At 50.5% G+C, this 288,358-nt stretch overlaps 1 protein-coding gene across 1 annotated transcript; it reads left to right on the top strand.

Moving 5' to 3' along the window:
- Positions 1 to 56,536: 56,536 nt before the first annotated feature.
- Positions 56,537 to 243,312, top strand: LOC140403686 (sorbin and SH3 domain-containing protein 1-like). The gene is given in 38 exon segments (XM_072491857.1): positions 56,537 to 56,676; positions 73,763 to 73,818; positions 79,452 to 79,520; positions 85,570 to 85,665; positions 87,052 to 87,171; positions 98,010 to 98,036; positions 98,903 to 99,024; positions 108,034 to 108,375; positions 111,269 to 111,413; positions 115,001 to 115,030; positions 116,182 to 116,342; positions 121,304 to 121,367; positions 122,636 to 122,710; positions 124,238 to 124,300; positions 129,926 to 129,988; positions 131,693 to 131,740; positions 132,950 to 133,079; positions 136,349 to 136,463; positions 156,589 to 156,717; positions 167,082 to 167,165; positions 169,530 to 169,595; positions 176,705 to 176,735; positions 176,738 to 176,805; positions 178,483 to 178,532; positions 206,697 to 206,875; positions 208,366 to 209,832; positions 215,577 to 215,662; positions 220,348 to 220,515; positions 226,110 to 226,156; positions 227,518 to 227,632; positions 227,718 to 227,843; positions 231,683 to 231,877; positions 232,867 to 233,553; positions 235,223 to 235,324; positions 236,916 to 236,972; positions 237,471 to 237,661; positions 238,407 to 238,513; positions 241,427 to 243,312. Coding segments are annotated over 38 exon segments (5,781 nt in total). The 5' UTR covers positions 56,537 to 56,644; the 3' UTR covers positions 241,495 to 243,312.
- The last annotated feature ends 45,046 nt before the right edge of the window (positions 243,313 to 288,358 follow it).

Here is a 288,358-nt window from a genome sequence, read left to right as displayed (position 1 = left end):
CGTTCCAGGCACCCACCACTCTCTGTGTGAAAAACCTTCCCCACACATCTCCCTTAAACTTTCCCCCTCTCGCCTTGAACGTGTGCCCCTTTGTGATTGACACCTCCACTCTTTGGGGGGGGGGCGGGGGGGGAGAGCCTCTGCCTATCCACCCTGTCTATAATTTTATCGACCTCTATCAGGTCTCCCCTCAGCCTCCATCTTTCCAGTGAGAACAACCCTAGTTTATTCAACCTCTCCTCGTAGGCTCGTGTTCTGACGGGACTGTTTCGAGGGCAGGGCAACTTGGCTGAGTTCATCCCCAGAGGATGCTGCTGTCCACATTGACATTTTTCCAGCCAGGCTGTGTAGTGAAGGAAACGGCACCGACCAGCAATTGATTCTGGAACCATTTCCTATTGCTTTTATTTGCAAAGAAAAATCGATTGGAACATGGTCTTGTTTCAAATAGTTTTCTGAAGAATTATTGATGCAGAATGTTCAGAATCTCGGGAGAGGTTAAAAAATGTTTCCTCCTGACGTGGTATTCTTTGGTATTTAACACTTGCTGTTACTGTTAATGTTGTGGATTTTGTTTCTGAAACACTGTTGGTTCCTTTAGTTGCCCGCTTCAGGGTTTTCCACCTTGTTCCGAAGGCAGTTTGGGTGGTTAGTTCCACACGGTCTACTGGCGCCTATATCAGAATTATAATAATCTTTTTATTATTGTCACAAGTCGGCTTACATTAACACCGCAATGACGTTACTGTGAAAAGCCTCGAGTCGCCACATTCCGGCGCCTGTTCGGGTACATTGAGGGAGAATTCAGAATGTCCAATTGACCTCACAGCTCAATTCACCTGAACAGCACGTCTTTCGGGACTTGTGGGGGGGAAACCGGAGCACCGGGAGGAAATCCACGCAGGCACGGGGAGAACGTGCAGACTCCGCACAGACAGTGACCCAGGCGCTGTGAAGCAACAGTGCAAACCACTGTGCTTAAAAAGAGGAAATGGGAGTTGCTTCTGATTGTTGTAATCTTGGAAGTCGATAGAGGTTTTGTTTGCACTGAGTGCTGAATTTGGTGCATTTGAGTGCTATAGTGAGAGTTTGGTGACTGAGGGAGTTAGGTGAGGAGGGAGTAAAGTGCTCCTTTCATTTTGTTTCCGACATTTCCGCAAAGAGTGAGAAGAGAGCCAGGAGTTTACAGAGAGTGCAGCTGACTGGGAGCAGAGTCGGAGGGCGGAGATCCAGTTGGTCCACAGGGCAGCTATATTCTGTAAGCTAAGAGGGGATGGAGGCTAGGCCAGTTGCATGCTCCTCCTGTAGGATGTGGGTGGTGAGGGATACCACCGGTGTCCCCGCTGACTATGCCTGCGGGAAGTGCACCCAACTCCAGCTCCTCAAAGCCCGTGTTAGGGTAACTGGAGCTGAAGCTGGATGAACTTCGGATCATCCGGGAGGCAGAGGGGGTGATTGAGAAGAGTTACAGGGAGGTAACCACACCCAAGGTACAGGACAAGAATAGCTGGGTTACAGTCAGGGGAAAAAAAACAAACAGGCAGACAGTGCAGGGATCCCACATGGCCGTTCCCCTTCAAAACAAGTATACCGTTTTGGATGCTGTTGGGGGGGGATGACCTACCGGGGGAAGGCCCTAGCAGCCAGGTCTCTGGCACTGAGTCTGGCTCTGGGGCTCAGAAGGGAAGGGGGGAGAATAGAAAAGCAATAGTTGTCGGAGATTCAATGGTTAGGGGAATAGATAGGAGATTCTGTTGTCGCGAGCTAGACTCCTGGAAGGTATGTTGCCTCCCGGGTGCCAGGGCCAGGGATGTCTCGGATCGTGTCTTCAGGATCCTTAAGGGGGAGGGGGAGCAGCCAGAAGTCGTGGTGCACATTGGTACCAATGACGTAGGTAGGAAAAGGGGTGTGAAGGTAATAAACAAGTTTAGGGAGTTAGGCTGGAAGTTAAAAGCCAGGACAGACAGAGTTGTCATCTCTGGTTTGTTGCCGGTGCCACGTGATAGCGAGGCTCGGAATAGGGAGAGAGTGCAGTTGAACACGTGGCTGCAGGAATGGTGTAGGAGGGAGGGCTTCAGGTATTTGGATAATTGGAGCGCATTCTGGGGAAGGTGGGACCTGTACAAGCAGGACGGTTTGCATCTGAACAAGAGGGGCACCAATATCCTGGGAGGGAGGTTTTCGAGTACTCTTCGGGATGGTTTAAACTAATTTGGCAGGGGAATGGGAACCAGATTTGTAGTCCAGCAACTAAGGTAGCCGATATTCAGGACGCCAAAGCGTGTAATGAGGCAGTGGGGAAGGGAACACTGACAAAGGAGAGTACTTGCAGGCACGGAGATGGGTTGAAGTGTGTATACTTCAACGCAAGAAGCATCAGGAATAAGGTGGGTGAACTTAAGGCATGGATCGGTACTTGGGACTACGATGTGGTGGCCATCATGGAAACTTGGATCGAAGAGGGGCAGAAATGGTTGTTGGAGGTCCCTGGTTATACATGTTTCAATAAGATTGGGGAGGGTGGTAAAAGAGGTGGGGGGGGGGGGGGTGGCATTGTTAATTAGAGATAGTATAACAGCTGCAGAAAGGCAGTTCGAGGAGTATCCGGCTACTGAGGCAGTATGGTTGAAGTCAGAAATAGGAAAGGAGCAGTCACCTTGTTAGGAGTTTTCTATAGGCCCCCCAATAGTAGCAGAGATGTGGAGGAACAGATTGGGAAACAGATTTTGGAAAGGTGCAGAAGTCACAGGGTAGTAGTCATGGGTGACTTTACTTCCCAAACATTGAGTGGAAACTCTTTAGATCAAATAGTTTGGATGGAGTGGTGTTTCTGCAGTGTGTCCAGGAAGCTTTTCTAACACAGTATGTAGATTGTCCGACCAGAGGAGGGGCAATATTGGATTTAGTACTTGGTAATGAACCAGGGCAAGTGATAGATTTGTTAGTGGGGGAGCATTTTGGAGATAGTGACCACAATTCTGTGACTTTCACTTTAGTATTTGAGAGGGATAGGTGCGTGCAACAGGGCAATGTTTACAATTGGGGGAAGGGTAAATACGATGTTGTCAGACAAGAATTGAAGTGCATAAGTTGGTAACATAGGCTGTCAGGGAAGGACACAAGTGAAATGTGGAACTTGTTCAAGGAACAGGTACTACGTGTCCTTGATATGTATATCCCTGTCAGGCAGGGAAGAGATGGTCGAGTGAGGGAACCATGGTTGACAAGAGAGGTTGAATGTCTTGTTAAGAGGAAAAAGGAGACTTATGTAAGGCTGAGGAAACCAGGTTCAGACAGGGCATTGGAGGGATACAAGATAGCCAGGAGGGAACTGAAGAAAGGGATTAGGAGAGCTAAGAGAGGGCATGAACAATCTTTGGCGGGTTGGATCAAGGAAAACCCCAAGGCCTTTTACACATATGTGAGAAATATGAGAATGACTAGAGCGAGGGTAGGTCCGATCAAGGACAGTAGCGGGAGATTGTGTATGGAGTCTGAAGAGATAGGAGAGGTCTTGAACGAGTACTTTTCTTCTGTATTTACAAATGAGAGGGGCCATATTGTTGGAGAGGACAGTGTGAAACAGACTGGTAAGCTCAAGGAAATACTTGTTAGGAAGGAGGATGTGTTGGGCATTTTGAAAAACTTGAGGATAGACAAGTCCCCCGGGCCTGACGGGATATATCCAAGGATTCTATGGGAAGCGAGAGATGAAATTGCAGAGCCGTTGGCAATGATCTTATCGTCCTCACTGTCAACAGGGGTGGTACCAAGGGATTGGAGAGTGGCGAATGTCGTGCCCCTGTTCAAAAAAGGGAATAGGGATAACCCTGGGAATTACAGGCCAGTTAGTCTTACTTCGGTGGTAGGCAAAGTCATGGAAAGGGTACTGAAGGATAGGATTTCTGAGCATCTGGAAAGACACTGCTTGATTAGGGATAGTCAGCACGGATTTGTGAGGGGTAGGTCTTGCCTGACAAGTCTTATTGAATTCTTTGAGGAGGTGACCAAGCATGTGGATGAAGGTAAAGCAGTGGATGTAGTGTACATGGATTTTAGTAAGGCATTTGATAAGGTTTCCCATGGTAGACCTCTGCAGAAAGTAAGGAGGCATGGGATAGTGGGAAATTTGGCCAGTTGGATAACGAACTGGCTAACCGATAGACGTCAGAGAGTGGTGGTAGATAGCAAATATTCAGCCTGGAACCCAGTTACCAGTGGTGTACCGCAGGGATCAGTTCTGGGTCCTCTGCTGTTTGTGATTTTCATGAATGACTTGGATGTGGGAGTTGAAGGGTGGGTCAGTAAATTTGCAGACGATACGAAGATTGGTGGAGTTGTGGATAGTGAGGAGGGCTGTTGTCGGCTGCAAAGAGACATAGATAGGATGCAGAGCTGGGCTGAGAAGTGGCAGATGGAGTTTAACCCTGAAAAGTGTGAGGATGTCCATTTTGGAAGGACAAATATGAATGCGGAATACAGGGTTAACGGTAGAGTTCTTGGCAATGTGGAGGAGCAGAGAAATGTTGGGGTCTATTTCATACATCTTTGAAAGTTGCCACTCAAGTGGATAGAGCTGTGAAGAAGGCCTATGGTGTGCTCGCGTTCATTAACAGAGGGATTGAATTTAAGAGCCGTGAGGTGATGATGCAGCTGTACAAAACTTTGATAAGGCCACATTTGGAGTACTGTGTACAGTTCTGGTCGCCTCATTTTCGGAAGGATGTGGAAGCTTTTGAAAAGGTGCAAAGGAGATTTACCAGGATGTTGCCTGGAATGGAGAGTAGGTCTTACGAGGAAAGGTTGAGGGTGCTAGGCCTTTTCTCATTAGAATGGAGAAGGATGAGGGGCGACTTGATAGAGGTTTATAAGATGATCAGGGGAATAGATAGAGTAGACAGTCAGAGACTTTTTCCCTGGGTGAAATAAACCATTACAAGGGGACATAAATTTAAGGTGAATGGTGGAAGATAGAGGGGGGATGTCAGAGGTAGGTTCTTTACCCAGAGAGTAGTGGGGGCATGGAATGCACTGCCTGTGGAAGTAGTTGAGTCGGAAACATTAGGGATCTTCAAGCAGCTATTGGATAGGTACATGGATTACGGTAAAATGATATAGTGTAGATTTATTTGTTCTTAAGGGCAGCACGGTAGCATTGTGGATAGCACAGTAGCTTCACAGCTCCAGGGTCCCAGGTTCGATTCCGGCTTGGGTCACTATGTGCGGAGTCTGCGCATCCGCCCCGTGTCTGCGTGGGTTTCCTCCGGATGCTCCGGTTTCCTCCCACAGTCCAAAGGTGTGCAGGTTAGGTGGATTGGCCATGATAAATTGCCCTTAGTGTCCAAAATTGCCCTTAGTGTTGGGTGGAGGTGTTGACTATGGGTAGGGTGCTCTTTCCAAGAGCCGGTGCAGACTCAATGGGCCGAATGGCCTCCTTCACTGTAAATTCAGTGATAATCTATGATTAATCTAGGACAAGGTTCGGCACAACATCGTGGGCCGAAGGGCCTGTTCTGTGCTGTATTTTCTATGCATCGTTAAAACCCAACCTCTTCATTGAAATGAAAAATGAAATGAAAATCGCTTATTGTCACAAGTAGGCTTCAAATTAAGTTACTGTGAAAAGCCCCTAGTCGCCACATTCCGCGCCTGTTCGGGGAGGCTGGTACAGGAATTGAACCGTGCTGCTGGCCTGCCTTGGTCTGCTTTCAAAGCCGGCGAATTAGCCCAGTGCTAAACAGCCCCTAAACACTGCTACTGTGTAGCAATCCTTAGCTTGTCCGGTCAATGTCTGACTCCAGTCCCAGACTGATATGTTGACACTGAACTTCCCTCTGAGGTGACCCAGCAACCCATTCCATTTTAGCAGTGCTCAAGAGAAGTTCGCCATGAAGGCACATCACCGTCTCCTCGGATAAATTTCAGCAACGTCTGCACCTGCGGAATTAATGTTTTTTAATTCAAGTAACAACAGCGAATCTCATGGAGAATTCGGCAACGGGTATTCTTTTTCATATTCCCCTGCAATGGGGCCGCAACACACTCTATACCTAGCCCCATCAACTATGTGAACCAATCTTCTGATCTGGGCTGTCTCACCTGAGTTACCTACTTAAAATCTTGACGGTCAACATGCAAAGGGCCCTGTGCCTCCAAGGGTCTAAAGTGAAATGATTCTGTGCCAATCCAGGCTGTTTGTGCTGCCCCAGGAGCAGCTGGCTTGTGGACCCCTGCACCCCAAAGCTTCGCAGCACTGGGGTTTTCCTCACTCCTGCCTGAGTCTGTCAGTGATGGAGATTGATTGCTTTGATTAATCAATGACTCCGTTATCAATGTGCCATGTGGCATCAGAGAATGTGGGTGTCGCTGGACAGGCCAGTGTTTATTACCCATCCCTAATTGCCCTTGAACTGAGAGGCTTGTTCAGCCAATTCAAAGGGCAGTTAAGAGTCACCCATGCAAGGGCGCAGTGGTTAGCACCACTGTCTAACGGCGCTGAGGCCCCAGGTTCGATCCCGGCTCTGGGTCACTGTCCGTGTGGAGTTTGCGAGTCACCCACCCTGCTGTGGGCCTGGAGTCACATGTAGGCCAGACCAGGTAAAGATGGCAGATTTATTAATTACCATTTAAGAGACATCTGGATGGGTCCATGAATAGAATAGGGAGGGATATGGATCGAGTAATGGCAGAAGGTTTTGTTTTCAGATAGGGCCTCAGGCTTCGAGGGCCGAAGGGCCTGTTCCTGCGCCGATCCTGAGGCCCTATCTTTGTTCTTGATTTCCTCCCCCTAAAGGACATTAGTGAACTAGAAGGGCTTTTATGATAATTGACAATGATTTCAGTCATTCAGAGTTTTAAATACAGATTCAATTCCAATTTCACCATCTTGCCGTGGCAGGAATCAAACTCCGATCCCCAGAGCGTCACCTCTCTGGGTCTCTGAATTACTAGCCCAGTGACACTACCACGACACCACCGCCTCCGCTATGTCACAAATGTAGAGTACAGAATCCCAGATGACCAGAGGCTGTTTTCCCCTTTGAGGGGGGGGGAGAGCTGACCGGTGGTGATTTAACCTGAGGGTCGCCACACCTCAGGCGAGGGGCCAGGTTGAGAAGGGAGGGGGGGCCTTCATTCATAACCCCAGCCGATGCGGGAATTGAACCCGCGCTGCTGGCCCCGCCCTGCATCCCGAACCGGCCGTCCAGCCAGCTGAGCGAAACGGGCCCGATTCTGGAGCTGGAATCGTAGAATGATACAGCACAGAAAGCGGCCACGCGACCCAGCTTGCCTTCTTACCTGTACCTTTTGTGTAAAAATAAAAATAGTTCTGCACTAGTTGGTAAACTCAGAGTGCAGAATGGGCCAGTATTGCCATGGTGGGGGGGGGGGGGGCACAATGGGGGTGTCTAGTGACAATTTTGAGGTTCATGCTCAGTTTTGACTTTGATCTATCTGTGTGCGAGCTGTCCCGAGATAGTGACGATTGTAAAAAGTGTTCTATTCCCAGCGCATTCATCCCTCACGTTGGTGAGAACAAAATTAACAACTTCTATTTCCACATGCAATGTCAAGGTGATGCACAGGGCACGTTTTAAAACGATATCCTGACACGGAGCCTCCTGACCAGATACCGTGGCAAATGCTTTGGTGAAAAAGATAATATTTAAGGATGGGTTTCGGGAGGGAAGTTCAGATCCTGGCGGTAATGGGGAAGGGGTTCAGGCAGCTGAAGATACAGCGCCAGTTGTTGGCAGATTCTCAGAGAAACTTCAGAGAGCGGTCGCACTCCTGTCTTTCGACTGCACAAATTCACAGACTGCGCCCCCGATAGTCAACATGCGACACACACTCTGTGCGTTGGTGCACAGCAGAGCTGATGGGAGCGATGCCAGTTCCTGCACCGTCACGAGTTAGGCTGCACACGGCGATGACGAAAGATCGGAATTCAAGGTATCTCTGGCTAATTATGGGTCAGGCTGGGAGCCAGAGATCTAAAAGTGGCACCAGTGCCTGGGTGGGGGTCATTTGTCAGAGTTCCGGTGGGCAGGAGCACCTGTTGGCCAGTGCGAGTAAATACCTCTCCCTGTGGGAAGCAGTTGGAGTGACCGAGCCATTCAGTATCCCACCCAAGTCGCCGCTGTTTGTGTGTCAGGCCAGCTGGTGTCGTGGCTCGACCTTACCAAGGGAGGGTGGAAAGTCGATCCCGATTCAATCTCAATCGGATCCTCACCGGGTAATCACCACCGAGAGACGAGGGGGGTCGCGATCCAAGTGGTAATTGTGTCTGATGTTCCTTTAACGATTCCTTCCTAGCCCAAAATTACTGGCTTCAGTGATGAGGAATTCCATAGAACTTACAGCATTGAACCTGGCCAGACAGCCCAACCGAACAATGCCAGGTGCCAAACAAATCTCCCCCCCCCCCACCCCCCCTTCTCACTCTATCAACATTATTCCTCGCGTAGCGTATTTCTATTTTGCCCTCAAATACACATTCTATTCAGCTTAGCTACTCCCTGGGGTAATGAGATCCATTCCCTGGATAAGGAAGTCCTAATGTTTCCTAATGGTTTTACAATAATCTTTATTGTCACAAGTAGGCTAACATTAACGCTGCAATGAAGTTTCTGTGAAAATCCCCTAGTCGCCACACTCCGGCACCTGTTCGGGTACACGGAGGGAGAATTCAGAATGTCCAATTCACCTAACAAGCTCGTCTTTCGGGACTTGTGGGAGGAAACCGGAGCACCCGGAGGAAACCCACGCAGGCACGGGGGGGGGGGGGGGAAACGTGCAGACTCCGCAGTGGCCCAAGCCGGGAATCGAACCCGGGTTCCTGGCGCTGTGAAGCAACAGCGCTAAGCACTGTGCCACCGCGCAACTGGTTTATATTTATAGTTTTCTCAAGAGTCAAGAATTCCAATAGATCCCCTCGCCACGCCAGGGCACAGGGTGGAGAGGTTGATCGCCAACCTATCGGGATCCACCTTCGGGCGATCAATGAGGCGAAGGCTACAACATCTGCCTCCACACTCGTTTCCAACCCTGGCTGGTCCGACACCCCGAATATGGCCTCCCCGGAGGCCCGGGTCCAGTTTCACGTGCACCACTTTAGAAATTACCCTGAAAACCTCCTTCCAGTACTGCCCTAGCTTTGGACAGGACCAAAACATATGAACGTGATTAGCGGGCCCCCCAACCCCGCAATGTTCACACACATCTTCTGCTCCTTCAAAGAATCGGCTCATCCTCGCCCTCGTGAGGTGCGCTCTGTATACCACCTTCAGCTGTATCAACCCCAACCTCACGCACGAGGTGGAGGCATTCACTCTCCGGAGCACCTCTCACCAGACCCCCTCCTCCATATCCTCTCCCAACTCTTCCTCCCACTTTGCTTTGATCCGTTCCAGTGGTGCCTTCTCCTCTTCCAAAATAGCTCCGTAAACCGCTGACACTACCCCTTTCTCCAGTCGGCAATGTGCATTCATATAACACCTTTGACGTTGTAAAACAATCCCAAGGCTCTTTGCAAGAGAGAAATCGAGCAGAACTTCATTGAGCCAAGATAATTGGAACAGGAAGAGGTAGCTTTTAAGAAAGGTCGTAAGAGAGATCGAGACTTCCAGAGTTTGGGGCATTGGTTGCCAATGATGCAGCTCAGATTGGCTGAGTCTGAGGGACAGGGAACCAGGTGCAAGGTCAGTGATGGGTGAATGATACCTGGTGTAAGGTAGGGGACGGACAGCAGAGCCATGGATGACCTTGGGTTTAGGGAGAAAACGAGGTGCAGTTGAAAGATCCCAATCGCTGGTGACGGAGGCAGGAGCAAAATACAGCAAGTATATCCTTGTTTCTGGGCGGACAATGATATGTGCTACATAACTCTGCTTTGCCCCCAGTTGTACCTCGTTCTTTTGTTAAAATATGTTTTCTAAATAGGCGCAGAGAGCTAGGTCAGATTCCGAGCAGTTTTGGGTGCCTGCTTGTAGAAAGGATATTGTAGCCTTGGGGGGTACAATGTAGATTCACCAGGATGAAGCAGAGATAGAAAAGTTATCAGAATCCATTTTAGAAACTGGGGCTATTGAGGTTGGCTTTCAGATTGCTGTTATATCGCAGTTTGCGATGTGCTTTGGTTTGGGTCCTCGTGTTCAGCTGGCTGTGGAATGCCATCTTTGATATGTGGGAATTCTCCATGTGAAATACCAGGGAAAAAGCAAACTTGGACCCAAATGGAGAAGTGTCTCCTCAAGCGATCTTCGACAAAATAGGGTTGAGACCAGAGGGCACAATCTCGGAGTAAGGGGGTCGCCTGTTTAAGACAGAGACTCTTCTCTCCGAGGGGAGTGAATCTGTGGAATTCTTTACCGCAGAGAGCTGTAGAGGCTGGGTGTTCAAGGCTGAGAGAGACCGAGTTTTAATCAGTAAGGGAATTAATTGGTGGTTATGCGGATAAGGCGGGAAAATGGAGTCGAGGATTATATCACATCAGCCATGATATCATTGAATGGCAAAGCAGACTCGATGGGCCGAATGGCTTACTTCTGCCCTACGTCTTATGGTCTTGTAGTATCTTTAGGACATGCAAGTGCAGCGCAAAGCTAATGCTCCCCAACAATTCCCCCCAACAATAATATCATTTGCAGGATTTGTAAATCGAGACTATGCTAATGTCACACACGGGACAACGTCAATCTTGCGTTGAGCCCTCCAAGCAAGGGCAGAATCTGTCATCCATCTTTCATCCATCACTTGGGGCAATTTGGGAGTAAAAAACACTGAAGAGATTTGAAAGAAGTTTATTTTTTTAAGTTTGGGTTTTGATTGAACATCCAGGATGAGAAAATCTCCTCTGCAACCAGGGATGAGAAACAATCGAATTAAGATTGTGGCTAAGGGAATTTGGGAAGATGCTCGGAGAGTATTGTTAAGTGCGGAGTTGAAGGGGCTGGTAATATTCTTGTCGGATGGCCTGATTTCTATTACAAGAACACTTGTAGCTAAAGCTATAAACGATTTATTAACATTAACTGTGAGTCAACTCTATACAAAACACCAAATGAATAACAGGATGAACATGCACAAGCAACCTCTCTTCAAGCTGCCAAGTCGGTCTGAGGTCACCTGACTCTAACATTCACTTGTATACTAATGAGACTCCTAGTGGTCAGTCGGTGAATTACAACACAACCATGATATCACTACAGGGCTTGGAATGTTTTGTGTCTGGGAGAGGTTGTGCTAATAATAATCTTTATTGTCACAAGTAGGCGTACATTAACACTGCAATGAAGTAACTGTGAAAATCCCCTAGTCGCCACACTCCGGCGCCTGTTTGGGTACACAGAGGGAGAATTTGGAATGTCCAATTCACCTAACGAGCACGTCTTTCGGGACTTGTGGGAGGAAACCGGAGCACCCGGAGGAAACCCACGCAGACACGGGGAGAACATGCAGACTCCACGGGGGGGGGGGGGGGGGGCGTAGTGGGGGTGTATTAAAGATTCCACGGAACTATTTAGAAGAAGAGTTAATCTCTGTATTCTGACCAATATTTATCCCTCAATTAACATCGGGAGGTGAGGTGAGCGTGCTGCCCTTAATATGAAGTGGGCAGCATTTGATCTTGTTTGGCGTCACGGAGCCCAAGCGGAATTGGGAATTGAGAAGGAAAACTCCATGGACTGGACCCCATGCCTGCATTAAGGAAGAAAGTTGCGGTTTTTGGAGGCCAATTGTCTGCACCCAAGGACATCACTGCAGGAGTTCCTCAGTGTTGTGCCCGAGGCCCAACCATCCTCGGCTGTTTCATCATTGACCTTCATCATCAGGTCAGAAGTGAGGATATTTGTTGATGTTCACACAATGGTCAGTACCGTTTGCAACTCCTGACATGGAGAAGCAGTCAACGCGTCTGTCCAGCAAGAACGGGACAACATTCGGGCTTGGTCTGATGGGATGAGTACATTTGTGCCACACAAGTGCCAGGCAATGACCATCTCCAAAAGAAAGACTCTAATTGTCCCTCCTTGACATTCCATTGCATTACGATCATTAAATCCCCCACGATCAATATCCTGGGGGATACCCTTGAACAGAAACCTAACTGGACCAGCCAAGGAAATGCTATAGCTACAAATGCAAATCAGAGGTTGCGAATTCTGCCGCAGTTAACTCTCCTCCCGATTCACCTAAGCCTGTCCACCATCTACAAGGCACAAGTCAGGAGTGTGATGGAATACTCCCCACTTGCCTGGATGAGTGCAGCTCCAACAACACTCGAGAAGCTCAACACCATCCAGGACAAAGCAGCCCGCTTGATTGCTCCCCTTCCACAAACATTCAAACATTGCACCACGGATAAACAGTGGCAGCCGTGTGTGCTTTCTACAAGATGCACTGCAGGAACTTACCAATGTTCCTCAGGCAGCACCTTCCAAACTCACGACCACTACCATCTAGAAGGACAAGAGCAGCAGATACCTGGGAACCCCACCACCTGGAGGTTCCCCTCCAAATCACTCGCCATCCTGACTGGGAAATATATCGGCCGTTCCTTCACTGTCGCTGGGGCAAAACTCTGGAACTTCCTCCCTAACAGCACAGTGGGTGCACCTACACCACAGGGACTGCAGCGGTTCAAGAAGGCAGCTCACCACCACCTTCTGAAGGGCAACTAGGGATGGGCAATAAATGCTGGCCTAACCAGCGACACCCACATCCCGTAAGTGAATAAAAAAAGAGACTGCTCACCATCACCTCCTCGAGGATGAGCAATAAATGTCGGCCAAGCTCGCGACTCACACGCTCCATGGACGAATAAATAAAAAGACCAGAACTGAGAATCTCGTCATTGCCCCATTACTTATTGTGGGTGATTCCTGTGCACCAATAAACTGCTGGGTTTCCTACAAGGACCACATTTCAAAAAATACTTCATTGGCCACAAAGGACTCTCCGGAACATTCTAAAGTGGGGCAGCTCATTCTTTCTGTCCAGGGTTGTCGTCTTGGCTCGTTGTTAGTAAAGGCAGCCATGTGATACGAGGGTGAAAGCGAATGTCTGCGGAACCTGGAACAAAAGCAGAAAACCCTGGGCAATCTCGGCAGGCCTGACCGCATCTGTGGTGAGAGGAGGGAGCTAGCGTTTCCAGCCTGCATGACTCTCACATAATATGAAGGACTCGCCTGGTCCTCTTGACAAACGCAGAACCATAATTGAACAAGTCCATAACCCTCTGCCTGCTCTTGCTGCTGACCAAGGCACTTTGAGAGGTGTTAGCGTTACGTGTCGACGCACTCTCACCTTGAGACTATTTTGGAATCGCGGCCACTCTACATTTCAGGCGATCGTTGTTCGCTTTGAACACGAGGTCCCGTTCCATCTCCTAATGTGTTCCACCTGTAGCTCTTTCACAGGAATGCCTGTATAATTCCCATATACTAATTAAGGTTAATTAGCTTTGCCTTGCCCAAGGACAATCAGACACTAAATTAGAATGGAAATGGGAATTGAAAAAAAATGTTGAAATGGAATTAATTAATCAGTAAAAAGCATTGGGGAGATGGACAAAGAAAAGCATGTTTCAGTATCCCTACATTTTCAGTTTATACATTTATTTGGGCAGGAACATGGAGCGGGATGTTCCCAGCCCCACGCCGGGCAGGAGAATCCCCGCGAACGGGCCATGCCGCCCCGAGGCCGGCACGCGATTCTCCGCGGTGTGGAGAATCGGCGCCATTGGTGCCGGCGTGGATGGCGCTGGCCGCGGGCCACTCTACGCGGCCCGAATGGGCCGAGCGGCCGCAGGAAAAGAGTCGAGTCCCACCGGCGCCGTTCTAACCTGCTCTGGGCCGGCAGGACCTCGGCGTGTCAGGGTCGGGTGGCGGCCTGTGGGGGAGGAGAGGGGGGGCCGACCCGGGGGTGGGGGCTCCGATGTGGCCTGGCCTGCGATCGGGACCCACCGATCGGCGGGCCAGCCTCTGTGGCTGGGGGCCTCCTTTCCTACGTGCTGGCCCCTGTAGTCCTGCGCCATGTTGCGTCGGGGCCGGCGCGTTGAAGGAGGCCGCTGCGCATGCGTGCGTTGGCGCCGGCGCAAGGCGCATGCGCGGATCCCGTGGTGCCCAGTTCGCGCCGGGATCTGCAGCTGGAGCGGCATGAACTGCTCCACTGCTCCAGCGCCGTGCTGGCCCCCTTCAGGGGCCAGAATTAGACGTGGGAGCAGCCCGTTCACACCGTCGTAAAACACGACGCCTTTACGACGGCGTGGACAGTCTGCCGCGGGATTGGAGAATGCTGCCCCATGATGAATGAAGTTTTGGGCATTTTGTGTGAGAATGCTCCCATGAGCTACATTGGAATGTTTTACTGTGTTACAGACACAAATAGAACTGCCAGTGAATTGTTGTATTGAGTTTTGCAGCGGTAAATTAGGAATTGAAATAATGCAACTTCCAACACTGGTTAATTCTTATTTCTCCGAGGGAGCGCAAAATGTCAGTGTTTGTCCGGAGCTATTAGTGCTGGTGTTTACTCTCCTGAGAAGTAAATGGTGCTGGTCATAGAATCATAGAATTTACAGTGCAGAAGGAGGATGTTCGGCCCATCGAGTCTCTTGGAAAGAGCACCCTACCCAAGCCCAATCTGATACGGTCCACTTAATTTCCTTTCAATCTGATACGGTCCACCTTTTTGGACACTAAGGGGCAATTTAGCATGGCCAATCCACCAAACCTGCACATCTTTGGACTGTGGGAGGAAACCGGAGCACCCGGAGGAAACCCACGCAGACACGGGGAGAACATGCAGACTCCGCACAGCAGGCTTACATTAACTCTGCAATGAAGTTACTGTGAAAAGCCCCCATCGCCCTATTCCAACGTCTGCTCGGGTACACGGAGGGAGAATTCAGAATATCCAATTCACCTAACAAGCATGTTTTCCGGGATTTGTAGGAGGAAACCGGAGCACCTGGAGGAAACCCACGCAGACACTGGGAGAACGTGCAGACTCGGCACAGTGACCCAGCGGGGAATCGAACCTGGGACCCTGGCACTGTGATGTAGCATTGCGAACCACGATCCCCCTCGTGATCGTGGCTCTTCAACTCCACCTACTGGTGTTATGGGTCCCGGTTTACAGAACCCCAAAGTGTTTCATGGAGTTCAGCCGACCCACAACTTGTAATAGATTGTGGTGTGGGAAGCACCCGGCGTACTCTCCAGGTGTGGTACAGCAGAAATGGGCAAGTGGTTTTTAAAACAAAACAATGTTTATTCTATGAACTTAAGTTAACCTTTTAAGAACAAACATTGAATATCTTAACACCCATTACTTCAAAGATAACCCCAAAAGACTACAACACTAAATAATCCTTCAAACTGTTCCTTTAAACATCTAAAAGACTTCAAACCTTCAAAAATGGACATTAGGTTACATTCAATATATTTATAGTCTTTGGATTGCAGAAATCAACAGACCAGCTCTGTGTTTCTTCCTGCAGCTCACAGCAAAACACACACACTCCCAGCTGCCTCCTCAAACTGAAACTCAAAAAGTGGAAGTGAGCTCAGCTCCCCCCACCCTCTGACATCACTTCAGTAATACGATCAGCTCCATTTCTTAAAGGTACATTGCTTAAACATCCATTTCTTAAAGGTACTCCCACATGACACCTCCCCCCAAGAAAAAAAACCCCATCAATTTCAAGATGGTTTCATTTTTCACCTTTGCACCATCAATTAAGAAATGCACACAGTAAAAACACTTTACTAGTTCAAAAAAACAACACACCCAAACAGGTATAATAATATAGTCAATTTTTTTTTTTCCCGTTCTTCTTTCTCCAACCGAAATCCTTCTCGATTGACAGTCTCTTTGAACAAGAAAGTCTCTGCACGATCCAGCCATTCCTCTATGCCTCGGCATTTCTCTTTAAAGTTCGATACTTCAGTTCAATCTGATCACAGAGTCCCTTGCAATTCTCCAATACAGGAGCATCGGTTACCACCGCTTTCAGGCCGTCAAATGCCTGTTGAAAGTCCGCTGTCCATTGAAATTTTTGACGTTTCATCAGCAAATCCATCAGTGGAGCAACTCTTTTGCACAAAGTTTGGGTCAAATCCACTCATGCCAAGAAATCGCATTATTTCCCTTCGTCTTGAGGGTATCCAAAACTCCTCAAGGAAAGTGACTTGGGCTTTTCCAAATTCACTTTTGGCTAGGTTTATCACCAAACCCACCTCCTGAAGTCGATCGAATAACTCCATACGATGTTTTGAATGTTCTTTCCATGTCCGGCTGAAAACTACCAGATTGTCGATGTATACCGCACAATTGGGTAATCCTGAAACAACTGTATTAGTTAACCGTTGAAATGCTGCTGGGGCGTTTTTCATGCCAAATTGCATAACTTTGAATTGGCATATACCACCTGGAGTCACAAAAGCTGAAATCTCCTTCGCCCTTTCAGATAAAGATACCTGCCAGTAACCTTTCAGTAATTCCAATTTGGAAATAGAATCGGATTGTCCCACTTTCTCAATGCAATCCTTCAAATGTGGGATAGGATAAGAGTCCGTTCTTGTAACTGCATTCACCTTTCTATAGTCCACACAACCGTTGGGTCCTGTCTGGTTTAGGTACCATCACTATGGGTGAGCTCCATTGGCTGCAACCCACTTCAATTATACCATTTTGAAGCATACTCTCAATCTCCTTGTTAACCTGTGCCGATTTTAAAGGGTTATTTCTATATGGATGTTGTTTAATAGGAACAGCATTTCCCACATCTACATCATATATAGCCATTTTAGTACTTCCCAATTTATCTCGACAAACTTGCCGATGTGATATCAATAACTCTTTCAGGTCAGTTTGTTTGTCCCCTGGAAGGTAACTTAACAATTCGTCCCATTTTTAAGAACATCCTCATTTTCCAATTTAATTTGAGGTATGTCAAATTCACAGTCATCTGGATTTGGTTTGTCACTTTGAGTTAGAATCATTAAAACCTCCTTTTTCTCTCCTCCCTTTCAAAGTACCTTTTAAGCATATTCGCATGACACACTCGGTGAGTCTTCCTACTATCTGGTGTTTTTACCACATAATTCACCTCACTTAATTTCCTTTCAATCTGATACGGTCCACAAAACCTAGCTTTTAAAGGTTCACCTACCACTGGTAACAATACTAAAACTTTATCTCCACTGGCAAAACTATGAACTTTGGATTTCTTGTCCGCTACCCGTTTTATCACATTCTGTGCAACTTTCAAATGTTGTCCAGCCAATTCACCTGCTCTATTTAATCGTTCCCTAAAATTTGACACGTAATCCAATAGCGTAATTTCCGATTTCTCACCCACCAATTTTTCTTCAATCAGTTAAAGTGGTCCTCTTACCTCATGACCAAAAATTAGTTCAGAAGGACCAAATTTGATTGACTCATTAGGTGCATCCCTAATTGCAAACAGTACGAATGGAATTCCTTTATCCCAATCCTCTGGATAATCTTGACAATAAGCCCTCAACATTGTCTTTAATGTCTGATGCCACCTTTCTAACGCTCCCTGCTATTCTGGATGGTACGCAGTTGATTTAAATTGTTTTATTCCTAAGCTATCCATAACTTCTTTGAATAACCTTGAGGTAAAATTTGATCCTTGATCCGATTGAATTTCTGTGGATAGTCCATATCTAGTAAAGAATTTAAGTAACTCCTCCACAATCTTTTTAGCTGTAATATTACGTACTGGAATGGCCTCTGGAAACCTAGTCAACACATCCATTACAGTCAAAAGATATTGATTCCCACTTTTTGTTTTAAGAAGCAGTCCTACACAATCAATTAGGACCCTTGTAAAAGGTTCCTCAAATGCTGGAATGGGTATTAAGGGCACTGGTTTTATCACTGCTTGAGGTCTCCCTATCACTTGACATGTGTGACATGATTGACAATTTTACTACATCTTGATGTAGTCCAGGCCAATAAAAATGTTTCTGGATTTTAGCTTGCGTTTTCCTTATCCCCAAATGACCTCCCACTGATACCTCATGTGCAACTCGCAACACCTCCTTTCTATACCCTACCGGAATACTACTTGATGAACTTCTGCCCACTTTTCATCCGCCTGCATATGTACAGGTCTCCATTTTCTCATCAAGACATCACTTTTACGGTAATAACACTCTGGTATACTCTCAAATTCCTCTTCCATATATGCTTTTTGATATATCCGTTTTATTTCTACATCTTTCTGTTGTAACTCCGCCAATTTTCCTGAACTAAAAATATCCGCCTCATCCTCCACCTGTTCTTGTTCTTTTTCAACCATCTGATCAAAAATCGTTTCTGATAATTGCACTTCAACTTCATCTTCACTCATTGATTTCTCTTCTTGTCTTAATCTGTGACTTTGCGACCTTGTTACTACACAATCCGGAAAAATCCCAGGATATTCGTCCTTCAACACTTTAGTTGTCTGATTTTCCACTGGCTTAACAACCACAGTAGGCATCACGCCCACCTGCGATCCAGCTATATCATTATCCAAGATAAATTGTATTCCTGGACAAGATAGTTTCTCTATTACTCCTACTACCACTTCACTCTTCACTGGGCTTTCCAACCTTACCTTGTATAATGGAACACTACTCCTCTCACCCTGAATTCCACATATTACCACCTTTTCTGGCAACATTCTTCCCAAACTACATAATTCCTCATCTCTTACCATTAAAGATTGACTAGGTCCCGTATCTCTTAAAATTGTGACTTCTTTACCTGCTCCTCCTGAAACACGAGTAAACTTTACCCACACAAGTAAATTCTTTAAAGACATCTGGCACCTTCTTATCAATTACTTCTGTACAATCGTTTGCACCTCCTTCGCTTCACTTGGGCTTTCCTTTACCACTTTAACAAACCCCACTGTCTTACCCTGTTTTACCACATCAGCCTTCCCAATGATTTTCTTCAACCACCAACACTGTGACTTTACATGGCCTAGTTTATTACAGTGAAAATATTTGAAACTTTTCATTTATTTTCCACCCTCCTGAATTTCTTTTTTAATCTGAGGTACACTCTCCTTATTATCTCCCATCAGATCACCTTTACCTTTACCACTTGAGTATTTCTCATGTCCCCAGTTTCTATCGGCTGAAACTGATGTCGGAAACCAAGCCTTGATTTATCAACTAATTCATAATCATCTGCCATTTCTGCTGCTAATCTTGCAGTTTTAACCCTCCGCTCTTACACATGAGTTCTCACTACATCAGGAATTGAATTTTTAAACTCCTCCAAAGGTATAAATTCTCTGAGAGCTTCATACGTTTGGTCTATTTTCAAAACCCTTATCCACCTACAAAATTACTCTGTTTGAGCCTTTCAAACTCCATGTATGTTTGACCAAATTATTTCCTTAAATTTCTAAACATTTGTCTGTAAGCTTCAGGCACTAACTCATATGCACCTAAGATGGATTTTCTTACCACCTCATACGTTCCAGATACCTCCTCCGGTAGTGATGCAACCACTTCATTCGCTCCACCTACCAGCTTTGTTTGAATCAGTAATACGCACATGTCCTGCGGCCATTTCATTTGTTTAGCTACCTTCTCAAATGAAATGAAAAAGGCTTCTACCTCCTTCTTGTCAAACCTTGGCAATGCTTTGACATATTTAAATAGATCCCCACCACGTCTTCGACTATGACGCTTAGTCTCACTATCCTCATCAATCTCATCCAACTGTATGTTTCCTTTTGCGTCTGCTTATTTTAACTGATTATCATGTTTCATAGCCATCTTATGAAGTTCAAACTCTCTCTCTTTTTCCCTTTCCTCTCTATCTTTTTCTTTGTTTCTTTCTTCTCTCTCCTTTTCTTTTTCTCTTATTGCTGCTTTAATTCTTTTTCGTGTTCAAGTTGCTTAATCTGCAACTGGAGCTTTGCCATTTCCAATGAGTCAGAATGTATCTCAGGCAAAATTAAATGCTCAGCTACTGCTGTAAGTACCTCATCTTTTCGCATTTTTCAGGCAATGTTAACTGCAATGCTTTTACCAAATCTAACAATCTGCTTTTAGTCTCTGTCCGTAAGGTATTGCGTGTTACCGTGTCCACCCCCAAAATCTCCTGAGCCTCTGAAAGAGCCATTGTCCACAACGCACTCCGCACTTAAACTAAAATACCACACCTGAAAAGCAACCACAAAATACTCACCCCTCACTGTCTTTAAGTTCACTAAGCCAATCCAATCGATAGACTTTTATCCCCCTCGAGCCCCCCAATTGTTATGGGTCCAGGTTTACAGAACCCCAAAGTATTTCAAAGCGTTCAACCGACCCACAACTTGTAATAGATTGTGGTGTGGGAAGCACCCGGCGTACTCTCCAGGTGTGGTACAGCAGAAATGGGCAAGTGGTTTTTAAAACAAAACAATGTTTATTCTATGAACTTAAGTTAACCTTTTAAGAACAAACATTGAATATCTTAACACCCATTACTTCAAAGATAACCCCAAAAGACTACAACACTAAATAATCCTTCAAACTGTTCCTTTAAACATCTAAAAGACTTCAAACCTTCAAAAATGGACATTAGGTTACATTCAATATATTTATAGTCTTTGGATTGCAGAAATCAACAGACCAGCTCTGTGGTTCTTCCTGCAGCTCACAGCAAAACACACACACTCCCAGCTGCCTCCTCAAACTGAAACTCAAAAAGTGGAAGTGAGCTCAGCTCCCCCCACCCTCTGACATCACTTCAGTAATATGATCAGCTCCATTTCTTAAAGGTACATTGCTTGAACATCCATTTCTTAAAGGTACTCTCACATGACACTGGTCTGGACACTGAAACCGCACACCAAAAGAATCCATTTCCAAAACCCACAACTGGAGGGCGGCACCTGAGCTCGAGGTGAATGGAGAGAATGTACTGAGGGCCCTCTGAAGGCCTTGCGGAAAAAGGGGCGAAGTGACATTGCTGACATTGAGAGGAACCTGCCACAAACCATGCCCACGGGGCGCCGGCTTATCCAACAAGCAGTCACGTAATCGGCAAAAAAAACAACTGACCGTGCAAACTCTGCTGCGGAGAAGCGAAGAAAGCGGAAGGAGAGGAAACCGAACGCAGGCTGGAGAACACACCCCTACCTTGGGGTAGGTCTTGCCTTCCCTGCCCAAAGACCTGTGGCTCCCGGTTTGACTGGGAGGTTAGCCGAGGTCGCACAGATCCTGATGCCTGGCAGACATCACCCTATTTTGAGGATCTGGCAATGCTGAAATCCTGGCCTCGCCAGCGACGCCCCCATTCCGAGGGTAGAGGTGAAATAACGGCGCAATTCCTTTTTTTACTTTTGCTTCCACACATTTGACTTCTTGATTTCTCCTGGGGGCGGTGGAGATTTTCCAGTTCCTGTTCCTCCTCTGTCTTGTCCCCCCTCGGGTCTCTGTGATCCTCTAACTGAAACAAATTAGCTGATTTCGTCCATCGATGTTGCGCAAGTGCCCAGACAGCTAGGAGGAGCCAGTCAGCTAGTGAGGACGCTCTCTGTCTCTTGATGATAAACAGGTCTCCATGTGGAATTTCAAATGCTAGCATTGAATGTTCCTCATGCCCCCAGGAAAGCAGCCTATTTGGTTGTGGAGCAGTCAGTCCTGCCTCAGTGGTGATGCTCAATGCCTCCAGATTGGAATCCAGCCATCTTGAGCCGCTCCCGAGCCGAACCATCTAATCCAGTGCGGTCTTGAGGGAGTGCGGCCCTATAGGAGGTGCTGTGTTTTTGGTGCCTGTGGGTTCTCGCTGTAGCACAGTGGTTAGCACCGATGCTTCACAGCTCCAGGGTCCCAGGTTCGATTCCCGGCTTGGGTCACTGTCTGTGCGGAGTCTGCACCTTCTCCCCGTGTCTGCGTGGGTTTCCTCCGGGTGCTCCGGTTTCCTCCCACAAGTCCCGAAAGACGTGCTTGTTAGGTGAATTAGACATTCTGAATTCTCTCTCTGTGCACCCGAACAGGCTCCGGAGTGTGGCAGCTAGGGGCTTTGCACAGTAACTTCATTGCAGTGTCAATGTAAGCCTACTTGTAACACCAATAATGATTATTATTAATATTATTATGAAGATTATTTTGCAAATTGGCTGACATCTTCACCTACGAATCCACTTCCAAAATCCTTGATTGGCTGTGAAGTGCTTTGGGACATTTGAGGATGTGAATGGTGCTATTAGAATGCACATTCTTTCTCTGTCAAGTAACCCTCAAATTCAATGGAGGCCAATTAGAGTCTTTTATCTGTACCAGCTCTTGCAAGAATAATTCAAAACTAATCCAGTTGCAGAGTTCCCTTCCTGTAATTTAAACTTTGCTCTGCATTAAATATTTATCCCATTTCCCCCTAAAAGATACCGTTGTCTGTTCCTCATTGCGAAACATAAGCAATCTTCCACAACTCTCAATGTGAGCAAATTTCAACAAAGTTGGAAACGAGTATTTAATTATAGTTATCAATTCTCATCCTGTGCCATATGTTCGAAAAACCCTACTGGCACTTGTGGTGGAAATGGTTCTGGTCTGTGTCGAATGATTAGATATTTATAAACCAGGGCGCTTAAAATTCCTTGCATCGTTGTTATTCTCTCTCCTCTGCACCAATCAAACACTCCCAGGACAGGTACAGCACGGGGTTAGATACAGAGTAAAGCTCCCTCTACACTGTCCCCATCAAACACTCCCAAGACAGGCACAGCACGAGGTTAGATACAGAGTAAAGCTCCCTCTACACTGTCCCCATCAAACACTCCCAGGACAGGTACAGCACGGGGTTAGATACAGAGTAAAGCTCCCTCTCCACTGTCCCCATCAAATGTTCTCAGGACAGGTACAGCACGGGATACAGAATAAGGCTCCCTCTACACTGTCCCCATCCAACACTCCCAGGACAGGTAGGTATGAAGTAAATTCCCACTGTTTTATACAATAGTAGAGCTCTGATCAAGATTGTACATGTGTCCTTTTCTGTATCCTGACTCCCTGACTGAGATCGCAGTTCAGTATCAAACTGGAGATGGTTTTAGTGCTATGTGGCCATTAGGAAGTTGGTCAAGAGTCTATCAATCTCTCTTGGTATCGAATTGAAATCACTGAATATCTATTGGGGCTTATAAACAAATGGTCTACTCACTGTCATCCGTGATATGGTGCTGTCCAAATTGAATTTGCAGCCGTACGATTCGTGAAAGAAAATAAAGCCATTCTCACTGCTGGCTATATCGGAATGCTTTAATTTTGTCTGTCTATGGTAGCCATGATGTGGAGATGCCGGCGTTGGACTGGGGTGAGCACAGTACGAAGCCTTACAACACCAGGTTAAAGTCCAACAGGTTTGTTTCGATGTCACTAGCTTTCGGAGCGCTGCTCCTTCCTCAGGTGAGGAATCCTTCCTCACATTCACCTGAGGAAGGAGCAGCGCTCCGAAAGCTAGTGACATCGAAACAAACCTGTTGGACTTTAACCTGGTGTTGTAAGACTTCGTATTTAATTTTGACTGGGTGATGTGGAGAAGCTTGTTTTGAATGTAAAGTGGTGTGCTTATTGTCAGGCCGAGGGATTGTGACTGGGAAGTATGTAATTGATGGGAGTCGGAAAGGAGATAAAATGCTGAGTACTGTACTGCACACAAGACATTAGTTATCCTGTCTGTGTACAAACTGTGTAGCCAAGAATTTATACAACTACTGTATGGCTTGCACCAGAGCTGCATTGGGCCACTGTTGAAATATCTTTGCAGATATTTCTGGGAAGGTTGAGTGATGAAACCTCTTTAAATTTGCATTAGAGTTGGCAAAACTGCACACCGATTAAAAAGATGTTGGATATTGAAACAAAATTAAATTTTCATTAATGCTAATTGCCTGAATTGAGTTGGGGCGCGGGAGATGAATTAGACAGCTGCACCTTGCGAGCCTTTGAGTTTTGGCTGAGCGTTTTCCTCTTTGAAAAAGTTTCTTTTACGGGATTTGCTTGGATTTGTTACTTGGCAAATCTCCAGACTTTGGCTCCTGAAACAAGGCGGCAGGGTGACGCAGCGGTTAGCACCGCTGCTCAACAGCGTCAGGGACACTAATTCGATTCCGACCTCGGGTCACTGTCTGTGTGGAGTTTGCACGTTCTCCCCGTGTCTGCGTGGGTTCCCCCCCACAGCCCAAAGATGTACAGGTCAGGTGGATTTGCCATAATAAGTTGCTGCTTAAGTGTCCAAATTAAGGTGGAGTAGCGGGGCTATGGGGATAGGAATGAGTACGGGGTACTCTTTCTGAGGTTTGGTGCAGACTCGATGGGCTGAATGGCCTCCTTCTGTATTGTAGGGATTCTATGTCTCGGAATGTCCTCCCGCATTGGACAGCACCATAGCGCAGTTTAACTAGCTCACCAGTTTATCTCGTTGAAAGTGTTATGTGCTAGGGTTTAGAGAACCCCAAAGTGTATCATGGAGTTCACCTGACCCACAACTTTTACGAGATTGTGGTATGGGGAGCACACGGCCCACTCTACAGGTGTGGGACAGCAGAAATGGGGAAGTATTTTTTCAAAGCAAAACAATGTTTATTCTATGAACTCAAGTTAACCTCTTTAAATATACAGTGAACATCTTAGCAACCATTAATTCAAATACAACCCCCAAAGAATACAACACTAAGTAATCCATTAAGCTTTCCTTTCAACATCCATAAGACTTAAAACACCTTTTACCAGAAGCACATCGGATTAAAGTCACTACTGTTATTAGTTTTAAATCTCCAGGATCGATTTAGTCTTTAGATTACAGAGAGAGATTCATACACCTTCTGGCTGTGACTGCAGCTATCCAGCTCTGGAAACAAAATTAAAACACACCCTGCAGCAAACAGCCTAAAACAAAAGTAAAAAGCTGACAGACAGCCCAGCTCCACCCACTCTCTGACATCACTGCATTAATAAACACCCATTTCTTAAAGGTACTCTTGCATGACAAAATGTGTGAAGAAAATGCGAGGACCTTGGGAAGGATGGGTAAAATTTAAAACTTGGCTTCAAAAGCAAATATTGTTTCATTAACAAGGAGATGAAGAGGGATGGAGGGGCAGTGGCCCAGAGCAGCAGCGGGATGTAATTGTAACCTTGTAACAGTGACTTTGATTTACACTTATAAATGTTTACATCATGGTCGTAGAAAGTGCGTGGGTGTCACACATTGTGCATGTGTGGGTGAGTCACCAGGCTCTGATTGAGATGCTTATTTCTGGTGTTGAATGTCAGCCGCTGATATTTCCATCACTCTCAGCTAGACTCTGGCACTGCACCCTGTCCACACGTCCCGGTTCCTTCAGGTGGCGAACGGCCTTGGCTGTCCAACAGGCGCGTCGCGCAAGGTGCAGGCGACTCGTCAGGAGCTTTCACTTTTGCCGAGGTCTCACCAGAAATTCCGAAACGCCAACACCAGCCTCCAGCCCTTTTAACTCTTCCATTACTGTAATTGGCTTGGCTGGGAGCTGACACGGGGTCGAAAGCACGGCAGCACAAGTGGAGAGCACTGTGACTTCACCGCGCCAGGATCCCAGGTTCGATTCCCCGCTGGGTCACTGTCTGTGCGGAGTCTGCACATCCTCCCCGTGTCTGCGTGGGTTTCCTCCGGGTGCTCCGGTTTCCTCCCACAGTCCAAAGACGTGCAGGTTAGGTGGATTGGCCATGTTAAATTGGCTTTAGTGACCACAAAGGTTAGGAGGGGTTATTGGTTTACGGGAATAGGGTGGAAGTGAGGGCTTAAGTGGGTGGGTGCAGACTCAATGGGCCGAATGGCCTCCTTCTGCACTCTGTTCTATGTTGTAAGCATTTTCACTGTTCTCTTTGCTTTCTTCACCTTTGCAAGCCCTTTTTGATTTTGCGTTTTGAGATTGGCTGCCGCTGACAGTCCCAGATTAATTGACCATCCCTGATAGGCTGTGGGTGAGATTTCTCCTTGAACTGCCGATGGATCACCCAGGGGTGATATTCTGTGAGGCAGCTCAATTTGCGCATCCCGAATGCATCCAGTTTGAAAGGGTTTCCCAGCTTTCGTTGACCAGGAGATGTGTTGACCAGCAAAGACCGATGGCTGGAACACTCTCCCTGCCTCTGCCAAGAGAGGTTGGCTGGGAAAAGTTGCTTTTTAACTCCCCGAGTTTGCAGTGGGTGCTCGTCCCCTGCTATACGAATGGACAACACTCCTTTGAACATTCAATGAATGGGGATTGTTCTCGTTGTGAGAGGTGTGTAGTTTGGTAGAGGATCTGACTCTTGTTATATATTAACTGCCTACAAAAAGCAAAGAAAAGTACAGCACAGGAACAGGCCCTTCGGCCCTCCAAGCCCGTGCCGACCATGCTGACCGTCTAACCTAAAACCTTCTGCACTTCCTGGGTCCGTATCCCTCTATTCCCATCCTATTGTTGTCTTTGTCAAGATGCCCCTTAAACGTCACTATCGTCCCTGCTTCCACCACCCCCTCCAGCAGCGAGTTCCAGGCACCCACTACCCTCTGTGTAAAAAAAAAAAAAAAAAAAAAAACTTCCCTCGCACATCTCCTCTAAACTTTGCCCCTCACACCTTAAACCTATGTCCCCTAGTAATTGACTCTTCCACCCTGGGGAAAAAGCTTCTGACTATCCACTCTGTCCATGCCGCTGATAATTTTGTAGACTTCTATCAGGTCACCCGTCAACCTTCGTCGTTCCAGTGAGAACAAACCGAGTTTATTCAACCGCTCCTCATAGCTAATGCCCTCCATTCCAGGCAACATCCTGGTAAATCTCTTCTGCACCCTCTCCAAAGCCTCCACATCCTTCTGGTAGTGTGGTCACCAGAATTGTGCACCAAACTCCAAAAGTAGGCTTACATTAACACTGCCATGAAGTTATTGTGAAAATCCCCTAGTCGCCACACTGCGGCACCTGTCTGGGTACACAGTGGGAGAATTCAGAATATCCAATTCACCTAACAAGGACGTCTTTCGGGACTTGTGGGAGGAAACCGGAGCGCCCGGAGGAAACACAAGCAGACACGGGGAGAACGTGCAGACTCCGCACAGACAGTGACCCAAGCGGGAATCGAACCCGGGTCCCTGCCGCTGTGAAGCAACAGTGCTCACTGTTATGCTACCGTGCCGCCCATTGACTCCCAAGGTTGACTCTCAAAATGCCGTGTAAAACAACCACATTTTGGGATGGCCCTGCCAGCCACACCCAGATCCCATGAATTAATTTTAAAAACCCAAAACCTGGAGTGACAGGGCAACAGAAAATGCTTAAATTGCAAAAGCAGGTAACTGGCCTCTCTTTGGTGTGAACACATTAGTCTGTCACCATTAGAATACTGGCAGAATCAAGGTGTGACTGAGGCAGAGTCACACCTCCTCACCAATATACTTCAAACCCAGGTGACCATTCCTATTGCACAAGAATAGCACTTTTCCCATTTTCCACACCTTTTTAATCCTGGTCCTGGGGGCTGGTTTAGCGCGGTGGGCTAAACAGCTGGCTTGTAATGCTGAACAATGCCAGCAGCACGGTTCAATTCCCGTAACAGCCTCCCCGAACAGGCGCCGGAATGTGGCGACTAGGGGCTTTTCGCAGTAACTTCATTGAAGCCGACTTGTGACAATAAGCGATTATTATTATTCTTAGTCGGTGCAAGATTGGCATTTCAATTTATTGTCACATTGTACTGTTCTGCGGACGGTCCAGGCAGATTGTTTCATATATGAAAAACATAGGACATATGATAAATATACAATGTAAATACATAGACACAGGATCGTGTGAAGCATACGGAGCTCAGTACTACTCCGAATAGAAGATGCATACAGAGATCAATTCCGTCCATAAGAGGGTCATTCAGGAGTCTGGTAACCGCGGGGAAGAAGCTGTTTTTGAAACTGTTAGTGCGTGTCCTCAGACTTTTGTATCTGCCCGATTGAAGAGTGAGTGAGCCGGGTGGGAGGGATCTTTGATTATGATGCCCGCTTTCCCCAGGCAGCGGGAGGTGTAGATGGAGTCAATGGATGGGAGGCAGGTTCGTGCGATGGACTGGGCGGTGTTCACGAATCTCTGAAGTTTCTTGCGGTCTTGGGCCGAGCAGTTGCCATACCAGGCTGTGATGCAGCCCGATAGGATGCTTTCTCTGGTGCATCTGTAAACGTTGGTAAGAGTCAATGTGGACATGCCGAATTTCCTTAGTTTCCTGAGGAAATATGGGCGCTGTCGTGTTTTCTTGGTGGTAGCGTCGACGTGGGTGGACCAGGACAGATCGTTGGTGGATGTGCACACTTCGGAATTGAAGCTGTTAACCATCTCCACCTTGGCACCATTGATGCAGAAGGGGGTGTGTACAAAATGTTGTTTCATGGAGTTGATGACCAGCTGCTCAGTTTTGCTGACATTGAGGGAGGGATTGTTGTTGTTACACTATGCCACTGTTCCCTCCTGTATTCTGACTCTCCGTTGTTTGAGATCTGACCCGCTACAGGCGTGTCATCAGCAGACTTGTAGATGGAGTTGGAGCTGAATTTTGTCTCACAGTCGTGTGTGTACAGGGAGTAGAGTAGGGGACTAAGTACGCAGCCTTGCGGGGCCCCGGTGTTGAGGACTATCGTGGAGGAGGTGTTTTTGTTGATGCTTACTGATTGTGGTCATTTGGCACTGACATTGCCCAGAACTGGATTGAAATTGCTCAATCCCACTCTCCCGCAGGACCCCTACGATCAGCACCATTTAGTTGAATTCTATCCCATCTCATTTTCTCCCAAGGGAAACTGCCGAGGAAGTAGAAAACGCCGCGGAAATTAGCTTGGGATGACCAGCGGCTTTGAAGAACCTGTCATAGCCCCAAAAATGTAGCACTTCACAAACGGCTCGAACAGATGAGGTGTTGCACTAAAAGTCGTTAACATGAGCTCTGTAACATAAGCAACTGGTGTACGCACATTCCAATTGCCGTTGGGAAAGAAAACGGGGGAATTGTTGATGCGTGACGTTCTGAAGGCAATTATGGAGTATTTGGAGTACCGGAGTCTGTACGTTTTTAAATATGTCTTCTGACTGATTTTAAGCACTTTTACATATCAGCATTAATAGATTTGTTTTAAAATTGATTTTGATTTTCACAAGAGCAACCAGCCCATCATTTTCCCAGAGGCTCCATCAGCAGCCGGACGCCGTTGCCCTGTATCCTGGTGCAGACCGGCTCTCTCATCCTCTCTCGAATCTCTCCTCAAACTCGGCGACCACCCGGCATTTCAGCCATTCCTACTGAACTGCTTTAGGTTCAGACTGGCACACCCTTTACCACCCAACCACCACACCCTTTACCACCCAACCACCACACCCTTTACCACCCAACCACCACACCCTTTACCACCCAACCACCACACCCTTTACCACCCAACCACCACACCCTTTACCACCCAACCACCTCATTCCTCCAGCACATTCGGTTTGGTATTCTTAACTCAATCTCCCTCAGATCGTGCTGACCCTCTCCCTCCTCAGTCCCTCGGTCAATGCTGACCCCCTCCATCCTCAGTCCCTCGGTCAATGCTGACCCTCTCTCTCCTCAGTCCCTCAGTCGATGCTGACCCTCTCCCTCCTCAGCCCCTCAGTCAATGCTGACCCTCTCCCTCCTCAGTCCCTCAGTCAATGCTGACCCTCTCTCTCCTCAGTCCCTCAGTCGATGCTGACCCTCTCCCTCCTCAGTCCCTCAGTCAATGCTGACCCTCTCTCTCCTCAGCCCCTCAGTCAATGCTGACCCTCTCCCTCCTCAGTCCCTCAGTCAATGCTGACCCTCTCTCTCCTCAGTCCCTCAGTCGATGCTGACCCTCTCCCTCCTCAGTCCCTCGGTCAATGCTGACCCTCTCTCTCCTCAGACCCTCAGTCGATGCTGACCTCTTCCCTCCTCAGACCCTCAGTCGATGCCGACCCCCTCCCTCCTCAATCCCTCAGTCGATGCTGACCCTCTCCCTCCTCAGCCCCTCAGTCGATGCTGACCCCCTCCGTCCTCAGCACCTCGGTCAATGCTGACCCCCTCTATCCTCAGCCCCTCGGTCAATGCTGACCCTCTTCCTCCTCAGCCCCTCGGTCAATGCTGACCCCCTCCATCCTCAGTCCCTCGGTCAATGCTGACCCTCTCTCTCCTCAGTCCCTCAGTCAATGCTGACCCTCTCCCTCCTCAGCCCCCCAGTCGATGCTGACCCCCTCCATCCTCAGTCCCTCGGTCAATGCTGACCCTCTCTCTCCTCAGTCCCTCAGTCAATGCTGACCTCCTCCATCCTCAGTCCCTCGGTCAATGCTGACCCACTCCCTCCTCAGTCCCTCGGTCAATGCTGACCCTCTCCCTCCTCAGCCCCTCGGTCAATGCTGACCCCCTCCATCCTCAGTCCCTCGGTCAATGCTGACCCTCTCTCTCAGTCCCTCGGTCAATGCTGACCCTCTCCCTCCTCAGCCCCCCAGTCGATGCTGACCCTCTCCCTCCTCAGTCCCTCGGTCAATTCTGACCCTCTCCCTCCTCAGCCCCCCAGTCGATGCTGACCCTCTCCCTCCTCAGTCCCTCAGTCGATGCTGACCCTCTCCCTCCTCAGCCCCTCAGTCAATGCTGACCCTCTCCCTCCTCAGTCCCTCAGTCAATGCTGACCCTCTCCCTCCTCAGTCCCTCAGTCAATGCTGACCCTCTCTCTCCTCAGACCCTCAGTCGATGCTGACCTCTTCCCTCCTCAGACCCTCAGTCGATGCCGACCCCCTCCCTCCTCAATCCCTCAGTCGATGCTGACCCTCTCCCTCCTCAGCCCCTCAGTCGATGCTGACCCCCTCCGTCCTCAGCACCTCGGTCAATGCTGACCCCCTCTATCCTCAGTCCCTCGGTCAATGCTGACCCTCTTCCTCCTCAGCCTCTCGGTCAATGCTGACCCCCTCCATCCTCAGTCCCTCGGTCAATGCTGACCCTCTCTCTCCTCAGTCCCTCAGTCAATGCTGACCCTCTCCCTCCTCAGCCCCCCAGTCGATGCTGACCCCCTCCATCCTCAGTCCCTCGGTCAATGCTGACCCTCTCTCTCCTCAGTCCCTCAGTCAATGCTGACCTCCTCCATCCTCAGTCCCTCGGTCAATGCTGACCCTCTCCCTCCTCAGTCCCTCGGTCAATGCTGACCCTCTCCCTCCTCAGCCCCTCGGTCAATGCTGACCCCCTCCATCCTCAGTCCCTCGGTCAATGCTGACCCTCTCTCTCCTCAGTCCCTCGGTCAATGCTGACCCTCTCCCTCCTCAGCCCCCCAGTCGATGCTGACCCTCTCCCTCCTCAGTCCCTCGGTCAATGCTGACCCTCTCCCTCCTCAGCCCCTCAGTCAATGCTGACCCTCTCCCTCCTCAGCCCCCCAGTCGATGCTGACCCTCTCCCTCCTCAGCCCCCCAGTCGATGCTGACCCTCTCCCTCCTCAGCCCCTCAGTAGATGCTGACCCTCTCCCTCCTCAGTCCCTCAGTCGATGCTGACCCTCTCCCTCCTCAGCCCCCCAGTCGATGCTGACCCTCTCCCTCCTCAGCCCCTCAGTCGATGCTGACCCTCTCCCTCCTCAGTCCCTCAGTCAATGCTGACCCTCTCCCTCCACAGTCCCTCAGTCAATGCTGACCCTCTCCCTTGACTGCTCTTAAACCAATATCAATAATCACCGATCAATAGACACAACATTGAGAATTATTGTTGAGGATAGGCGTAATTTGGCACTGTGTACAATCCAAGTATTTATGTCCAATTGAACCTACAACTGAACCAAAGTTGATGCATCCAGATTAACTTCCAGGTCAGACAACTGGCCCTAGTCTCACATTCAGTTTATTTCCTGTTTTTTCCTTTGATATTTGGTATAAATTGCAGTTCCTACATTCGAGCTCGCCAGTTCCCAGCGAGGAAATGAAACCCCACTTTCTCCCTAGTGGGTCAAAATCAATAATCTACATCCCAAAAATGTTGTACTCCAGGATAGGCTGTGGTTTCCATTGGTTACTTCCCACAATTGGGCAAGTCTTTGTTCATGAGCACGTACAGCAAGTCCAGTTTCCAATTCTATTGCCACACACAGCGTTGCCCTCCTAAGGCAGACTTTCATCCATTTCCATAGCTAGTAATTCCCAGAACCGGTCGCTCCTATGCCGTCAGGGGGTTTATCACTTGAGGGACCCCACTCCCCATCCAGTGTGGTTGACCAGGAGTGTCTCCCGCTTTTTACCCCCCAGCATGTGCAGTGTTTGGAGGTTGATACACTCAACCTGTCTGATACAACCTGAAGGTACGTTGATACACTCTACGTACCTTCCTTGGTCCTCCGGTCCTGGGGTAGGACTCGAACCCAGAGCGTCAGGCTTAGAGGTTGGGTTTCTACACACTGCGTCACAACACCTCCATATACAGCAAGTATTGATGGGTATTCGACACTGAGGGATTCAGAATCATTTTGGTGCCCTGTACTTGTTCACCTGGAACAGTCCTGCGAGGGGATGGTTTGCGCTGTGATGGTTTGCGCTGTGATGGTTTGCGCTGTGATGGTTTGCGCTGTGACGGTTTGCGCTGTGACGGTTTGCGCGGTGACGGTTTGCGCGGTGACGGTTTGCGCGGTGACGGTTTGCGCGGTGACGGTTTGCGCGGTGACGGTTTGCGCGGTGACGGTTTGCGCGGTGACGGTTTGCGCGGTGACGGTTTGCGCTGTGATGGTTTGCCTGGTGTGGCACAGGAGCCATTTTCTGGCCTGGTCACATTTGCCGAGGCGGGAGACAGTGGCGTGAGGAGGTGCACGGGTCGCTGGCCTCTGTTTCCTCTTGGGCCTCCGCTCGGCCAGCTGAACCTTCTATTTCTGCTCACCTCTTCCAATACCATTCCAACCAATTCAATCTTGGTTAGGGTGTCACAGTTGGTTAGCACTGCAGCCTCACAGCACCAGGGACCCGGGTTCAATTCCGACATTGGGTGCAGTTTGTACGTTCTCCTTGTGGCAGCGTACTTTTCCTCCGGATGCTCTGGTTTCCTCCAGTGGGTTCAGTGGATTGGCCATGCTAAATCCTCCCTTATTGTCCAGGGATGTGCAGGTTAGGTTATGGGGTTACAGGGATAGGGCAGGGTGGGCGGGCGAGTGGACGTAGGTAGGGTGCACTTTCAAAAGGTCGGTGCAGACTCAATGGGCCGAATGGCCTCCTTCTGCAATGTAGGGATTCTGTCTTGTGTGGAGTTTGCACGTTCTCTCCGTGTCCGAATGGGTGTCCTCCGGGTGCTCCGGTTTCCTCCCACAGTCCAAAGATGTGCCGGTTAGGTGGATTGGCCATGATAAATTGCCCCTTACTGTCCAGGGATGTGCAGGTTAGGTTAAAGGATTACGGGGATATGGCAGAGTGGATCGGTGCAGACTCGATGGGCTGAATGGCCTCCTTCTGGACTGCAGCGATTCTATGTTTTCTATGTCTGTGTCCACCATCTTCACAGCTTGCTTACAGTGTCCTGCTGGAGGTGTGGACATCCGACCCATTCACCGTACAGTGAGTACATGGGCACTATCCATCCGCTGACTGTGGCTGAGGTCAGTGGAGGCAGCATTGGCTTTGCGATAAGCGTATTCTAATGGAATTAGACTTGTGTGTTAGTGACCCTACCCTGCCAAGCAGCGGAGGTGGCAATGGTTCAATCTGCTACCATATATTATGAGCTGAGGGCACAGGCTCGGTAGGTTTGCTGTTGGGTGCTCCCAGTGAACTTGGGTGTTTTTAGTAACTTGAGGAAGCCAGCGGTAGAGGAACAAGAATTTATTGAACTCTGTACATGACTCAGCCCGCGGCAGTAACGCTCCCCCGGTTGGGACAACCAGCAACTCCGGGCCCAGCTTGGGTCGGCTTTCCTGTGCAGCTAGCTGGCCTCTGCTCTCTACCTGGGAAGCTCGTATTGCACCCGAGGTACGGCATCTGAGGTCTGTCTGTCTGTGAACCACATTCGAGTCCGCAAGTCACTCATTGCTTCATCATTTTCGGGGTAAGCAACCCACACAAAATGTTCCATCGATCCAAGCTGTTTGGTTAGTTTGTGACTGTAAAACAAAGGTTCTGTTTGGGTTTGAGCAGTGACTCTCTTCCACCCATTCTCTTCAAATTGTCTGTGTTGACGGATCGCTTTGTGTCGAGCACCTGCCGTTGGAAATCTCCGTTTTCTTTTATGTGGCTCTCCTCCGTTTTGACATCCGGTCTCAGCTGAAAAGCAGGATGCTCAGGAGAGCAGCATTCGCTGAGTGCAGATATCCCATTGGGCAAACAGTTTTGGGAAACGTGAGGTGGACTTGACGGAGCTGCAGTCCGACCTGCTGGTTAATGACTAAACCTGCCCTCTGCTATCCTATTTAATTTCTGCACTCCTTCGACGTGAGAGCAGAGATGAGGGTGGCACAAGGGGGTAGAGCCAGAGAGAGAGAGCGATGGTTTTAATAGATTGTGCTATCTCTGGGCTTGAAAGAGCTTCAAGATGTGACCAGCAATATGTATTCATGTTGTGTGATGTTCTTCAATCCATCAGTTGAAATTTCTCTTGCCATTATCTGTTTTCCCCCCCATAAATTAAACGCAGTGAGAGGTGCAGTTAAATAACCTGTGTTCAAATAACGCTTTTGACAACCTCCGGATTCCCCAAAGTACTTTACAGACAATAAAGTACTTGAATCAGCAGTGTGATTCAAGCCCACACCTCCATCAGGACGCTGTTTGCATCAGCAAAGTGATGGACCAGGTCATCAGCAGCGCTATCAAGCGGCACTTACTCGGCAATATACTCCTCACGGACGCTCAGTTTGGGTTCAGCCAGGGTCACTCAGCTCCTGACCTCATTACAGCCTTGGTTCAAACTTGGACAAAAGAGCTGAACTGGTGAGGTGAGGTGAGAGTGACTGCCTTCGTCATCAAGGCAGCATTTCACCGAGTGTGGCATCAAGGAGCCCGAGCGAAACTGGAGGCAATGGGAATCGGGGGGGGGAAACTCTCCGCTGGTTGGAGTCAAAGGAAGATGGTTGTGATTGTTGGAGGGCAATCATCCCCTTTCCAGGACATCACTGCAGGAGTTCCTCCGGGAGGTCCTTCATCATAGAACATAGAACAACATAGAACATAGAAAATACAGCACAGAACAGGCCCTTCGGCCCACGATGTTGTGCCGAACCTTTGTCCTAGATTAATCATAGATTATCATTGAATCTACAGTGCAGAAGGAGGCCATTCGGCCCCCTGAGTCTGCACCAGCTCTTGGAAAGAGCACCCTACCCAAACTCAACACCTCCACCCAACACCAAGGGCAATTTGGACATTAAGGGCAATTTATCATTGGCCAATTCACCTAACCCGCACATCTTTGGACTGTGGGAGGAAACCGGAGCACCCGGAGGAAACCCACGCAGACACGGGGAGGACGTGCAGACTCCGCACAGACAATGACCCAAGCCGAAATCGAACCTGGGACCATGGATCTGTGAAGCAATTGTGCTATCCACAATGCTACCGTGCTGCCCTTAAGAACAAATAAATCTACACTATATCATTTTCCCGTAATCCATGTACCTATCCAACAGCTGCTTGAAGGTCACTAATGTTTCCGACTCAACTACTTCCACAGGCAGTGCATTCCATGCCCCCACTACTCTCTGGGTAAAGAACCTACCTCTGATATCCCTCCTATATCTTCCACCTTTCACCTTAAATTTATGTCCCCTTGTAATGGTGTGTTCCACCTGGGGAAAAAGTCTCTGACTGTCTACTCTATCTATTCCCCTGATCATCTTATAAACCTCTATCAAGTCGCCCCTCATCCTTCTCCGCTCTAATGAGAAAAGGCCTAGCACCCTCAACCTTTCCTCGTAAGACCTACTCTCCATTCCAGGCAACATCCTGGTAAATCTTCTTTGCACCTTTTCCAGAGCTTCCACATCCTTCCGAAAATGAGGCGACCAGAACTGTACACAGTACTCCAAATGTGGCCTTACCAAAGTTTTGTACAGCTGCATCATCACCTCACGGCTCTTAAATTCAATCCCTCTGTTAATGAACGCGAGCACACCATAGGCCTTCTTCACAGCTCTATCCACTTGAGTGGCAACTTTCAAAGATGTATGAACATAGACCCCAAGGTCTCTCTGCTCCTCCACAATGCCAAGAACTCTACCGTTAACCCTGTATTCCGCATTCATATTTGTCCTTCCAAAATGGACAACCTCACACTTTTCAGGGTTAAACTCCATCTGCCACTTCTCAGCCCAGCTCTGCATCCTATCTATGTCTTTTGCAGCCGACAACAGCCCTCCTTACTATCCACAACTCCACCAATCTTCGTATCGTCTGCAAATTTACTGACCCACCCTTCAACTCCCTCATCCAAGTCATTAATGAAAATCACAAACAGCAGAGGACCCAGAACTGATCCCTGCGGTACACCACTGGTAACTGGGATCCAGGCTGAATATTTGCCATCCACCACCACTCTCTGACTTCTATCGGTTACCCAGTTCGTTATCCAACTGGCCAAATTTCCCACTATCCCATGCCTCCTTACTTTGTGCAGAAGCCTACCATGGGGAACTTTATCAAATGCCTTACTAAAATCCATGTACACTACATCCACTGCTTTACCTTCATCCACATGCTTGGTCACCTCCTCAAAGAATTCAATAAGATTTGTAAGGCAAGACCTACCCCTCACAAATCCGAGCTGACTATCCCTAATCAAGCAGTGTCTTTCCAGATGCTCAGAAATCCTATCCTTCAGTACCCTTTCCATTACTTTGCCTACCACCGAAGTAAGACTAACTGGCCTGTAATTCCCAGGGTTATCCCTAGTTCCTTTTTTGAACAGGGGCACGACATTCGCCACTCTCCAATCCCCTGGTACCACCCCTGTTGACAGTGAGGACGAAAAGATAATTGCCAACGGCTCTGGAATTTCATCTCTTGCTTCCCATAGAATCCTTGGATATATCCCGTCAGGCCCGGGGGACTTGTCTATCCTCAAGTTTTTCAAAATGCCCAACACATCTTCCTTCCTAACAAGTATTTCCTCGAGCTTACCAATCTGTTTCACACTGTCCTCTCCAACAATATCGCCCCTCTCATTTGTAAATACAGAAGAAAAGTACTCATTCAAGACCTCTCCTATCTCTTCAGACTCAATACACAATCTCCCGCTACTGTCCTTGATCGGACCTACCCTCGCTCTAGTCATTCTCATATTTCTCACATATGTGTAAAAGGCCTTGGGGTTTTCCTTGATCCTACCCGCCAAAGATTGTTCATGCCCTCTCTTAGCTCTCCTAATCCCTTTCTTCAGTTCCCTCCTGGCTATCTTGTATCCCTCCAATGCCCTGTCTGAACCTTGTTTCCTCAGCCTTACATAAGTCACCTTTTTCCTCTTAACAAGACGAGGAACATAGAACATTACAGCGCAGTACAGGCCCTTTGGCCCTCGATGTTGCGCCGACCTGTGAAATCACTAAAGCCCATCTACACCATTCCTTTATCGTCCATATGTCTATCCAATGACCATTTGAATGCCCTTAGTGTTGGCGAGTCCACTACTGTTGCAGGCAGGGCATTCCATGCCCTTACTACTCTCTGAGTAAAGAACTTACCTCTGACATCTGTCCTATATCTATCTCCCCTCAATTTAAAGCTATGTACCCTCATGCTAGACATCACCATCCGAGGAAAAAGGCTCTCACTGTCCACCCTATCCAATCCTCTGATCATCTTGTATGCCTCAATTAAGTCACCTCTTAACCTTCTTCTCTCTGACGAAAACAGCCTCAAGTCCCTCAGCTTTTCCTCATAAGATCTTCCCTCCATACCAGGCAACATTCTGGTAAATCTCCTCTGCACCCTTTCCAATGCTTCCACATCCTTCCTATAATGCAGCGACCAGAATTGAACGCAGTACTCCAAATGCGGCCGCACCCGAGTTTTGTACAGCTGCAACATGACCTCATGGCTCCGAAACTCAATCCTTCTGCCAATAAAAGCTAACACACCGTACGTCGTCTTAACAACCTTCTCAACCTGAGTGGCAACTTTCAGGGATCTATGTACATGGACACCGAGATCTCTCTGCTCATCCACACTGCCAAGAATCTTACCATCAGCCCAGTACTCTGTCTTCCTGTTATTCCTTCTAAAATGAATCACCTCACACTTTTCTGCATTAAACTCCATTTTCCACCTCTCAGCCCAGCGCTGCAGCTTATCGATGTCCCTCTGTAACTTGTAACATCCTTCCGCACTGTCCACAACTCCACCGACTTTAGTGTAATCTGCAAATTTACTCACCCATTCTTCTACGCCCTCCTCCAGGTCAGTTATAAAAATGACAAACAGCAGTGGCCCCAAAACAGATCCTTGTGGTACACCACTAGTAACTGGACTCCAGTCTGAACACTTCCCATCAACCACCGCCCTTTGTCTTCTTCCAGCTAGCCAATTTCTGATCCAAATTGCTAAATCTCCCTGAATCCCATGCTTCCGTATTTTCTGCAGTAGCCTACCGTGGGGAACCTTATCAAACGCTTTACTGAAATCCATATACACCACATCAACTGCTTTACCCTCGTCCACTTGTTTGGTCACCTCAAAGAACTCAATAAGGTTTGTGAGGCACGACCTACCCTTCACAAAACCCGTGTTGACTATGTCTAATCAAATTATTCCTTTCCAGATGATTATACACCCTATCGCTTATAAATCTTTCCAAGATTTTGCCCACAACAGAAGTAAGGCTCACTGGTCTATAGTTACCGGGGTTGTCTCTACTCCCCTTCTTGAACAAGGGGACAACATTTGCTATCCTCCAGTCTTCTGGCACTATTCCTGTAGACAAAGATGACTTAAAGATCAAGGCCAAAGGCTCAGCAATCTCCTCCCTAGCTTCCCAGAGAATCCTAGGATGAATCCCATCCGGCCCAGAGGACTTATCTATTTTCACCCTTTCCAGAATTGTTAACACCTCCTCCTTATGAACCTCAAGCCCTTCTAGTCTAGTAGCCCGAATCTCAGTATTTTCCTCGACAACATTGTCTTTTTCCTGTGTGAATACTGACGAAAAATATTCATTTAGCACTTCTCCTATCTCCTCGGACTCCAAGCACAACTTCCCACTACTGTCCTTGACTGGCCCTACTCTTACCCTAGTCATTCTTTTATTCCTGACATATCTATAGAAAGCTTTAGGGTTATCCTTGATCCTACCTGCCAAAGACTTCTCATGTCTCCTCCTGGCTCTTCTTAGCTCTCTCTTTAGGTCCTTTCTAGCTAACTTGTAACTCTCGAGCGCCCTAACTGAACCTTCATGTCTCATCTTTACATAAGCCTCCTTCTTCCTCTTGACAAGTGTTTCGACTGCTTTAGTAAACCACGGTTCCCTCACTCGACCACTTCCTCCCTGCCTGACAGGTACATACTTATCAAGGACACGCAGTAGCTGTTCCTTGAACAAGCTCCACATTTCCATTGTGCCCATCCCCTGCAGTTTTCCTCTCCATCCGATGCATCTTAAATCTTGCCTCATCGCATCATAATTGCCTTTCCCCCAGATATAACTCTTGCCCTGCGGTATATACCTATCCCTTTCCATCACTAAAGTAAACCTAATCGAACTGTGGTCACTTTAAAATACAGATGGAGGGTGAGAAGATAAAATCAAGCACTAGTGTTTTGTGCTTAAACAAAGGAGATTACAATGGGATGAGAGAAGAGCTAGCTAAGGTAGACTGGGAGCAAAGACTTTATGGTGAAACAGTTGAAGAACAGTGGAGAACCTTCCAAGTGATTTTTCACAGTGCTCAGCAAAGGTTTATACCAACAAAAAGGAAGGACGGTAGAAAGAGGGAAAATCGACTGTGGATATCTAAGGAAATGAATGAAAATGAAAATCGCTTATTGTCAAAAGTAGGCTTCATATAAAGTTACTGTGAAAAGCCCCTAGTCACCACATTCCGGCGCCTGTTCGGGGAGGCTGATACGGGAATCGAACCGTGCTGCTGGCCTGTCTTGGTCTGCTTTCAAAGCCAGCAATTTAGCCCTGTGCTAAACAGCCCCGGGAGAGTATCAAATTGAAGGAAAACGCATACAAAGTAGCAAAGATTAGTGGGACACTAGAGGACTGGGAAATCTTTAGGGGGCAACAGAAAGCTACTAAAAAAGCTATAAAGAAGAGTAAGATAGGTTATGAGAGTAAACTTGCTCAGAATATAAAAACAGATAGTAAAAGTTTCTACAAATATATAAAACAAAAAAGAGTGGCTAAGGTAAATATTGGTCCTTTAGAGGATGAGAAGGGAGATTTAATAATGGGAGATGAGGAAATGGCTGAGGAACTGAACAGGTTTTTTCGGTTGGTGCTCACAGTGGAAGACACAAATAACATGCCAGTGACTGATGGAAATGAGGCTATGACAGGTGAGGACCTTGAGAGGATTGTTATCACCAAGGAGGTAGTGATGGGCAAGCTAATGGGGCTAAAGGGAGACAAGTCTCCTGGCCCTGATGGAATGCATCCCAAAGTGCTAAAAGAGATGGCTAGGGAAATTGCAAATGCACTAGTGATAATTTACCAAACTTCACTAGACTCTGGGGTGGTCCCGGCGGATTGGAAATTAGCAAACGTGACACCACTGTTTAAAAAAAGAGGTAGGCAGAAAGTAGGTAATTATAGGCCAGTGAGCTTAACTTCGGTAGTAGGGAAGATGCTGGAATCTATCATCAAGGAAGAAATAGCGAGGCATCTGGATGGAAATTGTTCCATTGGGCAGACGCAGCATGGGTTCATAAAGGGCAGGTCGTGCCTAACTAATTTAGTGGAATTTTTTGAGGGCATTAACAGTGCGGTAGATAATGGGGAGCCAATGGATGTGGTATATCTGGATTTCCAGAAAGCTTTTGACAAGGTGCCACACAAAAGGTTGTTGCATAAGATAAAGATGCATGGCATTAAGGGGAAAGTAGTAGCATGGATAGAGGATTGGTTAATTAATAGAAAGCAAAGAGTGGGGATTAATGGGTGTTTCTCTGGTTGGCAATCAGTAGCTAGTGATGTCCCTCAGGGATCAGTGTTGGGCCCACAACTGTTCACAATTTACATAGATGATTTGGAGTTGGGGACCAAGGGCAATGTGTCCAGGTTTACAGACGACACTAAGATAAGTGGTAAAGCAAAAAGTGCAGAGGATACTGGATGTCTGCAGAGGGATTTGGATAGGCTAAGTGAATGGGCTAGGGTCTGGCAGATGGAATACAATGTTGACAAATGTGAGGTTATCCATTTTGGTAGGAATAACAGCAAAAGGGATTATTATTTAAATGTAAAATATTAAAACATGTTGCTGTGCAGAGAGACCTGGGTGTGCTAGTGCATGAGTCGCAAAAAGCTGGTTTACAGGTGCAACAGGTGATTAAGAAGGCAAATGGAATTTTGTCCTTCATTGCTAGAGGGATGGAGTTTAAGACTAGGGAGGTTATGCTGCAATTGTATAAGGTGTTAGTGAGGCCACACCTGGTGTATTGTGTTCAGTTTTGGTCTCCTTACTTGAGAAAGGATGTACTGGCGCTGGAGGGTGTGCAGAGGAGATTCACTAGGTTAATCCTAGAGTTGAAGGGGTTGGATTACGAGGAGAGGTTGAGTAGACTGGGACTGTACTCATTGGAATTTAGAAGGATGAGGGGGGATATTGGATTGGATTTGTTTATTGTCACGTGTACCGAGGTACAGTGAAAAGTATTTTTCTGCGAGCAGCTCAACAGATCATTAAGTACATGAGAAGAAGAGGGAATAAAAGAAAATACATAATAGGGCAACACAACATATACAATGTAACTGCATAAGCATTGGCATCGGATGAAGCATACAGGGTGTAGTGTTAATGAGGTCAGTCCATAAGAGGGTCATTTAGGAGTCTGGTGACAGTGGGGAAGAAGCTGTTTTTGAGTCTGTTCGTGCGTGTTCTCAGACTTCTGTATCTCCTGCCCGATGGAAGAAGTTGGAAGAGTGAGTAAGCCGGGTGGGAGGGATCTTTGATTATACTGCCCGCTTTCCCCAGGCAGCGGGAGGTGTAGATGGAGTCAATGGATGGGAGGCAGGTTTGTGTGATGGACTGGGCGGTGTTCACGACTCTCTGAAGTTTCTTGCGGTCCTGGGCCGAGCAGTTGCCATACCAGGCTGTGATGCAGCCCGATAGGATGCTTTCTATGGTGCATCTGTAAAAGTTGGTAAGAGTCAATGTGGCCAAGCCAAATTTCCTTTATTCATAAGGTCAGAAGTGGGGATGTTTGCGGATGACTGCACAATGTTCAGCACCATTCGCGACTCCTCAGATAATGAAGCAGTCCATATCCAAATGCAGCAAGACCTGGACAATATCCAGGCTTGGGCTTGACAAGTGGCAACTTACATTCGTGCCACACAAGTGCCAGGTAATGACCATCTCCTGCAAGTAGAATCTAACCATCACCTCTTTACAATCAATGGCATCACCATCACTGAATCCCCTACAATCAACATCCTTGGGGTTACCATTGACCAGAAACTGAACTGGACCCAGCTATATAAATAAAAGCAAATTACTGCGGATGCTGGAATCTGAAACGAAAGAGAAAGTGCTGGAAAATCTCAGCAAGTCTGGCAGCATCTGTAGGGAGAGAAAAGAGCTAACGTTCCGAGTCCGATGACCCTTTGTCAAAGCTAACATCTTCATGCACAAGTTTGAACAAGACCTCCTCACTGCTAACAGACCGAGAAAGTGGGAAATATTTAAACTGTGGCGTGAGAATGAAAGATGAACCCAGGGAAACCGAGTGCTAATGGCCACAGAAACCAAGGGGAAAGAGTGCTCATGGCAGTCCCCAGAGAGGAAAAAAGGTGTGAAAGGCCAAACAGCAGAGAAACTAACATCAGAGGGTGAACTGTAGATGTGGGGGCGGGGAAAGGGGAAGCAAAGAGGAGAAAGGGTAAGGAAAGGTGGATAAGATATTGGGGGGGGGGGGGGGGGGGGTTAAATATATATTAAGAAAGACAAGAAATGGTAAAAGCCAGTTAAAATGAAATGGGATGAAAACAAATGGGTCGAGGTGGGGTAGAGCTGTTCATCTGAAGTTGTTGAATTCGATGTTCAGGCCGGAAGGCTGTCGCGTGCCTAACCGGTAGATGAGATGTTGTTCCTCCGGTTTGCGCTGATCTTCACTGGAACATTGCAGCAGGCCAAGAACATACATGTGAGCATGGGAGCAGGGTCTTGTGTTAAACTGGCAAGCAACAGGGTCCTGGATGCGCACAGACCGAAGGTGCTCAGCAAAGCGATCACCCAGTCTGCGTTTGGTCTCTCCGGTATAGAGGAGACCACATTGGGAGCAGCAAATGCAAGAGACCAGATTGAAAGAGGTGCAAGTGAAACGCTGCTTAACCTGGAATGAGTGCTTTGGGCCTGGGATGTTAAGCATGGAAGAGGTAAAGGGGCAGGTGTTACACCTTCTGCGATTGCATGGGAAGGTGCCATGGGTGATGGGAGAGGTACTGGGTATGGTGGAGGAGTGGGCTAGATTGTCTCGGAGGGAATGGTCTCTGCGGAATGCTGACAGAGGGAGTGAAGGGAAGATGTGTTAGGTGGTGGCATCACGCTGGAGTTGGCGAAAATGGCGGAGGATTATGCTTTGCATACGGAGGCTGGTGGGATGAAATGTGAGAACAAGGTATTATGGGCCAGTGTTTAGAGAACCCCAAAGTGTATCATGGAGTTCACCTGACCCACAACTTTTACTAGATTGTGGTATGGGGAGCACATGGCCCACTCTACAAGTGTGGGACAGCAGAAATCGAAAAGTATTTTTAAAGCAAAACAATGTTTATTTTATGAACTCAAGTTAACCTTTTTAAAACATACAGTGAACATCTTAGCAACCATTAATTCAAATATAACCCCCAAAGAATACAACACTTAAGTAATCCTTTAAGTTTTCCTTTTAACATCCATAAGACACTACACCCTGTATGCTTCATCCGATGCCAGTGCTTATGTAGTTACATTGTATATGTTGTGTTGCCCTATTATGTATTTTCTTTTATTCCCTTTTCTTCTCATGTACTTAATGATCTGTTGAGCTGCTCGCAGAAAAATACTTTTCACTGTACCTCGGTCCACGTGACAATAAACAAATCCAATCCAAGACTTAAAAACATAACCTTTAACAGAAGCACATCAGGTTAAAGTCACTACTGAGAACAGTTATTAGTTTTAAATCACCAATGGATCGATTTCCATTCTTTAGATTACAGAGAGAGACTCGTACACCTTCTGGCTGTGACGGCAGCTATCCAGCTCTGAAAACAAAACTAAAACACACCCTGCAGCAAACAGCCTAAAACAAAAGTAAAAAGCTGACAGACAGCCCAGCTCCACCCACTCTCTGACATCACTGCAGTAATAAAACCCATTTCTTAAAGGTACTCTCACTACAGATATTTATATACACTCCCATTTATAAACACCCATTTCTTAAAGGTACTCTCACATGACAAAGGGGAACTCTATCCTTGTTCTGGGAGGGAGTGGAGGGGGCGAGGGTAGTGGCGCGGGAGATAGATCGCAAACTGTTGAGGACCCTGTCAACAATTGTAGGTGGAAAGTCACGGTTGAGGAAGAAGGAACACATTTTCGAAGCACCATTTTGGAAAGTGGCATCATCGGAACAAATGCGACGGAGGCGAAGGAGTTGTGAGAAAGGGATGGAGTCCTTACAGGGTGTAGGGTGCGAAGAGCTGTAGTCCAGATAGCTGTGGGAGTCAGAGGGCTTGTAGAGGATATTAGTAGATAGTCTATTGCCGGAAATGTAGACAGAAAGATCAAGGAAGGGAAGGGAGGTGTCCTCGGTGCTGTCCCTCCCTCGCTGCTGCCTCTCCCTCGGTGCCATCCCTCCTCGGTGCAGCCTCTCCCTCAGTGCTGCCCCTCCCTTGATGCCACCGCTCCCACGGTGCCTCCGCTGTGCCTCCTCTCCCTCGGTGCCTCCTCTCCCTCGGTGCCTCCTCTCCCTCGGTGCCTCCTCTCCCTCGGTGCCGTCTCTCCCTCGGTGCCGCCTCTCCCTCGGTGCCGCCTCTCCCTCGGTGCCGCCTCTCCCTCGGTGCCGTCTCTCCCTCGGTGCCGTCTCTCCCTCGGTGCCGTCTCTCCCTCGGTGCCTCCTCTCCCTCGGTGCCACCCCTCCCTCAGTGCCAGTTTAGATCATGTACTCAATTTGTATCCCCCAACCTTCTTGCTCAATGATGAGAGAGCTACCACCGAGGCAAGGCTACCTTCTTAACTCCCAGCAGTGCAGTTATGGATTCAGTTACAGTGCCAAGCATAATCTGATTTCTTGGGAGACTATCAGGATACAGAAACATAGAAAATAGAAGCAGGAAGAGGCCATTCGGCCCATCGAGTCTGCACCAACCCACTTAAGCCCTCTCTTCCACCCCATCGCCGTAACCCAATAACCCCACCCAACCTTTTTGGACACGAAGGGTAATTTATCATGGCCAATCCACCTAAACTTCACGTCTTTGGACTGTGGGAGGAAACCGGAGCACCCGGAGGAAACCCACGCAGACACGGGGAGAACGTGCAGACTCCGCAGCGGGGAATCGAACCTGGGACCCTGGAGCTGTGAAGCCACAGTGCTATCCACTTGTGCTACTGTGCTGCCCCGCCATTCGTTATGATCATGGCTGATCAGTTCAATACCCTGATCCCGCCTTCCCCCCCTATCCCTTGAGCCCTTTAGCCCCAAGAGCCAAATCTAATTCCTTCTTGAAATTACACAACGTTTTGGCCTCAACTGCTTTCTGTGGTAGCGAATTCCACAGATTCACCGCTCTCTGGGTGAAGAAATTTCTCCTCCGCTCAGTCCTAAAAGGTTTATCCTTTACCCTGAAACTATAGTTCTGGACTGCCCCACCATCGGGAACATTCTTTCTGAATCTCAAAAAAAAGAGAACTGACCGTGAGCATCTCGCAGTCCCCCCTTGTGACCATCTGATGCTTTGTCAGTAGTTTCAGGCAGACATTTTGTATATAACGCCCAGGGGGGCCACTTAGGAAGCATACCACCAGCTGGTCTGAATGACCTATTCCTGTGCTTGCGAGGTCCGTGTGCTTTTGATCAGTCAGGCAAATTATTTACTTCCTTGCGTTTGTACTTTTAAAAAAACAAACACGGGCAGGAAGTTATTCTGTTTGATGATGAAAGGTTTATTTTGAGGACAGGGTGGAGACGTGTTGTCTATTGCTGGGGAGAACAATCCAAAATTCAGTACCGAACCATTCTGGGCATTGCTGCTCCCCTCAGCCGCTGTCTCTCGTGCCTCCCCACCCAACCTGTTGTCCAGTGAGCTGCCCGGCGACGTGAGACGTAGCGCCACAGCTCAGTGGGAAAGCAAAGAGCCTGCAGCATGAGGCTGCTGTCGAGCTGGTTTAGCTCGGTTGGCTGAACGGCTGGATCGCGATGCGACGCAAGGCCAACGGCGCGGGTTCAATTCCCGCGCCAGCTGATGTCCTCCATGAGGATAAATCACCACCAGTTGGAGTATTGCGTGCAATTCTGGTCGCCGCATTATAGGAAGGATGTGGAAGCATTGGAAAGGGTGCAGAGGAGATTTACCAGAATGTTGCCTGGTATGGAGGGAAGATCTTATGAGGAAAGGCTGAGGGACTTGAGGCTGTTTTCGTTAGAGAGAAGACGGTTAAGAGGTGACTTAATTGAGGCATACAAGATGATCAGAGGATTGGATAGGGTGGACAGTGAGAGCCTTTTACCTCGCATGGTGATGTCTAGCACGAGGGGACATAGCTTTAAATTGAGGGGAGATAGATATAAGACAGATGTCAGAGGTAGGTTCTTTACTCAGAGAGTAGTAAGGGCGTGGAATGCCCTGCCTGCAACAGTAGTGGACTCGCCAACACTAAGGGTATTCAAATGGTCATTGGATAGACATATGGACAATAAGGGAATAGTGTAAATGGGCTTTAGAGTGGTTTCACAGGTCGGCGCAACATCGAGGGCCGAAGGGCCTGTACTGTGTTGTTATGTTCTATGTTCTAGTCAGCTCTCTCCCTCCTCATCTGGGACTATCAGTAAGAAGTCATACAACACCAGGTTAAAGTCCAACAGGTTTGTTTCGATGTCACTAGCTTTCGGAGCACAGCTCCTTCACCTGAGGAAGGAGCAGCGCTCCGAAAGCTAGTGACATCGAAACAAACCTGTTGGACTTTAACCTGGTGCTGTAAGACTTCTTACTGTGCTCACCCCAGTCCAACGCCGGCATCTCCACATCTGGGACTATAACAGCAGTGTGCACAGCTCTCTCGCAGAGATGCACAACACACTAAAAGCAGGCTTCGGAACTCCGCTGCTAATTCCTCGCCTGGTTTCACTCGGGTTATTCTGTCTCCTTAACGATGATGGAGCAGTCGGAGACTGGAGTGAAGGACTGCAGTGGCGACAACGTTTAAAAAATGACATTGAGATTCCCGCAACTCGGAGATTATTCAAGCAGCACAGGGCTGTGTATCATGTGGCTGCTGATGTTATTGTGCAGTATCTGTGAGAGAGCCCACACCGACCATATTAATGGATAAACTCCACAGGGAAATGCTGGGTGACACTAATTAGTAGCAGCATGACCGCTTTGGAGCTTAATCATAATATTTAGCTCCATGCCCCTGCTATTTGCATACACTTTAATGGTCTATACTCGTTAAAACAGCTACTTGCATTTATATCATAGAATCCCTACAATGTAGAAGGAGGCCATTCGGCCCATCGAGTCTGCACTGACCCTTCGAGAGAGCACCCTACGCCCACACCCCACCCTAACCCGTTACCCCAACAAACCTTTCTTTTTGTTGGAAACTTAAGAGGAAATTTAGCACCTAATAGGCCAAACCACAACCTGCACATCTTTGGACTGTGGGAGGAAGCCGGAGCACCCGGAGGAAACCCACGCACACACGGGGAGAACGTGCAGACTCCGCACAGTCACCCAAGGTTGGAATCGAACCTGGGACCCTGGCGCTGTGAGGCAGAAGTGCTAACCACTGCACCCCTCCCTGCCACCCTTAGAATGATGCCCCCTAGAAGGGAGGCCCTTCAGCCCATTGCAAACCTGGTGGCTCTTTAAAAGAACTGTCCAATTAGTCCCACTCTCTTGCTCTTTCTCCCCCTTAGCCTGGCAGATCTTTCCACTTGGAAAGTTATTGATCAAACCCCTTTTGAAAGTTGCCGCTGTCTCTGCTTCCTCCATCTTCCCAGATGGTGCATTCCAGATCATAACATGCAGAAAGTGGGCAGCGGTGCGTTGCCGAGGTTACGGCCGGTTCAGTTAACACGATTTATCCGGGGTTGGATTTCCACTGGGAGGTTGCAGCGTTTGTAAAAGTTGTACTAAAATCTCCGCCGTTGCTTTTTATTTCCACATTACAAATGTTTGTAACCTACCCAGGGGGAAGTAACTTCGGTCTGAAAGACAGAGTTAGGAGGGACCCCAGGATGTTTGAAAATGCAATAAGTGAACGACAAACAAATCTAAATTCGTAGCAGAAAATAAATGCCCTAATGGTGATGCACACGTAACCCCTTTCCCTTCAGTAACACTGCTGTGAATTGGGTGTGTTAGATAGAACCCCCAGCAATAAAACTGATGGCATAATAACCTGTCAACCTCAGCAATAACATTTTCAGTTGTCCACATCTTTCTTTGGGTGTTTTTTTTTAAACATAGAATTTACAGTGCAGAAGGAGGCCATTTGGCCCATCGAGTCTGTACCAGCTCTTGGAAAGAGCACCCTACCCAAGGTCAACACCTCCACCCTATCCCCATAACCCAGTAACCCCGCCCAACACTAAGGGCAATTTTGAACACTAAGGGCAATTTATCATGGCCAATCCACCTAACCTGCACATCTTTGGACTGTGGGAGGAAACCGGAGCACCCGGAGGAAACCCACGCACACACGGGGAGGATGTGCAGACTCCGCACAGACAGTCACCCAAGCTGGGAATCGAACCCGGACTTTCATCCGGAATCTCAGACCGATCCTCGGAAAACATTTTCTGATGTGGGTAAAGTCTTGGAGGGGATTATAAGAGACAAGATTTATAATCATCTAGATAGGAATAATATGATTAGGGATAGTCAGCATGGCTTTGTGAAGGGTAGGTCATGCCTCACAAATCTTATCGAGTTCTTTGAGAAGGTGACTGAACAGGTAGACGAGGGTAGAGCAGTTGATGTGGTGTATATGGATTTCAGTAAAGCGTTTGATAAGGTTCCCCACGGTAGGCTATTGCAGAAAATACGGAGGCTGGGGATTGAGGGTGAGTTAGAGATGTGGATCAGAAATTGGCTAGCTGAAAGAAGACAGGGTGGTGGTTGATGGGAAATGTTCAGAATGGAGTTCAGTTACAAGTGGCGTACCACAAGGATCTGTTCTGGGGCCGTTGCTGTTTGTCATTTTTATCAATGACCTAGAGGAGGGCGCAGAAGAGTGGGTGAGTAAATTTGCAGACAACACTAAAGTCGGTGGTGTTGTCGACAGTGCGGAAGGATAGGAGCAGGTTACAGAGGGACATAGATAAGCTGCAGAGCTGGGCTGAGAGGTGGCAAATGGAGTTTAATGTAGAGAAGTGTGAGGTGATTCACTTTGGAAGGAATAACAGGAATGCGGAATATTTGGCTAATGGTTAAGTTCTTGGAAGTGTGGATGAGCAGAGACATCTCGGTGTCCATGTACATAGATCCCTGAAAGTTGCCACCCAGGTTGATAGGGTTGTGAAGAAGGCCTATGGAGTGTTGGCCTTTATTGGTAGAGGAATTGAGTTCCGGAGTCATGAGGTCATGTTGCAGCTGTACAAAACTCTGGTACGGCCGCATTTGAAGTATTGCGTACAGTTCTGGTCACCGCATTATAGGAAGGACGTGGAAGCTTTGGAGCGGGTGCAGAGGAGATTTACCAGGATGTTGCCTGGTATGGAGGGAAAATCTTATGAGGAAAGGCTGATGGACTTGAGGTTGTTTTCGTTAGAGAGAAGAAGGTTAAGAGGAGACTTAATAGAGGCATACAAAATGATCAGGGGGTTAGATAGGGTGGACAGTGAGAGCCTTCTCCTGCGGATGGAAATGGATAGCACGAGGGGACATAGCCTTAAACTGAGGGGTAATAGATATAGGACAGAGGTCAGAGGTAGGTTCTTTACGCAAAGAGTGGTGAGGCCGTGGAATGCCCTACCTGCAACAGTAGTGAACTCGCCAACATTGAGGGCATTTAAATGTTTATTGGATAAGCATATGGATGATAATGGCATAGTGTAGGTAGATGCCTTTGTTTTTTGACTTCCCATGTCGGTGCAACATCGTGGGCCGAAGGGCCTATACTGCGCTGTATCGTTCTATGTTCTATGTTCTACGACTTGTTTCATTATCGTGTGAGGTCACTGTACTGAACGGGACACTCGATTTATTTCTCCTCCCCACTCCTCCTCACGTGGAAGAAATGTTTGGCAAATAGTTTTTCCACAAAGGATGGTGCCCTTTAGAATTTCCCTTCCAGAAGCTTCTATATGTGGCGTGTTTACTCAATTGGAATGCCACAGGATTAGATGTCGTGTAGTGAATGGAGTGCCAAATGCAATACTGGACTTGGCCAACATTTTTTTTCCCCCCCTGATTCTTTCTAATAATAATCTTTATTAGTGTCACAAGCCCGCTTACGTTATATTGTAATGAGGTTACTGTGAAAATCTCCGAGTCGCCACACTCCGGCCCCTGTTCGGGTACACCGAGGGAGAATTCAGAATGCCCAATTCACCTAACAGCATGTCTTTGGGGAGGAAACTGGGGCACCCGGAGGAAACCCACGCAGACACGGGGAGAACGTGCAGACTCCGCACAGACAGTGACCCAAGCCGGGGATCGAATCCGGGGCTCTAGCGCTGTGTAACCACTGTACTACCATGCCGATAACGCAGTTTGACAGTTCGGTAACTAAGCAGTACAGTAATAACTATGAGAACAGGAACAGTTGTAAAACATGTCTTGCACACAGGTCACCCTCTTGCAGACTGAAAAAGTCCACCCAAGCCTGTGCATGCCCAGAACCTTCAACAGACACCAGCAAAACAATTACATAGGAGAAGGAATTCTCTGTACTCAACATGACACTCATAAATAATCATGATAACAAATTATCTGCCCATCATAAGACCATAAGACATAGGAGCAGAATTAGGCCACTCGGCCCATCGAGTCTGCTCCGCCATTCAATCATGGCTGATATTTTTCTCATCCCCATTCTCCCCATAACCCCTGACCCCCTTATTAATCAAGAACCTATCTATCTCTGTTTTAAACACACTCAGTGATTTGGCCTCCACAGCCTTCTGCGGCAAAGAGTTCCACAGATTCACCACCCTCTGGCTGAAGAAATTCCTCCTCATCTCTGTTTTAAAGGATCGTCCCTTTAGTCTGAGATTGTCTCCTCTGTTTCTAGTTTTTCCTACAAGTGGAAACATCCTCTCCACGTCCATTCTATCCAGGCTTCGCAGTATCTTGAACGTTTCAGTAAGATCCCCCCTCATCCTTCTGAACTCCAGTGAGTACAGACCCAGAGTCCTCAACCATTCCTCATACGACAAGCTCTTCATTCCAAGGATCATTCTTGTGAATCTCCTCTGGACCTTTCCAAGGCCAACACATCTTTCCTTAGATATGGGGCCCAAAACTGCTCACAATACTCCAAATGGGGTCTGACCAGAGCCTTATACAGCCTCAGAAGTACATCCCTGGTCTTGTATTCTAGCTCTCTCGACATGAATGCTAACATTGCATTTGCCTTAACTGCCGACTGAACCTGCGTGTTAATCTTAAGAGAATCGTGAACAAGGACTCCCAAGTCCCTTTGTGTGTCTGATTTCCTAAGCATTTCCCATTTAGAAAATAGTCAATCCCTAAATTCCTCCTTCCAAAGTGCATAACCTCACGTCATTTTGGTGGGACTTTGCTGTGTGCAAGTTGTGTTTCATTTTCAGAAGCACCGTGTCGCTCGTAAAGTGGGGTTTGGTGCGCCCTGAGGCTATTAAAGATGTTTTAGAAATGCCATCCTGTCCATCTCCAGCACAATGGCACTGATATCCAGCGGACTCCACCATTCAAAAGTCAACTTTAGTCAAGCAATATGTTCCCCTCCACCACCCTTTGTGACTCGTATGCAATGGAGCAAAGTCTGTTGATACCAGTATCTCAACACAGAGCTCAAACTGCTTCGTGGACTGCAGAGAAACATAGACACCTGGCAGGATTCGACCAGAAGTGGGCCAGGTGAATCTTTAGCTATGAGGAGAGGTTGAATAAACTTGGTTTGTTCTCACTGGAACGACGGAGGTTGAGGGGCGACCTGATAGAGGTCTACAAAATTATGAGGGGTATAGACAAGGTGGATAGTCAGAGACTTTTCCCCAGGGTAGAGGGGCCAATTACTAGGGGGCATAGGTTTAAGGTGCGAGGGGCAAGGTTTAGAGTATTTTTACACAGAGGGTAGTGGGTGCCTGGAACTCGCTACCGGAGGAGGTGGTGGAAGCAGGGATGATAGTGACATTTAAGGGGCATCTTGAGAAATACATGAATAGGATGGGAATAGAGGGATACGGACCCCGGAAGTGTAGAAGATTTTAGATTAGATGGGCAGCATGGTCGGCACGGGCTTGGAGGGCCGAAGGGCCTGTTCTTGTGCTGTACGTTTCTTTGTTCTTTAACAGATAGCCAGGGAATGCTCATCACTATCACGGTGATCCTGCCATCCGTCGAGCAGATGAATGGAGGCTTCCCCTTCCCATGGGAAGTGAGGCCTAACTTTCACTTTGTGCCTGTGAAAGGTGGAGTCACTGAATGGTGAGCTCCCAGGGAGAAGGGAAATGCGGCGACTACCCTCCGTCCCGAGGGTAGAGGTGACACTCGACCCACGCGATCCCCTGGGCTGGTTTCCATTGCCTGAAGTGGTCGCAGGCAAATTGTCCCAGAGTATTTTTCCTCTTATTGGGCCTGAGCCTCGCCCAGGAGATGACGCAGCTCTGAAGGATGAGTGGGAAGAGGGGGGATGGCGGAGGGGGGGGGGGGGCGTGAGCGGTAGTCCAATTTAGCCACCAGGTGGCAGGGTGGGTTCAGTGGATTTGGCTGGTCCTTCGTCTACTCCAGAGTGTTGTGGATCCTCCATTGTTGAGTGAGATAGACAAGAGTTTTAGTCTCTCGGGGAAAGTGAAGGGTATGGGACAGTGGGCAGGAAGAGTTGGGCAGATCAACCATGTATTGAACGTCCGAGCAGCTCTTATGAGCTGTATGATCTCCTCCTCCCACTTAATGGGTTTCCTATCTAGTTGCATTCTGTGTATTTGTTTGTACCCCATGATTCGCTGCCCCCCCCCGGACATAGGTGTAAAGTAAAAGATCCGGGAAGATGGATGGGTCCAGACTTCAAAACGATTGAGTCCAAACTCACTTAACAATGGACTGAAAGCTGGAGAGTGGGAGACACTCTGGCAATCTCGGCCCGATTATGGGCTGCCTCTGGTACCGATGAAGCCTCTCTCCCAGATTTGGGTGTTGAGCTTAGGTAAGCTTGAGCTTTGTTTCTGGCCTGGCTGCCTGGACCAGAAATGCACCTTGCGCTCCACCTCCAACTCGGGCACACCTGCCTTTGTTAGTCGCGGCATTGAACACACGAGCAGGGAGGTCGTGCTGGAACTGTTTTAAAAAAAACAACTCTGGTTAGGCCACAACTGGAGTATTGCGGGCAGTTCTGGTCACCACATTATAGGAAGGATTTTTCAAATTCATTTACGGGATGTGGGTGTTGCTGGTTAGGCCCAGCAATTATTGTCCATCCCTAGTTGCCCTTCAGAAGGTGGCGGTGAGCTGCCTTCTTGAGCGGCTGCAGTCCGTGTGGTGTAGGTACACCCACACTGCTGTTCGAATAATAAAATCACAGAATTTACAGTGTAAAAGGAGGCCATTCGGCCCATCGAGTCTGCACCGGCCCTTGGAAAGAGCACCCTACCTAAGCCACGCCTCCACCGTAACCCTGTAACCCAGAAACCCTCCTAACCTTTTTTTGGACACTAAGCGCAATTTGTCACGGCCAATCCACCGAACCCACCCATCTTTGGACTTGTGGGAGGAAACCGGAGCCCCCGGAGGAAACCCACGCAGACACGGGGAGAACGTGCAGACTCCGTGCAGACAGTGACGCGAGGCAGGAATCGAACCTGTGATCCTGGCGCTGTGCTAGTCACTGTGCCACTGTGCCGCCCTCAGGGAGGGTGTTGCAGGATTTTGACCCAGCGACAGCGAAGGAACGGCCCATGTATTTCCAAGTCAGGGTGGTAAGTGACTTGGAGGGGGAACCTCCAGGTGGTGGGGGTTCTTGCAGATGGTACACACGGCTGCCGCTGTTCGATGGTGGTGGAGGTGTTGCTAACTTTTGGTTGGTTCAATTGGCTCTGTTTTATAACCTTTGCTCTCGAGTCGCCAGGTATCTTTATGATACCACCACGAGGTTCAAGTTCGAGTAATGACCAATAACTCAATACACCGATTAGTAAGATTTAAATCAAAGCACATTTATTATACACAGTAATCGCTACTCATGCACAAATTCTACGTCTAAGCTACTTCTACGACTAACAGGCCAATACTTAACTTCGTACTGGCCCACCAGGTCAGGGGAACAAACAAAAGGTTTCTCCTGAACTCCCTCTTCAGTTTCTACCCCTTACCTTAAATCTATCACCCCGGTATTGACCCCTCTACTGATGGAAAAAGTGTCTTCCGAATCCACCCCAACGTCTGCCACTCACAGATCTCGATCAGGTCCCCGCTCAACCTTCGCTGCTCCAAGGAAAATAGCCCCAGTCTATCCAAACTTTCCTCATAGCTCAGAGCCTCCAGCCCAGGCAGCATCCTGGTAATCCCCTCTGCAACCCCTCCCACGAACATTCACTCCCTCTGTCGCCACCCGAGTTGGCCAAGTCCCCATTTAAAATGGCGAACGGCAAAGGTCAGGGCCTTTCGTTCGGGTTCTGAGTCTGCGGGATTCGAAGTTGGTACGGATTGGTAGCTAGGAGCGCCTATCTCGTAGCGAGCATTGACTTGAGACTTACGATCTCGGCGGGCACTGGACCGGTCACGGTCAATGTTGGTTCGCGTTGCTGGGTGACCCGGTCAAGAAGAAGAGGGGCGATTTGAACTTGGGGGCTTAACCTTATAGTCCCCAGGGGCTTCCTGCCTTTCGGGGCGGACCCTGTACCTGGTTCTAGGTGATTGGACTTTGTCCAATCGCTTGGTTCGATTTCTCCAATACTGGAGCGGTTCCCTGATCGATGGGCGATCTTGAGGTGTCCGTTAACCTCTTTTGTGTTGGCTCCTGCTGGCGCCGGGGAGTCTGGCTTGGCTTTGTTTGTCCCAAATGTTGCTATTGTTCCCGGGGATTGCTCATTAGTATGTAGATGGCTGCTACATTATTATGCCGATGGTCGCTGGTATCGATGCTGTCTGGGCTTTTGCAGAGCTAAATGCACAGCAAACCTGCACCTGCTGGTTTCTGCCTGTGTTGGCTGAATTTCCCTTCAGCCTTTGCCGTTCGCCATTTTAAATGGGGACTTGGCCAACTCGGGTGGCGACAGAGGGAGTGAATGTTTGTGGGAGGGGTTGCAGACGGGATTACCAGGATGCTGCCTGGGCTGGAGGCTCTGAGCTATGAGGAAAGTTTGGATAGACTGGGGCTATTTTCCTTGGAGCAGCAAAGGTTGAGCGGGGACCTGATCGAGATCTGTGAGTGGCAGACGTTGGGGTGGATAGGAAGACACTTTTTCCATCAGTAGAGGGGTCAATACCGGGGTGATAGATTTAAGGTAAGGGGTAGAAACCGAAGAGGGAGTTCAGGAGAAACCTTTTGTTTGGAAATTGCTGCCTGAAAGGGTGGTTGAGTCAGGAACCCTTGTAACGTTTAAGAAGTATTTAGATATTCGCTTGCGTTGCCATATTCCAGGGCTGTGGGCCAGGCGCTGAAAATGGGATTAAGGTAGTCAGAATTTTGTTGACCAGCATGGGCGTGATGGGCTGAGTGGCCTCATCCTGTGCTATAAATGCCTGCGAATCTATCAACAAACACCGACCAGCATCTCGGCCCTTATCGGGAGCCGTGTCAAAACATGAGGTCATCGTTTTCCCCCTTTCGACTCAAAGCAGCTAAAATGCCATGAAACACCTCCGATACCTCCGGGTGTTTGTCTTTGGAATCCTGCCAGGAGGCGACTGAATTAAGGGAGCTAATTAAAGCACAGGGGTGGGAGGAGCTGAGGTACTTAAGCTGACAGCTGAGTTCTGGATCCTTCGGATCCGACACCAGCGATTGAAATGAGCAGTCACTGAGAGCAGAGCACCTCCATTGGGAAGCTGGTAATTACCCCCAGGGAAGCGTTTAAATAAAACCAGTGAAGAATTACAGAAAGGAAGGGAAATGCCTCCTCTAACTGGCAAAGTCGACGCAAGGTATGGAATACCTTTCCTCCAATTTGGTGATAAATACAGTGTGCCTTTAATCTTAAAAAAAAAAGGATACTTTTCTTAAAGGTGCAATGTCGTCTTGGAAAGGAGGGGAGAGCAGTTTGTTGGTGTGATGCTTGTCAATGTTTTTATGCCGGGCATATCACCATGCATTGAAAAACGAAAGGGGTTTGACATCGTCTTGCATGCAGTTCAAGCCACATTGTCGCGTAGCTTTGCGCTGTTTTAAAGTTTGTGTTCCCGATGGGAATGTTCAAACTGAGTGGTGACCTGTGACGGATTTTTGAACCGTTTGTGCCCAAGCTGCCTTGGGCAGGAGCTGTTTTTATTTTAACCGGAACCTGGGAGCGATGAGGGTAATTTACAATTTGACGGGGTGGACGGCGAGCTGTCGGTCTAAACATGCCCGGCACAGTGAACCGCCTGACCTGAATGTGCAGCAGTGAGACTGATGCACTGCTGCTTGGCGTGACTTCATGTGTTTCTTGATTTGGCCGACCCCCCCCGTCTCGCTTTGCAGTTGGTGGCGTCATGCTGTGGGATCGGAAGAGCTAGTTTACATTCCTCTGATCTTGTTCGAAACTGTCACTTCATCTTTGAAGTATCAAAATAAATGGGGCAGGGTGCAGGGTATCACTGCAATGTCTCAAGAGTGTGACTTGTTTACTATCACTGCATGTCCCACATGTATTGATGTTCCAGGCCTGTCAGTAAAGAACTCCTTTCGAATTGACACAGTCAAGGTAATTCCAAGCTTGATTCTCGGCCTGGGGGTAAGAGCATCTCTATGGCTCTCTGGTTCGATAAGTGTAATTCAACCAGGGTCCCAAACTGGGCTCGTCGCTCTCCCACAATCCTGTGTCTGAAAGTTGGGGAAGGGCAAGAATGGCTTGGCTGTGCGGTCAACTGCAGTCGAATAGCCTGCCGCCATTCGTCGTGATGCTTCCGCAGTTGAATAGTCTGCCGGCGTTCGCTGCTGATATTTGCAGAATGACCTCCTGTGTGGGGTCCAGGAGGGTGACCTTTGGCCCTGGCAAGGCGCAGAGCGGGGCAGGAGGCGGGATAACCGATCAAATTGTTTTGAAGGTGAGAACATTGATCGATACTGGACACATCATCCAGATACTGGAGCAGCACGGTAGCACAAGTGGATAGCACTGTAGCTTCACAGCACCAGGGTCCCAGGTTCGATTCCCCACTGGGTCACTGTCTGTGCGGAGTCTGCACGTTCTCCCCGTGTCTGCATGGATTTCCTCCGGGTGCTCCGGTTTCATCCCACAGTCCAAAGGCGTGCAGGTTAGGTGGATTGGTCATGATAAATTGCCATAGTGACCAAAAGATTTAGGAGGGGTTATTGGGTTACGGGGATATGATGGAAGTGAGGGCTTAAGTGGGTCAGTGCAGACTCGATGGGCCGAATGGTCTCCTTCTGCACTGTATGTTCTATGAATCTATGAATCCTTTGTGTTTAGGGGCAGCACGGTAGCATGGTGGTTAGCACAATTGCTTCACAGCTCCAGGGTTCCAGGTTCGATTCCGGCTTGGGTCACTGTCTGTGCGGAGTCTGCACATCCTCCCCGTGTGTGCGTGGGTTTCCTCCGGGTGCTCCGGTTTCCTCCCACAGTCCAAAGATGTGCGGGTTAGGTAGATTGGCCATGATAAATTGCCCTTAGTGTCCAAAACTGCCCTTAGTGTTGGGTGGGGTTATTGGGTTATGGGGATAGGGTGGCGGTGTTGACCTTGGGTAGGGTGCTCTTTCCAAGAGCCGGTGCAGACTCGATGGGCCGAATGGCCTCCTTCTGCACTGTAAATTCTATGAAATAAGTCTATGAAACATCAGTCCAATCAGCAGAGGTTAAGGTCAGAAGGAATAATCGATTGGGAATGAAAGGTATTGGTTGGCAGAGCAGCCAATGGCTCAGTTGGCTTAGAGAGTGTGGTTTGCCTGTCACCCTGAACGCCTAGATACAAATCCCAGCCTCCATCAATCTGTTCAAACCTGTTTCCCTTTGTGGACCATTGTTTCTCTTGATTAGTGGGGGATAGGCAGCACAGTCCTTCAGGACTGAGTCAGAGAAGAATCATAGAATTTCAGTGTATAGAAGCATAGAATCCCTGCATTGCAGAAGGAGGCCATTTGGCCCATTGAGTCTGCACTGACCCTTTGAAAGTGCACCCTACCTATGTCCACTCACCTGTCCACCCTGCCCTATACCTGTAACCCCATAACCTAACCAGCACATCCCTGGACACTAAGGGGTGATTTAGCACGGCTGATCCACCTAACCCACTGGAGGAAACCGGAGCGCCCGGAGGGAAACCCACGCAGACACGGGGAGAACGGGCAGACTCCACACAGACAGTCACCCGAGGCCGGAATTGAACCCGGGCCCTTGGTGCTGTGAAGCAGCAGTGCTAACCACTGTGCCATCGTGCTGCCCTAGAAGGAGGCCATTCGGCCCATCGGGTCTGCACCAACCCTCTAAAAGAGCACCCTATCTGGGCTCAAGCCCCCATCCTATCTTCTAACCCTACCTAACCTTTTGGACACCAAGGAGCAATTTATCATGGCCAATCCACCTAACCTGCACATCTTTGGACTGTGGGAGGAAACTGGAGCAGCCGGAGGAAACCCACGCAGACACGGGGAGAGCGGGCAGACTCCGCACAGACAGTGACCCAAGGCCGGAATTGAACCTGGGTCCCTGACGCTGTGAGGCAGCAGTGCAAGCCACTGTGCCACAATTGCACCAGTGAGGCCTGCTCTTGGGTGACCAACCCTCCTAGATTGGCCTGAATTGAAAGGTCCGTCTCCAGGACACTGCTGAGAGCAAACATGGATAAATATCATAGGGTGATGAGTCTTTTTCCAATTGGCGTAGGGAGGGTAGAACACCGCGAGGGTGGATGTGTTGGCCGCCTAATAGCTGCAGCATGGCGGGCATGTCAGGTGATGAAACCTCCAGGAATACATTGAATCACAGTTGGCAACCCCTAGTTGGCCCATTTTTGGAGCAATGTTAAGGTGCATTTCTGAACAGTGATCCCAGGTCACAAATCCCTGCGTTTCTAATGGGCGAAGGATAGGGCAGAGGAATTGGAAGTGGAGTCAATGATGTTGTGGGGGAACCGGAAAGGAAAGTGTTAGCGAAGTGGATGGACGATTAATTTACCGCCCAACCTGTTGTCTCCCGTTTCTGGCCTGCTCCATTCATTCATTGATGGACGTCGCAGTGCGTTGGCTGGTGTGCGCACAGCTGACTAATTGGTTGACTTTTTTCAATCTCCGTGAGGGTCAAGGGTCACTGAGCTGGTCAGATTTGTGGGTCTGGGTTTGTGATTACGTCCACCCTCGTTTGCGAGAGATTCGAGTGTTGCTGGGCTGTCCTTAATTGTCCTTTAGGAGGGGAGTGAAGAATTAACCACGTTGCTGTGGGTCTGGAGTCACATGTAGGCCAGACCAGGTAAGGATGGCAGATTTTCTCAAGGACATTAGTGAACCAGTTGGGTTTTTACAACAATCGGCGATGGTTTCACGGTCATCGCTAGACGGTTTAATTGCAGATCTTTATTGAATTCAAATTTCACCATCCCACCATGGAGGGATTCGAACCCGGGTCCCCAGAGTGTTACCCTGGGTCTTTGGATTACCACTCCAGTGGTTAATATCACCACGCCACCATCTCCCCTGTTTAGGCTGCTGTGTAGAATCGCCACACAAGGTTCTATAGAGCAATTTCCCCAGAGCGCATCCCTGTTTGTCCCCTCCTCCCCCAGCGTAGAAGCCCGCGGCTCCTACACAAGGATAGGGAGGGAGAGGGCTTCCTGTGGAGGGCAAGAATTTTGGTTGGCAGGGATTAAAGGATCTGACCTATTCCTCGATGCCAATTGAGGATCCAGGGGCATTTTTACAGAATGGAGTCTGGAGTCCATGACAACGCAAGATGGACTTGGGATGTGGATGGGTATTCTTTGCCCTGGGAATGAGTGAAGGATTCATGAGGAGCCTCTCTGGGATAATTGAAGTCCTTGTTTTCATTCCTGAGGCATGGAATGCGGAGAATGTGAGCCTTGATACCGGTGTGACAAGCGGGCAGGCTATTTCCAGACACACCACATTGCCCTCGATCCCGCCTGCTGAGGAGCCTGGTGATGACACTTGGCTCGTTATTGGGAAATGATGACTATTCCAGTCACAAACTGTTTACTGTCACTCGAGGCCTGCTTACAAGCCTCTCTGGGCCACGCCGGGGGTGGGGGCTAGCTTTTCTTGAAGATATTCCTAGTTGTATGCCTCAAGCCTCTGCTCCCTCACAGAATAAAGACCATAATGATGGGGAAAGGGCACATTTCAGATTAACGCTGAACTATAAATGGTTCAGTGTGTGACACTGACCAGCCTCTTTTGTCCCTGGAGACACGATTCAAAGCATGTCCTTACACCTCGGTTTAAGAAACTTTTGGGGCTTCTGGGGAGTGTTTGACATTCCTTTCCTTTCTGCTGCAAAGTAATTCTCTCATAGCTTCCTCTCCCCATGTTGCTAGAATATTCCATGACCAAATGGAGCAATGAAGGCTGGATTAGTCTGCGCATTATATTGATGACATGACGTCATGTGTGACACACATCGACATTCCACAGAATCCTCGAACACTTGGACTATCTCGCTCCTGCCCTGTGCAAAGCCAACTTATCGACATTCTTCACAGAATCATAGTATGCTCCCGGAGTTTAAATCCACAGCTATTTTTCCACACCTTTTAAGGAATTGTCATGAGGAGGCACTGGGAGAAGAGGCACTGAGTGTGGTTTGTGCTGCAGACGAGCTCAGATTTGAACTAAAACTGATGTGGAACAGGCCACAAGATCTCGGGCTGAAGGCAGAATTACTCTGATTAAACCTCCCTGCGATTATGTGCATGGAATTTCTTTGCAATTACGATAATGCTCCATTTTTAAAAAAAAAGTGTTTTTTCTGTTCATGCACGAAAGACACTGACTCTCACTGAGATACAGTTCCACACACACTGACTCTCACTGAGATACAGTTCCACACACACTGACTCTCACTGAGATACAGTTCCACACACACTGACTCTCACTGAGATACAGTTCCACACACACTGACTCTCACTGAGATACAGTTCCACACACACTGACTCTCACTGGGATACAGTTCCACACACACTGACTCTCCCTGGGATACAGTTCCACACACACTGACTCTCACTGGGGTACAGTTCCACACACACTGACTCTCCCTGGGATACAGTTCCACACACACTGACTCCCACTGGGATACAGTTCCTCACACACTGACTCTCACTGGGATACAGTTCCTCACACAGACTGACTCTCACTGGGTTACAGTTCCACACACACTGACTCTCACTGGGATACAGTTCCACACACACTGACTCTCACTGGGGTACAGTTCCTCACACACTGACTCTCACTGGGGTACAGTTCCTCACACACTGACTCTCACTGGGATACAGTTCCACACACACTGACTCTCACTGGGATACAGTTCCACACTCACTGACTCTCACTGGGATACAGTTCCTCACACACTGACTCTCCCTGGGATACAGTTCCACACACACTGACTCTCACTGGGGTACAGTTCCACACACACTGACTCTCACTGGGATACAGTTCCACGCACACTGACTCTCACTGGGATACAGTTCCTCACACACTGACTCTCACTGGGATACAGTTCCACACACACTGACTCTCACTGGGATACAGTTCCACACACACTGACTCTCACTGGGATACAGTTCCACACACACTGACTCTCACTGGGGTACAGTTCCACACTCACTGACTCTCACTGGGATACAGTTCCACAAACACTGACTCTCACTGGGATACAGTTCCACACACACTGACTCTCACTGGGATACAGTTCCACACACACTGACTCTCACTGGGGTACAGTTCCACACACACTGACTCTCACTGGGATACAGTTCCACGCACACTGACTCTCACTGGGGTACAGTTCCACACACCCTGACTCTCACTGGGATACAGTTCCACGCACACTGACTCTCACTGGGATACAGTTCCACAAACACTGACTCTCACTGGGATACAGTTCCACGCACACTGATTCTCACTGGGATACAGTTCCCCACACACTGACTCTCACTGGGATACAGTTCCACAAACACTGACTCTCACTGGGATACAGTTCCACACACACTGACTCTCACTGGGGTACAGTTCCACACACACTGACTCTCACTGGGATACAGTTCCCCACACACTGACTCTCACTGGGGTACGGGTTCCACACACACTGACTCTAACCGGGGTACAGTTCCACACACACTGACTCTGACTGGGGTACAGTTCCACACACACTGACTCTCACTGGGGTACGGGTTCCACACACACTGACTCTCACTGGGATACAGTTCCACACTCACAGACTCTCACTGGGATACAGTTCCCCACACACTGACTCTCACTGGGATAAAGTTCCACACACACTGACTCTCACTGGGATAAAGTTCCACACACACTGACTCTCACTGGGATACAGTTCCACGCACACTGACTCTCACTGGGATACAGTTCCTCACACACTGACTCTCACTGGGATACAGTTCCACACACACTGACTCTCACTGGGATACAGTTCCACACACACTGATTCTCACTGGGATACAGTTCCACACACACTGACTCTCACTGGGATACAGTTCCACACAAACTGACTCTCACTGGGATACAGTTCCACACACACTGACACTCACTGGGATACAGTTCCACACAAACTGACTCTCACTGGGATACAGTTCCACACACACTGACTCTCACTGGGATACAGTTCCACGCACACTGACTCTCACTGGGATACAGTTCCACACACACTGACTCTCACTGGGATACAGTTCCACACACTGACTCTCACTGGGATACAGTTCCACGCACACTGACTCTCACTGGGATACATTTCCACACACACTGACTCTCACTGGGATACAGTTCCACACACACTGACTCTCACTGGGGTACAGGTTCCACACACACTGACTCTCACTGGGATACAGTTCCACACACACTGATTCTCACTGGGATACAGTTCCACAAACACTGACTCTCACTGGGATACAGTTCCACACACACTGACTCTCACTGGGATACAGTTCCCCACACACTGACTCTCACTGTGGTACGGGTTCCACACACACTGACTCTCACTGGGATACAGTTCCACACACACACTGACTCTCACTGGGATACAGTTCCACACACACTGACCCTCACTGGGATACAGTTCCACACACACTGACTCTCACTGGGATACAGTTCCACACACACTGACTCTCACTGGGATACAGCTCCACACAAACTGACTCTCACTGGGATACAGTTCCACACACACTGACCCTCACTGGGTGACAGTTCCACACACACTGACTCTCGCTGGGGTACAGTTCCACACACACTGACTCTCACTGGGATACAGTTCCCCACACACTGACTCTCACTGGGTACAGTCCCACACACACTGACTCTCACTGGGATACAGTTCCACACACACTGACTCTCACTGGGATACAGTTCCACACACACTGATTCTCACTGGGATACAGTTCCACGCACACTGACTCTCACTGGGATACAGTTCCACGCACACTGACTCTCACTGGGATACAGTTCCTCACACACTGACTCTCACTGGGATACAGTTCCACACACACTGACTCTCACTGGGGTACAGTTCCACACACACTGACTCTAACCGGGGTACAGTTCCACACACACTGACTCTCACTGGGATACAATTCCTCACACACTGACTCTCACTGGGATACAGTTCCACACACACTGACTCTCACTGGGATACAATTCCTCACACACTGACTCTCACTGGGATACAGTTCCACACACACTGACTCTCACTGGGATACAGTTCCACACACACTGACTCTCACTGGGATACAGTTCCCCACACACTGACTCTCACTGGGGTACGGGTTCCACACACACTGACTCTCACTTGGATACGGGTCCCCCACACACTGACTCTCACTGGGATACAGTTCCACACACACTGACTCTCACTGGGATACAGTTCCACACACACTGACTCTCACTGGGGTACAGTTCCACACACACTGACTCTCACTGGGATACAGTTCCACACACACTGACTCTCACTGGGATACAGTTCCACACGCACACTGACTCTCACTGGGATACAGTTCCACACACACTGACCCTCACTGGGATACAGTTCCACACACACTGACTCTCACTGGGATACAGTTCCACACACACTGACTCTCACTGGGATACAGCTCCACACAAACTGACTCTCACTGGGATACAGTTCCACACACACTGACCCTCACTGGGTGACAGTTCCACACACACTGACTCTCGCTGGGGTACAGTTCCACACACACTGACTCTCACTGGGATACAGTTCCCCACACACTGACTCTCACTGGGATACAGTTCCACACACACTGTCTCTCACTGGGATACAGTTCCACACACACTGACTCTCACTGGGTACAGTCCCACACACACTGACTCTCACTGGGATACAGTTACACACACACTGACTCTCACTGGGATACAGTTCCACACACACTGATTCTCACTGGGATACAGTTCCACGCACACTGACTCTCACTGGGATACAGTTCCACGCACACTGACTCTCACTGGGATACAGTTCCTCACACACTGACTCTCACTGGGATACAGTTCCACACACACTGACTCTCACTGGGGTACAGTTCCACACACACTGATTCTCACTGGGATACAGTTCCACGCACACTGACTCTCACTGGGATACAGTTCCACGCACACTGACTCTCACTGGGATACAGTTCCTCACACACTGACTCTCACTGGGATACAGTTCCTCACACACTGACTCTCACTGGGATACAGTTCCACACACACTGACTCTCACTGGGATACAGTTCCACACACACTGACTCTCACTGGGGTACGGGTTCCACACACGCTTGCGCACGTTCCTAATATCTTCCGCAAATGTTAATGAGAGTCAAAAGCATTAAAGGGGAAAAGTGGGCCTGAGTGAGAAAGGTGCTGCTGCAGAGGGGAAGGCAGGCAGGGGGTTTGGCTCTCCCGAACCTGTTGTAATACTACTGGGCGGCGAACGTGGACAAGGTGCGGAGCTGGGTCAGAGGGGTGGATTCTCAGTGGGTCAGAATGGAGGAGAGTTTATGCAGGTGGTCGGGGCTGAAGGCACTAGCAACAGCGCCGCTCCCGATAGCTCCGGGGAAATATTCAAGGAGTCCGGTAATAATAGCTTCATTGAAAATCTGGAGGCAGTTTCGCCAACACGGGTTGGGGGTAGGGTCAAGGGAAATGCAGATTCGGGGGAACCACAGATTTGAGCCAGGGAGGTGGGATGGAAGTTTTCGGAAACGGGAAGAGAAGGGGATTAAGACGCTAAAAGATTTGTTTCTTCTGGGTCGGTTTGCAGGATTGAGGGAGCTGGAAGCGAAGTATGGGCTCGAGCAGGGAGAAGGGTTTAGGTACATGCAGGTTTGGGATTTTGCCAGGAAGGAGATACAGAGCTTCCCAGAGGAACCGGCCTCCACATTGCTGGATGAGATGTTGACGACAAGGGGACTGGAGAAGGGGGCAGTGTCAGCGGTGTACGGAGCTATTCTGGAAGAGGATAAGGCACCACTGGAAGGGATCAAAGCAAAGTGGGAGGAAGAGCTGGGAGAGGTTATAGAGGAGGGGGTCTGGTGTGAGGTGCCCTGGAGAGTGAATGCCTCCCCCTCGTGTGCGAGGTTGGGGCTGATACAGCTGAAGGTGGTATATAGAGCGCACCTCACACGTTCATAAGTTTTGGTCCTGTCCAAAGCTAGGGGAGTACTGGAAGGAGGTGTTTCGGGTAATCTCCAAGGTGGTGCGTGTGAAACTGGACCCGGGTCCCCAGGAGGCCATATTCGGGGTGTCGGACCAGCCAGGATTGGAAACGGGAGCGGAGGCAGATGTTGTAGCCTTCGCCTCGTTGATCGCCCGAAGGCAGATCCTGCTGGGAGGGAGAGCGCAGCCTCTCCACCCAGTGCCCTGGCGTGGCGGGGGGACCCGTTGGAATACTTGACCCTTGAGAAGGTTAAGTTCGAACTGAGGGGAAGCTCGGAGGGGTTCTACAAGTCATGGGCACTATTTATTATGCACTTTCAAGAACTGGATAACATCGAACATTAGTTGGGGGGGTGGGTGGGGGGGGGGGGGGGGGGGGAGGGGGGCTGTGTAGATTAAGGGTGACTACGGGTAATCCCTGATTCCTTTTTGTCATTTGTTTATGTAAACATGTGGGCTGATGTTTGGGGGTTGGTGGGCGGATGGGATCGTTGTTATTATGGGGATTGACCTATCTTGCTGATTATTGTTTATTGTTGATGGGTGTCAATGTGGGAGAAAATGTGAAAAAGGTGGAGAATAAAAATATTTTTTTTAAAAAGGGGAAAAGTGGGAGTTTTGTGTCCGATTGTGTGAACTGCACCTCTGGAAGTGTTTTGACTGGATCTGATCCGCTGGGTGTTGCGGAAACCAAGTCACGGAGACTTCCAGGACAGAGAGAGAGTTTATTGACTTGTTCGGTCTCGCAGCCCCCCTGACGCTTAACCCAGTGTCCCAGTTGTCCCTGAGATATAGATTAGCACAAATAGCCACTACCTGTCTCTTTGAACATTACAATGTTATCGACATTAATAAACCGTAACAATGTAATTGATAAGATATTGACAGGAAAAATGTGTAGGTTTTAGAGAGGGTAAAGAAAAGATCCACGAGAATTATTCCAAGGATGAGGGACTACAATTACGTATACAGATTGGCTGACCCCCCCCCCCCCCCCGGAGAACAGGAGGTTGAGAGGAGACTTCAGTGGGCGTACAAAATCATGAGGTTGTCTGGACAGAGTAGATTGGGAGAAAATCATCCCATTCGCAAAAGGGTGGCACAGTGGTTAGCACTGCTGCCTCACAGCGCCAGGGACCCGGGTCCGACTCCGACCTTGGGTCACTGTCTGTGCGGAGTCTGCACATCCTCCCCGTGTGTGCGTGGGTTTCCTCCGGGTGCTCCGGTTTCCTCCCACAGTCCAAAGATGAGCAGGTCAGGTGGATTGGCCAGGCTAAATTGTCCCCTCGTGCCCTGGGAGGTGCAGGTTAGGTTACGGGGATAGTGTGGGGAGGGGAGGGGGGGTGGGGTGGGGGGTGCACACTGGGTCGGTTGCTCCTTCAGAGAGTCGGTGCGGACTCGCTGGACTGAGTGAACTCCTGCACCATGGGGAGATCCTCTGGAATTCATGATGATTGTAGAATAGTTAGTTAGCATTTGTAGTTTGTGATATATTTCTTCTAGTTATCTTTACCACACATTTGTTTTATAATAAATTACTTTAACTAGTCAAGAACTAGATGTTCTTCTGTGCATCATTCACACCCTAGCACATGATGCACCTGAAGGCAAAGGGCCAATTTTCCATGGACCAGCATGGCCCGATGGGCTGAAAGGCTAATCAGAGCTCTGATTAGGCAGCATCTAAGATCCTGTGCTCAGTTCTGGGCACCTCAGTTTGGGGAGGATATATTGACCACCGAGGGGGTGCAGCTAAGATTCACGAGAATGATACTGGACTGTGTTATCTTCTGTGTTGTGGCCGTAGTACAGCTGCACACACAACATCTAGTTCTTTGGCTAGTCAGATAGTTGATTAACAAAATAAATACGTGGAAATATAACTCAACGAACTATAATACAAACGGTAATGAATAAATGAATTCCGTGAATTCTCATGGAGCTACTTCCAGTGTGACTGTCCTCTAGTACGACTTACTACCAACTCCCGGATATCTTGAGTCACATGGTTGATCCCTATCGCCATCTGCTGGTAGGAGGCTGTATGGATAACTATGCACATTACTGGGCACATGCATATCACCACAGTCTGAAAGAGTTAAAAAGATTGTACAGTTTGCATAGATTAGGTTTGTGATCCCTTGATCATCGGAGATGAAAGGACAGTCTAATTGAGGTTTTTAAGATGATTAAAAGTTCGGATAGGGGGGTTAGAGAGAGAAGTCCTTGCTCTGCTTTGGGGAGTCCAGAACATTGGAACAGGAAGTTGAGTGTCTTGGGTCACAGGAAGATGTAGGCGGCCTGGCCAAATGGGCGGATAACCAGCAGGGACTGGTTTAGCACACTGGGCTAAATCGCTGGCTTTTAAAGCAGAACAAGGCCAGCAGCACGGTTCAATTCCCGTACCAGCCTCCCCAAACAGGCGCCGGAATGTGGCAACTAGGGGCTTTTCACAATAACTTCATTGAAGCCTACTTGTGACAAGCGATTTTCATATTTCATTTTCATGTGGCTGATGCAATTTAACCCTGAAAAGGTGATACACTTTGGAGGGAGTAATGTGACAAGGAAGCATGCAACGAATGGCCCGACACTGGGTAGTTCCGAGGAACAAAGGGACCTTTGTGTGTTTGTCCACAGATCTCTGAAGGCAGAAGGGCAGGTTAATAGGGGGGTGAAAAAGGCATATGGGACACTTGCCTTTATCAATCGGGGCACAGATTACAAAAGCAAGGAGGTCATGTTGGAGTTGTACAGAACTTTGGTGAGGCCACAGCTGGAGCACTGCGTGCAATTCTGGTCACCACATTATAGGAAGGATGTGATTGCACTGGAAGGGGTGCAGAGGAGATTCACCAGGGTGGTGCCTGGGATGGAACATTTCAGTTACGAAGAGAGGTTGGATGGGCTGGGGTTGTGTTCGCTGGAGCGGAGAAGACCGAGGGGCGACCTGATCGAGGTGGACAAGATTATCAGGGACATGGACAGGGTGGATAGGGAGCAGCTGTTCCCCTTAGTTGAAGGGTCGGTTACGAGGGGGAAACAAGTTCAGGGTGAGGGGTGGGGGAATTTGAGGAAAAATGTTTTTCCCCAGTGGGTGGTGAGGGTCTGGAACGCGCTGCCTGGGAGGGTGGGAGAGGCGGGTCTGGGACGCGCTGCCTGGGAGGGTGGGGGAGGCGGGTCTGGGACGCGCTGCCTGGGAGGGTGGGGGAGAGGCGGGTCTGGGACGCGCTGCCTGGGAGGGTGGGAGAGGCGGGTCTGGAACGCGCTGCCTGGGAGGGTGGGAGAGGCGGGTCTGGGACGCGCTGCCTGGGAGGGGGGGAGAGGCGGGTCTGGAACGCGCTGCCTGGGAGGGTGGGGGAGGCGGGTCTGGGACGCGCTGCCTGGGAGGGTGGGAGAGGCGGGTCTGGAACGCGCTGCCTGGGAGGGTGGGAGAGGCGGGTCTGGGACGCGCTGCCTGGGAGGGTGGGAGAGGCGGGTCTGGGACGCGCTGCCTGGGAGGGTGGGAGAGGCGGGTCTGGGACGTGCTGCCTGGGAGGGTGGGGGAGGCGGGTCTGGGACGCGCTGCCTGGGAGGGTGGGGGAGGCGGGTTGCCTCACATCCTTTACAAAGTACCTGGGTGAGCGCTGGGCACGGCCTAACATTCCAGGCTGTGGGCCCAGTGCTGGTGGATGGGGTGAGGTGGGCAGGTCGGGTGTTTTTCATGCGTCGGTGCAGACTCGATGGGCCGAAGGGCCTCTTCTGCGCTGTGTGATTCAGCGATTCTGATTCAGCCCCTCAAGGCTACCCTGCCATTAATGATGAGCACAGTACGAAGTCTTACAACACCAGGTTAAAGTCCAACAGGTTTGTTTCGATGTCACTAGCTTTCGGAGCGCTGCTCCTTCCTCAGGTGAATGAAGAGGTCTGTTCCAGAAACATATATATATAGACAAATTCAAAGATGCCAAACAATGCTTGGAATGGGAGCATTAGCAGGTGATTAAATCTTTACAGATCCAGAGATCGTGCGACTCGGCCAATGTTGTCTACCTCATACGCTGCAGGAAAGGATGTCCCGAAGCGTGGTACATTGGCGAGACCATGCAGACGCTGCGACAACGAATGAACGGACATCGCACAGCAATCACCAGGCAGGAATGTTCCCTTCCAGTCGGGGAACACTTCAGCAGTCAAGGGCATTCAGCCTCTGATCTCCGGGTAAGCGTTCTCCAAGGCGGCCTTCAGGACGCGCGACAACGCAGAATCGCCGAGCAGAAACTTATAGCCAAGTTCCGCACCCATGAGTGCGGCCTCAACCGGGACCTGGGATTCATGTCACATTACATTCATCCCCCACCATCTGGCCTGCGAAATCCTACCAACTGTCCTGGCTTGGTACAATTCACACCTCTTTAACCTGGGGTTACCCCATCTCTGGATCTGTAAAGATTTAATCACCTGCTAATGCTCGCATTCCAAGCATTGTTTGGCATCTTTGAATCTGTCTATATATATGTTTCTGGAACAGACCTCTTCATTCACCTGAGGAAGGAGCAGCGCTCCGAAAGCTAGTGACATCGAAACAAACCTGTTGGACTTTAACCTGGTGTTGTAAGACTTCGTACTGTGCTCACCCCAGTCCAACGCCGGCATCTCCACATTAATGATGAGAACAAGGGAGGACATTGCCCTGAACTTAGACTATTCCGGAAGCACTTCTTTACATGGAACGCACTGGAAATCTGGAGCTTTCTCTCCCTAGAAAAGCTATTGAGGCTGCTGGGTTTAACTGAACAGTAAGATTGAAATAACTCGAGTACAGGTGGCAAGGAATGCGGATCAATAGCAGCCAAATGGGGTTCAGACGCAGATCAGCTGCAAGAGGGGCTGAATGGCCTCCTCCTGTTCCCATGCTGTTGCTGGAATGTTTGACAGCGTTTCCCTTCCGCTTCACGGCCCCGCGACGTTATTTGCTGTGGCCTGTGCGGATGGCCAACTCTCCGCCTAATCGAGCCTTGCAGCTGCAGCCCAAGATGCGTCAACCTGGAGACACACTGGAGCCAATTCGATTTGTTGATTGGTTTGAAAATATTCCCCCAAGTGACACCTGACCTCCCAGAGTAGCGGCTGAGGGACTGTTCTGAGTGCTCAGCACTGTGTGCGGGAGAGAGACGGAATGAAGGGACACCTGTTGACGTACTCCAGCGCTGGGATAAAGTGTTCTGCAGGAGCTACAGGATCCCTGGCAGTTCAGTCAAATATCACTTTTTAAAAGCAGAAGCTGAATTTTTATTGAGTGTCCCATCTGCTGGAAGAAGATACAAAAATAGCACAACCCAAATAGTTTCTAGGATCGCAGCATTTTACAGCACGGTGGGGAATTTGATCAACGCGCCATATTGTGCCAATTCTTGGACGGAGCTCTCTTCCCCTTTCTCCACCATCCACCTGGCCTTTCCCCAACTCCTCCAAGTACTCAGAAGCGTCTCTTTTAAAAGCTGCTGTGCTTTCTGCTCACATCGCTGATTTTGGGTTAGGAATCCATACCCAAACCCTCTGTATATAAGGGTGGCACAGGGGTCAGCACTGCTGCCTCACAACGTGCCAGGGACCTGGGTTTGATTCTGGCCTTGGGTCACTGTCTGTGCGGAGTCTGCACGTTTTCCCCCTGTCTGCGTGGGTTTCCTACGGGTGCTCCGGTTTCCTCCCGCAGTCCAAAAATGTGTGGGTTAGGAGGATAGGGCGGGGGAGTGGGGCAAGGATGGAGTGCTCGTTCAGAGGTTCAGTGCAGATTCGATGGGTCGAATGGCCTCATTCTGTACTGCAGGGGTTCTAAGATAAAGAACCTCTATCCTCTGTTCCCCGATTTTGACGGGTAAGGAGCTGTAATTATGAGGAGAGGTTGGGATTTGATTCTCTGGAGAAAATAATTCTGCGATGAGACTTGGTAGAGATATTCGAGGGGTATCCTGAGGGGTTTGGACAGAATGAAGAGTGACAAACTGTCCCCACTCAGGAGGGCATCTGGAACTAGAGGGTACAGATTCAAAATGATGGGCAAAAGGAGAAGCGATGTAAGGAATATATTTATTGACCCAGAGGATGGTTGGAGCCTGGAATCAACTTCCTGAGAGGGTGGTGGAGGCCAGTTCGAACGAGGTGTTCAAAAGGGAATCGGATTGGTGTCTGAAAAGAGAGAACGTGCAAGGTTTCGGGGGATTCAGCGGAGCAGGATTGGGTTGAATGCTCTTTCAGAGAGCCAGTAGATACTCGATGGGCTGAATGGCCTTCTGCACTCTAGAGATTCTGGGCTGGATTCGGCGGACCGGCGAATCCACCCTCTTCCTTTTGGTGACGCCCTCCTGATATGACTGTGAGCCTCCCGTGATGCATCAACGGGTCGCGCTCTCACTCATGAGTCCAAGGTCATGGGTTCAAGTCCAACTTCCGGTTTAAGTCCAACAGGTTTGTTTGGAATCACTAGCTTTCGGAGCACAGCTCCTTCATCAGGTGGATGAAGTCTTCACTCACCTGAGGAAGGAGCAGCGCTCCGAAAGCTAGTGATTCCAAACAAACCTGTTGGACTTTAACCTGGTGTTGTAAGACTTCGTACTGTGCTCACCCCAGTCCAACGCCGGCATCTCCACATCATGTCCCACCTGTGAGCCAAAAACCCATTCTTTAGTCCGACTTCTGTGTGTAGTTAGGAAGTGGGAGGTAATATATGTCTGCTCGTTTTTATAGATTTACAAAACTCGATGAGATAGGAAGGGAGGGGAGGGACTTTTCCCAGTGTCTTGGGCAGCATTAGTAAACCCGATGGTCATTTAACTCATTGATGAGACCTTGGTGAATACAGATTTGTTCTGGACCTCGGACTCCATTGGCTGTCAAACAGGTAGACCTTGAGCATGTGAGTGCACAAATAGAACTTTGATTTTTTTTTTTGGGGGTGGGGGCGGGGGCTGCCCACCAAGATTGAACCCTGCGGAGCGGCAGGCGGTACCTCTGAGCGACCTCTTTGAGGATTTGACTGCTGGAGGTCACTGCATTGGGTGCTGGAGGTCACTGCATTGGGTGCTGGAGGTCACTGCATTGGGTGCTGGAGGTCACTGCATTGGGTGCTGGAGGTCACTGCATTGGGTGCTGGAGGTCACTGCATTGGGTGATTACTAATGATTGCTTTTTATTTTTATGTTCCAGAGACAGCGATAGTCTGGAAGTGCACAAGGCAAGCTCAAATATCACCATGAGTTCAGGTAAGCGCACAGCTCTATTTGTGGGTGGGAATTACTGCCTTAATCCTCTCTTAAATCGGAGACGTCACCTTCTGAGTATTCAGCAGGTCTGGCAGCTCCTGTGGAGATTGAAGGAAAGTTGACATTTCGGGTCAATCGCCCATCATCAGAAATATGTTCATGATTGTTTTTGGCGAACTTTGTGTGTGTTAGCAAGCCAAAACGTGTTGATATAATTTCATCCTGACTGCTAAAGACTATTGAAATGTGGAAATGCGTCACCGCCAATCCCGATCTCTTTATCCACCATCCACTCGGATACACTTGGCAACGGCAGTCATGGGAATAGTGATCATACCAACGGCTCTCCACCTTCCCGGTCCAGGAAAGCTGTGACCAATCCAAGTAATGACCTGTTGAAGTGGTTCTCAACTTAGTTCATAGAATTTACAGTGCAGAAGGAGGCCACTCGGCCCATCGCGTCTGCACCGGCTCGTGGAAAGAGCACCCCACCCAAGGTCAACACCGCCACCCATCCCCATAACCCAGTAACCCCACCCAACACCAAGGGCAATCTTGGACACTAAGGGCAATTTATCATGGCCAATCCACCTAACCTGCACATCTTTGGACTGTGGGAGGAAACCGGAGCACCCGGAGGAAACCCACGCACACACGGGGAGAAGGTGCAGACTCCGCACAGACAGTGACCCAAGCCAGAATCGAACCTGGGACCCTGGAACTGTGAAGCAATTGTGCTATCCACAAGGCTACCGTGCTGCACTTGGCACAGACCAGGGAAGCCACCCCTTATGGGATGGTGCACCATAGATGCGCGCAGTGTCCTCAGGCACTGGCGTGCACCTTCTCCAACGTCACATCCATTTTTCATCGCCTTAACCTGCACTTCGATCCCGTCAATTCCTCGACATAATCAGGGATGACGGGTGCGACATAAAGCAGTCGTACCTCAACATCAGAAACAGACTGGCACATTTCAGCGCAAACAGGGGTGACATCCCTCAACTTTGACCCAGGTTCAGAGGCTCAAGAATTTTTTGTCTTTTTCTTTTGACCTTTTCAGCTGGTTTATCATGAAGGTCTCTCAATGACACCACCCCCACCCCCCCACCCCACCATCTCGAGTGTCCATTGATTGGCCAATGATTTGGCCGCTAAATTCCACGAACTACGTCACAATGAGCCTGATGTTCATCCACGTTGGCCTTCAGTTAGGGGGCTGGCGGACGACAGAGCCTCCGTGAACATCCTTCTCTCCCAGAGAACCTCAGCACCTCCACCCTAACCCTCCCCTCCCTCCCACCCTCGCGCTCGGATCGCCAATGGAGGGCCACAGTGTGCCGAATATCTTCCATTCCGCCTCCTTTTCTGATCACATTGAAAGTGTTGATTCCTTTACAATAAAACCAGCAAATCTTTTTTTCCCCTCTCTCTATTTCGGCTTCAAGGAGTCGGTATCCCATCCTCCACTCTCCCTTAGCCTGGGAATTGCACACTCAGTGGGATAAATTTACTCGATTTGGGCCTGGATTTAACCCCAGATATCATTGGTGCTGACAAAACCGGAATGAAGGCTGGGCAGGTTCCTTTAATGGGCAGCCCACCTGTACTCCCAGTTTTCGTGTCGCTCAGCTGGGGAGATGAGCATTTTTACTCTGACGTTCTTCAGGAAAGGACGATTTAACACCCGACGTGGCGTAAACGGAGCATCATAACGACCAGCGGCGGGATTCTCCGGCCCCCCAGCCCTGGGTTTCTCGGCGGCAGGGTGTCGGGAGGGGGGGGGCAGCTCGCCGTGGCTGGTGGCGGGATTCTCTGCTGTCAATGGGAGTTCCCAATGAAGCCACCCCACACTGTCGGGAATTCCACAGGGGAGGCGGGAGGGGGTGTATGCTTCCAGCGCGAGCAAAGAAACCCGTCACCAGCGAAGAGCTGGAGAATGAGTGAACTGGCTCCCCTCAATTCCGCTTCCGTGGTTGGTCTAAGTTTTAAAGTTGTTTTTTTTTTTTACTTTGTCAAATCCACATGTATTTTACTGTGGCTGTGACTAATGAACATACGTGCAGAAGGAGGCCATTCGCCCCATCGAGTCTGCCCCGACCCACTTAAACCCTCACTTCCACCCTATCCCCGTAACCCAATAACCCCTCCTAACTTTTTTCTTGGACACTAAGGGCAATTTAGCATGGCCAATCCACCTAACCTGCACGTCTTTGGACTGTGGGAGGAAACCGGAGCACCCGGAAGAATCCCAAGCAGACATGGGGAGAACGTACAGACTCCGCACACACAGTATCCCAGCGGAGAATCGAATCTGGGACCCTGGCGCTGCTGCCCGCACGGTAATGGGGAGCCAATCAAACCAGGTTTTACTGAGTCAAAGATATAGCAAATTTATTTCCCACTAAATCCGAGAAAAATTATAAAAGTGCGACATCGCGTGCACTCCGAAATAGAGGAAATTGGTCCAAATTTAATAAGTTAAGATCCAGTTAATCTCCTTTTGTCCTGGAAGTGTAGATTTTTAAACATTGCAGCCAATTTCGGTTCGCAAGCTTTGTGAATGCAGTCAGATGTAAATGTTGCAATTAATACAAGATCTCGGTTTGCTAGTAGATTTGTAGTAACGTTAGCTTTTGAACCGGGTAATAAACTTGTTCTGAAAGTGAGAGCCTAGCTTTCAGCCTGTTTCTTGGCTGAAAACGCTCTTGCTACCTCTCTGTAGTCACTGTGCCCTGGCCTGAAATATTTCACCCATTGTGTATTTCCAGGGGTTTGTGGGTGGGTCTGTCTGTAACAGCCATTGTTTCAACATCCAGCACATTGCATTTTAATGTCTCTTCTTAGACAGTGATGAATTTCAATGGGCCTTTGAATTGTAGGAAATGTCTCTCGCTTCACACTGTCCTTACGGTTATTAGTTTGTTTCTCGCCTTCCCCCTGTAATGTAGCCTTCCATTTTTAAGCAGTTTGCTCTCAGTTCAAATTGCAAAATTTGAATTGTAAGACCGCATTGGCACCTTCCCGAAGCTGGTCGCTGGCAATGCCTGGTGTCAAGTGACTTGTGACAGCCATCTTTAGCAATTGTTTTCTCTTAGCTTTAAAAAGTCCCTTTTAAGCCATTCGGTGTATGTTTGGCCAGCTGGTGGAAGTGCAGATTGATCTCACTCATGCCCAAGTCACATTATCGTGACAAAGATCAGGAGGAACAAGGGAAACACACAACTAACCGTGTCCCGTAATTGAAAGTGGGGTTTAAGAGACAGATTGAATGACTGATGGTGCTAACTTGCCTGTATCGTTTGCCTGTGCTGCTGTTCTATGTTCAGACACAGGACTATAATGCATCAGGGTTGATTCTATGATCCACACTCCCTCATTGTAAGACACCACACTGGGAGAGGACTTGAATATCAAGAGGATTGAAGTTGCCACTTCCGTTCTTGCCGCCAACTCCATACCTCTCTTCCTGACCCTCGCCCTCTGTACAATCCGATTATTCTATTGCCTATGTCCAATCCGGTACTAAGTTGCTCTTGCCCAAGATTTTTTTGCTCACTGGCCCACATTGGCTTCCGGTGCCCCACTGAGTCGGATTTAATTCTATTCCTGACATTCCTGCATTTTTGCAACCTCCTCCATTCCCATGATGCCTGTCCCTAACTGTAGCCTCCAATGCACATCTCTGTGGCAGCTAGGGAGATGCCGGCAGTGGAAGGGAGGGTCAAAGGCCGTGACTCGTTCTGAGCCATTGGGGTACGGCATCCATGCGGGGGGCGGGGCTGCTCTATCGCCGTGATGGCCCTTCAGCCCCACAGGTCATTGCTGACCTCCGTGCTGTGGTGGAGCCGGGCAGTTCAGTGCCCTCTGAGGGAACCTCTCTCCTCGTCGGTGCTAACGCACCCAATTTGAGACACGGCCGTGCCACACACTCGGGCGAGGCTGATCCCGTAAGGATGAAGAGGAGAAGACTGAGGGGCGACCTGACTGAGGTGTACAAGACGATGAGGGGCATGGACAGGGTGGAGAGGGAGCAGCTGTTCCCCTTATTTCAAGGTGAGGGGGCAGGAGGTTTAATTGGGTGTCCATTACTGGCATTGACTCAAACAACGATGACAGCGGATTTGTTAGTAATTGTTGGGTAGCTTTCTGTGTCCGGTCATTGGAGCATTATTTGGATGCTGATACTTTCACCCCCTTGATTCCTGTCCTTACACGAACATCCACAAGAACAGGAGTAGGCCGCTTTGTGCCTGCCTCACCATTCAAAGAGACCGTAGATTATTACCTCCGTTACATTGCCATTATGCCAGATCCCTTGATTCCTCTTGGTTTCAATTTGAAAGACGGCGTCAAAGGAGGCTCTTCGGCCCATTTTCTGCCAGCCCTTTTGAACAATCCAGTGAATTCCACTCTCGTGCCCTTTCTCAATAGCGCTGCAACACTTTCTCCTTCATAATGGGCTGAATGTCATCCTCTGTGCAATAAGAATCTTCTGTGTATGGGACCCCTCCCCCACCCCCGGTTCCTTCCCATTACCTCAGTGGACAGAATGGGAATCTAGTGTGACTCACCCGAGACTCACTGTTGGCAGATCAATGGCACAGTGTTTGGCACTGCTGCCTCATAGCGCCAGGGGCCTTGGGTTCAACTCCGGCCTCGGGTCACTGTCTGTGCGGAGTCTGCACATCCTCCCCGTGTGTGCGTGGGTTTCCTCCGGGTGCTCCGGTTTCCTACCACAGTCCAAAGATGTGCAGTTCAGGTGGATTGGCCACGTTAAATTGCTCCTTCGTGTCCAAAAGGCTAGGTGGGTTACTGGGGTTACAGGGATAGGGTGGGGGGGGGGGGGGGTGAGGCCCTTCAGAGGGTCGGTGCTCATTCGATGGGCTGAATGGTATCCTTCTGTGCTGTCTGGTTTATTGCTGTAGGTGTGGCCTCAGCAAGGCCCTGTGCAGTTGCAATCAGCCAGCCAGCTCGCTGCCTGGAGCTGCGAGTGAAGAATATGCGGTCACAGGCGGTGAAGCTGTGAAGTTGCAATGCACCGAGTAAGATAGAAGGGAAACAAAAAAAGAAATGGTGAAATAGCTGAATGATGGGAAGATGACAGAAATGGTCAAAGACTTACCTGTGACCGTCCACTCCTCTGTTACTATAATTGACTGTCCGTAGTGTCCACTTGGGCAGCACGGTAGCATTGTGGTTAGCACAATTGCTTCACAGCTCCAGGGTCCCAGGTTCAATTCCGACTTGGGTCGCTGTCTGTGTGGAGTCTGTACATCCTCCCCGTGTGTGTGTGGGTTTCCTCCGGGTGCTCCGGTTTCCTCCCACAGTCCAAAGATGTGCAGGTTAGGTGGATTGGCCATGATAAATTGCCCTTAGTGTCCAAAATTGCCCTTAGTGTTGGGTGGGGTTACTGGGTTATGGGGATAGGGTGGAGGTGTTGACCTTGGGTCGGGTGCTCTTTCCAAGAGCCGCTGCAGACTCGATGGGCCGAATGGCCTCCTTCTGCGCTGTAAATTCTATGATAATCTATGACTTTCCCCATTATTCCTCTGCATTCGGAATCCGAGTGAAACGAATGTCCCGATGCTGCCCGTCAATCTAACACTGCTGTTTCGTTCTCTTCCTTTCAGAGGCTGAAGTCGGCGTCTCGCAGACGGTTGTGAATGGGCTTCCAACAAACCAGGAGCGGCACAATCGAGGTATTGCCTGTTTCCAGTCTGCCTCCTTACACAGGGAACACTTCCCCATCAGTGACGCGCCGGACACACTTCACCCTCTAGAAGCAGCACGGTATCATAGTGGTTAGCACAATTGCTTCACAGCTCCAGGGTCCCAGGTTCGATTCCCGGCTTGGGTCACTGTCTGTGCGGAGTCTGCACATCCTCCCCGTGTGTGCGTGGGTTTCCTCCGGGTGCTCCGGTTTCCTCCCACAGTCCAAAGATGTGCAGGTTAGGTGGATTGGCCGTGCTAAATTGCTCCTTAATGACCAAAATTGCCCTTAGTGTTGGGTGGGGTTACTGGGTTATGGGGAGAGGGTGGAGGTGTTGACCTTGGGTAGGGTGCTCTTTCCAAGAGCCGGTGCAGACTCGATGGGCCGAATGGCCTCCTCCTGCACTGTAAATTCTATATCTATAAGACCAAATAAAAGGGTTGGTTTATTTTTACACACACAAAACGTGGGTGAGGAGTTTTGCAGCATCCACCCCTTTGCTCCCCCACAATAAAAGAGGGATTAGGGAATGAGGAGGATGCAGGACCATACCATAATAAAAATAAAAGTTCTGGTTTTATCTGAGTCTAGAATCAGAAGTCTAATCGAGGCTTTCTTCTAACCGGGCTAGACAGGTAGATGCAGGAAGGATGTTCCCGATGGTGGGGGTCCAGAACCAGGGGTCACAGTCGGAGGATATGGGGAAAGACCATTTAGGACAGAGATGAGGAGAACTTTCTTCACACAAAGAGTGGTGAGCCTGTGGAATTCATTACCACAGGGAGTAGTTGATGCTAAAACATTGCATGTTTTCAAGAGGCGGCTGGATATAGCACTTGGGGAGAATGGGATCAAAGGCTATGGGGAGAAAGCAGGATTAGGCTATTGAGTTGGATGATCAGCCATGATGGTGATGAATGGCGGAGCAGGCTCGAAGGGCCAAAACGCCTCCTCCTGCTCCTATTTTCTATGTTTCTCTGTCTCTGAGGAGAGGTGGGCAGCACGGTGGCATTGTGGATAGCACAATTGCTTCACAGCTCCAGTGTCCCAGGTTCGATTCCGGCTTGGGTCACTGTCTGTGCGGAGTCTGCACATCCTCCCCGTGTGTGCGTGGGTTTCCTCCGGGTGTTCCGGTTTCCTCCCACAGTCCAAAGATGTGCAGGTTAGGTGGATTGGCCATGATAAATTGCCCTTGGTGTCCAAAATTGCCCTTAGTGTGGGATGGGGTTACTGGGTTATGGGGATAGGGTGGAGGTGTTGACCTTGGGTGGGGTGCTCTTTCCAAGAGCCGGTGCAGACTCGATGGGCCGAATGGCCTCCTTCTGCACTGTAAATTCTATGACATAACTGTGGCAGGGTGATCCTTCCGTCCAGAAGTGAAACTTCCATGAGGGGCAAAGGCACGTCGACTTGAGTTCGGTCTGAAGGCACCAGTTCCAGTGTTCCAGTTGTTCCAAGTGTAGATGAGGGCCAGGCGGGGGCCAGTTTAGCTCAGTTGTCTGGACGGCTGGTTCGTGATGCAGAGCAAGGCCAACAGCGCAGGTTCAATCCCCGTACTGGCTGAGGTTATTCATGAAGGCCCCGCCTTCTCAGCCTCGCCCCTGGCCTGACGTGTGGCGATCCTCAGGTTAAATCACCGCCAGGCAGCTCTATCCCTCAAAGGGCGAGGAAGCCTATCGTCAGATGAGGGCCAGGCAATGGCACTTTAACAGAGCTCTTCCTGCTGTTCCCTGTTCAATGTCCAGTTTACCCTGTCCAGTTTAAGTGTCACCTCCTGTTTCTTGTATACAGGTCAGACCTGGGCAATTTTCCACATTGCTGGGTAGATGCCAGTGTTGTAACTGTACTGGATTAGCTTGGCGAGGGGTGCGGCAAGTTCTGGAGCACAGATATTCAGTACAATTGCCGGGATATTGTCAGCACCGTTGCATTATCCAGTGCCTTCAGCTGTGTCTTGATATCTCATGGAGTGAATTGAATTGGCTGAAGATAGGCACCTGTGATGCTGGGGACCTCCAGAGGAGAGGCCAATGAAGGAGACCAGCAAAGGATTGAATCTGCTTGAGTCAGGGATGACCAGAGGGTTTCAGCATGTTCAGGAGATAATGATCCTGAAGCTTGGGTGGAACAGAGTGGGAGGACAAAGATGGAATGGGATCAGAGGGGAGATTGAAGTGAGGAATCGCTGGGACATCAGGATCTTGTTTGGAAACAGAAGCGACCCTTGTCAAATCAGTTCGCAAATTGGGTCTCTGCTCCCTCATGTCCAAGAGAATTACAATAACCCCCAGCTGTTCGACCCCTTACTCCCATGCACCACCTGTCTGACCATTGACCCCTGACATATCCTTGGGTCATTTTCAACTTCCTGGGTGGATGAAGTGACCCAGTTGAGAGATGAAGGAAAATAGAAACACATATCTACATCAACTGGGCTTCTCTATAAAATTATCATTTTCATTTTTAAACTTGGGCAAGGGTTTGCCCTCACTCGCCATGACTCATGCCAGAGGAATTTCTAACCAGCAGAGTCTTGTTAACTATTAAAAAAAGGCGCTTAATGCCCCTCCAAACACCGAATATCCAATGAGGTATTAATGGTCTGACCGTTACCTGCTCCAAAACAAATGGGTTTCAACCAGGGGTCTTGTTAGTCAACCCAAACCGACACTGCCACATAACCCGGATCTGAGCTGACCGAATTATTTTAATGAATAAGCTGTTGGCTCTTATAGGCAGTCATTGTTTGACCTCCGAAGAGAACAGTAAACTCCAGACAGAAGGTTATGCCTCAATTTGTCCTGGGCATTGGTGAAACCACATCTGGAGTGTTGTGTTCAGTTTTGGGGGTCTCCTGATTGAAGGAAAGATGTAAATTCATTAGAAGCCGTTCAGAGAAGGTTTACTAGACTAATACCAGATCATGTTCAGAGGATTGGATAGGGTGGACAGTGAGAGCCTTTTTCCTTGGATGGTGATGTCTAGCACGAGGGGACATCACTTTAAATTGAGGGGAGATAGATATAGGACAGATGTCAGAGGTAGGTTCTTTACTCAGAGAGTAGTAAGGGCGTGGAATGCCCTGCCTGCAACAGTAGTGGACTCGCCAACACTAAGGGCATTCAAATGGTCATTGGATAGACATATGGACGATAAGGGAATAGTGTAGATGGGCTTTAGAGTGGTTTCACAGGTCGGCGCAACATCGAGGGCCGAAGGGCCTGTACTGCGCTGTAATGTTCTATGTTCTATGTTTGACGTTCAAAAAAATTTAATCAGTATGTCTAAGATAGGTATTTTGTGATAGCACAGTATTGGTCTCCTTATTTGAGGAAAGATGTAGTGTTATTGGAGGCAGTTCAGAGGAGGTTCACTGGATTGATTCCAGAGATGAGGGGTTTGTCATCGAAGAGAGATTGAGCAGTTTAGGCCGATACTCTCTAAAGTTTAGAAGTATGAGGGGAGATCAAATTGAGGAATACAGGATGATAAAGGGTTTGGATAAAGTAGACGTGGAGCAGAGCTTCCTCTTGTGGGGCAGTCTAGAACCAGAGGTCATAATGCCAGGATAAGAGGCCGTAAGTTTAAAACCGAGATGAGGAGAAACTACTTCTCCCAAAGGGTTGTGAATCCCAGAGTGCGGTGGATGCTGGGACAGAGAGCGAATTTAAGGAGGAATTAGACAGATGTTAATTGGTAATGGGTCGAAGGGGTATGGAGAACAGGCAGGATGGGATCGGCCATGATCGAATGGTGGAGACTCAATGGGCCGAATGGCCTAATTCTGCTCCTTATGAGATTATGATAGTGAGAGACCACAAACCTTATTGGGCCTGGTTTAAAAGGGGGCAATCTCCCCGATCGCCTCTCTCCGGATCCAACGTTGGGCTTTGTCATCGACAGCTTCTGAATATTCCGAATATCGCAAATAACCAGTTCTGACGGCTTGAGTCCCCTCCCGCTGTCCACAGGCCTGGCTTCTTTGCCTGCGTTAGAAGAGATAACGATGACCTTCCTTCCCAGGATCGGTGAAACCAATCCAGGCTTGGACACAAACGGAGCCAACATTCTCAAAATTAAAACACACGACCCTGAGCGGCAGGACCCATGGACAACACTCTAATGACACAAAGCCACATCTCACTGAGAGAGAGAAGAACTTGGTGTTGAGGACGGTATCATCTTGAGGGCATCCCGGGTGCCCAGGTGCTTGTGCCCCACCCAGGGTGGCACCCAATTTTAATGGAGTTACATAACGACCACCCTGGGGTTTATAAAATGAAGATGCTCGCCAGGAAGTACGTTTGGTGGCCAGGGTTCGACACGGACATCGCAAACTTGGTAAAACAGTGTAACTTATGCCAGGAAAACCAGAAACTCCCCCATTCGGCCTCCTTACACCCGTGGGAGTGGCCAGGCAGGTGTAGACATCGCTGGGACTTCATGGGAGTGACCAGGCAGGTTTAGACATCACTGGGACTTCATGGGAGTGGACAGGCAGGTGTAGACATCACTGGGACTTCATGGGAGTGGCCAGGCAGGTGTAGACATCACTGGGACTTCATGGGAGTGGCCAGGCAGGTGTAGACATCACTGGGACTTCATGGGAGTGGCCAGGCAGGTGTAGACATCACTGGGACTTCATGGGAGTGGCCAGGCAGGTGTAGACATCACTGGGACTTCATGGGAGTGGCCAGGCAGGTATAGACATCGCAGGGCCTTTCTTGGGTTCTGAGTTGCTGATCTTGGTGGACGCGCATTCCAAGTGGATGGAGGTAAATCTCACGGCCGCTACAATCTCCCGTGCCACGATTGACAAATTCTGACAGAGTTCTTGTGTACACGACATCCTGAAAGTCTCGGACAATGGCACGGCCTTCACGGGTAGCGAGTTCCAGGCCTTCATGAAATTAAATGGCATCAAGCACATTAGGACAGCACCATACCATCCATCATCCAAAGGTTTGGCAGAAAGGAGTGGAGAAACAGCTTGCTGCTTCCATAGGAACTAGGTTGGCATGATTCTTATTTGATTATTGAACCATTCGCCATACCGCGACAGGCGTCTCCCCGGGGGAACTATTCCTGGGACGACGGCTTTGCACCAGGTTAAGCTCGCTATTCCCGAATTTGCCGGGGAGAGTGGAGTCCCAACAGGAAAATCAAAAAAAGAAATCATAAGACCCTAAAGAATGGTGACACAGTCTGCGTATGCAATTTCGGAGGTGGCTCCAGTTGGGTCCCAGGAATCATTTGAGAAAAACGGACTCTGTATCCGACAAGGTGAAAGTCCAAGACAACCTTTTCGGACTGAGGGGAGGAGAAATTTCTTCACCCAGAGAGTGGTAAATCTGTGGAATTCGCTCCCACGGAAAGTAGTTGAGGCCAAAATGTTGTGTAATTTCAAGAAAGCATTAGATACAACTCTTGGGGCTAAAGGGATCAAGGGATATAGGGGAGGGGGGGGGGGCAGGATCAGGGTATTGAACTTGATGATCAGCCAATGGCGGAGCAGGCCCGAAGGGTTGAATGTCCTCCTCCTGTTTGAGCCTGGAGTCGGCCACATGTGTGTGAATCAGGATTTCACATCAGCTGTTTTCTGACTGTAGTTTTCATGACCTGTAGTTCTATGGGGTGTGGGGATTAGCGGAGGGGGAGTGGGACAGACTAAATTGCTCTATGGAAAGTTGGCATGGGATTCTCTACTCCATCTCCTGCAAGGATGTGGACTCTTGCTCAAGAGGGGCAATGATCCATTGCCTTGCCCGGGACACACACTCCATGTATCTAGACTGCTTCTGGTACGATGGCGGATGAAGACTCTCCCTTCGCTCCTGTGATTTGATTGAAATGTCTCGTGAACCTTCTCATTTGTGTTTTTTCCCCCCCATCTGCCTCCGTGTTGTGTTTCTGTATATCTCTGCTTGCCCACTCTGATGTTCCTTGAGTCAGAATCTGGGTGAGATGGGAATGGGTGGGTGGTGGTGTCGGTTTTTGGTGACCTGGTGGACGAGCAGTGTTCATTTTTGTGTTTGCAGTAACGGCAGCCCAGCTCCCCACCCGGGCTGTCTCCGCGGTGAAAATTCACCCAGTGAAACGAGTGAAAATCTATCCCGACACGCTGCTGGCTACAGGTACATTAACTGGCGGGCCTGCCTCTCGCTCGGACATCAGAAATCATCCTACCCTTCACGAGGCCGCTTTTCACCTCCGTCATTTGCAACTGGGTGCTTTTCCATTCCTTTACTGTGTCTCCGCGTTCTGCGGAAAGTCGCAGAATTTTAGCTCTTGAGGCCATCTGCTTTCCTGGCTTCCTTTCCGATCTCGGTGTAGTTTGAAAACCTGGCTTTTGGTCTCCTGATCTTGCCTGGTAACACGGATCAGGGTTTTAATGTGATGTGTGCATGTCCAACCGATTCCGAGTTATTCAAACCATAGAGTCGAGCTTTGCAGTCTTGATAGGCAGAGAGTTAAGCGTCCATTGCTCACCTGTGCTGGGGAGATGCCAGGGTCCTTCTGTAGTCTGTGCTGATTTAGCCCAACTGGCTGCGGGGCGTTGGTGTTCTGTCTTTGATCCCAGTCCTGTTTGGCGTTGGGAAGGGGGAGGGGGAGAGGGACAATCGGCCGAGGTTCCTGCTCCTAATCCTCTATCTGCTGGAAAGCCGATGTTTGTCCTTGACCCTGGTGCCTCGCATCTTCACAAAGTCTACCCGCACTCATTGGGTTCAACTCTTCATGGGAGACGCTCCCTGAAGAAGCTGAACACAGCTCCTTGGGGGGGTTATTGTGGGAGGAAGAACGGTGAAGGATTGAGCTACAAGGCTGAGCCACACTTGATATGTTCTGAATGCACTCGGTTGAACAATGGACACATCCATTAATAAAAGTACAGGTGAGCTTCCGCCCATGTGACTGAGCACTAGTTTTCATTCTATTCATGGCTATTTGACACATTTACTAACGATGCAGATATTTAACATTTGAAGTTTGCAATGTGGTCAGTATTCTGTTTGTGTTTCTGCTTGTTTATTTACCCATTTTTGATGATCTCACCAGATCTGTTCCTTGCTACCTCTCAATCGCATTGGAAAAGTCTAAAGAATCTCGAGTAAAATCAAATATCTGCCTCCATCAGCCTGTCACCCCGTTTAAATGTTGGTTAGTTGTGTTATTAGTGGGGTGTGGGTGGCCATTAATTATTGGCAGCAGGGCCTGGTTTCCAATCCATCATCCTCGGAGCCAACACCAAGATTGGGGACTTTGCCGATGCTTCACGTGGCCTGGGTTTAAAACCGGTTCCAGTCCAGTCGGCGATGGGCTGGCAGCTCCACATCTTGTTAAGCGTCAGAACATGTGCCTCAAGTGGGTCCCGGAGCTAAATTCTCGATTTGCCCTTCACAACGTGCTGTTTCCGGCCGAATGTCCGGGGGAGGACTGCCGTCCAAGGACGTAAATATCGATGTTTCCGAATGGAGCTGATTGTGAACTGCTTCTAACCCATATACTGTCTAATCTTCCAGAAACAGATCCATCCAAAATCAGCGTGGGAAAGGGGTCAGTGACCATGCGGATAACCTCGGGGAATGTGGAAGCTCAGGACATTGACACACCTCCAAATCAGGAGCCCCAACAATCAACCAGTAAGGATTTAGTTTTGTTTATACATACATGGGGTTCCCCGCCCCACCCCTCTGGTTAAGTTGCTCTGTGAAGGTTCAGACAGCTCACAGGTTCGAATCCTGGCCTCTCTTAACTCATCTTAGGTGGGCACCTCATTCGTGATGAGAGCTATTCGTCATGGCATGCATGGCACCCATAGAGCTCACTGGACAGTCACCAGGGGTAGGAACCCTTTGATTCCCCTCTCCCTCTAACCCAGGGATCACTGGACAGTGATCAGGAGCAGGAACCTGGCTGATTTCCCCCCCCCCTCTCTCTCTCTCTCTCTCCCTCTAACCCAGGGATCACTGGACAGTCACCAGGGGTAGGAACCCTTTGATTCCCCTCTCCCTCTAACCCAGGGATCACTGGACAGTGATCAGGGGCAGGAACCCTGGCTGATTTCCCCTCTCTCTCTAACCCAGGGATCACTGGACAGTGATCAGGAGCAGGAACCCTGGCTGATTTTCCCCCCTCTCTCTCCTGTAACCCAGGGATCACTGGACAGTGATCAGGAGCAGGAACCCTGGCTGATTTCCCCTCTCTCTCTAACCCAGGGATCACTGGACAGTGATCAGGAGCAGGAACCCTGGCTGATTTCCCCTCTCTCTCTAACCCAGGGATCACTGGACAGTGATCAGGAACAGGAACCCTGGCTGAATTCCCCTCTCTCTCTCTCTCTCTCTCTAACCCAGGGATCACTGGACAGTCACCAGGGGCAGGAACCCTTTGATTTCCCCCTCTCTCTAACCCAGGGATCACTGGACAGTGATCAGGAGCAGGAACCCTGGTTGATTTCCCCTCTCTCTCTCTAACCCAGGGATCATCGGACAGTGATCAGGAGCAGGAACCCTGGCTGATTTCCCCTCTCTCTCTCTAACCCAGGGATCACTGGACAGTGATCAGGAACAGGGACCCTGGCTGATTTCCATCCCCTCCCCCCGTCTCTCTCTTTTCCTCTTTTTCTCTCACATCCTTCCTATAGTGAGGTGACCAGAACTGCACACAATACTTCAAATGTGGTCTCACCAGGGTCCTGTACAGTTGCAGCATAACCCCGCGGCTCTTAAACTCAATCCCCCTGTTAATAAACACTAACACACTATAGGCCTTCTTCACAGCTCTATCCACTTGAGTGGCAACCATCAGAGATCTGTGGACATGAACCCCAAGATCTCTCTGTTCCTCCACATTCCTCAGAACCCTGCCGTTGATCCTGTAATCCACAATCAAATTTTTTCTGCCAAAATGAATCACCTCGCACTTATCAGGGTTAAACTCCATCTGCCATTTTTCGGCCCAGCTCTGCATCCTATCAATGTCTCTTTGCAGCCTACAACAGCCCTCCACCTCATCCACTACTCCACCAATCTTGGTGCCATCAGCAAATTTACTGACCCACCCTTCAGCCCCCTCCTCCAAGTCATTGATAAAAATCACAAATAGCAGAGGACCCAGCACTGATCCCTGTGGTACATCGCTGGTAACTGGTCTCCAGTCTGAACATTTTCCATCCACCACCACCCTCTGTCTTCTATGTGATAGCCAGTTACTTATCCAATTGGCCAAATTTCCCTCTATCCCACACCTCCTTACTTTCTTCATGAGCCGACCATGAGGAACCTTATCAAACGCCTTAGTAAAATCCACGTATACGATATCAACTGCTCTACCTTCATCTACACACTTAGTTACCTCCTCAAAGAATTCAATCAAATTTGTGAGGCAAGACCTACCCTTCACAAATCCATGTTAACTATCCCGGATTATAGAACATATAGAACATAGAACAATACAGCGCAGTACAGGCCCTTCGGCCCACGATGTTGCACCGAAACAAAAGCCATCTAACCTACACTATGCCATTATCATCCATATGTTTATCCAATAAACTTTTAAATGCCCTCAATGTTGGCGAGTTCACTACTGTAGTAGGTAGGGCATTCCACGGCCTCACTACTCTTTGCGTAAAGAACCTACCTCTGACCTCTGTCCTATATCTATTACCCCTCAGTTTAAAGTTATGTCCCCTCGTGTCAGCCATATCCATCCGTGGGAGAAGGCTCTCACTGTCCACCCTATCCAACCCCCTGATCAGGATTAAGCTGCATCTTTCCAAATGGTCATAAATCCTATCCTTCAGGACCATTTCCATTATCTTCCCGACCACCGAAGTAAGAGTAACTGGCCTATAATTACCAGGGTCATTCCTATTCCCTTTCCTGAACAGAGGAACAACATTCGCCACTCTCCAGTCCTCTGGCACTATCCCCGTGGACAGTGAGGGCCCAAAGATCAAAGCCAAAGGATCTGCAATCTCATCCCTTGCCTCCCAAAGAATCCTTGGGTATATCCCATCTGGCCCAGGGGATTTGTCGACCCTCGGGTTTTTCAAAATTGCTAATACGTTCTTCCTCAGAACATCTACTTCCTCCAGCCTACCCGCCTGAATCACACTCTCATCCTCAAAAACATGGCCCATCTCCTCTGTGAACACTGAAGAAAAGTATGCATTCAACGCCTCCTATTTCTTCTGACTCCATGCACAAATTCCCACTACTGTCCTTGACCGGCCCTACCCTCACCCTGGTCATTCTTTTATTTCTCACATAAGAGTAAACGGCCTTGGGGTTTTCCTTGATCCGACCCGCCAAGGACTTCTCATGCCCCCTCCTAGCTCTCCTAAACCCTTTTTTCAGCTCATTCCTTACTACCTTGTAACCCTCAAGCGACCCTACTGAACCTTGTTTTCTCATCCTTACATACTCTTCCTTTTTCCTCTTGACAAGACATTCAACCTCTTTTGTGAACCATGGTTCCCTCACACGGCCATTTCCACCCTGCCTGACAGGGACATGCCTATCAAGGACACGCAGTATTTGTTCCTTGAACAAGCTCCACTTTTCATTTGTGCCTTTCCCTGATAGTTTCTGTTCCCATCTTATGCTCCCTAATTCTTGCCTAATCGCATCATAATTACCCCTCCCCCAATTATAAACCTTGCCCTGCCGCATGGCCCTATCCCTCTCCATTGCAATAGTGAAAGACACCGAATTGTGGTCACTATCTCCAAAGTGCTCTCCCACAAACAAATCTAACACTTGGCCCGGTTCATTACCCAGTATCAAATCCAATGTGCCCCCCCCCTCTTGTCGGCCTATATTGTGTCAGGAAACCCTCCTGTTCACACTGTACAAAAACTGCCCCATCCGAACTGTTCGACCTATAGAGGTTCCAATCAATATTTTGGAAAGTTAAAGTCACCCATGACAACTACCCTGAGACTTCCACACTTATCCATAATCCGTTTTGCAATTTCTTCCTCCACACCTCTATTACTATTTGGGGGCCTATAGAAAACTCCTAACAACGTGACCGCTCCTTTCCTATTTCTAACTTCGGCCCATATTATCTCAGTAGGCAGATCCCCTTCAAACTGCCTTTCTGCAGCCGTTAAACTATCCTTGATTAACAATGCTACTCCTCCACCTCTTTTACCACCTTCCCTACTCTTACTGAAACATCTATACCCCGGAACTTCCAACAACCATTCCTGTCCTTGTTCTAACCATGTCTCCGTAATGGCCACAACATCATAGTCCCAAGTACCAATCCACGCTCCAAGTTCACCTACCTTATTCCGGATGCTCCTTGCATTGAAGTAGACACACTTCAACCCACCTTTCTGTCTGCCGGTACACTCCTGCGACCTTGATACCCTCCTCAGTACCTCACTACTCTCAACACTGGCTTCTGGACTACAGCTCGTTTTCCCATCCCCCTGACAAATTAGTTTAAACTCCCCTGAAGAGCCGTAGCAAATTTCCCTTCCAGGATATTGGTGCCCCTCTGGTTCAGGTGCAAACCGTCCTGGCTGTACAGGTCCCACCTTCCCCAGAATGTGCTCCAATTATCCACGTACCTGAAACCCTCCCGTCTACACCATCCCTGCAGCCACGTGTTTATCTGCACTCTCTCCCTGTTCCTCACCTCGCTAGCACGTGGCACCGGCAACAAACCAGAGATGACAACATGGTTTTTCCTGGCTCTCAGCTTCCACTCTAGCTCCCTAAATTCCTGTTTTAAACCCCCGTCCCATCTCTTACCTCTGTCGTTGGTACCGATGTGTACCACGACTTGTGACTGCTCCCCCTCCCCTTTAAGGATTCTGAAAACACGGTCCGAGACGTCACGGACCCTGGCACCCGGGAGGCAACATACCATCCGTGAGTCTCTTTCACTACCACAGAACCCTCTATCTGTCCCTCTAACTATCGGGTCCCCAATAACTATTGCTCTCCTGCTCCCCCTCCTTCCTTTCTGAGCCACAGGGACGGACTCAGTGCTGGAGATCCGTTCACCGTGACTTACCCCTGGTAGGTCGTCCCCCTCAACAGCATCCAAAATGGTATACTTGTTACTGAGGGGAACGGCCACAGGGAATCCCTGCACTGACTGCTTCCTCCCAGCCCCTCTCACCGTCACCCATCTAGCTTGATTCTTCAGAGTAACTACATCCCTGAAGCTTCTATCTATGACCACCTCTGCCTCCCGAATGATCCGAAGTTCATCCAGCTCCAGCTCCAGTTCCCTAACGCGGTTTCTGAGGAGCTGGAGATGGGTGCACTTCCCAAAGGTGAAATCAGCAGGGACACTGACTGTGTCCCTCACCTCAAACATTCTGCAGGAGGAACATTTGTTTTTGAAAACTCACCACTATTCTTAGAAGTCCCCCTGTACCAAAAAGGGCCGACATTCTAAATGGTGATCAGGGATTCTCACTCCCCAACTCCGATGCAGGTTCAGTGGGTGCTATTCAGGTCAAACTATGTTTTCAAGTTATCCCCTGGTATAACCCATACCTTCACCGAAGATTTCATCTACTTACCACTTAGTAGCATCGATCCTGGGTCCGGCATTGCTAAGTAAGTTAAGTAGACTTTGGAATAACCACTATTTCAGGTTAAATTAAGTTATTTTATTATTATATTTTTTCTTTTAAAAGCTGCAATTACTGTCTTTACAGAAAGGTAAAAAGATCTTGCTTCTGGGTCCTTCTGGTTGGTTGAAGGGACCTTCAGGCCCAACTTGACAATCAATCTTCTTTTTAAAATCTGGTCGTCTTTAGATGTATTCGCTGATGAGCTTGGTTGCTGTGTCCTGTCTTTCCCATTTACCGAGCTGTGAGAGCTGACTCTGCTGGCTGTCTCTGAGCTGACTCTGAGCTGACTCTGGCTCCTCTTTAAATTCCAGTCTTCCTTAGCTGTATTAGCTGTTTTAGCTCGGCTGCTTTGCCCTGTCCATTTCCCCCTGGCCGAGCTGACTGTAATCTGACTCTAACTGCTTGTTCCTTCTCTGCTTTTCTCTCTCTCTCTCTCTCTCCCTCTGAGTTCTGGTACTCGTTGCCCTGGTCTCTAGGTTTATATTCTCTTTCGAACAGATAGGTTTTTATGACGTTATTGTAAAGTAATTCTTATTTTCTTTGATTGTAAAAAGTATCTTTGATCTAAACCTTCTAATCCAACTAAGTATTCTTTTTGACATGACTTCATCTCATAGATCTGATTACATTGTTTCCTTTGTGATGTTCAAAATGCTTTGGTTTCAATAGAGGTGTGAATTTTAATTCCTGTCATTTCTATAGTTTTATTTTCCAATTGTGTCCTCAGCTCATAATTTTGACTTTGATTTTGGCTTTGAATTATGTTTCTCGTAGACTGATCGTCTCCAGTTTTCTTTCATTTACCTGGTATTAGCAAATTCTCACACCTAGAATTCTGACCAAATTAAACTGAACCTCATCCATTCTTTTCCAGCTGCTTACTAAGATAGTTACTTTCAATGAAGGTGGGAGCCATTGTTTTTGGCTTCATTCAAAATCCTGTTTGTCTTGTTTGCTTGACCAAGGCTCTCTGCATTTTACAATCCTTCCCTGGCAGCTGCTGTTAACCCTTCGTGGGGTCTTTCCCTGTATCCTCTCCTGTTTCTCTCAGACCAGATATTGCCAGACTTCCATGTTTCAAATGACACATCTCTCCATATTTTCAATAACACATTGCACTGCCTTCCCTGCCAACCCCTCGAGATAAAAAAAGAAAAAGAAAGAAAGAGCTTACCCCTTAGGTTAAAGGAGGTGGAAGGGTGGGGGACACTACAAGTGTAGTGTCTAGGGTTTAGAAACTGCCCAACTTAAATACAGGTAAAAATAAAACACTTAACTAGCAACCACTGCGCCCCACATGAGAACAGCAATCAGCTGTTATGGGCCTGCGCAAACAATTTAAATCTTTATTACTTACCCAGCAGTCACTCTGTCATCACTCCGACTGGATTCAGCTGGAAACTCCCAACAGTAAGTTTTTAAAAAAAATTACTCCCCATTCTCAGCAAGCACTCACTCAGCAACCACTGCGCCCCGCACGATAACACCTCAGGGAAAAGAAAAACTACTTGCCAGTCACCAGCCAATCACTTACCTGCAGGCTGTGATGGCACGGTTCAACTTCTTTCTACTCCTACCTGCCCTCGAGTCTCCCTCTTGATCTTTACTCGGCTGGGATCCTTACAGTTATTGTCTTTTTTTTTCATTAGCGAAGGTAGGGAAGGAAACACTGAAGAAGTGTTTCGGGTTTAACTGTCACTTGACAACAACTCCTCCACAAACCACCTTCAAGATACGGTGACTGCAATGCACTGCCCTCCCTCTGCTGGGAGGGCAGTGATCCCTCCCATGATCCCAGTGATCCCTGTCCAATGCAATGCACTGAACCCTGTCTGATTTTCTCCCCCCCCCCCCCCCTCCTCTCTCTCTCTCTCTCTAGCCCAGAGGTCACTGGACAGTGATCAGGAGCAGGAACCCTGGCTGATTTCCCCTCTCTCTAATCCAGGGATCGCTGGACTGTGACCAGGAGCAGGAGCCCTGGCTGATTTCCCCTCTCTCTCTCTCTCTCACTCTGACCCAGGGATGACTGGACAGTGATCAGGAGCAGGAACCCTGGCTGATTTCCTCTCGCTCTCTCGAACCCAGGGATCACTGGACAGTGATCAGGAGCAGGAACCCTGACTGATTTCCCCTCTCTCTAACCCAGGGATCACTGGACAGTGATCAGGAGCAGGAACCCTGGCTGATTTCCCCTCTCTCTAATCCAGGGATCGCTGGACTGTGACCAGGAGCAGGAGCCCTGGCTGATTTCCCCTCTCTCTCTCTCTCTCTCTCTCTCACTCTGACCCAGGGATCACTGGACAGTGATCAGGAGCAGGGACCCTGACTGATTTCCCCTCTCTCTAACCCAGGGATCACTGGACAGTGATCAGGAGCAGGAACCCTGGCTGATTTCCCATCGCTCTCTCTAACCCAGGGATCACTGGACAGTGATCAGGAGCAGGAACCCTGGCTGATTTCCCCTCGCTCTCTCTAACCCAGGGATCACAGGACAGTGATCAGGAGCAGGAACCCTGGCTGATTTCCTCTCTATCTCTCTAACCCAGGGATCACTGGACAGTGATCAGTAGCAGGAACCCTGGCTGATTTCCCCTCTCTCTCTCTAACCCAGGGATCACTGGACAGTGATCAGGAGCAGGAACCCTGGCTGATTTCCCCTCTCTCTCTCTAACCCAGGGATCACTGGACAGTGATCAGGAGCAGGAACCCTGGCTGATTTCCCCTCTCTCTCTCTAACCCAGGGATCACTGGACAGTGATCAGGAGCAGGAACCCTGGCTGATTTCCCCTCTCTCTCTCTAACCCAGGGATCACTGGACAGTGATCAGGAGCAGGAACCCTGGCTGATTTCCCCTCTCTCTCTCTAACCCAGGGATCACTGGACAGTGATCAGGAGCAGGAACCCTGGCTGATTTCCCCTCTCTCAGACCCAGGGATCACTGGACTGTACCTGATCACATGTGAATTTTATGCTCCTATATGAACTGAAAATGTCAGTATCCCGCTGCTTCGATATATTGGTCCCTTTCCAATCGACATAAATTATAATGCCTTAACTGTGTCATAACAGCTGTTGTAGCGAGGGGAGTTTGAGAAAGTAACCAGGGTAATCCATTTGCAGACATTAACAGCAGAATTCAAAAGACTGGGATTGTTGATGCTGGAATGTTACCACTTTATACAATTTTGGATGGTGTCAAAGTGCCTTTTATGTTCTGGTTTGACAGCTATCGGTTTCTCCTTTTCGCTGGTCTGACTTTTCTCCCGTCTCCGCTTCCCACTGTCTAAGAAGTTGAAGTTGCCGACACAGAGTACTGTGTCCCTATTCTCTCTGCTCTTCGAAAAGCCTCTCTCACGCGACGGGGCCAGTCACCTGATGGCTGACTCTTCTCGCATCAGCCTTACTTACTTTCTCTCCCTTGTCCTTTCATCCCCCCTCTCTCTCTCTCCCTGTTTTAACAACTCATGTGGTCCTCTAAACATTCCATTTTGGTTCCCTTTCCCATGGTGCTGAAATCTTCATCGTTTGTTTCCCAGAAGCTCCGAACTACTGATCTCTTTGTCTCTTCCTTTCCTTTTATCAGCTGCAAGGTTGCTGAGACGCAGGCCTAAACTTTCCCTCTTCCTCTGTTTTATTCGGGTCACGTCGAGCGCCGTCCTGCATTCTGCTCCGCCTTTATTTTTTAGCTCAATTACAAGAGGCCACATGAGCTCAGACTGTGCAGAAGAGAATGGGCCGGTCACGCCCAATCTCTTTTGGGTTGATGAGGAATGAGTGCTACAGCTCCCTCTGTATTTGTCACAGCCCAATACAGCGTGGAATGCTTTTTTCACCAGTCTAACGTTCCAGCGATAAACATTTTCTGAATTGTTTATTGGTCCCATTCATAACGCCGTGGAATTGAGGAAGAATCTATTCAAATGTGAGCTGATGCATTTTGGAAGGTCTAATACAGATGGGAAATATACAGTAGATGGCAGAACCCTTACAAGTATTGACAGGCAGAGGGATCTGGGTATAGAGGTCCACAGATCTGCCAAAGGGGCAACACAGGTGGAGAAGGTAGTCAAAAAGGCATACGGCATGCTTGCCTTCATTGGCCGGGGCATTGAGTATAAGAATTGGCAAGTCATGTTGCAGCTGTATAGAACCTTAGTTAGGCCACACTTAGACGGGCGGCATGGTCGGCGCAGGCTTGGAGGGCCGAAGGGCCTGTCCCTGTGCTGTATTTTTCTTTGTTCTTCGTTCAAAGATCTGCCTCTAACCAGTTAGAAAGCAGCAAGCAGGATAACAAATGGTGACTGGAATCTTGGTAACGGTTCAGTTATTTGCAATGAGCAGAGTGGCAATGCTTCAGTGGAATCCCATTCCCCTCTCTCCTGTGAAATTTCTGGACTGTTCCCTTGGGGTGAACACCTGAGTCGAGTTCCAGGTTAGACATTCGCCCAAGGCGGTGGGGAGTTGAGATTAGCCCCCAGTCTGTGCCTCACGCAGTTTCTATTCATTCCATGTCCAGATTTCACCTCTTTCCCCAACCCCCCCCCCCCCCCCCCCCCACAACCCCACCTGAAATCCTGACCTGCCGTCCCAAGGTGCCCTTCACCCCTCGCTGAGCCCGTGTGCCAGCAGGTGGAGGCTCGTCTCCCCCGGTAACACCGTATCTGACCGGGGGAGCAAGCGAGGGCGGTGAGAATGTGACGGCCAGATTATCTTTCCCATTGTCTTTCTTCACCCCGCCATGGTGCACATAGCAAGCTGTCGAGTTACAAAGTGGAGCTGAGGTCTTTCCTATTTATACACCATTTGTGCAGTTGATCAGGTGCTGAGGTTTTCCTCGAGCTTTGCTGCACCATTTTAATGTGAATGTTTCAAATTGCTGGGACTTTCTCGTTTTCCCTCTCTCCCTCTTACTCTCTTCCACACACACACTCTCACTCTCTCACTCTCTCCCCCTCCCTCTCTCTCTCTCTCTCTCTCTCTCCCTCCCTCTCGCTCTTTCTCTCTCCCACTCCATTTCAGCCTCTCTCCCTCTTCCGGTTTCTCTCCCGTCACTTTCTCCCTCTCGCACTCCCTCTCCGTTTTACTCCCTCTCCCTTTCACTCTCTCTCCCTCACACACACGCTCTCTCTTTAATTCGGCCTCACTCTTTCTCCCTGTCACTCGCTCACTCTTACTCACTCTCTCTTTTTCTCTCTTTCTCCCGCTCTCTTTAGCTCTATTTCTCTCTCCTTCAATTCGTTGCCGCTCTCTCCTCTCCCTCGCTCGCTCTCTCTGTCACTCACTCACTTCTCTCCCACTATTTCGCTCTCTCTCTTTAACTCTCTTGCTCTCTCTCTCTCTCTCTCTATCTCTCGCTCACTCTCTCACTCTCTGTCTCTCTCTTTCTCTCTCTTACTCTCCTACCCTCTCACTCTTGATCCCCCTTCGCTGGGAGCTGAGTAAATATTTCAAAGTGCTGTTCTTGTCAGCCTCGGCCTACACAGCATGTGGAGAGTTTCTCGATCTGAATGCTGAGTTATTTGTGGCATTCAGCATATCACCGAGTTCCAGGCCAGCAGAGCAGCGCGTGAATTAATTTGATTTTTGCTTTTTGTGTCGGCCAGCGAGTGATGAAGCTGACGAACAATGGCAGTCTTCATTTCTGAGGATCAATACTATATTGTGTGAGCAGGGGTCAGAAATTGAAGGGCACCATGTTTAGAATGGGTTGCTGTGGTAACCAGCAGCCCAGTACGAGGAGGCACCCACGGAAAGGATTTTGTTGTGAATGTGTGATGTCTCGCTGCAGTTAGTCCTGTCGACAGGCTGGATACTGTGTGAGTAACTCTCCCGCTCTCTGCTCTTCTCTCATTCTTCACTTTCTGTTTACAAATACAGGTGCTGAGCTGCCAAGTTCAGAGACAGGTATAAAGAGGTCTTGTGTTTCTGTGTATGTGTGTTTTTTGTGTGTGTTTTTTTTTTGTGTGTGTGTGCTTTTTGTGTGCGTGTGTTTTTTGTGTGTATGAGTATGTGTTTTGTGTGTAGTTTTTGTGTGTGTGGTGTGTGAGTGTGCGTGTTGTGTTTTCGTGTATATTGATGTATTTCATGTGTGTGTTGGTGTTGGCATTGTGTGGTGTGTGAGTGTGTGTTGTGTGTTTTTGTGTATGTTGATGTGTGTCCGTGTGTGTGTCCGTGCGTGTGTGTGTCCGTGCGTGTGTGTGTCCGTGCGTGTGTGCGTCCGTGCGTGTGTGCGTCCGTGCGTGTGTGTGTCCGTGCGTGTGTGTGTCCGTGCGTGTGTGTGTCCGTGCGTGTGTGTGTCCGTGCGTGTGTGTGTCCGTGCGTGTGTGTGTCCGTGCGTGTGTGTGTCCGTGCGTGTGTGTGTCCGTGCGTGTGTGTGTCCGTGCGTGTGTGTGTCCGTGCGTGTGTGTCCGGGCGTGTGTGTGTCCGGGCGTGTGTGTGTCCGGGCGTGTGTGTCCGTGCGTGTGTGTCCCCGTGCGTGTGTGTGTCCGTGCGTGTGTGTGTCCGTGCGTGCGTGTGTCCGTGCGTGCGTGTGTCCGTGCGTGCGTGTGTCCGTGCGTGCGCGTGTCCGTGCGTGCGCGTGTCCGTGCGTGCGTGTGTCCGTGCGTGCGTGTGTCCGTGTCCGTGTGTGTGTGTGTGTGTGTCCGTGTGTGTCCGTCCGTGTGTGTGTATGTCCGTCCGTCCGTGTGTGTGTGTGTGTCCGTCCGTGTGTGTCCGTGTGTGTGTCCGTTGACTAGTTCTGACCCTGGTTAACTGGCTCCATTAACCGGCAGATGGCTGGATGCCACCGTCACCTGGTGACACCAATGGAGACGTCACCTCCCCATCACTGGCAGCGAAAGGATTTCGCAGTGTGCGACCAAACCTGCCCACTGACTGCAAAACACAACTTCAGGTACCAAAGATTTACTCCCTCGGGTTAGTCAATGTTAGAAAAGCAATTTGTAAAATAACAGTAGTTTTGGACAGAGCAATTGAATGAATGACCATCTGTATTTATATAAGACACTGAACATAGTAAAACAAAGGTGATTCTCAAGAAGATTAGCAAACACAATTTGACAACAAGTCATGTAAGGAGTGATTAGTAGGAGTGACTGAACGCTTGGTCACACAGGAGTGTGGCAAGGAGCATCTTAAAGATGACGAGAGAGATTGAGCGGTTTGAGGAGGGGGTTCCAGAGCTTCAGGCCCAGTTGCTGAGGACGTGGCCATGATGGAGCGATTAACACTGGGGAAGTGCAAGAGGCTGGAATTGAGGAGCTCCGAAATCTTGGAGGGTTGGGAGACTGCAGGAGGTGAGAGAGATAGAGAGGGCAAGAGAGTGGAGGAAGGTACAGAGATAGGGAGGGGCGAGAGAGTGGAGGAAGGTACAGAGATAGGGAGGGGCGAGAGAGTGGAGGAGGTTACAGAGATAGGGAGGGGCGAGAGAGTGGAGGAGGTTACAGAGATAGGGAGGGCAAGAGTGGAAGAGGTTACAGAGATAGGGAGGGAGAGAGTGGAGGGTTACAGAGGGAGGGGCGAGAGTGGAGGAGGTTACAGAGATAGGGAGGGGCGAGAGAGTGGAGGAGGTTACAGAGATAGGGAGGGGTGAGAGAGTGGAGGAGGTGGCAGAGATAGGGAAATGAAATGAAAATCGTTTATTGTCACAAGTAGGCTTCAAATGAAGTTACTGTGAAAAGCCCCTAGTCGCCACGTTCCGGCGCCTGTTCGGGAGGCTGTTACGGGAATCGAACCGTGCTGCTGGCCTGCCTTGGTCTGCTTTCAAAGCCAGCGATTTAGCCCTGTGCTAAACAGCCCCTGTGAGTGAGTGGAGGAGGTTGCAGAGAAAGGGAGGGGCGAGAGTGGAGGAGGTTACAGAGATAGGGAGGGGTGAGAGAATGGAGGATGTTACAGAGATAGGGAGGGGCAAGAGAGTGGAGGACGTTACAGAGATAGGGAGGGGTGAGAGAATGGAGGAGGTTACAGAGATAGGGAGAGGTGAGACTGGAGGAGGTTGCAGAGATAGGGAGGGGTGAGAGAATGGAGGAGGTTACAGAGATAAGGAGGGGTGAGAGAGTGGTGGAGGTGGCAGAGATGGGGATGGGGTGAGAGTGGAGGAAGTTACAGAGATAGGGGGGGCGAGAGAGTGGAGGGTTACAGAGATAGGGAGGGGCGAAGGACTGAAGGGGGTAACAGAGATAGGGAGGGGCGAAGGACTGAAGGGGGTAACAGAGATAGGGAGGGGCGAGTGGAGGAGGTGACAGATAAGGATGGTGAGAGATAGGGAGGTGGGCGATGAATGTGAATGATGTGCTTGTAAATACAAGAGCAAAACAGTCTGAAAGGCAAAGTTCACATCTTGAGCGTTGGCAAAGTTGGGCATCGCTGTCATTCCATTTGTAATTCAGCGAGTGTTAAAGTGAGAACATTTCCCTCTGGATTAATATTTCTGTGCTTATTTTAACCTTTTCTGTTTGTGTCATTGGTGTTCCACCCCCATAGCCCCCTCCCATTCCCGCACCCCCTAAGGAAGAGAGCTTTGCATGGTGTCCCTGCAACAAGACTAGGCCCTCCTACCTGGTGGCAGCCCCCATTCTGGATTATGTGCCTATCAGACCCGAGCTGCCCACCGCGCACAGGCATTCAGCACCGCCTAGTGTTTGTCACCAGGACCTCTCTGCCACAGGCACCAGCTCACCACCTGCAAACTGCTCAACCGAGGGGGCGCTGCATGCCGTCCGGCGGGAACCCCGCGGCGACCCCTCACCCCGGGGCTGGTTGACTAAATCCACGCTCCCGCCTGCCGGACGGGACGGTGACCCTGCCACCGATTCCATTGGCCCCACCGTCCCGGGGAGGAAGGTCAGTAACCTGTACATAGCACGCTTGTCCAGCAACCTCGGCCCTCGCTCCGTCGGAGACCACCCCCGCGATGCGCCTGAGGAGCCCCAAGGTCGGGGCGTTGCCGCACTCTCCGCACCAGCCACCAGAGCCCCGTTGCTTGCGACGGCCACCGCTGATTCCCCCCCACCAGTTCCCTGCAGACCTTCGCTGAAGGTTGTGTTGTCCAGGGCCAAGAGTGGCAGTGTGCCGACCAGCTCCTCGCACCCAAAGCCTTCGCACAGAGGAAGCTCAGCGCTGGATCAGGAGGAGACATCCCTGGTGATGACTGCGAGACCAACAGCAGAGCCTCTTCCCAATGCCCACCAGAGTCTGTCTCAATGGGCAGGTGCCCACGATGTGGTATCTATTGAACTTTCTCCCTCTCTCTCTCTCTCTCTCTCTGTCACTCCTTCACACACCACTCCTGATTGTCTGCACACCCCCCTCAATAGTTTCACCCTGACCCGCTCTTTAATCTCCCTGCTCTGAGAGATTAAATGGGCGAGGCGCATGTTTGAGGAAGTAGTTTTCTGCCTTTGCTTTTTGTCTGTGCCTCTGGGCTGGCCCCGCCCTGCGAAAGGTGATTGTGTTTTACGAATGAAATGAAATGAAAATCGCTTATTGTCACAAGTAGGCTTCAAATGAAGTTACTGTGAAAAGCCCCTAGTCGCCACCCTCAAGAGTATTGAAAGTCAGAGGGATCTAGGAGTACAGGTCCACAGGTCACTGAAAGGGGCAACACAGGTGGAGAAGGTAGTCAAGAGGGCATACGGCATGCTTGCCTTCATTGGCCGGGGCGTTGAGTATAAGAATTGGCAAGTCATGTTGCAGCTGTATAGAACCTTAGTTAGGCCACACTTGGAGTATAGTGTTCAATTCTGGTCGCCACACTACCAGAAGGATGCGGAGGCTTTAGAGAGGGGGCAGTAGAGATTTACCAGAATGTTGCCTGGTATGGAGGGCATTAGCTATGAGGAGCGGTTGAATAAACTCGGTTTGTTCTCACTGGAACGAAGGAGGTTGAGGGGAGACCTGATAGAGGTCTACAAAATTATGAGGGGCATAGACAGAGTGGATCGTCAGAGGCTTTTCCCCAGGGTAGAGGGGTCAATTACTAGGGGGCATAGGTTTAAGGTGCGAGGGGCAAGGTTTAGAGTAGATGTACGAGGCAAGTTTTTTTACACAGAGGGTAGTGGGTACCTGGAACTCACTACCGGAGGAGGTGGTGGAAGCAGGGACGATAGTGACATTTAAGGGGCATCTTGACAAATACATGAATAGGATGGGAATAGAGGGATACGGACCCAGGAAGTGTAGAAGATTGTAGTTTAGTCGGGCAGCATGGTCGGCACGGGCTTGGAGGGCCGAAGGGCCTGTTCCTGTGCTGTACATTTCTTTGTTCTTTGTTCTTAATTCCGCCGCCTGTTCGGGGCGGCTGGCACGGGAATTGAACCGTGCTGCTGGCCTGCCTTGGTCTGGTTTAAAAGCCAGCTATTTAGCCCAGTGCTAAACCCGCCCCTCAAGGTCGGGCATTGTGTGGGTTGGTAGAAACGCAGAAAGTGCCCCACACTGGCGCCTTGGAGATTAGAACTTCTCTCGCTGCCCAATGCTTTGGGGAGAGATATATACTGACCAGGATTCTCTGGACATTGCGATTCACTTTCTCGTCTGCTGTGCGCCCCCCACCCCAGCGTGTCCCAGCGATGTGGGGTGGCTTCAATGGGAAACCCCATTGACAGTATGTGGGGGTATAGAATTCCGCCCCCAGGGAACGCTGAGTCCCGCCCACTGATGGAATCCAAGGAAAACTAAACAATCAATGCCGTCCTTTCAGATGCTGTGCTATTAAAACAATGTTCCCGGTGACCGCAGAGAATACCTGAGTCTGACCAAGTGTTGATGAGGGGTCTCCGTGTGGGTTAGAATAGGGAATATCTTCCAGTAGCCCCTGCGGTAGGCGACATGGTGCGAATACTGGGAAAAGGGGGCTCAGTGGTGACTCCTACCAGAGTGGAATAGCTACTCCTCTCACCCGCACATTGACCCACTGACCGTGAATCTCTAATTTGAAGATGGGGGGGCGGGGGGGGGACTGAGCTGGCAGACACTCTTCCTTTCTCTGGGTCCAGCGTCCCTTCTCTCCCATCGCAGTGCAGGGTGATGATCAATCCCAGTTTTCCGGATCAGTCCTGGATTTACCCTGAATTGGTTCAAATGCCCTGGTTTTCAGCTTTGCCGTTCATGGGGCAGCACGGTGGCGCAGTGGGTTAGCACCGCTGCCTCACGGCGCCGAGGTCCCAGGTTCGAATCCCGGCTCTGGGTCACTGTCGGTGTGGAGTTTGCACATTCTCCCCGTGTCTGCGTGGGTTTCGCCCCCACAACCCAAAGATGGGCAGGGTAGGTGGATTGGCCACGCTAAATTGCCCCTTAATTGGAAGAAAATGTACTCTAAATTATTATTTTTTTTAAACGTTGCCATTTATTTCACAAGAGCGGAAGGGGTTTGAGTTAAATTTAGATTTACGCGTATGTCCTAAATCTGCCCCTTTGCCCCGCGCATCAGGGCAGTGAGCCCCGCTTTGCCCCTTATGCCTGGGTAGTGAGTCCCCCCCCTCTTTGCCCCATGTATCAGGGCAACATTGCATTGCTGGGTAAGGTGTAGAATGTGTTACTGGGTGAGGTGGGCAGGAAATTTAGACAGGAAGGCGAGAGGCACTTAGCGGAGTGGCTTACATCCTAGAATGTGGTTCCCACGGGATTTGCTGGGGCATCGATTTTGAAAAGAAAACCAATTTATGGTCACTTGCCAAGTATTGAGTGGTGCAAATGAAATATACAGAGAAGGTGCTGTCCCTAAGGGGCTGCAAAGGACTGTCTCTTCACGTTGAGAGGGAGCGTTACCTCGAGGAGTCGTGGTGTTCACTCTTGAGAAATCTGGTCCCTGCATCACACAATGATCCATCACCAAAGTTTGTGACTTCATTCCACGCTGGTCAAGGGGAGAGCTGTCAGCGGTGGGGAGTGAGGCAGTTTCTCAATGCTTAAAACCTCTTCAACGTCGGGTAGAGCAGAATCTCGGGACAGATTAAACTGTTTGCTAGCATCAACATGTACAACAATGAGACAGTACAGAAGAGATTGAGTTGGAATCCAGACAGAGTGTGACCCAGTGTCCCAGAGTGTGAAAGGACAGTGTGTGACCCAGTGTCCCAGAGTGTGAAAGGACAGTGTGTGGCCCAGTGTCCCAGAGTGTGAAAGGACAGTGTGTGACCCAGTGTCCCAGAGTGTGAAAGGACAGTGTGTGACCCAGTGTCCCAGAGTGTGAAAGGACAGTGTGTGACCCAGTGTCCCAGAGTGTGAAAGGACAGTGTGTGACCCAGTGTCCCAGAGTGTGAAAGGACAGTGTGTGACCCAGTGTCCCAGAGTGTGAAAGGACAGTGTGTGGCCCAGTGTCCCAGAGTGTGAAAGGACAGTGTGTGACCCAGTGTCCCAGAGTGTGAAAGGACAGTGTGTGACCCACTGTCCCAGAGTGTGAAAGGACAGTGTGTGACCCACTGTCCCAGAGTGGGAAAGGACAGTGTGTGACCCACTGTCCCAGAGTGGGAAAGGACAGTGTGTGGCCCAGTGTTCCAGAGTGTGAAAGGACAGTGTGTGACCCAGTGTCCCAGAGTGTGAAAGGACAGTGTGCGACTCACTGTCCCAGAGTGTGAATGGACAGTGTGTGACCCAGTGTCCCAGAGTGTGAAAGGAGAGTGTGTGACTCACTGTCCCAGAGTGTGAAAGGACAGTGTGTGACTCACTGTCCCAGAGTGTGAAAGGACAGTGTGTGACCCACTGTCCCAGAGTGTGAAAGGACAGTGTGTGCCCCACTGTCCCAGAGTGTTAAAGGACAGTGTGTGACTCACTGTCCCAGAGTGTGAAAGGACAGTGTGTGACTCACAGTACCAGAGTGTGAAAGGACAGTGTGTGACCCACTGTCCCAGAGTGTGAAAGGACAGTGTGTGACCCAGTGTCCCAGAGTGTTAAAGGACAGTGTGTGACTCACTGTCCCAGAGTGTGAAAGGACAGCGTGTGACCCACTGTCCCAGAGTGTGAAAGGACAGTGTGTGGCCCAGTGTCCCAGAGTGAGAAAGGACAGTGTGTGACCCAGTGTCCCAGAGTGTGAAAGGACCGTGTGTGACCCAGTGTCCCAGTGTGTGAAAGGACAGTGTGTGACCCAGTGTCCCAGAGTGTGAAAGGACAGTGTGTGATCCAGTGTCCCAGAGTGTGAAAGGACAGTGTGTGACTCACTGTCCCAGAGTGTGAAAGGACAGTGTGCGACTCACTGTCCCAGAGTGTGAATGGACAGTGTGTGACCCAGTGTCCCAGAGTGTGAAAGGACAGTGTGTGACTCACTGTCCCAGAGTGTGAAAGGACAGTGTGTGACTCACAGTACCAGAGTGTGAAAGGACAGTGTGTGACCCACTGTCCCAGAGTGTGAAAGGACAGCGTGTGACCCAGTGTCCCAGAGTGTGAAAGGACAGAGTGTGACTCACTGTCCCAGAGTGTGAAAGGACAGTGTGTGACCCACTGTCCCAGAGTGTGAAAGGACAGTGTGTGCCCCACTGTCCCAGAGTGTTAAAGGACAGTGTGTGACTCACTGTCCCAGAGTGTGAAAGGACAGTGTGTGACTCACAGTACCAGAGTGTGAAAGGACAGTGTGTGACCCACTGTCCCAGAATGTGAAAGGACAGTGTGTGACCCAGTGTCCCAGAGTGTTAAAGGACAGTGTGTGACTCACTGTCCCAGAGTGTGAAAGGACAGCGTGTGACCCACTGTCCCAGAGTGTGAAAGGACAGTGTGTGGCCCAGTGTCCCAGAGTGAGAAAGGACAGTGTGTGACCCAGTGTCCCAGAGTGTGAAAGGACAGTGTGTGACTCACTGTCCCAGAGTGTGAAAGGACAGTGTGTGACTCACTGTCCCAGAGTGTGAAAGGACAGTGTGTGACTCACTGTCCCAGAGTGTGAAAGGACAGTGTGTGACCCAGTGTCCCAGAGTTTGAAAGGACAGTGTGTGACCCAGTGTCCCAGTGTGTGAAAGGACAGTGTGTGACCCAGTGTCCCAGAGTGTGAAAGGACACTGTGTGAACCACTGTCCCGGAGTGTGAAAGGACAGTGTGTGACCCAGTGTCCCAGAGTGTGAAAGGACAGTGTGTGACCCACTGTCCCAGAGTGTGAAAGGACAGTGTGTGACCCACTGTCCCAGAGTGTGAAAGGACAGTGTGTGCCCCACTGTCCCAGAGTGTGAAAGGACAGTGTGTGACCCAGTGTCCCAGAGTGTGAAAGGACAGTGTGTGACCCACTGTCCCAGAGTGTGAAAGGACAGTGTGTGCCCCACTGTCCCAGAGTGTGAAAGGACAGTGTGTGACTCACTGTCCCAGAGTGTGAAAGGACAGTGTGTGACTCACTGTCCCAGAGTGTGAAAGGACAGTGTGTGACCCAGTGTCCCAGAGTGTGAAAGGACAGTGTGTGACCCACTGTCCCAGAGTGTGAAAGGACAGTGTGTGCCCCACTGTCCCAGAGTGTGAAAGGACAGTGTGCGACCCAGTGTCCCAGTGTGTGAAAGGACAGTGTGTGACCCCCCTGTCCCAGAGTATGAAAGGACAGTGTGTGACCCAGTGTCCCAGAGTGTGAAAGGACAGTGTGTGGCCCAGTGTTCCAGAGTGTGAAAGGACAGTGTGTGACTCACTGTCCCAGAGTGTGAAAGGACAGTGTGTGCCCCACTGTCCCAGAGTGTGAAAGGACAGTGTGTGACCCAGTGTCCCAGAGTGTGAAAGGACAGTGTGTGACCCACTGTCCCAGAGTGTGAAAGGACAGTGTGTGCCCCACTGTCCCAGAGTGTGAAAGGACAGTGTGTGGCCCAGTGTTCCAGAGTGTGAAAGGACAGTGTGTGACTCACTGTCCCAGAGTGTGAAAGGACAGTGTGTGACCCACTGTCCCAGAGTGTGAAAGGACAGCGTGTGACCCAGTGTCCCAGAGTGTGAAAGGACAGTGTGAGACCCAGTGTCCCAGAGTGTGAAAGGACAGTGTGTGACCCCCCCCTGTCCCAGAGTGTGAAAGGACAGTGTGTGACCCAGTGTCCCAGAGTGTGAAAGGACAGTGTGTGCCCCACTGTCCCAGAGTGTGAAAGGACAGTGTGTGACTCACTGTCCCAGAGTGTGAAAGGACAGTGTGTGACCCAGCGCCCCATAGTGTGAAAGGACAGTGTGTGCCCCACTGTCCCAGAGTGTGAAAGGACAGTGTGTGACTCACTGTCCCAGAGTGTGAAAGGACAGTGTATAACCCAGTGTCCCAGAGTGTGAAAGGACAGTGTGTGCCCCACTGTCCCAGAGTGTGAAAGGACAGTGTGTGCCCCACTGTCCCAGAGTGTGAAAGGACAGTGTGTGACTCACTGTCCCAGAGTGTGAAAGGACAGAGTGTGACTCACTGTCCCAGAGTGTGAAAGGACAGTGTGTGACCCACTGTCCCAGAATGTGAAAGGACAGTGTGTGCCCCACTGTCCCAGAGTGTGAAAGGACAGTGTGTGCCCCAGTGCCCCAGAGTGTGAAAGGACAGTGTGTGACCCACTGCCCCAGAGTGTGAAAGGACAGTGTGTGACCCACTGTCCCAGAGTGTGAAAGGACAGTGTGTGCCCCACTGTCCCAGAGTGTGAAAGGACAGTTTGTGACCCAGTGCCCCAGAGTGTGAAAGGACAGTGTGTGACTCACTCTTTCAGCGCTCGAATGACCAGCGTGTGAGATTTCACGCAATTTATACACACAAGTTAGGGCCAGTGCTGTATTTTGTAGCTTGAATTACCTCTAACTGCACGAGTGTGTGGAAAGTTTGAAGGTTGAGAACATTCCTGGGTGTGTACGCAGGGCCATAACCCATCTAACAGTGAACAGATAGTTTCTCTGTCCTTTTCGTCTCTCCTTGTGCGGAGTTATAAAATTTGTTTTGTCTTGAATGGTCAGTACACCAGTTGAGCCTCTTTGAGTAATGAAATGTCTTTCCCTGCAGGATCTGTCTTCTGGCATTGCCCAGTGTGAGATGATAGCTGGGTCAAGCAGAAATCCTGCTCAGGCAGGTTGTGAAAGAGAGGAAAGTCTGTGTACACCCCTGCCACCTCTGGTATCAGCTGGAATGGCCTGGTCCTCCCCACCGCCTCCGCCTGCCACTGCACAATTGACCCTGCCGACAATTGACGACTTCATCCCTCCTCACCTGCAGAAAGGGGCCCCCCACGTTCCGAGCACCTCCACACACCCCGCTAACCCAACAGCGTCCTTGCTGCCACTGCTGCCCACAGCCGACTTGCACCGGGCCGCGGACTCCGAGCTCGGCGGAATTGCCCCACGCACAGTAAGGCCCACGATTGGCTCACGCGGTTCTGCAAGTTTCCCTCCTCCAACCCCAACTGTCGACCCTTGCACTTTATCTCCCGCATAACCAATTGCCGCTCTGTTCCCCCGTAGTGTGGCTGCTGTACTAGCTTTGCGCTGCTTCTGTAGAATTAGCCCCGCCGTGCATTGTAGTAGGCCTCGATTAGCGATACGCCGAGCAGGCGCATGTCGACGGTGTTCGATTGTTCATTAACCAATCCTGGTTAATCAATTAACCTTACTTTAACCGGTCCTTCTGAAGAAAGCCCTTCTCCCTCTGTTGCGCGTTGCTCTTAATGCAGGCAGTACTGGGCGTTGTCAGACTAGTTAGAAGTCTAACAATGTCCGGTTAAAAGTCCAACTGGTTTATTTGAAATCGCAAGCTTTCGGAGCGCTGGCCACTTCACCTGGTGTAGGAACGGTGCTCTGAAAGCTTGTGGTTTCAAATGACCCTGTTGGACTTTTAACCTGGTGTTGTGAGACTTCTGACTGGGCTCACCCCAGTCCAGCGCCGGAATCTCCGCAGACTGGGCATTGTCTCCGGAGGTAATTGTATCAGCCGCCTGTATTGCCACTGTGACTTGCATGGTCAGTGCATGGTTAACTCCCCTGTATTGAGTGCGAGTGCACAGACACATGGGCTGCAGGAGACTGCCTTGGACAGTAGCTCGAATGTAATACAGGAAATGAGAGCAGCCCAGTGTTAAATACTGGGACACCGAATACACTCATTTCATGCACGTCTTGGCTGATACTTTATTAATATGTGCTTGGCAGGACTTAACAAATACTTTGAAGTAGTAAGTAGTGTTTAACATTTGCTGGACCCGGATTGATTCCTCTCTCGCAGTTGAGCTGTTCCTGCTGTCAAGTGAGAAGGAATTACTTGAGAGGTATTTTGGCAGCTTGTGTTTAAAAAAAAAAATAAATGTCATCCTCGACATTGTCTCAATTTGAAGCGATGCTCGAGGGCAGCGAGAGGGCTGCGTTGTGTTGGAGTCGAGTGGGTGGATGGTTCTGTGAGGGACCCAGTGGGTCAGAGCAAGTCCGTGCCAAGGGCTAGTAATTGACTGCGGCTATGGAGAGAGAGATGATGGCGGTGGTGGTAATTTCACTGGACTAGGAATCTGAAGGGCCCAGGCTCCGGGGTCAAGGGTTCAACGTGGCATTTGGTGGAACTCATATTCAATTAATTAAACCTGGCATTGAAGGTTAGCCTGGTTCTGCGTAGTTTAATTGATTATTGTTTTAAAAACCCACCTGGTTCTGTCACGGAGGAAATCTGCCGTCCTTACCCCGGTCTGGCCTACATGTGACTCCAGACCCACAGCAATGTGATTGACTCTCTTAACTGCCCTCGGGAATGACCCAGCAAAGCTCTCGGTTCAAGGGCAATTGGGGATGGGCCGTGCACAGGAACAGGCCACTCGGCCCTCCAAGCACTGACCGTGCTGCTTGACCGATGAGTCACCGCTCCCACCCCTCCCTTCCCTGTGGTGGGAGACCGAGTGTATTCATTCGCTCTGTCTGGCCTTAGATTCTGGAGTGATATTGACATCCAGGAACCCATTCACCCCCCTACCCACCCCCCAAACATGTTGGGCATAGGACAGGACACAAATCGGAGAAATCCTTTTGTTATATGGAATGCTGAAGAATTAAGAGACTTCAGATACTAATAATAATCTTTGTTGTTGTCACAAGTAGGCTTACATTAACGCCGTAATGAGGTTACTGTGTAAAGCCCCTAGTCGCCACACTCCGGCGCCTGTTCGGGTACACAGAGGGAGAATTCAGAATGTCCAATTCACCTAACAGCACGTCTTTCGGGACTTGTGGGAGGAAACCGGAGCGCCCGGAGGAAACCCACGCAGACACGGGGAGAACGTGCAGATTCCGCACAGTGACCCAAGCGGGAATCGAACCTGGGACCCTGGCGCTGTGAAGCAACAGTGCTAACCACTGTGCTACCGCGCCGCCCAGATAAATGGGGAAACTGCGGAAGTTTTGATAGGATGGATACTGAGAGAATGTCTCCCCTTGTGGGAGAGTCTAGGACCAGAGGCCATAATCTCAGAGTAAGGGGGTCACCCATTTAATACAGAGATGAGCAGGAATTTCTGCTCTGAGGTTAATGAACCTGTGGAATTCTTTCCGGTAGAGGCTGGGTGATTAAGTATATTCGAGGCTGGGGTAGACGAGAGTTTTAATCCGGGAGGGAATCGAGGGTTATGGGGATAAGGCGGGAAAGTGGAGTTGAGGATTATCACCTCAGATCAGTCATGATCTCATTGAATGGCGGAGCAGACTCGATGGGCCGAATGGCCTACCTCTGCTCCCACTTCTTGCGCCCTTGAGGTGGGATTGTTCCCTTGCAACAGCGAAGGTGACGTAGAAATCCGATGGAAGTGTTAAAAACGAGTGATTTTGACAAGGGTAAGGAGTGAGCAAGGCAACCAAACCCGAGATTCAAGCAAATTGGCGGAAAAAGACGGGCAAGATGGAAGCGATTCAGCCGTATTTTTGGAAAGGGAATTGGATCCATGGTTGAAAGGGGAAATTATTTGAAGGCGAAGGGCAATATTAGGGGACAGGCGTTAATTGGCCCCCTTTATCAGACGAGCTGGCAGAGGGACAATGGTCTGTGTTTGGCGAGTGGAGTATTTTCTGCAGCGGGGGACGACACCGGGACTGTATTTACCCAGAATGAGAGGAGGCAGCGGGGAGGGCAGGTGGCAAGTGCAGGGGACCAAGGGTAGAGATTGGAGGCTAAAGCAATGACTCGCAACAAGCTGGGCCTGGGTTGCTGGTGGCTAAACTCTTGAGCGTGACGAGTGTCTCTTTTAATAACCCACTGTTCTCTTGACTGCAAGGATGTTGAGTCCACTGTGAGTGAGAGGGAATCGCCCAGTGCGAGCCCGGAGGCGCGTCCCAGCCTTCCGTCGTCCAGCAGGCTCTCGGCCTACCCATCCACCACTTTCGTGAACCCAACGATCGTCTTGCTCCAGCACAACCGAGGTAACCGCGCGCGCCACGAAAAAAATAAACCAGTCGCTCCCGATTCGCAGAATTTTGTGGTGGTTTTGATCAAAGTTTGTTACATTTTTCTAAACGCATTGATGTCAGAAAGCACGAGGAACCATTTGATGTTGTTTTCTTTGAAGCAAAGAGGGCTGAGGGAGGAAGAGGGGGGGGGGGGACCTGATCATGGTGTACAAAATTCTGAGGGGCATAGGTAAGGTGGGCAGGAAGGGTGAGTTGCCCTTGGTAGACGGCTCAGTAACCGGGGGCACAGATTTCAGGTAATAGGCAGGGGATTTAGAGGGGATGTGAGGAAAATCTTTTTCACCCAGTGGATGGTGGGAATCTGGAACTCGCTACCTGAAAGATGGTGGGAGATGGGAACCCTCAACGTTCAAGGAGTGTTTAGACGACCAATTCGAACGCCACAACCATACACGGCAAGTGCTGGAAAATGGGATTAAAACAGGTCGGCACGGCACGGGCGCGAAGGGCCCCTTTCCGTCCTGCCAAACTATAACTCATCAAAGTCTCCCCTGGAGTCCCCGGGGATACAAACAATTCGGGAGTGAAAGACCAGGCCACGATGCCAAATTAGCATGGCCAGGATTGTATGCCCCAGGAATGACCCAGCTGTGTCATCGTGCTGTTGCATCCCCATGTAACCCTGGCACTGATAGGCCTTTTGCAGAATAGAAGTGTCGACTCCCAAGTTTAAGGGCAATAGACGCTGGCCCAGCCAGCGAAGCCCACACCTCAGGAAATAGTAAAAGAATAAGATAATAAAAGGAAATAATAAGTGGGAAACATTGCAGGGCTGTGTGGGAGTGGCACTCGGCGAGTTGTTCCTGCAGAGAGCCACTGTGTACTGTATCGGTCTCATTCCATGCTGTAACCAATCTATTATTCCAAGATTCTAATATTCTTGAAGCACCTTTATTCACTATATCACAACAACAACTTGTATTTACATAGCACCTTTAATGTATTAAAATACATGGTGTTTCGCGGGAGAGTTATGAAACAAAAGGTTTGATATTGATCCACATAAGGAGGTGACTCAATGGCAAACCTTTTATCTGATAATTCTCCGAAAGACCCTCCGGAAGAGCACCTCACCTAGGCCCATTCCCCACCCCACCCTCACAACTCCTTAACCTAACCGACACATCGCTGGACACAAAAGGGGCAATTTATCGCGGTCAATCCACCTGACCCGCACATCTTTGGACTGTGGGAGGAAACCGGAGCACCCGGAGGAAACCCACGCACACACGGGGAGAAAGTGCAGACTCCGCACAGACAGTCACCCGAGTCCGGAATCGAACCCGGGTCCCTGGCGCTGCGAGGTAGCCGTGCTGACCACCGTGTCATCGTGGTTTGACAACGTTTGTGTGACAAAGTGGGGGTGGCGGGAAGGGGGAAATCAAGTGAGGGAATCTTGAGGATATTCCGCGCCAGTTAGGAAACACCCAGGCTCTCCCCCACAATGCAACTGTGCGTCAATCTGGGGTTGCCAACTCTCCAGGATGATCTCAAACGCCACCACAATTGAAGATTAATCACCTGACGACCCAGGCTATGAAAATAAATCCGTCATGTTTGTCTGCTAGTTGGAAAACAATGCTGTCTGACTGACTGTCAACAAATATCCAATTGTTTGATGAAGCTTCATTTGTTTCTAGCAAGTGAGGACAGGTGTGACGCTGAGTGAGTCTTGGCCAATCAGCGGAGGAGGTGTTGGGAGGAGGAGGAGGGGGGGAGGGGAACAGCCAGAATCAGCATCTCATGTGATCAACCTCCAGGAATCGATCCAATCAGAGTTGGCAACCCTCTGCTCAATCCCTTACTTAAGAGGTGGGGGGGGGGGTCTTTTCAGCGCCGTGGCCCCCTTCCCGGGCGGGGGGGGGGGGGGGGGGGCGGGGTGGAGATTTGCTTCAATGTCAGGCGTTTAAATCGCCTGAAAGCTTCACAAATTTCCAACAATGACTTTGAAGCTTCAGATGTTCACTTGTACGCTCCGGGATAGCCCAAACAGATTTCCCGTGTTTTGAAAAATACAACCCCTGCCCCCCCCCCAACACACTTTCTCATGGCAATGCTGGAGACCAGGGATGTCCTCGTCCCGAACTAGCCTAAAGCATTTCCCAGGAATGCAAGCAAAGCTTTAGTCCCCTGACCCGAGGAAGGACGTAAATGCGTTGGAGGCAGATCAGAGAAGGTTCATGAGATTGATTCCAGGGAGGAAGGACTTGCCTCATGAAGCACTTTAGGCCTATACTTGCTGGAGTTCCGAAGAATGAGGGGGGAGATTTAATTGAGGCATATAAGATGTTGAAGGGGATTGACAGGGGAGACGTAGCGAGGATGTTTCTCCTTGTTGGACATTCTAGAACGAGAGGCCATAGTTTTAGGCCAAGAGGTGGCAGATTTGAAAAAGAAATGAGGAGGAATGACTTCACTCAAAAGGGTGGTGAATCTGCGGAGCTCTCTACCCCGGAGTTCAGCGGTCGCTGGAGCACCAAGCGGATTTAAGGAGGAGATAGGTTTTTAATTTGTGGCGGGTTGAAGGGTTATGGGGGAAGCGGGCAGGAAGGTGGAGATGAGGCCGGGGTGAGATCAGCCATGATAGCACTGAATGGGGGAGCGGGAGCGAGGGGCTGAATGGCCGACTCTTGCTCCTCGTTCTCGTGTTGTAAAATCTGACCGCAAGCCGGATGAGGAGACTTTGGGATAAATGACCAGAAGGTGGTCGAAAAGGGAGGTTTCAACCAGCGTCTTGTAGGAAAGAGAAAGGTGCCGAGAGGGGCGAGGTTTAGTGAGTGAATTTGGGAGTTTAGAGGTTCAGAGGTCAAGGGGCATGATCATCCCTGGGGTCCATTTATGGGTCAAAACTCTGAAATCCATCACTTGATGCAATTTGAGGTTCACTCCATCGTCTCCCGGATCTCCCGCCACTGGGAGATGGGGGGGCTTCCTGAGGTAAGGAGGCCAGAACTGTAGCCAGCACACCTCACCAATGCCCTGTACAGTTGTCACAAAATTTACACCCCATCCACCCTCTATTTAAAGAGTAGTTTGAACATCTCGCCCACATTTTGCCGGTTTAGTTGGATCAGAACCCGAATCGATACCTTGGACACCAGGCCGGAGGGTGCACATAAAGAAAGTGGACAAACAGCTCCTCCTAATGGTGGAGTGGAGCAAATGCACTGTCACAAAGCTTGCCAGTGTCCCGAAGTCAAGTTCATTGAGATCCTCCTGGGGCTTCAGCAGCTCTGGGCCTGCGCTAAAGATGAGACGGTCGGCTCCTGTGGTGGAGGGGAGAGAGGCCGGACTAATCTAGTCCCTCTTAGCTCTTCGGTGAGGCCTGTGAGGGGAGCCCAAGCGTCAAAGGGACCCTGGGGCGATGCCTCTGCAGGCGAATAGCCCGAGGGCGCTCACTAATGAGGATGAAGAATGGACATTGGGATGAAGTACGGAGCCTTCGGGGCCTGCCCCGTCTCCACTCCATCGGGGTTAGTGAGGGTGCCCGACCTGAGAAGGCATGTTTGACTTGGTTTTTATATTTTGTCTCTTTCCAGAACAACAAAGGCGCCTGAACACCCTGTCAGGTAGGGGCAGCTACCCGGTTAGCGGTAATTTGTACGTTTTGTTTATGTTTTAAATAAACTTCTATTCTGCGACAGGCCAATCTGTGACAGGGTTACACGACGATGCAACAGCACGAAAGACAGCATTTTGTTTGTTTGTATGGGTGTCCCTGGCATTGCCCGTTCCTCGGCTGTACCAGCTGGCTAGGTGTCACACACGCATCGAATTCATACAGCGCAGAAGGAGGCCATTCGGCCCATCAAGTCTGCACCAACCCTGCGAAAGAGCTTCCTAACTAGACCCACTCACCGTTGTATCACCGTAACCCCACACGTTGATCACGACCAACCCCACCTAACGTGCACACCTTTGGAAACTGAGGGGTAATTTAGCACGGCCAATCCACCCAATCTGCACATCTTTGGACTGTGAGAGGAAACCGGGAGCCCGGAGGAAACCCACGCTGACACGGGGAGAACGTGCCGACTCCGCACAGGCAGTCCACCAGAGGCCGGAATTGAACCCGGGCCCCTGTTGCTGTGAGGCAGCAGTGCTGACCACTGGGCCCAGGGGAAAAGCAGGGGTTAGAGACTAATGGGGTGACCCTCTCTCCCAAGGGCTAGCAGGCGCATGATGGGCTGAATAGTCTCCTTGTAGCTCGGTCTGAGAAGACATCCTGCACAGGAGAATCCTGGACGGTGCATTCTTCAATGAACCTTCCCAGTTGCATGGTGAAGTGCTGGATACCCGTAGTGAACGCAGAGACGGGGTATTGGCATTATAGGGTGTATGAGTGATGGAGAGGAGGGAGTGCGAGAGATCGGGCGAGGAAGGGTGGGATGACAATTGTACCCAGCTCCTCTCCTCAACAACACAGCACTCAATTTGATGCGTGTTCACCAAGGACCAGAATTAGATTTTTTTTTTTAAAAAGGATCTTGCGATTTGTCACCCGTGCCAACTTGCCCAAGTCACTGGAGAATACAGCCAGTCATCAAACAGAGGCCACTGCTCCCCGTCACAGTCAAAACTGTGGTCAACCCCAGAGGTTAAATATTGATTCAACTTGCTTCCTAATTAGGAATTGTGTGGCCCACATGGTTTAAACATTGCTGCAAACTTGGTGTATTTCTGCCACTGTACATTTTTGAGCTCTTTATTTTCTTCCCAGATTCCGTGACAGACACACTAACTGATCAGAGAGCAGAAGTCCCAGCTTCGGAAATAATCCTTCCTCCCGTTCTCACGACACCGGCAATGGACAGCAGTTACCAGAAAGTCACACGGATCCCTCAATCTTCCTTCATGGCCCCTGAGGATCTCGGTATCAAGGTGAGATAGCCCCAGACTGTTTGACCTGAGTTGCTAACTCCTTTGGTAGCAGGTGTAATGCTGCTCGCTCTCCTCTCCCCTCTCTCTCCTCTCACCTCTCCCTTCTCTCGCTCTCTCTCTCTATCTTCTCTCCCCTCTCTCCCTCTCTCTCTCTCTTTCTCTCCCTTCTCTCTCTCTCTCTCTCTTTCTCTCCCTTCTCTCTCTCTCTCCCCCCTCTCTCTCTCCCCTCTATCCTCTCACCTCTCCCTTCTCTCGCTCTCTCTATCTTCTCTCCCCTCTCTCTCCCCTCTCTCTCCCCTCTCTCTCTCTCTTTCTCTCCCCCCTCTCTCTCTCTCTCCCCCTCTCGCTCTCTCCCCTCTCTCTCTCCCCCCTCTATCCTCTCACCTCTCCCTTCTCTCGCTCTCTCTCTCTATCTTCTCTCCCCTCTTTCTCCCCCTCTCTCTCTCTCTCTCTTTCTCTCCCCTCTCTCTCTCTCTCTCCCCTCTCTCTCTCTCTCCCCTCTATCCTCTCACCTCTCCCTTCTCTCTCTCCCCTCTCTCCCCTCTCTCTCTCTTTCTCCCTCTCTCTCACCTCTCTCTCACCTCTCTCTCACCTCTCTCTCTCCTCTCTCTCTCCTCTCTCTCTCCTCTCTCTCTCCTCTCTCTCTCCCCACTCTCCCCTCTCCCTTTTCTCTCCCCTCAACCCCCTCTCCAACCTGTCCCCTTTCTGTCACCTCTCTCTCCCTTCCGTCCCTCTGCCCCCTCTGGCACTCGCTCTCCTTCCTCCCTCTCTCTCCCTCCCCTCCCTCCCTCTCTCTCTCCCTCCCTCCCTCCCTCTCTGATCTCCCTCCCTCTCTGATCTCCCTCCCTGTCTCTGATCTCCCTCTCTCTGATCTATCTCCCTCTCTCTGATCTATCTCCCTCTCTCTGATCTATCTCCCTCTCTCTGATCTCCCTCTCTCTGACCTCCCTCCCTCTCTCTGACCTCCCTCCCTCTCTCTGACCTCCCTCCCTCTCTCCCAGAGGCGGACTCACACTTTTTGGGGCCCCGGGCTGTCTCTCTGTGCAGGGGGCCCCACATTATCCCCCTGACCCCTGGTGATGTCGCAGCCCCACCCCCAATGATGTCGAGCCCCGCCCTCAATGGTGTCAAGCTACACCCACAATGATGTCAGTGCCCTCCTGACCCCGCCCACCCTCTCTCAATGCAAGGCACAGAAACCCAAAATCGCAGCTTGACGGAAGGCTGTGGTGGAGCCGTTTAACTCATGGCAACAACAAGCTTGCACTGTAATTGATAAATTGAACTGCGAGCCTGCCTGTTGGCAGCGTGACGTTGGAGATGGTCAATGTTTGTGGTCCCTGCGTCTTGAGACGAGCAAACGAGCTGATGAGGAACGGGCTGGAGAAATCAGCCGATTATATGACCGCAGCACAGGCCAGTGCTGGACTGAATGAGCCAGAAAAAGACCAGTGTGATGATCTGGAGTGTCCAGTCCAAGTCTAACCTCGGTGGCTTTACTGGCCACTGTCCGGCAAGATTCCGTTCTTTAATCGTCTAAGTGGCTCTCTGGGGGCCGGTAAAGGGGCTTGAAGGTTACTCATCGCTTATTACTCTCTGCACGTGACCCCCCAGCCATTATCTCAGACCAGCTCTCTCTTGAAGAACAGAATTCAGACTGGGCGAGGGCCAGATTTTTTAGACGTGCTTGCTTCGTCAGTTGTTTGCAATCCATGGCAAATTAGATGGCTTTTCTTCTGCACTTTTTCTCCACAATATCATCAATCACATCACCTCAGTTAAAACCCTGTGAGCATGCATTTTCAATTGTCAGTATTGTTGAACTTGTCAAATGCTCCTTACTCATCAAATTTCGTGGATACTTTTTCCACTCATTTCAATACCTGCGTGGGTTTCCTCCCACAGTCCAAAGACGTGCAGGTTAGGTGGATTGGCCGTGATAAATTGCCCTTAGTGTCCCAAAAAGGTTGGGTGGGGTTACTGGGTTACGGGGATAGGGTGTAAGTGGGGTGCTCTTTCCAAGGGCCGGTGCAGACTCGATGGGCCGAATGGCCTCCTTCTGCATTGTAAATTCTCTGATTCAAAGAATAATACAGAGAAAGAAGTTCACCGGAAGCATTTGTGACAGCTGTTGTTAAAAATATCTTCAGATTGGATTCCACATTTGAAAACATTGCTTGCAAAGCATCATGTACAAGTCTGTACAAATCACCTGGTGATCCTGAAGCACAGAGCCCATCATTATTGATGAAATGAATGAATTGTTTCACTCCATCTTCAAAAAGATTGGGCGGGATTCTCCGAAATGGAGGCAGAGTGTTCGTGCCGTCGTGAACGCCGTTGAGGTTCACGACGGCGCGAAACGGCCCCTATCCCGACCGATTCAAGGCCCGATAATGGGCTAGGAGCGGCGCCGCATCACTTACGCGTGCCAGGCCTTGTCGCCGCGTACGTGATGCAGCCGGCGCCGCATAACTGGCGTCACCCGCGCATGCGTGGTTGCCGTCCTCTCCGAGTCCGCCCCGCAAGAAGATGTCAGACGGATCTTGCGGGGCTGCGGAAGAAAGGGGATCCTCCTTCAGAGAGGACGGCCCGACGATCGGTGAGCACCGATCGTGGGCCAGACCCCATTTGAGGCCCCCCCCCCCCCCCCCCGGTGTAGGATTCCCCCTCGCCGCCCCCGCAAGCCGCCCCCCCCACCCCCAGCGTTCCCGCCGGCAGCGACCAGGTGTGGACGGCGCCGTGGGGAACCCGCCGGTTTGGGCAGGCCGCTCGGCCCATCCGGCACTGAGAATCGCGCGGGTACCGGTGAATCGCCATTTTGGCTGTCTCGGGCGAGTCACTGGACCGCGCCGCGCAAAACGCGATTGTGCCGATCTGGCCGCTTCCGTGAATCGCGGGAAGGCGTCGGACCGGCGTCGCGGGAAAATTTGGCGATCCAGGCGATTCTCCAAACCGGCGCGGGAGCGGAGAATCGCACCCATTGTGTCTATGCCTTCCCGGTAGAATTCAATTAACCTCTTATTGCGGCAGGTCATGGCCTTCAAGCATGCAAAATAAGTCAACCGTCTTCAGAGATTCACTTCTAATCTGCAATTGCACCATTATTGTGTCACCAAAAATATTGACGGTCTCAATGATGAACTTCTCTTTCCCTTTTATAGTGATTTAATTGTCTCTAGTTTTATCAAAAAATTACTTCCTGTGGTATTTATGCTTCCCATCATCAGAGGGACCTGTATATTTTTGTTAATGTGAATGCCTTTGCTTCAAACTACCATGACGAAACTTCCAACTGAGGTTAACAATTGTGCAGCATTCAATAAACTTGTTTCAACATTTTCCAGCATTTGCTAACGGCATTAATTCTTTGAAGTACACGGTTCCAGATTACAGTAAAAACTGCAGTTTCGTACTTTTCAAACTTCTCTGCTAAGGATTTGGCTTCAGCTTTCACACCTGGTTGCTGTGATTTTAATGTGGCTATGTCTGACAAGCATTCCTTTATATCGACAAAGTTCAGTTTCAAAGCCTCAACATCTGCACGAGCGGGCCACGTGGTGTCACAAATCCCTTTGCCTGTCAAATGTTTTCCATGTGCCTGCACCGAGCGCGATTGCAGTGTATTCCGCCGATGTGTGGAAACCAAAAAGAAGGCATACAAGCTTTGAACAAAGTGGGAAAAAAAACTGCACGGCTCCCTCACAGGATTCAGCTGCAGCATTCAAGGAGTGATTGGAACATGGGGTGAATAATGCATTGTTCAGTCTTGCTTGTAGGCCTCAATATTTTCCTGCCATATTTGCGGCATTATCGAAGCTCTACCCAGGACGATTTTTTAATGTCCAAACCTAAATTTTAAATGGTTTCCAAAACCGTTGTATCCAGGCACTCAGAAGTGTGGGATTGTAGCTGGGCAAAACCGGGAAATGGCTCTACAACTCCACCATCGCTGTCACACATCTTGAAATTAATGTTAGTTGGTCCACATGTCTTGCATCTGGTGTTGAATAAATTATTAGAGAATAGCATTTGGCAGCTTTGACTTCATTAGTGAATTGGTTTCTGAGCTACACTGTCATTATAGTGATGATGTCATTGTAGGTTCTGTGCATTAAAAAGCTGGTCTTCCCTCCCTCCCACCCTCCCTCTCCCTCCCCCCTCCCTCTCCCTCCCCCCTCCCTCTCTCTCTCCCCTCCCTCCCCCTCCCTCCCTCCCTCTCTCTCCCCTCCCTCCCTCTCCCCCTTCCCTCCCACTCTCCCCTCCCTCCCCTCTCTCTCTCCCCTCTCTCTCTCCCCTCCCTCCCCTCCCTCCCTCTCTCCCCTCCCTCCCTCCCTCTCTCCCCTCCCTCCCTCTCTCTCTCCACTTCTCCCCTCCCTCCCTCCCCTCCCTTCCTCCCTCTCTCTCCCCTCCCTCTCTCCCCTCCCTCCCTCCCCTCCCTCCCTCCTCTCCCTCTCTCCCCTCCCTCCCTCCCTCTCTCCCCTCTCTCCCTCTCTCCCCTCCCTCCCTCTCTCCCCTCCCTCCCTCCCTCTCTCCCCTCCCTCCCTCCCTCTCTCCCCTCCCTCCCTCTCTCCCCTCCCTCCCTCCCTCTCTCCCCTCCCTCCCTCCCTCTCTCCCCTCCCTCCCTCTCTCCCCTCCCTCCCTCTCTCCCCTCCCTCCCTCTCCCCTCTCCCCTCCCTCCCTCTCCCCTCCCTCCCTCTCCCCTCCCTCCTCTCCCCTTCCTCCCTTGCCCCTCCCACCTCTACCCTCCCTCTCCCCTCCCTCCTCACCTTTCCTCTCCCTCCCTCCTCTCTCTCCCCTCCCTCTCTCCCCTCTCTCCCTCTCGCCCCCTCTCCCCGCCTCTCTCTCCCTCCCCCACTCCCTGCCCCTCCCTCTCTCTCTCTCTCTCTCTCTGCTGTGGAATGGGGAGCTTACTCAGTGCCATATTTAATTTTCCCCTCTCTATTTCATCCGACTTGCAGAATGTCGAGAGGCCGAAAGATTGGTACAAGACGATGTTCAAACAGATCCACAAAATCAGCAAAGGTAACGTGGCCTGGGGGAGAGTTGGGCTTTCGATTCCCCGGCTCCCAATGCCTCAGAATCGAACAGTTACCCTTCCTCGTTCTGTGACCCTTTGAAACAACTCGTGTAGTTATTACCTCCCTCCAGCAGGGTAGCGATGAGCAGGACAGTGACCCGTGCCACAGACGCTCCCTCATTCAGGTTCGCCTCTTTCTGATAGAGATCTTTCTCGGAGCTATGAGCGCCCTTCATAGGGTGGACAGAGAGACGATGTTTCCACTTGTGGGGGAAGACTAGAACTAGTTCATTGATATACGGTAATAAATCCAAAGGGAGCTCGTGAAACGGCTTGACCCAGAGGGCGATTAGAATGAGGAACTTGCTTCCACTGGGAGTGTTGAGGCAAATGGCAGAGATGGATTGAAGGAGAGGCTGGGTCCATAAACAACAGAAAGGAATAAATGGCTGAGTTGGTGATGTGGTTCGGAATGGGGGGAGTGGCATGTGCAGCATTGACCAGGTGGTCTGAAAGGTCTCTTTCTGTGCCGTACGTGCTACGTAATTCGACACAAAGTCACTCACTGCCATGTGCACCCATAGTCCACAGCCGGGTGAGAATGTTCCTCAATTAGCGGCAGGGGAGGATGTTGGGAGTGGCTTTTCCGCGTCGCCATGTGCGGCCGCTCGCTCTCCCGCAGGTTTTGAAACAAAGCGACAGACAGGTTTCCCGGGATTGCGCCTTTCCCGCAAGAGCTTTCTCCAACAATAATAATAATAATCGCTTATTGTCACAAGTGGGCTTCAATGAAGTTACTGTGAAAAGCCCCTAGTCGCCGCATTCCGGCGCCTGTTCGGGGAGGCTGGCACGGGAGCAAGAACTTAGAACTCAACCTCGGAGCGCTCTGGGACCCTTCCCCACGTGGCGGAGACGGACTCGGAGCGCTCTGGGACCCTTCCCCATGTGGCGGAGACATGCTTGGTGCAACTGTGAGACCCTGGGTGTGTACTCAGACTGGCCCCAAACCGTGTGGGCCTATTTGTACAGTCTGCCCCGTTAGCCTGTTGTCGATTACTCGGGATGGTATTTGGTCCGTTGTTGTTTTTTGGGTTTGACGAAGCTCACTTCACAGTCTCCATCAGGTACTTGCACCTCCCTGGCACCATGGTCTATTTCTGCTCCCCTTTCAAGTTGAATTCTTTCTTATGGTTTGTCTTCCCACTTTTGAGTCTACATTATTTTTTTCTCCTCTTGTTGTTTTTGTCTCTTGCTTTGCTATCTTTCCACTCAGACACTCCTGAGGAAAATCCGTACCACCCTACGTACAGCTTTCCCGAACCTCCTGAATGCCAGCGGAAAAGACAAGGTATCCCGCGTGTGTGGGTCTGCGTGTGTGCATCTGTGTGTATGTTTCTGTGTGTGTGTGCATCTGCTTGTGTGTCTGTCTGCTTGCATGTGTCTGCATATGTGGGTGTGGGTGTGTCTGCAGATGCTTGCGTGGGCTCGTGTATCTGTGAGGCTGCATGAATGTGCATGGGTGCGCCTGGCTGCGCGGGTGGGAGCGCCTGGCTGGGCGGGTGGGTGCGCCTGGCTGCGTGGGAGAGAGTGCGTCTGGCTGCGTGGGAGAGAGTGCGTGTGAGATGCTGTTAAGTGTTTTAAATCTGTTGAACCCACAATTTTCCAAGTTGCTTTTCAATTTAATGTTAAATGTTTAAAGGTTTGCTGTCAGATCCTTGCTTGTTTGAGATTTGCCCGTGGGATTACACATTTAATCTCCAACTCTCCATCGAAATGGAGGAATTAGAGAGGGTTAAATCCGGCAGTAACATTTGCCTCGTTATGTAATGAGCTTCCTGAGTGTATTTGCAGATTGAGACGGGGACTCTGTCAATCTTGGATAGGTGACTGAATCAGCGGGGATGTGGAAAGTGGTGGGCTCACGGGATTAGTTGATGAAGAGGATGAACATGAATGAACTAGATGGGATGAATTGCCTTTTGCTGTTGTTTCTATGTCATTCTATATTTACCCATTGCCCCTGCCCGTAACAAACAAACCGGTCAAAACCGGGAGCTGCCGAGGGGTTTGGGGAGGAGATTTGTTGAGATATTTGTATCTGGATTTCCTGAGGCTACGGTTGGGGCTTCCCGATCCTGGGTGTGGGCATCGCTGGGAAGGCAGACCTTTGTTGCCCCTCCCTAATTGCCCTTGAACTGAGCGGTTTGCTGGGCCATTTCGGAGGGCATTTCAGAGTCGGCCACATTGCTGTGGGCCTGGAGTCACACGTAGGCCAGGCCGGGGTAAGGACGGCAGATTTCCTTCCCTAAAGGGACAATCCAGTCACTGAAGACGAGATTTTTCCCCCTCCATTTTATTTAATGAATTGAATTCAAATTCCCCAAATGTCGATATGGGATTTTTGGATTATTAGTCCAGACTTTTGGATTAAGGGTTTCCTCCGGGTGCTCCGGTTTCCTCCCACAGTCCAAAGACGTGCAGTTTAGGTGGATTGGCCATGATAAATTGCCCTTAGTGTCCAAAAAAGGTTAGGAGGGGTTGTTGGGTTACGGGGATAGGGTGGACTTGAGGGCTTAAGTGGGTCGGTGCAGACTCGCTGGGCCGAATGGCCTCCTTCTGCACTGTGTGTTCTGTGTAAGTCAGAGTTGGGGCCAATAAATTTGAGTCCCTCTGGGATTGGGGAGGGAAACTAAAATAACTGGTAACCGGGGTGCTGGTAGCCAGTGTTGCTCGCAATGCTAGTGGCGGCTGCTGGGGATTGGACTTGGCTGTGATTCCTCCTGCAGTCAAATAGCCTGCTCCTGATCGGGTGGCAGAGGAAGGAGAGAGAGGTCTGTTTTGCAAGAGTTTCAACTTGCTTTTCTCCGTGCCGCAGAAGAGAATCCTTACCGACCCAGCTACACGTTTCCTGAGGCAACGCCCAGCCCCAAGTCTGAAGGTAACGGGGTATGCCATCTACCCCACAGATTCCTTTTTCATTTCAGTTGCTTTCAGAGGGAGCCGAGAGTTGGAAATGCTTCCCTATCCTTGCATCTAACAGCTGTGCTGTGATAATATTCTCACAGGGTCACGTGCCCCAATGTAAATCGGTATTGTCGTGCTCGGTGAGGTGGGCTTTCGCCCCGGGGGACTGCTACACTCCCCGAGATGTGCACCAGCTCCGATTAAATTCCGTCAAACACGGGGGCAACCTGGGCCTGGCAAAGAACTTCCTTTCCCGCTGCGCTCAACTTGCGCTCACAATTATATTTTGCAGCCTGAACTGCAGGGCAACCATTTACAGTTCGAGCTAAAGGTTCCCGACTCCGTTTTGACACTTTCCTGGAGTTATTCGTCTATATGGACTTCAGTAAGGCCTTTGACAAGGTCCCTCATGGTAGACTAGTACAAAAGGTGAAGTCACACGGGATCAGGGGTGAGCTGGCAAGGTGGATACAGAACTGGCTAGGCCATAGAAGGCAGAGAGTAGCAATGGAAGGATGCTTTTCTAATTGGAGGGCTGTGACCAGTGGTGTTCCACAGGGATCAGTGCTGGGACCTTTGCTGTTCGTAGTATATATAAATGATTTGGAGGAAAATGTAACTGGTCTGATTAGTAAGTTTGCAGACGACACAAAGGTTGGTGGAATTGCGGATAGCGATGAGGACTGTCGGAGGATACAGCAGGATTTAGATTGTCTGGAGACTTGGGCGGAGAGATGGCAGATGGAGTTTAATCCGGACAAATGTGAGGTAATGCATTTTGGAGGGGCTAATGCAGGTAGGGAATATACAGTGAATGGTAGAACCCTCAAGAGTATTGAAAGTCAAAGAGATCTAGGAGTACAGGTCCACAGGTCATTGAAAGGGGCAACACAGGTGGAGAAGGTAGTCAAGAAGGCATACGGCAAGCTTGCCTTCATTGGCCGGGGCATTGAGTATAAGAATTGGCAAGTCATGTTGCAGCTGTATAGAACCACACTTGGAGTATAGTGTTCAATTCTGGTCGCCACACTACCAGAAGGATGTGGAGGCTTTAGAGAGGGTGCAGAAGAGATTTACCAGAATGTTGCCTGGTATGGAGGGCATTAGCTATGAGGAGCGGTTGAATAAACTCGGTTTGTTCTCACTGGAACGAAGGAGGTTGAGGGAAGACCTGATAGAGGTCTACAAAATTATGAGGGGCATAGACAGAGTGGATAGTCAGAGGCTTTTCCCCAGGGTAGAGGGGTCAATTACTAGGGGGCATAGGTTTAAGGTGCGAGGGACAAGGTTTAGAGTAGATGTACGAGGCAAGTTTTTTACTCGGAGGGTAGTGGGTGCCTGGAACTCACTGCCGGAGGAGGTAGTGGAAGCAGGGACGATAGTGACATTTAAGGGGCATCTTGACAAATACATGAATAGGATGGGAATAGAGGGATACGGACCCAGGAAGTGTAGAAGATTGTAGTTTAGTCGGGCAGCATGGTCGGCACGGGCTTGGAGGGCCGAAGGGCCTGTTCCTGTGCTGTACATTTCTTTGTTCTTTGTTCTATGACCTCCCACCCCCAACTTCCTGCCTCCACCATTGGCCTCTTCACCTGCCCGTCACCGTGAAGGTCCACCTGCCCGCGCACCGATTTGAAAGAGTGTGGTGACTTCATTGGCCGATATTGTCTCCTCCTCCTCCTCTCGTGACGTTAGTTGATCACCTTGGTGGGGTTCGGCCTCACTGGTCACTCTACGCCCCACACCTTGTCCAAACTCTTCACATGTCGACCTGGGGCAGTGTCTGGTAGCAGAACAATCAACTGGGAAGGGCTTTGCAATTGAGCCTCAGTCTGTGCTTGTTCAATATGGGGCCAGAGGACCGATTGGAACCTCTGCAACCTGACCCCTGTCGTTGATACACAAGATAGCACTTGGATGGGGAGATAGAATCTCTGCAGAGCAGAAGGAGGCCAATTCGCCCATCGAGTTTGCGCTGACCCTCCAAAAGACTCCTCCTCTGACTCCCATCCCCCTGCCATTTTAATTTAAACCCCCCCCCCCCCCCCCCGAGGACATCAGTCCCAGTCCTGCCCAGGTGTAACCCGTCCGGTTTGTACAGGTCACGCCTCCCCCAGAACCGGTCCCAATGCTCCAGGAATCTGAAACCCTCCCCCTCGCACCATCTCTCCTGCCACGTATTCATCCGATATATCCTGCTGTTCCTACTCTGACTAGCACGTGGCACTGGTGGTAATCCTGAGATCACTCCCTTTGAGGTCCAACTTCTCAAATTGGTTCCTAACTCCCTAAATTCTGATTTTAGGACCTCATCCCCCTTTTTTTTTTAGTTATGTCATTGGTACCGATGTGCACCACGACCACTGGCTGTTCACCCTCCCCCTTCAGAATGTCCTGCAGCCGCTCCAAGACATCCTTGACCCTAGCACCAGGGAGGCAACACACCATCCTGGAGTCTCGTTTGCGGCCACAGAAACGCCTGTCTATTCTCGCGACAGTTGAATCTGCTTGCATTCCCACGCTCTTTACTCTTCCCCTCTGCAGCAGAACCAACTGTGGTGCAACAAATTTGGCTGCTGCTGCTTTCCCCCGAGAGATCATTCCCCTCAACAGTATCCAAAGCGGTACATCCGTTCTGCAGGGGAATGGCCACAGGACATAGTTAACCATCAGCAACTTTGAATTCGAAAACACAAGACTGTGGACCTCTTAGTGAGACAACAGCTGTTGGTCCGAATGGGACATGTTCGATATTCTCTGCACTGTTGAGGTCTAATCTCGGCGGCATATTCGTTACGCGACTGACAAATGGAAATTCGGAGGTTGTTGACGTTCCACCAATTTGGCCAGGTTCTTTCACTCAGCCATTTGGCTTCTTCCGCAGGTTTTGGAGATCTTTTTCACTTTTTTAAACATTTCCTGCATCTTCCTGTCATTGAGTTACCCATTCCCTTGAGTCTCCTCCCGTCGATCATTAATAAATACAACTGTAACCGCATGTTCCCAGATAGACGGGAAGTAGCTACACAGATGGGTGTTTCTCAGTGGTATCACAGTGGAGCAATTTGCGCAAGGATGTGATTTATCTTTGAATCCCAGCTCTCTTGGTGGACGTTCTGCTTGAGAGGTATTGTTGTGCGAGGTTGGCAGAGGAACTTGAATGGGTGTAAATCGAGAGAGGTGGATATTCAGTGAGGCCTTGGTTCCTCGTGGTGCATTAGTAACTGAAGGTAAGCGCGCAGGTACAGCAGGCGGTAAAGAAGGCAAATGGTACGTTGACCTTCATAGCGAAATATTTTGAGAATAAGAATAGAGATGTTTTACTGCAATTGTACAGGGCGTTGGTGAGGCCACACCTGGAGTATTCTGGGCAGTTTTGGTGTCCTTATCGAAGGAAGGATGTTCTTGCTATGGAGGGAGAGCAGCGAAGGTTTACCAGACTGAATCCTGGGATGGCGGGACTGTCATATGAGGAGAGACTAAGTCGGTTAGGATTGTATTCATTGGAGTTTAGAAGAGTGAGAAGGGATCTCATAGAAACTTACAAAATTCAAACAGGATTGGACAGGGTAGATTCAGAAAGAATGTTCCCGATGGTGGGGGAGTCGAGGACTAGGGGTCATAGTTTGAGGATAAGGGGCAAACCTTTTCGGACTGAGGTGAGGAGAAATTTCCTCACCCAGAGAGCGGTGAGTCTGTGGAATTCACTCCCACAGAAAGTAGTTGAGGCCATGAGGTGGCGTGATGGCACAGTGGTCAGCACTGCTGCCTCATGGCTCCAGAGACCCGGGTTCAATTCCTGCCTCGGATTACTGTCTGTGCGGCGTCGGCACGTTCTCCCCGTGTCTGCGTGGGTTTCGTCCGGGTGCTCCGGTTTCCTCCCACAGTCCAAAGATGTGCAGGTTAGGTGGATTGGCCATGCTAAATTGTTCTTGGTGTCCAAAATGGTTAGATGGGCAGCACGGCAGCATAGTGGCTAGCACAGTTGCTTCACAGCTCCAGGGTCCCAGGTTCAATTCCTGGCTGGGTCGCTGACAGAACATAGAACATACAGTGCAGAAGGAGGCCATTCGGCCCATCGAGTCTGCACCGACCCACTTAAGCCGTCACTTCCGCCCTATCCCCGTAACCCAATAACCCCTCCTAAACCTTTTGGACACTAAGGGCAATTTAGCATGGCCAATCCACCTACCCTGCACATCTTTGGACTGTGGGAGGAAACCGGAGCACCGGAGGAAACCCACGCAGACACTGGGAGAACGTGCCGACGCCGCACAGACATTAACCCAGCGGGGAATCGAACCTGGGACCCTGGAGCTGTGAAGTACAGTGCTATCCACTTGTGCTTCTGTGCTGTCTGTGCAGAGTCTGCACGTTCTCCCCGTGTCTGCTTGGGATTCCTCCGGGTGCTCCGGTTTCCTCACACAGTCTAAAGATATGCGGGTTAGGTGAATTGGCCGTGATAAATTGCCCTTAATGTCCAAGAAAATGTTAAGTAGGGGTCACTGGGTTACGGGGGGTAGGGTAGATACATGGGCTTCAGTGAGGTGCTCTTTGTAAGGGCCGGTGCAGACTCAATGGGCCGAATGGCCTCCTTCTGCGTTGTAAATTCAATGATTCTATGAAAACATTGTGTGATTTCAAGAAGGAATTTGATACAGCTCTTGAAGCTAAAGGAATCAAGGGATATGGGGGGAAGGCGAGATCAGGGTATTGAACTTGATGATCAGCCATGATCACAATGAATGGGGGAGCAGGCTCGAAGGGCCGAATGGCCTCCTCCTGCTTCTATTTTTTATGCTTCTATGAATGCTAAGCCATGTTGTATAAGGCTGGCCAAATACCTTGGAGTAATGTTGAGTTTTTTGTCAGCTTTGCTGTTTTCGGAACGTGCAGTGAAGCTTAGCGAGGACCAAGTTCCGTTCGTGCGAGTGAGTGGCTGGGTGGTCTCGGTGACTTCCCTTCCTTACGTGGACCGCGTTTCATTTGAATTCTCCAGTTTTGACGGGATTAGTTCCCCTGCTTGGAAACATGAGCTCCGGCCCAAATAAACCGGGATAAGGTTAGATTGCGTGTTTTACACCAACATTGATTTGCCAATCCATATTCCGGGATCATTTTGCTCCTCCGCTGGTGGTTTCATGGATTTCGGTGCCACGGGGGAAGGGGGGGGGGGGAGCGGGGCGGGGGGACCTGTGTCTGACATCTCCGGCGCTGGCCTGGGAAAGGAAATACTAGCCTGGGCTCGGATTTGCAGCCCCTTGTTTGAATGTGTATGTATGCGGACAATGAGGGGAGGATCGCCCTTGACTGTGAGGTCCCTGCAAGCCGAATAGCCTCCTCTCACATGTGGAGTGGCCACTTTCGTGCTGCACCGGAGCACTGTCGTGCTGTATCCGGGAGACCCCGAGAGAGGGTGGGCGAAGTATTTCTGTGAGGGCTCCAGCTCAGAACAACTCTCCGCTCTCATCCTTCAGTGCGTTTTGATTTTGGCTTTTCCTGTGCGCCCTTTCCCAGACGACTGTTCCTTCTTTTCATTTTGCTGCTGCTTGTTCTCATCATCCACCTTAGTTCCTTCTTTCCGTTTCTTCCGTAGAAAAGGTCGCTTACATCCCAACCTATGTCTTCTCAGAGGTTGCTCAGAGAGAGATTCTCGAAGGTATCTTTATCTCCTCATTTTCCTGCATAACCTCCTTGCTCTTGCACTCTATGCCTCTATTAATCAAGTCCAGTGTGCTTCGCGAGCCTCTGGAGTCTTCCCTCTGACATTCCCTTTGCTTTGTAATCAGCAGCTGTTGCCTCAATGCACAAGTGCCCTTCCCGCCGCATGGCACTCGGTCGCGAGGGTGGCGGGGGGGGGGCTGCTTCAGTCACCTGGAGAGGCTAGGTGAAGCTGGGAGAGCTCTCCTAAGAGTAGAGGAGTTTGAGGGAAGATTTAATCGAGGCGTTCAAAATCGTGGGGGGTGAAGTGGATGGGGAGGAACTGTTTCCACTGACAAGAGGGTCGCGAACCAAGAGGACAGTGCTCCCAGAATGGATAGTCAGAAGCTTTTTCCCATGGTGGAAGAGTCAATGACTAGGGGGCAGAGGTTTAAGGTGCAAGGGGCAAGGTTTAGAGGAGATGTACGAGGGAAGTTTTTACACACAGCGTCCCTGGAACTCGCTGCCAGAGGAAGTGGTGGAAGCAGGGACGATAGTGACGTTTAAGGGGCGTCTTGACAAATAAATGAATACTTTGGGAATAGAGGGATACGGACCCCGGAAGTGTTAGAAGGTTTTAGTTTAGACGGGCAGCATGGCCGGCGCAGGCTTGGAGGGCCGAAGGGCCTGTTCCTGTGCTGTATTTTTCTTTGATGTGGAGATGCCGGCGTTGGACTGGGGTGGGCACAGTAAGAAGTCTTACAACACCAGGTTAAAGTCCCAATAGGTTTGTTTCGAATCACTAGCTTTCGGAGTGCAGCTCCTTCATCTCACCTGAGGAAGGAGCAGCGCTCTGAAAGCAAATGATTCGAAGCAAACCTATTGGACTTTAACCTGGTGTTGTGAGACTTCTTACTGCACTTTTCTTTGTTCTTTGCTTTTGGTGACACAGACGTAAGGGAGCCTGGGAAAAAAACCAGATGGGAGATGAAGGGACTATTTTACGCAGCAGGTTGTTGCGATCTGGATGAGGATTCCCTGGCTGAAAGGGCGGTGAATATATTCAACACTGAGTTTAGCTGAAAATCCGTTGAAAAACATTCAACAGAATGTTAGTAACTGAGGAAGCCAGCGGTAGGGGAACAGGGATTTAATTTAAACTAATGCACAATAGTCGGCCCATGTCAGTAAGACTCCACAATCCAGTTGGGACAACTAATTTGTCCCTGTTTGGGCCGGCTTTAATGTATAGGCCTCAATGAGCTCCCTACCTGGGAAGCTCGCACTCCACGAGCACCACGGGGAGATCGATAATTGTTTCCCCGTGGTCCTCGGGGTTATGGCATTAATATAAATATTCTTTATTCCAGCACAGGCTTAAGTAGACAAGAGATGGCCAGAAGGGTAATTTTCCAAAGAGGTGCTTGATGGGAATGTTCCAGCTCTGGGAGGGCGCATTTTAGAAGTTTCTGGAAACTCCCAACTCAAGCTGACTGTTTAGTCCAACATTGGTGAACCCCATAAGCGTCCAACTTTGTAGATCATGCCGCAGGTTCAGATGGTTTGCACTCATTTCACAGGTTTCCAATCCAGGGCAAGTTCCCCTGAAGCTAAGTGTGAGGAGTGAGGTCCATGGAGCGTCGAGACACCAATTAGACGGGAATGTGCGAAACATCGAATGTTAGTGAGGTTGATCTTATCCTATTGTGTGCTTTCCTTGCAGATGAGGACTTGGAGTATTATTCCTCGCCTTACCATTACTCTGAAGACAGTGAGTATCACCTTTTTGTCTAAACCTAGGAACTGGGTGAGGTCATTCAGCCCCTCGAGCATGTCCCACCATTCGGTAAGATCACGGCAGGTCTAAATAATCCCTTCGTATAATTAAAAGGTTATTATTAGTTTGTTGCACATTAAGGGGATTGTTTTAACTTGGCCACCCCATCGGCAAACTGATAGAATCAGGAACAACACTGCCCAATTTTACTTGCTATTGCAGCCGATATTGAGGGAGTTACAAAACTGCAGTTTCACACAATCCCACGGGTTTCAATCGATTTAAGGTGAAATTGATCCGATAACTGTGTGGGGGGCATCGAGCCTGTTGCGGACAAAAATAAATCAAAGGAGAGGCTTTTCTGATTGGTTCAGATAACCATGTTGGTTTGCTGGAAGTGGCCAATCTAGCGGCTGCCAATTTGAACCAATCGCATCTATCACTATAATTTCTTGAAAGGCTGCAATTGATTTTGCTCGGTGGCACAGTGGTTAGCACTGCTGCCTCACAGCTCCAGGGTCCCAGGTTCGATTCCCGCTTGGGTGACTGTCTGTGCGGAGTCTGCACGTTCTCCCCGTGTCTGCGTGGGTTTCCTCCGGGTGCTCCGGTTTCCTCCCACAGTCCCGCAGACACGGAGAGAGCGTGCAAACTCCACACAGACAGTCACCCGAAACCGGAATCACACCCGGGTCCCTGGCGCAGTGAGGCAGCAGTGCTAACCGCTGTGCCACCCTGGTTCTCATTAACTTTTAGTTTTCCTTCCTTGCCTTCATTAGGCACTGATTCCCTGCTGTGCCATGATTCCGTGGTCCCATGAGACTAGGCCAGGCTTATTTATTTGTGTTAAATTAACATGGTTCTGTAATAGAGCCACCTCTCTCTCTCTCCCTCCCTCAAGGAGCCTCCTTATTTACAGTGATTGTCCAAAATTAGTTATCTCATTGGACTAACTAATTCTCTTAAAGTGAGATGCAATCTTATCGAGCATGTGCTCCAGTGGAATGCTGCAGAGTTTAGTCTATGTGGCTGACCTCCATTTGTGAGCTTGACCATTGAGACCAGTTAACTCCGCTCAGAGATACAACTTATTCTGAGGGGGCAATTACTGCTGAGGGGGCAATTACTGCTGAGGGGGCAATTACTGCTGAGGGGGCAATTACTGCTGTATTTGTTTCTCTAACGGATTCCATTTACCCTCCGCAGTGAAAAGTCAGACCTTTGTGCCTCGCTCCAAGAGTGCAGGAGACACCATTGACTCTGAGTTCGTCGAGCGGAGATCAGCTACGTTGCCTCTGCCCACCCGGTCTTCATCATTAAAACCGCTCTCCGGAAGGTAAGAGTCTGTACCCCCCCCCCTCAAGCCCTGCTCGGTTGGGTAGCATTCCCCACTCTCGAGTCAGCACATTAAGGGTTCAAATGCTAGCCTGACACCGGTGCCATGCTGAAGATATACTGCGTTGTCTGAAGTATTATCTTTCGATTGAGACATTTCAACTGCGGGACCTGCCGGCCCTCTCGAGTAGATGGAACAGGCCTGAGGCCTATTCGAAGAGGCCCTGGGGTGGTTCTCCCTCGTGGCCTGGTCATTGCTTATCCTCTCCTTATCAGAGTACTGGGCTAATGGTAAGATTCTTGGCAGTGTGGATGAGCAGAGAGATCTCGGTGTCCATGTACATAGATCCCTGAAAGTTGCCACCCAGGTTGAGAGGGTTGTGAAGAAGGCGTAAGGTGTGTTAGCTTTTATTGGTAGAGGGATTGAGTTTCGGAGCCATGCGGTCATGTTGCAGCTGTACAGAACTCTGGTACGGCCGCATTTGGAGTATTGCATGCAATTCTGGTCGCCGCATTATAGAAAGGATGTGGGAGCATTGGAAAGGGTGCAGAGGAGATTTACCAGAATGTTGCCTGGTATGGAGGGAAGATCTTATGAGGAAAGGCTGAGGGACTTGAGGCTGTTTTCGTTAGAAAGAAGAAGGTTAAGAGGTGACTTAATTGAGGCATACAAGATGATCAGAGGATTGGATAGGGTGGACAGTGAGAGCCTTTTTCCTCGCATGGTGATGTCTAGCATGAGGGGACATAGCTTTAAATTGAGGGGAGATAGATATAGGACAGATGTCAGAGGTAGGTTCTTTACTCAGAGAGTAGTAAGGGCGTGGAATGCCCTGCCTGCAACAGTAGTGGACTCGCCAACACTAAGGACATTCAAATGGTCATTGGATAGACATATGGACAATAAGGGAATAGTGTAGATGGGCTTTAGAGTGGTTTCACAGGTCGGCGCAACATCTAGGGCTGAAGGGCCTGTACTGCGCTGGAATGTTCTATGTTCAACCAACGTCACAGAAACAGCTGATTTGTCGCGTTGCTGTTTATTCAATCCTGCAGAGCTTAAATTGGTTAGGAACAGTAGTAGGCCATTCAGCCCCTCGAGCCTGTCCTGCCATTCATTGAGCTCATGGCTGATTTATGGCCTAACTCCTGTCTTTGGCCCACATCCCTTAAGGCATAATCCTTTGCTTAATAAAAGTTTAGTTACCTCTGATTTAAAATAAACAATTGATGGAGCATCAGTTGCCATCTGTGGGAGAGAGTTCCAGACCTCTCCCACCCAGATGCCTTTTCCCACCTTTACAACCCGTAAAGAGTACTTCATTGGCTGACTGCAAAACTCTGTCCTGATATAATGTCAAGGGCATTTAGCCTCTGATCTCCGGGTAAGCGTTCTCCAAGGCGGCCTTCAGGACCCGCGACAACGCAGAATCGCCGAGCAGAAACTTATAGCCAAGTTCCGCACACATGAGTGCGGCCTCAACCGGGACCTGGGATTCATGTCACATTACAATCATCCCCCACCATCTGGCCTGCAAAATCCTACCAACTGTCCTGGCTTGAGACAATTCACACCTCTTTAACCTGGGGTTACCCCATCTCTGGATCTGTAAAGATTTAATCACCTGCTAATGCTCGCATTCCTAGCATTGTTTGGCATCTTTGAATTTGTCTATATATGTGTTTCTGGAACAGACCCCTTCATTCACCTGAGGAAGGAGCAGCGCTCCGAAAGCTAGTGACATCGAAACAAGCCTGTTGGACTTTAACCTGGTGTTGTAAGACTTCGTACTGTGCTCACCCCAGTCCAACGCTGGCATCTCCACATCACTGATATAATGAAAGGCACTATATGGATGCAAGTGTGTCCATTTTTAAAATCTGTAAATCTAAGGTTTGCCAGGATGTTGCCTGGTCTGGAGGGTGTAAGCTATGCTGGATAGACTCGGGACTGTTTTCATTAGAGTGACAGAGGTTGAGGGGTGACCTGATAGAGGTCTACAAGATTATGAGGGACATGGGCAGGCACTCTTTCCCAGGGTGGAGGGGTCGGTCACCAGGGGGCATAGGTTTAAGGTCCGTGGGGCAAAGTTTAGAGGAGATGTGCGATGCTGGTCTTTTCTGCAGAGGGTGGTGAGTGCCTGGAACACATTGCCAGGGGAGGTCGCGGAAGCAGATACATTAACGACGTTCAAAAGGCTTCTCGACAAACACATGGAGAGGATGGGTACAGAGGGATACGGCACTAGTGTTATGGGCCAGGGTTTAGAAAACTCCAAAGTATATTATGGACTTCACCTGACCTCTAACTGTTTGTTGAATTTGGCTAGGATTGGCACAAGAGCCTGCTTTTCAGGTATTATTCAACGGGCTTCTTTGATGCTTTTAATCAAAAAAGCAAGCTTTATTCTAAGAATTTAGTTAACATTTGTATAAACACAGGCAGCAAGAATTTTTGTCAATTACAAACCTAAAGACCCCACACAGCTACAATAATCTATGTATAATCCTTGATGAATTCCCCCTTAACTGTTCCAATTCAATAACAAAATCCAAGTAAAACCAGAAACCCCTTTTCAAAGGTGTGGCCCAGCACACGGCACTCTTACTGATATAAGACTTGTTAGTGATACTCTGTACACCTTTTCAAACAGCCAGTTTGCATTCCTTCCAGAAAGCAATTATCTCTTTGAAGTTACCAAGCAGTCTGGAAACAGCTTTTAAAATTAAGATTTTTAAATTGAAGACTTCTTTCAGCCTGTGCAGTTCAAAACCAGTCAAAAACCCAAACGACAGTAAAAACTCTCAGAGCCACAGCCCAGCTCCACCCACACCCAAGACATCACTGAAGACACGTGATAAGACAAAACCTTTCTTAAAGGGACACTCACATGACGCAAGGAAGTGCTGAGGGTTTTGGCCACCGGTGGTATCATGACCGGTGCAGGCTTGGAGGGCCGAAGGGCCTGTTCCTTTGCTGTATTATTCTTTGTTCTGAGCTCCACCCGCATTGTAATTTCAAATGACGTTTTTATACTTGGAGTGGCATGCAACGTTTTGCTGACGGTTTTATAAGACACGATACGAGGATGAAATGTCGAGCGACAACACAGCCCTTCAGAGACTGCCCCTTGACATAGTGAAACACCCCAAGTCGGGCTGAATGCAGTAAATTCTGTGAGATGCTAAGTCCTAATTTCACGGATCATCTCCGCATGGTGTGCAAGGGTTTACGGTTGAACTTTTTGTCTTTCCCTTCCCCCTCTCCAGGAACGACTGGGGACCCCTCGAGAAGAAAGCGGATACGCGGCAATATCACGCAGAACCGAAAAGCATTTTTGATTATGAACCAGGAAAATCTTCAGTACTTGCCCACGAGAAAACGGTACTTTGCCAAGCATGGCCGATCCTTGCCTCTGAATCTCGATGCTTATATCTAATGCCTGTTTCGCTGTCTAACCCAATGCCAAATTTTGAGCTCGCTTCATTATCTGCATGTCTAGAGGGCGAAAGAAATGGCGGAGGGCGGGAGGGGGGTGGTGGAGGTGGGAAATCCTGATTGGCTAAAGTGTCCTCATCTTCAGCCACCTCCATCTATCCGTTAAAGGAACCCCGCCGATTGGTCAGTTTTAGTCATCGGGGCACACATTCAGCCAATCATAAATTGAGATACAAAAGCAAAATACTGTGGATGCTGGAAATCAGAGATAAAAGGCAGAACACACTGCAAATTAAAAAATCCCAGAAGATCAGACAACCTCTGTGGATAGACCTATCCGGTGAAACACTTCTCTTAATTTTCATTGGCTTACAAAGACCACCAATGAACGGGCAACGGCGGTCTCAAAACAGCCAATCAAATGCCTGAAAATGTTCCTGCCAATGGAGTGGCCATTTTGATCTCCCTACTCTTCATTTAAATTACTTAAAAATGACCATTATTATCTCACAAATGTCAAATTCTGAAAGAAGTCTCCCCAAACTTGCCAACAAACCCGTCTTAGGACACCCAATGAGCATTGCGTGCCTGTACAGATCCCTATGGCCTGTAATTTGCCGTTGGGTCATTTCGTGCCAGTCCAGATTGTTCACTCACCTGGGCCGGGAAGGTTTTTGTGTCTCGAGGTGGGGCCAGCAGCTTGGGTACAGGGCACGGCACGCGGTGGGGGGGGGGGTTCTCTCAATAGGTGCCCATCGGCAAAGAATCGACAATCCAAAAACTACCAGTGAGATGTCCGCGATCTTCTGTCTATCGATTTCAGGCAGAAGGAAGATGGCTAAAAATTCCAGCATACCCCAAAAAAAGCGAGGGGCGCGATTCTCCCAGCCCCGCGCCTGCGCCGGCTACCGCGCCACGCCACCCCTATGCCGGCGCGCGATTCTCCGAGGTGCGGAGAATTGGCGCCATTTGCGCCGGTGCGTTTGGCGGGAAGGGTCGGGGGTCTCCGTCCCCAGGGGGGAGGCCTCCGATGGGGTCTGGCCCGCGATCGGGGCCCACCGATCGGCAGGCCGGCCTCTTTCTCTCTTCCCGCCCCCCCCCCCCCCCTCCCCGGGCCTACTTTGTTGCGCGTCCGGCCCCTGAACCCCTGCGCCATGTTGCGTCGGGGCCAGAGCGTTCAGTAAGGCCACCGCGCATGCGCGCTTGGCGCCACCCCCAGTGTGCGCCAGGAAGTGAGGCTGGAGCGGCGTGAACCGCTCCAGCGCCATGCTGCCCCCCTGTGGTGGCCAGAATTGCTACTACCCTCGCCCGTTTCACGCCGTCGTGAAATGCGACGGCGTTCACGACGGCGCGGACACCTGTCCCGCGATCGGAGAATCGCACCCGGGATCCTCACAGGCTGAGCCCCGTGCTGTCGTGGGCGTTAACCTTTAACCTGACGCCCTCATTGCCAGGAACAGATTGCCCGACCTCAAACTGCTGCCGTTGCAACATCACCTGTCTCTCGGCCCGCTAGGTTTCTCCAACCTACGGAGGGTCTCACTCCAATTTGTTCGAGCATCAAACAAAACTGCTGACTGAGAGCCAGAACGTCCCTCTGTATTGATCACTGCCACAGCTTCGCTTTATTGGTCGATTTCTCCCCTTGAGAAAGAAGATGACTGAACTTGCGTCAGATTTTTTTTTAATAAACTCACCAGTAGAAACTCAACATGTCCCAGTTCCAGAATATAGCTCAATCATAATGGTTTCACGCGGAAAATTGATTTTGAACACACTTCGCAAATCAAAAAAGTTAAATGCAAATAAGTTCCACATTTGTCTGATTCATTCCGTTCTAAATTCGACAAGATCTTGTCAATAAGCAGCATTGTTAAAGATCAGATAGATTAAAGAGGGCTCGGGGCTGAATATGAAGCTATGGGAGCCAATACTTGTAAAAATGAAGTGACTATAATTCTGAAACTTTGACTGTCAGAGGGGAGACAGTTTGACTCGTATTATCTTTCCCTGCTCACTGCTTGTGGATGTTGGTGCTGAAAGTGGATTCTGAGGATTTTCTTGAATGCTTTCACTCATAGCCCAGTGACTGAATCAGCAGCTCCTGTTTTGCATGGAATGCATACACACAAAAGAATCTCTTTGTTTCATATTTTGCTTCTTGTCCTGAATGAAAGCGGCACACACATTCTAAAGGCCTCCGGGTGGAAACTCTGTGCAACATAACCCCCTCCGCCCCGTCACAAACACAGGACACAGACACACTGACTCTCACTGGGGTACATAGAACATTACAGCGCAGTACAGGCCCTTCGACCCTCGATGTTGCGCCGACCTGTGAAACCACTCTAAAGCCCATCTACACCATTCCCTTATCGTCCATATGTCTATCCAATGACCATTTGAATGCCCTTAGTGTTGGCGAGTCCACTACTGTTGCAGTCATTCCACGCCCTTACTACTCTCTGAGTAAAGAACCTACCTCTGACATCTGTCTTATATCTATCTCCCCTCAATTTAAAGCTATGTCCCCTCGTGCTAGACATCACCATCCAAGGAAAAAAGCTCTCACTGTCCACCCTGTTTAATTCTCTGATCATCTTGTATGCCTCAATTAAGTCACCTCTTAACCTTCTTCTCTCTAACGAAAACAGCCTCAAGTCCCTCACCCTTCCCTCATAAGATCCTCCCTCCATACCAGGCAACATCCTGGTAAATCTCCTCTGCACCCTTTCCAATGCTTCCACATCCTTCCTATAATGCGGCGACCAGAATTGCACGCAATACTCCAAATGCGGCCGCACCAGAGTTTTTTACAGCTGCAACATGATCTCATAGCTCCGAAACTCAATCCCTCTACCAATAAAAGCTAACACACCGTACGCCTTCTTAAGTATCAGTGTTGGGCCCACAACTGTTCACAATTTATATAGATGATTTGGAGTTCGGGACCAAGGGCAATGTGACCAAGTTTGCAGACGACACTAAGATAAGTGGTAAAGCAAAAAGTGCAGAGGATACTGGAAGTCTGCAGAGGGATTTGGATAGGCTAAGTGAATGGGCTAGGGTCTGGCAGATGGAATACACTGTTGACAAATGTGAGGTTATCCATTTTGGTAGGAATAACAGCAAAAGGAATTATTATTTAAATGATAAAATATTAAAACATGCTGCTGTGCAGAGAGACCTGGGTGTGCTAGTGCATGAGTCGCAAAAAGTTGGTTTTCAGGTGCAACAGGTGATTAAGAAGGCAAATGGAATTTTGTCCTTCATTGCTAGAGGGATGGAGTTTAAGACTAGGGAGGTTCTGCTGCAATTGTATAAGGTGTTAGTGAGGCCACACCTGGAGTATTGTGTTCAGTTTTGGTCTCTTTACTTGAGAAAGGACGTACTGGCACTGGAGGGTGTGCAGAGGAGATTCACTAGGTTAATCCCAGAGCTGAAGGGGTTGGATTACGAGGAGAGGTTGAGTAGACTGGGACTGTACTCGTCGGAATTTAGAAGGATGAGGGGGGATCTTCTAGAAACATATAAGATTATGAAGGGAATAGATAGGATAGATGCGGGCAGGTTGTTTCCACTGGCGGGTGAAAGCAGAACTAGGGGGCATAGCCTCAAAATAAGGGGAAGTAGATTTAGGACTGAGTTTAGGAGGAACGTCTTCACCCAAAGAGTTGTGAATCTATGGAATTCCTTGGCCAGTGAAGCAGTAGAGGCTCCTTCATTAAATGTTTTTAAGATAAAGATAGATAGTTTTTTGAAGAATAAAGGGATTACGGGTTATGGTGTTCGGGCCGGAAAGTGGAGCTGAGTCCACAAAACATCAGCCATGATCTCATTGAATGGTGGAGCAGGCTCGAGGGGCCAGATGGCCTACTCCTGCTCCTAGTTCTTATGTTCTTATGTTCTTAACAACCTTCTCAACCTGGGTGGCAACTTTCAGGGATCTATGTATATGGACACCGACCGAGATCCCTCTGCTCATCCACACTACCAAGAATCTTACCATTAGCCCAGTACTCTGCCTTCCTGTTATTCCTTCCAAAATGAATCACCTCACACTTTTCTGCATTAAACTCCATTTGCCACCTCTCAACCCAGCGCTGCAGCTTATCTATGTCCCTCTGTAACTTGTAACATCCTTCCGCACTGCCCACAACTCCACCGACTTTAGTGTCATCTGCAAATTTACTCACCCATCCTTCTACGCCCTCCTCCAGGTCATTTATAAAAATGACAAACAGCAGTGGCCCCAAAACAGATCCTTGTGGTACACCACTAGTAACTGGACTCCAGTCTGAACACTTCCCATCAACCACCACCCTTTGTCTTCTTCCAGCTAGCCAATTTCTGATCCAAACTGCTAAATCACCCTGAATCCCATGCCTCCGTATTTTCTGCAATAGCCTACCGTTGGGAACCTTATCAAAAGCTTTACTGAAATCCATATACACCACATCAACTGCTTTACCCTCGTCCACCTGTTTGGTGACCTTCTCAAAGAACTCAATAAGGTTTGTGAGGCACGACCTACCCTTCACAAAACCGTGTTGACTATCTCTAATCAAATTATTCCTTTCCAGATGATTATACATCCTATCTCTTCTAACCCTTTCCAAGACTTTGCCCACAACAGAAGTAAGGCTCACTGGTCTATAGTTACCGGGGTTGTCTCTACTCCCCTTCTTGAACAAGGGAATACAATTTGCTATCCTCCAGTCTTCTGGCACTATTCCACAGTCGCTGACACACCCTCCACCAGTTCCACACACACTGACTCTCACTGGGATCCAGTTCCCCACACACTGACTCTCACTGGGATCCAGTTCCACACACACTGACTCTCACTGGGATACAGTTCCACACACACACTGACTCTCACTGGGGTACGGGTTCCACACACACTGACTCTCACTGGGGTACGGGTTCCACACACACTGACTCTCACTGGGATACAGTTCCACACACACTGACTCTCACTGGGGTACAGTTCAACACACACTGACACTTACTGGGGTACAGTTCCACACACACTGACTCTCACTGGGATACAGTTCCACACACACTGACTCTCACTGGGGTACAGTTCCACACACACTGACTCTTACTGGGGTACAGTTCCACACACACTGACTCTCCCTGGGATACAGTTCCACACACACTGACTCTCACTGGGGTACATTTCCACACACCCTGACTCTCACTGGGGTACAGTTCCACACACCCTGACTCTCACTGGGATATGCATTCCACACACCCTGACTCTCACTGGGATATGCATTCCACACACCCTGACTCTCACTGGGATACAGTTCCACAAACACTGACTCTCACTGGGATACAGTTCCACACACACTGACTCTCACTGGGATACAGTTCCACACACACTGACTCTCACTGGGGTACGGGTCCCACACACACTGACTGACTCTCACTGGGGTACAGTTCCACACACACTGACTCTCACTGGGATACAGTTCCACACACACTGACTCTCACTGGGGTACGGGTTCCACACACACTGACTCTCACTGGGATACAGTTCCACACACACTGACTCTCACTGGGGTACAGTTCCACACACCCTGACTCTCACTGGGATTCGCATTCCACACACCCTGACTCTCTCTGGGATACAGTTCCACACACACTGACTCTCACTGGGATACAGTTCCACACACACTGACTCTCACTGGGGTACGGGTTCCACACACACTGACTCTCACTGGGGTACGGGTCCCACACACACTGACTCTCACTGGGGTACGGGTCCCACACACACTGACTCTCACTGGGATACAGTTCCACACACACTGACCCTCACTGGGGTACCGTTCCACACACACTGACCCTCACTGGAGTACAGTTCCACACACACTGACCCTCACTGGGGTACGGGTTTCCCACACACTGACTCTTACTGGGATACAGTTCCACACACACAGACTCTCACTGGGATACAGTTCCACACACACACTGACTCTCACTGGGGTACGGGTTCCACACACACTGACTCTCACTGGGGTACGGGTTCCACACACACTGACTCTCACTGGGATACAGTTCCACACACACTGACTCTCACTGGGGTACAGTTCAACACACACTGACACTTACTGGGGTACAGTTCCACACACACTGACTCTCACTGGGATACAGTTCCACACACACTGACTCTCACTGGGGTACAGTTCCACACACACTGACTCTTACTGGGGTACAGTTCCACACACACTGACTCTCACTGGGATACAGTTCCACACACACAGACTCTCACTGGGATACAGTTCCACACACACTGACTCTCACTGGGGTACGGGTCCCACACACACTGACTCTCACTGGGATACGGGATCCACACACACTGACTGTCACTGGGGTACGGGTTCCACACACACTGACTCTCCCTGGGATACAGTTCCACACACACTGACTCTCACTGGGGTACATTTCCACACACCCTGACTCTCACTGGGGTACAGTTCCACACACCCTGACTCTCACTGGGATATGCATTCCACACACCCTGACTCTCACTGGGATACAGTTCCACACACACTGACTCTCACTGGGATACAGTTCCACACACACTGACTCTCACTGGGATACAGTTCCACACACACTGACTCTCACTGGGGTACGGGTCCCACACACACTGACTCTCACTGGGGTACGGGTCCCACACACACTGACTGACTCTCACTGGGGTACAGTTCCACACACACTGACTCTCACTGGGATACAGTTCCACACACACTGACTCTCACTGGGGTACGGGTTCCACACACACTGACTCTCACTGTGATACAGTTCCACACACACTGACTCTCACTGGGGTACAGTTCCACACACCCTGACTCTCACTGGGATTCGCATTCCACACACCCTGACTCTCTCTGGGATACAGTTCCACACACACTGACTCTCACTGGGATACAGTTCCACACACACTGACTCTCACTGGGGTACGGGTTCCACACACACTGACTCTCACTGGGGTACGTGTCCCACACACACTGACTCTCACTGGGGTACGGGTCCCACACACACTGACTCTCACTGGGATACAGTTCCACACACACTGACCCTCACTGGGGTACCGTTCCACACACACTGACCCTCACTGGAGTACAGTTCCACACACACTGACCCTCACTGGGGTACGGGTTTCCCACACACTGACTCTTACTGGGATACAGTTCCACACACACTGACTCTCACTGGGGTACGGGTCCCACACACACTGACTCTCACTGGGGTACGGGTCCCACACACACTGACTCTCACTGGGGTATGGGTCCCACACACACTGACTCTCACTGGGGTACAGTTCCACACACACTGACTCTCACTGGGATACAGTTCCACACACACTGACTCTCACTGGGGTACGGGTTCCACACACACTGACTCTCACTGGGGTACGGGTCCCACACACACTGGCTCTCACTGGGGTACGGGTCCCACACACACTGACTCTCACTGGGATACAGTTCCACACACACTGACCCTCACTGGGGTACCGTTCCACACACACTGACCCTCACTGGGGTACAGTTCCACACACACTGACCCTCACTGGGGTACGCATTTCCCACACACTGACTCTTACTGGGATACCGTTCCACACACACAGACCCTCACTGGGATACAGTTCCACACACACTGACTCTCCCTGGGATACAGTTCCACACACACTGACTCTCACTGGGATCAGTTCCACACACACTGACTCTCACTGGGGTACAGTTCCACACACACTGACTCTCACTGGGATACTGTTCCACACACTGACTCTCACTGCGGTACGGGGTCTACACACACTGACTCTCACTGGGGTATGGGTTCCACACACACTGACTCTCACTGGGATACAGTTCCACACACTGACTCTCACTGGGGTACAGTTCCACACACACTGACTCTCACTGGGGTACGGGTTCCACACACACTGACTCTCACTGGGGTACGGGTCCCACACACACTGACTCTCACTGGGGTACGGGGTCTACACACACTGACTCTCACTGGGGTACGGGTTCCACACACACTGATTCTCACTGGGATACAGTTCCACACACACTGACCCTCACTGGGATACAGTTCCACACACACTGACCCTCACTGGGGTACAGTTCCACACACACTGACCCTCACTGGGGTACAGCTCCACACACACTGACCCTCACTGGGGTACGGGTCCCCACACACTGACTCTCACTGGGATACAGTTCCACACACACAGACCCTCACTTGGATACAGTTCCACACACACAGACCCTCACTGGGATACAGTTCCACACACACTGACTCTCCCTGGGATACAGTTCCACACACACTGACTCTCACTGGGATACAGTTCCACACACACAGACCCTCACTGGGATACAGTTCCCCACACACTGATTCTCACTGGGATACAGTTGCACACTCACTGACTCTCACTGGGATACAGTTCCACACACACAGACCCTCACTGGGATACAGTTCCACACTCACTGACTCTCACTGGGATACAGTTCCACACACACTGACTTTCACTGGGATACAGTCCCACACACACTGACTCTCACTGGGATACAGTTCCACACACACTGACTCTCACTGGGATACAGTTCCACACACACTGACTCTCGCTGGGATACAGTTCCACACACACTGACTCTCACTGGGATACAGTTCCACACACACAGACCCTCACTGGGATACAGTTCCCCACACACTGATTCTCACTGGGATACAGTTCCACACTCACTGACTCTCACTGAGATACAGTTCCACACACACAGACCCTCACTTATACAGTTCCACACTCACTGACTCTCACTGGGATGCAGTTCCACACACACTGACTTTCACTGGGATACAGTCCCACACACACTGACTCTCACTGGGATACAGTTCCACACACACTGACTCTCACTGGGATACAGTTCCACACACACTGACTCTCACTGGGATACAGTTCCTCACACACTGACTCTCACTGGGATACAGTTCCACACACACTGACTCTCACTGGGGTACAGTTCCACACACACTGACTCTCACTGGGATACAGTTCCACACACACTCACTCTCACTGGGATACAGTTCCTCACACACTGACTCTCACTGGGATACAGTTCCACACACACTGACTCTCACTGGGATACAGTTCCCCACACACTGACTCTCACTGGGATACAGTTCCACAAACACTGACTCTCACTGGGATACAGTTCCACACACACTGACTCTCACTGGGATACAGTTCCACACACACTGACTCTCACTGGGGTACGGGTCCCACACACACTGACTGACTCTCACTGGGGTACAGTTCCACACACACTGACTCTCACTGGGATACAGTTCCACACACACTGACTCTCACTGGGGTACGGGTTCCACACACACTGACTCTCACTGGGATACAGTTCCACACACACTGACTCTCACTGGGGTACAGTTCCACACACCCTGACTCTCACTGGGATTCGCATTCCACACACCCTGACTCTCTCTGGGATACAGTTCCACACACACTGACTCTCACTGGGATACAGTTCCACACACACTGACTCTCACTGGGGTACGGGTTCCACACACACTGACTCTCACTGGGGTACGGGTCCCACACACACTGACTCTCACTGGGGTACGGGTCCCACACACACTGACTCTCACTGGGATACAGTTCCACACACACTGACCCTCACTGGGGTACCGTTCCACACACACTGACCCTCACTGGAGTACAGTTCCACACACACTGACCCTCACTGGGGTACGGGTTTCCCACACACTGACTCTTACTGGGATACAGTTCCACACACACAGACTCTCACTGGGATACAGTTCCACACACACACTGACTCTCACTGGGGTACGGGTTCCACACACACTGACTCTCACTGGGGTACGGGTTCCACACACACTGACTCTCACTGGGATACAGTTCCACACACACTGACTCTCACTGGGGTACAGTTCAACACACACTGACACTTACTGGGGTACAGTTCCACACACACTGACTCTCACTGGGATACAGTTCCACACACACTGACTCTCACTGGGGTACAGTTCCACACACACTGACTCTTACTGGGGTACAGTTCCACACACACTGACTCTCACTGGGATACAGTTCCACACACACAGACTCTCACTGGGATACAGTTCCACACACACTGACTCTCACTGGGGTACGGGTCCCACACACACTGACTCTCACTGGGATACGGGATCCACACACACTGACTGTCACTGGGGTACGGGTTCCACACACACTGACTCTCCCTGGGATACAGTTCCACACACACTGACTCTCACTGGGGTACATTTCCACACACCCTGACTCTCACTGGGGTACAGTTCCACACACCCTGACTCTCACTGGGATATGCATTCCACACACCCTGACTCTCACTGGGATACAGTTCCACACACACTGACTCTCACTGGGATACAGTTCCACACACACTGACTCTCACTGGGATACAGTTCCACACACACTGACTCTCACTGGGGTACGGGTCCCACACACACTGACTCTCACTGGGGTACGGGTCCCACACACACTGACTGACTCTCACTGGGGTACAGTTCCACACACACTGACTCTCACTGGGATACAGTTCCACACACACTGACTCTCACTGGGGTACGGGTTCCACACACACTGACTCTCACTGTGATACAGTTCCACACACACTGACTCTCACTGGGGTACAGTTCCACACACCCTGACTCTCACTGGGATTCGCATTCCACACACCCTGACTCTCTCTGGGATACAGTTCCACACACACTGACTCTCACTGGGATACAGTTCCACACACACTGACTCTCACTGGGGTACGGGTTCCACACACACTGACTCTCACTGGGGTACGTGTCCCACACACACTGACTCTCACTGGGGTACGGGTCCCACACACACTGACTCTCACTGGGATACAGTTCCACACACACTGACCCTCACTGGGGTACCGTTCCACACACACTGACCCTCACTGGAGTACAGTTCCACACACACTGACCCTCACTGGGGTACGGGTTTCCCACACACTGACTCTTACTGGGATACAGTTCCACACACACTGACTCTCACTGGGGTACGGGTCCCACACACACTGACTCTCACTGGGGTACGGGTCCCACACACACTGACTCTCACTGGGGTATGGGTCCCACACACACTGACTCTCACTGGGGTACAGTTCCACACACACTGACTCTCACTGGGATACAGTTCCACACACACTGACTCTCACTGGGGTACGGGTTCCACACACACTGACTCTCACTGGGGTACGGGTCCCACACACACTGGCTCTCACTGGGGTACGGGTCCCACACACACTGACTCTCACTGGGATACAGTTCCACACACACTGACCCTCACTGGGGTACCGTTCCACACACACTGACCCTCACTGGGGTACAGTTCCACACACACTGACCCTCACTGGGGTACGCATTTCCCACACACTGACTCTTACTGGGATACCGTTCCACACACACAGACCCTCACTGGGATACAGTTCCACACACACTGACTCTCCCTGGGATACAGTTCCACACACACTGACTCTCACTGGGATCAGTTCCACACACACTGACTCTCACTGGGGTACAGTTCCACACACACTGACTCTCACTGGGATACTGTTCCACACACTGACTCTCACTGCGGTACGGGGTCTACACACACTGACTCTCACTGGGGTATGGGTTCCACACACACTGACTCTCACTGGGATACAGTTCCACACACTGACTCTCACTGGGGTACAGTTCCACACACACTGACTCTCACTGGGGTACGGGTTCCACACACACTGACTCTCACTGGGGTACGGGTCCCACACACACTGACTCTCACTGGGGTACGGGGTCTACACACACTGACTCTCACTGGGGTACGGGTTCCACACACACTGATTCTCACTGGGATACAGTTCCACACACACTGACCCTCACTGGGATACAGTTCCACACACACTGACCCTCACTGGGGTACAGTTCCACACACACTGACCCTCACTGGGGTACAGCTCCACACACACTGACCCTCACTGGGGTACGGGTCCCCACACACTGACTCTCACTGGGATACAGTTCCACACACACAGACCCTCACTTGGATACAGTTCCACACACACAGACCCTCACTGGGATACAGTTCCACACACACTGACTCTCCCTGGGATACAGTTCCACACACACTGACTCTCACTGGGATACAGTTCCACACACACTGACTCTCACTGGGATACAGTTCCACACACACAGACCCTCACTGGGATACAGTTCCCCACACACTGATTCTCACTGGGATACAGTTGCACACTCACTGACTCTCACTGGGATACAGTTCCACACACACAGACCCTCACTGGGATACAGTTCCACACTCACTGACTCTCACTGGGATACAGTTCCACACACACTGACTTTCACTGGGATACAGTCCCACACACACTGACTCTCACTGGGATACAGTTCCACACACACTGACTCTCACTGGGATACAGTTCCACACACACTGACTCTCGCTGGGATACAGTTCCACACACACTGACTCTCACTGGGATACAGTTCCACACACACAGACCCTCACTGGGATACAGTTCCCCACACACTGATTCTCACTGGGATACAGTTCCACACTCACTGACTCTCACTGAGATACAGTTCCACACACACAGACCCTCACTTATACAGTTCCACACTCACTGACTCTCACTGGGATGCAGTTCCACACACACTGACTTTCACTGGGATACAGTCCCACACACACTGACTCTCACTGGGATACAGTTCCACACACACTGACTCTCACTGGGATACAGTTCCACACACACTGACTCTCACTGGGATACAGTTCCTCACACACTGACTCTCACTGGGATACAGTTCCACACACACTGACTCTCACTGGGGTACAGTTCCACACACACTGACTCTCACTGGGATACAGTTCCACACACACTCACTCTCACTGGGATACAGTTCCTCACACACTGACTCTCACTGGGATACAGTTCCACACACACTGACTCTCACTGGGATACAGTTCCCCACACACTGACTCTCACTGGGATACAGTTCCACACACACTGACTCTCACTGGGATACAGTTCCACACACATTCACTCTCACTGGGATACAGTTCCTCACACACTTACTCTCACTGGGATACAGTTCCACACACACTGACTCTCACTGGGATACAGTTCCACACACACTCACTCTCACTGGGATACAGTTCCTCACACACTGACTCTCACTGTGATACAGTTCCTCACACACTGACTCTCACTGGGATACAGTTCCACACACACTGACTCTCACTGGGATAACGTTCCCCACACACTGACTCTCACTGGGATAACGTTCCCCACACACTGACTCTCACTGGGATACAGTTCCACACACACTGACTCTCACTCGGGTACAGTTCCACACACACTGACTCTCACTGGGATACAGTTCCACACACACTGACTCTCACTGGGGTACGGGGTCTACACACACTGACTCTCACTGGGATAACGTTCCCCACACACTGACTCTCACTGGGATACAGTTCCCCACACACTGACTCTCACTGGGATACAGTTCCACACACACTGACTCTCACTGGGATACAGTTCCTCACACACTGACTCTCTCTGGGATACAGTTCCCCACACACTGACTCTCAATGGGATACAGTTCCTCACACACTGACTCTCACTGGGATACAGTTCCTCACACACTGACTCTCCCTGGGATACAGTTCCACACACACTGACTCTCACTGGGGTACATTTCCACACACCCTGACTCTCACTGGGGTACAGTTCCACACACCCTGACTCTCACTGGGATATGCATTCCACACACCCTGACTCTCACTGGGATATGCATTCCACACACCCTGACTCTCACTGGGATACAGTTCCACAAACACTGACTCTCACTGGGATACAGTTCCACACACACTGACTCTCACTGGGATACAGTTCCACACACACTGACTCTCACTGGGGTACGGGTCCCACACACACTGACTGACTCTCACTGGGGTACAGTTCCACACACACTGACTCTCACTGGGATACAGTTCCACACACACTGACTCTCACTGGGGTACGGGTTCCACACACACTGACTCTCACTGGGATACAGTTCCACACACACTGACTCTCACTGGGGTACAGTTCCACACACCCTGACTCTCACTGGGATTCGCATTCCACACACCCTGACTCTCTCTGGGATACAGTTCCACACACACTGACTCTCACTGGGATACAGTTCCACACACACTGACTCTCACTGGGGTACGGGTTCCACACACACTGACTCTCACTGGGGTACGGGTCCCACACACACTGACTCTCACTGGGGTACGGGTCCCACACACACTGACTCTCACTGGGATACAGTTCCACACACACTGACCCTCACTGGGGTACCGTTCCACACACACTGACCCTCACTGGAGTACAGTTCCACACACACTGACCCTCACTGGGGTACGGGTTTCCCACACACTGACTCTTACTGGGATACAGTTCCACACACACAGACTCTCACTGGGATACAGTTCCACACACACACTGACTCTCACTGGGGTACGGGTTCCACACACACTGACTCTCACTGGGGTACGGGTTCCACACACACTGACTCTCACTGGGATACAGTTCCACACACACTGACTCTCACTGGGGTACAGTTCAACACACACTGACACTTACTGGGGTACAGTTCCACACACACTGACTCTCACTGGGATACAGTTCCACACACACTGACTCTCACTGGGGTACAGTTCCACACACACTGACTCTTACTGGGGTACAGTTCCACACACACGGACTCTCACTGGGATACAGTTCCACACACACAGACTCTCACTGGGATACAGTTCCACACACACTGACTCTCACTGGGGTACGGGTCCCACACACACTGACTCTCACTGGGATACGGGATCCACACACACTGACTGTCACTGGGGTACGGGTTCCACACACACTGACTCTCCCTGGGATACAGTTCCACACACACTGACTCTCACTGGGGTACATTTCCACACACCCTGACTCTCACTGGGGTACAGTTCCACACACCCTGACTCTCACTGGGATATGCATTCCACACACCCTGACTCTCACTGGGATACAGTTCCACACACACTGACTCTCACTGGGATACAGTTCCACACACACTGACTCTCACTGGGATACAGTTCCACACACACTGACTCTCACTGGGGTACGGGTCCCACACACACTGACTCTCACTGGGGTACGGGTCCCACACACACTGACTGACTCTCACTGGGGTACAGTTCCACACACACTGACTCTCACTGGGATACAGTTCCACACACACTGACTCTCACTGGGGTACGGGTTCCACACACACTGACTCTCACTGTGATACAGTTCCACACACACTGACTCTCACTGGGGTACAGTTCCACACACCCTGACTCTCACTGGGATTCGCATTCCACACACCCTGACTCTCTCTGGGATACAATTCCACACACACTGACTCTCACTGGGATACAGTTCCACACACACTGACTCTCACTGGGGTACGGGTTCCACACACACTGACTCTCACTGGGGTACGTGTCCCACACACACTGACTCTCACTGGGGTACGGGTCCCACACACACTGACTCTCACTGGGATACAGTTCCACACACACTGACCCTCACTGGGGTACCGTTCCACACACACTGACCCTCACTGGAGTACAGTTCCACACACACTGACCCTCACTGGGGTACGGGTTTCCCACACACTGACTCTTACTGGGATACAGTTCCACACACACTGACTCTCACTGGGGTACGGGTCCCACACACACTGACTCTCACTGGGGTATGGGTCCCACACACACTGACTCTCACTGGGGTACAGTTCCACACACACTGACTCTCACTGGGATACAGTTCCACACACACTGACTCTCACTGGGGTACGGGTTCCACACACACTGACTCTCACTGGGGTACGGGTCCCACACACACTGGCTCTCACTGGGGTACGGGTCCCACACACACTGACTCTCACTGGGATACAGTTCCACACACACTGACCCTCACTGGGGTACCGTTCCACACACACTGACCCTCACTGGGGTACAGTTCCACACACACTGACCCTCACTGGGGTACGTATTTCCCACACACTGACTCTTACTGGGATACCGTTCCACACACACAGACCCTCACTGGGATACAGTTCCACACACACTGACTCTTCCTGGGATACAGTTCCACACACACTGACTCTCACTGGGATCAGTTCCACACACACTGACTCTCACTGGGGTACAGTTCCACACACACTGACTCTCACTGGGATACTGTTCAACACACTGACTCTCACTGCGGTACGGGGTCTACACACACTGACTCTCACTGGGGTATGGGTTCCACACACACTGACTCTCACTGGGATACAGTTCCACACACACTGACTCTCACTGGGGTACAGTTCCACACACACTGACTCTCACTGGGGTACGGGTTCCACACACACTGACTCTCACTGGGGTACGGGTCCCACACACACTGACTCTCACTGGGGTACGGGGTCTACACACACTGACTCTCACTGGGGTACGGGTTCCACACACACTGACTCTCACTGGGATACAGTTCCACACACACTGACCCTCACTGGGGTACCGTTCCACACACACTGACCCTCACTGGAGTACAGTTCCACACACACTGACCCTCACTGGGGTACGGGTTTCCCACACACTGACTCTTACTGGGATACAGTTCCACACACACTGACTCTCACTGGGGTACGGGTCCCACACACACTGACTCTCACTGGGGTACGGGTCCCACACACACTGACTCTCACTGGGGTATGGGTCCCACACACACTGACTCTCACTGGGGTACAGTTCCACACACACTGACTCTCACTGGGATACAGTTCCACACACACTGACTCTCACTGGGGTACGGGTTCCACACACACTGACTCTCACTGGGGTACGGGTCCCACACACACTGGCTCTCACTGGGGTACGGGTCCCACACACACTGACTCTCACTGGGATACAGTTCCACACACACTGACCCTCACTGGGGTACCGTTCCACACACACTGACCCTCACTGGGGTACAGTTCCACACACACTGACCCTCACTGGGGTACGCATTTCCCACACACTGACTCTTACTGGGATACCGTTCCACACACACAGACCCTCACTGGGATACAGTTCCACACACACTGACTCTCCCTGGGATACAGTTCCACACACACTGACTCTCACTGGGATCAGTTCCACACACACTGACTCTCACTGGGGTACAGTTCCACACACACTGACTCTCACTGGGATACTGTTCCACACACTGACTCTCACTGCGGTACGGGGTCTACACACACTGACTCTCACTGGGGTATGGGTTCCACACACACTGACTCTCACTGGGATACAGTTCCACACACACTGACTCTCACTGGGGTACAGTTCCACACACACTGACTCTCACTGGGGTACGGGTTCCACACACACTGACTCTCACTGGGGTACGGGTCCCACACACACTGACTCTCACTGGGGTACGGGGTCTACACACACTGACTCTCACTGGGGTACGGGTTCCACACACACTGATTCTCACTGGGATACAGTTCCACACACACTGACCCTCACTGGGATACAGTTCCACACACACTGACCCTCACTGGGGTACAGTTCCACACACACTGACCCTCACTGGGGTACAGCTCCACACACACTGACCCTCACTGGGGTACGGGTCCCCACACACTGACTCTCACTGGGATACAGTTCCACACACACAGACCCTCACTTGGATACAGTTCCACACACACAGACCCTCACTGGGATACAGTTCCACACACACTGACTCTCCCTGGGATACAGTTCCACACACACTGACTCTCACTGGGATACAGTTCCACACACACTGACTCTCACTGGGATACAGTTCCACACACACAGACCCTCACTGGGATACAGTTCCCCACACACTGATTCTCACTGGGATACAGTTGCACACTCACTGACTCTCACTGGGATACAGTTCCACACACACAGACCCTCACTGGGATACAGTTCCACACTCACTGACTCTCACTGGGATACAGTTCCACACACACTGACTTTCACTGGGATACAGTCCCACACACACTGACTCTCACTGGGATACAGTTCCACACACACTGACTCTCACTGGGATACAGTTCCACACACACTGACTCTCGCTGGGATACAGTTCCACACACACTGACTCTCACTGGGATACAGTTCCACACACACAGACCCTCACTGGGATACAGTTCCCCACACACTGATTCTCACTGGGATACAGTTCCACACTCACTGACTCTCACTGAGATACAGTTCCACACACACAGACCCTCACTTATACAGTTCCACACTCACTGACTCTCACTGGGATGCAGTTGCACACACACTGACTTTCACTGGGATACAGTCCCACACACACTGACTCTCACTGGGATACAGTTCCACACACACTGACTCTCACTGGGATACAGTTCCTCACACACTGACTCTCACTGGGATACAGTTCCACACACACTGACTCTCACTGGGGTACAGTTCCACACACACTGACTCTCACTGGGATACAGTTCCACACACACTCACTCTCACTGGGATACAGTTCCTCACACACTGACTCTCACTGGGATACAGTTCCACACACACTGACTCTCACTGGGATACAGTTCCCCACACACTGACTCTCACTGGGATACAGTTCCACACACACTGACTCTCACTGGGATACAGTTCCACACACATTCACTCTCACTGGGATACAGTTCCTCACACACTTACTCTCACTGGGATACAGTTCCACACACACTGACTCTCACTGGGATACAGTTCCACACACACTCACTCTCACTGGGATACAGTTCCTCACACACTGACTCTCACTGGGATACAGTTCCTCACACACTGACTCTCACTGGGATACAGTTCCACACACACTGACTCTCACTGGGATAACGTTCCCCACACACTGACTCTCACTGGGATAACGTTCCCCACACACTGACTCTCACTGGGATACAGTTCCACACACACTGACTCTCACTCGGGTACAGTTCCACACACACTGACTCTCACTGGGATACAGTTCCACACACACTGACTCTCACTGGGGTACGGGGTCTACACACACTGACTCTCACTGGGATAACGTTCCCCACACACTGACTCTCACTGGGATACAGTTCCCCACACACTGACTCTCACTGGGATACAGTTCCACACACACTGACTCTCACTGGGATACAGTTCCTCACACACTGACTCTCTCTGGGATACAGTTCCTCACACACTGACTCTCACTGGGATACAGTTCCACACACACTGACTCTCACTGGGATACAGTTCCACACACACTGACTCTCACTGGGGTACAGTTCCACACACACTGACTCTCACTGGGATACAGTTCCTCACACACTGACTCTCAATGGGATACAGTTCCACACACACTGACCCTCACTGGGGTACAGTTCCTCACACACTGACTCTCACTGGGATACAGTTCCACACACACTGACCCTCACTGGGATACAGTCCCACGCACACTGACTCTCACTGGGATACAGTTCCACACACACTGACTCTCACTGGGATACAGTTCCACACACACTGGCTCTCACTGGGATACAGTTCCACACACACTGACCCTCACTGGGATACAGTTCCACACACACTGACTCTCACTGGGATACAGTTCCACACACACTGACTCTCACTGGGATACAGTTCCACACACACTGACCCTCACTGGTGTGCAGACGTCCACCGTTTGCCTTCAACAGAAGCAGAATTTATTGATACATTGTCTACATACCACTCTCTCCAAAAGGCCTCTGCCTTGCCGCTCCTCACCATGCATGTTTCTGCATGCGGCCTTGCCTTGTTGCTCTTTGGGGTCAGTCCCGTTTGGTGTTGGAACCTTGAAACACAAGTGCATGATGGCGGAGGCACAGCGACGCCACCTTTATTTCACTGACCTTTTTGCATCAGAAGACAGACGAGTACATCGATGGGGACCCAGCGAAGGTTTTCACACCCAATAACACCATGGGGTACAGAAACGAGCAGGCGCACAATGATGACCATTCGAATCGTCACGAGGACCAGGCAGCAAGAGATGTAAGTGGAGCCTGCGAATGCGCGACCTTTGGGTGCACTTGAAGCTTTTACGTTTTATTAAACTGCTTCATCATTCTCCCACGATCCACGTTGTTTACGTCCCTGTTGCCCTGTGACTCGTGCCCTGAGTATAAGATCGTTTGAACGTCGCTTTTTAGTGGGTGAGTAAGGCAGTTTAATGTGGCCCTCGTTAGGTTTGACGGGCATGAACTGCCTCAATTTAGTGGTCTCCTTCGCGGTGAGGCGCTTCTCCGCGTCCGCCTCGCTGACAGTTTAGCTGCCACAACTTGAGGACATTGTAAGAGGATCTTTGTGAGATTCACTGGCTGTTATGGATAGAGAATCCAGGCGTGCTCTTCGACCCACTCTCAGAAACTACAGTGGCGCCTTGGTGATGTTTCTCTTCCGCCGTGCATTCCCAGTCCTTGCCCAAGCAGGAGAACCTTCTGCATGAAACCATTTTAATGCGATTAAACGTCCCGGGGGGTCTGGCAAAGAGGGTTTGGAGCGATGGCCGAATGAGTGTTGGGCGAGGCTGGGTTTTGTCAACGGGGTGGGTGAAGGGTTCATGGTCGGGGGGAGGGTGAAGGGTTTAGGGTCTGGGACAGTGTTTAGGGTCGGGGAGGGTGAAGGGTTTAGGGTCGGGGAGGGTGAAGGGTTTAGGGTCGGGGAGGGTGAAGGGTTTAGGGTCGGGGAGGGTGAAGGGTTTAGGGTCGGGGAGGGTGAAGGGTTTAGGGTCGGGGAGGGTGAAGGGTTTAGGGTCTTGGAGGGTGAAGGGTTTAGGGTCTGGGAGGGTGAAGGGTGAAGGGTCTGGGGAGGGTGAAGGGTCTGGGGAGGGTGAAGGGTCTGGGGAGGGTGAAGGGTCTGGGGAGGGTGACGGGTTCAGGGTCTGGGGAGGGTGACGGGTTCAGGGTCTGGTGAGGGTGACGGGTTCAGGGTCTGGGGAGGGTGAAGGGTTTAGGGTCGGGGAGGGTGAAGGGTTTAGGGTCGGGGAGGGTTTAGGGTCGGGGAGGGTGAAGGGTTTAGGGTGGGGGAGGGTGAAGGGTGAAGGGTGGGGGAGGGTGAAGGGTGAAGGGTCGGGGGAGGGTGAAGGGTGAAGGGTCGGGGGAGGGTGAACGGTTTAGGGTCGGGAAGGGTGAAGGGTTGGGGGAGGGTGAACGGTTTAGGGTCGGGGGGAGGGTGAAGGGTTTAGGGTCGGGGTGGGTGAAGGGTTCAGGGTCTGGGGAGGGTGAAGGGTTTAGGGTCTGGGGAGGGTGAAGGGTGAAGGGTCGGGGAGGGTGAACGGTTTAGGGTCGGGGGAGGGTGAAGGGTTTAGGGTCGGGGGAGGGTGAAGGGTTTAGGGTCGGGGAGGGTGAAGGGTCGGGGGAGGGTGAACTGTTTAGGGGGAGGGTGAAGGGTTTAGGGTCGGGAAGGGTCGGGGGAGGGTGAACAGTTTCGGGTCGGGGGAGGGTGAAGGGTTTTGGGTCGGGGGAGGGTGAAGGGTTTAGGTCTGGGGGAGGGTTAAGGGTTTAGGGTCGGGGAGGGTGAAGGGTGAAGGGCCGGGTGAGGGTGAACGGTTTAGGGTCGGGGGGAGGGTGAAGGGTTTAGGGGAGGGTGAAGGGTTTAGGGTCGGGGAGGGTGAAGGGTTTAGGGTCGGGGGAGGGTGAAGGGTTTAGGGTCGGGGAGGGTGAAGGGTTTAGGGTCTGGGGGAGGGGGAAGGGTTTAGGGTCGGGGAGGGGGAAGGGTTTAGGGTCAGGGGAGGGGGAAGGGTTTAGGGTCTTGGGGAGGGTGAAGGGTTTAGGGTCGGGGGAGGGTTTAGGGTTCAGGATCTGCGGGAGGGTGAAGGGTTTAGGGTCTGGGGAGGGTGAAGGGGCGGGGGGTGGGTGAAGGGTTTAGGGTCTGGGGAGGGTGAAGGGTTTAGGGTCGGGGAGGGTGAAGGGTTTAGGGTCGGGGGGAGGGTGAAGGGTTTAGGGTCGGGGAGGGTGAAGGGTTCAGGGTCGGGGGGAGGGTGAAGGGTTTAGGGTCGGGGAGGGTGAAGTGTTTAGGGTCGGGGGGTGAAGGGTTTAGGGTCGGGGAGGGTGAAGGGTTTAGGGTCTGGGGGAGGGTGAAGGGTTTAGGGTCGGGGAGGGTGAAGGGTTTAGGGTCTGGGGGAGGGGGAAGGGTTTAGGGTCTGGGGCAGTGTTTAGGGTCGGGGGAGGGTGTAGGGTTTAGGGTCGGGGAGTGTGAAGGGTTTAGGGTCTGGGGGAGGGTGAAGGGTTTAGGGTCGGGGAGGGGGAAGGGTTTAGGGTCGGGGTGGGTTTAGGGTTCAGGATCTGCGGGAGGGTGAAGGTTTCAGGGTCTGGGGGAGGGTGAAGGGTTTAGGGTCTGGGGAGGGGGAAGGGTTTAGGGTCGGGGAGGGTGAAGGGTTTAGGGTCGGGGAGGGTGAAGGGTTCAGGGTCGGGGAGGGTGAAGGGTTTAGGGTCGGGGAGGGTGAAGGGTTTAGGGTCGGCGGAGGGTGAAGGGTTTAGGGTCTGGGGGAGGGGGAAGGGTTTAGGGTCGGGGAGGGTTTAGGGTTCAGGATCTGCGGGAGGGTGAAGGGTTCAGGGTCTGGGGGAGGGTGAAGGGTCGGGGGGTGGGTGAAGGGTTTAGGGTCTGGGGAGGGTGAAGGGTTCAGGGTCTGGGGGAGGGTGAAGGGTTTAGGGTCTGGGGAGGGTGAAGGTTTCAGGGTCTGGGGGAGGGTGAAGGGTCGGGGGGTGGGTGAAGGGTTTAGGGTCTGGGGAGGGTGAAGGGTTTAGGGTCGGGGAGGGTTTAGGGTTCAGGATCTGCGGGAGGGTGAAGGGTTTAGGGTCGGGGTGAAGGGTTTAGGGTCGGCGGAGGGTGAAGGGTTTAGGGTCGGGGGAGGGTGAAGGGTTTAGGATCGGGGGAGGGTGAAGGGTTTAGGGTCTGGGGGAGGGGGTAAGGTTTAGGGTCGGGGAGGGTGAAGGGTTTAGGGTCGGGGGAGGGTGAAGGGTTTCGGGTCTGGGGGAGGGGGAAGGGTTTAGGGTCTGGGGGAGGGGTGAAGGGTTTAGGGTCGGGGAGGGTGAAGGGTTTAGGGTCGGGGAGGGTTTAGGGTTCAGGATCTGCGGGAGGGTGAAGGGTTTAGGGTCTGGGGAGGGTGAAGGGTCGGGGGGTGGGTGAAGGGTTTAGGGTCGGGGGAGGGTTTAGGGTCGGGGAGGGTGAAGGGTTTAGGGGAGGGGGAAGGGTCGGGGAGGGTGAAGGGTTTAGGGTCGGGGGAGGGTTTAGGGTCGGGGAGGTTGAAGGGTTTAGGGTCGGGGAGGGTGAAGGGTTTAGGGTCGGGGAGGGTGAAGGGTTTAGGGTCTGGGGGAAGGGTTTAGGGTCTGGGGGAGGGTGAAGGGTTCAGGGTCGAGTGAAGGGTTCAGGGTCTGGGGGAGGGTTTAGGGTCGGTGGGAGGGTTTATGGTCGGGGAGGGTGAAGGGTTTAGGGTCTGGGGGAGGGTGAAGGGTTTAGGGTCTGGGGAGGGGGAAGGGTTTAGAGTCGGGGGCAGTGTTTAGGGTCGGGGAGGGTGAAGGGTTTAGAGTCGGGGGAGGGGGTAAGGTTTAGGGTCGGGGAGGGTGAAGGGTTTAGGATCGGGGGAGGGTGAAGGGTTTAGGGTCTGGGGAGGGGGTAAGGTTTAGGGTCGGGGAGGGTGAAGGGTTTAGGGTCGGGGGAGGGGGAAGGGTTTAGGGTCTGGGAGGGTGAAGGGTTTAGGGTCTGGGGGAGGGGGAAAGGTTTAGGGTCGGGGAGGGTGAAGGGTTTAGGGTCGGGGGGAGGGTGAAGGGTTTAGGGTCGGGGAGGGTGAAGGGTTTAGGGTCGGGGAGGGTTTAGGGTTCAGGATCTGCGGGAGGGTGAAGGGTTTAGGGTCTGGGGGAGGGAGAAGGGTCGGGTGGAGGGTGAAGGGTTTAGGGTCGGGGGAGGGTGAAGGGTTTAGGGTCGGGGGAGGGTGAAGGGTTTAGGGTCGGGGTGAAGGGTTCAGGGTCTGGGGAGGGTGAAGGGTTTAGGGTCGGGGAGGGTGAAGGGTTTAGGGTCGGGGAGGGTGAAGGTTTTAGTGTCGGGGAGGGTGAAGGGTTTAGGGTCTGGGGGAGGGTGAAGGGTTTAGAGTCGGGGGAGGGTGAAGGGTTTAGGGTCGGGGGGAGGGTTTAGGGTTCAGGGTCTGCGGGAGGGTGAAGGGTTTAGGGTCTTGGGGAAGGGTTTAGGGTCGGGGAGGGTGAAGGGTTTAGGGTCGGGGGAGGGTTTAGGGTTCAGGATCTGCGGGAGGGTGAAGGGTTTAGGGTCTGGGGAGGGTGAAGGGTCGGGGGGTGGGTGAAGGGTTTTGGGTCTGGGGAGGGTGAAGGGTTTAGGGTCGGGGTGAAGGGTTCAGGGTCTGGGGGTGGGTTTAGGGTCGGTGGGAGGGTTTAGGGTCGGGGAGGGTGAAGGGTTTAGGGTCTGGGGAGGGTGAAGGGTTTAGGGTCGGGGGAGGGTGAAGGGTTTAGGGTCGGTGAGGGTGAAGAGTTCATGGTCGGGGGGAGGGTGAAGGGTTTAGGGTCGGGGAGGGTGAAGTGTTTAGGGTCTGGGACAGTGTTTAGGGTCGGGGGTGGGTGAAGGGTTTAGGGTCGGGGAGGGTGAAGGGTTTAGGGTCGGGGTGAAGGGTTCAGGGTCTGGGGGTGGGTTTAGGGTCGGTGGGAGGGTTTAGGGTCGGGGAGGGTGAAGGGTTTAGGGTCTGGGGAGGGTGAAGGGTTTTGGGTCGGGGGAGGGTGAAGGGTTTAGGGTCGGTGAGGGTGAAGAGTTCATGGTCGGGGGGAGGGTGAAGGGTTTAGGGTCGGGGAGGGTGAAGGGTTTAGGGTCGGGGAGGGTGAAGGGTTTAGGGTCGGGAGGGTGAAGGGTTTAGGGTCTGGGACAGTGTTTAGGGTCGGGGGTGGGTGAAGGGTTTAGGGTCTGGGGGAGGGTGAAGGGTTTAGGGTCGGGGGCAGTGTTTAGGGTCGGGGAGGGTGAAGGGTTTAGGGTCGGGGAGGGTGAAGGGTTTAGGGTCGGGGAGGGTGAAGGGTTTAGGGTCGGGGGGAGGGGGAGGAGGGAGGGCGAGGTTGCCGGGCTCTCCCAATGTTCTGCCGCTGATAGCAGACCCGCGCGAGGGCGGTTGATGGGCAGACCATCCGGACAACGTAGATTGGGTGGCAGAGGCGAGAGATCTGGTTATTAAATCCCAACTTGGCCTTGCCACACCGGCAGGCGGAGGTGATTGAACAATACACCGGGGGAGGGCGAGATCTGTGGAGGCCAAGAGCAGACTGGTGGGTGATGAGAGGGGGAGACTCAGGCGAGGGAGTTTTGCATTTATTTGTGAATGGTGGATTTCCTGGGCTAGAGAGGGTGGTGGACGAGGCCCATGCTGGGCGAGAGGTGGAGGCCCATTTTAACTGGGCCAGGAAAGGTAACATTGAATTAGCTCGGTGTGGGTAAAACGCAGCGAGAAAACTACCCACTCAACACGAGGAGCATCAATAAAACACTCTTGCAGATAACCCAATTGAATTCCTGGTCAGAGTTATGGGTAAGGTCTTGAGGTTGGGCAAGAATTGTAAGAAATTCCTGGGTTTGGGAAGCAAATTCAGTAGAAGACGCTTCGACCTCCAATTTACCAAAATACCTTTTGCCGTGAGAGAATTATTTCCCGGGTGTTGAATTCTTATAACCGCAACTCGCTGGCTTCACAGTTGTTGTGCGAGCGGAGACGGCCAATGGTTTTCAAAGGAATTTGGATGGGAATGCGAGGTCAATAAACTTGCCGGGCTTGAGGGATAGAGAAGGGGGGCTGGCGGGCAAAACGTTAGGTCTTGGGCAGACTCGAGAATTGCCGAATTTCAGATCATCGCAACAATTTCGACTCCCCTTCATGTATCAATTGTCGGTGAGCCTTTGAAATGTGACCGAGAGGCCATGCTTCAACAACTTGCTAGTGATATCCAAGTGCTGTACTCCGAGGCGATGGTAAATTGGATCGTTTCTGCTGACGAGTGAGGTGCCGAGAGTGAGCTCAATCCCGGGTGGTATTGGCAAAACCTGCGATTGTCACCCCATCGTGTTTATTCTCTGCATCGAGACTGCCCGTTTCCCTGCCCCCGTGTCCCAGTCCTAAGCTACCACGCCAGATTAAAGTCCCCGGTCTTGGCGTCGGAATCGGGTGGTCGCAGGTCGAGCACGCTGCTGTTGGACACACAATCCCTACAGAGCCGAAAGAGGCCATTCGGCCCATCGAGTCTGCACCGACTCTCTGAAAGGTCACATTCCCTAGGTCCACTCCCCCCCGCCCTATCGCCGTAACCCCACCAGAGTGAGGTTTCGTACCCCTGCAGTGCACCAGCTCTGTCCCAACCTCAGCAGCCACCCGAGGGCCCTTCGCAACCAGGCTGGTAAGTCCAAAGATGTGGGGGTTAGGTGGATTGGCCATGTTAAATTGCCCGTCGGTGTCCAAGGATGTTAGATGGGGTTACGGGGATAGGGTGGGGGAGTCAGCCTAGGTAGGGTGCTCTTTTGGAGGGTCGGTGCAAACTAGATGGACCGAATGGCCTTTTCCTGCACTGTCGGGATTCTCTGATCTGACACTATCTCAGAACTTCTAAATCAGGTTCCATTTCCTGTGGACACATGGATTCCTCAGTGATCCAGTGGATTCAGGATTCAGCTCAGCTGTGAGCACACAGCAAAGGCTGGATTGAGCGAATGCGTTGTGCATTGCGACAGGGTTTCTGTGCCGTGTAAATCCTGAGGCTGTAGAGCGAACAAAATTCAAAACCGGGTAAGCGATTTGACCCCCCCCCCCCCCCCATTGCAAATCCCACAAAAATATCTACCCAGGTGGCATTTAAGGGCACGCTTAACACTCTCCCTAGCGGTAGCGAGTGGTCATTGGCCATCTCTCGATGGTCAACCCCTGATGATTGGCTGAAAGGAAACATATTGCCTTGTCCTCCATGGGGAAGTTTGCCTCGAGTGCCTTCCCACGTGGTACAGGTGGTGCGACAAAGGACAAAGCTTGGACAGAAAGCCGCAGCACCAAACAAACGGATTGGATCATTTTATGAGAACGGGGAGGGGGGAAGCAGTGTGGGATGACGATTGGTTCAGTCCAGGGATGGGAACCCCCTCGTCTCGTAAGCTACCACACTAGCAACGAAGCAGAGCACAGCCGGTTTTGGACTGATTGACGTGGGCCTGTCACAACCCAGTGAGGTTGGTGGTGTTTGTGAGGCGGGTGCGTGCGTACCGTGCAACTGGACGTCCTGTTTGCGAGGGGGGGGTCAGAGCGGGCTTGTCTTGGGCGTGCTGCTCGAGGCGGCGCCTTGCAATATTTTCCATTATCGTGTTGAATAAAATACACTGACAGATGCCCGAGGCCGGTAATGAAACCAGCCACGTTGCCAGGGTGAAGATTCCCAGTCTCTCCTTGGCTGTCCCTCTCTGCGTTAAGCTTCTGGATGTTGTCATCTCAATGAAGAGTTGAAGAGATCTTCTGCAATGCATTATAAGGTCTCGAGGAGTTGGGAATGAAAGTTCCTGATGGAAGACTCGCAGCTCAAGTCTATAACGTGTGATGCGACCCTGAGTGGGATTGTGATCTTTTTAATTTCCCTGGTTCCATAGCTGATCGTTCCGGGCAGTTTTCCCACATTGACTTCTTCCATTTGCTCTCCGGAAGGTGTTGAATCATGCTGGGACGTGGTTTCCTGGGCACAAGCGACCCGCAGATACCCCGCCCAGTGGCTGTGTGACCTGGACACCAAGTACATAGAACATAGAACAAAGCGCAGTACAGGCCCTTCGGCCCACGATGTTGCACCGAAACAAAAGCCATCTAACCTACACTATGCCATTATCATCCATATGTTTATCCAATAAACTTTTAAATGCCCTCAATGTTGGCGAGTTCACTACTGTAGCAGGTAGGGCATTCCACGGCCTCACTACTCTTTGCGTAAAGAACCTACCTCTGACCTCTGTCCTATATCTATTACCCCTCAGTTTAAAGCTATGTCCCCTCGTGCCAGCCATTTCCATCCGCGGGAGAAGGCTCTCACTGTCCACCCTATCCAACCCCCTGATCGAGAGCGAGAATAGCCAATTGAGGAGGTTCTAACAGCTGAACCCAAACATTTCTCAGCAAGAGTCAATTGGTGAGGGGTCATTGACCATCTCTCGATGGTCAACCCCTGATGATTGGCTGAAAGGAAACATCAGAGGGAGGTTTGCGTCAAGTGCCTTCCCACGTGGTACAGGAGGTGCGACACAAAAGGACAAAGCTTGGACAGAAAAACACAGCATCAAACAAACGGATTGGATTTGGGGGGGAGGTGCTGTATGCTTCCTTTCTTCCCTTTCCCTTCTTTAACCTTTGATCGCTCCTGTATTCACAGTATCTCTGATATCTGACTGTCTTTCCAAACATCTCGTATTGCAGAATGTCTGTCTTGGTTTAGTTCACTGCTTCGCCCCCCCTTTATGCATTTACCCTCGCTCTCTCTGTCCATTTGGCCAGGATGTATGACAGGGACTGTGAACAATGCACTTGACTCCACTGAACATCACTGATGTAAACTTTAATGATACACCCTTTCCTTCAATTGAGAAAGTATCTATTTAAAATTATTATAATTGGTTTTTAGATAAGTTGTTTTGCAAATTTTAAAGTGATTCGATCACGTTGCGTTTCAGAAACCAGTGTCAGCATCAAACAGGACAGGTACAGCACAGAGTTAGATACAGAGTAAAGCTCCCTCTACACTGTTCCCATCAAACTCTCCCAGGACAGGTACAGCACGGGGTTAGATACAGAGTAAAGCTCCCTCCACACTGTCCCCATTAAACACTCCCAGGACAGGTACAGCACAGGGTTAGATACAGAGTAAAGCTCCCTCTACACTGTCCCCATCAAACACTCCCAGGACAGGTACAGCACGGGGTTAGATACAGAGTAAAGCTCCCTCTACACTGTCCCCATCAAACACTCCCAGGACAGGTACAGCACGGGGTTAGATACAGAGTAAAGCTCCCTCTACACTGTCCCCATCCAACACTCCCTGGACAGGTACAGCACGGGGTTAGATACAGAGTAAAGCTCCCTCTACACTGTCCCCATCAAACACTCCCAGGACAGGTACAGCACGGGGTTAGATACAGAGTAAAGCTCCCTCTACACTGTCCCCATCAAACACTCCCAGGGCAGGTACAGCACGGGGTTAGATACAGAGTAAAGCTCCCTCTACACTGTCCCCATTAAACGCTCCCAGGGCAGGTACAGCACGGGGTTAGACACAGAGTAAAGCTCCCTCTACACTGTCCCCATCAAACACTCCCAGGACAGGTACAGCACGGGGTTAGATACAGAGTAAAGCTCCCTCTACACTGTCCCCATTAAACGCTCCCAGGGCAGGTACAGCACGGGGTTAGACACAGAGTAAAGCTCCCTCTACACTGTCCCCATCAAACACTCCCAGGACAGGTACAGCACGGGGTTAGATACAGAGTAAAGCTCCCTCTACACTGTCCCCATTAAACGCTCCCAGGGCAGGTACAGCACGGGGTTAGACACAGAGTAAAGCTCCCTCTACACTGTCCCCATCAAACACTCCCAGGGCAGGTACAGCACGGGGTTAGATACAGTGTAAAGCTCCCTCTACACTGTCCCCATCAACACTCCCAGGGCAGGTACAGCATGGGGTTAGATACAGAGTAAAGCTCCCTCTACACTGTCCCCATCAAACACTCCCAGGGCAGGTACAGCACAGGGTTAGATACAGTGTAAAGCTCCCTCTACACTGTCCCCATCAAACACTCCCAGGACAGGTACAGCACGGGGTTAGATACAGAGTAAAGCTCCCTCTACACTGTCCCCATCAAACACTCCCAGGGCAGGTACAGCACAGGGTTAGATACAGTGTAAAGCTCCCTCTACACTGTCCCCATCAAACACTCCCAGGGCAGGTACAGCACGGGGTTAGATACAGAGTAAAGCTCCCTCTACATTGTCCCCATCAAACACTCCCAGGGCAGGTACAGCACAGGGTTAGATACAGAGTAAAGCGCCCTCTACACTGTCCCCATCAAACACTCCCAGGACAGGTGCAGCACAGGGTTAGATACAGTGTAAAGCTCCCTCTACACTGTCCCCATCAAAAACAGAGACAACTGGTCTATGAAAATTTGTGTTTTATATATTAACAAAGAAACTGCAGATGCTATTGGCCAATTCTGACATGTTTGGAATCAAGTGCCTGTGTTGGGAGTTTTGTCCCTATCCACTCCCGCCCCTGCGGTCCTGGTCATACATCGTGCTGTTCGACAAGCTTCACTCAACTTTCTTCTTTTCCTCCACTCGCATGCTGTGACCTCCTCTTCAGAAACGGGACATTAGTCCGGAAGAAATAGATTTAAAGAATGAACCTTGGTATAAGTTCTTCTCGGAACTGGAGTTCGGCAAGCCGGTAAGTCAGCAGGCTGAGTGAAACGGCAGCTGAGTGCTCGTCCTTCATTGTTGCAATTGTTGGAATAATTTCACCAGAGGGTGAGCTTCAGACACAGAATTGGGTCCCTTTTATCTGTTTAATATAAGCGGTAATGACTTATCCAGTTTACTCAGTGTCTTCTGGGCCAGTCTCAGCCAAGATAAGAGATGCTGGCAAGAGTTGGCCTCAGTACCCCGGGGGTAGAGATAGCGGAGCGTGCCAGCGTGTGGATATGAGGGGAGTGCAGGATTGGGCTCCAAGACAGTTGCCCTCTGTAAACAGCCAGTTCTCTACCATTCTCCAGGCCCCGTCTTCACCAGAGATCACTTGTCACCCACTCGATCCCTGACCTCCGAACCGCAGAGTTCCTGTTGTGGAGGGTGTTTTTCCAGGGGTGAGACCTCTCTGCAAAGGCCCCAACTTATTAAAAGTAAGTAAAGTCTCCATAGCCCCAGATGACGAGAGGCTGCTTTCCCCTTTTGAGGGGGGAGAGCTGACTGGCGGTGATTTAACCCGAGGATCACCGCACCTCAGGCGGAGGGGCGAGGTTGAGAAGGCGGGGCCTTCGTGAATAACCTCAGCCGGTGCGTGAATTGAACTCGCGCTGCTGGCCTCGCACTGCGTCATGAATCAGCCGCCCAGCCCACTGAGCTGAAGCGGCTCCCAGCTTATTAACTTCAGTCTGAAGGGTTTCAACCAGAGGCAAGGCTTTATTGGGCCCAGTGTTTTTTCAGGCATGAATTCGAACAGCTAAACTCCACTTTGAAGGGTGGGATGTGTCCTTGGGGGAAGTGGGGTCGGGGGGGGAGACCGTTTCACTCGCAGGGTCTGTGGGGAGGGAGCTTGACGGCCAGGGTCGGAGATGGGGAGGGAGGGGACGTACATCCTGGGCTTGTGCGCAGTTGGGCTACACTCCGTATACTTGATACCTTTGATAGAAGCAGGACGGGCCATTCAGCCCTTCGAGGACAGGGGATAACAGTGTGCACACGAACAGTATCGAGAGAGGTGTGACTGAAATATCCTGTGTGAGTAATGGTCTATTTCTGTTGTCCTGCAATGCAATCCTGGACATCAGCCATTTATTATCCGTGTGGTAGGTACTCATTCCCAATCCCATTGGACCAATCAGCTCCCTGTGCCCTTGGCATCACACAGCATCAGTTTAAGAAAGAATTAATTCGAACATTCCTGTTGGGAAAGATATTGAAAATGGCGGCACTGAGAGACCGTTACAGAGGAAGTGCTCATGACTGACCTTGTCAGCTGTAAGCGTTCCTCGCTGCTGTTAGTGAGTTCTCCTGCCTGCCCCCCCCCCCCCCCCCCAGCATTTTAAACCCAGTGCGAGGCACAAAGCTGAGCTTGGCAGGGTTACTGGTCTCCGGAATACGGAGAGTTGGGCTATTGGGCAGTAAAGCCATTGTCTACTGATTCCTGCTGGACAGTGTGTGTGTAAAAATGGTGGCTCAGTGGTTAGCACTGCTGCCTCACAGAGCCAGGGACCCGGGTTCCATTCCGGCCTGGGATGACTGCCTGTGCGGAGTTTGCACGTTCTCCCAGTGTCTGATAGGTTTCCTCCGGGCGCTCCGGTTTCCTCCCACAGTCCAAAGCTGTGCAGGTTAGGTGGGGTTACGAGGATAGAGCGGGGGGGTTAGGCCTGGGTGTGGCGCTCTTTCAGAGGATCGGTGCAGAATCGACGGGCCGAATGACCTCCTTCTGCGCTGTAGGGACGTGTCGGGTCGCTTGGGTGTGATGCCAGCTGTGACCAAATAGCTGGCGGGTTCGCAGGTTTAAAACAATGAAAATGTCGGGACCGCACATCGCGGGAATCTGACTTTGTGCTTTGAACTGAGCCTGGTGGGAGTCAGCTGAGACGGCACAGCGGGTGTTACTGCAGGCGGGCACTGGGGTACCACCAAATGTGTTGCCACCTTCTACCTCGCGGGCGGCTGCCACGGGCCCCCCCCACCCTCGTCCCAAGTGGGAATGTCAGGAAGCTTATTCGGCCGTGCAAGGCCTTGCAACAGGCAGGGGCGACCCTGTCCACCCCCGCCCCCAGAGAAGTGACCCCGTCTCCTGACGCAGATCAGAAACCCACTCGGTCCCCCCCCCCCCCCCCCCCCCCCACACTCAGCGCCCGTGACCCCCGCCGCCACCCTGCGCGCCGACTTCGAGCCCTGAGCGCGGTTTTTAAACATCGGTTTGTTTGTTTGTTTACGATCCGCGTTGACCTCCTGGGGTCCCCGCACCCGGCCCCTTGCGAATGTGTTTTTTTTCTCTCCCTCTCTCTCTCTCTCTCTCTCTCTGTTTCACTTCTTCATTTCCTCCTTTGCTCTCCATCAGCCTCCAAAAAAGATTTGGGATTATACGCCTGGAGAATGCTCTATCCTTTCTATGGAGGATAGGAAGGTAAATGGTGCGGTTATTTCCCTGGTGTGTTGCGTGACCATCCTTTTGTCCGATTGCTTTAACCCAATCAGCTTCTGAGAGAGGACAGTGTAAGCCCCCGTTCCGTGAGGTGACTATTCCCAGGGTGCTAATCCTGTCTTCTCCTCCGAGGCTGGTTGGCCCTGCCTTTTCCGACTTCAGTTCAGACTTACAGCCTTTATTTCCTTTCTAACATATGCATTCGGCACTGCCTCCCTGATCCTCCAATCCTTTGCAGAATGATTAGATACTGATTGGATGCTTTGCTATAAAATCGCTGAGGCCATGTGCATGTTGCATTCCCCCCCCCCCCCCCCTCTTGCATATCGATCGCGAAGGCAGATCTTGCAAAATGGTGTTAACAGCAATTAAATGTTCATCTTCATTTCTTCCCTGTGCTTTTGTGTCTTCGCTCCGTGTTGTTTCTTGAACCCCCCCCCCCCCCCAGAGGTCTGACTAAGCAGAAGAGACAGCTAGCACCGTACTTTGGTTGTAGGTCAGCCATTGGGAGTGTAGGACTGGGGGTGACCAGGTTGTGGCTGGCGTGAGGTCATGTGTATGTGTATCTGCCTGGGTGTGGGTGTCAATGAATGTGTGTTTGCATGTTGATGTGTTATGTATTCTGGGATAACACAGGCTGCAACTTGATGCAGCTTTTACCAAAAGGTACTCCAGACTTTGAAGTAAGTTCAATGTGATTTATTGAACCATTAGCACAGTTCTCTGAGTTCGATTCTCCTGTTAATCTTGCTATAGTAACTCAGTCTAACTAACCAGTCTGCTCTAAGCCACATGGTGGGTGTGATGCTTCTGATCTGCCCCTGTCCTACTCTCTAAGTGTCGCCTGGGGAAAGAGGCAGAGCATGTGTGCCCTGTCCTGATATATGGGTTATGTAATGCCCCCTTGTGGTAGTGTCACCTCTGGGTGTCTTGACTGCCCATTGGTCGTGTCCTATTCTATGTGTTCATTAGCTGTATGTCTGCATGTGTGTGTGTCACTGGAATTGTGTGTGTGTGTCACTGGAATTGTGTGTGTGTGTCACTGGAATTGTGTGTGTGTGTCACTGGAATTGTGTGTGTGTGTCACTGGATGTGTGTGTCACTGGATGTGTGTGTCACTGGGTGGGTGTGTCACTGGGTGGGTGTGTCACTGGGTGGGTGTGTCACTGGGTGGGTGTGTGGGTGTGTCACTGGGTTTGTGTGTGTGTGTCACTGGGTGTGTGTGTGTGTCACGATGAGTGTGTGTGTGTGTGTGGGTGTCACTGGGTGTGTGTGTGTCACTGGGTGGGTGTGTGGGTGTGTCACTGGATGTGTGTGTGTGTGTGTCACTGGATGTGTGTGTGTGGGGGGTGTCACTGGGTGTGTGTGTGTGGGTGTCACTGGGTGGGTGTGTGTGTGTGTGGGTCACTGGGCGGGTGTGTGGGTCACTGGGCGGGTGTGTGTGTCACTGGGCGGGTGTGTGTGTCACTGGGTGGGTGTGTGGGTCACTGGGTGGGTGTGTGGGTCACTGGGAGGGTGTGTGGGTCACTGGGTGGGTGTATGTGTCACTGGGCGGGTGTGTGTGCGTGTCACTGGGTGGGTGTGTGTCACGGTGTGTGTGTGTGTCGCTGGGCGGGCGTGTGTGTCGCTGGGCGGGTGGGTGTGCGTGTCACTGGGTGGGTGTGTGTGTCACTGGGTGTGTGTGTGTGTGTCACTGGGTGTGTGTGTGTGTGTCACTGGGTGGGTGGGTGTGTCACTAGGTGGGTGTGTGTGTCACTGGGTGGGTGTGTGGGTGTGTCACTGGGTGGGTGTGTGGGTGTGTCACGGTGTGTGTGTCACGGTTTGTGTGTGTGTGTGTCACTGGGTGGGTGTGTGTGTCACTGGGTGGGTGTGTGTGTCACTGGATGTGTGCGTGTGTGTCACTGGATGTGTGCGTGTGTGTCAGTGGGTGTGTGTGTGTCACTGTGTGTGTGTGTCACTGGATGTGTGTTTGTGTCACTGTGTGTGTGTGTTTGTGTGTCACTGTGTGTGTGTGTGTGTGTCACTGTGTGTGTGTGTGTGTGTGTGTGTGTGTGTGTCACTGGGTGTGGGTGTCACTGGGTGGGTGTGGGTGTCACTGGGTGTGTGTTTGTGTCACTGGGTGGGTGGGTGTCACTGTGTGTGTGTGTGTGTGTGTGTGTGTGTGTCAGTGGGTGGGTGTGTGTGTGTCACTGGATGTGTGTTTGTGTCACTGTGTGTGTGTGTGTGTGTCACTGTGTGTGTGTGTGTCTGTGTGTGTGTGTGTGTGTCACTGGGTGTGTGTGTGTCACTGGATGTGTGTTTGTGTCACTTTGTGTGTGTGTGTGTGTGTGTGTGTGTGTCACTGGGTGTGGGTGTCACTGTGTGGGTGTGGGTGTCACTGGGTGTGTGTTTGTGTCACTGTGTGTGTGTGTGTGTGTGTCAGTGGGTGTGTGTGTGTGTGTGTCACTGTGTGTGTGTGTGTGTCACTGTGTGTGTGTGTGTCACTGGATGTGTGTTTGTGTCACTGTGTGTGTGTGTGTCACTGTGTGTGTGTGTGTGTGTCACTGGGTGTGGGTGTCACTGGGTGGGTGGGTGTGTCACTGGGTGGGTGTGGGTGTCACTGGGTGTGTGTGTCACTGGGTGTGTGCGTGTGTGTCACTGGGTGTGTGCGTGTGTGTCACTGGGTGTGTGCGTGTGTGTCACTGGATGTGTGTGTGTTTGTGTCACTGTGTGTGTGTTTGTGTGTCACTGTGTGTCTGTGTGTGTGTGTGTCACTGGGTGTGGGTGTCACTGTGTGGGTGTGGGTGTCACTGGGTGTATGTTTGTGTCACTGTGTGTGTGTGTGTGTGTGTGTGTGTGTGTGTGTCAGTGGGTGTGTGTGTGTGTGTGTCACTGGATGTGTGTTTGTGTCACTGTGTGTGTGTGTGTGTGTGTCACTGGGTGTGGGTGTCACTGGGTGGGTGGGTGTGTCACTGGGTGGGTGTGTGTGTCACTGGGTGTGTGTGTCACTGGGTGTGTGTGTCACTGGGTGTGTGTGTCACTGGGTGTGTGTGTCACTGGGTGTGTGCGTGTGTGTCACTGTGTGCGTGTGTGTCACTGGGTGTGTGCGTGTGTGTCACTGGATGTGTGTGTGTTTGTGTGTCACTGTGTGTGTGTGTGTGTGTGTGTGTGTGTGTGTGTCACTGGGTGTGGGTGTCACTGGGTGGGTGTGGGTGTCACTGGATGTGTGTGTGTTTGTGTGTCACTGTGTGTGTGTGTGTGTGTGTGTGTGTGTGTCACTGGGTGTGGGTGTCACTGGGTGGGTGTGGGTGTCACTGGGTGTGTGTTTGTGTCACTGTGTGTGTCACTGTGTGTGTGTGTGTGTCACTGGGTGTGGGTGCCACTGGGTGGGTGTGTGTGTCACTGGGTGGGTGTGTGTGTCACTGGGTGTGTGTGTCACTGGGTGTGTGCGTGTGTGTCACTGGGTGTGTGCGTGTGTGTCACTGGGTGTGTGTGTGTGTTTGTGTCACTGTGTGTGTGTTTGTGTGTCACTGTGTGTGTGTGTGTGTGTGTGTGTGTGTGTGTGTGTCACTGGGTGTGTGGGGGTGTCACTGGGTGTGTGGGGGTGTCACTGGGTGAGTGTGCGTCACTGGGTGAGTGTGCGTGACACGGCGTGTGTGTGGGTGTCACTGGGTGGGTGTGGGTGTGTCACTGGGTGGGTGTGGGTGTCACTGGGTGGGTGTGGGTGTCACTGGGTGTGTGTGGGTGTCACTGGGTGTGTGGGTGTGGGTGTCACTGGGTGTGTGTGGGTGTCACTGGGTGGGTGTGGGTGTCACTGGGTGGGTGTGGGTGTCACTGGGTGTGTGTGGGTGTGTCACTGGGTGGGTGTGTCACTGGGTGGGTGTGTCACTGGGTGGGTGTGTCACTGGGTGGGTGTGTCACTGGGCGGGGTGTGTCACTGGGCGGGTGTGTCACTGGGCGGGTGTGTCACTGGGCGGGTGTGTCACTGGGCGGGTGGGCGTGTCACTGGGCGGGTGGGCGTGTCACTGGCGGGTGTGCGTGTGTCCCACTGGGTGGGTGGGTGTGCCACTGGGCGGGTGTGTGTGCCACTGGGTGGGTGTGTGTGCCACTGGGTGGGTGTGTGTCCCACTGGGCGGGTGTGTGTGCCACTGGGTGTGCGTGTGTCCCACTGGGTGGGTGTGTGTCCCACTGGGTGGGTGTGTGTCCCACTGGGTGGGTGTGTGTCCCACTGGGTGGGTGTGTGTCCCACTGGGTGGGTGTGTGTCCCACTGGGTGGGTGTGTGTCCCACTGGGTGGGTGTGTGTCCCACTGGGTGGGTGTGCGGGTGTGCCACTGGGTGGGTGTGCGGGTGTGCCACTGGGTGGGTGTGCGGGTGTGCCACTGGGTGGGTGTGCGGGTGTGCCACTGGGTGGGTGTGGGTGTCACTGGGTGGGTGTGTGTGTCACTGGGTGTGTGTGTGTCACTGGGTGTGTGTGTGTGTCACTGGGTGTGTGTGTGTGTCACTGGGTGTGTGTGTGTGTCACTGGGAGGGTGTGTGCGTCACTGGGGTGGGAGAGGTGGTGTGAGTCTGGAGCTGGATGCTGAGGTGGGTGGATTGAAGCTGCTGGTTCTAGCCCTGGGGAGATTGGGAAGCCAGAATGGAGGGGGTGCAGGGAGAGAGGGGCCAAAATCAAAATGGTGCCGGGGAAAGATGGGCTATATTAGAGGACATGAATAGATTCAGAGGAATAATGCACTGTGGCCTGAGTCACAGGTGATATTGATGATATTGCTACCAGTGGGAATGGGGGGGAGGAGAGGGTCGGTGCAGACTCGATGGGCTGAATGGCCTCAGTCTGCACTGTAGGGATTCCACAGTATTCTTCGAAGGTGAAAGAAAGGTTGAGGTGAGGTCAGTGGTATCTGAGGCAGGGGCCCAACACCTCCCTTCATGTGGAAATCTAAAACTCGAGGCCATAGGTTCACAATAAGCTATCTCCTATTTAAGATTGATATGAGGAGGAATTTTTCCGATGAGAAGATTGTTAGTCTATCGAATTCTCTTCCCTAGGGAGCAGTGGAGGTTGGGTCATTGAATATTTTCCAAGCTGGAGGAGAATGTTTTGATCTGCAAGAGAGTCCAGAGTTATGGGGGGGGGGGGTGGGGGGGGGGGGTAGGCAGGAAGGTGGAGTTGGTGGAACACTCCAATCTGCCACGATCTTATTGAATGGTGGAGCAGGCCCGAGGGGCCGAATGGCCTACACCTCCTCCTATTTATTAATGTTTTGATTGTCTTGCCCACTGAGAAGGTGTAAAATGAGCATAAGACACAGTTGGCTGGACTCCTGTTCCTTGTATTGAGCCAAACAGACCGGCGCTCGGTGCTGAGGTGGGTGGTCCCAGTTGGATAGTTATGGTGCATACTTGGCCTCAGTATCGTAGAGTTGAGCGGGGGGGGGGAGGTAAAGGTTCCTGATCCTTTATGCAATGCAGCGGCAGCTCCAACACCCTCCAGGAAGCCCATGTGGATGTCGCAGTGGGATGGGATTGGATCAACATTCACTCCCTCCATCGCTGCGCCCAGTAGCGATAGTGTGGGTGGGTGCCATTTACAACCCGCCAAGGCATCCACGGACACCACTTTGAAAACTCCACCGCTTGGAAACGCAAGGGCAGCAGATGCTGGGGAACACCCCAGTAAGCTCCGGTTCACCCCTCACTCCAACCTGAGTCAGAACCATCATCTCCATCCCTACACGAGTGAGGTCTTGTGGCGCAGTGGCTTAGCGTCCCTGCCTCTGAGCTGGAGGCTCCGGGTTCTCCAGAAACTAGAACCCGAGGGCACAGCCTCCGACTGAAGGGACGGTCCTTTAAAAACTGAGACGAGGAGGAATTTCTTCAGCCAGAGGGTGGTGAATCTGTGGAACTCTTTGCCGCAGAAGGCTGTGGAGGCCAAATCACTGAGTGTCTTTAAGACCGAGATAGATAGGTTCTTGATTAATAAGGGGATCGATGAGAAAGATATCAGCCATGATTGAATGCCAGAGCAGACTCGATGGGCCGAGTGGCCTAATTCTGCTCCTATGTCTTATGGAGTCCCACCCAGGACTTGACGACCGAGGAAGTGCAGCCAAACGGGTTGAGTGTCAACCTTCAAAATCCTGTCAAGCACGCAATGGCGGGTGGTAAGAGTCGGAGAGACGCCTGACCCCCCACGCTTGATGTGGAGTGGCGCCACCTCAAGCTATAAGCCCCTGGCAACAGACTAGTGACCTGTTCCGGGAAATACTAGCTATGGAAACAGATGAAAGTCTGCCTTAGGAAGAAAACTGGAATGGTGAATTCCTACATGGTCACAACCCTGAAACGTTCTGCCTCACAACACTGGGGGTGTACCTCCAGCACATGCAGTGCAGTGTTTGAAGGTGCCCCCAGCCCCCTGACACCTACAACGCCCTGAAGGAACATTTGCATCCCGAGAACGAATATTTAGAAAGAAACTGTGACGCCCTCACAGTCAAATAGCTTGCTGATGTTCACCATTTAAAACTGCCATGTGAAGAATAGTGGCAGCATCAGCAAGGTAAAACTGCCCAGCACCAGGAACGGCGCCTCTGTTCCTTCCCGGAAAAGAATCCCCTGCGTTCAGGAATGTTCGGCCCGAGCCTTGTGGGTGTGTGGAAATTCATCTGCAACTGAACATGGTTGTTGGGTTGGACGCGAGAAGATAAACTGAATAAAATGATGGGTGAGTGGGGATCCTGTAACGTGTGCAATTAAAAGAGAATTCTCAATTACTTCCCATAAGTTATTGTTGCTCCCCACAGGTCACAGTTTATTATTATGCCTCCCTGAGTGGGCTGTGTTGATTTGTGTTTATGAATGTTTGTTTACATCTTGAACTTCAAACAATTAAAACACAAGAGGCTGGATTTATCACCCACAATCGTTTTATTTTACACTGAGGACGTTCAGCTGGGTTCTGCCAATGTGGCCGCTTGCCTTTCTCACCTAACACTCCAGAATGTCTCTCGTTTTTTATTATCCAGCCTGTACTTTTCCTTGTGTCCATTTGCAGTCACTGAACCCCTCCACCCGACCCATTTCTTTGTCTTCCCTCCTCTCCGATTAGGAAAAGCTAGAGAGAGACCTGTATCTCTACCAGCTGAGCTAGACACAGATTTAGAACAAATGGAGAAGATGTTTAGGAGCCAGGACACGCGGCTTTGCGAGGTACTCTCAACTTTCTCACTCAATTGCATGCATTAACCCTTCTGTCCCCAACACCCCCCCCCCCCCCCCCCCCCCCACACACACAAACAAACCGCAATCACTCAGCATGGGGTCTGTGGGGAATCCCTTGTTGAAAGATTAACAAGCTTGTAATCGGTTGATAGCCAGCATGTAACGAGCCAAGCTTGGAAATGAAATGAAATGAAAATCGCTTATTGTCACAAGTAGGCTTCAAATGAAGTTACTGCGAAAAGCCCCTAGTCGCCACATTCCGGCACCTGTTCGGGGAGGCTGGGCCGGCTTGGAGTTGGTCATCCACCGCCTGTATCTTTTTGGGGAGCATGTTTTTTCACCCCCACCCCCCCCCCCCCCCTCGCCTACCCATCCCCCAAATTAAAACCTGGCTCAATGTGTTTGTTTGTTTGTGTTGATGAGTGACAGTTTGGCTAGCACGTCCTGAAATGGATATTGCTTTAGCTGCACGAGTAGGAATTGGCTGCAAATCTCTTGTTGGCTGCATTTCAGAGACGAGTTTGCTGTCAGCCCCTGGTCCAGTTTCCAGGCGGGTTCCTGTACGGCAGAGGCGGTTTTTACACGGTCGCGTGTGTGTGTGTGTATCTATGTGTGTGCGTGCATGCATGCCGAGATTTATTTTTCCCCTTAACTGCTTCCTGTTGTTGATATCACTGTGGGTCGGCCCCAGTCACAATCCTTCCCATCCACGAAGCCGGGATTGCTCCAGCTGACACTCAGCTGGGACTCGGGAGAGCGGAGTCGGGTGTCGAGATGGAGCTGCAGATGGTAACTCTCTCTGTGTTGTTTCCCCCTCTGCTGTGCTGCCAGCCCTCCCCTCCCCATGCTCTTGTCCAAGTTGACCGCGATCAAGGCATCGCACATTTAGGTTCAGTCTGCCGGGATCAGTCCAGGGGCAGCGGCAGCTGTTGGGGAGGAAGAGCTTGTTTCCTTTGCAATGCTTCCCCTGGGCCTCGGCTACCAAATGGCAAATTGCTTTGGTAACAAAAGAGCCCGGTCTGATAAGTCCTGTGAAAGGGCAGAGGGGGAGGGGGGAGAGTGGGTAGGGGGTGCAGCATTTTGAGAAGGCACAGACTGATAATCGACAATTACAGCAGCATTTCTCCCCTATAAGGGGCAGAGATCCACCTTTTAAAACCAAATCAAAGGATGGGGGCTATATTAAGATGGGGATAAGTTTGTCAAGAGCAGGGATTAGTTGGAAAATGCCCCCCCCCCCCCCCACCCACCACCACCACCCCCACATCCCCTCTGCCTTTTGGCCCATTGCTCACAATGACTCAGTGTCGAACAAAAGAGCAGAAGTGAAGCGAGAGGCAGTAGCAGCAGCACTGTCTGTTGTTCAATCTGTCACAGCCCCCCCCCCCTCCCCACCCCACCACCCACCCCTGAAGGAACCTCTCAAGACAACTGGGCTCATTCAACCAGAGAGAGGGAGAGAGCCTGCCAGGGGTTTCTTTAATGTGAGCGGGCTGGAGGGCAAGCAGGTTGGGAAGCGGCTCCGCGCTCTGGGTCCAGCCAGCAAAGTTCACTCCCCGTCAGGGCAGCTGATTTCCCTCCCTCCTTTTTAGTATCCGTCCCCTCTCCGTGCTGCGGCTATCTCAGGTTTGTCAATAACCCCGGTTGTTGCTGTTGTTCTTTCAGAGGGCAGCACAGGATACGTCCCTGGAAATCCCATCCGATCGCTCAAATTAGTAAGTAAACCGTCATTCAGCCTTGACATTAATTCTGCAGTTTTTTTAGTCTGGTCTCTCCATTGATGCCTTGAAATCTGTGTTGTACCGTTCAGCTTTATTTTTAAAATTTCCAATTAAGGGGCAATTTAGCGTGGCCAATCCACCTGCGCTGCACATCTTTTTTTTGGGTTGTGGGGGGTGAGACCCACGCAGACACGGGAGAATTTATGGGCCGCACGGACGCACAGTGGTTAGCGCTGTTGCTTCACCGCGCCAGGGACCCGGGTTCGATTCCCGGCTTGGGTCACTGTCTGTGCGGAGTCGGCACGTTCTCCCCGTGTCTGCGTGGGTTCCTCCGGGCTCTCCGGTTTCTCCCACAAGCCCCGAAAGACGTGCTGTCAGGTGAATTGACATTCCGAATTCTCCCTCTGTGCACCTGAACAGGCGCCGGAATGTGGCGACTAGGGGCTTTTCACAGTAACTTCATTACAGTGTTAATGTAAGCCTACTTGTGACAGTAAAGATTATTATATTATTATTATTATGGGCAAACTCCACACGAACAGTGACCCGGATTGAACCGGGCCCCCGGCGCCGTGAGGCAGTAGTGCTCACCACTGCCCCACCATCCCGCCTCCTGTTTAGTTTTAATTACACCCCAACTATAAATATTAGGAGAGGTGGCTGGATGTTCGGTCAGAGATGCCCCCCTCCTCCTCCACCCCCAGCACTTGCTGCTGGGGATAGAATTGGAGAAAGGGGTCTCGTTATAAGGCCAGAGTCATTCTGCGTTGTATTTCAAATGGTTGAGAATTTGCAGAAAGATTGTAAGGGAGAAGCCAGCAAGCAGAAAGTTGGCCAATTTGCGACGATTTGATGGAGAATTTGCACGTGCCAGAATGCCAATGGTCTTATGGTCATCCTCTGTGGTGCAATTAAATGATGCCCTCTCAGCTCCTCCCCCCCCCCCCCCCCCCCCCCCCCCCCCCACCACCACCACCAAAGACTTGCCCCTCTTTTTGATGACCTGCTTTCTCTCAGGGGATTACGTCTCTTGTCTGACTGCTGAGTTGAACCGTGACAATCTCGAGCTCTTTTCTGTGGTATTTTGGAGCTGTTTATTTCTGTTGGAATAGTTGAGGCTAACAGATCGTCAGGGTGAGACACGTCGTAACAATGCTGTTGTTCTGTGGTACACAGAAAGGCTTTAGAAATCAGCAGTACAAAGGGACTTAGGAGTCCTATTTCAGGATTCTCTGAAGGTTAACGTGCAGGTTCATTTGGCAGTTAGGAAGGCAAATGCAATGTTAGCATTCATGTCGAGAGGGCTAGAATACAAGACCAGGGATGGACTTCCAATAAGGCCCCCTTTGGAGTATTGTGAGCAGTTTTGGGCCCCGTATGTAAGGAAGGATATGCTGGCCTTGGAAAGGGTCCAGAGGATGTTCCCTGGAATGAACAGCTTGCCATATGAGGAGCACCTGATGATTCTGGGTCTGTACTCAATGGAGTTCAGAAAGATGAGGGGGTATTCTTACAGCACACTGACGTGGAGAGGATGTTTCCACTAGTAGGAGAAACTAGAACCAGAGGGAATAATCTCAAACTAAAGGACGATCCTTTGAACCAGAGATGAGGAGGAATTTCTTCAGCCAGAGGGTGGTGAATCTGTGGAACTCTTTGCCGCAGAAGGCTGTGGAGGCCAAATCACTGAGTGTCTATAAGTCAGAGCTAGATAGGTTCTTGATTAATAAGAAGATCAGGGTTATGGGGAGAAGGCAGGAGAATGGGTATGAGAAAAATATCAGCCATCATTGAATGGCGGAGCAGATGTGATGGCCGAGTGGCCTAATTCTGCTCCTATGTCTATGGTACAGTACATGGGCCGGAACCGGGCCTGCTAAGAGCTTGCGCGAATCCATTTGTAAATCAGGTCAATTGGTGCTGGGAGCAGAGAATAGTGGAGTAAATTTTGACCTGCGCATAATCCACTTTGCGACATTTTGTTACGTTAACGGGTCTGTATAAATGTAAGTTGTTGTTGAAGGCCCCAGGCCTGACTCCCAGGCTGCACTGGAGTCTAAACTGAACCAGCGCAGCAATACTGCCACATTTACCTGTGAGATTAGATATGATCCAGAGAGAATGAACTCAGCCAAGGATTTCCATTCTTGATTCTTAACCAAATTAGACTCGAGCTAGATAAGGACAGGTGTCTTGTGTTCCCGAACGATACGCAGAATTCACGGCCAACAGCTCCACGCTGGGGGTTTGTGCTGCACACCACTCCATCGCAAACAACCTGCTGACATTAAGGGACTGACCTGAGCTTGGGGCGGAACTGCAAACTCAGGGGCAACACCAGCAGGAGAGAGAGATAAAGTTCGATTAGAGAGGGGGGTAGAGTGTTGTCAGGCGGAAGGCCAGAAGACGCAGAAGTCGGCCATTTGGCCAATCAAGTCTGCTCCGCCATTCAATGAGATTGTGGCTGACCTGATATGATAATCCCCAACTCCACTTTCCCGCCTTGTCCCCATAACCCTTGAATCCCGTACTGACTAATAATGTGTGTTTATGTTATCGATCCCAGTGAACATTGGATTAGGGAATTTAGTGTCTGTGTCTGTAATATCTATTGTCCTTTTACAATGTTTGCTTTTTCTCTCACTTCCATATGTTTTGCACTCTTTCTATTTTTGTATCTCCTCTCATCTGTCCCCCTATATATATGTGTGCGGGTTCATATATGATTATACCTCTATCTCGCTGTGCATGCGCGTGCTGGCGAGAGTGTGCGCGCGCATGCTGGTGAGGGTGTGTGTGCGCGCATGCGGGGGTGTATGTGCGCGCATGCGGGGGTGTATTTGCGCGTGCACATAGGGTGTGTGCGTATATAAAATCTCTGCAGCTCGGAAGGAGGCCTGTTGGCCCAGTGATCTGATGCTAGCTCTAGAGCTTTCTCCTCATGTCCCGATTCCTGTGTCCTTTTTATATTCTTCCTCTTCCGATATTTATCCAATTCTCTTTTAAATGTTACAGTCCTTACTTCAATCGTTACTTCTCGCCATGCGCTCCTTGGCATGGAAAGAAACAGTTCAGGCCTGCATTCCTTTTGTAACATAGCCAGCGCCAAAGAGAAAATAATTGAAGTTATCTGCTTAATTGCCCATGTCCTGTCAAAGCTTTCCACTGGGGCCTACCTCTGTCAGTAGCCTGTGCCTGAGATTAGCTTCTTTCCTCTCCTTTGCTTCTGATTAGCTTCCCTCAGCTCCATGTTAGAAACACCCAGCATTAATCAACGGGCTTTTATTTTAAACATGGGTTGTTTTACTTCTGTAATATCTAGCAACCTACAGATTTGAGAATAACGGAGCCACCCACTTCATAGAATTTACAGAGCAGAAGGAGGCCATTCGGCCCATCGAGTCTGCACCGGCTCTTGGAAAGAGCACCCTACCCAAGGTCCACACCTCCACCCTGTCCCCATAACACAGCAACCCCACCCAACACTAAGGGCAATTTTGGACACTAAGGGCAATTTATCATGGCCAATCCACCTAACCCGCACATCTTTGGACTGTGGGAGGAAACGGGAGCACCCGGAGGAAACCCACGCACGCACGGGGAGGATGTGCAGACTCCGCACAGACAGTGACCCAAGCCGGGAATCGAACCTGGGACCCTGGAGCTGTGAAGCAATTGTGCTATCCACAATGCTACCGTGCTGCCCAGGGAATCCCAGAGAAGTGTTGTTTTACACTTCGAATTGACGTCTAGAATTCATAAGTTTAGGCCGTGAGGGGAATGAGTGAATTTGACCGAGGTGGGGGAAGGGTGGCAAGGAGGCAGATAAGAGGGTGAAGGAAGAGGAGAGTGGTGTGAGGTACATGGAGAAGGAGTGGACAGGGGGATCACGGGGTGAGAGAGGACAGTTGGGGAAGAAGGTGAGGAGAGGTTGAAAGCACTCGAAAGAAGGGGTAGAGAGGTGGAACAGGATTTGGGGTGACGGGGGAGGGCTTTAAATGGGAATGTGCTAATGAGTAAGTAGCCAGGATGTAAACCATGTGACCAGCAGACATTGTTCAGAAGAACTTTCGGTTTAGCTAGCAGCATGTGATGTGAAGGAGTTGCAGCTGTCCTTCTTTGTTACCAATAGCTGTTAAATCTTTATAGTAAATCGGCCTGCTGAGCAATCCTCTACAGCATCTTCAAATAAACTGAGCCTACATTTAGTTTACCAATCCTGTGTGAGATTGACAAGTTTGTAATCAGCAAACATAGAACGGCAGGATGGTGAGGAGTGAAAGAAGAAGGGTTGGCGTTATATAATTTTTCATGATCTCGGGCCGTCTGAGAGCCTTTTGCAGCCGATAAAGTGGCTTTGAAATGCAATCTCTGTGGGATGTAGGAAATAGAGGCGGGCAGCCCGAGAGAGGTGGTAAGGAAGAGAATAGAGGGGAGACGGGGGGATGGGGAGGGGGGGGGGGAACTTGAATATGGAGGACAATAAGGGGATTGGTGCCGATGAGTTGAGATGTTCGGTGGGACTAGCTGGGCAGCGGCTGAGATCATTGGTTTTTGGTCACCCGAGGATGGAGCCTTCCACCTCTCTGCCCTCCCACCTCTCTCCACTCGCCTTCCATCTTCCCATTTACGTTTCCTCTCTTGTGATCCTATCCGCGTTCTCCATCCCCACTCCCCTGACCCACCTTGACCTTTAACCTCACTGTCAACAACTTGCGTACAACATCCTAGGGGGAGAGGGGGGAGACGGACAACTTCAAAAGCAGCGTGACTAATGGAGCCAGGAAACTTATTCGTTCCTTTACAGACTAAACCCTTGAGAATTGAGACTAAATGAAATGTCAGTCATGTGATTGGAATTGCTTACGGGTCCAGCCTGGTCCAGAATAGCTGTATGGACCTCTCTCAAACCATGCAGTCACCCTCCTCTTTGAAAAATAAATCATATGGTCAGTCAAAGGCTTTCAGACCTGGGATGGTTCACTATTTCTACAAATTAATCATCTGCAAATGGTTTTTTTTGCATTCGAGGTTGGCTGACCAGCTTTTAGGCCACTATTGTAAAGCCACTGGGAACCTTAAATCCTTTCTGGCTTGGAGTGGTTTCGATCAGGCTGTGGGCTTATTGTGTGATGGAGTCTGGTATTGTCGCCTCTTCTGAGATCTTTCTACCCCGGAGCACTTAGCAATCTGGGTGGACTCTCTGACAACAGAAAGCACGCATGAACTGAGAGAATGGGAAACTTCACAGCACAGGCGATAGACAATTGGTTGGTCCAGCCTTCATGGAAGGACTGTCCAGTTACTACCCTCACTCGCGAGTCTGTGCATGCTGGGGGGTGGGGGGGCATAGTCTGTGCATGCTGGGGGGTGGGGGGCATAGTCTGTGCATGCTGGGGGGTGGGGGCATAGTCTGTGCATGCTGGGGGGGGCATAGTCTGTGCATGCTGGGGGGTGGGGGACATAGTCTGTGCGTGCTGGGGGGTGGGGGGCACAGTCTGTGCATGCTGGGGGGTGGGGGGCACAGTCTGTGCATGCTGGGGGGGGGGGGGTTGCAGGCATAGGAGATGGAAGTTTTCAAGACTAAGGTTGCTAGAACTTTGGGCAAGATTTTCAAGGAACATGGAACAACGGTGGTGTAATCATAGAATCTACGGCAGGGAGACAGGCCCTTCGGCCCCAACCTGTCCATGCCAACCAAAAAGCCCATCCACGCTAACCCCATTTGCCTGTATTTGGCCCCTATCCCTCTAAACCTTTCCTACCCATGTATCTGTCCAAATGCTTTTTAAATGTTGTCAATGTCCCTGCCTCCAGCAGCTCATTCCACATATGTACCACCCTCGGTGTAAAAATGTTGCTCCTCGGGTTCCCATTAATTCTTTCCCCTTTTAACTTAAACCTAGTTCCCCAACCCTGGGAAAAAGACTGAGTGCATTCACCCTATCCATGCCTCTCATGATCTTATCCACCTCTATAAGATCACCCCTCAGTCTCATAAGCTCCAAAGAAAAAAGTCCCAGCCTGCCCAACCTCTCCCTATAATTCAGTCCCTTGTGCCCTGGCAACATCCTTGTAAATCTCTTCTGCCCTCTCTCCAGTTTAACAACATCTTTCCGACAGCAAGGCGACCAAAACCGAACACAATACTCCAGGTTCGACCTCACCAACGTCCTGTACAACTGCAACATAACCTCCCAACGTCTATACTCAATGCCCTGACTGATGAAGGCCAGCATGCCAAAAGCCCTCTTCACTGTCCTATCTACCTGTGACTCCACCTTTAGAGAACCGTGTTGAGATTGAGATCAGCCATGACCTAACTGAGGCGGGGGAGGGGGTGGTGGAATGGGCTCGAAGGACTGAATGTCTGGCCTACATGGGGCAGCACAGTTGCTTCACAGCTCCAGGGCCCCAGGTTCGATTCCTGCTTGGGTCACTGTGACGTGTCTGCACGTTCTCTGCCTGGGTTTCCTCCGGGTGCTCCGGTTTCCTCCCACAAGCCCCGAAAGACGTGCTTGTTAGGTGAATTGGGCGTTCTGAATCCTCCCTCAGTGTACCCGAACAGGCGCCGAGTGTGGAGACTATGGGCTTTTCAGTCACTTCATTGCAGTGTTAATGTCAGCCTACTTGTGACAATAAAGATTATTATTATTATGTGGCCTACTTCCATTTGTAAAATGGTGACCCCTGGGCTTGTGATGCAGGTGGAGGCAGCAACTGCGAGGGAGCTGTGTGGCGTGCCCCTATCAGTTCCGGAGACTCCCTGCCTGCCACAGGAGCTCGGTTTCCCAGGATTAATCTCTATTGGAGCGACATAAAAGATGTAGTGCAGGTATTTCAAAATAGAAGGCGAAGCAGCTTGAGACTGAGATGAGGAGAATTTATTTTTACCCCGAGGGTTTGAATCTTTGGAATTCTCTCTCCCAAAATAATGTGGAAGCTCAGTCATGGAGTGTGTTTAAAGCCGAGATTAATAGATTTCTAAATCTCAATGACAGAGAGGGATATGGGGGATAGTGTGGGGAGAAAGGCATTGAAGTGGATGATCAGACATGATTATATTGAATGGCGGTGCAGGCTCGATGGGCTGAATGGCCTGCTCCTGTTCCCATGATCAGACGCCTTAATTCCTGTCCACTGTTTTTGAGCATAGATGATCCCTATCGCTGTGAGGTGATGCATTTTGGAAGGTCTAATTCAAGTGGTAAATATACAGTAAACGGCAGAACCCTTGAGAGTATTGACAGTCAGAGAGATCTAGGTGTACAGGTCCACAAGTCACTGAAAGCGGCAACACAGGTGGAGAAGGTAGTCAAGAAGGCATACGGCATGCTTGCTTTCATTGGCCGGGGCATTGAGTATAAGAATTGGCAAGTCATGTTGCAGCTGTATAGAACCTCAGTTAGGCCACACTTGGAGTATAGTGTTCAATTCTGGTCGCCACACTACCAGAAGGATGTGGAGGCTTTAGAGAGGGTGCAGAAGAGATTTACCAGAATGTTGCCTGGTATGGAGGGCATTAGCTATGAGGAGAGGTTGAATAAACTCGGTTTGTTCTCACTGGAACGAAGGAGGTTGAGGGGAGACCTGGTAGAGGTCTAAAAAATTATGAGGGGCATAGACAGAGTGGATAGTCAGAGGCTTTTTCCCAGGGTAGAGGGGTCAATTACTAGGGGGCATAGGTTTAAGGTGCGAGGGGCAAGGTTTAGAGGAGATGTACGAGGGAAGTATTTTACACAGAGGGTAGTGGGTGCCTGGAACTCGCTGCCTCAGGAAGGACATACTGGCACTGGAGCGGGTCCAGTGGAGATTCACACGGATGATCCCAGGAATGGTAGGCCTAACATACGATGAACGTCTGAGGATCCTGGGATTATATTCATTGGAGTTTAGGAGGTTGAGAGGAGATCTAATAGAAACTTACAAGATAATGAATGGCTTAGATAGGGTGGATGTAGGGAAGTTGTTTCCATTAGCAGGGGAGACTAGGACCAGGGGGCACAGCCTTAGAATAAAAGGGAGTCACTTTAGAACAGAGATGAGGAGAAATTTCTTCAGCCAGAGAGTGGTGGGTCTGTGGAATTCATTGCCACAGAGGACGGTGGAGGCCGGGACGTTGAGTGTCTTTAAGACACAAGTTGTTAAATTCTTGATTTCTCAAGGAATTAAGGGCTATGGAGAGAGAGCGGGTAAATGGAGTTGAAATCAGCCATGATTGAATGATGGAGTGGATTCGATGGGCCGAATGGCCTTACTTCCGCTCCTATGTCTTATGGTCTTATGGTGGAAGCAGGGACGATAGTGACATTTAAGGGGCACCTTGACAAATACATGAATAGGATGGGAATAGAGGGATATGGACCCCAGAAGTGTAGAGGATTGTAGTTTAGTCGGGCAGCATGGTTGGCGCGGGCTTGGAGGGCCGAAGGGCCTGTTCCTGTGCTGTACTTTTCTTTGTTATTAGTATTGCACAGCAAGACTACAGACAAGTGCGAGAATAAATTACCCAATTGTGGAGTCATATTGTGCACTTTGCTAATTTTAGGGAGAAATTGAACATTGTAGCATAGGGAGAATGGTGCGATATGGATGCCAATTGTTATTGGACATTTTGTCTCCTTTCAGGATTCAACTTGTCCAAAAATGTGTTGCGAGGAACATTGGTGATAAATAAGTTCCGTACCAATAATGTGCTTGCAAAAAGCTTTTGTTAAGTCAGTAATGAGGTCCCACAGCTGAAATGGAGCCGCTGAGCTTAATGGGCAGGAAATCTAATACCCCATCAGATGGTGGGGGCACGAGGTAGGAATTGATTCTTTCTCATCTGGTCTCTGAGTCTTTTTAAAAAAAAAAAACGTTTTCAAATTTTCACAAAATATCAACAACAAAACCCTTGCACCGATCCCCTTAAGGCGAATTTCACCCTCTCCAATTTAATAAACCTCGCCATATCGCTGATCCAGGATTCCACGCTTGGGGGCCTCGCATCCTTCCACTGAAGAAGAATCCTTCGCCGGGCTACCGGGGAGGCAAAGGCCTGAATTCCGGCCTCTTTTGCCTCCTGCACTCCTGGCTCCTCTGCCACCCCAAATATTGCGAGCCCCCAGCCCGGTTTGACCCTGGAGCCTACCACCCTCGACACTGTCCTCGCTACGCCCTTCCAAAATTCCTCCAGCGCTGGGCAGGCCCAGAACATATGGGTGTGATTTGCTGGGCTCCCTGAGCACCTAACACACCTGTCATCACCCCCAAAGAACCGGCTCATCCTTGCCCCGGTCATGTGAGCCCTATGCAGCACCTTAAATTGTATGAGGCTGAGCCTCGCGCAAGAGGAGGAAGAGTTCACCCTCCCCAGGGCATCCGCCCACGTCCCCTCGTCAATCTCCTCACCCAACTCCTCCTCCCACTTACCCTTTAGCTCCTCCACCGAGGCTTCCTCCTCCTCCTGCATCACCTGATGCGTTGCCGAGATCCTTCCCTCTCCAACCCACACCCCCGACAGCACCCTGTCCTGGACCCTGCGTGGCGGCAACAGTGGGAACTCCACCACCTGCCGCCGAACAAACGCCCTTACCTGCATATATCTGAAGGTGTTCCCCGGGGGGAGCCCAAACTTCTCCTCCAGCTCACCCAGGCTCGCCAACTTCCCGTCCACAAACAGGTCCCCCATCCTTCTAATACCTACCCTGTGCCAGCTCAGAAACCCTCCGTCCATCCTCCCCGGGACAAACCGGTGGTTCCCCCGAATCGGGGACCACACCGAGGCCCCCGCCTCCCCCCTGTGACGTCTCCATTGCCCCCAAATTTTGAGGGTAGCCGCCACCATCGGGCTCATGGTGTACCTCGTTGGAGGAAGCGGCGCCGTCACCAGCGCCTCCAGGCTCGTGCCCACACAGGACGCCATCTCCAGCCTGTTCCACGCCGCCTCATCCCCCTCCATCACCCACTTACGCACCATCGCCACGTTGGCGGCCCAATAATACCCACAGAGGTTAGGCAGCGCCAACCGCCCCTATCCCTGCATTGCTTCAGGAACACTCTTCTCACCCTCTGGATCTTCTGCGCCCACACAAACCCCATAACGCTCCTGTTAACCCGCCTGAAGAAGGCCTTAGGGATCAGGATGGGGAGGCATTGGAACAGGAACAACAACCTCGGGAGCACCGTCATTTTAACTGACTGCACTCTACCCGCCAGGGAGAGTGGCAGCACGTCCCACCTCTTAAACTCCTCCTCCATCTGCTCCACCAGCCTCGTGAAGTTAAGCTTATGTAGGGCCCCCCAGCTCCTAGCCACCTGGACCCCCAGGTACCTGAAACTCCTCTCTGCCCTTTTTAGCGGGAGCTCACCAATCCCCCTCTCCTGGTCCCCTGGGTGCACTACGAACAACTCGCTCTTCCCCATATTAAGCTTGTACCCGGAGAAATCTCCAAACTCCCTAAGGATCCTCATCACCCCCGGCGGAATGCCACCCACCGGGTCCGCCACATATAGCAGCAAATCGTCCGCATAGAGCGACACCCGATGCTCCTCCCCACCCCGCACCAGCCCCCTCCAGTTCCTCGACTCCCTCAACGCCATGGCCAGGGGTTCAATTGCCAGTGCAAAGAGCAGGGGGGACAGGGGACACCCCTGCCTCATCCCCCGGTGTAGCCGGAAATACTCTGACCTCCTTCTGTTCGTGGCCACACTCGCCACTAGGGCCTCATACACCACCTGACGAACTTCTCCCAGAACCCAAACCATTTCAACACCTCCCACAGGTACACCCATTCCACCCTATCAAAGGCCTTCTCCTCATCCATCGCCGCCACTATCTCCGCCTCCCCTTCCATCATCTGCATCATTATAACATTCAAGAGACTCCGTACATTAGTATGCAACTGCCGCCCTTTCACGAACCCCATCTGATCCTCATGTATGATCTGCGGCACACAGTCCTCTATCCTCATGGCCAAATCTATGCCAGCAACTTTGCATCTACATTTAAGAGTGAGATCGGCCTATATGACCCACACTGTAGGGGATCCTTGTCCCGCTTCAGGATCAGGGAAATTAGCGCTCTAGACATCGTCGGGGACAGAGCCCCCCCTTCCCTTACCTAGTTAAAGGTCCTTACCAACAGCGGGCCCAACAGGTCCGCATGCTTCTTGTATAATTCAACCGGGAACCCATCCGGCCCCGGTGCCTTCCCCGCCTGCATGTTCCCTATCCCTTTGACCAACTCCTCCAACCCAAACGGCACCCCCAACCCCGCCACCTGCCCCTCCTCCACCCTCGGAAACCTCAGCCGGTCCAGGAAGCGACCCATCCCTCCCTCCTCCAGTGGGGGCTCAGACCGGTACAGTTCCTCGTAGAAGTCCCTGAAGACCCCATTGATACCCACCGCACTTCGCACCGTGCTCCCTCCTCCATCCCTAACTCCCCGATCTCCCTAGCTGCCTCTCTCTTCCGAAGCTGGTGCGCCAGCATCCGGCTCGCCATTTCTCCGTATTCATATACCGCCCCCTGCGCCTTCTTCCACTGCGCCTCCGCCTTCCTGGTGGTCAACAAATCGAACTCAGCCTGGAGGCTACGCCGCTCACTGAGCAATCCCTCCTCCGGGGCCTCCGCGTACCTCCTATCCACCCTCACCATCTCCCCCACCAACCTCTCCCTCTCCCCCCTCTCCCCCCTCTCCTTGTGTGCCCTAATGGAGATCAGCTCTCCTCTGACCACCGCCTTCAGCGCCTCCCAGGCCACCCCTACTTCCACCTCCCCATTGTCATTAGCCTCCAGGTACCTCTCTATACACTTCCGCACCCGCCCGCTCACCTCCTCCGCCAGCAACCCCACCTCTAGGCACCACAGCGGGCGCTGGTCCCTCTCCTCCCCCAACCCGAGGTCCACCCAGTGCGGAGCATGATCGGAAATGGCTATTGCCGAGTACTCCGTATCCTCCACCCTCGGAATCAGCGCCCTGCTCATGACAAAAAAGTCAATGCGGGAGTAGGCCTTGTGGACATGGGAGAAGAACTAAATTTCCCTGGCCCCGGCCTCGCAAACCTCCATGGATCCTCCCCTCCCATCTGGTCCATGAACCCCCTCAGCACCTTGGCCGCTGCTGACCTCCTGCCCGTCCTAGACCTAGAGCGATACAAGGCCGGGTCCAGCACCGTGTTGAAATCCCCCCCCCCCGTTATCAGGCCCCCTGTCTCCAGGCCCGCCCCGACCTCCTCTACCAACTCCAGCTCCCCATTGGCCATTCCAGTAGCAACCCGGTTCCCCCCCGCCCCAGCTAGGTCCCCCCCTAGCTGCATTGCTCCCCCCATTGCACTCCCGTAAGTCAGCTGACTCCTGCTGACCCCGGCCACTCCCGCCGCTCCCCCCCCCCCCCCCCCAGTGTGGAACTCCCCGTCCACCAGCGGGTTCTACTCCATTTCACTCCCAGCTCGGGAGAATAGCCCGTGCTTCCCAGCTCCGGCCCCGCCCCTTCAGCCCTAAGCGCGGGAAAAAGCCCGCGCTTTCCACTCGCCCGGCCCCGCCTCCCCTGGCGCAGCTCCCTTTCCAGGCCCGGTCCCACTACCCCCAACTCAGGCCTCTCCCCCCCCCCCCCCCCCCCCCCCCCCCACCCGCCCCCCCCACGAGCCCGCCCGGCGGACCCAATCAAAACACTGCCCAGTCAACCCCCAAAAAACAAAGAACCCCCCCCTCGAAACACAACCCAACAATCCCCATCCATCCCTCCACCACAACCCCTCGTTCCCGACCCTTAGCCCGAGTCCAGTTTTTCGGCCTGAACAAAGGCCACGCCTCCTCCGGGGACTCGAAATAATGGTGTCGATCCTTATAGGTGACCCACAGACACGCCGGCTGCAGCATACCGAACTTCACCCCCTTCCTGTGCAGCACCGCCTTCGCCCGGTTGTAACCGGCCCTCTTCTTCGCCACCTCCGCGCTCCAATCCTGGTAGATCCGGACCTCCACGTTCTCCCACCTGCTGCTCCGCTCCTTCTTGGCCCACCTTAACACACACTCCCGATCAGCAAACCGGTGGAACCGCACCAGCACCGCCCGCGGCGGCTCGCTGGGCTTGGGCCCCCTCGCCAGCACTCGGTGGGCCCCCTCCAGCTCCAATGGCCCCTGAAAGGCCCCCGCTCCCATCAGCGAGTTCAGCACGTAGCCCCCCTCGTCCGATCCCTCCAGCCCCTCCGGGAGGCCCAGAATCCGCCGGTTCTTCCGCCTCGACCGGTTCTCCATCTCCTCGGACCTCGCCTGCCATTTCTTGTGGAGCGCCTCGTGCGCCTCCACCTTCACCGCCTGGCCCAGGATCTCGTCCTCGTTCTCCGAGACCTTCTGCTGGACCTCCCGGATCGCCGCCCCTTGGGCCGTTTGAGTCTCCAGCAGCTTATCGATTGAAGCCTTCATTGGCTCCAATAGCTCTTCTTTCAGTTCCTTAAAACAGCGCTGGAGAAGCTCCTGCTGCTCTTGCGCCCACTGCCTCCACGCTGCCTGGTCTCCGCCGGCTGCCACCTTGGTCCTCCTCCCTCGCACCTTTCATTGCTTCACTGCCACTTTTTAAAATCGCCCCACTCCTGGTCCAATCCATACAATATCGGGGGAATGTTGCTGTCCCCTTCCCACACCGGGAAACGTCGAACAAGCGCCGTTACGGGCCCGAAAAAGAGCCCAAAAGTCCGTTTTCAGCGGGAGCTGCCGAACGTGCGACTTCTCTCCGCATAGCCGCACCCGGAAGTCCGGTTTCTGAGCCTTACGTGAGCTCCTGGCTCCAGGTAGAGGAATATATGGAAGGAAGCCTGTCTTGGGAATGCAAATTGTATAACGGATCTGCGTTATTGGCCATATATAAACTGGCAGGCCCAGCGTCCACTCCAGAGGATGGACTGGACACTTGTCCACCATTAACAATCCTCCTCTCACAGTCAAGCAGAAATCGAATCCAATTGTACTCCTGTCAAATCTGAGCAATAAAAATGGTTTATATCAGCACAGGGGAGTGTTTGCACCATTGAGGCTCTCTGTGAGGGTGGGGGTGGTGGGCTATATTTATTACTGTACAAGATATTGCCATCGAAGGAATGCAACAAAGGTACACCAGACCTGTTCCCAGGGTGACAGGACTGTCCCAGGAAGAGTGGTTGGGGAAAATGGACCGGTGTTCTTTAGAATTTCGAAGAATCCGAGGCGAGGAAAGGAAGGACATAATTGCTTTGGAGCGAATCACAGATTAATACTGTACAGAAGAGGCCCTTCGGCCCATCGAGTGTGCACGGACGAACGAAAAGCACCTGACCTGCCCACCTAATTCCATTTGCCAGCACTGGGCCCACAGCCTGGAATCTTGAGATGTGACAAGTGCTCATCCAGGTACTTTTTGAAGGATTTAAGGCAACCCGTCTCTCCCACCTTCCCAGGCAGAACATTCCAGACCCTCACCTCCCTCTGGATAAATAGTTTTTCCTCAAATCCTCCCTAAATCTCCTGCCCCTCACCTTGAACTTGAGTCCCCCTCGAAACTGACCCTTCAACTAAGGGGAACAGCTGTTCCCTCTCCACCCTGTCCATGTCCCTCATAATCTTGTCCACCTCGATCAGGCCGCCCCTCAGTCTTCTCTGCTCCAGCGAACACAACCCAAGCCTATCCAACCTCTCTGCATAACTGAAACGTTCCATCCCAGGCAAGGGAGTCCAGAAGAGGTTTACAAGAATGTTACCAGGGCTAGAAAAATGTAGCTCGAGGAGAGATTGGAGAGGTTGGGGTTATTTTGGAACAAAGAAGGCTGACTTAATTAAGGTGGACAAAATTAGGAGGGGAAGAAGGAGAGTGGGCAGGATGAAATTGTTTCCCTTGGTGGAGATTCTAGAACCAGGGACATAGATTCAGGATAAGCAGCAGAAGGTGTAGAGGGGACGTGAGGAAGAACATTTTTACACAGAGGGGAGGGAGTCTGGAATTCGCTGCCCGAGTTGGTGGTGGAGGCAGAGACCCTAAACTCTTTTTAAAAGTACCTGGATCGCCACCTTAAGTGCTGTAAGCTACAGGGCCGTGGACTGGGTACAGGAAGCTGGGATTAGAAAGAGCATCTGGGAGACCTCGGGCTGGCATGGAGAAGATGGGCCGAATGGCCTTCTGTGCGGTAACTTTGGTATGATTCTATCTCATTGAAACCTGCAAAATACTTAAAAGGACAGAGAGGGTAGATTCAGGTAAGGTGTTTCCCTTGGTTGGGGAGTCTAGAACCAAGGCACAATTTCAAAATAAGAGGGAAGTCACTTAGGACAGAGATGAGGAGACATGTCTTTACACAGAGGGTTGTGTATCTATGGAATTCTCTATCCCAGAGGGATGCGGAAGCTCAGTCATTGAGAATGTTTAAAGCAGAGATTAATACGTTTCTGATCAACAATAAAGGAAAGAGTTATGGGGATAGAGGGTGTAAAAGGCATTGGAATGTCCTATCAGCCATGATACTATTGAATGGCGAAGCAGGCTCGATGAACTGAACTCCTGTAGTTGGGGCAGCACAGTAGCATTGTGGATAGCACAATTGCTTCACAGCGCCAGGGTCCCGGGTTCGATTCCGGCTTGGGTCACTGTCTGTGCGGAGTCTGCACGTTCTCCTCGTGTGTGCGTGGGTTTCCTCCGGGTGCTCCGGTTTCCTCCCACAGTCCAAAGATGTGCAGGTTAGGTGGATTGGCCATGCTAAATTGCCCTTAGTGTCTAAAATTGCCCTTCGTGTTGGGTGGGGTTACTGGGTTATGGGGGTAGGGTGTGGGCTTGGGTAGGGTGCTCTTTCCAAGAGCCGGTGCAGTCTCGATGGGCGAATGGCCTCCTTCTGCACTGTAAATTCTATGTTAATCCTGTTCCTATCTGAGGTTGGGCAGACTGAGATTTTGACTTCAGATTTTTCCCACCGAGGAGGCGGCAAGAGGCAGGAAACGCCCTTTTCCCGAACCCACCAAATCCAAGGAAGACAGTCCAGTGAATCAATCGGGCTGAACAAACAGTCTAGGCCTTTCAAGAAAGCTGAGGGGCTTGCAGTTCTATTTTCATGTACTCGGTAGGTAAAGGAGAGGGTTGATAAGGGTAGTATGGTTGATGTTGTGTATGTAGACTTCCATGAGGAATTCAATAAAGTACCACAAATTAGCCTGGCCTCCAAAATTGAAGACCGTGGGTTTGAATGGGAATTAGCAGTGTGGATATGAAAGAGAAAATGTTTGGGGGGGCGGGGGGTGTGCAGGTTAGATGGATTGGCCATGATAAATTGCCCCTTAGTGCCCAAGGATGTGCAGGTTAGGCGGAGTTACGGGGATGGGGCGGGGGAGTGGGCTTGGGTAAGGCTGCTCTTTCAGAGGGTCGGTGCTGACTCGACGGGCCGAATGGCCTCCTTCTGTCCTGTAGGAATTTTATGGATTGTATGGACAAGGGGGAAGAGCAGGGGATTGGCACTAACTGTTCAACCCTCTGAAAGAGCGGCCAGAGTTGCGATGGGCTGAATGGCCTTTTTCTTCGTTGTCTCATCCTATTATTTTAGATTGTCCCAAAACACATTTCGGTCCATGGCATACCTTTTGATGTGGTGGTTTAATGTCAGAAACAAGGCAGCCAATTTGTGCACAGAAAGATCCCACAAACAGCGACGGGTCAGATGAGCAGATAATCTGCTTTCGTGCTGCTGGCTGAAAGGAAATTATTGCCCAGAACCACAGGATCCCTACAATGCAGGAGGAGGGCATTTGGCCCATCGGGTCTGCACCGACCCTCTGAAAGAGCATCCTATCCCTGTAACCCCACCTAGGGGCAATATAGCCTGGCCAATCAACCGAAGCTGCACACCTTTGGACTGTGGGAGGGAACCGGAGCACCCGGAGGAAACCCACGCAGACACGGGGAGAACGTGCAGACTCCGCACAGACAGTGACCCAAGGCTGGAATTGAACCCGGCCCCCTGGCGCTGTGAGGCAGCAGTGCTAACCACCGTGCCCGCCCTGCTCTTTGCCTTGCAACCTTTAACATTAATCTGAGCGGGTAGATGGGGCCTTAGTTTAATGTCACATCTGCAGGAAGACACCACCAACAGTATGGCTCTCCCTCAGTACCACACATTGTCGGCCTGCGTTAATAGACTTGGGTCCCCTGAGTGGGAATTGAACCTGCGATCTTTTGACTGGGAAGCAACAGTGTCACCAGTAGCTTTGTTTTTGGGGGGGGGGGGGGGTGGGGGCTAGAAGAAAATAGTTGCTGACCCACAGACCTCTTCTACCCTAATGGCTCAGGGTCGAGGTTGTTGGTCACAGCGACACAGTGGTTGGCACAGCTGCCTCACAGCGCCAGGGACCCGAGTTCAATTCCGGCATCAGGTGACTGTGCGGAGTCTGCACGTTCTCCCCGTGTCTGCGTGGGTTTCCTCCGGGTGCTCCGGTTTCCTCCCACAGTCCAAAGATGTGCGGGTTAGGTGGATTGGCCGTGCTAAATTGCCCTTAGTGTCCAAAGGTGGGCCTGGGTAGGGTGCTCTTTCAGAGGGCCGGTGCAGGGTCGATGGGCCGAATGGCCCCCTCCCGCACTGTAGGGATTCCATGGAACCTCCGAGGAAGAATCTTCTTCGGAAACATTAACCCTGTGGTGTTGTTTTTTTTTTTTTTTGTTGTTCCTTTTTTCACGTTCCCCGGCTGTCCGGTTTGCGATTGCTAAACTTTCTAATTGTGCCCTGCGGAATGAGCCTTCTAGGTGTCTGCGTGAGGACGCCTGTGCCGGAGTTAACGAAATCACTGCTGCAGCAGGGAGAAGGCCGACTTAAAAACCTGGAAATGCTCATGAAATGACAGGAAGATGAAACGCTGGAGTCCCACAGGCGATCCCCTCCCACCCACTGACGTCACTCACACAGTCCACTCTGTGACTTACACAGCCCTGCTTTAGCAATCAGTGCGAGGTGGAATTAGAAGTGTTAATTTTTAGTTGAAATACAAACTGAATTAAATGACTCACTCTGAATTGGGGTGAGTACACAACCACCAATTTGGCCGCAGTTTGGGTTTTCAGTCTGCCAGCCTCCTGCTGCATATTCTTAGTGCTTTAAATAGTATGATGATAATGCCCCCTGTGATGTGTGCCCATCTGTTGATACACTTCAATGGCCCTGTCTTTGGAGACCAAGGCTGTCGTCAGGGTGGCTGACGGCGATCAGGCTAATCAGCTCAACCCCTCCCCGTCACCCCACTGTTGTCCTGATCCTTGTACAGATGTCGCATCCCGTTCCAAGCAGCTTGCGATGGTCTTTCTCTCTCTCTCTGACCGCGTGCAGCGCCAGAGAGATGGCCTAGCGAATTGGAGCGATCGCTGAGCTGAATCAACCAGCTCGGGGTTAATGCTGAGACGCTGAGGATGATGAATTTCTCAAAGTCCTTGACCCATGATCCCGGGAAGTCAGTCATTTAGGCACCCAACATTCTTTTTTTGCTTTGTGATGGCGAGAATGCCATTGATAATCTTTTGACTGTGTTCCAAGGTGTCGCATTCACTGGGGATTATTTTTATTTCTGTACCTCCCGCAAGTGACTTGTTTTGGAAACATGACTTATTAGTTGCAAGTTACACCATCAAATTAACCGAAAATTGGACAGGAGCCATTTAAGTGACTGTTCAGGAGATTAACGGTTACTCCACCTCGTACTTTTGATGATTAAGTGTAGACAGCACTGTTAGTTACGTGTGCAGGGGAAGACGAGATCTGCTCTGGTGAATGTACATTTGCGAGGAGAGTTTTCATAATGTTCGCCTCCTGTGGTGTCAGCTGTCACTGGGTGGGTGGCGCACTCACCTCTCCTTCATTGTGGGGTCAGACGTTGTGGGTCCTATTCCAGAGACTTGAATAGATAGGCATGTCTGCGTTTTTCCTCAACCGAAGTTCCCTGCTTCACTGGGTTCACCGGGCTCTCAACAGGGTTTGACTCTCTGACCTCACTCCTTCCCCTCCCTCCCAGAACCACAATAGGATCCTTCCCCCCCCCCCCCCTTTCCTCACTTTCCACTCCACGCGCCTGCGCTTTCAAAGGATCATCTTCTGCCATTTCTAGCACGGTGTCACCATAGAGCGTTTCTCCCCTCTACCCTCTGCCCCCCTCCTCACCCAGTCAGCGTTCCGCGTGGGTAGCTCCCTGCATGACACCCTGGTCCACGCCACCATCACCCTCAACCCTTCATCATCTTCCCAAACAATCGCAGAAGGTGCAACATCTGCCCCATTGACCTCCCTTCCTCCTCACTGTCCAAGGCCCCAAAACACACGTTTCAGGTTAAGCAGGGATTCGCGCTCTTCGCGCAGGGATTCAATCCTGTCCATTGTATTCGCCCCCCCAATGCGGTCTCCTCTACATTGGGGAGACTGACGCTGCAGACTGGGTGACCACTCGGCCCGCAAACATGACCCCAACCTTCCTGCCGCTTGCCATTTTAACTCGCCACCTTTCTCTCATTGGCCCACATGCCTGTCCTTGGCCTGCTCCAGTGAAGCCCATCACAGGCTGGAGGACTTGCATCTCATCTTCCAATTGGGCACGTCACAGTCCTCAAGACTCAAGGTTGAGTTCAACGATTTGAGACGGTGACCTTTCCACTCCATTTTGACCCTTTTTATCCAAAATATTTTTTTGTCTCGATGCAAATCCTTCCCTGTGCCCCTCCTCCCCTGGGCCATCTGACAGTTGTTCTTTAGTTTTGCTTCCTCTGAGCACTGACCTTCGTTCTCCCATTACTACATTCTGCTATCTTACCTTTATGCCACAATTAGCACTTAACACGGCCGTTAACGCTTCCTCTGCCTCTGAACCAAAACATCATTGTCACAATCTCTCCCAGCTCCCACCAATCATGTAACCTCCACTCTGCTCCCCCACCATCAACAGTATAAAACCCATCACATTTGTCCTTCTCTTTCGCTCGGAAGAAGAGTCACACAGACTCAAAACGTGTTAACTCCGTGTCTCACTTAAAGAAATAAACGGATTATCCGGTCATTTTCACATTGCCGTTAGTGGGATCTTGCTGTGTAATAATTGGCAGCCGCCTTCCCTACACTACAACAGTGACTGCACTTCAGAAAGCATTTCATTGCTGACAACCGCTTTCGGATGTCCTGAGGTTGGGATAGGTGCTATATCCTTTGTTCCTGGTTGGAGCTCCTCCCACTGGGAGGCCACTGGGTGGGGAATTCACACACGACCCAGCCAGTGGTTTGCCAGGATCTTGCTGTTGTGTAATATATTCTCTGGAGCTTGGAAGCCAACAGAGCAAAACCAGCCCCCTTCGAAGGATGAGAGGTGTTCAATTCTGGTCGCCACACGACCAGAAGGAAGTGGAGGCTTTGGAGAGGGTGCAGAGAGGTTATGAGGGGCATAGACAGGGTGGATAGACAGATAGATTTTTCCCAGGGTGGAAGAGTCAATTACTAGCGGACATAGGTTTAAGGTTAAGGTGCAACATTTAGAGGAGATGTGCAAGGGAAGTTATTTACACAGAGGGTAGTGGGTGCCTGGAACTCGCTACCGGAGGAGGTGGTGGAAGATGGTACAATAGTGATGTTTAAGCGATAGGATGTGAATAGAGGGACACATACATAGATACATAGAAGATGGGAGCAGGAGGAGGCCTTTTGGCCCTTCGAGCCTGCTCCGCCATTCATCACCATCATGGCTGATCATCCAACTCAATAGCCTAATCCTGCTTTCTCCCCATAGCCTTCGATCCCATTCTCCCCAAGTGCTGTATCCAGCCGCCTCTTGAATATATTCAAAGTTTTAGCATCAACTACTTCCTGTGGTAATGAATTCCACAGGCTCACCACTCTTTGTGTGAAGAAATGTCTCCTTATCTCTGTCCGAAATGGTTTACCTGAATCCTCAAGACTGACCCCTGGTTCTGGACACACCCATCATTGGTAACATCTTCCTGCATCTACCCTGTCCAGTCCTGTTAGAATTTTATAAGTCTCTATGAGATCCCTCCTCATTCTCCTGAACTCCAGCGAGAACAATCCCAACCTCGTCAATCTCTCCTCATATGACAGTCCCGCCATCCCTGGAATCAGTCTGGTAAACCTTCGCTGCGCTCCCTCGAGAGCAAGAACATCCTTCCTCAGAGAAGGAGACCAAAACTGCTCACAATACTCCAGGTGTGGCCTCACCAAGGCCCTGTACAATTGCAGCAACACATCCCTGCTTCCATACTCGAAACCTCTCGCAATGAAGGCCAACATACCATTAGCCTTCTTTACCACCTGCTGCACCTGCATGCTTACCTTCAGCGACTGGTGCACAAGGACAGACGGGTCCCTGGATACGGTCCCTGGAAGTGATGGAGGTTTTAGGAGGGTGTTTGAAAGGGTGGATGCTGAGAGATTGTTTCCACTGGTCAGGAAATGTAAAGCCTGGGAGGCTCAATCTCAGAATAAGGGCCCAATTAATTAGGACTGAGATGAGGAGAAATGTCTTCACTCAGTGGGGATCTTCCACTCCAGAGAGTTGTGGATGCTTCATTGTTGAAGACATTTAAGACCGACGTTTTGCCCATAATCCTATTGGATGGCGGAGCAGGCTCGATGGGCCATGTTGTCCACCCCTGTTTCTTGTGAACAGGCTTTGGGAAAAATCGACTTCTTTATTCCTTCCCAACACTTAAAACCTTTTATAAATCACCGGATCGGTCCTCGAGTGGAGCGTTGTGGCTAATTCTGGGTGCCATAATTTAGGAAGTATGTTGAGGTCTTAGCGAGGATGTAGGAGGAGACTTCCTGCCATGGAACCAGGGATGGGAATAATTTGAAGTTATTGGAGAGACTGGAGAAGCTGGGATCATTCTCCTTGGATGAGAGAAGTTGAAAGGGAGATTTAATAAAGTGTCCAATTTCCGGAAAGGTTTTGACAAGTATTCAGGGCGAAATCGTCTTCACTGGAAGAGGGTTGGTCATCCGAAGAAAGGGATGTAAGATAGACACTTTGGCCCTTTGAGCCTACTCCGCCATTCATTAACTCCACCATCCCGTACCAGCCTCCCCGAACAGGCGCCGGAATGTGGCGACTAGGGGCTTTTCACAGTAACTTCATTGAAGCCTACTTGTGACAATAAGTGATTATTATTATTATGTTCATGGCTGATCCCTGATCTCAATGTCATGTTCCCGCTTTCTTCCCATACCACTTTATGCCATTAAAATCTAAAAACATTATCCATCTCTTTCTTGAATACATTCAGTGATTTGGCCTTCACAGCCTCCTGTGGTAGAGAATTCCATTGTTCATCGAGTGAAGAAATCTTTCCTTATTCCAGTCCCGAGACTGCGACCCCTGGTTCTCGAAGAATCATAGACCCCCACAGTGCAGAAGGAGGCCATTCGGCCCATCTGCACTGATAGAATGCTTCACCCAAGCTCACTCCCACGTCCAATCCCATTAACCCCGTTTTGGGCCCCGTATCTAAGGAAGGATATGCTGACCTCCAGAGGAGGTTCACACGAATGATCCTGGAATGAAGAACTTGTCGTATGAGGAGCGGTTGAGGACTCTGGGTCTGTACTGGTTGGAGTTTAGAAGGATGAGGGGGGATCTTATTGAAACTTACAGGATACTGCGAGGCCTGGATAGAGTGGACCTGGAGAGGAAGTTTCCACTTGTAGGAAAAACTAGAACCAGAGGACACCATCTCAGACTAAAAGGACGATCCTTTAAAACAGATGAGGAGGAATTTTTTCAGCCAGAGGGTGGTGAATCTGTGGAACTCTTTGCCGCAGAAGGCTGTGGAGGCCAATTCACTGAGTGTCTTTTAGACAGAGATAGATAGGTTCTTGATTAATAAGGGGATCAGGGGTTATGGAGAGAAGGCAGGAGAATGGGGATGAGAAAATATCAGCCATGTTTGAATGGCAGAGCAGACTCGATGGACCGAGTGGCCTAATTCTGCTCCTATGTCTTCTGGTCTTAATCTAACCTGCACATCTCTTTGGCACTAAGGGGCAATTTAGCATAGCCAAATCCACTTAACCTGCACATCTTTGGACTGTGGGAAGAAACCGGAGCACCCGGAGGAAACCCACGCAGACACGGGGAGAACGTGCAAACTCCACACAGACAGTCACCCGAGGCCAGAATTGAGCTTGGATCCCTGGCGCTGTGAGGCAGCAGTGCTAATCACTGTGCCACTGCGCTGCCACTCTAGACTCCCCAACCTGGGGGTTCTCAGTCCTCTCTGCGTCTAGTCTGTCCAACCCTGTTAGAATTTTATACGTTTCAACCAGATTTTCTCTCATCCTTCTAAACTTGAGTGAATGCAGGCCCAGTAGAGCCAATCTCTCCTGGTAGGACAGTCCCACCAACCCCGGTATCAGTCCAGTGAACCTCTGCCGCACTCCCTCTCTGGCAAGTATATCTGTCCTTAGCGAGAGAGATCCAAACTGCACTCAATACGAAACAAAATGGCTGAGGACTGAACAGGTTTTTTGGGTCGGTCTTCACAGTGGAAGACACAAATAACATGCCAGTCACTGATGGAAATGAGGCTATGACAGGTGAGGACCTTGAGATGATTGTTATCACTAAGGAGGTAGTGATGGGCAAGCTAATAGGGCTAAAGGTAGACAAGTCTCCTGGCCCTGATGGAATGCATCCCAGAGTGCTAAAAGAAATGGTTAGGGAAATTGCAAATGCACCAGTGATAATTTACCAAAATTCACTAGACTCTGGGGTGGTCCCGGCGGACTGAAAATTGGCAAACGTGTCACCACTGTTTAAAAAAGGAGGTAGGCAGAAAGTGGGTAATTATAGGCCAGTGAGCTTAACTTCGGTAGTAGGGAAGATGCTGAAATCTATCATCAAGGAAGAAATAGCGAGGCATCTGGATGGAGATTGTCCCATTGGGCAGACACAGCATGGGTTCATAAAGGGCAGGTCGTGCCGAACTAATTTAGTGGAATCTTTTGAGGACATTACCAGTGCGGTAGATAATGGGGAGCCAATAGATGTGGTATATCTGGATTTCCAGAAAGCTTTTGACAAGGTGCCACACAAAAGGTTGCTGCATAAGATAAAGATGCATGGCATTAAGGGGAAAGTAGTAGCATGGATAGAGGATTGGTTAATTAATAGAAAGCAAAGAGTGGAGATTAATGGGTGTTTCTCTGGTTGGCAATCAGTAGCTAGTGGTGTCCCTCAGGGATCAGTGTTGGGCCCACAATTGTTCACAATTTACATAGATGATTTGGAGTTGGGGACCAAGTGCAATGTGTCCAGGTTTGCAGACGACACTAAAATGAGTGGTAAAGCAAAAAGTGCAGAGGGTACTGGAAGTCTGCAGAGGGATTTGGATAGGCTAAGTGAATGGTTAGGGTCTGGCAGATGGAATACAATGTTGACAAATGTGAGGTTATCCATTTTGGTAGGAATAACAGCAAAAGGGATTATTATTTAAATGATAAAATATTAAAACATGCTGCTGTGCAGAGAGACCTGGGTGTGCTAGTGCATGAGTTGCAAAAAGTTGGTTTACAGGTGCAACAGGTGATTAAGAAGGCAAATGGAGTTTTGTCCTTCATTGCTAGAGGGATGGAGTTTAAGACTTGTGAGGTTATGCTGCAATTGTATAAGGTGTTAGTGAGGCCACACCTGGAGTATTGTGTTCAGTTTTGGTCTCCTTACCTGAGAAAGGACGTACTGGCACTGGAGGGTGTGCAGAGGAGATTCACTAGGTTAATCCCAGAGTTGAGTGGGTTGGATTACGGTAAGAAGAGGTTGAGTAGACTGGGACTGTACTTGTTAGAATTTAGAAGGATGAGGGCGGATCTTATAGAAACATATAAAATTATGAGGGGAATAGATAGGATAGATGCGGGCAGGTTGTTTCCACTGGTGGGTGAAAGCAGAACTAGGGGGCATAGCATCAAAATAAGGGGAAGTAGATTTAGGACTGAGCTTAGGAGGAACTTCTTCACCCAAAGAGTTGTGAATCTATGGAATTCCTTGCCCAGTGAAGCAGTAGAGGCTCCTTCATTAAATGTTTTTGAGATAAAGATAGATAGTTTTTTGAAGAATAAAGGGATTAAGGGTTATGGTGTTTGGGCCGGAAAGTGGAGCTGAGTCCACAAAAGATCAGCCATGATCTCATTGAATGGCGGAGCAAGCTCGAGGGGCCAGATGGCCTACTCCTGCTCCTAGTTCTTATGTTCTTATGTAATACTCCTCATACTTGGCAGAGGAATGAGAGGACAGTTAAGACCTAATTTCTGTACACACTGAGATGTGATGGGGAAGGCGCTGAAAGGGCATTGGAAGCAGATTCAATCGGAACTTAATTGGATAAAGACCTGAAAAGGAGAAATTACAGAAAACCGGGGAAGGAACGGTGATTTGAGTGTAATTCCAGCTCTATTCAAAGAGCTGGAACACGCATGATGTGCTGAATGCCTTTCTGTGCGATGGGATTCTATGATGCTAAACCCTGGGGAGTCCTCCCTTCCCTCTGTCATCTCTTCCACTCAACTTACAGAAGGCGTGCCCAAACATCTTGGCTTTGAGCATTGAACCGTAACAACTGATTCCCAGTTCTTGATAATGCGCTGAAATCTCTTGGTGCTTCTATTGTTGACCGTGTTTGAAGTGCCAGTGCGATGAGTAAACATTTCAGGCTTCACTCTTGCTAAACTTCCACTCTTCATGTCATGTACAAATAGTTGTGGGAGCGCATGCGGGCCAATTGAGAGCTTTCGCCGATGTGCCAACCTTCTTGATTTAAAAATTCTTGCCCTTGTTTTCAAATCCTTGCCCCTCCCTATTCCCCGCCAGTCCCGCAACTCCTCCGGGATACCTGCGTTCCTCCGATCCTGACCTGTTGTGTGTGTGTGTGTGTTTTCCCAGGTTTAATCACTCCATCGTTGGTCATGACTTCAGTTGCTTAGGCCCAAAGCTCCGGATTTCCCTCCCTACCCCTCTCCACACCTCTCCCTCACTTTCCTTCTTTAAGAGACTTCTTCAAACCTCCAACTTTGATCAAGCTTTTGGTCATTTGACCTAATATCTCCCCGTGTGGCTCATTTCGTACTCTATAGCGGTCCTGTGAAGCACATTGGGAGTTTTATTACATGACCAGAACGATATAAATAGAAGTTGTTGTTGCTCAAGGAGCAACGGTATATCTTTGTTTGCAAATACAAAGTCAATTTTTTGTATATTTTGGGAAGTGTCTAAGATCGCAGGATAAATTGGAACTGGTTCACTGGGTTGATCCCGGGTAGGGAGGGATTTTCTTATGAGGAGAGAGTGAGTAGGTTGGAGTTTAGAAGAATGAGAGGCAACCTTATTGAGACATATCGGATTCTCAGGGGGTTTGACAGGGTGGATGCTGAGAGGTTGTTTCCCCTTGTGGGAGAGTCTAGGACCAGAGGGCGTCATCTCAAGAGTAAGGGGGTCACCCATTTAAGACAGGGATGAGGAGGAATTTCTTCCCACAGAGGGGAGTGAATCTGTGGAATTCTTTACCGTAGAGGCTGGGCCGTTAAGTATGTTCAAGGCCGAGATGGATTTTATTTAGTGAGGGAATCAAGGATTCTGGGGATAAGGTGGGAAAGTGGAGTTGAGGGTTATCATATCAGATCAGCCGTGATCTCATTGAATGACTGTGCAGACGCGATGGGCCGAATGGCCTACTTCTCCTACATCTTATGAATTATTATGCTCCTTCGCTCCCAAGCAGGAATGCTGTGCTGGGAGGAAGCAACAAAAGAGGGGATAATGGGTGGAAAAGGCAAGCGTCCTATGGTAGAGCAGGTTTGATGGGCTGAATGGTCTGCTCCTGCTCCTAGGTTCCTAAATTACAACACTTCTGTGCTAGTCCACAGGCCTGTGCTCCCCTGTGAGTGTGGCTCCTTTGCTGAGAACATGGTGGCGAATGTATCCCTCGGTCCCTCTGTCCGTAAAGTGTTCGCCTCTGAAAGAGCAGCTTGGATGAGATGTTAATCCTAGCCCCCCCCCTCCCAGGTGGACATGAGGTCCCCCTGAAGATCTCCCTGGGGTCCTGCTGGACAACATGTATTCCTCATCCAGTGTCATTAAAACAGACTTTCTGGGGTGGCAGGGTGGCGCAGTGGTTAGCACTGCTGCCTCAGGGCGCTGAGGACCCGGGTTCGATCCCGGCCCTGGGTCACTGTCCGTGTGGAGTTTGCACATTCTCCCCGTAGCTCTTACCCCCACAACACAAAACCGGTGTGCAGGTTAGGTGGATTGGCCGAGATCAATTGCCCCTTGGTAGGTGGGGTTATGGGGATAGGGCCGAATTAGGGTCAGTGCAGGCTCGATGGGCCGAATGGCCTCCTTCTGCACTGTAGGGAGTCTATGACACTGCATCTGTTGTGAAGCCCTTTGGGATGAAAGACTATAAAAATGCAAGCTTCGTGTTACCACCCAGCGCACAGTTTTGAATAGAGGTTTCGTTATTCGCCGATCACACACAAAACTCGAGTGAGGCACCACGGCCCACCCCCACTGATCTGTTTGATGTGGGAGGGTCCTCATCACTCCACTTAATAAACGGAAAATCCTCAGCCAGGATACCCTCCAGCGCCAGGCGAGATCACTGGTAAAACATCCCTCGATCGGGTGATTTCAGCCTTGTCTAAAATAGAATCCGCCACAAATGTGGAAAAATGTGGAGGGCTGAGGGGAAAAGGGGAACGGCCGGTTCTAAAGGTCAGGTCGCAGAGTGGGACCAGGGAAGGATCGAGTCATCCCAATCTTTTTTTCAGCCCCTGAGGGTCAGCGGCCTTGGTGTGAGGAACAGAATGTAACGGCCTGGTCGTGCCACAGTTCAAGGGAGCTGAGTTAATCTCTTTAAATGCTTTGCAGCTCAGAGTGAGTCATTTGCAATCCTCCCCCCCCCCCCCCCCCCCCCCCCCTCACAGTACAGCCAAGCTCTGCACAATCGAGCTACTGACAGATAAAAGGTCGGTTAAATATCCCAGAGTGGCCGTGAGTCATGTAACATTTCGAGGAGAGCCGCTTTCGACAAATGTCAGAGGTTGGCGGGGGCCGGCTTTGTTTAATTCTGAACGCAGCGGCGCAGAAAAGGGCCTGTAGCGTGGGGGCCAATCCTGCACGTGTGTTTTGTTTCCCCAGTTTCGCCTTTGCGTCCGATTCCCACGCGGCGAGGAGGCAGTCGGAGCAGGGCTCGGGAGACCCGGTCGGCCAGGAGACCGAAAGACAGATCTACAAGACGGTCCTGGAAGGAGGAGATATCCCGTTCCAGGGGTTGAGCGGTTTGAGCAAGAGAACCTCCAGCTCCTCTTCAACCAAAGGTGAGCAGAGCACCAGGGAACTCTACGCGATAATTAGCAAACCCTCACCCACAGTAACTGATTAATAACCGCCTCCCTCTTCGTTGGCATTTGCCCTTGACATGGGCAGGGGATGTGATTGTCGACCAAGACAAGTAGTTACTCTGCAGGATTTCTGCAGTTGGGCCAAATTCCCACTTCCGGTACTCACTATCCATCAATATCCGAAAACTCTCCTCCAATCACTTGCTTCGGGGAAGACCTCAGAAGAACCCATCAATCCCTATTGCCAGAAATCCGGCCGTTTCCATTTGCACAGCCAGTTAAGAGTCACAGAATCGTAGAGTTTAACAGCACAGAAATGGGCCCTTCGGCCCATCGAGTCTGCACCGGCCCTGGGAAAGAGCACCCTAATTAAGCCCACGCCTCCACCCGATCCCCGTACGCCAGTCACCCTACCTAACTTTTTGGACACTCGGGTGCGGCCAATCCACCTACCCTGCACATCTTTGCTGTGAGGTTTCGAGTGCTCATCTACGTACTTCTGAAATGGTTGTGAGGGTTCCCGTCTCCCCCACCCTTTCAGGCAGCGGGTTCCAGATTCCCACCACCCTCTGGGTGAAAAGGTTTTACCTCACATCCCCCCCCAAACCTCCTGCCGTGAATCTCTGCCCCCTGGTTATTGACCTCTCTCCTGAGGGAAAGGGTTCCTCCTTATCTACTTTATCGATGTCCCTCATAATGTTGTCCACCTCGATCCGGTACCCCCCCCCCTCAGCCTTCTCTGCTCGAAGGAGAACAGCCCCAGCCTAACCAGCCTCTCTCGATGGCTAAAGTTGGCTGTATGTCCACCTGGAATTAGACGGAAGATTTTTTTGATGTACTGCTGACCATACCACTGAATGTCTCCAAATCCATTTGATGTGAGCACTGTAAAGCTGACAATGAGAATGGACTTGAACCCCATAAGAGTCGTGGGCTCTGAACATCGGTGACCATCCGTTAGAGACTGGGTAGATTTCCAATTGGATTACCGTTCTTTTGGATGTCATGTTTATTTTGACGCTAGTGTCGCCTTTATCCACGGTCGACATCTAATGATGTTCGGGAGATGAAATCTGTGTGTCCGGTAGCATCCGGGAGGTGAATTCCAAGAGGGAGGACCGAGCCTCCCCCGCCCCCCCCCTCAGCAGAGCCTCCATTTTGTTGAGGGGGCGGGATTCTCTGGACCCCCCGTCCCCGCCCGCCCTTCCCCAGCCACGTGTTTCTCGGTAACGAGAATTCCGGGCATGGTGTCGAAGCGGCGCCCGTGCGGCGATTAAAAACAGGATGAGTTGCGTTGAAAGGCCGAACACTTTGCCGTCCCAAACTGATGAGCTACACAACCTGGCCGGAGGGAGCCTTGTCCATTGAGAATAGCGCAATGCTGCAGATGTGTGTAAAAGTTGGTGACTAACGCTTGCTCTTTATCTAACACTTGTGTCTGTTCTGTTGCTCTACATGCTGACCAGTGGATTTGAAAGGTGGGAATGGCCACAACATTTCAACTACTTCACTTTATTGTACAGCCGTAAACTCTAGTGGTATGCTCGGTAATAAATGTAAACTTAAGCCCCTGTCAGCAGCAAAAGCCTGCATCTCTGAAATCCTCCCCTCAAAATTCAAACCCAGGCTACTTGTAGAGAATGTTTGTACCCCGGACCGAGAGGATGACAACTCCCCTCCGCAGAAAGCCCTGAGCTGTGAGGACCTCCTCGCCGTCAACTGCCTGCTGGCCAGCAAGAAAGTGGTGATGAAGGCGACTGGGGGAAGTTTTGAGTCCCTCCTGCTGATGGGAAACGAGCATCCGAATCTTTGTTTGGTTGGCCAGAGTAGTCTCCAAGAGTTGTCCGCCACCACCAGGAGATGTCCGCTACCGAACGGCTCTGTGAACAGGGTGGCCACGTTTACCAAACTCTACCAAAATATGCACCACGTCAGCCAATTTCCACCCCCAGGAGTCCTGCCCCCCTCCGCGGTGAGAGACTTGGCGTTTCAGTTTGAATGCACCCCGAGGAGCCACGGTGAGCAGCTCTCGAGCCAAGAGGAGATGGCCAGTACCCCAAAGTACTCCGTCTCCTCCAGAGTCAGTGAGTTTGAGCAGATAATCCAGAGATCCCGCTCAATGCCCGCACTGGACGCGACCACTGTCTCCACGCCATGCAGGAGCCCGCTGCCACCCCTCTCCAAGCCTTTCTTGCAGTCGGCGCACTCTGCTGAATCTCTCCTGGAGCCCCCGCCCCGTCACCAAGAGAAGACCCAGCCCGACGTGCAGATGGCCTCCCGCGACGCTTCCCTCCCTGGCAGCGACGGCGAAGACGTGACGTCGGAGCTCAGCAAAGTCGTGGTCACCGAGCCGCCGCCATGTCCCCGTGCACGTGTCCAGGTCGACTGCAGCTCCAGCGGCACGGACCAGTCTCTGACCACACGCAAAGCAAACCAGTGCAAGGGGTCCTGTCCTGCCTCTTACACCCGCTTCACCACCATCCGCAGGCACGAGAAACCGACCGCGGGCTCCACCGATTCCAGGCTGGCCACCCAACAACCCCCTACCTCTCTCTCCAGAAATCTCTACCTCCTGAGCCCAAGACCGTTCCGACTAAAGAAGGCTTTTCCGCACAGGCCCAGGAAGCCTTTAGCACAGCCGGACTCAGCCAGCCAGACTGAGGTGGAGCCCGGGAAAGGAGTCCTGCTTGATAACCCTGCCGAACAAGGGCCGCTCTCCAATGCCAAGCCGTCCCTTCCCCGACGCACATCTTCCTTTCGTGTTTCGGTGAAGCTGGGCCGCCCAGCGGTCACTGGACAGTGCCTCGATAATGGCATCTTTCAGCCTGAGCTCTCGGGGGGATACGCCAATGGGAATCTTGTTGCTTTATCCGCACACGATGGAGTTGACTCAAACAACAACCGGCACAATGAACTTGGGATGTACCTGAAAGGTGGACTTTCCAGTAATTCACCGGCATTCTGTCCGTTGTGATTATCTCCTGTTTTCCTCCTTCCCTTTCCCAAGTTGTGCTCGTTGTTTGTTTGACGTTCTTCGTCTGTCCTCGCCCTACCTGTCTGACATTTCACTGTTCGAATTGGCGCTTTCGTTCTTGCCTGCTTCTTAGATAGTTTGTCCAGGAGGAATTTGTCACCTACTGTGTGTACAGGAAGATTCGGGAGTCATGTGTTGCTCTTAACCCTGATGCTTGCAAGGTGCAGACACTAAACAGCTTTGCTCATGGAGAAAGCAGAGCTGGGAGGATTGAGCACTGCACTCAGCCAGACACATGAACATGCCAATACACATGGGCACTGTGTCCATGTCGATACAGAATCACCCATGCCTTGAAGATTCTGAATCGACCACGGCAGGAAGCACCCGACTCGCTCATTTGACCCATCTGTTCCTGTTGAGCAGTGCTGGACACACCCCATGTTCACTCACAGCACAGATGGACACCATAAAGGCATAAGGACACCTGCACTGACCACGCACCAGGAGCCACACTCACACAGAGACAAGGTCACACTCACTTTCACATTCCAGGCACATACTCACACAAAGATATGGACACACACACACACATTGACAGATACTCACATGCATAGAGACATGGACACACACATACATGGACACTGACAAACACACAGACATACTCTCACACGGGCAAAAGTACACACACTCACATGCATAAATTGTCACACAGGCATAGAGACATTGACACACATGCAGACACAGACACATGAACGCACACAGACATCGACACACTGTCACACAGAGAAACATTGACAATCTCACTCTTACACAGGCACATTGACACACTCCGAGACATTGACACACATGCATGGACACATACTCTCTCACAAACACGGACATGCATGCATAGAGACTTTGACACACACATGGACATGCATTCACACACATGGACTCACAGACGGACACAGAGACACAGAAACATTGAAGATCTCTCATTTACATCGGCACATGAACACACTCACACATGTACATGGACACACTCACAGGCATGGGCACACACACACACATTGACACACACACACACATTGACATACACACACACACACACACACATTGACACACATGCAAACATTTCCTTCAAACACTTAATCCCTTATAAAATCAAACCATTCCTTCAAGTTCTTCAAATAAATAATTCTATTCATAGCCCCACATCAAAGTCTTTATCCCTTTAAAATCACCTGGAGCTGTCCATGAAACTGAATTTACAGACACCAACCCCCCCACTCTGATAACATTAATTTACAGGAGCAGTCAAGCACCATTAATCCGGTAATGAAAGCCCTCAGGCTTATGTCAACAAATATCTATTGAAATTGCAAGCACAATTTTTTTTTTAAACAGCAGGATATTTTCAAAATTTAAAGGGCAAGGGATTGAAATGACTTGAATGCTTGACTGTTGCACTGAACCTTTCCACCTTTTACGCACGTAAACATCTTATGTTAACGGTCCCAAAAAGAGTATCTGGACCTCTCCAAAGAACTTTGATAGGTTTAGCCCTTTTCCGCAAATGTCCAAAATCCATGGAGTCACGTTTTTGAAAGCTGAGTGACGGAAATTGCTTCCGAGTCCAGGGAGCTGCCCCCCCCCCACCCCTCCTCCGGCAAAGAGCTATGTGTTGAGGTCAGGGTCAGGATCTCCAGAATCAGGGATAAGATACATTTTGGCTACGGTACAGAGCTCATCACACATGGACACACTCGCACACTCACACGGACACACTCGCAGACAGACACATGAGCACAGTCACACACTCGCATAGACACACTCGCAGACAGACACACTCGCACACTCGCATAGACACACTCGCATACTCGCATAGACACACTCGCACACTCGCATAGACACACTCGCATGGACACACTCGCACACTCACACGGACACACTCGCACACTCACATGGACACACTCGCAGACAGGTTTGACTTCAGAATCTGACAGTCAATCACAGAATTAAACACTCATAGACATAGAATTTATAGTGCAGAAGGAGGCCATTCAGCCCATCAAGTCTGCACCAGCCCAACCCTTGGAAAGAACACCCCACTTAAGCCCCACACCTCCACCTTATCCCTGTAACCCCGTAACCCCACCTAACCTTTTTTTGGACATTAAGGGCAATTTATCACGGCCAATCCACCTAACCGGCACGTCTTTGGACTTGTGGGAGGAAACCGGAGCACCCGGAGGAAACCCATGCAGACACGGAGAGAACGTGCAGACTCCGCACAGACAGTGACCCAAGCCGGGAATCGAACCTGGGACCTGCGCTGTGAACAACAGTGCTAACCACTGTGCTACCATGCAGCCCGTGACGGTGAGATGGTAGCATAGTAGTATTGTCACTGGACTGGCAACCCAGAGACCCAAGAGAATTGTTCTGGGGTCACGGGTTCGAATCCCCCCAATGCAGTTGTTGAATTTAAATCTAATTAATAAAAAGGAAATGTGAACTGGAAGGGCTGCTCTCTGCAATTTTAACCATGAAACCATCAGCGAATATGACCCATCTGGTTCACTAATGCCCTTTAGCACCGGTCTGACTTAAATTTGACTCCGGACCCTCAGCAATGTGGTTGACTCTTTAACCTCCCCTCTGAAACGGCCGAGCGAGCCTCTCCGTTCAAGGGCAATTAGGCAGGGGCATCAAATGCCGACCCAGCCACTCTGCCCAGACCCCTCGTGTTTTGGAACATCTCTAGCGAATCTCCTCTCTGCCTTCTCTTGTCCGAGTCCCAACTTCTCCCATCTATCTTCATAACTGAAGTTCTCATCCCTGGAATTCCTGTGAATCCTCTCTGCTTCCTCTCCAATGCCTCCGTATCCGTATGAAGTGCAGTTCCCAGAACTGGACGCAATGCTCCCACTGAGGCTGAACCAGTTGCGAGTTCGACATGGCCTCGTTCTCTAACCTTTGTTCTCCAAGCTCTCATTCAGAAAGCTGAGGATACTGTACTCCTCATCAACCATATTCTCAAACCTGTCCAGCCACCTTCAATGACTTGTGCACCCCCTTGAAGGTTGTTGGGCGGCCGTTCCGCCAGCCGCATTTTCCGGCACGGCAGGTCCTCGCCGCCAGAGGGATTCTCCGTTCCCGCAGCCGGACAGTGGGGTTTCCCATTGTGGCCACCCCTACGCCGTCGGGAAACCCGCAGGCGGGGGTACGCTGCCGGCGAAGCGGAGGATCCCGCTGACGGACGATCGCGCGGCCACTTTTTAAATTTTGTATTGTCTCACCGTGATCTTTCTACCCAGTTGAATCGCTTCAAATCTTTCCATATTGAACTTCATCCGCCATCGATCTGCCCATTTCACCAAATTGTCCACATCCTTTTCAATTTTGACACTATCCTCCGCACAGTTCACAATGCCTCCTTTGTATCAAGTGGAAATTTTGAAATTGTGCGCCGCACACTAAGGTTATCGGCAAGAGTAAGGGTCCCTGACGCTGACGCCTGGGGAAACTTCACTACAAACCTTCCTCCAGTCCAAAAAACATCCGTGAGCCACCGCTCTCTCTCTCCTGTCACTCAGCAAATTCCATATCCATGTTGTTCCTGTCCCGTTTATTCCCATTAGCTGTACCTTTGCTCACAAATCTATTACACACCACTGTACCAAATGCCTTTTGGAAGCCCATGTATACCACATCAATAGCATTACCCTTATCAACCCTCTTCAAAAAACAGCAGCAAGTTAGCTAAACATGATTTTCCCTTAAGCTTTCCTTAATTAACCCCTAATTATCCACGTGACTATTCATTTTGTCCCAAATTATTATTTCTCAATGTTTCCCCACCACTGAAGTTAAACAGACTTCAGTAGTTGCTGGGTGCATCCTCGCACCCCTTTTTCTTTATAATCTATATTGTCACAAGTAGGCTTACATTAACACTACAATGAAGCTACTGTGAAAATCCCCTAATCGCCACATTCCGGCGCCTGTTCGGGTTCACTGAGGGACAATTCAGAATGTCCAATTTACCTAACAGCACGTCTTTCGGGACTTGTGGGAGGAAACCGGAGCACCCGGAGGAAACCCACAGAGACACGGGGAGAACGTGCAGACGCCACACAGACAGTGACCCAAGCGGCAATTGAACCTGGGACCCTGGAGCTGTGAAGCAAAAGTGCTAACCACTGTGCTACCGTGCTGCCCTCTTGAACAAGGGTGTAACATTTGAAATTCTCCAGCCCCTTGACACCTCCCCGGAGTCCAGAGAAGATTGGAATGTTATGGCCGGTGTCCCTTCTTTGAGCCAGGTCTCTGTTATCACCACAACATTGTATTTCCGCAATGTAATCAGCACCTATAAATTACCAACATGTTTGCCACACTCCGTACGTTCACAGTGAATCTGATTTAAACTCCATCACTTTCTCCCTTGCTCTGACCCCAACTAATAACTTACCATCCCCTACTCTAGTCCTAGCCCTCCCTACGCACACTGGTCATTGAGTGTTTATTGTTGGCTGTTGGGTTGACAACAACAGCAGCAATTGCATTTATACCGCACTTGTTGAGGGGCTGTTTAGCACAGGGCTAAATTGCTGGCTTTGAAAGCAGACCAAGGCAGGCCAGCAGCACGGTTCAATTCCCGTATCAGCCTCCCCGAACAGGCGCCGGAATGTGGCGACTAGGGGCTTTTCACAGTAACTTCATTTGAAGCCTACTTGTGACAATAAGCCATTTTCATTTCACTTAAACTTTGTTGCATTGTAAAGCATCAAAAACACTTTCAGACAGAATTTGACATTAAACCACATAACGAGAGAGACATTCAGACAGGCGTTGAAAGGCTTGATGAAGGAGGTAGGTTTCTGGGGGGTGGTGCCTTTAAGGAGGAAAGCGCGACGGAGAGCTTGAAGGATGGAATTTTGGGGCTAAGGGCCTTGGCATCGCAGCCGCCCAAAGGTGGAGTGTTTCAAATCTGGGATGCTGAAGGAAAAATTGGAGGAGGGCAGAGCTATTTGAAGGGTTGTAGGGCTGGAGGCGATTACAGGGGTGGGCGGCAGGTGAGACCGTGGAGGGAATTGAAAGCACGAGAATTTTCAGATTGAAGCATTTTCCCGGGAGCCTCATTTCAACCTGGGTCCTGAGCTGAATTTTGTGAGCAGTACAGGCCAGGTCCTCAGCTAGCCTGATGCCTCCCCCCCCCCCCCCCACCCCCCCCGAATAAAGATGGGCGTCCGTGCTGAGGTGGCGGAGAGCTTCCGGAGTTTTCTTGGAAGAGTCAGTGGAGGAAGGCAAATGGGGAAGAGGAGATTGGTGGTGAAAGTAGCCAAGGCCGCAGTTAGCTGCTAAATTGATTCCTGTGGCGTGTAAGTGAGGCGTGACATCGTGGCCTCACATTTTGCAGGTAATGATAAAACTGGAGAGGGAGGTTCTGTGTCTTCATTCTTCGTTCTCGCGCGGTTGCATGCCTGCAGTTAGCTCTGCCCTTTCCGCGTTCGCGAGCTCCAACCTGCTCCAGCATTAATGGCGACTTAGTAATTAGTAGACACAATGATGGCTGGAGGCTTTGACGACCGGTTTGCAATGGGGCCAAGTTCGCGGACACCACTTTGCCAGGGGTCCCTGTCACTGAAGCTGGAACCGTCTCGGTTTGTTAATGCTGCTGGTGGATTAACCTTGCTTTGTGTTGTCTTCGAGTAGACTCCGACTCCCCGAGGCTGACCGCACCGATTGAGCACATGGAGACCCCTGAGGAAATGTGCCGTCGTCGACAAGGAGACAAAGAGGTGAGTCCCTGACCAATTGACTGTCAAAGGTCCAGTCGAGTGCTGTCGGAGACGACCATTTTCCAGAGTCTCCTCGAATAATTTCAGTCGTTTGACACTGTCTCTGTGATGACGTGTTTGTGGGGGCTTGAGTGAAGTAACATTGGGCGCTATTTCCCCTCAAAGTACACCCTGAGTTTGCAAACTGGGTAAGCAATCACTTTCTATTCAACTTGGTAGCTTCTTGCAGCAGGCCATTGGTGGCCTGTAATGGGCTCTGTGCTATTGTTGTGGACTTTGTTTCGAACGGGTTGGTCGCTTGTGATGGGGCTACTCACCGACCCACGGGACACTGACTCTCTCCCGTCGCAGAGCAGGATGGCCGTCTCCCATAATCTGAATGAGGGTGGCCACGCGAGCTAATTAACTCTGCGGTTCTGTGCCAGCTGATCACTTTGTGATGTGACACTTTAAGCAAGGGTCGTATTTGCTGCTGGGAACAAACCATTTGACAAATTCAAGTTCTTCCGAATGGCGTTCACCTCGTTGGCTGCATTGCAACGTTGAAAATTGTGTTTGTTGACCCTATTTCATCAGTGACGATACTGAATAAACACGGAGCGTGAGGTGATACTTATGGTGGACGGGGAATGCCATTTTAGTGGCCCCAGTTGAAACGGAACATTATCGCACAGCATTCGGAAGCAAGGTGGAGCAGGGGTTAGCACTGTTGCTTCACAGCGCTAGTTCGATTCCCACTTGGGCTACTGTGCCACCCCCTCGTTTCCACTTGTGTGGTAATAAGAAGCCATCAGCACCAAATAGTTGTGGAGAAATCCTGAAGGGGATTCGAAATAAAGCTCCCTGTCCAGAGAACATGGAACTCGGGGTGCAGGGACCGATTGAGAGGTGAATGGTACAGATGTGTTTAAGGGGCATCTCTAGATAAACGCATTTAGGACACTGGAGTTGATAGAGCTAGATGAGACCAATGGGGAGAGTCGTGAGTAGAACATCAATGCTACCATGGCCTGGATGGGCCAAATGGCCTGTTTCTGTGTATGTCCTGCATAAAATATTTCCTGCGATTAACACCGATGTCATTAGTATCCAGACATCGGAAAGGGAATGGTGGGAAAAATGGAGGGAGAGGTAGATGGACAACCATCTGCCAACCACATGGTCAACCATTTGTGGGCCGTATGGTTGTACAGTGGTTAGCACTGTGGCTTCACAGCGCCAGGGTCCCAGGTTGGATTCCCGGCTTGGGTCACTGTCTGTGCGGAGTCTGCACGTTCTCCCCGTGTGTGCGTGGGTTTCCTCCGGGTGCTCCGGTTTCCTCCCACAAGTCCAAAGACATGCAGGTTAGGTGGATTGGCCGTGATAAATTGCCCTTAAGTGTCCAAAAAGGTTAGGAGGAGTTATTGGGTTACGGGGGTAGGGTGGAAGTGAGGGCTCAAAGTGGGTCGGTGCAGACTCGATGGGCCGAATGGTCTCCTTCTGCATTCTATGTTCATGACCTGTTTGAATGGTCAAGCAGATTTGATAGGCCAAAGGGCCTACTCCTCCTATTTGCTATGTTCCTGTACAATTGGTATGAATATCTGTGGGTGTAACTGAGGGGTTTTACAGGAGCACGGCATTGAGTGTGATGTACCAAACGTCTGCGAAGGTCTTTGGCTATGGTTACCCTGGGGAGACTGAAAGTAAATGAAGTTGGACTCAGTGAAAATGTAATAGCAGGAAATTCTCTGGGCGTTCGCTGGCGGCGGGATTCTCTGTTCCCGCCGGTAGGGTCCGCCTGCCCGGGGGTTTCCCGGTGGCGTGGCGTGACTCCGATGGGTAATCTCATTGACAAAGCAGCGGGAGTAGAGAATCTCGCCATCAGCAAACGGCGCCCCTCGCTAGCAAAGACAGCAGGGTGGACCCGTAATGGGGAATCCCAGCCCATTGTGATGCATCATTGATTGGCTGACTGACAGAGTGATGGTGCTGAGTGATTCTCTTCGACCTGAATAGAAATTACAAACAAAATATCAAACAACACATAAAAATGGCAAGCACATAACAAAAGCATAAGCCCAAAAGAAATCACTAAATACAAATAGATAGATGATTCAATAATTTGGGAACAAAGAACCTCAACCACAAGATCCTATCTGTAAGGGAATTTTTATCTCTGGTTTAACCCCCTCCTTGGCATTCATTTACTTCTAATTCTCAGCTGAAACCTTCTGGTTTGTTCAAATGTATGTCTGGCACTTAGAGGACAACTTGTTAATCAAACATTGGACATTACTTGAGATTGACTGGTGCCTATCAAAACTAGCTTAGCATTTGCGTGCGCAGCCTTAGGAAAAATACTGGATATGTTTTCTCACACTTTGCCATGTTTCAGAGCTTGGCGGAGGCCTAACTAGAATTGATTAGTTGATTACACAAAGAATGCTCCTTTCCCAGTACTGAATACAATGGAATACAATGGTTAATTCATGATATGAAAAAATGACTGGGTCCCCACATTCAGCGCTGCTCTTAATATTTTTCTTATTAGTTATATGCAGTCAACTGGCCCCTATATGAATAAAACAAGACTCTATCACTGCGGGAGGAGATGGATATACCTGGGAATAGGACAGACTGGTGTTTGGGTAACTTTAATGGATAAAAATGCAAATTAATTAAAACGGAAAGAGAATAAAGTGCCTGGGAAATGATGGAGAATTTGTGGGGCTCCTAATTGACAAATTGCCGTTTTGTTTAGTACCTGGTGCAGTGAGTAAATCAGATATTGGGATGCAGTCAGAGGTCAATATTGGAGTCGACATAATGAGGTGATCTGCCGCTTTATAAATCATTGATCGTGACCGCACATTGAATAACTGTATATGGTTGGAGTTCACAACAGTACAAATAGGAAATAACAGTTGTTAGAAAGCTCGGGAAGGTTTGGGTGGTTACAGGACTGTGAACTGAACGTCCTCTTATTGGAAAAGCGAATGTTGAGGGGCGAGAACATTTGCTGTTTTGAGAACTCGATAACAAGATTAGATAATCGTGATTGTGGTGAGTTGTTTGACCTTATTCACCTCAAGGCTGGGTCTGTTGCAGAATCATTGAGAAGTCCTGAGGAACAAAGGGACCTTGGCGTGTTTGTCCATAGATCTCTGAAGGCAGAGGGCAGGTTAATAGGGGGGTGAAAAAGGCATATGGGACACTTGCCTTTATCAATCGGGGCATAGATTACAAAAGCAGGGAGATCATGTTGGAGTTGTACAGAACTTTGGTGAGGCCACAGCTGGAGCACTGTGTGCAATTCTGGTCACCACATTATAGGAAGGATGTGATTGGACTGGAGGGGGTGCAGAGGAGATTCACCAGGATGGTGCCTGGGATGGAGCATTTCAGTTATGAAGAGAGGTTGGATAGGCTTGGGTTGTTTTCGCTGGAGCAGAGAAGACTGAGGGGCGACCTGATCGAGGTGGACAAGATTCTGAGGGACATGGACAGGGTGGAGAGGGAGCAGCTGTTCCCCTTAGTTGAAGGGTTGGTTACGAGGGGGAAACAAGTTCAAGGTGAGGGGCCGGAGGTTTAGGGGGGTTTGAGGAAAAGCTTTTTCCCCCAGAGGGTGGTGAGGGTCTGGAACGCGCGGCCTGGGAGGGTGGTAGAGGCGGGTTGCCTCACATCCTTTAAAAAGTACCTGGATGAGCGCTGGGCACGGCATAACATTCCAGGCTATGGGCCGAGGGCTGATGAATGGGATTAGGCCGGCAGAGCAGGTGGTTTTCACGCATCGGTGCAGATTCGATGGGCTGAAGAGCCTCTTCTGCACTGTGTCATTCGGATTGGTTGCCCCGGTTAGTGAATAATTCCATTGCCCCTGGATCACCGAGCGGCCAGCAAGGTGAGTGAGGTGAACCTTGACCTTCTCACACTCCGTGATGGATAAGGAGCAGACAATTGGCAGTTTTATTTTTCCAAACAATGATTTACTTTGTACTAATAGTAGTGGAATGCAAAGGATTGGATTGAAACCGCTGATTGCTCCACCTGGCTTACTGCACCACCGTTAACTGCATGCCATTGTCAGAAGCTGTGTGTTGAATGTGCTAGAGTTTTGCCTCTTGAGTAAATGTATCAAACTGGATTGTATTGGAGGCTTCATTGGGGAGGGTCTGACCCACTGTCTCTGTACCGTGGTTAGCGGACAGGAGCTGCGCATTAGACCTGAGTTGTTGGTACGGTCCCTGCCTCTGTTGGACCTTTGTCCTGTCTGCCATGTTTCACAGAATAAAATTTGTCAATTTTGTTTGCACCAGGTTCTGTTCTGGGATTTAGAGTGGTTTCACAGGTCGGCGCAACATCGAGGGCCGAAGGGCCTGTACTGCGCTGTAATGTTCTATGTTATGTGAATCGTTCAATTCTATTTCCCGCTAACCTGCGTTAAGGCAGAAGGAGCTCGTCAATCTGAGGCTACAAGTGGTCGAAACAGTAATGAGCGTTCTTAAAGAGAGCTCCTCTGTACTACAAAATGTTACACCTAACTTTAACCAAAGCCAGCTTCTTTAATATCTCCGCTCTCTCACTGCCTTAGAAATGTGTTTGACAATTTTTGGCACGAGAAATTGGCTTTTTTTTTTGTCTCTCTTTCAAATAAGCAGCAGCCGAACTTTTTACCAACCCATTTTTGTGCGATTTTCTAACAGAGACTGTTAGAAGAGCAAAGACGGCTTAGACGGGAAGAAGAGGAAGCTGATATTGCAGCCAGGAGGCACACGGGGATCGCTCTTACACATCACCAGTTTATCACTAATGACAGATTTGGGGACCTCCTTGACATAGACGAGGCAGCAAGCAGGAGATCTGGGTCAGAGGTCGGTTCCGCTCGCCTCAGTGCACAACTTGACCCAAAGCAGTACAATGCCATCTTCTCTACGCTGTGCTGTTCAATGTCCAGCTTTTTGTGGAGTACATGCACTAACCCTGCAATAAAAGCCTAACTTTGAAGGAGTGTGGGCAGGTGCTTCATAGTCCGCCACTTCGCATGATTTAAAACCTCTCACAGCTCACCCTTGCTGCTGAATTGTGTATGTGCGCGCGTGGTGTGTGTGTGTGCGTGTGTGTGTGTGCGTGTGTGTGTGTGTGTGCCTGGTGTGTGTGCATGCACGTGTGTGCCTGCGTGGTGTGTGTGTGTGTGTGTGCGAGAGCACGTGTGTATGTGTGCTGTATGTACATGTGCTCGGTGTGTATGCGCGCTCGCACATGGTGTGTGCGTGTAGTGTGTGTGCGCGCGTGAGTTTGTATGAGTTCGCGTGTGTATGCACATGCACAGTTGTGTATGCATGTGCACAGTATGTATGTGTGCACACTGTGTGCGTGCGCACGCTGTGCATGTGTGTTTGTGTGCATTCACGCAGTGTGTGTGCGCACGTCCGCCTGCTGTTTGTGTGTGCATGTGGTATGTATGTATGTCTGTGTTGTGTGCACATTGTGTATATATGTGTGCGTGCACGCACACGGGGGGGGGGGGGGGGGGGGGGTACCCTGCACTTTTAAAACCTCCATTCCATGATTATCCTCTCTTTTTGTCTTCGAGATTGGAAAGTCTGATATTTGTCTTCTTGCCTCACTAACCCCATCATTTCCTTTTAGCGTTTAGTCTGTGTGAGAGCTGGTCGGTGGGCGACACCGTTCCAGCAGGCCTTACAAAGTTAGATGTTGTGGTCTAAAATGTGTGGCCATTTGAAAATAGTGCAACTCCCTCAGCGAAACAGCTCAGAGACTCAAATCTGATGATCTACAGTACGTGACCCGGGCATGAGCCCAAATAGTTTAGCATTGACCGCTGACGGCATCGCAGCCAAGCTGCATCCCATTGTCGCAGTGTCCTCATCTGTACGCATTGCCAGACAGCAATCAGGAGCTCACTGATTTCACCTCCCTGGGACCGAGCTGACTCCTGCAGGGGCTAACCCAGCACAGACAGGAACTGAATCGAGAACATCCTCCTCCTGTGGGCCAGTACACTGCTAGGCCCAAAGCACGAAAGCAGCCTATCGGTGAGGAGGGTGTTAGCGATTCTTGGCTGTGATATTCTAAATGGAGTCAGTAATGTGACTTCAGTGAGGTAAAGGTCAAATCTCCACAGTCCCAGATGACCATTGGCTGCTTTCTCCTTTGAGGGGGGAGAGCTGGCGGATGGTGATTTAGCCCGAGGGTCACCCACGCCTCAGGCGAGGGGCGAAGTTGAGAGGCGGGGCCTTCATGAATAACTTCAGTGTGTACGGGAATTGAACCCGCGCTGCTGGCCTCGCCCTGCGTCACGAACCAGCCTTCCTGCCAACTGAGCTAAACCAATAACATCGCCATGGTAGCTCAGTTGGCTCGAGTGTGATGCAGGACGATGATGGAAGTAAGGGTAAATCCCCCCGTTACTGGTTGTGATCATTTGTGGAGGCCCTGCCTTTATCCATGCTTGTGGTGTGGTACCCTTCACGCTCTATAACCCAATCATCTCTCTCTCTCACATTCTCTCTCTAATAGAGAAAGCTATTTTGCTGCCGCCCTTCGCGACACAAAACTCACTTTTCGATTCTGTAAGACTTGATTGTTTAAAGGATATCCTGGTGCTTGGCTGGTTTGTCGGTGTCTCCGTTATATAGTTAAGGACGTCAAGGCTGGCTCACACCAGACCAGCGGGCCCTGGGTTCCGTTCCTTGACAGGAGGGGATTCGCTCTGCACTCCCTGCCCCCAATCACTGACTTTGTGCCAATGAAATCGTGCCCAGGTAATTGGCATCAACGGATGGAGAGAGGGATATAGATGGAGAGAAAGAGAGAGTGTGAAAGGGGAGTTGGTTTAAAAGAAGAAGAAGAAGAAATTGCTTATTGTCACAAGTAGGCTTCAAATGAAGTTACTGTGAAAAGCCCCTAGTCGCCACATTCCGGCGCCTGTTCGGGGAGGCAGGTACGGGAATTGAACTGTGCTGCTGGCCTGCCTCGGTCTGCTTTCAAAGCCAGCGATTTAGCCCAGTGCCTAAAATAACATTGGGGTTGATGACATTGAGTTTGGGATCCACACTCGATGGTGTAGAGGTCCCAGCTCTCCGTGAGGAGTAATGGCTGCTCTTCAAATTCACTTCACTTCCATTTAGCTCAGACCCATGGACAACAGAGCTCCATCTGTCGGCTGTAATGTTTCCTATCGTACCCCACAATGGTTCTGCCAACTCCTGGGACAGTCAATTCTTCTTCAATTTTAAAGACAAAATCCCGTGCCCCCCCCCCCCCCCCATTCATTTTTTTTTTACATTTATTAACACGTTACATAATATTTTGCTCTTGCTTTTGAAGCTACTGCTTTGTCTCAATTTGCATTATCCCCGTAATTTTCCATTCGATTGTGTGTTGTGTTAATTGCTATTGTTAGAGATGTTACATGTGCCGGCAGCATCGTGAATGGTCGGTGAAACGGCGGCAGAAATATATGTTGACAGGTAATGACACAGAGGCAATGTACTTAAGGTTCTTCACTTTCGGCCGTTAATTATTTGATGGCTTTGCACAATTCCCTCAAGCCCTTCAATATATGTCAGTCTTTGACTTTTTTATTCTGTCTTTCGTTTAGCCCTCTCTGGATCGGAGCCTGTAGTCTATACATTCTGGAGTGTTTGTAATCTCATCTATCCCCCTTCCCACCCTCCAGTAAAATATCAATCTAATTGTAAAGAAGGAGAATGTAAATTTGTCTCCATTGATAGGTCTGTTTGTGCACATATGTGCTTGCACGTGGGTGTGAGCGTGTATTTGTGTGCACGCACGCGTGCCAATCTACACACATGTCGGAGGGCAGGCATACTTGTGTGCGTTGCACGACCACATGCACTCTCGCATGGCCCATGTTGGGCTACAGATCCAAACGGGAGTCGATGTGCATGCGTAAACCCCCCCCCAACCCGTCGTTGAATATCTTGCTGACAGTCCGGGCCCAGGCCCACGTGCGTGGGGTGGGGTGGGGAGAGGACAGCCTGGGGGGTGGGGAGAGGTCGGCCTGGAGGGTGGGGGCTGCCACTACCTGCGGAACTGGACCCCTGGCTGCTATGGTACAGTCCAGGCGTGAGGTTGGTCAGCATAGTGGAGGAGGGGTAATGAAATAGGCAAACACGGAACACTATCCTGGGGCATTCTCGGAACGTTTTCTTCCCACACTTTTCAAAAAAAATAAAAAACTGAAAGGTTCCTTCCCGTTCAATTCCCGTACCGGCTGAGGTTATTCATGAAGGCCCCGCCTTCCCAACCTCCCATCAAGTCAGCTCTCCCCCTCAAAGCCTATGGTCATCTGGGACTCTGGCGACTTCACTTTCACTTTATTGCACGATAAACTGCAGCTCCCTCAGCTGCAGCACGGTAGCATTGTGGATAGCACAATTGCTTCACAGCTCCAGGGTCCCAGGTTCAATTCCGGCTTGGGTCACTGTCTGTGCGGAGTCTGCACGTCCTCCCCGTGTGTGCGTGGGTTTCCTCCGGGTGCTCCGGTTTCCTCCCACAGTCCAAAGATGTGCAGGTTAGGTGGATTGGCCATGATAAATTGCCCTTAGTGTCCAAAATTGCCCTTAGTGTTGGGCGGGGTTGCTGGGTTATGGGGAGAGGGTGGGGGTGTTGACCTTGGGTGGGGTGCTCTTTCCAAGAGCCGGTGCAGACTCGATGGGCCGAATGGCCTCCTTCTGCACTGTAAATTCTATGAAGCTGACAGATTGAGATTGATTTTATTTTTTTTACACGGAGCCTCGCAATAAAGTTGGCGCCTTGCCTCAGCTGCTCAATGGCGCCGTGAGACAACCTTCCTCACCCTTTGACTGGCCCTTTTGGTCCCTTGCCCAACTTCATGCCCACCTCCACTCACACACGAGAGGCCTCGACAGGGCAGATTCTGGTCAGAGTTTCCCCCTGCCGGGGGACAGAGAACACAACGTCATGGCCTCAGGAGAAGGACAGAGAGTTCCTTCTTCACTGAGAGTTGCGAGTCTTTTGAATCCTTATCTCAGAATGTGAACAAGGCCCAGCATTTGTTGCCATCCCTAATTGCCCTTGAAACGAACGGCTCGCTGGACCATTTCAGAGTCAACCACCTTGCTATGTGGGTCTGAAGTAGCATGTAGGCCAGACCGGGTAAGAACGGCAGATTTCCTTCGATAAAGGACATTAGTGAGCCAGGTGGGTTTTTAGGACAATCAACAATCGCTTCAATTCCAGATGTATTAATTGAATTTAAATTCCACTAGCTGACGAGATGGGATTTGAACCCATGCTCCCAGAACATTAACCTTTGGATTACTCGCCCAGTAACGTTTGGGGGCGGCACTGTAGCACAGTGATTAGCACTGCTGCCTCACACCGCCAGGGTCCCGGGTTTGATTCCGGCCTTGGGTGATTGTGTGGAGTTTGCGCGTTCTCCCTGTGTCTGCGTGGGTTTCCTCCGGGTGCTCCGGTTTCCCTCCACTCTCCAAAGATGTGCAGGTTAGGTGGATTGGCCGCGCTAACTTTCCCCTTAGGGTGGGGTTGCAGGAATAGGGCGGGAGATTGGGCCTGGGTAGGGTGCTCTTTTGAAGGGTCAGTGCAAACTCGATGGGCCAAATGCCCTCCTTCTGCACTGTAGTGACACTATGATATGATTAACACTGTGTCACCCCTTCTCCCCACCCCTTCAAAGAACTGGAGATGCTTAACCATTGAGTATATTTGAGACTGAGGCGGATAGATTTTCGAACACTTAGAGAAACAGAGGATGTTTGGAAAGGATGGGGAAGTGGATCTATTAAAGTCTTTTTTTTTAATTTTAAAGTACCCAATTCATTTTTTCCAATTAAGGAGCAATTTAGCATGGCCAATTCACCTACCCTGCACATCTTTGGGTTGTGGGGACGAAACCCACGCAAACACGGGGAGAATGTGCAAACTCCACACGGACAGTGACCCAGGGCCAGGATCGAACCTGGGACCTCGGCGCCTTGAAGCAACAGTGTTATGCACTGCGCCACCGTGCTGCCCTGATATTAAAGTTGTCTTAACTGACGGAACAGCCTCAGAAAGCAGGAGAACATCTTCTTGCTCCTACATCTTATGCTCTCATATAAATGTTGTGAAAAGTGTAACTTCAACTAAAAACACCAGAAGTTTTGACCAAAGGCCCCAAATTCTAAAAGCTTCAGGGGAAACACACAGTAGAACCTTAAGTACCTCATGCTTGTCGAGGTCACTATGAGCCTGATCAACAAGTCATCGTGATATCGCCCTCGGTGTGGGGATATCGTGATGAGCGTGTGGCTTGAACTCCGTGCTGTGATGCAAGCTTTGCCATTTGAAATCCATTCTGCTCCTGCGTTGCAACTTTCGGCCTCGTAACAACGAATAAGGTTTTAAAAAGCGCTCTGAGTAATGGTTGTGTCATTAATTATGTCTCCCTTTGCAGATGTTGCCAGCCAGGGCGAAGTTCGACTTTAAGGCGCAGTCTCTGAAGTGAGTTCAAAGAAATGCAATCCGTTTAACTTCTAATAGCAACCACAAAGTCCAGGTGTGGTTCACCATGTGTTCAGGTGCTGGGCGAATGCAGCACTTGTCATTCATCAAGTACTTGCCCACGGGTCAAGTACAACTTGTGGATTTAAGCTCCCTCTACTCTGTCCCGGAAATGTGCTCCAAACCCGTTCCAGGGGTGTGACCTTTCCAATTCCCTCATTGGAGATTTAGTAGCAAGTTTAAGGGCTAATTTTGAGCCCATTGTGGCACAAACATTTCCCAATGCAAGCTGCAGGTGAGGAACGGGATCCCGAGCTGATTGATTTTCCCTCCACTCTTTCTCTCGCGAGTATTATCATAGAATTTACAGTGCAGAAGGAGGCCATTCGGCCCATCGAGTCTGCACCGGCTCTTGGAAAGAGCACCGTACCCAAGGTCAACACCTCCACCCTATCCCCATAACCCAGTAACCCCACCCAACACTAAGGGCAATTTTGGGACACTAAGGGCAATTTATCATGGCCAATCCACCTAACCTGCACATCTTTGGACTGTGGGAGGAAACCGGAGCACCCGGAGGAAACCCACGCAGACACGGGGAGAACGTGCAAACTCCGCACAGACAGTGACCCAATCGGACCCGGGACCCTGGCGCTGTGAAGCAACAGTGCTAACCACTGTGCTACCGTGCCGCCCTAGTTAATTGAATGTTCCGCAGGTCAGCCCAGCCTGAGGTCCGGTTGCCAGGGCTCATGTCTGACCACCACTTCACCCTGATTTCACAGCCCAATTTCTATATATTTTCCTGGACTCTGGCTCCACACTGGTGTGGGGCAACCGTTGCTTTCTTGGTCCTGACCTCCTCGTCTCGGACTTGTGCCCTCCCTATTTGAACCCATCCCCAATCTGCCCTGCCTCAATGTTGTCAATTTACATCACAAGTTACATCGCTTTATTCTAGCCATCTTGACACTCCCTCCGAGCCCAAAGGGAACCCAACTACCTCGAGTGTTCCTCACTGTCGACCGCAACTGAGCAACTTTAATTGTCCCCTTGCTGTGCGATTTGTGATTTACCTCAGCAATTGCCTCCACTTTTCTGTTCCACCCATAACTCTCCGATTCTTGGATCATCCTTGTTGCTTAAATCTGCCCCCTCTATCATTCTCCTCCCCCCCCCCCCCCCAACACCTCTGGCAATACCCACCCACCCTAAAATCAGCCTCTTGAATAGCAAGGGCCCTGCTCCAACTCTCTCTTAGTTCCCTTTTTTTTAACCTAACTCACTAACCGAGCTGCTTTGGCTCTCAGTACCTCTGAGAATGGCCCAGGAGGCGCTAACTCCGGTCTTGTTGGTCGCAGGGAGCTGCCGTTTCAGAAGGGAGACGTTGTTTACATCTACAGACAGATAGATCAGAACTGGTACGAAGGCGAACACCATGGAAGAGTCGGCATCTTCCCCAGATCGTACATCGAGGTAACCCTGAGCGCTGAGGTGAGGCTGTGAGTGCATGTCGGAGTCTCCCTGGCCCAGTATTGACCTCTGGTTCCCCTCGTTGCAGCTCCTGCCCCCCACGGAACGGGCCCAACCCAAAAAGTCGCCGCCCCTGCAGGTGCTGGAATACGGAGAGGCTGCGGCTCGCTTCAACTTTAATGGTGACACCCATGTGGAAATGTCTTTCAGAAAGGTAGGAAGCTCGGTGCAATCAGAGTTCTCTGTTGCCTTGGCGCCTAGGAGTTCGCTTCGGTGAGCTGCTCGGAGTGTGAGGGGTGCTGCAGCCGGGGGGGTGATGCACAGTCCACTTTGGGAGCCCAATCGATACCTCGTAGGTCAAAGCTCTGGTTTGAGGCGAAGAAAAACTCCATCTGCCCTGTCCCAGCAACTCTCCCAGCCTATGAGAAACAGCACCAGTGTAATGTACATAATTCCATTCAGCACAACTGTGATCATAAGACCTAAGAGGACGTTGGCAACAATGATCCCGGGAATGAAGGGCTTGTCGTATGAGGAGCGGTTGAGGACTCTGGGTCTGTGCTCGATGGAGTTTAGTAGGATGAGGATGGACTCATTAAAGCTTACAGGATACTGAGAGGCCTGGATAGAATGGACGTGGGGAAGATGTTTCCACGAGTAGGAGAGGCTAGTACCCAAGGGTACAGCCTCAGACTGAAGGGACGATCCTTTGAAACTGAGATGAGGGGCAGCACGGCGGCGCAGTGGTTAGCACTCTGCCTCACGGCGCTGAGGTCCCGGGTTTGAATCCCGACCCTGGGTCACTGTCCGTGTGGAGTTTGCACATTCTCCCCGTGTCTGCGCGGGTTTCGCCCCCACAACCCAAAATAAAGGTGCAGGTTAGGTGGATTGGCCACGCTAAATTGCCCCCTAATTGGAAGAAAATAATAATTGGGTACTCTAAATTTTTTTTAAAACACTGAGATGAGGAGGAATTTCTTCAGCCAGAGGGTGGTGAATCTGCGGAACTCTTTGCCGCAGAAGGCTGTGGAGGCCAATTCACTGAGTGTCTTTAAGACCGAGATAGATAGGTTCTTGATCAATAAGGGGATCAGGGGTTATGGGGAGAAGGCAGGAGAATGGGGATGAGAAACATATATCAGCCATGATTGAGTGGCGGTGCAGACTCGATGGGCCGAATGGCCTAATTCTGCCCCTGTATCTTAGGGTCTTATGGTCAAAGGGCAAGATGGCCATCCTGTGCTTAATGAAGATTAGCTTAATCCTTGGTGCTCTTGGCCACTTCGAATTGTCTCCTCTTCATGGGCATCTCTGGCAAGGCCTGCAATTATTTCCCATCTCCAACTGACCTTGAACTGATGGTGGTGACCCCCCCTTATTGAATCTGTGGTGAAGATGCCCACAAGGCACTGTTAGGTTGAGTGCCCTGATTTTGAATCAACGATGATGAAGGAACAGCGATGGTGGTGCATGGCTTGGAACGGAACTTGCAAGCAGTGGTGATCCCCACATGCCAGTTGCCTTCGTCCTTATAGGGTGGTCAGAACACCACCCACCAGGTACATACTCGTGCGACTCGGCCAACGTTGTCTACCTCATACGCTGCAGGAAAGGATGTCCCGAAGCGTGGTACATTGGCGAGACCATGCAGACGCTGCGACAACGAATGAACGGACATCGCGCGACAATCACCAGGCAGGAATATTCCCTTCCAGTCGGGGAACACTTCAGCAGTCAAGGGTATTCAGCCTCTGATCTCCGGGTAAGTGTTCTCCAAGGCGGCCTTCAGGACCCGCGACAATGCAGAATCGCCGAGCAGAAACTTAGAGCCAAGTTCCACACACATGAGTGCAGCCTCAACCGGGACCTGGGATTCATGTCGCATTACATTCATCCCCCACCATCTGGCTTGCGAAATCCTACCAACTGTCCTGGCTTGAGACAATTCACACCTCTTTAACCTGGGGTTACCCCATCTCTGGATCTGTAAAGATTTAATCACCTGCTAATGCTCGCATTCCAAGCATTGTTTGGCATCTTTGAATTTGTCTATATATATGTTTCTGGAACAGACCTCTTCATTCACCCGAGGAAGGAGCAGCGCTCCGAAAGCTAGTGACATCAAAACAAACCTGTTGGACTTTAACCTGGTGTTGTAAGACTTCTTACTGTGCTCACCCCAGTCCAACGCCGGCATCTCCACATCCTTTTAGGTGGCAGAGTTTTTTTTGGTTTGGAAGGTGCCGGTGAAGGAGCCGTGGTGGGTTGCTGCACCTTGTAGATGGTACACGCGTGGCCTTGGTGCTTTTCCATGTTCACCGTGTAAAGATCCCTCAAAGCCACAGCGAGTGTCTCTGACCAATACGAACATTAGATTCATAGAATCCTTACAGTGCCGAAGGGGCCCATCGAGTCTGTACCGACCCTCTGAAAGAACACCCTACCCAGACCCACGCCCTATCCCCATAACCCACCTAATATGTTTGGACACTAAGGGGAATTTAGCATGGCCAATCCACCTAACCAGCTCCTCTTTGGACTGTGGGGGGAAATCGGAGCACCCGGAGGAAACCCACGTGCACACGGGGAGGATGTGCAGACTCCTCACAGACAGTCACCCAAGCCGGAATCGAACCTGGGACCCTGGCACTGTGAGGCAGCAGTGCTAACCACTGTGCCGCCATATCTATCAGATATCAGTGTCATGCTACAACTTAGAGGGGTTATGAAACATGGTTGTAACTTAAGGAATTCAGCAGCCAAATTTCTCACAGCAAGCTCCCCTGCAAACTCTAATGTGATGATAACCAGGTTGTCTGTTACAGGTGTGTGTTGAGGGATGAATGTTAGCCGGGGTCTCAGGGATCCTGCTCTTCTTTGAATAGTGTTATGATATCTTTCTTGTCCACTTGAAGGGGTGGCAGACTTGCATCTCAGTTTCCTCTGCCTGACTCCCTCCTGGACGAGAGTGTTGGCTTAAGCCTCCAGAGTACAACTTGAACTTCAACCCTCGCCCTCTGACCCCAACTACAAAACCGAGCCCCTGGCTAACATGGCGACTGGCGTTGGTGGATCAGCCAGGCCCGGGCCACATTCCCTTCCGTCCTGTGGCCAGCCGAGTGCTTTCTGCCAAGTCCGAAAATCAAACTTGACCTTCAGGAGCAAAGGAACAGGAGTGGGCCATTCATCCCCTCGAGCCTGTCCCACCATTCAGTGAGATCACGGTTGACCTGTGGCCTAACCCCATATACCTGCCTTTGGCCCATATCCCTCAATACTTGTGCTTAGCAAAAATGTATTTATCTCCGATTTAACAACTGATCTCATGTTAATTGCTATTTGTGGGAGAGAGTTCCAAACCTCTATCACCCTCTGAGTGAAGAAGTTCTTCCCAACATCTCTCCTGAATGGCCTGGTCCTAATTTTTAAGACTACGCCCCTTAGTTCTAGAATCTCTAACCTGTGGAAACAGTCTCTCTGCCCTGCCTCATCCTGTTAATGGCCGATCTCACCTCGGATAGGTTTAAGGATGATTGAAGGCGCGAGGCAGATTAATGTGCCAATGATGCAGCACCGAGAGCTCGGTGTGAGATGTGGACGGAGGCGTAGAATGCTGAAGCTCCCTTGCTCTTCACCTGACCCGCTCGGGAGAGGATTGATGCTGTGTACGCGTGCCAGGAATGGAGAGCATTTCCTTACCCGTAGAGCGAAGCAAAAAATACACCGATTTTAGTGCCTAAAAAAATATTAGATTGAATTTAATTTGGGCGGCGAATAATTTTCGGCAGTTAGTGAGGAATCTTCAGGATGCAATGGGGGAAATCAGTGCCACACGGAGCAGCCGAGGTGAGCGGGATTCCAGGGGAATGGCATTTGAAGGAAATCTGGATGAGAATGAGGGACGAATGAAGAGAAGGAAGTGGTAATAGGATGAGATGAAGCTTGTGTGGAGTTATAAACTCCAGTGGGATCCTGTTTTGAGTGCGGTAGATTCTGTGCTGTAGGTTCTATCTGATTCTGGGTGATAATCGATCTCCGCTCCTCTCCCCGTAGGGTGAAAGAATCACACTGGTCAGAAGAGTGGATGAAAACTGGTATGAGGGCAAAATCTCAGGCACCAACCGCCAAGGCATTTTCCCCGTCACGTACGTGGATGTGATTAAAAGACCCAGAGTGAAGAATGCGGTTGACTACCCGGATCCCCCCAGCTCTTATTCTTCAAATCGCAGCTCGACAAGCTCCCCACAGGTAGTCTTCCTCGCTCACCGAGCTTTGAGCACCACCTACCTGCGAATGTTTGTATTACATCCAGGCCTCTCCCGGTTACCCGAGTTAAATTAACTTTTCATAGAGGGTTTCAACTCTTTCCCCCCCCCCCTTGTTGGTTTTGATCCCACACCACCTTCCCTTTTGGCTTTGATCTTTCCTTTGGTCGCAGGTGCCATTCTAATTGAGAGGTGATGCGAGACATGGATTTGCGAATGCAAGTTGGGTACCACCCACCCAACTTAACAAGTTCTCCTCCCTGTCCGATAACGAGGTGATTTGCCGGAGAGAGTGGAGAGGTGGGATGGTTGGAGGGGATTGAACCCCAACACACCGGAGCACGGCCACTGAACCTTTAACACATCCTCGAGGACCATCGGTGCCGTGGAGTGCCACGAGGGAGTTAACTGATCCGGCACCCATAGCTGATCCTAATGTCCATGTGCGAGGAAGAAGGAATAGGGAATATCACCCAGGCTTCCTGCTGCTGACCGGGAGGGGGTGGGGGTCCCTCGATCGGTGGAGGGGGGGGGGGTGGGGGGAGTCCCTTCGTCCGTGCAGGGTGGTGCCCCTGTAGATGCAGTGGGGCCTAGTTGTGATGCCTTTCACAGCCAAGCAGCCAGATGGCACTCGTTGTCGAGGCTGATGTGAAGAATGGCCATCTACCCCGATTGGCCCACTCTACAATGGGGAGGGAGACCCTGATGGGGACAGGATTCCGTTAGAACATTAACTCAAAACCGTGACTGGTAGCCACTCACTTTAGGATGGACGAACATTTTCACATCAGTTCTAAAAACTCTTTTAAGTTCTGTTTGCAAGTTCAAATTCCTGCCTGCATCAATAGGTTTATTTTGACATCCTGCTATCTTATTTCTCTTTGCCTGTTTGTAGCTATTTATTAATGTTTTTAACACACTCTCTCCCTTTATCTGATTGTTCATTTTTTCCCTTTTCTCTTCCGTTTTAAGTTCTCTGGTACTTTTGCTCACCCTACGCCATCTCCTCCTCCTCCTCCACCTCACTATCGCAGAGTGCTCTCTCCAGATGTGCAAGCTATCACCTCTGACTGGATCACACTGACAATGGGGATTTCCCCGGGCCACACTCCCCTCACGACGCCTCCATTGCCTCCTCTTCCCGAGGGCTTCTACCCCGACGGAAACTACCTCAGCCCCTCGCTCACGGCCAGCCCCTCGCTCACGGCCAGCCCCCCTCTCTCGAAAGTGTCGGCCGATTCCATCGCCTGCTCGAACAAATCGCCTTTGCCCCCGCCTCGATCGCAGCGATCTGCCCGAAGTGTCACATTCAGCGCTTCTCTCAGCGAAGGCCCTGTCCTCTTTACCCCCTCTCCCAACTCCAGTAGTCCCAGCTCGTCCCCTCCCCTTTCCTCGCCTCCGCCACCCAGTCCAGTAAACCTGACCGATAATGTCTCTGCCGTGAGGGGCGGGAGGTGCCAGGGGAATGCGGTGGATCCTTTACCCGCCAGAACACATGGTCAAGGTGGTCTCGCCAACAAAGTGTCCGACCCGGGCAGGAGCCCAAGGGGGGACGCAGGTACCAGGCAGGGTGAGCTGTCCAGGGAGCTCCTGAAGATTGTGCAGGTCAATACCACACAGGAAATGGAAGACGGCACCCATAGGACACCAGCAGAGCAGGTAGAGTTACGGCATGGCTGTGCGTCTGTCAGCTAAAACCTCCCCTATCCATCTCCCTGCAACATAGCACAGTGTGTGGTATCGTGGAGTATCTGCAAACCGGTTCCTAATATTGAAAGCTGTCGTTTGGAGTTGAAATTTGCGTCACTAACTGTGAAAGGCAGAATTTCCCGATTAACTCTTCGTGTTCCTCCTCTCTCCGTCCCCCCCCCCCTCCACTCCGCTTCCAGGATCCCAGAATGTAAGAGGAAACATTACCCCAGGCTCAAACTCAGCCCTTCCTCCCTCACCAGCTTCGCTGGCCCATCCCGGTGTCTCACACCAACCCTCCACCCATCCGGGCCTAGGCAGAGAGTCAGGTGAGGCCTGTGACCATCTTCCGAACAGCTTCAAACAGTGAAGCTCGGCTGAGGTTAAGGCAACGACCATAGCGTCGCACCGGAGACGTTCCTCAGGTACAGGAGAGCCGTTCGATAACGACCCTTCCCCGAGTCTGTCCCGCCAGGGAGGTGCATGTGTTGCTGTGTGGTCTGTACTAGCTTGGTAACTAGGAGCTTTGAGGTGTAGCAAAGGAGCAAATATCCTTGTATTTGCCGTCCATAGGAGGGGAGATTTCTTGCTTGTTTTCGTTCATTTCCAGAATCTCAGGCTCTCCTCAACCCTCATTGACGGAATGCTGTTTTTATTTTGCACTCCAACTTAATGTGTGGTCACGACTCTTCCGTGTGGGAATGTATTCTGTTTTTTTACCAATACTTGTTTGCTCAACTGCACTGCACGACCTATCCTGCAGATTTACAGGCATGTATGATTTTGTTTCTCTGTAAAGTGGTAAGTGACTACAAACAAAATAAATGCACACACTCATTCTCACTCTCATTCCCCCGTTTTTTGTTCACTCTCTTGTTCCCTCTCTTATTCTCTCACTCGACTTCCTGTTCATTCAACTCTAGGCCGTATTGCTCTCTCTCTCTCCCTCCCTCCCTCTCTCTCTCTCTCTCTCTCTCTCTCTCTTTCTTTCACTTTGGCACACTCACCTTTGCACCCTTGCTGCCTCCTGTGTTCACTATGAGCCACTTCGCCCGACTCTTGCGCACTCGCTGCAACTCACTTTGACTCTTGCACACTCGCCGCGTCTCACTTTGACTCTTGCTCACTCGCCGCATCTCACTTTGACTTTTGCACACTCACCATGCCTCGCATTGTCTGATTCTTGCACACTCGCCGTGTCTCGCAGTGCCTGTTTCTTGCACACTCATCGTGTCTCACTTTGTCCAACTCTTGCACCATCTCATTTTTGCTTTACTCCCAATTTTATACTCTCCAGTTCATCGCCTGGTTTACTCCCTCTCTCCTCTCGCACCCATCTCCTCCCCCTCACTCTTCCCCACCCAGTCTCCACCCCTTCCTCCTTTCCGCCCTTTCGCTCCTCTGTCTCCCCATCTCCCCCGCCTCTTTCCCCCTCTCCTTTTCTCTCTCTCACACACTCTATCATGCTTGCTACTCACACTCTGTCACTCTTGCTTTCTCTCTGTCTCTGTCTCTGTCTCTCTCTCTCTCTCTCTCTCCCTCTCCCCCTCATTCTCACTCATGTGCTCTCTCTTCATGCTCTCACTCTGCCTTTTGCAAAAAATACTAAGACAGATTTGTGTCCTTTCAAACACGTTAGCTTAACTCGAGAAATGATAGTGGGGCCGGAGGAAGATATGCCAGGAGTCCGATTGTCTTTTCTGATTCTTCCGTTAACACCCTGAATTCTGCCTCTCTGGTGGTAAGTCACGGAATCGCACAGTTTGATTGCTGCCTTTGTGTTGCTATAGTGTCTGAATGAGGGAAAAGGGGACTTCAGTATTGTCCAATGGGTTTGCGAGGTAGGAAAAGGCTGGCGGGTTTCTCTGAGGCCTCCCCAGACTTCTCGGAATCTCCGTTTGAATGTCTCACAGATATATTCATTTCTGACAATTGAGCCAGACAGGGCGGGCGGGAATGATACCTGAGTTTGCAGTGAATCTTGGAGCATCCCAACAGGGCTCTCTGCCTTGCTTAGTGACGTTTAGGATCCTGATTGCTATTCAATGACCTCTCCAGAAGATTCTTGTCAGTTGATGTTAGCGCAAAGAGATCACCGTTCACTGTGATAGCCCCAAATCCATTTTCCCTCCTCCCAATGTCCCACCACCCCCCAAACCCCTTGCTCCTGCCATGCGCATTGGGGGTGCATTTCTATAGCATCTTTTGTGATCTCCGCACATTCCAAAGTGCTTTGAAGCCAATGAAGTCCTTTCGAAATGGAGGGGGCGGGGGGGAGGTGCGTAGCACGGTGGCACAGTGGTTAGCACTTCTGCCTCACGGCACCAAGTCCCGGCCCTGGGTCACTGTCCGTGTGGAGTTTGCACATTCTCCCCGTGTCTGGGTGGGGCTCACCCCCCACAACCCTAAACGATGTGCAGGGTAGGTGGCTTGGCCGCGCTAATTTGTCCCTTAATTGGAAAACAAATGAATTGGGTAATCTAAATTTGAAAAAAAAAGTCCTTTTGAAAAGTAGCCACTGTTGCAGTGGAGTAAATATGGCAAAGACTTGCCGCACAGTACGATCCCATAACCAGCGATGGGTTACTGTTGACTGTTGTACAGCGGAGAACTCCTGATCTAGGGGAAAGTGTTCAATAGGGGTGCAGCAGGACCCCCCCCCCCCCCCCCCCCCACCCCACCCCTCGCCTCACCATGCCCTCAAACAGTGCGGCAAGCCAACAGATGGCGAGTAGGGAGCCTTTTGGATGACGTGACATGCTAGCCCCTGTGTCCGTGAATGGCCCACTGAAGAAGGTCATTTTCCTGGTGTTGAGACGAGCCTGCATACCACCTGATACCTCAGCCAGGGGCTGATGTCTGGTGGGGTGGCGGCGTGGAGAGGGGGGGGGGGGGGGGGGGGTGGGGGGGGTACATCGTGGAGGTGAAAGTTCAAATGCCCGAGTAGAACTGAGGGCGAATGCCCCCAGAAATGACTGAAACGTAAATTGTTATTGTCTTGTTTCTAAATATCTGAATTTTTTCAACAAGGAATTGACTCCTCCGCATGTCTCTCCAGCTCTCCCTTCATCCTCATTCCTTCGTAGCCTAACCCGCCCCATCTCGATTTTGGTTGCTTGTCACCCTGTTAAAGCCGCAGAGTGCCAATCGGTGCTTGCGACCCTTTCCTGCTCTCTCGCTGTATGCTGTCTGTCCCCCATGTCCTCCCTTCCTTGTCGGTCGCTTGCGGTGACTCTCGCCACTTTGTTCAACAATGCCCGTCGCCTCCTTGTTTCGCCGCTGTGAAACCAATAACACATGCTCCAATTTTTCCCCTTCCCTGACAACCGCAGCCTCCTCATCATTCATTGCGAGGACCAGATCTGACAGAGTATGAAAAGAGTTACGTGGTAAGAACTGATCCCTACCTGCATCGCAGAAGGCCCTGGTAGGGCTGTAGCACATCACAGCTTGAAACCCAATGAGTTGAACTAATATCAGTAGTTGTGTAGAGACCGGGCTCAAGCTGGACTTGTGATGTGCTTAGAATGGTAGATGTTAGTGGTGAGGGTAATGACTCCGCGTTGGTTGGTTTGGATACTGTGTTTGACCGGGTGCATGAGCTTTGAAGTAAATAATGGACTGATAGCCTGCATGATTATTAATAGTGAACACTAACCTCTGCTTCTTTGTGCTACACTTCTTAATCCTGGAATTAAATCTGCGATTCTTCTATATCTCGCCTGTCTTTCCATGCTGACCTGTGGACTCATCTACACTCCGATTTCCTGGAACTCCGGTTAACCTGCTGGATCCTCGCGATGCGTTTGGAATGCTCTCCCCCCCCCCCCCCTTGCTTCTTTCTGTCCCCTTTGCCCCTCGCTGCCCTCGGATGGCGCCACTGACAGGAGGCGGTCTGTAATGAGATCATGAACATTGCAGAGAAGTCTGTCCATTACTGCAGTAACCTTTCCCACCCGCTTCACTCTCGGCACAAGATGTCTCCCCATGACAGTAAACAATCTTTCATCATTTCCCAGCAACCTCGGGGCCAGCATCGAGGGACCAGCCACGAGAGGACGCAGGCTGCCACTCTCCTGTGAGTACCCCGTCCGATCGGATTCCAATTCGCAGTCCTTCCTTTGTTTCTACGTTTTTCTAATTTTTCCAATTGCGGGGCAATTTAGCGCGGCCAATCCACCTACCCTGCACATCTTTGGGTAAGTGGGCGTGAAACCCACGCAGACACTGGGAGAATGTGCAAACTCCACACGGACAGTGACCCGGGGCCGGGATCGAACCCGGTTCGTCAGCGCCGTGAGGCAGCAGTGCTAACCACTGCAGTACCATGCTGCGAATCCTTCCCTTTTTAAGGGCGGCACAGTGGTTATCACTGCTGCATCACGGCTGCAGGCATGGCATTATGATAAATGTACAGAACTGTAAGGGTTAGCGTTTTTGGGCTGCACGGTAACACAGTGGTTAGCACTGTGGCTTCACAGCGCCCAGGGTCCCAGGTCGATTCCCGGCTTGGGTCACTGTGCGGAGTCTGCACATCCTCCCCGTGTCTGCGTGGGTTTCCTCCGGGTGCTCCGGTTCCCTCCCATGGTCCAAAGATGTGCAGGGTAGGTGGATTAGCCCGGATAAGTTGTCCCTTAATGTCCAGGGATGTGTAGGTTAGGTGGGGTTATGGGGATTGGGGTCTGGTCGGGGAGGAGAGTCTGCAAAGGAGACACAGGGCAGAAATTATCCTCGTAATCTCGCGCGCAAAAAAAACTTTGACGTCACCCAAGTTATAGATTTTTACAGCTTTTGATTTGAATTTTCCTCTCCTCCGCTTCCAGCTTCCAAGCCTTGTACAGTTACATCCCACAGAATGAAGACGAGTTGGAGCTTCGAGAAGGAGATATTGTGGATGTATTGGAAAAATGTGATGATGGCTGGTTTGTTGGTACGTATTGTATCATCACTACCACAGAACACTTAGAGAGTGAAATAACAGGGGTGTTGGAGTGATATCTGGGGCGAAATTCTCCGGAAACGGCGCGATGTCCGCCGACTGGCGCCCAAAACGGCGCCAATCAGACGGGCATCGCGCCGCCCCCAAAGGTGCGGAATGCTCCGCATCTTTGGGGGCCGAGCCCCAACATTGAGGGGCTAGGCCGACGCCGGAGGAATTTCCGCCCCGCCAGCTGGCGAAAACGGCCTTTGGTGCCCCGCCAGCTGGCACGGAAATGACATCTCCAGGCGGCGCATGCGCGGGAGCGTCAGCGGCCGCTCACGGCAACCCCGCGCATGTGCAGTGGAGGGAGTCTCTTCCACCTCCGCCATGGTGCAGACCGTGGCGGAGGAGGAAGGGAAAGAGTGCCCCCACGGCACGGCCCGCCCGCGGATCGGTGGGCCCCGATCGCGGGCCAGGCCACCGTGGGGGCACCCCCCGGGGTCAGATCGCCCCGCGCCCCCCCCCCCCCCCCCCCCCAGGACCCCGGAGCCCGCCCGCGCCGCCTTGTCCCGCCGGTAAGGTAGGTGGGGCAGGCAATTTATTGACGGGACTTCGGCCCATCCGGGCCAGAGAATCGAGCGGGGGGGCCCGCCAACCGGCGCGGCGCGATTCCCGCCCCCGCCGAATATCCGGTGCCGGAGACTTCGGCAACCGGCGGGGGCGGGATTCACGCCAGCCCCCGGCGATTCTCCGACCCGGCGGGGGTCGGAGAATGTTGCCCCATGTCCTTGTCAGGTTCAGGAAACCCATCATAGCAAATAGTAATAATATTGTCACAAGTAGGCTTACATTAACACTACAATGAAGTTACTGTGAAAAGCCCCCAGTCGCCACATTCCGGCGCCTGTTCGGGTACATTGAGGGAGAATTCAGAATGTCCAAATTACCTAACAGCACGTCTTTCGGGACTTGTGGGAGAAACCGGAGCACCCGGAGGAAACCCATGCAGACACGGGGAGAACGTGCAGACTCCGCACAGACAGTGACCCAAGCCGGGAATTGAACCCGGGTCCCTGCCGCTGTGAAGCAACAGTGCTAACCACTGTGCTACCGTGCCGCCATAAAGATACAAAGAACTTGCATTCCTTTTTATGCCTTCATGGGATGTGAGCGTCGCTGGCAAGACCAACATTTGTTGTCCATCTCTAAGTGCCCTTCAACTGAGTGGTTTGTCGAATCAGTTTGTCACACCATTTCAGAGGGGTGGCACAGACTGGCCATGCTAAGTTGCCCTTAGTGTCCAAATGAAAAATGAAAATCGCTTATTGTCACAAGTAGGCTTCAAATGAAGTTACTGTGAAAAGCCCCTAGTCGCCACATTCCGGCGCCTGTTCGGGGAGGCTGGCACGGGAATTGAACCGTGCTGCTTTTCCTGCCTTGGTCTGCTTTCAAAGCCAGCTATTTAGACCTGTGCTAAACCAGCCCCCAAAGATGTGGGGTTACGGGTGGGGGAGTGGGCTTAGGTAGGGTGCTCTTTCAGATGGTTGGTGCAGGCTCGATGGGCCGAATGGATTCCTTTTGTGCTGTAAGAATTCCACGGATAAACGTTACTGCAGATCTATGGCCAGTTAAGAGTCAACTGCATTGCTTTGGGTCTGGAATCGCATGTAGGCCGGACCAGATAAGGACGGCAGATTTCCTCCCCTGAAGGGGCATTATCGTACTGGATGGGTTTTTAACAACTGAGACTAGCTTCACATTCCAGATCTATTAATTGAGTTTAAATTCCGCCAGATGTTTTGGTGGGTGAGCCTTTGACTGGGCCCGTGGGTCACAGTTCAGCGACATTGCTACTATGGCAGCATCGTCCCCCTAAATCTCTATCTACGTAGCATCTTTCAGCAATCGAGGTGGGGAAATACAGAACGAGGGATGTGCAGTGAATGTCAGTCAGTGGTGTTGAGATGCAGAGCAGTCGGGGCCTGGCTGAGCAGGCCCATGGGCTAAATGGCCTCTCCCTGTTCCCAGCTTAGTAATCGAGTCACTATTGATTTGTCAACCAATATTACAGGCAGCTTGGGAACAGCACCACCTGGGAGCTGTACACACGTGTCCGCTGCAAACCTCTGCAGAGGCAATCTCCACCTTGCTCCCTCGCATCCCCCCCCCCCCCCCCCCCCCCCACCTCTGACTCCGGCAGCACTCGTCTCTCTGAGGCTGCAGGCCCCTCGATTGGACCGCCAGCCTCAGGGACCCGCCCACCATCCTTACCTGGACCGCCAGTGTGGTCTGGGCCCAGAAGAAGTGGCAGCCGTGTGTACCATCTACAAGATGCACTGCTGGAACTCACTGAGGTTCCTGAGGCGGAACCTCCCAAACGCACGACCACTACCATCTAGAAGAACAAAGGCAAGCAGGTACCTGGGAACCCCACCACTTGGAGGTTCTCTTCCCCCCCCCCCCCCCCCAATGTCACTCACCACCCCGACGTGGAAATATATCGGCCGTTCCTTCACTGTCGCTGGAGCAACATCCTGGAACTCCCTCCCTAACAGCACTGTGGGTGTACCTACACCACAGGGAGTGCAGCGGTTCCAGAAGGCAGCTCACCCCCACATTCCGTAAGTTGAATTAAAAAGAAGACCCGGGCCCCCAGAGCATCGCCCTGGGTTACAAGCCCAATGACTATGCCAGAGCGCCAACGCCTTCCCTCCAAATCAATTTGACCAGGAGAGAGTGCCTGGGGCTTTGGTTTAGACAAAGAACATGCCATTGCAGCATTGCCTGCAAAGTGAAAACCCTGGTTGTCCTCTCTCTAGGTTCTGGTGTGAAGCTTAAACCTTACTAACTGACTGAGCTGAACTGACATTTGAAGCTGAACGTATTGAAATTGACTCCGTTGTTCCTCCCCGCCCAATACAGGAACGTCCAGAAGATCTAAGCAGTTTGGCACCTTTCCCGGAAACTATGTAAAGGCACTGAATTTATAGAACCCGAGGATCGATGTGGACTGCAGAGGAATAAAAAAACGCCGCCCTCAACTTTTGTGGAGGATCTTTTGAACTGCTGATTGGACGGACGGGACAGTAAATCAGAGTCTGTGGCTTGGCATAAACATTCTGCTGCTTACAATATGAAGTGTCTTAACTTTCACGACAACACACGGAAATGCGAGGAGTGAAAGAGAAAGTGCTGAGCGGTACGTGAGCTTTTAGGGTGTGAAGTTGCTGGACACGGAGAATGCACCGACTGTATTGGCTCCACTGCGGGTGGGCAAGGGCACTTTGCCCACGCATGGGGGTTGGGGGGGGGGGGGTGGGAAGACAAATGGCACTCTTGCAGCTTAAAGCCCAATATTTCCCCCCCACCCCCCGTCATTTTTTTTTTTACATTGAATACCGCGCCCTCGGATGAGGAGCCCTGCGTTGGCCAAGTTAAACGGTCTGGCGGAGACACGGGAAAGGAGGAGGTTTGGTCGACTGACGTTTGTGTTGGGTGGGTGAGCTGGGGTAAGGTGCGAGACCAGAAGGCGGGGCCTGTTGCTGAACGAGCCCCCGACCTTCTCCTGATGTGGAGAACGGGATGGAACTCCAAAACGCAGAAGAGTTTATAGCCACTGCTATCCGTTTACTGGATAAAAGCAAATTACTGCTGGATGCTGGGAAACCGAAAGAGAAAATGCTGGAAACTCTCAGCAGGTCTGGCAGCATCTGTAGGGAGAGAAAAGAGCGAACGTTTCGAGTCCTTTGTCTTTGTCAAAGCCTTGACTCGAAACATTAGCTCTTTTCTCTCCCTCCTGACGCTGCCAGACCTGCAGAGAGTTTCCAGCATTTTCTCTTTCGGCATCCGTTTACAGCCTGACGCAGCATTTGTCCTCTGATTGCCGCCTTGTAACCTCTCCATTTGTACCGTCCGTCTTTTGGAGCTGCTTTAGTTTAAACAAAAACCGAACCCGCAGACCGAAAAGGAAGAAAGCTCACTTTCCCCAGGTGAGGAAATGTCACCCCAAATATAACAAACTTATCGCAACAATTTCTTGGGCTGGCGCTTTAATTATTTTAGAACAAGCTTCATGAATGGGTTTGTTAACCGTTGATAATATTCACTTCGAACCGCCACAACTTTCACATTTTACAGCCTCACAGACAATATATTATATGTAAAAGATTAGCACACTCCCCAAGGGGAAATCAACCCATTACTGAGGTAAAGCTTTGTGTAAATATGTACATTTTGATTTTGTACAAAAACGTGTACTTATCTTGTATAGAGAATAATTTAACAAAAAGCAATTTAAACGGCTGACTAGAAAGCAGAAGACAAAAGCACTCCCTCGGAGCTCTTTAATTTGACAATTCGCCTGAGAGAAGAGGGACCTCAGTGTCGTTATCTGAGGGAAGTACTTGGCACCCAAATGCGGCATGTGCAAAAGTTGTGTGTTTCTTAAGAAGAAAATCACCACCCGCTGGGGAATTAGCCTGCCCCTGTGCGTGCAGGAGGTTTGACAGCGGAATCACTTTCTGTTTGACATACGGGAATGTCCCCTTTATCTGTCCCAGTTAGTCAGCGACTGACTTGCAGCATTACCGGTCTCACATCATCAGAACACTTCCATGCATTTTATTTAGCACTTTTCTGTGAGCTGCAGGTCTTTATAACCGGATGTTGCAGCCCACCTTCTGTTGAGCTATTTACTTTATTGCCGTGCTTTGTGATTTGATAATGAAGATAAGAGCCTCTATTTACTGCTGTGGTTGCAAAATGCAATATTTAATAAATTTTATTCAAGCCACTTATGTGCCTTGGAATATGTGTGTTTCTTGTTTTTATTTTTGCTATCGTGATGATGGCGGCACGGTGGTTAGCACTGCTGCCTCTCACCGCTTGGGACCTGGGTTCGATTCCGGCCTCGGGTGGCCGTCTGTGTGGGTTTCCTCCGGGTGCTCCGATTTTCACCCACAGTCCAAAGATGTGCTCGCTAGGTGGATTGGTCATGATAAATTACCCCTTAGTGTCCAACGGTTAGGTGGGGTTACAGGGATAGGGTGGGGGAGTAGGCCTAGGTAGGATGCTCTTTAAGAGGTTTGGTGCAGACTCAATGGGCCGAATGGCCTCCTTCTACACTGTAGAGATTCTCTGATTCCATAACAGCACAGAAGACGGCTGCTTACTGGTTTCGGTAGAGCTATCCAGTAATCCCACATTGTTATGATCTGGTAGGTGGTCATCACTATGCTAACGAAACCACAATGGGAAATTTAGCAAACTATTACAATGATTTTCAGTGTGTATTTTGTTACAAACAGATACTTGTGTGGAAGTCAGTAGTCATAAATTCCAGTAACGTTTTTGGAAATTTTAAGTAGGAAATTAAAACATTTATTAAGAAAAGAAAACTTAAACACACAAGATTACATTTATACAGTTTAAAAAATTAAATGAAAATCGCTTATTGTCACAAGTAGGCTTCAAAATTAAGTTACTGGGAAAAGCCCCTAGTCGCCACATTCCAGCACCTGTTCAGGGAGGCTGGTATGGGAATTGAACCGTGCTGCTGGCCTGCCTTGGTCTGCTTTCAAAGCCAGCGATTTAGCCCTGTGCTAAACCAAATAAGTCCCGTCCCCCCCCCCCCCCAAAAAAAAAAATTCTACTTGGTTAGACTCAAATAAACACCCCTTTGGGCAACAGTTCCTATAGCAATGATGGGCAACCTGGACTAGTGAGTGGACCACTTGAGTGGCACTCCTTTAACTCCATGGACCATAAGGTTGAAATTGTTCACTAACCATGACCCCATGTATCAGATTAAACACGTCGAATATTTCAGAATGAGTTATAGAAAATGCTTAATCATTCATATATTAATAAGCAGCATGTGGCGCAGTGGTTGGCACTGGGACTGCGGCGCTGAGGACGTGGGTTTGAATCCCAGCCCTGGGTCACTCTCCGTGTGGCGTTTGCACTTTCTCCCCGTGTCTGCGTGGGTTTTACTCACAACACAAAGATGGTTAGGTGGATTGGCCACGCTAAATTACCCCTTAATTGGAAAAGAAAAATAATTGGGTACTCTAAATTTACTTATAAAAAGTATATTAATAGAACTGTCATCAATTTCAAATGATAGAAACAAAATGAATATTTATACTTTGGACAGTCAATGTTGTGAGCAATCAGCACGCACCTCTCTTCACTCGCCTCTTGCTTTACGTATGAATCACTTCAGTCATACTGGTAGGGAAAAAAAAACTAAACTGACTGGAATGAGCAGAATGTGGAAACCCTGGACGGGATTCTCCGCTCCCGCGCCGAAGTGCCCACGCCGTCGTGAACGCCGTTGAGGTTCACGACGGCGTGAAACGGCCCCTATCCTGACCGATTCAGGGCCCGATAATGGGCTAGGAGCGGGGCCGCGTCATTTACACACGCCAGGCCTTGTCGCCACGTGAAGGCGGCGCCGCATACTTGATGCGGCCGGCGCCGCATAACTGGCGTCACCCGCGCATGCGTGGTTGCCGTCCTATCCCAGTCCGCCCTGCAAGAAGATGTCAGACGGATCTTGCGGGACTGCGGAAGAAAGGAGGTCCTCCTTCAGAGATTCCACAGATACTTGGATAAGGAACGCATTCTACAGAGGGCCAAGCAGACACGGAGCTGTAAGTGGGACAAGAGTATCCTGCGGGTCTACCAAGACCTGAGTGTGGAGGTGGCCAGGAGAAGAGCAGGCTTCAACCAGATTAGGTCGATCCTTTTTAAGAATAAGGTGAAGTTCCGACTGTTGTATCCGGCCCGTCTCTGGGTCACGCACGAGGAACAGCACTTTTATTTCCAGTCGCCTGAGGACGCGCTGGACTTCACGAAAAGGAAAGGACTGGTGGTGGACTGAGAACTTTTGAACTTTGCTGCAACGTTCTTGTTCTTTTTTTTTCTTTTGGTTTCTCTGTTCTTTAAAAAAAAAAAGTTTCTTGTTTTTCGTTTAGTGGAAGTTGTTTGCGATGCCTTCTGTATTGATTTGGGACCAGTGGCAGAGCTGAGTGAGTTAAGGTTTTCATTTGCACTGTTGGGGGATGGAGGTGTGCTTGTTTAGATTTTGGTGTTTTTCTGTCGGGCAATTATGTGGGAGTTTGATGTTGTTTGATGTTGGAGTATGTTTGTATGAGCTGGGGGGGGGGGGGAACAATAGGTGTGAGGCTATCCGGCGCCAGGGTTGGGAGCCACCAAGCTAGCTGGGCGGGCTAGCTCACGGAAGCGCAGTGGGGGGTGTGCATATGTTTGGTTTACCAAAGGGGTTGGGTTACAGAGTGTTGTTACTGGGGGGGGGAAATGTTCTGCTGACGAGTGAGGGACTTGGGCCAAGGGACAGAGAGGAGGTTGGGGGCGGAGGCTGCCTGGGGGCGGGCTGGTGGAGGCGCGGAGCGTGGGCTGGAGGCAGGCCCAAAAAAGGGGATGGCTGATCGGTGAAGGGTGGGGGGCAATGAGCCCCCCAACTAGGCTGATCACCTGGAATGTTCGAGGGTTAAATGGGCCGGTCAAGAGGGCACGTGTGTTCGCGCATCTTAGGGGACTAAAGGTGGACGTGGTAATGTTGCAGGAGATGCACCTTAGAGTAACTGACCAGGTTAGATTGAGGAAAGGCTGGGTCAGTCAGGTCTTTCACGCGGGACTAGATTCAAAGACTAGAGGGGTCGCGATCCTGATCAATAAGCGGGTGGTGTTTGAGGCGGGTAGAATAGTCTCGGATGTGGGAGGTCGGTACATTCTGGTCAGTGGGAAACTGGAGGGAGTGCAGGTGGTATTAGTAAATGTGTATGCGCCAAATTGGGATGATGTGGAGTTTATAAAGAGGATGCTGGGTAAGATACTAGACCTGGACTCACACAGGTTGGTCATGGGAGGGACTTCAACACAGTTATTGACTCTGGCCTGGACCGGTCAAGCTCGAAAACGGGCAGGGTGCCAGCAATGGCAGAGGAACTAAAAGGGTTGATGGAGCAGATGGGGGGGGGGGGGGGGGTGGATCCATGGAGATTTGGCCAGCCGAGGGTGAAGGAGTTCTCCTTCTACTCACACGTGCATAAAGTGTATTCCCGGATTAATTTCTTCATTTTGAGCAGGGCCTTACTGGCAGGGGTGGTGGACACGGGGTACTCGGCGATCACAATCTCAGACCATGCTCCACACTGGGTTGACCTGCAGGTTAGTAAAGACAGTAACCAGCGCCCGCACTGGAGGTTAGATGTGGGACTTTTGGCTGACGAAGGGGTGTGCGAGCGGCTGAGGAAATGTATTCAGAACTACCTGCAGGTCAACGACACGGCGGAAATTTCAGCAGCGATGGTCTGGGAAGCACTGAAGGCAGTGGTCAGAGGGGAGCTGATCTCGATACGGGCCCATAGGGAGAAGGTAGACAGGGCAGGGACGGACCGACTGGTAAAGGAGATACTACAGATCGATAGGAGGTATGCGGAGATCCCAGAGGCAGGGTTTTTTGGGAACGTCGGAGGCTACAGGCGGAGTCCGGCTTGTTAACCACAGGGAGGGCGGTGGAGCAGCTGAGAAAGGTGAGGGGGACGATCTATGAGTGTGGAGAGAAGGCCAGCAGAATGCTTGCACAGCAGCTTAGAAAGAGGGAGGCAGCCAGGGAGATAGGGAAAGTAAATGACGGAGATGGGAACCTGGTTGGAGATTCAGCAGTGGTGAATAAGGCGTTTCGGGATTTCTACAGTAGGCTGTATAGGTCGGAACCCCCTACGGGGCCGGAGAGGATGAGGCACTTCTTGGGAGGGCTGCATTTCCCAAAGGTGGACGGGGAGCTGGTAGAAGGGCTGGGGGCCCCGATCGGGTTGGGAGCCCCGATCGGGTTGGGGGAGATAGAACAAAGAAATGTACAGCACAGGAGCAGGCCCTTCGGCCCTCCAAGCCCGTGCCGACCATGCTGCCCGACTAAACTACAATCTTCTACGCTTCCTGGGTCCGTATCCCTCTATTCCCATCCTATTCATGTATTTGTCAAGATGCCCCTTAAATGTCACTATCGTCCCTGCTTCCACCACCTCCTCCGGTAGCGAGTTCCAGGCGCCCACTACCCTCTGTGTAAAAAAACTTGCCTCGTACATCTACTCTAAACCTTGCCCCTCTCACCTTAAACCTATGCCCCCTAGTAATTGACCCCTCTACCCTGGGGAAAAGCCTCTGACTATCCACTCTGTCTATGCCCCTCATAATTTTGTAGACCTCTATCAGGTCGCCCCTCAACCTCCTTCGTTCCAGTGAGAACAAACCGAGTTTATTCAACCGCTCCTCATAGCTAATGCCCTCCATACCAGGCAACATTCTGGTAAATCTCTTCTGCACCCTCTCTAAAGCCTCCACATCCTTCTGGTAGTGTGGTGACCAGAATTGAACACTATACTCCAAGTGTGGCCTAACTAAGGTTCTATACAGCTGCAACATGACTTGCCAATTCTTATACTCAATGCCCCGGCCAATGAAGGCAAGCATAGGTAAAAAACGGGATGAGGTCCTACAAGCTGAATTTAGGGAGTTAGGAGTTAAACTAAAAAGTAGGACCTCAAAGGTAGTAATCTCAGGATTGCTACCAGTGCCACGTGATAGTCAGAGTAGGAATGACAGGATAGCTAGGATGAATACGTGGCTTGAGAGATGGTGCAAGAGGGAGGGTTTTCAAATTCCTGGGACATTGGGACCGGTTCTGGGGGAGGTGGGACCTGTACAAATCGGACGGTCTGCATCTGGGTGGGACCGGAACCAATGTTCTCGGGGGTGTGTTTGCTAGTGCAGTTGGGGAGGGTTTAAACTAATGTGGCAGGGGGATGGGAACCGATGTAGGAAGTCAGTGGGGATGGAAACAAAAGGCAGGAAGGGAGAGTGTGTAAAGCATGACCAGAGAAAGCAGGGCAGAGAGCAAGGAAAGTCTACATTAAACTGCATTTATTTCAATGCAAGGGGCCTGACGGGCGAAGCGGATGAACTCAGGGCATGGACGGGCACATGGGACTGGGATATTATAGCTATGACTGAAACATGGCTAAGGGAGGGGCAGGACTGGCAGCTCAATGTTCCGGGGTACAGATGCTATAGAAAGGATAGAACAGGAGGTAAGAGAGGAGGGGGAGTGGCGTTTTTGGTTAGGGAGAACATCACGGCAGTCCTTAGAGGGGATATATCCGAGGGTTCGCCCTCTGAGTCTATATGGGTGGAACTGAAAAATAAGAAGGGAGAGATCACCTTGGTAGGACTGTACTACAGGCCCCCAAATAGTCAGCGGGAAATTGAGGAGCAACTATGTAAGGAGATTACAGATAGCTGCAAGAATAATAGGGTGGTAGTAGTAGGGGACTTTAACTTTCCCAACATTGACTGGGACAGCCATAGCATTAGGGGCTTGGATGGAGGGAAATTTGTTGAGTGTATTCAGGAGGAATTTCTCATTCAGTATGTGGATGGACCGACTAGAGAGGGGGCAAAACTTGACCTCGTCTTGGGAAATAAGGAAGGGCAAGTGACAGAAGTGCTAGTGAGGGATCACTTTGGGACAAGTGACCATAACTCCGTTAGTTTTAAGATAGCTATGGAGAATGATAGGTCTGGCCCAAGAGTTAAAATTCTTAATTGGGGCAAGGCCAATTTTGATGGTATCAGACAGGAATTTTCAGAGGTAGATTGGGGGAGACTGTTGGCAGGCAAAGGGACGGCTGGTAAATGGGAGGCTTTTAAAAATGTGTTAACCAGGGTGCAGGGTAAGCACATTCCCTTTAGAGTGAAGGGCAAGGCTGGAAGAAGTAGGGAACCCTGGATGACTCGAGATATTGAGACTCTGGTCAAAAAGAAGAAGGAGGCATATGACGTACATAAGCAACTGGGATCAAGTGGATCCCTTGAAGAGTATAGAGATTGTCGAAATAGAGTTAAGAGGGAAATCAGGAGGGCAAAAAAGGGACATGAAATTGCTTTGGCAAATAATGCAAAGGAGAATCCAAAGAGATTCTACAGATACATAAAGGGGAAAAGAGTAACTAGGGACAGAGTAGGGCCTCTTAAGGATCAACAAGGACATCTATGTGCAGAGCCACAAGAGTTGGGTGAGATCCTGAATGAATATTTCTCATCGGTATTCATGGTGGAGAAAGGCATGGATGTTAGGAAACTAAGGGAAATAAATAGTGATGTCTTGAGAAGTGTGCATATTACAGAGGAGGAGGTGCTGGAAGTCTTAAAGCGCATCAAGGTAGATAAATCCCCGGGACCTGATGAAATGTATCCCAGGATGTTGTGGGAGGCTAGGGAGGAAATTGCGGGTCCCCTAACAGAGATATTTGAATCATCGGCAGCCACAGGTGAGGTGCCTGAAGATTGGAGAGTGGCGAATGTTGTGCCCTTGTTTAAGAAGGGCAGCAGGGAAAAGCCTGGGAACTACAGACCGGTGAGCCTAACGTCTGTAGTAGGTAAGTTGCGAGAAGGTATTCTGAGAGACAGGATCTACAAGCATTTAGAGAGGCAAGGACTGATTCGGGGCAGTCAGCATGGCTTTGTACGTGGAAAATCATGTCTCACAAATTTGATTGAGTTTTTTGAGGGGGTGACCAAGAAGGTAGATGAGGGCAGTGCAGTAGACGTTGTCTACATGGACTTTAGCAAAGCCTTTGACAAGGTTGTTGCAGAAGGCTAAAGCTCACGGGATCCAGCGTGAGGTTGCCAATTGGATTCAAAATTGGCTGAACGACAGAAGACAGAGGGTGGTTGTAGAGGGTTGTTTTTCAAACTGGAGGCCTGTGACCAGTGGTGTGCCTCAGGGATCGGTGCTGGGTCCACTGTTATTTGTAATTTATATTAATGATTTGGATGAGAATTTAGGAGGCATGGTTAGTAAGTTTGCAGATGACACCAAGATTGGTGGCACAGTGGATAGTGAAGAAGGTTATCTAGGATTGCAACGGGATCTTGATCAATTAGGCCAGTGGGCCGACGAATGGCAGATGGAGTTTAATTTAGATAAATGTGAGGTGATGCATTTTGGCAGATCGAATCAGGCCAGGACCTACTCAGTTAATGGTATGGCGTTGGGGAGAGTTATAGAACAAAGAGATCTAGGAGTACAGGTTCATAGCTCCTTGAAGGTGGAGTCACAGGTGGACAGGGTGGTGAAGAAGGCATTCGACATGCTTGGTTTCATTGGTCAGAACATTGAATACAGGAGTTGGGACGTCTTGTTGAAGTTGTACAAGACATTGGTACGGCCACACTTGGAATACTGTGTGCAGTTCTGGTCACCCTATTATAGAAAGGATATTATTAAACTAGAAAGAGTGCAGAAAAGATTTACTAGGATGTTGCCGGGACTTGATGGTTTGAGTTATAAGGAGAGGCTGGATAGACTGGGACTTTTTTCCCTGGAGCGTAGGAGGCTTAGGGGTGATCTTATAGAGGTCTATAAAATAATGAGGGGCATAGATAAGGTAGATAGTCAACATCTTTTCCCAAAGGTAGGGGAGTCTAAAACTAGAAGGCATAGGTTTAAGGTGAGAGGGGAGAGATTCAGAAGGGCCCAGAGGGGCAATTTCTTCACTCAGAGGGTAGTGAGTGTTGGAATGGGCTGCCAGAGGTAGTAGTAGAGGCGGGTACAATTGTGTCTTTTAAAAAACATTTAGATAGTTACATGGGTAAGATGGGTATAGAGGGTTATGGGCCAAGTGCGGGCAACTGGGACTAGCTTAATGGTAAAAACTGGGCGGCATGGACTGGTTGGGCCGAAGGGCCTGTTTCCATGCTGTAAACTTCTATGATTTCTATCTATCTATGCCGTATGCCTTCTTGACTACCTTCTCCACCTGTGTTGCCCCTTTCAGTGACCTGTGGACCTGTACACCTAGATCCCTCTGACTTTCAACACTCTTGAGGGTTCTACCATTCACTGTATATTCCCTACCTGCATTAGACCTTCCAAAATGCATTACCTCACATTTGTCCGGATTAAACTCCATCTGCCATCTCTCTGCCCAAGTCTCCAAACAATCTAAATCCTGCTGTATCCTCTGACAGTCCTCATCGCTATCCCCAATTCCACCAACCTTTGTGTCGTCTGCAAACTTACTAATCAGACCAGTTACATTTTCCTCCAAATCATTTATATATACTACAAAGAGCAAAGGTCCCAGCACTGATCCCTGTGGAACACCACTGGTCACAGCCCTCCAATTAGAAAAGCATCCTTCCATTGCTACTCTCTGCCTTCTATGACCTAGCCAGTTCCGTATCCACCTTGCCAGCTCACCCCTGATCCCGTGTGACTTCACCTTTTGTACTAGTCTACCATGAGGGACCTTGTCAAAGGCCTTACTGAAGTCCATATAGACAACATCCACTGCCCTACCTGCATCAATCATCTTTGTGACCTCCTCGAAAAACTCTATCAAGTTAGTGAGACACGACCTCCCCTTTACAAAACCATGCTGCCTCTCACTAATACGTCCATTTGCTTCCAAATGGGTGTAGATCCTGTCTCGAAGAATTCTCTCCAGTAATTTCCCTACCACTGAAGAAAGGCTCACCGGCCTGTAGTTCCCTGGATTATCCTTGCTACCCTTCTTAAACAGAGGAACAACATTGGCTATTCGCCGGGACATCACCTGAAGACAGTGAGGATCCAAAGATTTCTGTCAAGGCCTCAGCAATTTCCTCTCCAGCCTCCTTCGGTATTCTGGGGTAGATCCCATCAGGCCCTGGGGACTTATCTACCTTAATATTTTTTAAGACGCCCAACACCTCGTCTTTTTGGATCTCAATGTGACCCAGGCTATCTACACACCCTTCTCCAGACTCAACATCTCCCAATTCCTTCTCTTTGGTGAATACTCATGCAAAGTATTAATTTAGTACCTCGCCCATTTCCTCTGGCTCCACACATAGATTCCCTTGCCTATCCTTCAGTTGGCCAACCCTTTCCCTGGCTACCCTCTTGCTTTTTATGTACATGTAAAAAGCCTTGGGATTTTCCTTAACCCTGTTTGCCAATGACTTTTCGTGACCCCTTTTAGCCCTCCTGACTCCTTGCTTAAATTCCTTCGTACTTTCCTTATATTCCACACAGGCTTCGTCTGTTCCCAGACTTTTAGCCCTGACAAATGCCGCCTTTTTCTTTTTGACGAGGCCTACAATATCTCTTGTTATCCAAGGTTCCCGAAAATTGCTGTATTTATCCTTATTCCTCACAGGAACATGCCAGTCCTGAATTCCTTTCAACTGACACTTGAAAGCCTCCCACATGTCAGATGTTGATTTGCCCTCAAACATCCGCCCCCAATCTAGGTTCTTCAGTTCCCACCTAATATTGTTATAATTAGCCTTCCCCCAATTTAGCACATTCACCCTAGGACCACTCTTATCCTTGTCCACCAGCACTTTAAAACTTACTGAATTGTGGTCACTGTTCCCGAAATGCTCCCCTACTGAAACTTCTACCACCTGGCCGAGCTCATTCCCCAATACCAGGTCCAGTACCGCCCCTTCCCTAGTTGGACTGTCTACATATTGTTTTAAGAAGCCCTCCTGGATGCTCCTTACAAACTCTGCCCCGTCTAAGCCCCTGGCACTAAGTGAGTCCCAGTCAATATTGGGGAAATTGAAGTCTCCCATCACAACAATCCTGTTGTTTTTACTCTTTTCCAAAATCTGTCTACCTATCTGCTCCTCTATCTCCCGCTGGCTGTTGGGAGACCTGTAGTAAACCCCCAACATTTTGACTGCACCCTTCTTATTCCTGGTCTCTACCCATATAGCCTCACTGCCCTCTGAGGTGTCCTCCCGTAGTACAGCTGTGATAGTCTCCCTAACCAGTAGCGCAACTCCGCCACCCCTTTTACATCCCCCTCTGTCCCGCCTAAAACATCTAACTCCTGGAACGTTTAGCTGCCAATCCTGCCTTTCCCTCAACCAGGTCTCTGTAATGGCAACAACATCATAGTTCCAAGTACTAATCCAAGCTCTAAGTTCATCTGCCTTACCTGTAATACTTCTTGCATTAATACATATGCACTTCAGGCCACCAGACCCGCTGTGTTCAGCAACTTCTCCCTGTCTGCTCTGCCTCAGAGCCCCACTGTCCCTATTCCCTAGTTCTCCCTTAATGCTCTCACCTTCTGACCTATTGCTCCCGTGCCCACCCCCCTGCCATACTAGGTAGTGGAGGGTCTGAAGGCCATGCATTCAGGTAAAGCCCCAGGGCCGGACGGGTAAGTTCTCTGGGATATTGGGGGCGGTGTTGATGAGGATGTTCAATGAGGCGAGGGAAAGAGGGGTGCTGCCCCCGATGATGTCACTGGTCACGATTTTGCTGATTCTGAAGCGGGACAAGAAACCGGAGCTGTGTGGGTCCTATAGGCCAATCTTCCTGTTGAATGTGGATGCCAAACTGCTGGCCAAAATGTTCTCCTCCAGGATTGAGGATTGTGTTCCGGATGTTATTGGGGAGGACCAGGCGGGGTTTGTTAAGGGTAGGCAGTTGGTGGCCAATGTAAGAAGGTTGTTAAATGTGATCATGATGCCCCCGGAAGATAGGGAGGGGGAGGTAGTGGTCACAATGGATGCAGAAAAGGCTTTTGATCGGGTAGGATGGGATTATCTGTGGGAGGTACTGGGACGGTTGGGATTCGGGCGGGGCTTTATTGACTGGGTCAGGTTGCTGTATCCGGCTCCTGTGGCAATCGTACGGATAAATAGGACAACATCGGACTATTTTAGACTGCACCGGGAAATGAGACAGGGAAGCCCCCTCTCCCCACTGTTGTCCGTGCTAGCTATAGAGCTGTTGGCAATTGCTCTGAGAGCCTCAAGGGGCTGGAGGGGCTGGTCCGTGGGAGGGGTGGAGCACAGAGTATCGCTCTATGCAGACAACCTGCTTCTGTATGTATCGGACCCAATAGAGGGGATGGAAGAAATCATGAGGATTCTAGGGGAATTTGGCTGGTTTTCGGTGTATAAGCTAAATATGGGGAAAAGTGAGATGTTTGCGGTCCAGGTGAGGGGACAGGAGAGGCGATTGGGGGAGCTGCCGTTTAGATTAGTAGGGGGAAGCTTTAGGTACCCAGGCATTCAAGTGGCACGGGAATGGGACCGGCTGCATAAATTAAATCTGGCCCAGCTAGTAGACCAAATGAAGGACAATTTTCGGAGATGGGAAGCGCTCCCGTTGTCATTAGCTGGGAGGGTGCAGACGGTGAAGATAACGGTTCTCCCGAGATTCCTGTTCGTGTTTCAATGTCTCCCCATCTTTATTCTGCGGTCCTTTTTTAAACTGGTCAACAGAGTGATCGCGGGCTTTGTCTGGGCGGGCAAGACCCAGCGGGTAAGGAAGGTAATGCTTGAGCAGAGTCGGGGAGAGGGCGGGCTGGCGCTGCCACATTTTAGTAACTATTACTGGGCGGCGAATATAGCCATGATCAGGAAGTGGGTGGTGGGGGAGGGGTCGGCATGGGAGCGTATGGAGGCGGCTTCATGCAAGGGCACCAGTTTGGGGGCATTGGTAACTGCGCCTCCACCGTTCCCGCCGGCACGGTACTCTACCAGCCCCGTGATGGTGACGGCCCTGAGAGTCTGGGGGCAGTGGAGGAGACATGTAGGAGCAGAGGGAGCATCGGTCTGGTCCCCAATCTGTAATAATCACCGGTTTGCCCCGGGAAGTATGGATGAGGGGTTCCGGATATGGTGGAGAGCAGGGATTGAGAGGATGGGGGATATGTTTATAGAGGGGAACTTTCCGAGTATGAGGGCGCTGGAGGAGAGGTTTGGGTTGGCGAGGGGAAACAAATTCAGTTATCTGCAGGTGCGGGACTTCCTCCGTAAACAGGTGTCAACCTTCCCGCTCCTACCACCAAGGGGGATTCAGGACAGGATAGTTTCCAGAGGGTGGGTAGGAGAAGGGAGCGTCTCGGACATTTATAAGGAACTTATGGGGTCGGAGGAGACGCAGACTGATGAGCTGCAGTGCAAGTGGGAGGAGGAGCTGGGAGGAGAGATGGAGGATGGTCTATGGGCGGACGCGTTGAGTAGAGTCAATGCGTCCGCAACATGTGCCAGGCTCAGCCTGATAAAATTTAAGGTCGTTCACCGGGCTCACATGACAGTGGCCGGATGAGCAGATTCTTTGGGGTGGAAGACAGGAGTGCAAAATGTGCGGGAGGACCAACGAACCATGTCCACATGTTCTGGGCATGCCCGAAGCTTAGGGGATTTTGGCGGGTGTTTGCAGATGTCATGTCCACGGTGTTAAAAACAAGGGTGGCACCGAGTCCAGAGGTGGCGATTTTCGGGGTGTTGGAAGACCCGGGAATCCAGGAGGAGCAAGAGGCAGACGTTCTGGCCTTTGCATCCCTGGTGGCCCGCAGACAGATAGATACTATTAGCTTGGAGGGACTCGAAGCCCCCGGAGTCGGAGACCTGGCTATCGGACATGGCTAGCTTTCTCTGTTTGGAGAAAATCAAGTTCGTCTTGAGAGGGTCACTGTTAGGGTTCGCCCGGAGGTGGCAACCGTTCGTCGACTTCTTCACGGAAAATTAATCGTCAGCAGAATGGGGGGGGGTTAGCTTAGCTTAGAGTAGGGGGTTAATAAAGGTGGGACCTGTAAGGGAGGGAGTCGGCTTTTGCACTATGTTTATAGTTTCATGTACATTGTTTATTGTGTTGTTCTTATAATACGAAAAAAACCTCAATAAAATGTTTATTAAAAAAAAAAAGATTTAAGGTAAGAGGCAGGAGCTTTAGAGGGGATGTGAGGAAAATGTTTTTTACCCAGAGGGGGGTGGGAGTCTGGAACTCGCTGCCTGAAAGGGTGGTGGAGGCAGAGACCCCCATGACATTTAAGACGTATTTAGGTGGGCACTTGCGATCACAGGGCAGACAAGGCTATGGGACAAGTGCTGGGAAATGGGAGAAGGATAGCTGGGTGCTTGTTTTTGACCAGGGCAGACACAATGGGCGAAAGGACCCTTTCTGCACAAAACCTCTGCACTTTCCCCACAATCTTTCGCAATTTTCCCTTCAAGAATCTGTCAAATTGCCTATGGAAAGTTCCACCCTCACTGACGCCCCATTCCAAACACGGCCACTTATTGCATCGCTTGTTTTCCCTCCCCATCCCTTCCCATTCTTCATTCTTTCACGGGATGTGGGTATCTCTGGCTGGGCCAGCATTTGTAGTCCACCACTAATTGCCCTTGAACTGGACATCCTCGGAGGACAGTTAAGAATCGAGACGTATGTGGAGACATTGAGTCGGTTAGGATTGTATTCGCTGGAGCTCAAAAGAAATGAGAGGGTATCTCTAGAAACCTACAAAATTCTAACAGGACTGGACAGGGTGGATGCAGGAACGATGTTCCCGATGGTGGAGATGTCCAGAACCAGGAGTCACAGTCGGAGGATACGTAGACCATTTAGGACTGAGATGAGGAGATATTTCTACACCCAGAGAGTGGTCGGCCTGTGAATTTGTTACCACAGGAAGTAGTTGAGGCCAAAACATTGATGTTTTCAAGGAGCAGTTAGATATAGCACTTGGGGCGAAGGAGACCAAAGGATTTTGGGGGAAAGTGGGATTAGGCTATTGAGTTGGATGATCAGCCATGATCATATTGAATGGTGGAGCAGACTCGAAGGGCCGAATGGCCTCCTCCTGCTTCTATTCTCTATGTTATCTCTGGTACCAATCCAGTAAATCTGTGCATCCTCTCCAAGGCCATTTCATCATTTTGAAAGGGTCAGATCGAGAGTTGGACATAATGCTCCAGTCAAGGTCTAAGCTGTGGTTTATTAAGAATTAGCATAACTTCCTTTGCTTTTATTTTACTCCATTCCTCTGCCAATAAAATCCCCATGTTCATTTTTAACAACCTTCTCAAATTGTACCCACATTGTGATTAGGTTGATAAGGATCGGCTGCATAAATTAAATCTGGCCCGGCTAGTAGGCCAAATGAAGGACAATTTTCGGAGATGGGAAGCGCTCCCGTTGTCATTAGCTGGGAGGGTGCAGATGGTGAAGATAACGGTTCTCCCGAGATTCCTGTTCGTGTTTCAATGTCTCCCCATCTTTATTCTGCGGTCCTTTTTTAAACTGGTCAACAGAGTGATCGCGGGCTTTGTCTGGGCGGGCAAGACCCTGCGGGTAAGGAAGGTAATGCTTGAGCGGAGTCGGGGAGAGGGCGGGCTGGCGCTGCCACATTTTAGTAACTATTACTGGGCGGCGGATATAGCCATGATCAGGAAGTGGGTGGTGGGGGAGGGTTCGGCATGGGAGCATATGGAGGCTCATTCTTCCTGTAAAATGTATCGCTCCACACTTCGTGGTGTTACATTCCCAGTGTTACGTCCAAAGGTTAGATGAGGTTACAGGGATAGGGCAGAAAAGTGGGCCTGGGTAGGGTGCTCTTTCGGAGAGTCGGTGCAAACTCGATGGGCTGAATGATCTTGGCACTGTAAGGATACTATGGATTCAATGAATTGAGTTTTGTGCCATCATTGAGCTTTTAAATGATGCCCGCTATGCCCATATCCAGATCATCTATGTACAAAATCTGTTTGAACAAGCAAAGAATACAGCACAGGAACTTCGGCTCTCCAAGCCTGTGCCGACCATGGTACCTGCCTCAACTAAAACCGTCTGCACGTATGGAGCCCGTATCCTTCCATTCCCACCCTATTCATATATTTGTCTAGATGCCCCTTAAATGCTGCTATCGTACCTGCTCCCACCACCTCCCCGGGCAGCGCGGTCCATACACACCACCCTCTGTAAAAAAACTTGCCTCGCACATCTATTCTAAACTATTCCCCCCACGTACTTTAAACCTATGTCCCCTAGTACTTGACTCTCCTACCCTAGGAAAGAGCCTCTGACTATCCACTCTGTCCATGCCACTCATAATCCTGTAGACCTCTATCAGGTCACCTCTGTTGTTCCAGTGAGAACAGACTGAGTGTATCCAACCTCTCCTCATAGCTAATGCCCTCCATACCAGGCAACATCCTAGTAAACCACTTCTGCACCCTCTCCAAAGCCTCCACATCCTTCTGGTAGTGTGGCGACCAGAATTGTACACGATATTCCAAATGAGGCCTGTGATATTTATTATTATTAGATAATCACAATACAATTTTGTCTTGTCCGTGCCAGCCCGAGGACTCCCAGGTGTCCTTTCTAATCCCAGCTTCCTGCACCCGATCCACAGCCCTGCAGCTCACAGCACTTCAGGTGGCGATCCAGGTACTTTTTAAAAGGATTTAGGGTCTCTGCCTCCACCACCAACTCGGGCAGCGAATTCCACACTCCCACTACCCTCTGTGTAAAAAAGATTTGAGGCTGGTTTAGCTCAGTGGGCTAGACAGCTGGTTTGCGATGCAGAACAAGGCCAGCAGCGCGGGTTCAATTCCCGTACCAGCTGAGAATTCTGAATTCTCCCTCCGTGTACCCGAACAAGCGCCGGAATGTGGCGACTAGCGGCTTTTCACAGTAACTTCATTGCAGTGTTAATGTAAGCCTACTTGTGACAATAAAAAGATTATTATTATTATTCCTCGTGCCCCTCTAATCCTTTCGCCGCTTATCTTGAGTCTACGTCCCCTGGTTGTAGAATTCTCCACCAAGGGAAACAATTTTATCCTGCCCGCTCTATCTCTTCTCCTCATAATTTTGAACACCTCAATTAAGTCACCCCCTCAGCCTTCTTTGTTCCAGGGAAAATAACCCAACCTCTCCAATCTCTCCTCGGAGCTACACTTTTCCAGCCCTGGCAACATTCTTGTAAACCTCCTCTGCCCTCTCTCCAGAGCAATAACGTCCTTCCTGTAATGTGGTGACCAGAACTGCACACAATACTCCAGCTGTGGCCTCACCAGTGTTTTATACAATTCCAACATTATATCCTTACTTTTATATTCTATACCTCTGCCAATGAAGGAGAGCATTCCATCTGCTTTCTGAACAGCCTTGTCTACTTGAACGGCTGCCTATAGGGACCTGTGTACTTGTACGCCAAGATCTCTCCCTTCATCTACCCCTCTTAGTATATTCCCATTTATTGTGTATTCCCTAGAACTGTTTGACCTCCCTCAATGCATGACCTCACACTTCTCTGTGTTAAATTCCATCGGCCATTTTATTGCCCACTTCACCAACCCATCTGTATCATTTTAAAGATTAGAGCTATCCTCTACTCTGTCCAACCCTCAGCCAATCGTTTTGTCATCTGCAAATTTCCCAATCGTGCCCCCAACGTCCAAATCATTAATATATAGCACAAACAGTAGAAGTCCCAACACCGAGCCCTGTGGAACACCACTTGAAACAACTTTCCATTTGCAAGGGCAACCAGTGACCTTTATTTCCTGTTACGAAGCCAACTTTTTATCCAGTTTGCCACATTGCCCCTTTATCCCATGAGCTTTCACTTTCTTGACCAATCTGCCATGTGATACTTTGTCAAACATCTTGCTAAAATCCATGTAAGGTACACCACATCCACTGCACTACCTTCATCAACCCTTCTTGTCACTTCCTCAAAGTATTTGATCAAATTTGTGAGGCAAGACCTTCCTTTAACAAATCCATGCTGACTATCCCTGACTGGTCCATGCTTTTCTATGTGACAATTAATCCCAGCCCTCAGAATTGATTCTCCTAATTGGTCCACCACTGACGTAAGACTAACTGGCCTATAATTGTTCGGCATTTTCTTCGATCCCTTATTAAACAATGGAACCACGTTTGCATTTCTCCAGTCCTCCGGTACCTCCCCTGTGTCTAGTAAGGATTGGAAAATCATCCTCAGAGCATCTGCTATCCTTGACCTCCTTCAGTAGCCTCAGAAACAATGCATCTGGCCCTGGCGACTTATCAACTTTCAAGGATTCCAACCCTTCGAGTAGTTTCTCTCTCTTTATGATTATTCCACCCAGTATCTCACAATGTTCCTCCTGGACTGCTATAGCTGCACCTTCCATTTCCTTTGTAAACACGGAGACAAAATATTCATTTAAAACCTTTCCCACAGCCTCTGCAACTACGCAGAAGTTCCCTTCTTCATCTCTGTATGTTCTCACTGGAATGATGAGGTTGAGGGAGGACCTTATAGAAGTCTACAAAAGTATGAGGGACATGGACAGGGTGGATAGTCAGAAGCTTTTTCCCAGGGTGGAAGGGTCAATTACTAGGGGATATAGGTTTATGGTGCGAGGGGCAAAGTTTAAAGGGCCAGGGACATTTTTTACACAGAGGGTAGTGAGTGCCTGAAACTCGCTGCTGGAGGAGGTGGTGGAAGCAGGGACGATAGTGATGCTTAAGAGGAGTCTTGAAAAATACATGAATAGGATGGGAATAGAGGGATACGGACCCCAGAAGTGTAGAAGGTTTTAGGTGAGACAGGTAGCATGGTCGATGCAGCCTTGGAGGGCCGAAGGGCCTGTTCCTGTGCTGTACCTTTCTTTGTTCTTTGTTCTCTGATAGGTCCCATTTTTTCCTTAACTAACGCTTTACCATTAATATATTGGTAAAACATCTTTAGGTTTTCTGTAACTTTACTTGCTAATTTTTTTATGCGCTGTCTTTCCTGATTTCCTTTTTGTCTTCATCCCTGTGCTTCCTGTACTCGTCCAGGCTATCTGTGGTGCCCTTTGTGCCTATCGTACACTTTCTTTTTCTGTTTGACCTTCCCCTGTATTCCTCTAGATAAACAAGGGGGTCTAGATTTGTCAGTACCACTCTTATTTTTGGACATGTGCTGGGACTATTTTGCCTGAATGGGGCCAGACATCCAGGGATCTACTTGGCCCTGACTCAAGGTGAGGTTCCAAGTCTCCAAGCTGCGCTTTTGACTGAGGCCTGTGATCTAGGAGCACAGAGTTGCTGGACAGACAATCCAATGAACGAGGTGGGGTGACATTTGAAGAGGAAAACATTCAAGTGTTGATTTTGGATGGTACGTTAGGAGCTCACAGGTCACAAAGTTAGTTTTTGCAAACCTGCACTCCCAACACAAACCTTTGACCAATGTCAATAATGGCGGTGTTTTCCACCCTTCCCAGAATGGCGATCTTCATTCTCTGACTTATCTATGATCCTTGAGGAGTGGTTGAAATGTCCTGAATGTCTCAAGACGTTTTTGAATGGTGAAAGCAATAGATAAATTGAAAAGTCTGAGAGTTTCTCATTAGAACGGAGAAGGATTAGGGGCGACTTGATAGAGGTTTATAAGGTGATCAGGGGAATAGATAGAGTGGACAGTCAGAGACTTTTTCCCCGGGTGGAACAAACCATTACAAGGGGACATAAATTTAAGGTGAATGGTGGAAGGCATAGGGGGGATGTCAGAGGTAGGTTCTTTACCCAGAGAGTTAGTGGGGGCATGGAATGCACTGCCTGTGGAAGTAGTTGAGTCGGAAACATTAAGGACCTTCAAGCAGCTATTGGATAGGTACATGGATTACGGTAAAATAATATAGTGTAAATTAATTTGTTCTTCAGGCAGCACGGTAGCATTGTGGATAGCACAATTGCTTCACAGCTCCAGTGTCCCAGGTTCGATTCCGGCTTGGGTCACGGTCTGTGCGGAGTCTGCACGTCCTCCCCGTGTGTGCGTGGGTTTCCTCCGGGTGCTCCGGTTTCCTCCCACAGTCCAAAGATGTGCAGGTTAGGTGGATTGGCCATGATAAATTGCCCTTAGTGTCCAAAATTGCCCTTAGTGTTGGGTGGGGTTACTGGGTTATGGGGATAGGGTGGAAGTGTTGACCTTGGGTAGGGTGCTCTTTCCAAGAGCCGCTGCAGACTCGATGGGCCGAATGGCCTCCTTCTGCATTGTAAATTCTATGATAATCTATGATTAATCTAGGACAAAGGTTCGGCACAACATCGTGGGCCGAAGGGCCTGTTCTGTGCTGTATTTTTCTATGTTCTATGTTCTAATTCTACAAACTTTGGAACCGAGAATTAAGAGTCACAGAGATTCAGAGCACAGAAAAGGCCTTTCGGCACATTGGGCCTGTGCTGGTCAAAAACAACGTCCTGGCCAGTCTAATCCCATTTTCCAGCACTATTCCCTTGGCTTTGTATCCCTTGGCATCGCAATACTTCTTAAATGTTACGAGGGTCTCTGCCTCCACCCCCCTTTCAGGCAGCGAGTTCCAGACTCCCACCCCCCTCTGGGTGAAAAGTCTTTTCCTCAAATCCCCTCTGAACCTCCTGCCCCTTACCTTAAATCTCTGCCCCCTGGTCATTGACCCCTCCACCAAGGGGAAATGTTTCTTCCTGTCTACTCTATTGTTGTGTGAGTGTCCCTTTAAGAAATGTTTTTGCCTTATCACATGGCTTCAGTGATGTCATTGTGTGGGTGGAGCTGAGCTTTTCGTTTTGAGTTTGGACTGGGTTTGAACTGCACAGGTTAAAAGAAGTGTCTCTGTATCTTCATATTAAAAGCTGTTTTCAGACTGCTTCTTTAGAACAGGTCGTTATTACGAGGGAGGAAGTGTTAGGTGTGTTAGAAAGCATTAAGGTAGACAAATCCCCAGGGCCAGATGGCATCTATACCAGGTTACTGAGGGAGGCAAGAGATGAAATCGCTGGGCCTCTGACAGAAATCTTTGTGTCGTCATTGGCCACAGGTGAGATCCCAGAGGATTGGAGGGTAGCCAATGTTGTCCCGTTGTTTAAGAAGGATTGCAAGGATAATCCGGGTAATTATAGGCCAGTGAGCTTGGCGTCACTGATCATGAAATTGTTGGAAGAGATTCTCAGAGATAGGATCCATGCACATTTGGAAGCGAATGGTCTTATTAGCGACAGACAGCATGGTTTTGTGCGAGGGAGGTCATGTCTCACTAAATTGATTGAATTTTTTGAAGAGGTGACAAAAATGATTGATGCGAGAAGGGCTGTGGATGTTGTCATGGACTTTAGTAAAGCATTTAAGAAGGTCCTCCATGACAGCCTGGTGCAAAAGATTAGATCAGATGGGGTCAGGGGTGAACTAGCTGGCTTGGCTATAGAAGACAGAGGGTAGCAGTGGAAGGATGTTTCTCCGAATGGAGGTCTGTAACTAGTGGTGTTCCACTGGGATCAGGTCTGGGACCTCTGCTCTTTGTAATATATATAAATGACTTGGAAGAAAACATAGCGGGTCTGATTAGCAAGTTTGCAGATGATACTAAGATTTCAGGAGTTGCGGATAATGATGAAGACTGGCAGAGAATGCAACAGCATATAGATAGGCTGTAAAATTGGGGGAAGAAATGGCAGATGGAATTTAACCCGGACAAATGCAAGGTGATGCATTTTGGAAGGTCCAATTCAGGTGGAAGCTATAAAATAAATGGCAGAACCATCTGGAGGATCGAGACACAGGTCCAGGTCCACAGATCCTTAACAGTGGCAGACAGGTGGAAATGGTGGTAAAGAAGGCATATAGCATGCTTGCCTTCATAGGACGGAGTATCGAGTATAAAATTGTTACAATTATATAGAACGTTGGTTAGGCCACATTTGGAATACTGTGTCCAATTCTGGTCACCGCACTACCAGAAGGACGTGGAGGCTTTGGAGAGAGTACAGAAAAGGTTTACCAGGATGTTGCCTGGTATGGAGGGTGTTAGCTATGCAGAGAGATTGAATAAACTGGGATTGTTCTCCTTAGAGAGATGGAGGCTGTGGGGTGACCTGATAGAAGTTTATAAAATTATTATGGGCATAGATAGGGTGAACAGTTGGAGGCTTTTTCCCAGGGCGGAAACGACAAAGGGGCACAAGTTTAAGGTGGGGGGGGAAAGGTTCAGTGGAGATGTGCGGGGGAAGTTTTTTACACAGAGGGCGGTGGTGGCCTGGAACGCACGGCCAAGTGAGGTGGTTGAGGCAGATACGTTAGCGACCTTTAAGTCTTATCTGGATAGGCACATGAACAGACAGGGTATAGAAGGATACAGGCAGTTGGTTTGATAGGACACGTGATCAGTGCAGGCTTGAGGGCCAAAGGGCCTGTTCCTGTGCTGCATTGTTCTTTGTCCTTTGCTTGATAACATAAAAGAGATAATTGTTTTCTGGGAGGAATTCAAATCTGCTGTTTGAAAAGGGGAACAGAGTATCACTAACAAGTCTTATACCAGTAAGAGTGCCATATGCTGGGCCACACCTTTGAAAAGGTGTTTCTGGTTTTACTTGGATTTTGTTTTTGAATTGGAACAGTTAAGGGGGAATTCATCAGGGTTATACATAGATTACTGTAGCTGTGTGGGCTCTTTATGTTTGTAGTTGATAAACATTCTTCCTGTGTGTGTTTATACAAATGTTAACTAAATTTGTAGAATAAGGCTTGTTTTTTTGATTAAAAGTGCTTACGAACTCTGTTGAATAACCCCTGAAAGTCAGGCTCTTGTGCCCATCCTAGCCAAATTCAATAAACAGAGGTCAGGTGAACTCCAGAATATACTTTGAAGTTTTCAAAACCTGGGCTGATAACACTCTCTATGCATCTCATACTTTTATACATTGTCTGCAAACCAGATTCCTTCTCAGGGAGTCTTACCACATCCCCATCACCACGCAATTGGGAAAATACTTTTCAGGGCTCCAAACTTGGTCAAGGCTTCTGGATTTTGTATTCCTGTTGACCTGTTATTGCTCCTTCTCTCGAGTTCAGTAACTGGTTTACTTTAGCCTTCTCTGTGCCACTTATCACCTTCCTCTCAGTCCTCTCCAACCAAAATAAATGTAGTTATCAAGATTTTCGATCTAATTACATCCCATGAGCCCTAGAAACATCTTGGCATCTCACGGCCAATCCACCTAACCTGCACATCTTTGGACTGTGGGAGGAAACCGGAGCACCCGGAGGAAACCCACGCACACACGGGGAGGACGTGCAGACTCCGCACAGACAGTGACCCAAGGCCGGAATTGAACCCGAGTCCCTGGCGCTGTGAGGCAGCAGTGCTAACCACTGTGGCACCATGCCGCCCAGTGTCCTGGCTACAGTATATAGACCAGTGATGGGTAACCTGGGCCAGCGAGTCAGCCTCATGAGTGACCCTCCCTCATCTCAGTGGGCCGCAAGATTGAAGTCGGTACGTTCACGAACCATTGTCCCATGAATAAGATTAAAAACATTTAATACACGCTGAATATTTCATAACGAGTTATAGAAAATGCTTAAAATCATTTATATATTAAGGGAACTGTCATCAACGACAAATGGTAAAAACAAAAGGAATATTTACACTTTGGACACAGAGGGAGCGCACGGCTCTCACAGTCGATGTTGTGGGCAATCAGCGCGCTCCTCACTTCCCTCGCCCTCGCTTTCCGTGCGAATCCCTTCAGTCGCACCGGTAGGAAAAAAATCTAGGTGGGCGGGAATCAGCGGAATGTGGTGACCCTGCGCCTGGGCAACGGCTAACAAAACATTTCTTGGTCCGCTCTCGGAACCCCGTTGGACCACTAGGCCGTAGGTCACCCACCACTCGTATAAATCTTGACTAACATTCATCTGTGGGTGGAATTCTCCGCTTCTGAGACTGCAGGGCTGGTTTAGCTCAGTGAGCTAGACAGCTGGTTAGTGATGCAGAACAAGGCCGGCAGCGCGGGATCAATTCCCGCACGGGCGGAGAATTCGGAATTCTCTCTCCGTGTACCCGAACAGGCCCCGGAATGTGGCGACTAGGGGCTTTTCACAGTAACCTCAATCCAGTGTTAATGGAAGCCTATTTGTGCCAATAAAAGATTATTATTATTAAGTGGTGACTCCAACGGAGAACCCGTGGACCTTTGCGACAGAAACACAATTGATTCCAATGGGAAACGGGGCTGGATTGGCCGGTTCCGTGATTGACACTCGGGAGGCTGACAAGCTGCAGCCGCACAGGCACATTACACACCCCACACACACTCATCCCAGCCGCACACACACATTACACTCCCCACACACACTCATCCCAGCCGCACACACACATTACACTCCCCACACACACTCATCCCAGCCGCACACACACATTACACTCCCCGCACACACTCATCCCAGCCGCACACACACATTACACTCCCCACACACACTCATCCCAGCCGCACATACACATTACACTCCCCACACACACTCATCCCAGCCGCACACACACATTACACTCCCCGCACACACTCACCCCAGCCGCACACACACATTACACTCCCCGCACACACTCATCCCAGCCGCACACACACATTACACTCCCCGCACACACTCATCCCAGCCGCACACACACATTACACTCCCCACACACACTCATCCCAGCCGCACACACACATTACACTCCCTACACACACTCATCCCAGCCGCACACACACATTACACTCCCCACACACACTCATCCCAGCCGCACACACACATTACACGCCCCACACACACTCATCCCAGCCGCACACACACATTACACTCGCCACACACACTCATCCCAGCCGCACACACACATTACACTCCCCACACACACTCATCCCAGCCGCACACACACATTACACTCCCCACACACACTCATCCCAGCCGCACACACACATTACACTCCCCACACACACTCATCCCAGCCAACAAGATGGTACTGATGGTGCTGGAGCGCGTCCACCCTGCTGATGGGTTGACTGGGGCCAGAGAGCACCTGGGGGTGCCATGTGGGGGGGGGGGGGGGGGGGGGGCACCCATACGACCCCTGGCACTACGTCGAAAGCGAACTGTTAGCGGTGTGCGCAGCTGCACGGCTGCCTTGCCGGCTGCGGCAATGGTGTTCCGTGTCCGTCCACCCCGACCCCACAGCCCACCTCCTGGCCACCCCCCACTACTCCCCCCACGGCCCTGGCAGAAGCCCCCCCCCGGCTAGCGGCGCGACTGTCGGAAAACTATCGCGATGTTGGATACTGCCTGCAGTACACCCTCTCCCTCTCTCAGGTTCACGATTTTTGAAAGCGCAAGAAAGCACTCGGCCAATCAGAGGCGGAGAATCGCGGGTGGGCCCACTAATGATATGCAAATGGTGATTAAAGTGCACGCGGAGTGAGACGCAATGATGCCGTTTTCGAGGTGACAGAGAATCGCGATTTGACGTCAGCCTGGTGGAAGCAATTCTCCACCCGATCGCACTCCCCGATTTTGGTGTTGGCTCATGGAGAATTCCGGCCAATATTTTTTCTTGGTTTTATAACATTTATCCCCCCCCATTCCCGCTCACTCCGGGAGCAAAAGTTGTTTTTTTCTTTTTAAGATGGTCTAATCAGTTCTTCACGATCTATCTGTGGTTCAGCGGCTCGGAGTCAGGAGGCTCGCGGCCCACTCTGGAGTCTAGACCACAAAACCTCAGCTGCCACCTCCAGTGCAGTGCAGAGGGAGTGCTGCACTGTCAACGGTGCAACCTTTCAGGCGAGCTGTTAAATTGAGGCCCTGCCTGCCCCCTCGGTTGAATGTAAAAGCTCTCATGGCGGTATTTCAAAGAAGGGCAAGCCGTTCTTGCTGGTTATTTATTCCTCAACCGCCATCATGGGAAGAGTTCTTCTGATAGTTATTTTATTCCTATTTGTTGGACCTTGCTGTAGACAAGTCAGCCGCCCCACATCACCCCACTTCAATAAAGTATTTAATTGGCTGTGATGTGTCTTGGCCTATTCGGAGGTCAGGTTAGATGGTCTATAAATGGTCATAAACTCTTTCTGTCCACCCAGCGTTCAATTGACCCCAAACGTTTTTTTCAGATAGCTGATTTGGGGTCAGCAGAACTGTGACTGGGGTCACGGGCTCCCTCTCTACTTCAAGGCCGAGCCCTACCCTGTGTCACGCTATGCAGACATACAGATAATGATATACATACAGGCAGCGAATGAACACAGAGAACAGGACATGACCAATGAGCAGGCAGGACACTCAGGGGTGGTACCTCACTATAAAAGGCATGAGGCACTCACACTCCACCTCTTTCCGTTGATGAACACCTACAGAGTGAGTCAGGGTGTATGTACAGTATCACACCTCCAGCACGTGGCTAAGAGCTAGTCTGGTTCAGTCAGACAGAGTAACCACACTTAGATTAGCAGAGAGTCAAACTCATAGAGAACTGTGCTAACTGTGCTACTGGTTCAATAAATCAGATTGAACTAACTTCAAGGTCTGGAGTATCTTTTGGTTAAAGCTGCATCCAGTTGCAGCCTGTGTTATCCCAGAGTGCATAACACGACATGATACCAGGAGACTGCTTAGTCTAGGTGGTTTACCTCAGTCCGTTCCGTGACGACCAGCGAATGTATCCCGGCACCATGGAGACGATTCAGGCTCCTCACCAGCTCAGGACCTCCGGCAATCTCAGTGCCAACTGGCGGACATTCAAGCAAAAGTTTCTGCTGTACATCAAAGCTTCAGACCTCGTGGGTGCGTCTGGTGCAAGGAAGATCGCGCTTCTCCTCTCAACAGCGGGTGATCAAGCCATCGAACTCTTGAACTTAACATAGAACATAGAACATAGAAAATACAGCACAGAACAGGCCCTTCGGCCCACGATGTTGTGCCGAACCTTTGTCCTAGATTAATCATAGATTATCATTGAATTTACAGTGCAGAAGGAGGCCATTCGGCCCTTTGAGTCTGCACCGGCTCTTGGAAAGAGCACCCTACCCAAACTCAACACCTTCACTCAACACCAAGGGCAATTTGGACATTAAGGGCAATTTATCATTGGCCAATTCACCTAACCCGCACATCTTTGGATTGTGGGAGGAAACCGGAGCACCCGGAGGAAACCCACGCAGACACGGGGAGGACGTGCAGACTCCGCACAGATAGTGACCCAAGCCGGAATCGAACCTGGGACCCTGGAGCTGTGAAGCAATTGTGCTATCCACAATGCTACCATGCTGCCCTTGAGAACAAATAAATCTACACTATATCATTTAACCGTAATCCATGTACCTATCCAATAGCTGCTTGAAGGTCCCTAATGTTTCCGACTCAACTACTTCCACAGGCAGTGCATTCCATGCCCCCACTACTCTCTGGGTAAAGAACCTACCTCTGATATCCCTCCTATATCTTCCACCTTTCACCTTAAATTTATGTCCCCTTGTAATGGTTTGTTCCACCCGGGGAAAAAGTCTCTGACTGTCTACTCTATCTATTCCCCTGATCATCTTATAAACCTCTATCAAGTCGCCCCTCATCCTTCTCCGTTCTAATGAGAAACTCTTTTCACTTCACCGAAGGCCAGGCAGGACAAGACAATGTTTCAGACCACCCTGGACAAGTTTGATGGTCACTGTGAAGTGGACACCAATGAAATCTTCGAGCGCTACATATTCAAACAGCGTCTACAAGGTAAAGGTGAATCTTTCAACTCCTTCTTAACTAACCTCCGCCTGCTAGCGCTGTCCTGCAACTTTGGTGATATTGCTGACTCCATGATCAGAGACCAAATCGTTTTTGGAGTTCACTCTGATCCTCTGAGAGAGCAGCTACTGAAAATCAAGCATATGACCCTGCCAGTCGTGATTGAAACATGCACTGTGCGTGAGCACGGCAAAAATCGCCATGCCCAGTACAAATCGGCTGAGAATGAGAAACTTGCCTGCCACGAGGCAGAGAGTGTGCAGGCCATCTCCCGGATGCAGCGCCTTAGCATTGATGAAAGCGGCCATTTTGTGCGCTTTTCCCGGAGCCCCACGCATGCGGGATGCGAACGGGATAACGAAGCGGCCGACACCCACACTGCGCAGGTGCAGACGTCTGCCGACCGCACTGCGCATGTGCGACGACGCACGGAGCATCAGGACGCTGACGTCACGACGTGCTCGAACTGTGGCAACGCCCACTTAAAGAAACACTGCCCTGGTAGAGGCTGGCGATGTTTAAGCTGCGGGAAGCCTGGACACTATGCAGCCTTGTGCAGGTCTCAACCACCAGTCAGGGGCCATCGCTCCAAAATCTGACGACGGTGCGTTCAGAGTGTGCAACAACGATTACAGGATTTTGATCCTGGCAGTGCAACGGATCCAGAGGAAGAATGCCTGGACTCCGCCTACTGTGTGGGCATCATTACCAAATGTGAATATGCCACATCCAACTCATTTCAAATTCAATCCTCGCTGTGGATTCTGCAGACGAAAGGTGATGCTGAGAATTTGTTTCCCTTCAGTCCGGATGAAATGATGAATCGAACACCAAGTCACTTTAACGTACGTTTATTCACGGCCGGAGCTGCACCACTGTATCTCGGGGGAGTACAGCAGCAAGCCAAAGTTAATACATCCCACAGTAGCTTATATACAATATATGACACTGTTTCTTTTCTGAGGACGGCCCCCTTAGAGGAGGCCGACATTACGGCATTCTGTTGCTTTCAGCTTAGTTATAGTTATCTTTAAAATTAGGAACCATTCCCAAGGCCGTTACTGCAAATTGTCTGGTGCAAAAGCGGAAGCGATTACAAAGCCTTGACATCCCAGTTTACACAAAGCTCTATTTGACATTCCATTTTCCCATCGAGCTCTATTCTATCTTGAGCCCCTCTTATCCTCTTATTCCCCCTGTTATCATTTCATGATGACTTCTAATCCATAGCCACTCATCTCAGTCTCTCCCACTCTATCTGCACTTCTATCATTTTCTTACGTTCCTCAGCACCTTTTTTCACATCCATTAACTCTTCAAGGCGCACTTCATGTTGCTGCATTAACTGTTGAGAAATTACTGCTGCACCGACACTTTTACACAAGCATTTCATTAGGAAGCTAAGCACAATTATTACAAGTATTACAACTACCAGGATTATTAATCCATGCACTAGGTAAGACCCCCATGATCCGGCAAACAACTAATCTAGCCACCCATCTCTTGATGTTTCATGCAGTTTCTTAACCTCTTTGCGGATATGATCCATGAGGTGGGTGATGTTCTCCGAACTATCGGGGATGTAGGTGCAACATTCCGAACCGATCACGGCACAAGTCCCATCTTTGTTTGCAAGGAGGTAATCGAGGGCCATTCGGTTTTGTAGGGCTACGGTTCTTATTGCCACCATTTCATTATTTATCTCAGTCAATGCTTCAGTGGTGTCGTTTGCTACCTCTTCCTGGATTTTTGCTACCTTCCTTATTTCCTTTATTGCAAGAGCTACCCCGATGGGGGGAAGCTGGATCCCAAAGTATCGCTGCGTTTCGGCTATTGCTCTCTTTTGTCGCTTCATCATTTGGTAATGGTCGCCTAAATTGGCGAGATGGTGTATAAAGGGGACTACATACCCCAGATAACAGGATCCCGTCCAATTCTCTGGCAGCCAGGGATATGCCTTGTGGCCACAAATAAAGTACGTCCCATTGTATGAAGTGAGTTTGTCCACATCAAACCCTTCAGCCATCAGGGAGTACTTGAAGGTACCTGTCCCGTTAGCGTATGGGACATCCAGTGTACACCCATAAAACTGAGGAGACGTATATACGGGATAGACCTTGGATATGTTGGCCACCACAAATCTGTGCTCGCATCGACTAGCACCTACAAATATCCCTTTAACCACATTCCTTACTAAACATATTTTTCCCAGTGGTCTTCCCATGTTGGTGGTATTAGTGAAGGTAAGAAATGGAGGCTGGTGGGATCTGTTATAACTTGGTTGGTACCACATCTCAAAGGTGTTCATTGGATAGCCCCCCCTCTTTCCAGGGTCTTGGGGATATGGGGAGAAACGATAAACAGAAGCTGTCCCGCCGTCTGGGTGTCTTACCATAGATGCAATTCTTATAGTCCTGGGGGATTGACGAGTACCATTCTGGTAAATATACCATTCTACTGTTTCTGACAGGTTAAGGGGAACAGGTCTGAGGGGGATCCCTCCCTTAGCATGGGTCGGGATATGTGTGCATACCCAGCAACTAGAAACATTCATATCCTTTGCGTACACATATGACATATACAGATACGTGTTTACATGTAATTCCCTTTTTTTCGCAGCCTTACCCTCCCTTGGTCAACGCATCCCAAGGGTAAAGTCTTATTTTTGTTTCTGCAGCTATAGTCCCATTTACAGTTGATCCGATGACCGGGTAGGTTGCCCTTCGTCACTCTACTGATGAGTATGGTCCGATTGCATCGTGTACGTAGGCCGAACATCCGTCCGCAGGGGTCGCGTTCCAAGGTCCTTCTCCTGGGCCTTGACTGGTACACTGTAAGGTGTCTCCTCGACAGAGGTGATGAGTCCGTCTTCCCTTGGGGCCACAGGTTCTTCGCTTGGCCTCTCCTCCCGTATCCAAAAGTCCCAGCAGGGTTACGATAATAAGTGTGGCCTTCATTCTTGAAGTGATGCCGGAGTTATTACCTGGGGCTCGAAAGAGAGGGTTATTCTCTATTGCATTTTCACAACCTTACAATGGTGGATGTGGATCCAGGCATTTCTGCCTTCCACTTTTACAGCAGTGGGAGTAGTGAGTAGGACCTGGTGTGGTCCTTCCCATCGGGGTTCCAATCCTTTCCTAATCCAATTACGAATCAGAACATACTCTCCCGGATTAATAGTGACAGAACTGCACAAGGGAGGTATCTCCTCATAAGCAGCTCGTACCCGTGAATGGAGGCCTTTTAGTACTTTAGTCAAGGCTATCACATAGTTGGCCATTTCAGTGGTCATATGGTGAAACTGTACTTCGTTATGTTTCCCTTGATCCCAAGGAGTACGCAAGGGTCTTCCGTATAAAAGTTCGGCGGGACTCAGTCGCGTCTTTCCAGCTGGTGTTGCAGGTATCTGGAAGAGGGCAATAGGCAATAATTTGAGCCAAGTGGCTCCAGTCTCTGCCTGTAGTTTTGCCAGTTTTGTTTTTAATGTCTGATTAGCCCTTTCTACCATTCCCGCTGCTTGCGGTCGGTATGCGCAGTGTAATTGTTGTTTTATTCCCAGCTGAGTACAAAATTCCTCATTGATCTGTCCCACAAAATGAGGTCCATTATCAGAGCTTAATCGATATGGAATCCCAAATCTAGGAACAATTTCTCGCATCAAAACTTTTACTACCGTGGAAGCTTTCTTATCTACAGTGGGGTAAGCTTCTATCCATTTACTAAATACATCAACAATAACCAATACATGTTTATAACATTGACATCTTTCCAGCTCAATGTAGTCCATTTGGAGGGTTTCAAAAGGACCCTCCGGTAGTGGGGTTTTACCCATTTCACAGGGTATTGCTTTTCCAGGATTATACTGCTGACATACTAGGCAACGACTGCTAATGTTTTGTGCTATGTCCTGCAGTCTTGGATGCCACCACGTTTTGAGCAATACATCACCCGTAGCTCGCGCACCACAATGAGTTGCAAAGTGAACACATTCGGTGACCCAGGCTGCTAATGTATCGGGCATACAAGTCTGCCCTGCCGGGGTGACCCACAATTTGTTTACACAATTCATAACAACATCCAAATTCTTCCCATAGTCTTTTTACACAGGCAGGAGCGTTCTCCTGTAACTGAATGACGTCAGTGATGGTCGGCATTGGCTTTTCAGAGGGAGACTGATCCTTAGAGCTTTTAGTCTGGCTCATCATTTTTGGTACCACCATGTCTTTTAAGCGAGAAGCCTCTTTGGCTTGGTGGTCCGCCTGCCGATTACCCGCGTCCACCGGGGTTTTGCCTGTCGTATGGGCAGCGCACTTTATTACGGCTATTTGTTTAGGGAGCATTAAAGCCTGTCGTAATTGTGTAACTAACTGTTTGTGGGATATCTGAGTGCCTGCAGATGTAAGAAATCCCCTGTTCTTCCATAATTGACCGAAGTCGTGTGTGTCTCCAAATGCGTATCTGGAGTCTGTGTAAATGTTTATTTTCTCCTAACTCGCACGCTCGGATAAGTGCAAATAGCTCGGCTTGTTGGGCGGAGAACGGCGTTTAAAATGCCGCTGCTTCCAGAGTTTCGCCCTGCTGATTAACTATAGCGTACCCTGATAATCTATCCCTCCTTTCGCCGACGGAAGCACTGCCGTCGGTGAAAACAGTTAAGTCTGCATCGGGCAGGGGAGTGTCAGTGAGATCACCGCGCACGGAGGCGTCCTCTCTGAGGAGCGTCACGCAATCGTGGCCCGGCTGTGAGCATTCCGAGGGTGGTTCGGAGAGAAAACTTGCTGGATTGATGGTGGGGCAGTGGCGAAATTGGAGCTTGGGATTATTCAGGAGATAAATCTCGTATTTGTTCTGCCGAGCCATGGTTAAATGTTGGGTTTGGAGCTGGCCGAGTGTGGTGATACACCACTGTACCTCCCTACCATTGTACATAGTATATAATAGTTGTGCGTAAGGTGGCCCTGTAATACTGTGTATTGTACTGTAACTCTGCAGAGGTTCGGTCACTGGTAGGTAACCCGACCTGGCCACGGAGAGCTCCGCCTTAGCCACTCCCCCAGGAGTCAGTATAAGAACCTCTTCTGGGACAGGCCCCATTCTGTCTGGGGTCGTCTGTGTCGGGTAAGCCTCCCATGTAGTATATTAAAGCCTGAGTTAAAGTCTCACATGTCTTTGTGGTTCTTGACGCTTAGCGCATCACCGAGTAAGGCCGTGACAGAGTGGGAACTGTAAACCACAATGTCCTGCTGGAGGGTAAGGTTAGCCGCCGACTGGTGGCTGTTGTAAATAGAAGCAAGGATCTGAGTGCAGGCGGGATAGTCAAGAACTGTCAACTTAAGAAAACTGCCATTATTCTGAATATTGCTTTATTAATTTTAAGAAATTAACATATCTTGTTAGTAGTGCTTTCTTTAATAGAATCGACAAATTCATCTACAGAAAACCAAGAGACAGCATGAGATTGGTTCAGTTATATGTTTTTAATAAAAATATATTTATTAAAGTTTTTCAACAAAACAATTTTTTCCCCTTACAAACAATAAACCCCCCCCCCCGGAACAAAATAACACACAATCGCCCTGAGCAAGATATATACATGGTAAGATGATATATTTACATAGCTTTATACACTGGCTCTCGCCCATTCGTGCCAGTATGCCCCACCCTCCATGTTATCCCCCGCTCATCCGTCCCCTCAAGCAATCTCTCGTTCCCCCCCCCCAGGGTTGCTGCTGCTGCTGACCGACCTTCCTCTAACGCTCCGCGAGATAGTCTAGGAACGGTTGCCACCGCCTGTAGAACCCCTGCGCAGACCCCCTTAAGGCAAATTTAATCCTCTCCAACTTTATGAACCCAGCCATGTCCAGGCCTCCACGCTAGGGGGCTTCGCCTCCTTCCACATTAGCAAGATCCTTCGCCGGGCTACCAGGGACGCAAAGGCCAGAATGCCGGCCTCTTTCGCCTCCTGCACTCCCGGCTCGTCCACTACTCCAAATATTGCTAGCCCCCAGCTTGGCTTGACCCGGACTTTCACCACCTGAGATATTGCTCCCACCACTCCTCTCCAGAACCCCTCCAGTGCCGGACATGTCCAGAACATGTGGGCATGGTTCGCCGGGCTCCCTGAGCACCTTCCACATCTGTCCTCTACCCCAAAGAACCTACTCAACCTCGCCCTCGTCAGGTGCGCTCTGTGAACCACCTTAAATTGTATCAGACTGAGCCTGGCACATGAGGAGGAGAAATTAACCCTACCCAGGGCGTCAGCCCACAAACCTTCCTCGACCTCCTCCCCCAGCTCCTCCTCCCATTTACCCTTCAACTCTTCTGCTAGCGCTTCCCCCTCTTCATTCATCTCTTGGTGTATTGCCGAAACCTTGCCCTCCCCGACCCATACACCCGAGATCACCCTGTCTTGAATTTCCTGTGTCGGGAGCAGCGGGAATTCCCTGACCTGTCGCCTCACAAAAGCCCTCACCTGCATATATCTGAATGCATTTCCCGGGGGTAGCTCAAACTTCTCCTCCAGTGCCCCTAGGCTCGTAAATGTCCCGTCGATGAACAGGTCCCCCATTCTTCTAATCCCCGCCCGGTGCCAGCCCTGGAACATCTTCCCCGGGGCAAACCGGTGGTTACCCCTGATCAGGGACCACACCGAGGCTCCCACTGCACCCCTATGCCGTCTCCACTGGCCCCAGATCCTTAACATTGCCGCCACCACCGGGTTCGTGGTGTACTTTGATGGCGAGAGCAGCAGCGGTGCCGTCACCAGCACCCCCAAGCTCGTTCCTTTGCAGGACGCCATCCCCATCCTCTTCCATGCCGCCCCCTCTCCCTCCATAACCCACTTGCGGATCATCGCCACGTTTGCTGCCCAGTAGTAGCTCCCTAGGTTTGGCAGCGCCAGCCCTCCTCGGTCCCTACTGCGCGCCAGGAACCCTCTCCTTACCCTCGGGGTTTTGTTCGCCCACACAAACCCCATAATACTCCTACCTACTCTCTTGAAAAAGCCCTTGGTAATCACGATGGGGGCGCACTGGAACACAAACAAAAACCTCGGAAGGACCACCATTTTTACCGACTGCACTCTACCCACCAATGAGAGCGGCAACATGTCCCATCTTTTGAAGTCCACCTCCATTTGGTCCACCAACCTCGTCAGATTAAATTTTTGTAGGGCCCCCCAGCTCCTGGCTATCTGGATCCCTAGATACCGAAAACTCCCCTCCGCTCTCCTCAGCGGTAGGTCCCCTATCCGTCTTTCTTGGTCCCCTGCCTGTAGTACAAAAAGCTCGCTCTTCCCTACATTGAGCTTATAGCCCGAGAACTCCCCAAACACCCTCAAAGTCTGCATGACCTCCACCATCCCCTCCATTGGGTCCACCATGTACAGCAGCAGGTTGTCCGCGTATAGCGACACCCGATGCTCTTCTCCCCCCGCGGACCACCCCCCTCCATTTACTAGACTCCCTCAGTGATATGGCCAAGGGTTCGATCGCCAATGCAAACAACAGGGGGGACAGAGGGCACCCCTGCCTCGTCCCTCGGTACAGCCGAAAGTACTCCGACCTCCGCCGGTTCGTCACCACGCTTGTCACCGGGGTGCTGTAAAGGAGCTTAACCCAGCTAATAAACCCTCCCCGAACCCAAACCTACGCAACACCTCCCAGAGGTACTCCCACTCCACTCGGTCACAGGCCTTTTCTGCGTCCATGGCTGCCACTATCTTCGCCTCTCCCTCCTCCGATGGCATCATTATCACGTTTAAGAGCCGCCGCACACTGGTGTTTAGTTGCCTGCCCTTTACAAATCCCGTCTGGTCCTCATGTATCACCCCCGGGACACAGTCCTCAATCCTCGTGGCCAGCACTTTTGCCAATAGCTTAGCGTCCACATTAAGGAGCGAGATCGGCCTGTACGATCCACATTGCAGTGGGTCCTTGTCTCGCTTCAGAATCAAGGAAATTGTCGCCTCCGACATTGTCGGGGGCAGGGTCCCCTCCTCTCTTGCCTCATTAAAGGTCCTCACCAGTAGCGGGGCCAACAGGTCTGCGTACTTCCTGTAGAACTCCACCGGGAACCCATCCGGCCCCGGGGCCTTCCCCGCCTGCATGCTCCCTAAACCCTTACTCAGCTCCTCCAACCCGATTGGTGCCCCCAAACCAGCCACCTCTTGCTCCTCCACCCTCGGGAACCGCAGTTGGTCCAGGAATCTTCTCATCCCCTCTTCCCCCCCTGGGGGCTGAGATCTGTACAGCTCTTCGTAGAAGGCCTTGAATACCTCGTTTATTTCCGTTGCACTCTGGGCCATGGCTCGCCCACCATCTTTGACTCCCCCTATTTCCCTCGCTGCCGCCCTCTTACGGAGCCGGTGTGTCAGCATCCGACTGGCCTTTTCCCCGTACTCGTAGGTCGCCCCCTGCGCCTTCCTCCACTGTGCCTCCACCTTCCCTGTGGTCAACAGGTCAAACTCCGTCTGGAGCCGTCGCCTTTCCCCAAGTAATCTTTCCTCTGGGGCCTCTGCATATCTCCTGTCTACTCCCAAAATCTCCCCCACTAACCTCTCCCTTTCCATACCCTCTGTCTTCTCTCTATGAGCCCTGATGGAGATTAGCTCTCCCCTGATCACCGCCTTCAACGCCTCCCATACCACCCCCACCCGCACCTCCCCGTTGTCGTTGGCCTCCAGGTACCTTTCGATACACCCCCTTACCTTCCCACACACTGCCTCGTCCGCCAGCAGTCCCACATCCAGCCGCCACAGCGGGCGTTGGTCCCTCTCCTCTCCCAGCCCCACTTCCACCCAGTGCGGGGCATGGTCCGAAACGGCTATGGCCAAATACTCCATCCCCTCCAACCTCGGGATGAGCGCCCTGCCCAGAACAAAGAAGTCTATCCGGGAGTATGCCTTGTGCACGTGGGAGAAGAAAGAAAATTCCCTGGCCTGCGGTCTTGCAAACCTCCATGGGTCCACTCCCCCCATCTGGTCCATAAACCCCCTGAGCACCCTGGCCGCCGCCGGCCTCTTTCCCGTCCTTGATCTGGAGCGGTCTAGTGCTGGATCCAGCACTGTATTAAAGTCCCCTCCCATTATCAGTCCTCCTAACTCCAGGTCCGGAATGCGCCCCAACATGCGCTTGATGAATCCAGCATCATCCCAGTTTGGGGTGTATACATTTACCAACACCACCCACATCCCTTGCAACCTACCACTCACCATCATGTATCTCCCTCCATTGTCCGCTATGATAGTCTTGGCCTCAAATGACACATGTTTTCCCACCAGAATTGCCACCCCTCTATTATTCACGTCCAGTCCCGAGTGAAATACCTGTCCTACCCATCTCCTTCTTAACCTGACCTGGTCCGCCACCTTCAGGTGTGTCTCTTGGAGCATGGCCACGTCTGCCTTCAGTCCCTTCAAGTGCGCGAACACTCGAGCCCTCTTCACCGGTCCGTTCAGGCCCCTCACGTTCCACGATATCAGCCGGATTGGAGGGGCTCTCACCCCCCCCCCACTCCCGACTAGCCATCTCCTTTTCTGGGCCAGTCCCGTGTTCGCGTCTCCCTCACCCTCCAGGCCCCCAACCGGGGTCCTCCGTCCCGTCCACCTCTTCTGTGTCCCATTCCCTTTCGGCCAGTGCAGCAGCAACCCTGTTTCCCCCCCATTCCCCCCTCCCCCCACTCCCCCCCCCCCCCCCCCCCCCCCGCTAGACCCCTGTCTAGCTTTTTTGCTCTCCCCATATCACTCCCGTAAGTCAGCTGACGCCTGCTGACCCCGGCTTCCCCCGCCATCCCTTTGACCCCCCCCGTGTGGGAATCTCCCCATCAGTAGACATTCCTACGTTCTCCCTCCCACCTTTCTTCCTGCGCGTGGGAGAAAAACCCCGCGCTTTCCAGAGCCTGCCCCGCCCCCCCTGACGCAGCTTCTGTTGCGGCCTTGTCTCTCGTCCCCAGCCCATATAACATTCCCTGCGCGTGCTTGCCCCCCTATATACAACCACCATCATACTTCAACCCTCAAATACTCAAATACCCCCCACCCTCACAAACCCTCAATTAGAGTCCAACTTTTCAGTTAGTATAAAGGTTCACGCCTCTTCGAGCGTTTCGAAGTAGTGGTGTTGGCCGTTATATGTGACCCACAGTCGCGCTGGCTGCAACATTCCAAATTTCACTCCTTTCCGATGCAGCACCGCTTTGGCCCGGTTGAAACCCGCTCTCCGCTTAGCGACCTCCGCGCTCCAGTCCGGGTATATTCGGATCTCCGCATTGTCCCACTTGCTGCTCCGCTCCTTTTTGGCCCATTTCAGGCCCCTCTCTCTGTCTGTGAACCGGTGAAATATCACCACCATCGCCCTTGGCGGCTCGTTTGCCTTGGGCTTCCTCGCCAGCACCCGGTGCGCCCCTTCCAGCTCCAGCAACCCCGGGGGGCCTCCGCGCCCATCAGCGCCCCGATCATTGTGCCCGCATATGCCGCGGCGTCGGCCCCCTCCGCTCCTTCAGGGAGACCCAGGATCCGCAGATTCTTTCTCCTCGACCTGTTCTCCAGGTCTTCGAGTCTTCCCGCCCACCTCTTGTGTAGCGCCTCGTGCTGCTCCACTCTCACCGCCAGGCCCACGAGCTCGTCCTCGTTCTGGCCGACTCTTTTCTCTACCTCCTGGATCTTAACCTCGTGGGCCTTCTGGGTGATCCCGAGTCCTTCAATTGCCGAAAGCATAGGCGCCAGCATCTCCTTGCGCATCTCCTCGCGCTGCTCTTCGAAGCAGCGCTTGATGAACTCCTGCAGCTCCCCTTTGTCCCTGGCCGCCGCCATTTTGGTTTTTTTTCCCTGCTTCTCCCGTTGCTCCAGTGCAGCTTTTTTGGCTGTTGCACTTCGGGTCTGTTTCATAGGCGTTGGAGGGGGACCTTCTCTTCCCTTCCCCACGGGTTTTAGTCGAAAAAAGTTCCGTTGGGGCTCCTCTAGCGAGCCCGAAGGTCCGTGGTAGCGGGAGCTGCCGACTTGTGCGGCTTAGCTCCGCATCGCCGCAAGCGGAAGTTCGTTCAGTTATATGTTTAATAAGTTATTGTGTTTGATATTTTAAAATAAATGTTTAGAATTAGCCTGGAAATTAAAACTTCAAACGATGTGGAGGCTGGTTTTAAAAAAAACCCAAAACAACTCTGATTAAAAGCAAATCTATATTCCAAAAGAACAGGTTGTTCAAAGAAATTTGATAACGGGAATTTGGCAGCAATCCAACTTTTACTCCCAGTCCATTTGAGTGACAAATATTTTTTTTTAAAGTTTAGAGATGCGAATGGCATCATTCCAAGCTATACGCCTCTTTTTGTCTCTGCAAGAAAATTAACCCTTTCAACAAGCTTTTGTGTATTATCCAGAAGATGTCAAAGACTTGACATCAATTTTGATAATCATTTTACCATTTATTACTAGATCATATGTTTAACTTTTTACTGTATAATCATTTTATTTGTATACATGAAATTATTATTATTAATTGTTTATTGCTGAATTATGTAATCATGATATCAATTTTCAATCAGTATATCAATGTTAAGATCTGTAAAATGTTAACCGTAGTATTACAAAATCGAATGACACTTGACTATGTGCTAGCTGGAAAAGGTGGCACCTGCGCCCTGATTGGTGCAGAGTGTTGCACTTTCATTCCCGATAACTCGAAAGAAGTTAAAGATTTGGCATTACATATCCAAAAAGAAATCAAAAAACTTGATCCACCCCAATTTATCTCTCTCTGGGATAAAATTTGTGGGTGGTTTGGACACACTGGAATGTCCAGAATAAGAATAATCCTATTCTCCTGTGTAGCTGTATTCTTCATTTACATAACATACCAATGTGCTAAGTTCATAAAAAACTATTCGCTAAACGCAGGGGACCAACTTTAGAATGATTCAAACTAACCCAACTCTACCCCCAATCGATGAATTTGAGCTGAAATACTATTATTGAAATGTTACTGATCAATCAACTGTTTGACTGTATTAGTAACATATTGTATAATTTATTAATACTGAATCAGTCGTATCAAATTTGATTAATTTATTAATTATAATAATAATTTTGAAATGCCTGGTTGTTGGGCCCCGGGGGTTGGCAGGGTTGTATGCTATATTGGGAACTTGCCGGGCGGGAAACTGACACTGCGGCTGATAATCGTCTGGGTAATCAGGGAAATCCACCTCCGGTGCCCCCTCTTTTCCCGGGACTAACTCTTGATTCATCTGTGGGAATTGATTAGCACGGGTTTTAGAACGAGTGCGAGTCGCCGGACCTCCTCGCGACGGCGGAGGTGGTGGTAGGGGCGGTGGGAGCGGTGGATAAAGGGCTTGAATGTAAGGTGGAGGCGGTGGTAGTGGCGGGGGAATGGTCGGTCGTCCCCTATATTGCCAATTTTCAGGGTCATCCTCATCGTCTCCCTCGGTCAAGGCAAGGCCGGCCATTTGTCCGCACGGTCCCGATTTAGAAATGGGGGATTTTACAGACTTAGGCCTTTTTTCTTTGGTGGGCATATTCCTTTCTCAAAAACTCCGCAGTCTTAATAATTCCCCCTTCTGTTAATTCAATAGCCAACTTTAATGCGCCACCTAACAGACGGGTGGATCAAGGGCCAATGCGCTCAGTTCTATAATGTCAGAGATTATTGACGGTAGTAGACGGGGTTCTTCTAAAACTGGACCACATTGTCATCCCGCATAGCATGCGCCAGCTTGTCCTGGAACAACTACACGAGGGCCACCTTGGCGTGGAAAAGTGCAGCCGACGGGCCCGAGAGGCAGTGTACTGGCCCGGCATTAATGAGGACATAGCCAACACAGCGCTCAACTGCCCCACTTGTCAGCGCTTCCCGGCCCAACCACGTGAGACCCTGCAGCCCCATGAGTTGGTCACGTCACCATGGACCAAGGTGGGCATCGACCTGTTCCACGCGCTGGGTAGAGACTATGTTCTGATCGTGTACTACTTTTCAAATTACCCGGAGGTGATACAGTTGCACGACATCACCTCGTCTGCAGTCATTCGTGCCTGTAAAGAAACCTTTGCTCGACACGGCATCCCGCTCACGGTTATGTCGGACAATGGCCCCTGCTTCGCCAGCCAGGAATGGTCCAACTTTGCCAGGTGGTACAATTTTGCCCATGTGACATCCAGTCCCCTGTACCCCCAATCCAACGGCAAAGCGGAGAAGGGCGTCCACATAGTCAAACGGCTCCTATGCAAGGCTGCCGATGCTGGGTCTGATTTCCACCTTGCCTTGCTGGTCTATCGCTCTGCCCCACTGTTCACTGGCCTGTCGCCAGCCCAGCTGCTTATGGGTCGCACCCTGAGGACGACGGTGCCGTCCATCCATGTCCCAGACCTCGACCACGTTCCGGTCCTTCGCCGGATACAGCTGTCTCGTGCACAGCACAAGGCGGCTCATGACTCCCGTGCAGCTGATCTCCCTGCTCTGGCTCCAGATGACAACGTCCGCATCCATCTTCCGGATGGTGGCTGGTCTGCAACCGCTGTTGTCCTTCGGCAGGTAGCCCCCCGCTCGTTCCTGGTTCGTCCACCTGATGGCTCTATTCTGCGCCGCAATCGATGCGTCCTTCGTCTCGTTCCACGCTCGCAACGTGATCCTTCACTGTCGCTTCGCCCTCCTGCTGACCCTGCCATGGACTACGCAGAAATCCCTGTCACTCTGCATCCTCCTCACTCTGACGCAGTCCAGCCCGCTCCTGAACCGGCGGCTCTCGACCCACCCTTGAGGCGGTCAACCAGAATTCGTCGCCCACCTCAGAGACTAAATTTATGAACTATTCGAATTGATGGACTCTCTGAATTGTTTCGTTGCTTTGTTTGATCGTTTCCCTGGTTTGTATATAGTGTTGATCTCGTTATTCTTGTTGCATACTGCTTCTCCGCACCAGACACCTTCCCATGTAAATAGCTTAGTTCTCATGTACGTAGTCCTGTAAATATGTCTTCGCACCCCACACGTAGTTAGGAACATTCTCACCACGCATTATTTATTGCCACAAACATACATTCTTTTATAAAAGGGGGGATGTCATAATATACACCAGTATATCATGGTGCAGACACACACTGGTGGACACACAGCAAGACCAATCAACACACACAACACCGCAGCCAATCACCAGTCAGAGCACACTCACTATATAGACAGGGGGCATCAGAGTTCCCGCTCATTCGGGATGCAGCCTCCAAGTAGGACAGAGCTTACAGCTTACAGCACAGATCCTCACCATGTGCTGAGTGCAGAGACTGGTTAGGACAGGCATAGGTCTTTAGTTTAATCTAACATCGTGTTAACCCACAGTGAAAGTATGTTCAACAGTTTCTAACTTAATAAAATAGTGTTGCACTATTTTAAGTGTTGGTGGCCTGTATGTGTTCCACGGATCCAGAGCACCCAACACATCAATTGCGATCACTCCCTCCACCTCCCTACATTCCGGGGGCATCATGATCACGTTTAACAGACTTCTTACATTGGCCACCAGCTGCCTACCCTTAACAAACCCCGTCTGGTCCTCCCCAATAACGTCCGGAACACAATCCTCAATCCTGAAGGACAAAACTTTGGCCAGCAGTTTGGCATCCACATTCAGCAGGAAGATCGGCCTGTAGGACCCACACAGCTCCGGGTTCTTGTCCCGTTTCAGAATCAGCGAAATCGTGACCTGTGACATCATCGGGGGCAGCACCCCTCTTTTCCTCGCCTCATTGAACATCCTCATCAACACCGGCCCCAATATCCCAGAGAATGTTTTATAAAACTCCACTGGGTACCCGTCCGGCCCTGGGGCTTTACCCGCTTGCATGTCCTTCAGACCCTCCACTATCTCTTCCAACCTGATGGGGGCTCCCAGCCCTTCTACCAGCTCCCCGTCCACCTTTGGGAAATTCAGTCCCCCCAAGAAGTGCTTCATCCCCTCCGGTCCCATAGGGGGTTCCGACTTGTACAGACTACTGTAGAAATCCCGAAACGCCTTATTCACCCCCTGCTGAATCTCCAACCAGGTTCCCATCTCCGTCATTTACAACAAAGAACAAAGAACAAAGAAATGTACAGCACAGGAACAGGCCCTTCGGCCCTCCAAGCCCGCGCCGACCATACTGCCCGACTAAACTACAATCTTCTACACTTCCTGGGTCCGTATCCTTCTATTCCCATCCTATTCATATATTTGTCAAGATGCCCCTTAAATGTCCCTATCGTCCCTGCTTCCACTACCTCCTCCGGTAGCGAGTTCCAGGCACCCACTACCCTCTGCGTAAAAAACTTGCCTCGTACATCTACTCTAAACCTTGCCCCTCTCACCTTAAACCTATGCCCCCTAGTAATTGACCCCTCTACCCTGGGGAAAAGCCTCTGACTATCCACTCTGTCTATGCCCCTCATAATTTTGTATACCTCTATCAGGTCGCCCCTCAACCTCCTTCGTTCCAGAGAGAACAAACCGTGTTTATTCAATCGCTCCTCATAGCTTATGCCCTCCATACCAGGCAACATTCTGGTAAATCTCTTCTGCACCCTCTCTAAAGCCTCCACATCCTTCTGGTAGTGTGGCGACCAGAATTGAACACTATACTCCAAGTGTGGCCTAACTAAGGTTCTACTTTCCCTATCTCCCTGGCTGCCTCCCTCTTTCTAAGCTGCTGTGCAAGCATTCTGCTGGCCTTCTCTCCACACTCATAGATCGCCCCCCTCGCCTTTCTCAGCTGCTCCACCGCCCTCCCTGTGGTTAACAAGCCGGACTCCGCCTGTAACTTCTGCCGTTCCCTCAAAAACCCTGCCTCTGGGGTCTCCGCATACCTCCTATCGATCTGTAGTATCTCCTTTACCAGTCGGTCCGTCTCTGCCCTGTCCACCTTCTCCCTATGGGCCCGTATCAAGACCAGCTCCCTTCTGACCACCGCCTTCAGTGCTTCCCAGACCATCGATGCTGAAATTTCCCCCGTGTCTTGGAGGAAAATGTAACTGGTCTGATTAGTAAGTTTGCAGACGACACAAAGGTTGGTGGGATTGCGGATAGCGATGAGGACTGTCAGAGGATACAGCAGGATTTAGATTGTTTGGAGACATGGGCGGAGAGGTGGCAGATGGAGTTTAATCTGGACAAATGTGAGGTAATGCATTTTGGAAGGTCTAATGCAGGTAGGGAATATACAGTGAATGGTAGAACCCTCAAGAGTATTGAAAGTCAAAGAGATCTAGGAGAACAGGTCCACAGGTCATTGAAAGGGGCAACACAGGTGGAGAAGGTAGTCAAGAAGGCATACGGCATGCTTGCCTTCATTGGCCGGGGCATTCAGTATAAGAATTGGCAAGTCATGTTGCAGCTGTATAGAACCTTAGTTAGGCCACACTTGGAGTATAGTGTTCAATTCTGGTCGCCACACTACCAGAAGGATGTGGAGGCTTTAGAGAGGGTGCAGAAGAGATTTACCAGAATGTTGCCTGGTATGGAGGGCATTAGCTATGAGGAGCGGTTGAATAAACTCGGTTTGTTCTCACTGGAACGAAGGAGGTTGAGGGGAGACCTGATAGAGGTCTACAAAATTATGAGGGGCATAGACAGAGTGGATAGTCAGAGGCTTTTCCCCGGGGTAGAGGGGTCAATTACTAGGGGGCATAGGTTTAAGGTGAGAGGGGCAAGGTTTAGAGTAGGTGTACGATGTAGGTTTTTTATGCAGAGGGTAGTGGGTGCCTGGAACTCGCTACCGGAGGTGGTGGTGGAAGCAGGGACGATAGTGACATTTAAGGGGCATCTTGACAAATACATGAATAGGATGGGAATAGAGGGATACGGACCCAGGAAGTGTAGAAGATTGTAGTTTAGTCGGGCAGCATGGTCGGGCTTGGAGGGCCGAAGGGCCTGTTCCCGTGCTGTACATTTCTTTGTTCTTTGTTCTTTGTTCAACTGTTATTTGGTCTTGTATACTATTGTACAGTCATCACAGTCATCATAACTTGTACATAGCATCACTCATCGACCTAGTTTGTTCAATTTTCTTGAACACTGTACAGAACATATGTAACACGAAAAGAGGGGGGATGTGGTGATATACATCACTGTAAGTACACAAAGGGTTAATGTACATACACTACACCTAGCTAGACACTACAGGGAGCACCAGAGACATGACACACAGGCATTCAACCAATAGGTCAGTAAGATGGGACACGACCAATGGGCATTCACGATACTCACAGAGGTGACACTACCACAGGAGGGCATTACACCAATGCATATAAAAGGACACATCCCACATGCTCAGTCTCTTTCCAGTGGAGACACTCAATGAGTACAGACACAGGGTTGATTGAACATCACATTTTTGAGGTTGACCGGTCCAAGCGAGGGTCAATAACTGTGTTGAAGTCCCTCCCATGACCAACCTGTGTGAGTCCAGGTCCGGTATCTTCCCCAGCATCCTCTTTATAAACTCCACATCATCCCAATTTGGTGGATACACATTTACTAATACCACCTGCACCCTCTCCAGTTTCCCACTGACCATATCCGAAACTATTCTACCCTCCTCAAACACCACCCGCTTATTGATCAGGATCGCGACCTTTGAGTCTAGTCCCGAGCGAAAGACCTGACTGACCCAGCCTTTCCTCAATCTAATCTGGTCAGTTACTCCAAGGTGCGTCTCCTGCAACATTACCACGTCTGCCTTCAATCCTCTAAGATGCACGAACACACGTGCCCTCTTGACCGGCCCATTTAACCCTCAAACATTCCATTGGTTCATTGACACTCCCGTCGCTGATCAACCATCCCCTTTTTTGGGCCCGCCTTCAGCCCATGCTCCGTGCTTCCACCGGTCCGCCCCCAGGCAGCCTCCGCCCCCAACCTCCTCTTAGCCCATGTCCCTTCCTCATCAGCAGAACATTTACCCCCCTAGTAACAACACTCTGTAACCCAACCCCTTAATAAACTGAACATATGCACACCCCCCACTGCGCTTCCGTGAGCTAGCCCGCACAGCTAGCTTGGTGGCCCCCATCCCTGGCGCCGGATAGTCTCCCACCTATTGCTCCCTCCGTACCCTCGCCCCCACTCATACAAACATACTCCAACATCAAATAATCCCCACACAATTGCCTGACAGAAAAACACCAAAATCTCAACAAGCGCACCTCCATCCTCCAACAGTGCAAATAAAAACCTTAACTCACTCAGTTCTGCCACTGGTCCCAAATCAATACAGAAGGCATCGCAAACAGCTTTCACAAAACAAAAAATGAGAAACTTTTTTTTAAAAAGAATAGAGAAACAAAAAAAAGAACAAGAACGTTGCAGCAAAGTTCAAAAGTTCTCAGTCCGCCACCAGTCCTTTCCTTTTCGCGAAGTCCAGCGCATCCTCAGGCGACTGGAAATAAAAGTGCTGTTCCTCGGACGTGACCCAGAGATGGGCCGGATACAACAGTCCAAA

Source organism: Scyliorhinus torazame, chromosome 28 (assembly GCF_047496885.1).
Source record: "Scyliorhinus torazame isolate Kashiwa2021f chromosome 28, sScyTor2.1, whole genome shotgun sequence".
Taxonomy (NCBI): Eukaryota; Metazoa; Chordata; class Chondrichthyes; order Carcharhiniformes; family Scyliorhinidae; genus Scyliorhinus; species Scyliorhinus torazame.
This window is presented reverse-complemented; position numbering and strand designations above follow the sequence as displayed.